This window comes from Ips typographus, linkage group LG6 (genome assembly GCF_016097725.1).
Source record: "Ips typographus isolate SLU linkage group LG6, UJ_Ityp_2.0, whole genome shotgun sequence".
Taxonomy (NCBI): Eukaryota; Metazoa; Arthropoda; class Insecta; order Coleoptera; family Curculionidae; genus Ips; species Ips typographus.
In genome coordinates this window covers 11,606,923-11,812,113 of record NC_138427.1, presented here as the reverse complement: position 1 = coordinate 11,812,113, position 205,191 = coordinate 11,606,923, and the positions used below count along the sequence as shown (strand labels likewise).

The 205,191-nt window shown below is 35.4% G+C and overlaps 34 protein-coding genes and 6 long non-coding RNA genes across 68 annotated transcripts; 18 read left to right on the top strand and 22 right to left on the bottom strand.

The window, feature by feature from the left end:
• Positions 1–4,969: 4,969 nt before the first annotated feature.
• Positions 4,970–32,271, top strand: LOC145730805 (paired box protein Pax-6-like). 2 transcript variants are annotated; one of them, XM_081982231.1, is made up of 9 exons: positions 4,970–5,629; positions 7,735–7,860; positions 13,496–13,661; positions 13,774–13,954; positions 20,312–20,543; positions 30,732–30,899; positions 30,952–31,225; positions 31,293–31,537; positions 31,593–32,271. In XM_081982231.1, the coding sequence occupies exons 2-9, from the start codon at positions 7,848–7,850 to the stop codon at positions 31,676–31,678; spliced, it is 1,365 nt and encodes a 454-aa protein (XP_081838357.1). In that variant the 5' UTR covers positions 4,970–5,629; positions 7,735–7,847; the 3' UTR covers positions 31,679–32,271. The 2 variants fall into 2 exon arrangements, with proteins under 2 accessions (XP_081838357.1, XP_081838358.1); XM_081982232.1 differs by lacking the exon at positions 13,496–13,661.
• Positions 23,167–24,150, bottom strand: LOC145730824 (uncharacterized). Of its 2 annotated transcripts, none has more exons than XM_081982254.1 (4): positions 24,076–24,150; positions 23,759–23,883; positions 23,562–23,706; positions 23,167–23,512 (listed from the first exon to the last, which is right to left on the bottom strand). In XM_081982254.1, exons 1-4 carry the CDS (start codon positions 24,079–24,081, stop codon positions 23,213–23,215), a joined length of 576 nt encoding a protein of 191 aa, XP_081838380.1. In that variant the 5' UTR covers positions 24,082–24,150; the 3' UTR covers positions 23,167–23,212. The 2 variants fall into 2 exon arrangements, with proteins under 2 accessions (XP_081838380.1, XP_081838379.1); XM_081982253.1 differs by lacking the exon at positions 24,076–24,150 and adding an exon at positions 23,938–24,072.
• On the bottom strand, positions 32,171–34,275 carry LOC145730795 (rhamnogalacturonate lyase-like). The gene is made up of 6 exons (XM_081982220.1): positions 34,009–34,275; positions 33,756–33,955; positions 33,512–33,694; positions 33,145–33,455; positions 32,673–33,092; positions 32,171–32,618 (listed from the first exon to the last, which is right to left on the bottom strand). The coding sequence occupies exons 1-6, from the start codon at positions 34,241–34,243 to the stop codon at positions 32,297–32,299; spliced, it is 1,671 nt and encodes a 556-aa protein (XP_081838346.1). The 5' UTR covers positions 34,244–34,275; the 3' UTR covers positions 32,171–32,296.
• A 1,084-nt stretch (positions 34,276–35,359) lies between these two features.
• LOC145730798 (rhamnogalacturonate lyase-like) lies at positions 35,360–37,467 on the top strand. Its single transcript, XM_081982222.1, has 7 exons — positions 35,360–35,600; positions 35,715–35,923; positions 35,981–36,221; positions 36,279–36,534; positions 36,589–36,824; positions 36,880–37,063; positions 37,122–37,467. The coding sequence occupies exons 1-7, from the start codon at positions 35,384–35,386 to the stop codon at positions 37,438–37,440; spliced, it is 1,662 nt and encodes a 553-aa protein (XP_081838348.1). The 5' UTR covers positions 35,360–35,383; the 3' UTR covers positions 37,441–37,467.
• Positions 37,468–38,797: 1,330 nt separating this feature from the next.
• LOC145730797 (rhamnogalacturonate lyase-like) lies at positions 38,798–40,836 on the bottom strand. The gene is made up of 7 exons (XM_081982221.1): positions 40,592–40,836; positions 40,333–40,541; positions 40,032–40,272; positions 39,726–39,978; positions 39,439–39,674; positions 39,202–39,385; positions 38,798–39,141 (listed from the first exon to the last, which is right to left on the bottom strand). The coding sequence occupies exons 1-7, from the start codon at positions 40,806–40,808 to the stop codon at positions 38,820–38,822; spliced, it is 1,662 nt and encodes a 553-aa protein (XP_081838347.1). The 5' UTR covers positions 40,809–40,836; the 3' UTR covers positions 38,798–38,819.
• A 141-nt stretch (positions 40,837–40,977) lies between these two features.
• Positions 40,978–43,865, top strand: LOC145730794 (uncharacterized). Its single transcript, XM_081982219.1, has 7 exons — positions 40,978–41,279; positions 41,324–41,396; positions 41,457–42,018; positions 42,076–42,189; positions 42,238–42,545; positions 42,603–42,871; positions 42,923–43,865. The coding sequence occupies exons 1-7, from the start codon at positions 41,248–41,250 to the stop codon at positions 43,245–43,247; spliced, it is 1,683 nt and encodes a 560-aa protein (XP_081838345.1). The 5' UTR covers positions 40,978–41,247; the 3' UTR covers positions 43,248–43,865.
• Positions 43,279–44,394, bottom strand: lsn (vacuolar-sorting protein SNF8). The gene is made up of 5 exons (XM_081982249.1): positions 44,091–44,394; positions 43,916–44,033; positions 43,685–43,863; positions 43,478–43,633; positions 43,279–43,423 (listed from the first exon to the last, which is right to left on the bottom strand). Exons 1-5 carry the CDS (start codon positions 44,292–44,294, stop codon positions 43,325–43,327), a joined length of 756 nt encoding a protein of 251 aa, XP_081838375.1. The 5' UTR covers positions 44,295–44,394; the 3' UTR covers positions 43,279–43,324.
• Positions 44,395–44,466: 72 nt separating this feature from the next.
• LOC145730815 (uncharacterized) lies at positions 44,467–45,756 on the top strand. Of its 2 annotated transcripts, XM_081982244.1 has the most exons (3): positions 44,471–44,818; positions 44,874–45,535; positions 45,598–45,756. In XM_081982244.1, exons 1-3 carry the CDS (start codon positions 44,537–44,539, stop codon positions 45,599–45,601), a joined length of 948 nt encoding a protein of 315 aa, XP_081838370.1. In that variant the 5' UTR covers positions 44,471–44,536; the 3' UTR covers positions 45,602–45,756. The 2 variants fall into 2 exon arrangements, with proteins under 2 accessions (XP_081838369.1, XP_081838370.1); XM_081982243.1 differs by having other exon boundaries at positions 44,467–44,818; positions 44,874–45,756.
• On the bottom strand, positions 45,682–46,656 carry LOC145730822 (uncharacterized). Its single transcript, XM_081982251.1, has 2 exons — positions 46,411–46,656; positions 45,682–46,317 (listed from the first exon to the last, which is right to left on the bottom strand). The coding sequence occupies exons 1-2, from the start codon at positions 46,517–46,519 to the stop codon at positions 45,719–45,721; spliced, it is 708 nt and encodes a 235-aa protein (XP_081838377.1). The 5' UTR covers positions 46,520–46,656; the 3' UTR covers positions 45,682–45,718.
• Positions 46,657–47,014: 358 nt separating this feature from the next.
• On the top strand, positions 47,015–48,891 carry Dbp45A (putative ATP-dependent RNA helicase Dbp45A). Of its 2 annotated transcripts, none has more exons than XM_081982230.1 (7): positions 47,015–47,219; positions 47,276–47,359; positions 47,423–47,752; positions 47,803–48,100; positions 48,159–48,313; positions 48,367–48,567; positions 48,615–48,695. In XM_081982230.1, the coding sequence occupies exons 1-7, from the start codon at positions 47,141–47,143 to the stop codon at positions 48,623–48,625; spliced, it is 1,158 nt and encodes a 385-aa protein (XP_081838356.1). In that variant the 5' UTR covers positions 47,015–47,140; the 3' UTR covers positions 48,626–48,695. The 2 variants fall into 2 exon arrangements, with proteins under 2 accessions (XP_081838356.1, XP_081838355.1); XM_081982229.1 differs by having other exon boundaries at positions 47,016–47,219; positions 48,622–48,891.
• A 144-nt stretch (positions 48,892–49,035) lies between these two features.
• Positions 49,036–52,545, top strand: LOC145730811 (uncharacterized). 2 transcript variants are annotated; one of them, XM_081982239.1, is made up of 8 exons: positions 49,041–50,998; positions 51,054–51,293; positions 51,345–51,536; positions 51,591–51,714; positions 51,766–51,865; positions 51,912–52,004; positions 52,101–52,259; positions 52,399–52,545. In XM_081982239.1, the coding sequence occupies exons 1-8, from the start codon at positions 50,809–50,811 to the stop codon at positions 52,450–52,452; spliced, it is 1,152 nt and encodes a 383-aa protein (XP_081838365.1). In that variant the 5' UTR covers positions 49,041–50,808; the 3' UTR covers positions 52,453–52,545. The 2 variants fall into 2 exon arrangements, with proteins under 2 accessions (XP_081838364.1, XP_081838365.1); XM_081982238.1 differs by having other exon boundaries at positions 49,036–50,998; positions 51,591–51,865.
• A 105-nt stretch (positions 52,546–52,650) lies between these two features.
• LOC145730784 (nose resistant to fluoxetine protein 6-like) lies at positions 52,651–56,075 on the bottom strand. Its single transcript, XM_081982196.1, has 12 exons — positions 55,795–56,075; positions 54,964–55,127; positions 54,727–54,908; positions 54,593–54,669; positions 54,328–54,542; positions 54,105–54,277; positions 53,886–54,054; positions 53,647–53,834; positions 53,486–53,594; positions 53,244–53,427; positions 53,051–53,193; positions 52,651–52,999 (listed from the first exon to the last, which is right to left on the bottom strand). The coding sequence occupies exons 1-12, from the start codon at positions 56,036–56,038 to the stop codon at positions 52,769–52,771; spliced, it is 2,079 nt and encodes a 692-aa protein (XP_081838322.1). The 5' UTR covers positions 56,039–56,075; the 3' UTR covers positions 52,651–52,768.
• Positions 56,076–56,313: 238 nt separating this feature from the next.
• Positions 56,314–58,712, bottom strand: LOC145730799 (juvenile hormone esterase-like). The gene is made up of 11 exons (XM_081982223.1): positions 58,555–58,712; positions 58,360–58,503; positions 58,081–58,218; positions 57,894–58,024; positions 57,639–57,838; positions 57,387–57,583; positions 57,192–57,336; positions 56,965–57,137; positions 56,784–56,913; positions 56,578–56,725; positions 56,314–56,525 (listed from the first exon to the last, which is right to left on the bottom strand). Exons 1-11 carry the CDS (start codon positions 58,606–58,608, stop codon positions 56,342–56,344), a joined length of 1,644 nt encoding a protein of 547 aa, XP_081838349.1. The 5' UTR covers positions 58,609–58,712; the 3' UTR covers positions 56,314–56,341.
• A 4,056-nt stretch (positions 58,713–62,768) lies between these two features.
• LOC145730514 (uncharacterized) lies at positions 62,769–115,181 on the top strand. 2 transcript variants are annotated; one of them, XM_081981747.1, is made up of 6 exons: positions 62,769–62,999; positions 100,603–100,679; positions 110,129–110,251; positions 111,896–112,083; positions 113,211–113,875; positions 113,924–115,181. In XM_081981747.1, exons 3-6 carry the CDS (start codon positions 110,129–110,131, stop codon positions 114,103–114,105), a joined length of 1,158 nt encoding a protein of 385 aa, XP_081837873.1. In that variant the 5' UTR covers positions 62,769–62,999; positions 100,603–100,679; the 3' UTR covers positions 114,106–115,181. The 2 variants fall into 2 exon arrangements, with proteins under 2 accessions (XP_081837873.1, XP_081837872.1); XM_081981746.1 differs by having other exon boundaries at positions 62,770–62,999; positions 113,211–115,181.
• Positions 78,025–78,656, top strand: LOC145730342 (uncharacterized). The gene is made up of 2 exons (XM_081981514.1): positions 78,025–78,263; positions 78,433–78,656. The coding sequence occupies exons 1-2, from the start codon at positions 78,131–78,133 to the stop codon at positions 78,603–78,605; spliced, it is 306 nt and encodes a 101-aa protein (XP_081837640.1). The 5' UTR covers positions 78,025–78,130; the 3' UTR covers positions 78,606–78,656.
• Positions 115,182–124,622: 9,441 nt separating the features above from the next.
• On the bottom strand, positions 124,623–125,746 carry LOC145730703 (ras-related protein Rab-33B-like). The gene is made up of 4 exons (XM_081982046.1): positions 125,473–125,746; positions 125,258–125,416; positions 125,003–125,198; positions 124,623–124,944 (listed from the first exon to the last, which is right to left on the bottom strand). Exons 1-4 carry the CDS (start codon positions 125,598–125,600, stop codon positions 124,756–124,758), a joined length of 672 nt encoding a protein of 223 aa, XP_081838172.1. The 5' UTR covers positions 125,601–125,746; the 3' UTR covers positions 124,623–124,755.
• A 437-nt stretch (positions 125,747–126,183) lies between these two features.
• RpL9 (ribosomal protein L9) lies at positions 126,184–127,281 on the top strand. 2 transcript variants are annotated; one of them, XM_081981757.1, is made up of 3 exons: positions 126,184–126,320; positions 126,620–126,992; positions 127,048–127,281. In XM_081981757.1, exons 2-3 carry the CDS (start codon positions 126,625–126,627, stop codon positions 127,250–127,252), a joined length of 573 nt encoding a protein of 190 aa, XP_081837883.1. In that variant the 5' UTR covers positions 126,184–126,320; positions 126,620–126,624; the 3' UTR covers positions 127,253–127,281. The 2 variants fall into 2 exon arrangements, with proteins under 2 accessions (XP_081837883.1, XP_081837881.1); XM_081981755.1 differs by having other exon boundaries at positions 126,250–126,378.
• A 49-nt stretch (positions 127,282–127,330) lies between these two features.
• Positions 127,331–129,880, bottom strand: LOC145730508 (uncharacterized). The gene is given in 11 exon segments (XM_081981732.1): positions 127,331–127,622; positions 127,679–127,929; positions 127,986–128,102; positions 128,247–128,419; positions 128,421–128,542; positions 128,599–128,763; positions 128,814–128,897; positions 128,957–129,114; positions 129,164–129,312; positions 129,366–129,478; positions 129,537–129,880. Coding segments are annotated over 11 exon segments (1,671 nt in total). The 5' UTR covers positions 129,667–129,880; the 3' UTR covers positions 127,331–127,413.
• Positions 129,881–129,965: 85 nt separating this feature from the next.
• Cog3 (conserved oligomeric Golgi complex subunit 3) lies at positions 129,966–132,696 on the top strand. 2 transcript variants are annotated; one of them, XM_081981730.1, is made up of 3 exons: positions 129,966–130,469; positions 131,505–132,281; positions 132,336–132,696. In XM_081981730.1, the coding sequence occupies exons 1-3, from the start codon at positions 130,121–130,123 to the stop codon at positions 132,611–132,613; spliced, it is 1,404 nt and encodes a 467-aa protein (XP_081837856.1). In that variant the 5' UTR covers positions 129,966–130,120; the 3' UTR covers positions 132,614–132,696. The 2 variants fall into 2 exon arrangements, with proteins under 2 accessions (XP_081837856.1, XP_081837855.1); XM_081981729.1 differs by having other exon boundaries at positions 130,004–132,281.
• On the bottom strand, positions 132,691–138,765 carry Hsp110 (heat shock protein 70Cb). Of its 3 annotated transcripts, XM_081981723.1 has the most exons (12): positions 138,446–138,765; positions 137,146–137,344; positions 136,903–137,086; positions 136,556–136,847; positions 136,295–136,497; positions 136,028–136,236; positions 135,780–135,966; positions 135,366–135,685; positions 134,584–134,904; positions 133,555–133,697; positions 133,170–133,498; positions 132,691–133,113 (listed from the first exon to the last, which is right to left on the bottom strand). In XM_081981723.1, exons 1-11 carry the CDS (start codon positions 138,559–138,561, stop codon positions 133,183–133,185), a joined length of 2,490 nt encoding a protein of 829 aa, XP_081837849.1. In that variant the 5' UTR covers positions 138,562–138,765; the 3' UTR covers positions 132,691–133,113; positions 133,170–133,182. The 3 variants fall into 3 exon arrangements, with proteins under 3 accessions (XP_081837849.1, XP_081837848.1, XP_081837850.1); XM_081981722.1 differs by having other exon boundaries at positions 132,691–133,498; positions 138,446–138,764; XM_081981724.1 differs by having other exon boundaries at positions 132,691–133,498; positions 135,417–135,685; positions 138,446–138,759.
• Positions 138,766–139,168: 403 nt separating this feature from the next.
• fbl (pantothenate kinase 3 fbl) lies at positions 139,169–144,173 on the top strand. Of its 3 annotated transcripts, XM_081981742.1 has the most exons (9): positions 139,169–139,431; positions 139,583–139,766; positions 140,495–140,666; positions 141,664–141,839; positions 142,478–142,651; positions 142,707–142,951; positions 143,003–143,179; positions 143,315–143,450; positions 143,502–144,173. In XM_081981742.1, the coding sequence occupies exons 3-9, from the start codon at positions 140,528–140,530 to the stop codon at positions 143,664–143,666; spliced, it is 1,212 nt and encodes a 403-aa protein (XP_081837868.1). In that variant the 5' UTR covers positions 139,169–139,431; positions 139,583–139,766; positions 140,495–140,527; the 3' UTR covers positions 143,667–144,173. The 3 variants fall into 3 exon arrangements, with proteins under 3 accessions (XP_081837868.1, XP_081837870.1, XP_081837871.1); XM_081981744.1 differs by lacking the exons at positions 139,169–139,431; positions 139,583–139,766 and adding an exon at positions 139,916–139,938; XM_081981745.1 differs by lacking the exons at positions 139,169–139,431; positions 139,583–139,766; positions 140,495–140,666 and adding an exon at positions 140,794–141,369.
• On the bottom strand, positions 143,956–146,227 carry LOC145730511 (F-box/WD repeat-containing protein 4). Of its 2 annotated transcripts, none has more exons than XM_081981738.1 (8): positions 145,905–146,227; positions 145,527–145,844; positions 145,304–145,473; positions 145,101–145,248; positions 144,904–145,017; positions 144,584–144,743; positions 144,361–144,521; positions 143,956–144,289 (listed from the first exon to the last, which is right to left on the bottom strand). In XM_081981738.1, the coding sequence occupies exons 1-8, from the start codon at positions 146,096–146,098 to the stop codon at positions 144,280–144,282; spliced, it is 1,275 nt and encodes a 424-aa protein (XP_081837864.1). In that variant the 5' UTR covers positions 146,099–146,227; the 3' UTR covers positions 143,956–144,279. The 2 variants fall into 2 exon arrangements, with proteins under 2 accessions (XP_081837864.1, XP_081837863.1); XM_081981737.1 differs by having other exon boundaries at positions 143,956–144,208; positions 145,905–146,226.
• LOC145730510 (uncharacterized) lies at positions 146,028–148,191 on the top strand. Of its 2 annotated transcripts, XM_081981736.1 has the most exons (7): positions 146,028–146,160; positions 146,499–146,613; positions 146,712–146,999; positions 147,054–147,288; positions 147,337–147,633; positions 147,692–147,969; positions 148,030–148,191. In XM_081981736.1, the coding sequence occupies exons 3-7, from the start codon at positions 146,775–146,777 to the stop codon at positions 148,165–148,167; spliced, it is 1,173 nt and encodes a 390-aa protein (XP_081837862.1). In that variant the 5' UTR covers positions 146,028–146,160; positions 146,499–146,613; positions 146,712–146,774; the 3' UTR covers positions 148,168–148,191. The 2 variants fall into 2 exon arrangements, with proteins under 2 accessions (XP_081837862.1, XP_081837861.1); XM_081981735.1 differs by lacking the exon at positions 146,028–146,160 and having other exon boundaries at positions 146,442–146,613.
• Positions 147,986–149,183, bottom strand: LOC145730519 (uncharacterized). Its single transcript, XM_081981754.1, has 3 exons — positions 148,957–149,183; positions 148,646–148,891; positions 147,986–148,592 (listed from the first exon to the last, which is right to left on the bottom strand). The coding sequence occupies exons 1-3, from the start codon at positions 149,056–149,058 to the stop codon at positions 148,257–148,259; spliced, it is 684 nt and encodes a 227-aa protein (XP_081837880.1). The 5' UTR covers positions 149,059–149,183; the 3' UTR covers positions 147,986–148,256.
• Sec6 (Exocyst complex component Sec6) lies at positions 148,904–152,433 on the top strand. Of its 4 annotated transcripts, none has more exons than XM_081981726.1 (3): positions 148,904–148,922; positions 149,729–151,957; positions 152,022–152,433. In XM_081981726.1, the coding sequence occupies exons 1-3, from the start codon at positions 148,920–148,922 to the stop codon at positions 152,133–152,135; spliced, it is 2,346 nt and encodes a 781-aa protein (XP_081837852.1). In that variant the 5' UTR covers positions 148,904–148,919; the 3' UTR covers positions 152,136–152,433. The 4 variants fall into 4 exon arrangements, with proteins under 4 accessions (XP_081837852.1, XP_081837853.1, XP_081837854.1 ...); XM_081981727.1 differs by lacking the exon at positions 148,904–148,922 and adding an exon at positions 149,219–149,362; XM_081981728.1 differs by lacking the exon at positions 148,904–148,922 and adding an exon at positions 149,245–149,347.
• Positions 152,434–153,653: 1,220 nt separating this feature from the next.
• Prp18 (pre-mRNA processing factor 18) lies at positions 153,654–160,350 on the top strand. 3 transcript variants are annotated; one of them, XM_081981749.1, is made up of 6 exons: positions 153,662–153,938; positions 154,026–154,140; positions 154,183–154,571; positions 158,638–158,850; positions 158,905–159,170; positions 159,467–160,350. In XM_081981749.1, exons 1-5 carry the CDS (start codon positions 153,876–153,878, stop codon positions 159,166–159,168), a joined length of 1,044 nt encoding a protein of 347 aa, XP_081837875.1. In that variant the 5' UTR covers positions 153,662–153,875; the 3' UTR covers positions 159,169–159,170; positions 159,467–160,350. The 3 variants fall into 3 exon arrangements, with proteins under 3 accessions (XP_081837874.1, XP_081837875.1, XP_081837876.1); XM_081981750.1 differs by having other exon boundaries at positions 153,686–153,938; positions 154,195–154,571; XM_081981748.1 differs by having other exon boundaries at positions 153,654–153,938; positions 154,026–154,571.
• On the bottom strand, positions 154,558–155,110 carry LOC145730523 (uncharacterized). The gene is made up of 3 exons (XR_014178632.1): positions 154,876–155,110; positions 154,726–154,824; positions 154,558–154,666 (listed from the first exon to the last, which is right to left on the bottom strand). It is a non-coding gene; the product is annotated as an uncharacterized LOC145730523 (long non-coding RNA).
• On the bottom strand, positions 155,291–156,307 carry LOC145730522 (uncharacterized). Its single transcript, XR_014178631.1, has 4 exons — positions 156,146–156,307; positions 156,012–156,089; positions 155,465–155,954; positions 155,291–155,405 (listed from the first exon to the last, which is right to left on the bottom strand). It is a non-coding gene; the product is annotated as an uncharacterized LOC145730522 (long non-coding RNA).
• On the bottom strand, positions 156,546–157,131 carry LOC145730526 (uncharacterized). Its single transcript, XR_014178633.1, has 3 exons — positions 156,941–157,131; positions 156,807–156,884; positions 156,546–156,752 (listed from the first exon to the last, which is right to left on the bottom strand). It is a non-coding gene; the product is annotated as an uncharacterized LOC145730526 (long non-coding RNA).
• Positions 157,195–157,829, bottom strand: LOC145730527 (uncharacterized). Its single transcript, XR_014178634.1, has 3 exons — positions 157,552–157,829; positions 157,413–157,499; positions 157,195–157,358 (listed from the first exon to the last, which is right to left on the bottom strand). It is a non-coding gene; the product is annotated as an uncharacterized LOC145730527 (long non-coding RNA).
• On the bottom strand, positions 157,889–163,876 carry LOC145730516 (uncharacterized). Of its 2 annotated transcripts, XM_081981751.1 has the most exons (8): positions 163,718–163,876; positions 160,370–160,494; positions 160,035–160,291; positions 159,742–159,960; positions 159,477–159,688; positions 158,241–158,275; positions 158,102–158,188; positions 157,889–158,047 (listed from the first exon to the last, which is right to left on the bottom strand). In XM_081981751.1, the coding sequence occupies exons 1-8, from the start codon at positions 163,753–163,755 to the stop codon at positions 158,013–158,015; spliced, it is 1,008 nt and encodes a 335-aa protein (XP_081837877.1). In that variant the 5' UTR covers positions 163,756–163,876; the 3' UTR covers positions 157,889–158,012. The 2 variants fall into 2 exon arrangements, with proteins under 2 accessions (XP_081837877.1, XP_081837878.1); XM_081981752.1 differs by lacking the exons at positions 157,889–158,047; positions 158,102–158,188; positions 158,241–158,275 and adding an exon at positions 159,262–159,417.
• Nrk (Neurospecific receptor kinase) lies at positions 160,625–163,247 on the bottom strand. Its single transcript, XM_081981731.1, has one exon. The coding sequence runs from the start codon at positions 163,041–163,043 to the stop codon at positions 161,133–161,135; it is 1,911 nt and encodes a 636-aa protein (XP_081837857.1). The 5' UTR covers positions 163,044–163,247; the 3' UTR covers positions 160,625–161,132.
• Positions 163,877–163,907: 31 nt separating the features above from the next.
• Positions 163,908–165,243, bottom strand: LOC145730518 (uncharacterized). The gene is made up of 5 exons (XM_081981753.1): positions 164,993–165,243; positions 164,676–164,929; positions 164,404–164,625; positions 164,143–164,354; positions 163,908–164,086 (listed from the first exon to the last, which is right to left on the bottom strand). The coding sequence occupies exons 1-5, from the start codon at positions 165,093–165,095 to the stop codon at positions 164,017–164,019; spliced, it is 861 nt and encodes a 286-aa protein (XP_081837879.1). The 5' UTR covers positions 165,096–165,243; the 3' UTR covers positions 163,908–164,016.
• An 81-nt stretch (positions 165,244–165,324) lies between these two features.
• Positions 165,325–167,105, top strand: S2P (membrane-bound transcription factor site-2 protease). Its single transcript, XM_081981733.1, has 2 exons — positions 165,325–165,557; positions 165,611–167,105. Exons 1-2 carry the CDS (start codon positions 165,483–165,485, stop codon positions 166,994–166,996), a joined length of 1,461 nt encoding a protein of 486 aa, XP_081837859.1. The 5' UTR covers positions 165,325–165,482; the 3' UTR covers positions 166,997–167,105.
• On the bottom strand, positions 167,042–167,723 carry LOC145730524 (LYR motif-containing protein 2). Of its 2 annotated transcripts, none has more exons than XM_081981759.1 (3): positions 167,562–167,723; positions 167,406–167,503; positions 167,042–167,331 (listed from the first exon to the last, which is right to left on the bottom strand). In XM_081981759.1, the coding sequence occupies exons 2-3, from the start codon at positions 167,451–167,453 to the stop codon at positions 167,113–167,115; spliced, it is 267 nt and encodes an 88-aa protein (XP_081837885.1). In that variant the 5' UTR covers positions 167,454–167,503; positions 167,562–167,723; the 3' UTR covers positions 167,042–167,112. The 2 variants fall into 2 exon arrangements, with proteins under 2 accessions (XP_081837885.1, XP_081837886.1); XM_081981760.1 differs by having other exon boundaries at positions 167,558–167,708.
• A 178-nt stretch (positions 167,724–167,901) lies between these two features.
• Sobp (Sine oculis-binding protein) lies at positions 167,902–171,452 on the bottom strand. Of its 3 annotated transcripts, XM_081981741.1 has the most exons (5): positions 171,065–171,448; positions 170,818–171,013; positions 169,271–169,409; positions 168,829–169,004; positions 167,902–168,775 (listed from the first exon to the last, which is right to left on the bottom strand). In XM_081981741.1, exons 3-5 carry the CDS (start codon positions 169,389–169,391, stop codon positions 167,921–167,923), a joined length of 1,152 nt encoding a protein of 383 aa, XP_081837867.1. In that variant the 5' UTR covers positions 169,392–169,409; positions 170,818–171,013; positions 171,065–171,448; the 3' UTR covers positions 167,902–167,920. The 3 variants fall into 3 exon arrangements, with proteins under 3 accessions (XP_081837867.1, XP_081837866.1, XP_081837865.1); XM_081981740.1 differs by lacking the exon at positions 170,818–171,013 and having other exon boundaries at positions 168,829–169,001; positions 171,065–171,452; XM_081981739.1 differs by lacking the exon at positions 170,818–171,013 and having other exon boundaries at positions 171,065–171,444.
• Positions 168,899–183,110, top strand: LOC145730528 (uncharacterized). Of its 5 annotated transcripts, none has more exons than XR_014178636.1 (6): positions 174,081–174,220; positions 175,920–176,042; positions 176,191–178,102; positions 180,090–180,233; positions 182,603–182,768; positions 182,829–183,110. It is a non-coding gene; the product is annotated as an uncharacterized LOC145730528 (long non-coding RNA). The 5 variants fall into 5 exon arrangements; XR_014178635.1 differs by having other exon boundaries at positions 175,920–177,415; positions 177,468–178,102; positions 182,829–183,107; XR_014178637.1 differs by having other exon boundaries at positions 175,920–177,169; positions 177,256–178,102; positions 182,829–183,106.
• On the bottom strand, positions 173,571–202,791 carry jeb (low-density lipoprotein receptor domain-containing jelly belly protein). 2 transcript variants are annotated; one of them, XR_014178630.1, is made up of 4 exons: positions 202,112–202,791; positions 180,071–180,231; positions 175,867–177,665; positions 173,571–175,732 (listed from the first exon to the last, which is right to left on the bottom strand). XR_014178630.1 is itself a non-coding variant. In XM_081981758.1 (3 exons), exons 1-3 carry the CDS (start codon positions 202,344–202,346, stop codon positions 177,606–177,608), a joined length of 456 nt encoding a protein of 151 aa, XP_081837884.1. In that variant the 5' UTR covers positions 202,347–202,791; the 3' UTR covers positions 173,571–177,605. The 2 variants fall into 2 exon arrangements, 1 of the variants encoding a protein (XP_081837884.1); XM_081981758.1 differs by having other exon boundaries at positions 173,571–177,665.
• LOC145730525 (cytochrome b-c1 complex subunit 8-like) lies at positions 190,383–191,254 on the top strand. Its single transcript, XM_081981761.1, has 2 exons — positions 190,383–190,922; positions 191,145–191,254. The coding sequence occupies exons 1-2, from the start codon at positions 190,775–190,777 to the stop codon at positions 191,237–191,239; spliced, it is 243 nt and encodes an 80-aa protein (XP_081837887.1). The 5' UTR covers positions 190,383–190,774; the 3' UTR covers positions 191,240–191,254.
• Positions 202,257–203,733, top strand: LOC145730529 (uncharacterized). The gene is made up of 2 exons (XR_014178640.1): positions 202,257–202,392; positions 203,519–203,733. It is a non-coding gene; the product is annotated as an uncharacterized LOC145730529 (long non-coding RNA).
• Positions 203,734–205,191: the final 1,458 nt, after the last annotated feature.

Below are 205,191 nucleotides of genomic sequence, written 5' to 3'. Positions count from 1 at the left end.
TGGTTGGTACGGCAACGCAGCGGAAGGCATAACTTCAATTCACTTTACTCGTGATTGGTTCAATGACAATTTTGGCTTATTCTAAACCGCTCCCAGGATTACTTAAGACCCATGTTTCACTCAACTTTGTAACTTTTGAACATGTCATGCGGAATTTAATTTTACAAACATACAACGTGACATACCACCGCCCTCTGTACAAGAAAGCCAAGAAGGTGCATGCCAAAAATTCCAATATGGCCGAAATAGTGGTTGACAGTTTGCATTTGTTTGTATTGTGGAAATTGAGTTTTTCGATGATTAAATTAATTTTTAAGGTTTAAAGTCAAGACTTGGGATTACTTGCCAAAGTAATTTTTGTTTGCTATTATATATTGTTGTTTATATGTTTATTGTTCTAGTGAAAGTGTAGTTTGTGTTCATTTTATTGTGTTATCACTATTGTTATTGTTCCTTCATTGTTCTATAATTTGTGGTTGGTTTTTTAACTTAAATTTTATTGCCTCCACAATATGCCGTCCACTTGTTGTTTGCCAAATTGTAAAATCAATTTGATGAAAGGCCCAAAAGTGTCAGTCTTTTACTTTCCAAAAGACCCTGCTCGAACCCAACAGTGGTTGAGAGCTTTGAACTGGAATGATTTTACTCCAACACAATACTCAGTGGTAAGTACAATATGCTTTCTCATTCAGTAAACTTATTGCCTTTTAAATACATAGGTATGTGAGTTACATTTTGAGGCCGCCTGCATTTTGAGGGCAACAAAGGTTTACTCTGAAGAAACAGGACAGCTTTTAGAAGTTCCATTGGCACATTTACATTTTAAAAGAAAGGTCTTGGTAATAATATAAAACCCATTTACCAGTTTTGCTTACCTAGCTTCAAGGATTTCCAAATTTTCTTTGATTGAGCAGTTTTCACATTAGTTTGTTGTACTTTCCAGGACAAAGGGTTCTAACCAAACTTGCTTTGGCTGGAATTTATTGGGTATAAAAAGCCATATCTATACATATCTGGATCAGGAATGAAGCGTTCTTTGATTTTTCACTCACAACTTCTAATCAACTACACGAAAAAATAAAAAATAAACATATTTTCTACTGCATCTGTATAGGTTTGTGTACAAAACGAAAACCGCTAACGCCGCCATTAAAAGTGACATTCTAGGCTTTCTTGTACAGAGGGCGGTGGACATACGCAATGAAGTTTTTTTGTAAGTGACAGTTTGACAGCACAATGGATAGTTTGTGATTGGTCAAAAAAAGTAGCAAGCTGAAAGAAAGCATCAACAATTTTAGAATGTATCTAGCAGACGGTACATTCCCAGATAACGATTATCTATACCGCGTATGAAAATAAGCAACATATTGAACTAAACTCACAACTTCCATTGAAGTGTATTACAACGTTATTAGGGTGCGGACCTCGAGAGACATTATTAGCTGATAAGGACCAGATAGTGACCAAAGATAAGTACGTACAAGATAGACTGGGCCAGATAAGGGTCAGGGCATCGTTCCCCTTTAACAATACCCCCGAGTTGACATGTTCATTACGCACTGTGACGTGTATTAATACGAGAGGAGAAATGCTTATCATTTGATGAGTTTTTAAACTCCCGGTCGAAGATTTATTTATTCGTAGTGAGTTTTTCCAATCAGATTTTGTCCACCAGCTTTGTGGCTTAATGTAAGGTTGGTTCCCCCCTTGGGTATTGATTAACATATTAATAAATAATTATTGATGAAATGTCGTTGTTACCGTATAATTGTGTTGCCGGACTCTTTTAAAACATCTCCTTTTGTCTAGATACATTAAAAGTGCCCCATTTAAGCATTGATAATTGTGCACTGTACTAAAATAACCATGATGTATTTTTGTCTTTTTCTAACCGCATTGTTAACAGAATGTACCCGAAGCCAAAATAATAAAATCCACACTTTACCGCATTAGTTACAGTTTTCGGAAGTGGGGTGTATTATTGTCCGCAACAGAAAATTGGGGACAGTATAACAATACAAAGTGCTAATACATTGTCGTATAAGTCACCCTAAAATAAGACATTTATAACCGGGCAAATAAAACTCAAATGTTGATGTATATAAACCGTGCGGTAAATAGTACTTTTCTGAACGGTGAACTTGAAGTAATGAAAAGTGACGTCCAATTAGCTAATTCGTGAATGTTGGGCCTAGCCGAAAAGTTGCATAATCAACCCTTCTCTACAATCGCAACCGGAGATAAGGAAGCGGAATACATATTTTACGAAAATTATCACATTCCCTGGAAGAGCACAAATAATTTTAATGAAAATTCTGCCGCTGAATTTAGGGGAAAGAGTGACATCAGCTGTTACGTTCAGTCGAATGCCTCGCACCCCCGTTGAACGCATTACTGAAAAGGACGGGCGACGCTGTGTACACTTCCAGAACCGTAACCGAACGAAAAGCAAAAAGTTAATTACTTAATCGCAATCAACTTTTGGGACGATGTAAACGACGCGTTTTGTACAGTTCTTCATTTATAACACGGTTAATTTAAAAGAAAAGGAACAGTTTCGAACGGTGTTCATTTTATACTTTTCCCAAATAATCTCTGACATCTTTATAGTTTATAAAAACAAGGGACGAAAATTAAGTTGTTTGACAAAACATCACGTGATCACGGTTGTGTTTAATTAATGAAACGTCCCGTGATAATGTTGCATTTTTTAAAATTTTGACCAATTGGCTTACAAGACTTAGAACTTTTTACAATTCTATCCACAAAAACAGATAATTGGCGCCATTTGAAAATTTCAATAAAAAAAATCAATCTAAAAAAATAACAGGATTGCTTGAAATGACAGCTCTATGCGCTTGAAACGGTGACGTCCATGCCCAAGGTCACCGCCTACTATACTAGAAGGCCTAGAAGGTGCTTGTCAAAAATTCCAATATGGCGGAAATAGTGGTGACAGTTTGCGTTTGTTTGTATTGTAGAAATTGAGTTTTTTTAGGATCAGATGAATTTTTACGGTTTAAAATCAAAGTTATTTGCTGCCGTTCATAAGTTTTTCAAGCCGCATTGTAACAGCAATTCAGGAAAAAGCTCAACCGTGTCAGTTTTTTACTTTACAAAAAACCGGATCTAACTCAATAGTGGTTGAACACTTTGAAGTGGAATGATTTTACTCCAACACTATACTCAATGGTAAGTACCAGTGCTTTCTAGTACAGTAAACTTATTAGGTACATGTTACATGCACAGGTATGATGGAAGCAGTAAGGAGCAAGGTAAGAAATGAAAATGATTCATTTCTTGCTGCTTACTGCTTGCGGTTTATGTAGTTTGCGCTTATTTGTCAAACTATGAATTAGAGTGTTACAAGTGTATTATTTATTTTTACTGCAGCTTACTGATTACTTCTTACTTCTTGCGGAACTAGAATTATGAATCCAGCTTAACGGGTGTTCAATAATTGTTATGGTCAGGTCGCCTATGGATGGCAATTGTCACAAAAAGCGTATGTCTTAGATAACGTTACAAACAATTATATGACAGCTGTCAATCCGCCGCGCCGGTTTGATTTCAAACCATATACGAACTTATCAACGACCCAAATCACCGCCCTCTGTACAAGAAAGCCTAGAATGTCACTTTTAATGGCGGCGTTAGCGATTTTTTTTTGTACACAAACCTATGGAGATGCATTAGAAAATATGTTTTATTTTATTTTTTCGTGTAGTTGATTAGAAGTTGTGAGTGAAAAATCAAAGAACGCTTCATTCCTGATCCAGATATGTATAGATATGGCTTTTTATATCCAATAAAGTCCAGCCAAAGCAAGTTTGGTTAGAACCCTTTGTCTTGGAAAGTATAACAAACTAATGTAAAAACTGCTCAATCAAAGAAAATTTGGAAATCCTTGAATCTAGGTAAGCAAAACTGGTAAATGGGTTTTATATTATTACCAAGACCTTTCTTTTAAAATGTAAATGTGCCAATGAAACTTGAAATGTAATTTATAGTAAATTTTACTTTAACTTCTGTAATAAGTCTGATGCAGTGTATGTGTGTGTCTAGTCTTCAATTAAAGGTAAGTCCGAGTACATCAGAATTGCTAAGCCTATTCCAGCATCCATATGTTACGTTCAAGGCCTTCTTGCTTTCGATCAAAATTGACGTTAATGTCAATTTTGACAATTGGTTATCCCAACTAGAGATGTGGTTTAAAGATGTGAATTACTTATTCAAAAAATTGACGATGTGACTGTGGTTTTGTTTGGATTTAAATTAATTATTCAAGGGGTGACAAAAAAAGCTTCGTAACCTACAAAAATTTGTATTGGATGCCTCCTGATGAAAAAGAGAGGGTGTTGTAAATTTAATGATTTCGAAAAAAAATTAGGTTTGTGAATGTTTCAAAAACCAAAATTTGGAATATTACTAACACGGACGTTTTGACACTTTTTAAGGTTCTTCAGGGAAATGTTATACAATATTTTTCGGTGTTTATTAGCCCCTAAACCAATATTTACTGACTAAACAAATAAAACTGTTGTGCCTAACAATTCATGGTCAAGTGGTAAACGCGTTTGGGCGTTAATAAGATTAGGCTTAATCTCTATAAAGGGATGGAAAAATCTCTTCAGACACCCCCTTTTTCAAACATGTGAATATTCTCAGTGCGGATTTAGGGGGGCTTTTCAAAATTGCATTTATATACGTTTATGACCCAGATTTAAAATGAGACAAATTGGGATTAAGCCTCACGGTGATTTGCACACCGCCCCACATCACTTTCGCGTGATTCATCCCTTTCGGTCGAATTTACACCCATCCGGTTTTATCGATTTAAAGAGGGATTTTTTTTTTGAAACCGGTTTTGATTTTTGTATAAACTGCAATTCATGGATTTTATTTACATTTTTGTTTACTCATATAATGGATTTATTATAAAGGGGTTTTGTTTAAGTAAATACTTAAATGTATAACCTGCCGAAATCTATACAATTCTGGTTGGCTAAGCGTGTCATTGGACAATAAACCGGACAGCTGGCCGGGCGGTTGTTTGAAGAAATGGCGGGCCCGGAAGTGGCTGATCGGCACCCTCGGGCCTATTTCAATGAAATGGTCCCGGTGGCGCCCTCTTAGCGGCGGCTTTACATCACGCACGAATAAGCCCGTTCGCTCGTTTAATCGATGCAGTGGCCACGCCGCCAACGACACCCATTGGCTGGCTCGGCGTGTTCTCGATCCTGATTGGTCGACGACGAACACGCTTTGACAGTTGTGCACACCTAGAAAGGTGTACAGCATCCCCTTATGACAGATCCGAAGGGTATCAGTTGGGTTCGCGTAGTAAAAGCTCACAGTAGACTGGCGATTTCGACACGTCACTCGGAAACCTCAACCGCGTCGCGACTGAATACCTCATTGACTCTGAACACTTCTCTAATCAAGTAGTTGAAAATTGTTTAATTGCCTTTGACTAATTTAATTTTTGATTCTCGCTTCTTAATCGAATCATCATCAAATTTTCGACCCGATTATTTATTGTGACTTTGTTTGGTTGCGGTAGTGACAAAACTGTAATAAAGTGACTTATTTATTGTTCAATTCTTCTTGGAAGTGTTCACAAAATTCAGTAAGTTTTTTATTTTATATTTAAAAACCAAAAAAATGAATTTTTTAGTAAATTTTAATTTTCAATACATAGTAGTTTTAAAAGACCAAAAAGAAAGAAAGTAATCAGTGGTGCCTCTAAATTTGCTCTTCAAATTTTTTTTTTTACTAATCATCATTCTCATCCTAGAGTGCATTTGTAGATGGCTTTTATTCTTATTTCATTCTAACTTTGTGTGAATTGTTTTTGAAATATCTCAGAAGGGCATCAACCGTCGCACACACATCATTTAATAGCCTCAAAAACGAGAAAATGTATGCCTTTATCAGTGTAACATGAAATGAAGTAAACTGTTTACGAAAACAATCAAAACAGCAAAGTGTTTGTTACTGTGAAATACCTTTTAGTTTACAAAAAAAAAAGACATTAAGGAGTGTTTTTAAATTATTTTAGCTATTACAGTGGATTGAAATTAAAACAAATTTGTAGCCCACTATTCTAACCATAAACAAGTAATTTTTATGTAAACCTAACTTCTGGCCCTGATTCTAGAAGACAGCTTTTCAAAGTCTTTTTTGTTCATCAAATTTGTTCAAGGCATTTCGGATATACAGAGTGTTAAATATTAGGAAAAATCTAAAACTTATGCTAGAAAATGATGCTGTAATCAAAAATATGTAACTCTTAACAGAAGACTTGAAGCACTAACTGTCTGGTGAAAAATGTTCAAAATCATTTGTTTAAAAACATCAAATGTGTATCATACACCTCAGAATTACGAAAGAGTAATAAACATTTAATACACTTGCAGGCATAATTTGCGTTTTCTGTTGTTTAAACCGTTTTATTATTTTTACCAGTGGCGTATCTCTCAAAGTGCCAATAATAAAATTGTAAAGATGTCTATGTGTGTGTACAATAGTTTCTTATAGTTGTTATAGACAGTGTCTCTATAAGTTTGATTGGGATTTAAGAAATTATCTTTCAGAAAAATGCTTATTGTTTTAAAACCTTTTTTTATTAAATTAGTTTAATAATGTCTTTTTTGTCTAAATTGTCAATTTTTTATTTTGCCTCAGAAAGGTTCCAATGCACAGCAAATGTCATATTTATACCAAATGACCTTAAGAAATATACACAGTGTTCTAAAACTAAAATACGATCTTGCATTTGACATCTTCATGTGAGAACCTTTGATTTTTGTTGCATGTACGGATTCTATGTAAATTTCTGAGTATATTGTTTATGTAGCAACTCTATGTCGATGTTCAATTTTCATAGTCTTCGCATCGAAGCAGATGGAAATGGAGCAAAACACGTTGTATATTCTTATCTTAACATTTTGCGGCCTACTGCAAGTGTACATTTTTCAGATATAACATTCTTGACACCTGTCAAATTTTAAAAAGTCCCACGGTGATAGATTCCTAAAAATTTGAATAGGAACTTGCAAATCATTTTCCTCTATCAAATACTCAGAATTTTACGGCAACCAAAAATTGAGATTTTCATAAAATGTTAACCTGGAAAGTTGTGTCTAAACTTAAAAAACAATTAGATTAACATATTTTAGATTACTAATAATCTCTAGATAATGGTTTAATTGTTTGTTAAGACTTTCTGGTCTGATAATACCTTTTTAGGCAAAACAAGTTATTTTTTTTTTGCAATTGACTAACAGCTTCGTCTTGGTGTTTTATCAGTCTAACATTTAGCAAGCTAATTTATTGATTGCTGTTAATGTTCTTTCGTTTTGTTTTACCAAAAAAAAATCAACATTTTTCTATGGATTCCCGTTGTTTGAAACGATTTATGGGGCGCGTTTTGTTTCAGTCCCGCGTTCGCTTCTGTTCCCAGATAAATTGTTGCTAATTAGTGGATGAGAACAGCCCTAAAGACTTTCAGCCCTCGACCGGCTAGTAAATACACTACAGGGAATAAAATTAATTTCATTAACTTTGTCAATAGAACGAAACCTAAAAGGGGGGGATGATATACCGCGCACTGAGAGTGACACTGAGTCCGAAGCTCCCCCTTTCAAAGTTTAGTAATTTTGCAGTCAATCGAGTGTTTGACCTAATTGACTTGACTTAGTGACCGTGTATACAGGATGTGCAAAATTTCAGGTGCCTCTTAAAGACAACGGGGCCACTAACAAGAAGCCACCATCATTCTCCCTGCACAGCAACTTGGGGCGGCCGTGGCGCCATGGCCTTCAGCGATCACCTCCGTCGACGATATGGCACACAAAGGTAAAGGTAAAGGTAACCCATTAATTCATAAACAAAAGAATCATTGATCAATTGGCCTACGAACCACGGCAACGGCCAGAAAACCGAACTATTTACCACCTTTTCGAATCAAAGTGAAGTAGATCAACATCTGTCAACAGGCGAAACCGCACAAATAAACAGGGGTAGGACTGTTGAAAATATATATAGAGACGTCAAACACAACCCTCGTCCATTGTCGGTGCGGGATCTCCTTGAAAAGCGTAACGAATTGTGATTAGAGACGAAACTTTTACTTTTGTCGGAGCCGGTTGTAAGCCCAGTTTAGATGCTGTTTGGTTTTTGGTCGGGTGTTTTTATCCCTTGTAATACCCCGGTCTCGTAAAGGGAAGAATTGGATTGTGACAAAGTAAACACGACTGAATAGTAACCCCTTTCATAAGACGATGATAATTTTCGTGTAATTTACACACGCTGTATAAATAATATGTCATTTGCAACAAACCAAAATTGAATGAAAAACCAGGAGATCTTAATGATTTTCCTGAATTAACAACAAATAAAAAATGGACATATTCGTTTTCAAGTTACAGGGTGTCAAAAATGTTCATTGTAATAATTTCACCCTGTATATAATAGTTACTCATAAGTATTCTTTACGCTTAAAAAGAAAGTTCCAATGAGCCAGGCACGTTCCCCTATGATGTAGACATATTGGCCGCATTCGTTTTTACGCTCCATGGAGCGAGCAGAGTTTTTTTTGACGTCACAATGACGTAACTTGACAATTGATCAAATTATGGTTTTGCCAAATTACGTCATCGTGACGTCAAAAACGCTCTGCTCGCTCCATGGAGCTTGAAAAGTGTTTCTCGTAAAAATATTTTATTGGGACCGCTTTTACTATTTTTTGAACACGATTGAACAACACAACGCTTAAACGGCATTTTTTCCACTAGAAGACAACTTCCTAAACACAAATCACTATAAAATAAACATAAAACATTTCCTTCAATTTCAGTTGTCTTCCTTAACTGTTGACGTTTGGTTAAAAAGTGATATTAGACATACGACCATGTATTCCGTCTCACTCAACTCCCTATCATCATTATCAAAAATTTATTATCATTTTCACATTCAGATTATTATCAAAAACAGGTCAACTGTGTAATACAATTACTTTTTCTAACTAATAATAAACTAGTTGCCTCTGAAACACCTTTTGTGACCGTAACAAATGAAAAATCACATTTATAGCATTCAGTGTAGTATCGTATATTGTTCATTCAGATAAAAGCGGATCATAACATAATAGAGTGGGTGAATGATACCCATAAAATCCCTGAAGTTGACGGCGTCTTAAGACGCGGCATTAAAACGCCAAGGGGTGCGCATTGTTGGTTCCGAATCGACTTCTGTGCGGATGAATGGGGCCCCGAAGACGTTTCTCCACCCCCGCGTTTCTGCGATACTCCCTCATGCGTTCATTCGATATATAAAAATCGAGAAGTATTCACCTTTCACAACCAGATTCCATTTGTCACCTCGGAGATATATACACACACAGACCGATGAAGGATATGGACTTTTGTTCGGGTAACTTCACCTAAGCCTGCTTTTTACTGATTTATGACGCGATATTCCCCCAAATCCCTCTTATGTTCGGTATGTCTTGATATTTTATTGATGAAAAGTTTTTTTTTTCGGGCTCCTGACTGATGTTCCGTGATAAACGATTTGTTTGCGGTTATCAGACAAAGGAAAAATTGAGTTTCTTCTCCTATTCGATTCTTCCGTCTAAAACATATTATTTACAGTTTCAGGCTACAAAATGCAAGGCAAAGTCTCACTAAACCTTATAATAACAAGGACATAACCAGTTTACCTTTTACTGGGTTTGCTGTTACACTCAATTCGTTAAATAAACAGTAATCGATTATACAATCGATTTCATCTCTATCGATGTCTAAAGTCACTTAAACGTATTGTCATCTCTTTCCTATACATGTAACCACCTAGTTAAACAATATGATGCCTACTCCTATTTCAACTAATAATCATATGTACGGTTATTGGTCACAAATCAGAAAATGTCAGTTTAAATGAGCAATTTTCAAATTTACAGTTCTGCCATAAATGAAATTCCTGCCCCTTTACTTCATGGTCTACATTTAAAGTAGGTTGTTGTTGTGGGTTTGTTGAAATTACTGGTTCTCTGATATCATCTGTGGTATTGTTCTCCATTGGTATTAAATTACAATCATTTACATCCAGAATTTTCATTGCTGTGTCATTTTTATTTCTTAGAATCGTCAATGTAGCCTTCTGTTACAGTTGTAGACCTCCAACCACCGTGTCTTTTCAATGAGCAAATGTCTCCACCATTATCTACAAGAAGAGTTGCAGAGGGCCGGCGAAGGCAGTGACCAGTATATTCTTTGACATCAGCCAATTTCAAAAACAACGCTATTTCCTTGGGAATACTTGAGATATTGTGAATACCCATTACAACTCTGTGGCAAACTCCATTTTGATATTTAATGAAAAAACGATCTGTATCAATAACATCTGGACGAAGAGACAAGTATTTTTTACAAATATTTATGTAAAATTCTCCAACAATTGTAAATGTTCTGGGCCAGAATTAATTTTTCCATGTATTCAATACTCTTGAATTCTCAAGTTTACCAGTTCATTACATCGACATGCCCCTGATATGCCGTATATTAAAACAACCTAAAAATGTTGAATATTGTCACGACTAGCGTGACGTGTTGAATTTAATTCAACCTATTTGCCTGGGATCTCGTTTCAGCGTGAAAATAAAACACAGTTAACTCTACCATCAAGTTCTATTAAATACGTACTTAAACCTAACAACTCCTAACTTACTAACTAATAAAATAACAGGTTTCCTAACCCAACGAAAACGTTACTAACTCCCAATAAAATCATAATAAACCAGGCGTAAATTAATACACAACATAGATGTACAATAAACATACTTACATCTCTATAGAAGACAGAATCTTGGAGAGAGATGTAAATTTGATGTAATTTTTAACAAAACAACTGTCAACGTCAAATCGGCTCTGCATGCTCCAAGAAGTTTTAAAGTTTGACGGACACTTGCTCAAAAACTGGCTTATTAGACAAATGAACGTATTTTTTAATAACAAAATGTCAGAAATTTCTAAATTGGAAAAAATCAGAGACTCGAAAGAAATTTAATTGTTTCAAGAATTAAGAAGAAAACACAAAAATCAATTTTCATATAAAAGTCGAAAAGATCGAGACGGTTAGAAAATTTAATAACGGCCCGCAACGAAAACAAAAACTTTTAACATAAAAACGAGTCCGGGGCGGCAGTAAAATCTACAAATTGGATGGGACGGAAAAAGGGAGAATCGATATAAAGTTGCCGACGACGAGAGTCTTTTTTCATACCGTAAATATTCTTAAGTACCGGACGCGACACTAGGGACGATTTAAGGGCGAGAAGGGCCGGTTCCGGGGACTATCGTCCTGTCACAAAGGGCCCCCCCCCGAATGGACTTTATATAAAACGGCGAACCGAAAATCGACAATTTCGGTCCCTTTCAAAAGCGTCCACAATAGGCGTGGAAATTCTTTGGATATTTTAACTTATTAAGTTAAAAGTGTTCCGGAGGAACTTTGAAAAATTACTTTTATAGAGTCCGAAAGGTTACGGAAACGTTTCAATGAAAATACCTAGCACATTCCTATTTTATATAAAAGATGCGAGGAGAAAACGTGCCGGGAGTTTGAAGCGATTTAACGCGGTTTGGAAATAAGGGCGCCAAAAAAAAACTGGCAAATGTACAGAATTCGGCACAAGAAATCAAGAAGAATGGCGGAATCCGACGAAAACGTCAATCATCCGGTTCGACGATAAAATTTTACAAACTTTACACGGAAAACGAATGTGACTAGAATAACGCTGGATCCGGAATGATTCTCAAAGGATCTGCACGTAAAACGACACGAAAAGATGCTAAATGTTTCAATTCTTTAATAATTTTTCTTAAAATGTTATAACCCTTTGTTTGGTGTAAAAGGATTGTCTATAAACCTAATTTGTTACGTAAAAGTAGCGTAAATTTGTATTTTTTTGCAGGTAATTCAAGATGCCCTCATCTTGATGAGGTAACTCAACGAGGATCCTTATGTTAGGTGCCGAAGTCTTTGGGTCATTTTTACATTGGCAAAGTGTGGAAATTACTTTGATTTCTCAGAAACTATAAAAGTTGTGTTAAGTTTCTCATTGCGAAGGAAAGAAATATTTCCAATGACTTCTCAATGAATCCAGTTTTGAAATTGATCAGACATCAGAGTCATTTATGTTTTATGCTTTCTGAAAATTAAGATTTTTGACTTTGATCCACCCTATACATTATTGCTATCTCAGAAACTATAGTGGATAGAGCTTTAGTTGAATGGAAGAAAAATTTCGCATTTTATTGCTAAATAATTTAGTTAAAAAAAATTCTAAATATTTTCATTACATCCGGAGATATTCGACAAAAAGCAAAACAGGCAAATGGATATTTTATTTTTTTACCACTTTATTATTGATTATTTTGGAAAATCACACCTTCTGGAGACACTTTTTTATGCTATTCAAGAAAATAATGTTAGTATTTAGCTACGACGTTTCGTTTTTTAGATATCATCATCAATTTCAAATTTTCAAATACGGACATGGACTTTTTATTTCGGTTTTTTAGTAGCTACCGAAACTAATGACGTGCCACACTTGCGTTTTTATAAAAAAATATTTATGTGGAATTCATATGTTGTCATAATGAGTAGATAATTTAGTTTGATATGATTTAATAATTAGCTTTTGCTCCTTTTAACACCAAAAATGCTTAAGCTGTTTCATCAACTCAACATCGAATTCAAACATGTGAATATCTATTTCTAAAATAATCAATAATAAAGGAAAGAAAAAAACTTTTTCGGTTTTTGTCGGATATCTCCGAATGTAATGAACATTTTTGAATTTTTTTTAACCAATATATTGAGCATTAAAATGCGCTTTAACTAAAGCTCTATCAACTATAGTTTCTTCGATAGCAATGCTAATGCATCGAATTTGTAACAGCTTGGGGACGACAAATATTTTTTAACCAAAATGTGAAAATGAAACTTGATTTCGAAATGTGAACCGATACATTTGTATCCCCGTTATCGAGCGAGGTATAGTCTGTTGACGATATATCTTTTAGCTCGTTATTACACCGATAATAACACGTGCACAGTTACATGTACTAACTTGACAGTATTCGAAAATTGCGTTCAGGTATTCGTAAGAGTCGCATAGTGAAAATATTTAAAAAGTTGTGTAAATCATCACTGGAAAGATGTAAAAATAAAACCTAATGACGACATTATGATTTTGTGAATTGTACATTCAATTTAAATGTATGTGGACGCATAGCCCACAGTGGAAAGTTTGTGATTGGTTAAAATTGGCTTTTTCTTGACCAATCACAAACTAGTAACAGTACTGTGATTTATCGAAATACTAGACTCACCATTACGCTGTTTCACAAATGAGAGTAGACCCTTATCGAATACTTGAACTCTAAAGAATACCAAAAATATGTCCTAACAATGTGACTGTGGACAGGCCATAGCGGTGTGAACCAGCTAGGAGGTGTGTTCGTCAGCGGACGTCCCCTGCCCGATTCCACCAGGCAGAAAATCGTGGAATTGGCCCATTCAGGAGCGCGTCCGTGTGATATATCCAGGATTCTGCAGGTCTCCAACGGATGCGTGTCCAAGATCCTTGGCAGGTATATTTGGTTGATGTAGGATTTTGTGTTGTTGTGTGTTGAAGTCCCTGGAGTTATTGTTTTATTAGAAAGTATAGTGATCTTGGTCTCTGATTGGTTCTTTCTTTTTTAGGTACTACGAGACGGGTTCGATACGACCTCGTGCAATAGGCGGTTCCAAACCTAGAGTGGCCACCGCCGAGGTGGTCTCTAAAATATCCTCGTACAAACGTGAGTGTCCCTCCATATTCGCCTGGGAGATTCGGGATCGATTGCTTCAGGAAGGAGTATGCACCAATGATAACATCCCCAGTGTAAGTTGCTAACCCTCATTTTACTCAATATAAGTACGGCACGTGCCTCCGCAATATATAATCTGAATAGCAGCTTTAAACTGTACATTTTATTATTACATTTTTTAAATTTCCAAATTTTTCCGAACCAGTGGACTAACTGGATTCACGGAGGGGTGTTACGTTAGATATCGCTCAGCGTTTTAATGTGCAATAATCTGCTAGAGCCGCGTGTCCAACACGCGCCTCTTATATTGTCGGCTCTATATTGACGTCCTCTCAACCAAAAAACTTATTACGTTATTAGAGACGAAGATTAGAATCGCCCGTTTAATATTTAAAACGTTCCCGGTTTGGGGTAACTTTTCGGTGATCGATGATAAGGTGATAAACGAGACTAAAATTTAAGGATAGCGAGGTGTAATTTTTTCGTAATTTTTCTCAAATTAGGCAATGGAAGCATTTGGTGTGTTACTCACTTGATTGGTGCAAATCTTGAGCTCTTACAAAATTACTAAGCTTTTCTTGGCTTCAAGACACAAGGTAGAAAACAATGAAAAACTTGATGGCTTAATTAAGATTAACATATTTCACTAAAACAAGTCTTCATAAAAAAATGGAGCCCTAAACGGATGTTTTGACACAAGGAGACGCTTTATTCGATTAGTGTTTAATTGTGTAAGTAAGCCGTCACCTAACTACATCCGACCTACTCGACCCCGGCAGCAATTTCGGTCATACAAACCTATTATGAATTTAAGGACCCGGCAATTAACTGCAATATAATACCGACAACAAGTGGCTTGCGAGTGCATTCCCCGTATTTCAATGGCCTTTGTATAATTGTTTGACAGGGTGGAACTTTTACAATGACGTTCAAAAGCTCAACCACTCGGTGTGTACGATTCTCAGGATCCGTGTATTGGCTCGTTAAAACGGTTTTATCGATTTTCTTTCTAATTATTCTAATCCGAAAATTTTCTCCTATTTTTCGAGTACCGAAAATCGGTGTCGTATAATTAATTTCGGCTCGAGCATACGCTCGTCTCCCATCAGATCGTAAACGTTATCTAATGGGAATTTGATGTTGTATATCATAAGCTGATGAAACGTTTATTAAATTGGAAAGTTGCCGCTCGTAGCGTGTGTTAAAGACTTTCCGAATCGATACGCCTTACCACCTTTAAATTTGAGAGGAGTTACTGTAAACATTTTCCATAATATGAGTCAAAGTTTTTGAATATGATGTTCCAAAAGGGGTGAAAACTATATTCCATTTACACACGAGCTTTTTGGATCTCCATTTAACCTTATTAATATTTGGTCTATAAGTAAAACCAACAGTTTTATCATAGTAAGACATGGAAAAATTATGGTCAAGGGGTCAGATAGGGTTGACAAATTAAAAAAAAAAACAAAAAAATGTGGTCTAATAAACCACACACTGTATATTGGACGAGTCCAAATAGTTTTTTTTGTTATTATGGAAAAATACAAATTTCCAGCTTAACCTATTTTTGTAATGTAGTTTGTGACGTCATCCTAGTCTAATTTGAGGTTTTGTGTAGATATTTTTTTTTAAATTTAAGTCTTCTGTCTGTTATCTTTTGCAAATTAGATTTTGATATTTTTTATTCCAGTAGTTTAAGTACAGAACCATTTTCTAAATCTTGACTTTGCATCCAAACCCTTTGTAATTCAAAAATCATGGCGTCGGCAAAGTAAAGTGACTTCTGGCTGCAAAAAACGTATGACGATAATTAAATGTGATATGGGTTGATGGTCAAAATGATCATACCTTTAGGTTATAGGCAGAAGCTACAATAAGGTATATGACCAACCAATCAATAATAAACAGAAATTAAAAGATTCTTATAAGATTTAGAACATTTGAAGAGGCCTCTGGCATTTAAAAAAAAAAACTAGGAACGTTTTAGACACTTGTAGAGGACTCTGGCATTTTTTAGAAAGTTCTCAATTGCATTTAGAGATCTCTGGTACATTTAAAATGGTCCTGGAGTTCTCTGGCATTTAAAAACAATTCTAGGAAGGTTTAAAACCGTTATAGATGCCTCTGACACTTTTTAAAGGTTCTCAGTAGCATTTAGGAGGTACTTTCACCTCCGGATAAATTTTATTCTTTATTATTATTTCTATAGACAAATTAAAAAACTCGTGTTGTTACCACAATTCGGTCTACAACATCGTCGTGCCAATACTTTTAACTCGTGACCATAAAAATGCTCATACCACATTAGTAATGTAAATAACTATTACGCACTAGCAGACCTTTTTTGTAGCTTCTCTTTGTCTCCTGTGATAACGGGTTGTAAAAATATTTGTTATTACTTACACAGGCCTGAAAGACTTTACACCCTTGATCAAATAAAGATTAAGTTCCCTTATACTTTGGTAGTTCTACAGGAGGTTTCTTTCAATTTTATTAAGAAATTTGGCAATTTGAATTTTTTGTACAATAGTTTGAAAACTAAAATTAAAACTATAGCATTGCTTTCAGGGAAGTATTGAAATGAGGAAAATGATTTTTTTTCTCAAAAACGAAACTTTACACTGAAAATAAATGTGTATTTATTTTATTCACTTTTTTCCACCTCTTGTAATTTTTGCTCTATTTTGGCAGAGAAATCTCTTCTAAGCTTTTGTTGCCACAACTTTGAAACACTCTTGGTTAATATGAGTCGATTCGATGACATTGTTTTTTTAACGAAAAGATCCTGGCCGGGTTGCGGCGACACTCGTCATCATCTTTGGTCTTCTCATATCCTTTTAGATCGCATCTCGTTTCGAGCTGATCGGATCAGTCCGGATTGAATTACATCGAGTTTTCCGCGTCAACAGCGCCGTGTCACGTTACGCCCGACCAACCCACGTCCCGTCTTATTACTTATGCCTGACGGGTGTTGCAGTGTAAATTTTCTAGAATTTCCAATACTTGGGTTACTTCTCTTTTTACCTTCGGATTTTTCTTCGTTTTGTACACACACACACACGCGGCCTCATTATATTTTTAGGTTAAGTTGTCGTATAATTTATTGCGCATAATATTATGGTTGAACGGGTCTGAGATTTTAATTAAAATTTGTTTACAATTTTTTTCTGGTTTTAAACATCATCTGCGCGAAAAAAATCAAACGTCAGACCACCTTGCGTGGGAATACGAAAAGCATAATTACCAATTCAAATAATGCATATCAGAAATTAAAACGGAAAAACAAAGTCGAGAGAGGGAGATTGATCGCGCGAGCAATAAGGGTGTGTAGACGGTATTAGTTTTTTGTGTCGTTGGTATAAAAGATCGAAGGAAAAAGGTCATAATGGGTATCACGGGGTGACACTGAATGGTGGACTTCCCGCTGGTCTTTGTATGACCTGTACATTGACAACATCGACGACTAATAGAGGCTGGTAGACGCAGAGGCAATCAGGGGTTGAACCGCGCAAAGTCGATTGTTGAGATTTTAATTTCGGAAATACCGATGTAATCTTGATGAGAACGTTTAGGGTCTCACGAAGAAACTTTACAGGAAGGGTGGCTGCGGTTCCTTCATTTCTGCTGCATTAATTAATTCAACGTTTAACTTTAGAGCTAGTCTATTAGGACAATGTGCCATTTGAAATAATTGACTTGAAGATCAGATTGGTCTATCCCTCGAAAATAAAAGAAACTGAGGGGGGAAATAAAAACAAATCTGACGTAGAAAAGTCGAAAAAGGAAGGATTCTCTCCAACACGTGTGTGACACTTGGGGAACTGAATGAGGGAACGCTTACCCAAACGGCTCGTAAGTGTGCATCGCACGAAAATGGGGTGATGGGCAGCAAACCGTGAACACCGAATAGACGCTGGAGGGTGCATAGATTTGACGCTTGTTTGCTGGCTAAGAAAGCGGAGCCCTACCACCCTTCGACACCCTGACCTTATCTTTTCATTAACGAGTATTGATTTTTCAGTTCATCTGGATTCTCGGCAAAACTAATGTCGTTTTTGTTTGTGTCCTTTTTCTCTGTGTTAAATCACATGCTGATTTGCATTTGATGGTAAGTCCACATGTGTGGTATTTGCGTAAATCGTAGTTTTTTTTATTCACATGTAGTCTTAGCATTAAAGAAAGTAAAGATGACGTAATGCGACAGTCACAAAAACTCCGTCATCAGGTTTGCTTCTATTGGCGTTTCAAGAGCCTCATTCGTTTTCAAGCTCCATGGACCGAGCAGCGCGTTTTTGACGTCACGATGACGTAATTTAGCAAAAGCATTATTTAACCAACTGTCAAATTACGGCATTGTGACGTCAAAATCGCTCTGCTCGCTCCATGGAGCTTAAAAACGAATGCGGCCAAGATAAGACTATCTGGTGATCAGTTTTGAAAACAGTTTTGGGCATTCTAACTGCCATTTCTCCGTTTGTCTACGTTGATTTTGGTTAGGAATTTAGCACTGGTTTCATAAATATGAAGTGACAGTGTGTGACGTATACAGGTGTGGTAAATCCAAAACCGACCATAGGAAAACCGTGTAAAAAACCGTTTCTCTGTCAGTTACACGGTTTTCCTATGGTCGCTTTTGGATTTACCAAACCTGTATATAGAATTCCATGAAAAGAAGAGAGAACTATTGCAAATTAACGCTCTACAGACAAAGATGTAAATAATCTTTGTAAGTGACATGTGACCGTATATGCCAAACCGGATATGACGTCTTTTGACAGTTACAGGTTAGAAAAATCGTGATCAGACTTCCTCTTAAAATCACGTAACCAACTGTTAAATGACGTCCAGTTTTGACACACTGAAAAATGTCACTTAGAAAATGAATCTCCATATTTGCCTAGAGCATGGATTTGCAATAATTTTCTCTCATCATATCAGAGGATACCTATGTAGTGAAATTGTCATACCAATATAGCTTGTATTGCAGTTCTACAATAAAAATCTGAGACAGTCTGTTATATAGTCAAATTTTTACCCTTTGAGAATGACGTCAAGCAGGTGAAAAAACACGCATGTCCGGAATTAGATCACAAATTTTAACCTACAAATGCTTTGAAAAATGAGTGATCATGAGAGTTTCAGTTAACATCTCGAAACTTTTTCTTTTCGTACTCGAAAAAAAGCAGCACATTTAGAATTAGCATTTGGGCCTTCTCCAGTGTAGCACAGCATTTTTGATAAACAAATATCAAAGGTATAAAAATGATGCGCTACAATGAGCAAGCCCAAATGCTAGTTCTAAATGTGCTGCTTTTTTTGGAGTACGAAAAGAAACAGTTTCCAGATGTCATCCCAATTGATCATCAGTCACTTCTGAACACACTAATTTTTCAAAGCATTTGTAGGTTAAAACTTGTGATCTAATTCCAGACATGCGTGTTTTTTCACCTGCATGACGTCATTCTCAAAGGGTAAAAATTTGACTATACACAAATAATGCTATATAGGGTGTCCCATAAGTAATGATAATGAAATTGTCATGCCAATATAACTTGTATTGCAGTTGAAATTTCTACTTTTTATTTTTCTATCTAATTATTAGCTTTTACTGTAAATCTCATTTGCAGGCTTTCTTATTTTCCTATTTTTTCTTGACATTTAAACGTTTTGTTAAACATGATACCGATCACGCTTTTCCTTTTTTTTATTTATTTATCATTTTTTACCTTCTTTCTACTTTACTCATTTTATCATTTTTCTGTATTTGCTCCCTTCCACTGTATTAATTTTCTTCTCTGGCTTGGACACGGTTTTCCCACAATTGTTTACCTTTTGTTTTAATTTTTAATAAAAAACTAACTTACTGATGCAAAAAAAATGCAAAATTCCTAAATATTTCTGTTTAGCCTCGATCTGCTGATGATACTCGTGGAAATTGGGAAATCGGTAATCCCCGAGACCGTAAAGCTCTCAGAATGGAGCTTTCACGGAACTTTACTAATAAAACCGATATCCCTCCGAACAAAATACCGTCCCAGCATAATAATCTAGTATCAAGCTTTCGCTATCAGTTTTCTGCGGAAAATCGTTTCCATTTTCGTCGCTTCCGCAGCGCCGCACCGGTCTTTAATTGAATTAAAAGCTGTTATCAGTAGCGCTTTGGCCCAATGCCTGCGTGTTGTAAAGGGGGGAAAGTTTTCCGAGGGGTTGTGGAAATTTAAGGGGGGAAGAACGGCAGTATAGGGGAGCCTTCAACGCCGCTTTAAAGTTGATTTGTCTCGCTTCACTGGCTGCGAGATGCTCCAATCAATGCGGTTCGTCCCCCGTTTCCGGTATATCTGTATACATAAAATACATTTTCGGTTTTTGCCGCGAAATAACTTCATAATATGTGGGGGTGGTTTCATTTTTTTTTTTGGTTTTTTCAGGTGTCGTCCATTAACAGGGTATTGCGTAACTTGGCGGCGCAAAAAGAGCAAGGCTCTCAGAATCCGCCTCCAACGTCCGGACCGGATAGTGTTTATGACAAATTGAGGCTCCTCAACGGTAATCAAGCCAGTTGGAGGCCATCTCCTTGGTACTCTACAGGCAACGCTTTTCCTCTTCAGCCTCTCAGCCCTCCTCCCACTATTTTACCTGATGACACCAACACTAAAAAGGGTAAGTAGTATTCAATTCACTATGTAAATGTTTGTAATGATGCTGATGTGCATATGCAAGGTATCTAGAACGAAATTCCCATTATATGATAAAAATCTTAACAGCAGCAGGGTTCAAGGGGCACATATAAGTTTAAACAAAGCAGCTCCCACGTTTACGTTCCCCATTTCTGCCATTTTCCTTTGTGCCTTTCCGTTTGCGTTTTGTTTAGGTGCCCCGGAGGTCGTCTGAGTTGTACACTGAAACTTCCTAAGTTGAAGTGCTCGGTATATTCCTTGTGGTTATTATCGGGAGAGATTTCGTAATGGTTTTATTTTTTTTCTAAACCCGTGTGTTTGCAAACAACCCAAAATGATAAAAAGGAAACGTGGATACCCCTCGATAAAGATATATCAAAAGGTTTTGGCCCTTTCTTTACCCCAAAAATCACTTTCAACACGCAAACGATATTAGGCACCCTTTGCCTGCAAAAATTGGCTTTGCCAAATCAAGGGGAGGTTTATAACGAATCGATATATTTTATAAATTGCCAAATAACCGTTGGATGGGCTGGTTTTAAGGGCAACGGTAAAGCAAAACGTCTTACGGGAGATTTAATGCATTTTATGACAATTTTTAACCCAAATTTAAAAAAAAACTAGGCTAGATATTGCTGTGTTTTAAACAGTATATGAAAGAAAACTCTTGGTAGAATGTGAAAAAGTCAATATAATTTTAATAGCACGTCAATTAAAAATCTTACAAGCATTTTAACAAAATGCTAAAATTACCATAATTTTCAAGACATCTGTGGAAGTATTCATTGACCTAATTATAAGTATTCTAAAAATACTGGAGTGTAAAAACCCCTAAGCAATTCCGTTAATGTTTGAAAACAAAAAATACATCCACTCAAAGCGAAATTATAAAGATTACTAATTCTAAAATCAAACGAGCAAAGGGTGAGGGGCTGATCTCTTTGTGGTGTGCGTGTGCGGGGGGGCCCCCGGGGCGGAGCGCTGGCAACTGTATCAGTTCGAAACGGGGCCCCGCCGCCTCCTGCAAGTGACACATTTGTTAAAAATCTAAAACGGCGGCAACGCGCTGCCCCCAGGAGACATGCTAATTGAAATTTCCAACCCGCTCGACTGAGGCAGCAACGTTTTAACAATCCGGCCTCTGCAATTTTGTTTCGAACAAACGTTGCCTCTAATGAAATTATTACGCATTAATTAAAATTTATTCAATTTGTTCAGTTATGCTTTGTGCACCAATTATAGTGCACAAAATGATTTTTCAGAAATTCGAAACATCAGGCTCGCTCTCTGTGTGTATGTATAGCTTCGGCTTTTCAGTTTGGATTTGTAATTCGCTCCCTCAGACAAAAAGCGGATTAAATGTTTTGCCGCCCCCTCAACCCCTTCGTTTTTGCTCCAATTTTATATTGCACACAAATCTCGTTTTGTTTGCAAATTAATATTTATCTTTCAGCTAGGAAATAATTTTGTTTTGACTTTTTTTTATTAATTATTCATTCAACTTTAAAGTAAAATGATGTCGATGCTGTATTTAAAGAAAAATTAAAAATTAGCTGCAAACAATTCACTAAAACGAATACTTGAATGTTGATGCGACCATTTTCAATTAATTAAGTAAATAGGCTGATGATTACCAATAAAAAGTTTTTATAAACATACTCTTTTAAGGTCCAGTACTTTCAGTTTAGAATAATTTTATTCTAAGGATAACGTGAAATCAAACGCTGTTAATGGTCAATTCCGTCATTTCTATAGAAATTGTCCTAAGAATACATTTATTCTTAGGTGAAAGTACCGGCCCTTAATGTCCCTTCTTCGAAATAAGGAGTGTCAGAGAACCGACTGATTTAGTGATTTTTCATACAGCACCGGCGGAGATTTTGTTTTTTACAAGAATTTTTTGTGCCTGAAAAACGGGTGTTTTGAGAACGTTTTCTAAAATCTTGGATTTTTTTACATTAAAAATTACTTTTGTAAATATCTCAAAAATCGGACGTTTTTAAAGAAAATAGCATTTATGGTTGTTTTCCCGACAATTTCAACTCGATTTTAAGTACTACTTAAGCTTGAGGTTTGAATGTGACAGATTAGGTTGCAAAATAACACAGTCTAAAGTAAACTTATATCTCAGCTGTCCCTAAATTCAACTTAGCTAATGTTGGGGAAATGGAAATTAATGACGTGAAATAAGCACTTAAATCTTGGCACAAAAAAATTTGGAAAAATGTAATTTTTGGTCAAAATTTTAATTTTTTTTGCTCCAAAACGGTTCCAATGTACAGCAAAGGGCATATTTATACCAAAGAACCTTAAATTAGGTAAAATAAGCACAAAAAACCCCTTTGTAAAAACCGGCCAGTATTTTGAAGAATTACCAAAAATAGTTTTAAAGCACCCATTTTTCCAGTGACAAGTTAAGGACAAAAAACATTGTAAAACTAAAATCTCCGCCACTGCTTTATGCAAAATAAATTCTATTTACACTAAATAACGTTTAGATATTCACAATAAACGATATTATTTATTTACCTTTGACACTCTGTATTTCAAATATGACTTTTGAGTACTATAAAACTAAAAATGACCTTCTAAAATATAAGACTTGATAAAACTGAATAATTTATTATAAACAAGTTATTACATAAACAGAGTTTACTGGAAACTTTGCACAAAAGTAGAACTGTACGGGGTGTTCACTATCGAAGTGTAAGCCGACGAAGCTACAGGCACTACAGCCTGATACTGTACAATTTGAGGCAATTCCTGAATTCTGGCAAAAGCTGGGACAGCCTGAACAGGCAATAATCTGGGCTGTTGCAATTTAGCTGATGCTGCAGGAGCTGTAGCGTAAATTAAATTTTGCGTTTGAGGTATCACCACGTATACTCCAGCTGGATTTACTGAGTTGTCTTGGAGTTTTTGGCTGGTCGGGGATACTCTGAAGCTTTCAGCCTGTAGAAAATCAAGTTAATTGTTTTTATGTGATCGAAAAAAATTTTACCTGAGGTTCTGTAGTAGTAGCTTCCGCAGTTTCTGTAGTGGTGATTGGAGTTTCTGTGGTGGTTGGTTCAGCTGGTGGTCCGTAAACTTGAGGTGGTGGACCATACGAGGGAGCTGGTACTGGAGGAACTTGCTGCCTTTGGAACCTTCAAACACACATTAACAAGTTGCTCACACAACTCCAGTAAAACAACAAACCTCAAAGGTGGTGCTGGCCTAACGCCTCTAGGTTGGAACGACTGTTGTCTGGAAAAAACACCTCCACGCGCTGGAGGTTCCGCAGAACCCATCGCCACCACCACTAAGACAATAGCCACGGTATACTGAAATTTAAAATAGTTTGATCACACAAGAGCAGTAAATGGGTCGAAACCTACGTCGATAAAGTTATACAAATCCCATTTATCGGCATCGGATGGTGCGTGTCGTTTCGGCATCGAAATGTTTATGGCGCGTTGCACCACGTCGGGTTTCGTTAGTTTAAGTCCCTGTTAAGAAAGGTTTCATGTACGTACCTTCATTTTTTTTTTAGTTTGGTAGGCTTTGTGAGGATCTTGCCGATATCAAACCAGAACTGATAATCATCGTTCGTATCGTCCGGCTATTTATACTTGACAATTTTGACTTGGGGAGACGTGATTTGCCTTAAATCGCTTAATTAACTCGATGTATTCTTTATAAACATTTTCGTACTTGTCTCAGGTTAAAACTGATTAATTCTGTAAGGACATAAGATTTTTTTCTGGAATTAATCTTATCCAAACATTTTTTTGGACATAACCACTAACTTGCATACAGGATGATGACAGCAAAAAGTTGTATCAATTTTGCCATTTTAACCTGTATATTATTGTACTTTTCGATCAGTTATTTAATTCTACTAACTATTTTGGTTTCCTCTACCTTATTTTAACGGTTTTGCAGTTATTAATTGTTACATTTTCTTCCTTCAAACATAGCTTCAATAGAACGTTTGTAGAAAATGTAAATGTAAATTTTAACAGTAGTTTTAGAGAGTCTAATTCAAAACTTCTTCAGATTTTGGTTGAAAATTGTCTTTAAAAATAGTTGACAAAACACTGGGAGTTCTATTTGAAAGAATGAAGTTTTTCACCAGTGGGGTTTGTCACTAATTTTGGCAAACCCTGTATAATGTAAAATACATTTTCCTACTCAAACTGTATTGTCTGGAACCTCGTTAAACTAAATGCAGATTATTAGAATTAGGTGTAGGAAATAGAGCAATTATTTAGAGTTAATTCATCTAACCTGTATTGTTACATGCGTTTTAATCCACTCAAAGTATGTTTTCAGAAATTTTTATTTCTACAGCCAACACTGTTGCTAAGTCAATGGTGTTTTAGTGTTAAAATGTCAGTACACTGTTTTATACTAATAAACATTGCACAGGGAGCAGTGTAGTTTTGCCGCCATTTTAAATACATACCACGAATCTAAGATGGCGACAAATAAAGCTGACTTAAGCAATTTGAGTCACATTCTAATGATTTCAATTCAGAAAAAAAATCTACAGCATAATAATTATGTTAATATGAATTTTGTGGGCCGTTGAAAACTTAGTAAACATACAACTATTATAGCATTGAATTTACCAAAACAAACACTGTGTTACATTAATATTCCGTATCGATATTGACATTGGCCCAGAAAACATTTCTATACCCGAAAGACGCTGATGAATGTTGATAAGGAATTTTCTATGAAGCATTTAAATTTAGAACTTCCTTTTTGTTTCATTGCCGGGGGTCAAACACTTTGATGCATTACTAATGATTTGGAAAAATTTCCGAAATCACCCAAAATTAAATTACTTTTTCACTACAATTGAATACTGATTTGTGTCAATGAGGCAATTATTACGTAATGGCCTTAACAGTTTTTTCTGTTTAAATTATTTTTGTGGTTTCTCTGCACTGCAAAATGATGAAGGGGAGACTGATTCGTAAATCTCATCATTGAAAAGTCCGCGTTTAGTTGAGCTTCGTTAAACCGCCATTCGACGAATCATCGCCCGGTCAGGCTTGTTGAACACCCGTTTCCCGAATAAACCCCCGGGAACTCTTAAAATCTGTTGGCATGTCCCCGTTTATTGCCTCGGTAAATATCGAAGGGTGGCGTCCTTCGTTTGCTATTCAAATTCAATTATCTCTTTGAAATTAAGCTTGATAAGTTTTAATGTAATAGGCAATTTTCAAAAACAAATTACGTCTCATAAACCCACATTAAAAACGGTGTATTGCAACAAAATTTCCTTCTTCTCAAAACTCTCTCTTTTACGTATAATATTTTGAGGCCTCAAATCTCGGAAAGACGGTTTTAAAGGCTCCTTCCTCGTTTGTTTGTAGTCGTTATGCCGCTATGTCTATCTGCGTATCTGATACATGCATGTTACTGTGGAGCCCTTTTCTTTGTCCCGATATTGAAATGGAATCGTTTGGGCGTAAGTAATTTGCTTTACCGTATCCCCGTTTTGCCTCTACCGCCACGTTATGGCTCTATACTGTAAACACACCCCGTTGTTCTTACTATAAAAAATGTACCTTCTAACATAAAAATGTACTATTAGTAAGTTAAATATGTCTGTTAGTCTAACTAAGCTGTTCTTGCTTCAGCATGTGATGACACCTGGGTAAACAATAATTATACTATTTTTTGTACAACTATATGAAATTCTTAAAACCATGCTTCCCTCAGGGACGTAATGGGATTCAGTGTCAATGTTTTCCCCTTCTAGCATAAGACATGACACTGCAACTACAAAAATCTCATTCATCTATATCCCAGTAGCTTTGCCGCCATTATTGTAACAAACTTATGACAAGTACAGAGAATACAAATCTCCATTAGTTACGGCCCTGGCTTCGCTTCTTTTTGTTAAAAGACAGTCAGGTCAAGACATTGCAACCGTTTAGAAAGTGAATTAATAGTTTAAGACAAATTTTATAGTTCATGTTTTACAAATCAAAATAAATATAAATTCAAATAGTATATAAACTTAATAAAGTGTATATGAGTGACTTATATGAGTCAACCTAATCTCAATTGGGACATCAACGTCGTAAATAATGTCAAAAGTCCAAATAAAAGATGGAGATTATTACATCCAATAGCAACGTTCATAGTTAGCTACGTCATATACTTACTGCCCGCGAAATAATCAATAATTTATGATTTAATTTTTGAGCAAGCTTTATTTAAGGTTGAATTTTGAAAAATATTATATCTTTTCTGTTCGATTTGATAAGAAAATTTTAATTAGTGGAAAAGGTCCATTATATTGTTTTAGATGTTATTGTTATTGTTTTCAGAGTCATTTTACAAGAATGTTTTGTATTGGAAACTTTTTTCTCTTCTTTTCCAAGTAGTGAGTTTAGAGCGGGCATTAAAGCTTTAGAACTCTTTGTTATTATCTTAAACACCCAATTAAAGGGTCGTTACTTCTGCAGATTACACATTAAAGGTTAGAAGACACAACTTTCAACTTTCTAGTAAAGTTACGTTGCATTTCTTCCACTTATTACCTATTTTAGAACAATTTTCCAACAAATCAACTTACTTTCATTTATTTATCTTAATTTCATCTCAAGTTTTGAGATTCCAAAAAAAAATTATATGAAAGTAGTTTCAAGCTGGGAAATTTTCAAACCTACTCTGATTGGAAAAGTGTGCCCCATACCGTGTAATTTTTCACACAAACCAAACACTCATCGATATCGCAACAGGACTTTGGATACAATATGCACACGTCAGTGCACAATAATATATTTCAAAAATCCCCTATTAAATGGCCACCTTTTTCAATTATATTCACAATCTAGCCGCTTTCGCTTCGTTGCTCAAACAGAAAACGTTTTCTCTGCTAACTTAGAGGGACATGTGTTCCTGTGTACCGTGCCCGTTCCTTTTTTTTCCCCGACTTTGTATCTGCATTTTTGGGATAGGAATTAATGTTTCGTCGACAAAATACCGGAGATGTTTACATGTTTTGGGTCAATAGGTTCGGTTCCGTATTTTTTTTTGTTGCTCGAGAGGCTTAAATTGGTTTACAGCTGTCTTTTTTAAAGTAAAATTTGAGCTTTCCAAATACAATCCATTTACATAACTACTACACAAGTTAAAGCCTTTGTATGTTAATCCGAACCCTTCTCTCTCTCTCTCTTTATGTACATATATACGTTTAAAACCCCATTGTGTCGGTAACTCCCGAACCAAATTCGGCGAAACTTAGGTAAACGACGCCACGTTATTCAAGCACGTCGCTTCCGTTTTGACAACGAACCGAAATGAGTTCAACAAAGCGGTCTAAAGAGTTTTGTCAAAAGTAATTTGCTACAGTGCCGACCAAAAGATTGTCTGTCGGCTTTGCCCAGAAACGTTCACAGATCGGAAGCTGCAACAGCAAACGGCCCGAGGGCCCCAAACTCCACGACTTTGTAGCGGCCAATTATTGAATTTGCATTGATCACTTGCGGATTAGCTGGGGAAGCACAAAGGTATACCAATTAAGGGATTTACTTTGTCTAATTGATCGTGAAATTATGTTTTGGTCACATGGTAACTCTGTAATAACAAAATTTCACTACTTGACTGTTAATTTTCACTTTTTTTCCCCACTCATTAATATATTAAAGTTCATTGTAAAACGAAAACAAAAGACTGGGCCATGGCGGCCATTGACTTAAAGTACCTATACGTGCACCTTTTACGTGTAGTTTAACAGTCAAAAAGTCAACCCCACATACACACTGCAACATTAATATTGATATATCAATGTACGGTTCTAAAGTGACAGAAGGGGCGGCACCCGTTACGCTCTCACCCTTTTTGCCATCATCCGAATATGTATCGTGTAATTCAGACCCATAAAAGCCCTTAAGTATCGGTTATGAAATATGGCAACCCTCGTGTGTGTTACAATAATAGATTGTATTTCTCTACACCAAATTAGTATTGTTGTCGGCAAGTGACTGTGAATTGTTCAACTAATAAAGCAGCACTAAACGACGGTTTCAGGGAGGTGGGGGACACCTCGGGGGTAACAATATCGCAAAATGCGCCGGCGATTGACGTGAACGAGGGTTTTTCCCTTAATAAGTGGTACTAGGATTTATTCGATTACCCTTTCAATTATGTCAAGGTGGCATAACTGGTATAATTTATTAGGAACAGGGAATGTAGTCGTAGATGTTAGTTTTAGCGAGTTCTGATTGAATTTAGGGTTATTCTCTGGCTCTTTTAGTTTTTTTGTGTGCTATTTTGTTTGTAAACCATTTAAAAGAAAGTTTTCGATACAAATGATTTACATTCAAAAGACTAAAAAAACATGAAAATTATTACCTCAACTGGTAAATTTACTTGTTTCTTAAGTTTATGAGTGATTTTCACTAAGATCGTTTCTGCGTTGGTTTTTTCTAAAAGAACTAATTATTTGGAAATGCTCGTGGAAAATGGTGGCTCGTAATTGCTTGCCATGATTAACCCAAAGAACACATTAACCAAAACAACGAAAAAATACTAAAATTAAACAAATTGCTTCTAAACTTTATCTTTTACAATGCCAATTAAATATTGAATAAACTTTGATAAATCGAGAAATTAATGGTAACAGAAGTTGGTTGGTATGCCTGTTGACAAGTGACAGAAATGACACACTTCACGCAGCTTTACGTAAAAATTTTTTGGTGTAAACGACTTTCAAAAAGCTAATCTGGGGGAAATTTATTTTTGAAAAACGAGAAAATTGGTCTAAACTGTCTTAAAACTTTAATTATCCACTAAAAACCTTCTCTTACACTATTTACTTAATTACACTAATAGTCCTTTATCCAGTTCACTGCCTTCTTTTTCCTTTCATGATTTGTTCTGTCTAGTCCATTAGAGTCAGTATAGTTATTAGTTTGTTTTCGTTAGTGTTTCGTTACTTATATGTAATTATCAATTTTTTCCACTACTAACATGATAAACATTATTGACCGATTAGTAACTTGAGAAATTCGTTTTCTCTACCTTAATGGTCATTGTTGACCTAGGTCAAAAATAGAGTCTAATCTCTAGTTCTAGTCTGGCACAAACAACAAAAAAGGTAAAATTATTGATCTAGGTAAATAATAATGTCATTGTCTATTAAGACATAGGAAATATATTTGACTTGACAGAGACAGATAAATTAGGTTGTGTCTTCATGTTGTTGTTTGGTTGTTAACCTAAATTTTTAAATTTTCAATAAAGAGACCATCAAAAATATGGTTGATAGTGGAAAAAAACGCTATATTATCCACGGTTTAGACAACTTTTATCCACCTTATGTCTTAAACTTGACGCACGGTCAATAAAAGCTTCTGTGTGTGAAAAAATGATGATGACAATTCAATAAAACACACTCATTCACTTTAGTAAATATATTTTTTTTTAATTCAACGACTTTAAAAAACTTTTTAAATCGATAACAGGCACTAATCCCAGGCTACAACAAGCTAATACTTATCAAAAACTCCCCACTTCATTATCATCTTAAAAATGAAAATTTCAAGTTATTTAATTAAAACCGTAAATTAAATAATCCCAACTTTATACCGTGCCGTATATTTTACATGAAATAACGCAACAAACCCGGAGTTTCAACTTTGGGAGGGAACCCTGGGAAAATATCGAAACAACTTATTTGATCTAAAAGGGCTCTGAAGGGCCTCCGGAACGGGGAATTTCCGTGCAGCAACATCCCTTAAGTCCCGCCTCTGTCTGACTTCCTTCAGCCCTTATCATTAGTTTCTGGTTGGCTGCGTTCGCCGTAACGTAGATCGTTGTGCCTTATCTTGCTAAAGGGGGGGCCCAGGCACGAAAGGGGGTGGGGGGAGGTGGGCCGCCCACCCCCGAAATAAGTCTGTAGAAACGGCTGCTGTTCCAAAGCCCTTATTTTACTTGACGCGTAATATATTTTTCCAAAGTTGCGGGCTCGTTTTGGCTCTGCAGTTTTAATTAAAATATATACCAGCGCGACGATTCAATCACGCGGCCCTATTTTCAAGAAAACACTTTCTCTGTTGTTTGTTACTATCTAAACTTGTTTTCTCTTTCTTTTTTTTACTATTTTAGAAGTGTAAACCAAGTTACTTGTCGCTTGAATTAAATTAAATAATAAATCTTGTTTCAGTAATTGACCTCGACGGTCTTAATTCAGACGAAACAAACTCGGGAGACAATTCCAACGCCGGCTCCAGTATAGGTCCTGATGATGACCAAGCTAGATTACGGCTGAAACGTAAGCTGCAAAGAAACCGAACCTCCTTCACTAACGATCAAATTGACAGTCTGGAAAAAGGTATTTTAGATTTTCTCCAACTTGTACTGGGGTTTGAATTTGCTGCTTGTAGAATTCGAACGGACCCATTATCCAGACGTGTTCGCTAGGGAACGTTTGGCGGCCAAAATAGGGCTTCCAGAGGCTCGCATCCAGGTTTGGTTCTCCAATCGGAGGGCAAAATGGCGTCGCGAGGAAAAGTTACGAAACCAACGCAGAACCAATCAAACGCCTTCGGATGTACCTGGTCCTAACACGTCACCACCTCGAATACAAAGTTTTGGAAACAGTAGTCCTGCTATGTATTCATCTATAGCACCCACGATGTCTATTGCTGATACTTACGGGTAAGTTTATGGTAGTGCCCGTTAAAATGTAATTCACTAGCCCAAAAGGTTCGATTATAATTTTCAGAACTATGTCTTCAATGTCCAATTTTACCCACGGTAGTTTGGCGACCAGTATGGGCCCATCACCTGGAGCTTGTTTGCAACAAAGAGAGAGTCCAGGTATGGGTGGGGCCATGGGCGGTTACTGCATGGGTCGACCTTCAGGTTACGATTTGGGTATTGGTTATGGATCCAGACCATCGCCTTGTAGTCCAGGTCAGCCTTACCAGATGAACGGACATCAGTACAATACCAATGGAACTTCTACTGGTAAGTGATCACCAAAATAATAATTTCCAGTACTCTAAAACTGTGTCTTCGTCAGGACTTATATCTCCTGGAGTATCAGTCCCTATAGCTGTCCCAGGACAAACTGACATGACGTCACAATACTGGCCCCGCATACAGTGACCTTGGTGGAATTAAGAATTCAAGTGAGCTCTTCTACTTAGTTTTGATAAATTTACTTAGGATTACGTGTGAATATTATACGGTAAGAGATTATTATAATACATTTTCGCACTAAGTGCTTATGCATATTATATTTATTGATGATATAAAATAGTCATTATGATCACTTGTCACGTTGAAAGCTTTCGAGAGGATCTTGAATTTGAATGTACATTATTATTATTAATAGCAAGTCCATATTTGTAGATAGAAGTGTGCGTGTGTGTGATAAAAAAAAAAGTAAGATAACCTCTCAAAAAAATAACTCTGCAGACAAACGGGAATGTGCAAAATGCCAATGAGCTTTTAATGCGACGACGATTTTTTCCATTATTTTGAAACTTTCTCCAAACAAAAAAGTGATTAATTGATATACTAGAATTTAATGTTGTGTGTGGTTTTGTTTATACCAAAGGGCGTAATAAAATATGGATGTTGAAAAGAATAAAATGCTTTTTGGAATCGACCATGATGTTTAATTCAAAATTGTCGTAATTTGTGAAAGCATGACACACCGTTGTTTTTGTTAAAAGCCTATAATAATTTAGTTAGTTTTTATTTAGACAACTAAACAAAAAATTAGGCCCTTTGCAAACTAAGAGCATCGTACATAACTTGTCCCTTACTGATCTGAATGGTCAAAGTGTTAGTACCGGTGACAACTTGTGCGTTACTGGCCGTAAAAATGTTGGAGTAGAATTTACCGCTCTGCATGGCACTTCTGTAGACTGATTGATCATTTTCGAAGTAAATGTCACCGATCTTGTGGCCGTTAAGGGTCACGATCATGTGCGGACTTTGACTGGCCGCGGCCAATGCTATACGTAGGTTCCTACTGTTACCATCCTGGGTGTCTGTGTATACAATGGTCCAGATGCCGGCTTTGGATTGTGCGTAGTACCTGGAGTGAATTTCTCCGTCAACCGACTCTCTAACATATTTTGTAATTACTTACCAGTCTTCAGATGCACTGCTAGATCCAACAGTGAAAGTCAAAGTTTCAGGGACTAGATTTTCCCATTTATAGTTACGTAGTTCGGTGCTGTATTTGAATTCATCAGATTTGCGGTCAGTCTCCCCAATGCTCCAGATGATGTTTTCAGGTTCGGGTAGGCTCAAGGCGGATACGGTGGATTTTTTACCAGCTGTCACAGTTACGGTTGATTTTGCCAAATTTTCGCTTCCATGACCGGCTAATGGATAGGCGGCAACGTTGTAAGTTCCGGGACGAACGTGGGAGATGGAGTATGAACCACTGCTGTCAGTTTCAACGTTGTACAAGTAGCCCAACTGTTGATCTTGGAAGTCTTCGGTGGTGTCGTACAACACTACCATAGCCTTAGTTTGACCGGTAACAGTTCCAGAAACTGTTCCTCTATTTAAAACAATACTTGTACGGAGATTTACATAAAATGTGAACAACATACCTTGAGGTGGGGTATTCAGAGTCACCAACAAAACTGTAGGGCCATTTAGATTTTTCAGTGTTAGCTTGAGAGGCAACGTCGCTCAAAATGGCGCTGTCGCTTCCAGTGTTAAAGTACAAAAGCCATGGGCCGTAGATGTGGGTCCAGCCAGATGAAGCTGTAAGTCCTGAGGTTCCAAAATGACTACTCACAAAGTAGTTGGCAATCAAGGAGTCTTGATGGACCAACAAGTCTTGTTTCAAAGGACCACCGGCATGATATTCGCGACTTGGGGAGATGACGAAAGCTCCGTAACCATTACCGTACACTCCCTTTTTAAATACACACATAAACAATTTCACACCAATAATTACGGATTTTTCAATACCTGGTAAGGAGTTTCCCTGATGTAACCAGCATAGTCGTATTTAGTATAATAGGTTCCGTCGGACAATTCCCAAGTTTCGTCTTGCACTTTGGTTTGGGTGTTCAAATAAGAGTACAAGTACAAAGTACCTGATCGAACTGAGTTGGTACCTTGAGTCAAAACGGACGGATTGAAACGGTACACCTGCACCAAATCCAGAAGCAGGTAAACTACCGATTTCCTGAAGCTAAATTAAAAAACTTACGGTCCTAGTTTCACCCAAAGAAAGGGAACTACTTTGGTCATTAGTGTATTTAGCCCAAGAGTAAATACCGCTAACACCATCTACCATAGCATAATGCAACTCAATTTTAAAGTGAGACGATGATGAAGTTTGGGTCCAGTAGAAATGACCAATAGAACCAGAGTTTTCCACTACTGTGACGGTTGATGGACTGAAAACCACTACAACCAACTATCACATCAAATCGTCCATACTGAATATGCACTCCACTTACCTTGCCCATTTTCATTCCAATCCAGGTAAAAACTTTTTTCAGATGTAGAGGCAATGTTAACACCGTTCACTTTAACAGAAGAAATGACGGCAGCGGCAGTAAACTTCAGAGCAATGTCGCCATTAGAAATGGAAACGGCCAAACCATCGGTCGACAAGCTTACGGTGGCGTATGATGGTGCGACCAAAGCCGAAACTATGGCCAATGCCAGTACGGAACCTCTAAACGCGGACATTCTGCTATGCAGAGTTGGGTACTCGATGTACCGCCTTTCTAGTTTTATATAATAGTATTTTTCAGATAAGCCGCATAGTTTAAGTATTTGCTTTTTAGGAAAACAACTTAAAATCTATTTTAAAACAAAATCATGTAGCCGGTTACGTTTTTAGGTCCTCTAGGTATCTATAAGAGTTGTGTTTGTTTTGGTAAAACCGTACGTCATTTTAGACACTTCATAATTTTTGAGAGCACTTATAGTCACGGAAAAAAGCCTATTTATGGATGTGTCACAATAACAAAGATATAGCCACTTTGGGAGAGGAAAACTGATGTTGCACTAGAAAATTAATGTGAGGTTGACATAAAATACAGTATTTATCACAAAACCTAAATTGTTCCGTTTTTTTTAATTGAAAATGTCAAAATGTAACTAATTAATCGTTACTGTTGGTGCAACAAAGTTTTTAAACTTACTGCTTCATCAAATGAATGACAATTGGTTACATGGTCATTCTGATTGAAAAATGTCAACGATCTCACGTGACCAATTGTCAAAAAAATGCACAGTTCGATCCACCATCATTGATGGTGGTTATTGAACACCAAAACGTCGAATCTGAAATATGCTATTAATTACTTTGACTGTCAAAAATAACTATTTGGATCATAATTACACAAGAGTTCAAAGACATTATGCTCAGAATTAACACTTAACAATAATTTCGATAAGACCTTCCAAGCTGTCTAGACTTTTTTAACAATAGTGCGTATACGAAATTATCTCATACCCAGAATATTTTACATTATAATTGTTTTAAACATTAAAGATTACTAGAGTTATCGTATGATCGAATTTTGAGCATCAGTTGTCCTTATTTACTATTTAGGACGACATTGCTTAAACTTGTTTTGAAAGCAGTATTGGCCCCCATACCAAGATGGTAGTATAGTATGTACTAGATACCTTGATGTAAATAAAAGTAGGTTAGATCAATAACCGTCCGCTGGACCACAAAACGCTATCAACAAAATATTTTAAAGTAGCCGAGACTGTTGAGAGCATTCTAAACAATAACCACTCGAAGTTAAATTTTAGATTTCTTAGATTTCATATAAAAGCGGAAAACGCAAATAAAACGATTGATTTCACGTAAAAATGGAGGTCAAACTACTTTTCTTGGTGGCGCTCCTCCATTTAGTTTCCAATTCGTATGCTTCGGTTTCTTTAACTGTAAACGGCCTTGCAGCCACCCTAAAAAATGACTATGTAGAACTCAACTTCAACGCCCAGGCCACCATATCCACTGCCAAAGTTTTAGGTACCAATTTGGCTGCCAGTGGGGTTAAAACGTTTTATTTGGATTGGAACAGCGGTAAGAATTGTTTTTTTTTTTTGGTTACCTCAATTTTTTTAGCACAGTGGGTATAGTTTGTGAATGACCTTTGACCAATCACTGTGCTGTGGTTTACGTTGAGATGATTTTCAGGTAGTGAAGGTGTGTTCAATCCTTCCAGTATTCACATAGTGGAAGAAACCAGTTCCAGAGTGCATTTCTATTGGTTGCAAGAGAATATCGAAAATGTGTTCACCATTCAGTTGCATTACGTTATGGAAGATGGGCTTAGTGGAGTTTACTCTTACGCTAAGTACATTAACGATAAAAGTTATGACATATCTCTAGGAGAAACTAGAATGGTAAACAGTTTATAAAAGTTTGATAATTGGATTGTACTATATGTTTTTCATAACTAGGTGTACCGTTTCACGGCCGCCATCTTGTCCCAGGGAACCAATCAGGAACGTTTCGGTACCATACCAACCGGTGCAGAGTTGAATCAGTGCACTACTGTCCAAGACTCCACCTGGCTGTTCTCGAACGGTACTTACTTTAGCAAGTACGACTATGCAGCTTATATTAGAAACACCCACTATCAAGGAGTGTACGGAAATGGATTTGGAGCTTTCGTTATCTCACCTAGCAGGGAATATCATGGTATGGAAAGTCTAACTTAAATAAGTAGGATTGAGATAAAATATAGCTGGAATTTAGGGGGTGGTCCATTGAAGCAAGATTTGACAGTTCATCAAGAATGCCTGGTTGCCAACTATTTTGTTAGTGGTCATTTTGGTACTCCAGAATTGACAGCTTCTGCCGGTTGGACTCACGTTTACGGTCCATTTTTGATCTACTTCCCCACTGGTAATGATGGTACTGTAATGTCAGCTGTTGAAAGTCAAGTAGCTGCTGAACAGTCCAAATGGCCTTATGCCTTTGTCAATGATGCTGACGCATATCCATATTACAGGTTTGTGACATGACAAATTTGAACTATAACCCCATCTTTTTGGGTACTTTATAGAGGTAAAGTCAGTGGATACGTGAAAGGTCAAAAGAGTGCCACCGTTGTGTTGTGGGACTCGGTCAATGAAGCGTTTGACCAACAAATGTTGGGTTATTTGTACCACACCCAAACTGATTCGAGTGGATATTACTTACTTGAGAATGTTCGTCCTGGTTATTACAGGATTGCCGCTTACCCTACTGCTGGTTTGGGTAGCGACAGTGTTGCCGAATCTACTGTTACAGTCACTGCAGGTAAGTTTTTTTTTTGAAGCACTAAAATCCTTTAAACAAATATCTCAAATATTAGGAGCTACGGAACATGTGGAATTAACATTGAGCGAACCAGACAACATAATATGGTCCATAGGTCAGGCCAATCGTCTCTCCAACGAGTTCAAGTACTCAGACCAACCTCGCAACTATCAATGGGAATGGGCCACACCAACCGAAAACACCTTCATCATAGGAGAAAGCAACGAGAAGGAAGACTGGTAATTCTACCACTTTATAAAGCAAAAAAAAACTTTTATCCCTATATTTGTAAAACAGGTATTACGCTCAGTCTCAACCCGGTAATTGGTATATCAAGTACCAGGACACCGCAGATGGAAACCCAAGAACCTTAAGAGTGGCTTTGGCCGCTTCGAGTAAGACTCACATCCAAGTCTTGGTGAACGGACACCGTGTCGGTGATTTGTACTTTGACAATGACTCGGCTATCTACAGAAGTGCTATGCAGAGTGGACACTACCACTCTAATGTACTTACAGTCAGTGCCGCTCAAGTGGTTAGTGGGGAAAACACCATTCAATTTCTCATCAGTATAGGACAAGTCATGTATGACACCATCAGTCTGCAAAGGGGTTAATTTGATTAAATATTGAGTTTAATGTTGTGCTTTTTTCTTTTATTTTATACCAAATATTCAATAAAGAATTATATGGAGTAATTTCCATTGAAGACATGTTGTTTTAACAGATTATTTACATGAAGAGTTTTATTACTTTAATTATTTGCTATGTAAAAACTCAAGTTAGATTTAAACAATTATTTTGTCAATAATCAATTCGAACCAGATTAAAACATACTATTTTCAACTAAAATTACGGAACTACTCCTAGTGACGTGGACTATTAGTTGACAATTTTACAGCTATTAAACGTTAAGTAAATAAAATGTGATTAAGCATTCATTGTTTTGGCGCATTTTTTGTATTATTACTAATTTATTACACGGATTGAAGCACATTCTAAAATAGCCCTAAAATGGAATAATTTTATGAAAAATTTTAAACCAATATGCTTACTGCTGCCAGCATAGAATGATAGACAGAGAAAGAGATCAATAGAATTCAATAGGTTAGACAAAGCTGGCGCATAGAATGTGACGTAATTGGACAATAAGTTAATAAATTATCAATCAGTTGTTCTGTGATGTGAAGTGGTCACGTGACCAATAGGTATGACAACAAATATGAAGATGTGTAAGATTACCACAAAACTGTAAAATGTACTAACAAATGATACAAAGCCAAAGTCTCAAATTAGTTTAATAAGAAAGTTTCGCTTGCTAAGGCGTCTTCAGTTGAGTATATAATATGTTGAGACAAAGTACTTCAGTACCAATTTTTATGTGTGACAATATACTTTTCTTAAACTAATTTGAGACTTTGGCTTTGTCATTTGTTTGTTTTTACAACGAAGTCTCTTTAAGAAATTTGGACTACCGTTTACAATACATCAGTTATTCCCCTCTTCTTACCCTATCAAACCTACTCAAATTGTATTATATAAATCAAAACCTGTTTCCATTATTCAGCACGTTTTCAAGTGTCTATCCCACTTAAAGTACGCACAAAAAATGTACAAAAAAATGTAAATAATTACATAAATTAAAATAATTAACGCAACAATTGGTGCTCTTCAAATTGTGAAGTATATAATTATTACATCAGTACAATCCTATTAATAGCGTATAACAAAACAGGGGACAAAAATTAGTTTGATAATTGTGACTACGTGACCAGTTACAATTATTCTCAGGTAGGTGACGTTTTAATTGTCCAATGTTAATCGAAATTGTCGAGACAAAGGTCAATTTTGGTACGTTTGCTAAATGAGATCATTGAAGCATATTTTACAATCAAATAGATTTTTTTTAATGAAGTGTTTGTGAACTTGTCAAGAAGTTTATTTTGTCAAGGATATAATTGAAAAAAACAAAACTGACTTAAAAAATCTAATTTATTTAGTTCTTTTGCATGCTAATGGTATCGTACATAACTTGTCCCTTACTGATGATAAACTGAATAGTATTTTCCCCGTCAACGACTTGAGCGGCCTCCACTGTAAGGACGTTAGAATGGTAGTTACCACTTTGCATAGCGCTTCTGTACACGGCCGAATCGTTGTCGAAGTACAAATCGCCCACTCGGTGTCCGTTGACTAAAACTTGCAGATGAGTTTTTTGACTAGCAGCCGCTAAAGCTACCCTCAGAGTTCTGGTGGTGCCATCCGCAGTGTCTTCGTACTTGATGTACCAGTTTCCAGCTTGAGATTGGGCGTAATACCTGTGTTTTACAAATTCATTCCATGGATAAGTGGTTTTTTTTAATTAGATTTTTATATACCAGTCTTCCTTCTCGTTGCTTGTTCCTATGGTAAAAGTGTTTTCGGTTGGTGTTGCCCATTCCCATTGATAGTTACGAGGTTGGTCTGAATATTTAAACTCGCTGGACAACCTATTAGCCTGCCCTAGGGACCACATTATGTTGCCTGGTTCGTTTAGTGTTAATCCAACATGCTCCGTAGCGCCTAATAGAAACTTTGATTTAGTAATCAATTTTTGATTTGATTGCACTGATTACCTGCAGTGACTGTAACAGTAGATTCGTCAATGCTGTCGCTACCCAAACCAGCAGTAGGATAAGCGGCAATCCTGTAATAACCAGGACGAACATTCTCAAGGAAATAATATCCGGTAGAATCAGTCTGCGTGGAATACAAATAACCCAACTCTTGTTGGTCAAACTCTTCATTGACTGAGTCCCACAACACCACTGTGGCACTCTTCTGACCACTCACGTATCCACTAACTTGACCTCTAAAAGATTATTTTATAGTTCAAGTTTGAGATCGCAGTGACGTCACAAACCTTGATGTTGGATATTCAGCATCATTGACAAAGGAATAAGGCCATTTGGATTGTTCAGCGGCCACTTGACTTTCGACAGCAGACATTACAGTACCATCATCACCGGTGGGGAAGTAGATCAAAAATGGGCCGTAAATGTGAGTCCAACCGGATGAAGCGCCCAAGCCTGCAGTTCCAAAGTGGCTACTTAAGAAATAGTTGGCAACCAGGCATTCTTGATGGACTGTCAAATCTTGCTTCAATGGACCACCCCCTATAAAAACCAACCATATTTCATTCCAAACTTATTTATTTAAGCTATCTTACCGTGATATTCCCTGCTAGGAGAAATAACGAAAGCTCCAAATCCATTTCCGTACACTCCTTGATAGTGAGTGTTCCTAATATAAGCGGCAAAGTCGTATTTACTGTAGTAAGTACCGTTCGGATACTGCCAGGTAGAGTCTTGGACAGTAGTGCACTCATTCAAGTCGGCACCGGTTGGTACAGTACCAAAACGTTCCTGATTGGTTCCCTGAGTCAAAATGGCGGCTGTGAAACGGTACACCTATTTGTAGAAAGCATTCAGTACATTCCAATTCACAAAACTGTCAAAAAACCAGTTTACCATTCTAGTTTCTCCCAGCGTCACATCGTAACTCTTGTCATTGATGTACTTAGCGTAGGAGTAAACCCCACTAAGGCCGTCTTCCATAACATAATGCAACTCAATGGTGAAGACATTCTCGATATTTTCTTGCAACCAATAGAAATGCACCCTGGAGTCGGTTTGTTCCACTATGTGAATGCTGGAAGGACTGAACACACCCTCACCACCTGAAAATCACCTTTAACTCAATGATATACTCAAAAATTGAATCGCTTACCGCTGTTCCAGTCCAAATAAAACGTTTTCACTCCACTGGCAGCCAGATTGGTCCCCAGCACATTAACAGTGCTTATGGTCGCTTCAGCATTGAAATTTAGCTCGACAATGTCATTTTTTAAGGTGGCTGCAAGACCGTTTACACTCAAAGACACCGCAGCATTAGACTTGGCAACAAAACTCAAAAGAGCCAATAGGCATAGCTGTTTAACCGCCATTTTGAGGTTAAAATGGACACTTTGCGTTTGTTTTCGTTTGGTTTATATACTCAGCAAAATGTCCAAAAATAGGTTTGAGTATTTTGTTTGTCAAAAACCAGTTAATTGCTTCAGATAGTGTAATCATATTTTTTTTTGTATTTTAAAAATATCAACAATTATTAGCACTTGTTGCATTAAATAAACACTTATTTTAACTAAAAGTAATCATAAATTGAATAATACAAGTTATAGGAAAATATTTTTAACTTTGTTCAATACAAACAAATTACCATTTAGCTGGCTGTGGTGTAACCAATACAAACAAAACTCAATCCATACACTCAAACAATGTTGTATTGTTTCAAAATTCAAAAGTGATTTAAACTAACCTGAAACGCTCAAAAAACGTGACTTAAAACAATTAATAAGTCAAACAAAAACTGCAAATTATGCCAAAATGCACGAATTTGATGGGGATAACATTAATGAGTGAGTTTAGAGTGTTTTAAAACTTTTTTTTAATGTAGTTTCAGAGGTTTTCAGGTGATTATAGAAAATTACGAAGTGCTGGTCAAGGATTTAAAACAGGAACTAACACATTTAAAGGTAATAAATAAGTGATTTAAATAACAAAACTACATGTGTAAAACTTATTATTTTTGATAGGCAGAACAAAATGACTTAAAGCTTCAACTCAAGAGTGTTTTAAATGAAAATCAGGAACTTTCAAAACAATTATCCCTAAATTCAGCACAAAATGTTCAGCAAAACGATATTGAAAACGACAGTTTAATAGCAAATTTAAAGCAGCAAATAAGCATTTTACTTTCTGAAAAAGACTGCATATCCAAGTTATGGCAAGAGGGTGTGAAAACCATTGATCATTTAGAGGACGAACTCAAAGTTTACCGATCGGGTTATGACAGTTTTGTACCAAAAAAAGACTTTTTAAAAGCTAAAAATTTGTATGAAGACAAAATCGACGAGTTGCAGCTCAAGCTGCAAAACGCCCAGAAAAAACTTGATGAAGCATTGAAACAAAATCAACATACAATACAAAATAAACGCAGTGATATTGACCAGTCTCTAGAAAATCAGGCGAGCGCCTTAAAAATAGTTAGAAACTTGGAAAGTGAAGTTTTACATTTACAAAAAAGGCTGCAGGAGTACAGTGAAGAAAAACGACACTTGGAAAAGGTGCTCTTCCATAAAGACGATGTAATAAACGGTAAAATTATAGTAAAAATAAATTAATGAAATATATACAAAAACAGATTGTAGTTAGGCCTGAAAAAGGCTAACACTGACTGCTTAAATCGTGTGGTGGAAGCTGTAGGTATAGTAGAAGCAGCTTTAAATGAAAAAGATGCAGCTCTATTTAGGGAACAGGGACTTAAAGGTAAGGATATCCCTAAAAATATTTTAAATTTTAATAACTTTAATATAGAGGAAAACGAAAAACTAGTCCAGGAAATGACAGAAATCGTGAAAGAGTCCCAGGAAAAAATCACAAGTGAAACCAACAAAACTAAGGCAGAGTTGAACGAGAGGCAAAGAGCAATTTTGGAGGAATTGAGCCAAGCCCACAATGAAATCAAAATTAAAACCAGTGAACTTCAGGCCGCTAAAGACAAAAGCGCACTTTTGGAGAAGGAAATTGAAAGAATGCACAAAGGACACTGCAGCATTGACGAAAACGAAATTAACAAGTTGTTAGTGCTGGAAAAAAATTTGGAGTCAACGTTTCAAAAACTGGTTTGTACCATTAATTAGCAGTAACGTTTTAAATGCTTTTAAACTATTACTTTGTAGTTGTTGTCTGAAAAACAAAACATACAACTATCTTCTGAAAAAGAGTTATTAAGGAATGATTTGGAACAAATGGCCCAAATCTATGAAAGAAATCTGAAAGCAAAAGAAGTGGAAATGAGCACTTTAAAAGCTAAAATCCATAATCTGGAGGGCGAACTAAGCGACAGCTACTCCCAGATAAACAAAATAACCGAAAGAATGACCAAACTTAATGAACAAATCTCAAGAACTGAAAAGGAGTTTCAAGAAGAGAAGGAAAAACTACGAAGGTAAGTGTAACGCCTCTAAGAAAACTTGTTTTCTGCTATTTGTTGTTCTAGAGGTATTCAATCGACATATGAAGACCGATTAGAACAATTGACAAATAAAAACAATGAAAACATCAAAGAATTGCAAGCACAAATGGAGAAAAAGAACGAAATTGACCAAAAGTGGCGCGACCAGTCCAAAATCATTACAGACAATTTGGAAAAGCTTGTAATGAATTTAAAGCAGGAGACGCACGCCCTGAAAAAAGACAATAAAAATTTGAAAGACTGTGTGAAGAAAGCTGAAGACAAAGTGAAACAATACCGGACATTTTTGGAATTAATTTCCAAAGATGTAGCTAAAATCAGTCATTTAACTTTAGGCACTGTTAGCTGACACAGTGTTTCATTTTCAATAAAATGTTAAGTTCACTCTTATTACATCATATTATATTTACAACAAAAAAATTAGTACTACTTAACATCATTAACACAATCATTGAATAAGCTTGGGAAGTAGTAAAGTTTCTCATAAGTGTCTTGACAATCAATCCAAGCTAAACCCTGGTTCACCTAAAAGTAAAAATATACTACAAGTTTTTAAAATCTCTTTAAAAGAAAACTAACCAAATTATCTAAAGCATTTTGACTTCTTTCTGCTTCCCAATTTAGCTCTTTTTTAAGATAGGAAACAGACACATAAGCCCTATTTGAAGCTGAAGCTAGAGTTAAAATAGCTGAGTGGTCCATGCTTAGTTCACCAGGAACTGATTGCACCATGTACTAAAAAAAGTCTTTTACTAGTAAATCTAATAATAAATCAAAGAGCCTTACTTTGCCTTTCCCATAAGAAATAACATTGAACCCACTACCAAATATTTTAAGTTTCTGTGCAGCTCTGAGTAAGTCATCTTTGGAAATTTCCTGGTGTTCTTTTCTTTTACCTCTAGCTTTAATAAGCCTGTTTCTAAGCTCTTCCAAACTTATTAAACCACCGTTTTTATCATTAGTTGCTGTAATTTATCTTAGTAGAATTGAAAAAGAGTGGAACTGTGAATGTTTTACCTAAACAAACCTCAACAATCTGTACAGCCAATTCATAGTAAAAATCTCCAATACCCAAAACAGACCAAAATCCTTTGCCAGAGGACAAAGGGTCAACACCAATACTGGCACACATTTCCTATTAAAAAAGGATAATTTGTCATAACAAAATAAATAAAAATGAACCTAAAAGTACCTGAAACTGTCGCCTGAACTCTGGATTTTTCTTAATTTCATTTTTGTGCTTGCTGGCAAAGTCTTCCAGGTTGGTTTTGAAAAATTCCAACTGTTTGGACATTTGTTCCATTTGGTTTTCTTGCAGTTCATTACTTTTGTCCTTGTACTTTTCTTGTTCCAGTCGCTGTTTCTGGATAGCGCCTAGACCTGCACGACGCCTCATTTTGCCTCAAATAATTAGTTCTATTTGTATATTTATTAATTTGTTATTAAAAAATAAAAAACAGCTGATACTTTAATACCCTTCAACCTTCAATCTAGTGTGAGGTTAGGTTCATTTTCTATTTACACTTCTTTATCAATTTACAATATTTTTAAAGGGAAGAGTCCGTCATCATTATAACATAACCTCAAAATAAAAGTAAATAAACATTGCTTTGTAATTTCTTTTGTAATATTATTAAAATGATTGATCCTTACGTTTTGGAAATGTTTATGGATAATACCACTCCAGGAATAGAAGAAGTGGCTCACGTAGCTGCATTAGTAGTGGAAAACATTTGTGAAACGTCCTCATTCATTCAAAATCAGCGTGAAAAAAGTACCCTCATTAAGAATCCCAAAGTTCCTAAAATCCTAAGAAAAAGATCATTTAAACATTCCATGTTATTGATAGACAAGTTTATTAACAACTGTAGCAACAAAAAATACTATGAAAGATTTGGTATGACAAGAACTAGAGCACAGGTTGTATAGTGGGAGTTTATTTATGATTGGTGATTAGTTAATATGTTTTTTTTAGGAACTAATTAATTATGTGACCACTAGAATGAAGCAGCAATCAGCAGAGGTACCTAAATACAGACAAATTCCTATGGACAAGAAAATACATCTATTTCTTCACTTGCTCAGAACTAGAGATTCATTCAAGAAATTTGTTTCTAAATTTGGACTGTGCAGAACAACTTTGTTGGCTAATTTCCAACATATTTGTAGTGTATTCGCTAGCTTCAAAGATGACCTGATCAGATTCCCAGATTCTGAAAAACAAACACTGATAAAGCAACAAATTGACAAAAAGTATCAATTTCCAAACTGTATTGGATTTATAGACACTTGCACTATTTATGTTAATCAATGTCCACTTACAGTGGAAGCAATATGTGATCATAATTTAGTGTTTTACTATTTTAAGTGTAACCCAAAGCAATCATTCCTTGGGAGTCAGCTTGGAAGAAAGTTAAATGAAATTGTGAACCATGAGAATCATTTACTAGGTAGTAGTCAGTACCCCTTGCTGGTAAATTTACTGATACCATTTGATGAGAGTGCAAATCAAACAAGTTTCAATAAAGTCCACTTTAAGGCTTGGTCTAATGTGCAGCAGGCTTTTGAGGCACTTAAAAGTACATTAAGGAGACTGAGTGCTTTGCAGTTTACTTTAGGAAAACCATCTGATGTAGTGTATGCTGCTTGTTTTTTGCATAACTTTGTTAGACTATCATCACTCAAAGATGTTGTTTTAGATAATAGTTGTGATGACAGTTTGCAAATTAGTGTGGAAGTTAATGCTTTTGATAAAAGGCAGTTGATAAATGAAACTATACAGGTTACTTTTAATTAATAAAATTTGTATTTGTTTTTTCACTATCTTTGTAGTGTTTGAATATACTTTTCAAACAGTTCATTTCTTTTTTGTTGTATAACATTTGACTGTTTTATTCTATCAATTAATTCATCTAACTTAGAACTAATTTCTGCTTGGTTTCTACTCAAATTTCCTGCAAGTATTTCAAATGGTGGCTCCTCTTCTACTTCCTTTTTTAATGTTTTAACTTCATTCTGAGCAATAAAATATTTCTTGTTGTGTACACTAAAAGCTCCATATTTTTGTTGATAAGTTTTCAGAAAGTTGGCGTCTCCTTTGAATATTTCAACCATCAATGAATAGTGCGGCCACTGGGCTATTTGTTTTTTATTTCCTCTTTTTATGAGATTGATGTAGCGTTGTTTAAGGTTCCGGAACTTTCGATCGCAAGCTATGGCATCCACACCCAGTTCAGCTCCTACTTTTTTCCATACATCTTTTTTTCTTGAACGCGGATTTCGGAACTCTTCCAAATAAGACAGGTGTAATTTCAACAAAAGATCCACCTTTTCTTCAGACCACTCCAGTGTATCGTTCAAATAGATAATTTCAGGTTCTGAGGCTGTCGCTGAGCCCTCGTAAACGATTTCAGCACCATCTATAATTGATAAAAATAGCTGTTTTTAAGCGTTAATTTAAATTGGCGCATTTTCGTGGCTTTGATTAATATTGGGTTAAATAGTTTTCTTACCCTGACTCTGATTTGATAAGGTTTGTGCTTCCAGCTCCTGTTCAATATTAGCTTCCTCTACCGTTATTATTTCGTAACGGTATTTTTGTTCGGATTCTTCTATATCCATTTCTATTCACTTTTAAAGTTTGGGTTAGTTAGCAGCTTTTTATAAGCAAACACAGCGATCAAAGCAAGATTGAAGATGATGTGGTGTGGTTTGTCTTTGTCCCTCAGACCAAAATGATTTTAAAACATGTTGACAGTAGACAGAAACACATTCGACTTTTGAAGGCTTTTTGGGGTTGAGTTGACAGTTGAATGTAATTACTATTACTATAGTCATCCGTCATGTGATTTGACCCATGGATTTTTGGACAAAATCACGTGCCAAATGACAGTGGTATTTACCAACAATAAATTGGTCAACCCGAAGGATACCTCATATGTTTTAATGTAGTAAGTACGTCATCATTTAAATCATATATAGGTATAGTACAAGTCTTGTAAAGACAATGCTTGTACTATACCTTTACTATAAAATTTAAATTAAGTTATGTTATAAAGCAGCATGTATTGGTTTGTCCTCCAAGAATCGTTGACATTTCATTTTGTTGGACACTGACAGATGACATTAAGCCAGCTGTTGAAAAAATTGAGGTTATGAATATGTTTTCATGAAGCCCTATAAACAAGTTCATGTGTTTTGTAGGGCCCTTTATTTTCGGAAGTTTAGTATCAACATCTAACCATGTCCGCGGGCTCACCTATTATCGATTTCAGCCAGTTGGGCTTGAAAAAATGGATTATAAAACAGTGTGTAGGCATAGGTAAGTCTCTCTTTTCCTAGTGTTCCCTATTTTTTTTATTACCACAATTCCTACAGGCCTTAAAGTACCAACAGCAATTCAGGCAAACTGCATTCCTAAAATTTTGGAGGGTAAAACTTGTATTGGAGCTGCCAAAACTGGTAATATTCTATTATCCAATTTATTTACAATCATACAATCAATCAACTATGTGTGTGTTTCAGGTAGTGGCAAAACCCTAGCTTTTGCCTTGCCCATTGTGCAAAAACTGTGTGAAAATGCTTATGGAATATTTGCTTTAGTTTTGACTCCTACCAGAGAATTGGCATACCAAATAGCAGATCAATTTTCAATAATTGGCAAACCTATGAATTTGAGGACTTGTGTGATTGTTGGGGGCATGGATATGGTTGAACAGGGTAAACAATTGTCCAAAAATCCACATGTTGTGGTGGCAACTCCTGGACGGTTGCTTGATCATCTTGAAAGTTGTGACACATTTTCATTGTCTAGAATAAAGTTTTTAGTTCTTGATGAGGCTGATCGTTTGTTGGGTGGGTGGTATTGACTAGTTTGACTTCTTATTCTGATGTTTGTTTTTCAGGAGGATTATTTGATGAGCAAATTAAGGCAATATTTGCTAAATTACCTAAAAGTAGGCAAAACCTATTTTTTTCAGCTACAATCACAGACACACTGAACACATTAAAAAAGTTTGTGGATAAGGATGCTTTTTTGTATGAAGATAATAGTCCTGCAGAAGTTGCCACTGTTTCAAGCTTAAAGCAGCAGTTTTTGCTTTGTCCAGGTTATGTAAAGGATGCTTATATGGTTGAGTTGTTGAGAGTGTATAAAAGGGAGAATGAAACAGGAAATGTTATAATTTTTACAAATACTTGCAAGTAGGTGGATGCTTTATTGCAGAAAAGTGGGAAATTTAACTTGAAATGTTGGTTTTAGAAATTGTCACATTCTCTCCTTAATGCTGAATGAAGTAGGGTTTGAGAATGTAGCTTTACACTCTATGATTTCACAAAGCCAAAGATTAGCAGCATTGAATCGGTTTAAAAGTAATAGAGTTAGGATTCTGATTGCCACTGATGTAGCTAGCAGAGGTATTAAGTTCAGTATATTACAATGTACAGATTTAAATGTGTTATCATTTTAGGACTTGACATACCTACAGTACAGTTAGTTATAAATCATAATGTACCAAAAATTCCTAAAGAATACGTCCACCGTGTAGGAAGAACAGCAAGAGCTGGTAGAAATGGTTGGGCTGTCACTTTAGTAACACCTTACGACGTCAAACTGTTGCAGGAGATTGAAAGTTTGATAAACACTAAACTGAGCGAGTACAAAGTTGATGGTAACAACACTGCAAATTATTAAACTGACAATTTTGAGTAAGTGCAGTTTTCAGATAAGGAAGTGGCGCAAATCCTTCTTGAAGTGTCGGTGACGAAAAGTGAGGCCTACGTCAAGCTAAACGAAACAGACTTTTACGAAAAAAGGATGGTAAACTTAAAAAAGAAGTGGATTCAGGAAGGACTGGATCCTGAAGAAGAAGAACGCAAGTTTTTGAACAAACGCAAAACTGAACTAAAGAAGAAGCAGAAAGAGTTGAAACGACTTCAAAATCGCAGTAAAAAAGTTTTAAAAAAAGTGACTTGAATAAACTCTTATTTTGCTACTTTAGTTTTTTTTTCGATTCCTAGTTGCATCTTGCAGACTAATTTTCTCTATAGAGCATTGAAATAAAGATTCCTATTTAGTACCGATAATTGCAATTAAAAATCCCTTTCCGGGGAGGAATTTTAATTGGACGAGATCCGTGTTGGCGCGATATTAAAACCTCTTTTCTTTATAGGGGTCCCGTCAAAGGTCCGTGAAAATTACCCTCTGATGTTTAAGTAGTTTTAATTGATGCTTAAAACTCGAAACTAGTTGGGTGCGTGTGCAAAAAGTGGGAGTGGGTAATTTCGCCTTGGAGGCGGCCGTATTGTTATTCAAAGCCGCTTCAATGAGTGAAGTTCAAAACTTAAATTAGTCTGCAGGAAACCAGGTTTAAAGCCTTTGACGGAAGGATTAATTTCGACATGTAACGAATATGTAGGTGTAGGACTACTTGATGTGCCAAATGTTTTAAAATATTGTATAATGTGGTGAGTGGGTTCCGCGGGGGGCTCCTGCCCTTGAAAAACGTGTAGGCCTCCTATATGGACCCGTCACGTCCCGCTCAGTGTTCTTTATAAAAGCCACCAGGTTGCTGGGGCACAAGTCCCTTATGTCCCTGGACAGCTCATAAGAACATGTCCCGAAGTTTCTTCATCTTCTAAGCATCCCCTACATTCGGGATCCTCAGCAACACCCATCAAAGACTGATGTCGTCTAAGGCTAAGGTGATAATGACCAGTCAATAAGCCTGTCACCGTTCTTAAATTGCTTCTGTCGAGTCTCAGTAGTTGTTTAGTTTTCAGAGCTCTGGGGCCACCTATGAGTTCCTTGGTCTATCTCATGCCCGATGCGGCAGTGAAACAGTTGCCTGGCCAAGGCCCCCATGGAGCGTGTAGCCGTACTCTTTGAGATCCCAACAAACGGTTCAGGACCAATGGGCGTCACTTGTGCGCCCAATCTAGCCAACCGGTCGGCCTCCTCATTGCCAGGAATATCAGAATGTCCTGGCCACCAGATGAGGCGAATGTTATTTTCCAGCCCGCAGGACAAGATTTCAAATACTTCTGCCTGGAAGACAGTGGCATGTTGTCCCAGAGTTATGTGTCTTTTAAACCGACCCGAGTCAGCGAAGACACTCGCTCCAGCACGTTCGTTCGTTCTGGATCCGTCAGTAAAGCAGCAGGATTTCTCTTTCATAAATGGTGGTGCCCTATCACTCCCCCAGTCTTGGGGATCAGAGATGACGACCCTGAGGAAGCTCCAGGGTTTTGTACAATGTGGTAAATAATGGGCATTCAACACGTTTGGAAATATCCACTTTTTATGCAACTTACCGTCTTTCTCCAGAAATATATTGGTTTCTTAAAATCAAACTATTCCTAACTTAAAAATGATTTAAATGATTTTCTAGAGAACATTCATATTTTGTTGATTTTTACTATTATTGAAAATCTTGGAAATTGAGTTTAATTCCAGCAATTTTCTTTTGTATAGTCAATTTGGAATTATATGAAACGGTTTTTTTTCCAGTGCATGTTGCAAAATTATTGGCCTGTATAATTATCATCCAAATGGCTTAGAAATCCAGACATTATTTATGAAAAGGTCAGTGAAGGCGAGTTTTTCCCAAACTTACAAAACTGAATATTTATTACTAATCTGACAACAAAATTGGATACAATGTATTATAAATTACAACGGCAGTTTGAACCCACTCCCTAGAACTTTTCACTTTACCACACACTGTACAGGTGAAACATTTAAGAGTAAATTGATAAATCATGCACGCCACTGATCCAAAATCGCTACCTCGAGTAAATAAACTGCCCGTTTGTAACAACAACCCTGATTACAACCTGAAAATCTGGTAAACTACCACTTACTAACCGCGTATAAAAACGCGCACCAAAGTCTTGAAAGTTGCACAACAAAAATGGGTAGGACGCTGTTTAAAATTTGCAGAATTTTAGCGTTTTACGCAGGTTTGCAGAAGAAAGACTCCCACTGTTACACTTACTACATTTACAAGGTGATTACTACAATTATTCATGTGGTGTACATCTTCTGCGTACCTTCACTTTGTATAGCTTTATGCCAGAATTTGGGTAACGACATGGACGCAGGTAGTATACTATACTACCTTACCGCTTAGTTAAAACATATAGTCCAATTTTTTAGCTCTAGCACTTATGAAGAATATAACTTTCGTGGCTGTAGTGGTTTTCAAAACAGTCATAGTCCAATCAGACGCTATTGTCAAATTGGTGAAAGCGGCCTCCGTAGAAGAAGAGAAAATTAGAAATTTAACCGATCAAGCTATACGGAAAATGTACAAAAGTAACGTCGATTACTGTAATCGTGTAACTAAAGTTATAATATTTTACCTTTATGGAAGTGGTACTATTTACGTGCTGGACGGTAAGTGGTAGTATGTGCCTACTTGGCACTCTATTCCGTATTTTTTTGTAGGGTTATACAAGAGTTACACTTATTACAAAAATCACCCAAATGTTAAACCGGAGGACCCTAAGCCACACACTGTATTGTTTTGGTTTCCATTTGATCACAACCGTTACTACAAAATCGCTATAGCTTACGAAAGTTTCCACATTTTCCAAACTTTAAACTATAATGGAGTGGCGCAAAGTGTGGTAAGTTCAGGTAAAAGTCTTATTAATAATATTTTTCTGTGTGAGTTTTGTGGGATTGTATTAGTTATGGTGTTCCTGAAAATAGAGCTGAAAGTACTGCAACACCACATTAGGGCCATTCAGGGTGGCTCACGTGACTACCAAAAGGTCCTAATCAAGTGCGCGATAAAACATCAACAAATTATTCAGTCAGTTAAATGCGGTTTGATATTTCTGGTTAATCATGCATCATTTTGTAGGTGGGTGAATGATTTTAACAACAATTTCCGGTTTATTATACTTTTTGAATACTCGGTGATATCGTTGACTTTGGCCACAATCTTGATTGATATTTTACAGGTTTGTACTTTAGTTGTTTTAAAAGGTAAAGTTTTACCGTTTGTAGGGCACTAAAATTTGTTTTAATGCTACTTTCTTCGCACTCAACTTTACTCAATTGTTTGTGTTAGCTTGGAATGCAAACCAAATTTCTTACGAGGTAAGTGTTTTATGGACAATTATATTTATGTCTTATAATGTAAAACAAAAAGTGTTGAAATTCTTTAAAATACTCAAGAATGCGTGACTTTTTTAGAGCTCCATATGTTTATCGGACGCACTTTACGCATGTTCCTGGTATGAGTTTGATAAAACCACGCAAGATTTCGTTTTATTTATGACTTTGAGATGCAAAAAACCACTCAATATATCGAATGGTCCGTTTGGCTATATCAACATGGATGCTGCATTATCAGTACGTATACATAGATAAACCAATTGTCCTTCCATATTGGTTCTTACTCTCGTTAAAAGAGCGACTGTGACGTAATTTGACATAATAATCATTTGACAATCTGTCAGATTACGTCAGTAAATAAACGTGTATGTTTCAGAGGGTTAAACTTGCCTATACAGTGGTCTCAGTCTTGTCAACGTCGACAAAATAAATGAACAACCAAATGACGAACAAAGTGAATATTATTCTTAATAGTTCCTATTGCACACTTGCACAAATCAAATAAATAAAGACATGCAATGCGTTTTGTTTTATTTCTTATTTGAATGAAATTTAAATTTTCAGTCTTGGTGTGGAAAAACAGAACAAAACACAGTTCACTCTGTCCTAATAAATTAAATTCCAAATATCGATGCGTAAAATAACTAGAAAATTTATTGCTATTATGCTATTAATAAATAAAATACAGATCTAATAACTAACTAAATAAAGCCAGAAGCATTTTTAAAGCAAATTTTTAAAAAAGGTCAAAGTAAATCATCTTTAGGCGGTTTGTGAATGATGGATATCGTTCCATTGGGTTTTTCTACGTTTTTAGACTCAATGATGTCTTTAACCGTGTTTCGATCAGTATTTCTCTTTCCACTCCCACCACCAAGCAGAAACTTTTCAATGGTAATCAAAGGAGACTCGAAAGATAAAGACCAAATTGCTGCCACTATAACCGAGAGGAGGTAATGTCCGCACCAAAGGAAAAACTGCAAAACGTTTTAGTATACAATCATTGCTACAAAAAACCAGTAGTTTACCAAGTCAAAGTCAGAAAAATGCTGCCTGGTTCTACGAAGCGAAAACCAGAAAAATATGACAGGCATGTGCATTATGTATAGGCAGAAAGTGAGTTTGCTGACCACTTGGATCCAGCCAGCAGTCAAAATCCAGTTTACTACACCTGGAATACTTGAAATGAACAAGCAGTCAATCTAAATATACCAATCAAACCTCCATAACCGTTTATGCAAGAATAAGTGATGAAAGCCAAGGCTAAGCACCAGAAAGGCTTAATGATCACCTGACAAACTGATTTGACTGCATGGGAGTGATCGTTGATATTTACTTCATGGTAGAGAGTGGTTGCTGCCAGCAGAACTAAAACGCTGACACACCACATCAGCAGGTTCTTATTCTGTAAAAGTTTAAATTAACCCCCACCAGTTAAATAATAAACGCCAAAGAATACAAACGTTTCTAAAAAGGTAGGGTTTGTTTCTTTTAACGCGTAGATAACAGCCAAAAGCCACTCCCATAAAGTAGGTGACCAACTTTGAGTGAGTTTCATACTCCAGTCCCTCTCTACAAAATGTATTGATTTAATTCTGGACTTAAAATGTTTTACCAAACTTACTCGTCAAAGTCTGGAAACAGGATTTTAGTGCAAATTGGTATAATCACAAATATCAAGTTGAGTACAATCATTCCGATCATGACTTGGTTGAAACGTTTTCGGTATTGCCAAGCCATGGGAATCAAAATAAGTGGAGAGATCAAGAATAACTGCCAGTCGGCTGACAAGTACCATAAATGCACCCAACACTATAAACCACCTTAAATAAGCACCACAAAGTAGTTTCGATGCATACTGACCATATCAGAGGGATTGTAGTAATTCTGAATGTACAAGAATACAGACCACCAGTGTTCCTTGCAAGGAGTGTTAAAGGTATTATAAACACCGGGAAAAATCGGTCCATTTCCTATATGCTTCGATATGTACACAGAATACAGGAAGAACATTAGCACAACCGGTGTAATCCTATTTGTAATATCCAGTAATGTTAGTAGAAACTGGGTGATACAAATTACCTTAAGTAACGGTGTACAATCATTTGAGGTATGGCCAAAATCTGAACGGAAATTGGTTTCGATGCCAGAGATTTGAAGTATTGGTAGGCTAGCAGAAAGCCGGAAATAAAGAAAAACGTATCTACTGCCAAGTAGGCAGTGGCCAAGTATTGCATTCTACGTTGTGAAATCACCTAAAATTAATTTTCTTTAGCTACCAATTACTACTGTTCCCAAAACTCACATTTTCCACTAATTCTCGATCAGTGACCGGTAGTTCGGAAAAAGCAGCTGCGGCATGACCCGCCACAATCCACATCATGCTCACTACTTTAATCCCGTGAAAAATCAAAATTTGTTCTCCACCACTCTTGTTCGTCGTTGTCTGACACAGTTTTTTGCCATTACTCAGTAGGGAAAAGGCTATCAGCAGAGTCTGGACCTTTTTATTCTGGAACGCTGTCGAGAAGGCAACCAGTTATACACTCTTGCAACCCTTAAATACTTACCGATTAGATGTTGATGCAGGAGTATGTCTACTATTGTAGAAAACACCATTACAAAAGCAAAACAGCTGAATAAAGTCCTGAAAGAGTTGAAATTACATGAGAGTATATTTGCTTGAAGGATTAAGGCAACCTACGCTACAGCTATAGTAGAACCATCTGGAGTACCAAAACCGTCTCTAGTAGAACAAATCTGCTCGTTAAACAATTGTTCTACAACATTTGAAATGTTTTCAGGTAAATAGCTTGTAATCATCATTCGGGCTACATCCAAGGCGTTACACGATTCAGGTACGCAGTAACTCAACAAATAGATTTCCTGAAAGTTTAAATTTTAGGAATCAACCAAGTACAGGAAGGAGTGATCAGCTGACTTCGGTACTTAAAGGTAGGAGAAAACCGTAGGTGCATTGTTTCCCTATGATTGTAGTGTCATTCTGCCAATGTTCTACTTCGATACATTGGTCGAATGCTCCCCAGTCTCTTCTTGTGGCTTTTAACATTCCTGGGTAAGGTACTTTTGACCATGCATCAGCCACTAAAATTGTATACTAGAATAGTATAAATAATATCCATAAACTAACAAAAGTGAAATTTGTGGTTTTTCAAATTTTCATTTGTATGTATTTTGTGGACTTTGAACCACACGGCAGCCACAATACGTCACTTTAATAAATAATAATCAAGATTACTTCGCTACCGTATGGATTTATCTTAATAACCAATAATTTATATCTAAGTCAGTCGGTAGGATAAAACAAAAGCGTAATTTTTATGGAGAAGATTTACAATTGTTTATTTAGTGGCAGAATTTTGTGTGTACAATGCTTTCCAAATTAAAATATAGATAAGCGTGTCTACCAGAAAAAACTTTAATCTGATGGTTTTGGATTAAAAAGTTACAATTTGGTAACGATGTTAAGAAATATTAGCAAAGTCACGGTTACACAATGAAATTTTGTCTTTGTAATTTTTTAGCAGGATTAAACTGTGTTCAAAACATAAATTATTAACTAATAAAAATAATTTAAAATGGCCATTTGGCGTATGGGAAAATCAGATTTCAATTATTTACTTTAAAAAGCAACTTTCAGCTTGCAAGCAAATGATGCACATGTAGACTTAGGATTATGTTGTTGTTTCTGCGTAATTACTTATTTAGTTTGAAAAAAAACTGATTTTTACAGAAACATTACAAAACTTACTTGTCAAAAAAAGATCCGTATTGTTGCAGACAATTTCCATTTCTTGCACACACGCTTCACTGATATTTTTTCCTGAAAAATCATTCTCGCAGGCATAGTTTAAGTAATACGGCGACACACTTAGATCTGGATTTTGTTGAAAAAGGTTCTTCACTTTGGGAACATTGACGAAACTGTCCAGATCGACCAGTTTGTGGCCGATTACCGATGAGACCAAAAACGCTGAGAAAATTATCGTCAACATTTTTTCGGCTTGAAATCTACAATAGGACTAATAGATTTTTTGGAACTAAAATTTCTTCTCTTGATAACAAAGTGCGGTTTAAATAAGGTGATCAATCTATGTGAGTCATATACCTTTATCGTGTTATATACGACTTTTGTATGTATGACAGCTTTATTGCTTCATGTTTTTAAGGTATTACAAGGAATTATAAAAGAAACTTGACGTGTAAATTATTGAGGAAGTTAAGAAAACGATTTTGTTTTATAGTTAGGTACAAAGTTAAAAGATATTAAAACTTGATAATGTATTTTATTTGTATTTTTAATAAGTCACGTAAGGTCTACTGCCGTAACCTTCATAAGCTGCTTTCCATAACGGATAAGTGGCTTTGGGCGTGGTTTTAACCTCCAAATTGTAATCGATGTCCAAATACTGATAGTTATACGTGTTTACTGTAGGCCAAATCACATTTTGTAGAACTGAATCCTCGGAAGGAGTAGGGTTTCTGCAATAAAACCACATTAACTGCTTATAATCGAATGGTCAAAAAAACTTACAAGTTTTTGACGAAATTAGTCCATAAAGTCACAAGCCTTGCACTGGTATCCTGATCTGATTGAGGGTAGGTACTGATATCTTCACTGCTTTTACCTCTATGAACCCATGTGTAGTACAAATCTTCACCATGCATAACCTTTTCAGCACCTGAAAATCACTAGAGTCAAACTCTGGCAGCAAACAGGTCACTCACAAATTGTCTCACCATCTATGCTCTTATTCCAACCTCCCAACTCTCCATCGTACGAGAAAATATAGAAGTAGACATTGGCAAATTCTGACATCAGCTCTCCTTGCTTGATCACACCCCTGGTGAATCCACTGTCACTACCAATCTAAACCAATGGTTAATATTGATCTCAGTTAACTAAAAATGGAAAAGTTACCCTTATCACGGCCTGTTCAACGCTGGCAAACAATTCATCTTCTCCAATGTAAATTTGCTTGATTTCAGCGGCTAAAGCGTCTCTTCGACTATCGTCAGTGACCAAATTGGCCGGAATCACGGAATAAGGGTTAGAATCATAGCCTGCTCCTAACTGTCTTACATAAGCACTAGCTATAGCCAAAAAAATAATTTAATAAATTACAGAAATTTTTATTGTATACTTACACTGCAAAATAAAGACATCTTCTTCAGAGTTGCATCCAATAATCACTGGGACCTTGTTGTAGTTTCCTTCTGCGAAAGCTTCATACATTTTTTCGGTGATGAAAGCATCATCGTGTTCCACTTCAACTACTGGTAAAGTCAACGCCTGAAATAGTTAGTTAGTTACTGTTTGATGTTAGTTACTGAAATATTTACAGGTGTTGTCAGTTTGGAGGCTGCGTCAATTTCACTAGCACTGACGCTTTGCAAGTATTGCAATTGCTCTTCACTGTTTTCTCCCACAGAACCTCCAATTTGTTCGATCAAACTGGCAACGTACGGCTTTGGATTGGCAATGAACGCCCATTCGTTTAAGGGCGAACCACTTTCTTGAATAGCTCCACTGATCAATCCTTTAAAAACACACTAATTTTGATTTTAAAGTTTTTTTTTTGAAGAGGTTAAGACCTTGGTTTTTAGGGCTTAACAGTTGGTAGCCTACGGAAGCAGATCCGGCACTTTGACCTGCAATAACGATTCTGGATGGGTCTCCACCAAAGGCGGCAATATTGTCGTAGGTCCATTTCAAAGCCATTGCTTGATCTTTCAATCCGGCATTTCCTGGTACCACAGTGTCACCAGTTGACAAGAAACCAAACGGTCCAATCCTGAGTGTTGATAGTATTTTTTTTTTTTAATTTTCATTTAACTGAGCCACTGTACCTGTAGTTGTGGGTTACTACGATCACATCTTTAGCCAGGAAACGGTCAGGGCCGGTCGAGTAAAAGTTAGAGGAGCCGCCTCTGAAAGCGCCACCATAGATCCAGAACAAGACTGGCAGTTTTTCGGAACCCTAAAAGACACGGTTAAATTGGGTTAGTTATTTTGACCTTAATAACTGGAATTAACCTTGTTGGCAGGTACAAACACGTTTAGGTACAGACAGTCCTCGTTTTCGGTGGTTGAGTCAGTTTTAACTTGATAGCAAATGTTGGCATCTGCGGTGGTTTCTTTAACTCCCTCCCAATATGCTGGGGCAACTGGTGCCTAAAAGAAACCAATATTATAGAACCAACCACTACAGATGGCGGTTACATCATCAGATACTGTCTTACTGAGTGCTACTGATGACGTAATCACCATTTACTTTGTTTTGGACTTTAGAACCAACGTCATAACTAAAAATACCTGGAATCTTAAATTTCCAACTGGTGGCGCAGCATAAGGAATTCCTAACCAGAGATTGTAAGTGGATCCATCTACTACTGAGGCTTGGGTTCTACCTTGAACTTGCCCATATTGGGTTTGTACGATTAAATCATCGGCCACAACCTACAATTTTGATTGGTTAATAGACACTAACAATTCTGAAATAATCGTTACCACTGAAGCTGTACAAGCTACAAGAACAGCCACACACAGCTTTAAATTGGTCATACTGTAGCTGTTTGGTTAACTGAACACAATAACTATAATCTAGCAATTAATTAGCTATTTATTTGGTTGGTGAAGTGTTGGACAAGAGCCACTCTACAGTCATAATAGTATTCTAATCTAACGATATTTTAGTAATTTACGTAAGCACTTCAATAATATGACCCTGAGTTTTTCAGCACAATTTAGTTACTTTTAATTACTGTTATACCAGCTTATAATCCGTTAACGAGAAAATACGTCCAGAAGAAAATTAAAGCGGCCCTAGATATTTTGAGCATGAAATACGTGCGCTAATCAAGGGCAATAGGGCCATGTCGCGAATAAGGATGACAAAAGGGGCGCACCATCACCGCCGTTGCATATTGATGATCATTAGTAGCAAAGACAAGCTCTAACCCGGATTTCGGGCTTCGAAGCTTTATGATGTGTTACCTATCCCATCAAGTAAAGGAGATTATTGCTTATTCTATACCCGCCCTTGGCCCTTAATGAAGTTCCGATGGCGTTTACTTTGATGGGAAACTTTAACAAAAAAACATGCAAATTTATGCGTAACGTGTGGCACTTTACGGTGTCATGAGTTGCGTATAGATGTCGTCACTTATACTTGACCCTGATTGCTTGGACACTCGTTGGACTAATTCAAAATACAATACGTAATTTAAGTGTGTTTTTGTTGTGTTAATTTCAACCTTTAATCACCTAATAGTCATTTGTTGTCCATCCACCACTTGATAATGAGAAATAATACATTATAATGCAAGAGAAAAGCGTGACAGTTTTGACATTAGAGACTTGTCACGTGATCCTAGAACACTATTCTCGTAAACAGTTTCGTGACCTGAATCATCCATCTGACCATATTTGATCCATCAAGCTATAAATGTTTTGTTAGTTGCCTAAAAATTAACCAATAAACAAATTTAGAAGAATTTTGTGTTCTAAAATACAGTTATTGCAGTGAGATATTTCATATAACATGTTACACCCACATTCGTTTACTGGTCGTATTTAACGGCAAAGAGCTACGCTGTTCAATCATACGTATATGGAAAATTATGTGCATGAAGGAGTGCATAAAGTTGAACGTATGAATAATCATTCGAATGAATTTGCTTAAAACAAATAACCCAATGCGGTTCCAGTATAAATATGCATAGGCGAATAAACAAACGTCCCTTCATTTTTAAAAGGTAATTTTCAAAGATTTTGTTTTAAATACAATTTGGTAACCACACGTGTTTACAGTGAAAAAAATTCAATTTAAATATAAAACGTTTATGTATCCCTTTTCCCCTCACCGCCGAGCCTCGTGCTTAAGCAATCCACCGTTATTAAACAAAAAAAACTGTATACAGTCGTTTTCATATTTGAAATTCAAATGAAAAGATTCTAAGTTATTTGTTTCGCAGAGATTACCACCGCGGCAAATTGAAAAAGTTGCCGGCTGTTATTAAATTTGAAAATAAAAGAACCGGAACGGCATTAGAACCGCAATGTACAAGGGTGTGGGACTTACAACGGAATTGGTTTGCCAAGCGCACCTAATCTTGCTTTTCTAACTTGCAACCGTCTTAAATTTATAACGGGTTGTAATCTGGCAAATGGCGCCCTCTTTTACTTTGGATAGTATGCAAGGTATAACGTTTACCGCCCATTTGTAAAGCCGAGATTAGTTTTTTCCATGTTTGCGCACTACAGTTCGCTAATTCATAATTTAGTTGCATACGACTGTAATTTTTTATTTTTTTTTTTGATTTTTTTTAGTTCATAATTTGCATAACAACTGTTATATAAAGAGGACATAAACCTTCCTGGCTTATAGAAAAAATGCTACAAAAACTGTTTGAAACAAATTTCAATTCAGTTAATTTTCCAAACTGCCTCCTCTTTAATATTTTCCTGGAAAGATTCTCGGGTCTATTCGTTATTCCGCTCCCAACAAGGGATCTAATGAAGTCCCGATCCTCCTTTAAGGACAGCGCATTGTATGATAATACCGACTTATTTTGTATGTAGCTACACATCCGCTAGTTAATTTGTCTCTTCTTCCGGGGGGGTCCCCATTTTATATACTCACACGTCTCCGAAGACGCTTCGCCCTATTAAATTACCGGTTTCTATGAGATCGTAAACGAGTTTTCGGTAAGAATTCAATTTCAAGCATGTCACATAACGGCCGGCAACTATATTTAGTGTGACAGTTTTATGGAAAGTTCACTTACGCGTAAATCACAACATAGTAGGTAATTTGTGATTGGTTAGGTTAGGTTAAAAGTTATTTTAAGAATGGTCACGTGACTGTCTGATAATATTGCTTTTGCGTCATATGACAACTATTATTAACGTCAAACTGTGCCCAGAAGCTGTAAAATCACGGTTCGGAACAGTTTTCGAAACAAGACGTCTTTTTGAGCTGCATGACTGTTTTCTCTGCAGTTTTTCACTTTCGGGTTGTGATTTCGAATCCAAACGCGTTATGATTCAAAAGTCACGTGACCACCATGTGACTTTAAAATTATGGTGTCACGTGATTTTTAGATCATAACGCGTTTGGATCCTAAAACCAGTGTATTGCCATACCATTTCAATAACATCTAATGAAGCAGGATACATTAGTTTTGCACTAAACTTGTATTGATAATCCTAGAACAGTCTTCCTGTGTTCCAGATTCAGGTGAGAACTGTCATTAACGTCAAAACTGTCAAACTTTAACAAACACCAAATTACCTTAAATCAACTTTTCGCCAATTTCAGTGACATGGTTTTGCATTCGAATTACGAACACGTCCCAACTTGTTATACCATTCCAACATCGAATTACTTAAAACAATAAACTATTTCACAGTAACCCAGTCTTGGTAACAATAGCCTTTCCATTTCCATATGGAAATTCAAACTTTCTAACGAATTTCGTAAGTTTCTCGGTAACGACGTAATACAGTTACCACTAGACAATAATAAAATGTTTTATACGAAATGAATGGGTATTGTTTAACGGTAATTCCACTCTTTTACGTTTCGTATTATCCCGGTAAAGAAATCTGAAGTTTGGTTATTTGAAAAGCAGAAAGTTTCCAGCAGAATCCTATTTTATTACTTTTCTGGAACGGAGGGAGATTATCTGAAACATACTAGCGGATAGATGCCGTGTAATGTAAGGGATTAACATTGTGGAGAAAGAAACGAAAAAGTTGTTAAAATAAACCGTAAATAATGATTGTCCTAATTTGAATCTTTAACAGTTACTGGTGTAATATCATTGTCGAGACTGCTTTGCTAAATCCTAGAAATATTTTCCTAATAAAAGGGGGATTGAAAGTCTCATTTCGCCGGTTATGTCTCCTCCCTTATCTTCCAGATAGGATAGACGGTGGCCGGATAAAGTGGCTCCAGTTTCAATTTAGGATGCTAATTAAAACTTAAGCCTAAAAGTTGCGACCAGCTTAACGTCTACAGCCTGCCACATTGCTGTTGCTGTTTATATTCATCTATACAATCCTACCTTTGCTTTTACAAATGTACCATCGCGTCCAAAAACAATTTTGACAATCCAAAGTTTTAACTCTATTTCCGAGTGGTTTTCTGAGCATAATGTGTAGTTAGGACATATTATTCTAATCGACTAATAAATTGTCAAAAGTGTGTTCAACTGTTAGAGCTCAACGGGCCGCGAGGGACCCAACTCTAGCTCCCTCTGGATACCTTAAAAGTTGAGAAGGACGCTAAGAAGTTTCTCCTATTTTAAACTCAATAAAAGGTTAAAAGCTTTTATCTTTATTGGCATTTTTATGCATCATCCTATTAAGTTTATAGTGGTTAAATATGAACAAACTTGTCAACCAGAAAAAGTATTATTGAATGATTGAGCTGGCTAAATGCCCGGAAGACTGACTGAATGATTTAAAGGCCAAACATGTTTTAAAGAAGAATTTAGTTTAAGTTCCATAATTTGGGATAATACGACTCACACTCAGCTAATAAACATTGTTCATTTTGCCAGCTCAATTGTCAGCCATTTAAATACCTTTTGTAGCAAAATGACTTTGTGCTCCAGCTTTCGGGGTATTCCCGAATCCCGACCTACTCCCGGCAAACTGGAATAGCGTAAGCGCGCTGGCGCTTGTGCAATTTCCTGCTTACCTTTAGTGGAAACCCGCGTTTTCGACAGTGTTTGGCGGGAAATCGGACTTACCACACCGCTGAATTGGGTCGTAAGCGGTTCTCGTCGAATTTCGCTCGTCGTTCCGTTAATCACTCCCAGAAATTTTACAAAAAAAAAGACAACTTACTAGTAAGTTACTGTGATGACGTAGTGCGTCTTGTTTATGCTTATTAAATAAGGAACTTACTACTTAAAAGGAGTTTTTAATAGGATTCGTAAAACTTGGTAAGTTTAGATCTGTACGGTAAAAGTGACTAGTATTTACAGTAGTTTTAGTTTTAAAAGCCAGCAAAAAATATTAATTTTATATATGTTATCTGTAGGTGCAACAGCATTTAACCCATACATCAATAATGTAAGTTGAACAAAGAGTAATAATTTAATAATTATGCTTTAATAATACAAATTTCAATGTTTGAGTAGCCAGAAACAGTTTCTAATTGAATTAGTGCAAGTTGTGCTTGGTTGACAAGTTTTAGTAATAAAGTGACAGTCGTATCCAATTAAATTAGGAAAAAGGTTCAGTGAAACTTTAATTTTAAGTTTTAGGATTAAATTAATGATTAATATTATAATTGCTGGAAATAGTCTGACATTGGTACGATATGGCCGACAAGGTATTGTTCTTGCAAAAAAATAATTTAATTAACAAAAAAATTGCACTAATCACGTATCTTTCGTTACAATCTCTAAAAATTCTAATTCCACCCGGAATTTTAAATATAATATTTAGATTAAATCTAGGTCAGATAATAAAAAAAGTACAAAATCCAACACCTGTACCTCAAATAGAAATTCAACTGGGATTCACTTTACATTTAAAATTATTCCGGCGTCGAGGGAAATGGAAAAAAATTGAGTTTGGCGGTTAGTAATTTGAATTTAAATATTTCAGTGAAATAACTGACTTATCGTATTAGAGAATCATGTCAATTAGAAAACATTCACTATAATGACTATAATAATTGCACATTTCTGTTTGTTTGCAAGCAAAAACAAAAAAATGCTCGCATCTAAATTGAAAATACTTCACACAAAGCGTGTTGGTAAAAAGGGTTATGCAGTCGCCATTACAATATTAAAACAGAACTTTTATATAAAAACAGGTACAAATCCCTTTCATGCCTCACGTTTGACCTGTCGATATCAAGCCCGTTATATCTTGTTGCATGATCTCGTTATATCGATTTGTGAACATGGTAGTAAACAAATAACAAGGCCCGAAGTAAATTGCATGTTTCCTTTATAATACACCGTATACTTAGGTATAGATAGACGATGCTATGACGTTTTAAATTGTGATAAATCCAGTGCACAAGGAAAATTCAATTTGTTTTGAACTTTATGTATTAGAACGAAGGTATTGCTAGCTAGTACATAAGAAAAATATTCAAATTGATTGTCATGACATTTTTTAAAAAAGTTGAATTAACAAGTAAGATGGTGACATCTGAGATACATTAACAAAAAATCACTTTTATGTTTGTTTGTGATTAATCTCACAACAACAAACAGTGTTGCAATTTACGCAAATATTGCACAGGTAGATTTAGTATTTTTCAAATATTTACTTTTTGCAAATAATCATTGTTCACTTTTAAAATTTTGGCAAGTCAATACAAATTGATTTATGTTAGTAAATAAGTTTATTTTATTACAAATTGGGTCTAAATCTATGGCTTTAAAGTTACAAGAACAATTCCCGAATCTAACAATAGCAATATAGGAGGAAGCGTCTATATTTTTCCGGATGTAAGACACTTAGGAATCGTCTTGAGACCGAATTTAGTTTTCCTGTTTGGAACTGTTCGGAAAATTAGGGATATCGACGTGCGGAGATGAATCCCAAAGGGAAATTGACTGATTTCGCGAAAGCTATTTTACAGCATCGGCAATTTTCGACAGATTGTTCGAAATTTTATACAAAGTTTCTTAGACAAGGATTCTGTTTTATTATGGGGACGATTGTAAACTATAAATATTTAAACGGGAGAGAGGGTAAAAGGGGACCGAAAACAATAATAAGAAAACTGCCGGACGCGAACATAACCCCGAAAATCTGTCCTGCTGGGTTTTTGGATAATGCATCTATAGAGGGAATCCTTGGAAAATCCATCTCTCGAGGGGCCTTTCTCCATCGGACTAGATATAGCTAATTTTCGGGAAAACCGACCCCGATGCACATGGGTTTTCAATAAAATTTGAATCTCGATTTGGTTTTATGTTTATTTTTATTATGGTCACAGTTTCCATGTTAATAAATTGGTTCAGGGTGTCGTTAAACTTTTTTGAATGTTACTGTGAGTGGTAAAAAAATTCTTTTCCTTGACCAAAACGTAACGTTTCCAAATTTGATATTCATTCATCATGCATAATTTATTAACGTTCCATATTTACGAGTCCAAAACCTTTAGTGGGGGAAACTATTATCCTTTGTGAAATCGTTCCCGATCCGGGGCACACGTGTCACTTGACGAATAAAATGACAAATCGCAGCTCTGTAGATTATAAGAAACTTAATTAATAATGATACACCCTCAAATTGGGTTCGTACATAAATTGTATCGATCCCGAAATTAATTATTGTGCGGTGAGTAACAATATAAGCAAAATCAATGTCTATTTGCAGTATGTTGGACATTATTGTCACAGGTCTACATTTAATACAAATATGGACAAGTATATTCGCAAATAGGTCGGCAATTTGCTCTAAAACAGTTTATAAATTATTATGCAGCTTTGGGGGCTTTCAGTGGACGCGCAATGGCGCTTCATTTAGTTTTATCAGTTAATTATACGTGAGCTGCTTTCAGTCATTCCACTCCACAATAATTTATCCATTGACCCAAAATTATATAGTGATTGGCTTTTATTGTAGTCTTTTCAATAGAAACCCGACCGACGTTGATTGAAAGTGCAGATAAAACACTTTAACGAGATTACCAGATCAAATTTTCGCTATTTAAAGATATTCGGAAAGCATCCCGCGGTTCCAAACTAATTACGGAGATGCCTTTATATAATTAGGGATTTCCAGTCGTAAACCCGGGGATAAATTTTAATTCGGAACCGCCTAATAAATAATTCCAGATTCGTTAAATGGGCGTGTGCGGGATTCGGGAGTAATCACCTCGACTGGGTTCGATTCGTATTTTTTTTTGTGCTGGAATGAATGGAAAAAAAGGCACAATCCTCGATGACATTTCAGTGCCAATTTTCAACCGTAAAATTGTTTAAATGTATAATAGCACAAGTATACAAATTTGCCGCTGACATTCTGAATTAAACTTTGTTTTGAAAAGTTGGAACAGTTCACATGCAGAATAACTGTAATTATTATCCATGTAAATGTTAACGGGAGATTTTCTGTAATTAAAAATTGTCCGTTAGTTATCTTTCTTGGTCGACTATTTAGTGTAGTCGAGCGAATTTGACGTCACAATGACATAATTGAACAAAACAATATATTAACCATCTGTCAAATTGCGTCATCGTGACGTTAAACTATGGAGCGTCAAAACAAACAGGATCCTTGGATTTAATTATATTCGTTTCTTTTTTTCTTGAAACTTGTTTGTCCTGACAGTTCTTACTTTATTTTTTGTATTTTTGCAATTTTGTCAACAAAATTCAGTAAACATATCACTATCACTCTAGATTTCGTTTGTTTCAATGCTATTTGTAAAGATAGACAAAAACAGAAACATTTTCAGCTCTCCGATTAAATCTAACCTAATTAACCAGTAATCTTGAACGGAACTGAGCACCAAGAGAGATTGGAGCAGAGAATCCATTCAAACATTGGGAAAAAATACCATAATATGGTATACGGACTAAAAACTCCCGAGGGGACTGGAGCAGGAGTCCACGGGCCTCGCACTAAATACTCCCAAGAAGAGTAGCAAAAGAACCAAAAACACCCCACCACATCTTGCTGGAGTTTTATGTGGTACGCCACAGAAGATTAAACACCCTGGGGGCTGTGGAAGAAATACTTCGAACAGACCCACTCAAGATCCTAAAATTCCTAAAGGAACTAAATCTTGAGGGGCTGCTATGAACAAGGAAACGTTGAGATAGCAGAAGAAGATGGGGTACAATAGATCTAATCAGATCACATCTGTCACCATCCACACCTACCATGACCATTACCAACCAGTAATCTAAAAATTTCATCACTTTAAACAGTTTCATTATCACCAGTATCACCTCAAATTAAAATATTGAATATTTGACGAAATAATGAAGTTAAAACCAATCAAAATCCTTTTATTTGCCCCTAAAACGTTCATTAAGGAAAATACTAAAACAAAATTATTACTGAACCCTTATTAAAGACACGTGTTAACGAGATGCCTTTGTAAATGATTATTTTCCTTGTCAAAATATGGAAAATGTCGAATCGAACGAAACAAGCAAAATATTCCCGAAGGGAAAGTCGATTCAGCTTTAGATGTTTTACGAAATATTCGTTCGGGGACATTCAATTATTATTAGTTTGACTTTATGCAGATTGACATTGTCTCCAGTGCTTTAAAATCGCATTTAGGTGCAAAAATACCTTTCATCAAACTGGGCGATTTAATTTACAAAGTTTTCAGAGGGCGGAAACGTAATTCGATAAAGAATCGAACACAGAAAATTTTAATAATTTTCATTACTCTTAGTTTTTAGGTAAAGTTTTTAAAACTGATTTTTCGGCAGCGTGGCATATTTAAATTTTAAATTTTTCAGTTTAAATGTTTCTGAAATGAATGGAAAAGTTTAACCTAACCTAACCTAACCTAACTAAAGTTTGTATTTGTAGTTTTATACAAGTATGGAAATTTTATAGATTAGATTTCCATGATAAGAAGGGGGAACTAAAATAGAGATAAACTTTTAAAGAGACATGTGTCAAAGTGTCAAAACGCAAAACAGTTGATTAGAAGGTTTTAATCATGTCGTTGAAATGGTCACGTGATGAATGACACACATCCGTTTCGGTGCACATGTCAAGTCTATGTTGCAAATTCTTCAGTTGATACTAAAATAACTGACAGTAGTAAAATTGTCCTGGACAGAACAGAAGCCATTGAAACAGAAACAAACAAATAACTGACAGATCAAATGATATATGCCCATCCAGGTTTACCTGAGTAAATCCCTAAAATAATGTATATTGCCAACTGTGTTTGTTGTATTTTAATTAACTATTGCACAGAAAACACCAAATTTTTGACAGCACATAACTCGGCTATTTTGACAGTTACAAAGGTTTAGTTTGGATCACTGTGTAGCCTTTGACATCCTCTTTAATTCCCTAATGTGTAGTTACAGAGTTTTAGTTCAAAAATGTCAGCTTAATGCATACAGTGTTTGCTGAGATCAAGCATTAAACTTTTCTAATTGGCACGAGCAATGGCGTTTAATTGGTTATCGGTTCAAAAACTAAAAAGTACGCTATTTCAGATAAAACACCCTGTATATAATTACGTTCTTCGATTCGGCTTGTCACCTACTTTACAGTCACTATGTGCTGCACAAAAAAAACTACAGTACCCAAAATATACAGGGTAAACAGGAAAGAGAAAAACAAAATGGTGACGACAACTTTACGTATAATCTTTATGTTATGAGAAATCACTTTTTTGGTATCTCCACAAATCGCCAGTGTCTCGAATTGAGTGACAGTTACTGTCATTTTGACAGCTGGAATGGATTCCCCGTCCCCAAATTAGTCGAAAATGAGTACCATCAAGCCTAGTGAAATCGGACTGGTTTTGACGTTATTAGCTGTCAAAGTGACCGGAACAAAACGAGTAAAGTTTGTTCTCTTCGCGCCAGGATACAAAATTAAAAATAAGCGAGCGTCTTGGAAAACGGAGGCTTTAAACTGCATATTTTTTTGATATTCACATATTTATTATAGGTATACTATTTTTCAATAAAACTGTGAACTTTAATGGCCTGTTTTTCAACTGCATAAATTATGTTAAAAACATTATCATGTATATTAATAATGCTTATGTTATGTTATTACTTAGGTGATAAAATTAGTTTTAAGTTCTAATATTATTTAAATTTTTAGGAGTGAAGTTATAGTCAACTTTGATATTGACTTATTTCACTTAATTTAAGGTCCTTTGGTCAAAAGTGATCAAATCATTAAGTGATTTTTATTGGTAGATCAACGGATCACAAAAATTAGCCCTGAAACTATCTAGTCGTTATGTTAATGCCCCATTTTTATAGTCCCCATCAGAAGCTATTGTAAGCGAACAATGGCACTATTAAAAATACATTTTCGCCCAGAGCCCGGAACTAAATAACTTTTGTCGGAATGCTTTATTTCCCAAGTCAATTGATGAACGAGCACAATGAGTTTAGAAAAATCTCGTGGGGATCTACTAAAAGAATGAAATTGGATCGCCTCTGAAAAATTACACTTAAATAACGAAGGAATGAAATAATGGCCGTCAACTCTGCACGACCAAGAAACTTTATTTATATTAAAAATGCTCGTTTATTAATAATTCTGTGCTTTTATTTTAGTATTGGCACGTGAAATATGAACTTTATTGTACGAGTTTTAAAACAATAAATTTTCAGGTTGATTAGCAAAATTGGTTAAAAACCCCATTTGACCGAAGGGCACTAGTAAATTTGATAGTAATTTTATTTCCAAGTGAACAAAAAAATTTGAGTTTAGCGATTTAGCAGCAATTCTAAATTAGAAAATTAAATAAAAACGGAAACTAATCAAAGTAAGAAAACATCCACTTCCCAGTGAAGGCAAACATTTAGCGTTGCAGTCGTCCGTCCTCCCATATTTAAAACAAATTTGCATAACTCCAAAAAGGCTGACATGCAAACTAGGAGGATTATATTTCGTGTTTGTTGAAATAAATCTCTGGAATTCCGACGGGCGCATTGTGAAAAATACACGCAAACAAATCTGAAGAGAGAGAGAAAACTGGATGCAAACCATGCTGGAAACACTGGTAGAAAACGTATTGCGAATACGAATTTATATGATTTTTCTCTCGTTCTGGAGCAATAATAATAGTTTGGGGCTCACCGAACTATTGATTGCACACAAAATGGTGTATGGAAGGAAGATTAACGTGGCCTAACAACATTTTCGACCAGCCATAATTTCGTAGATTATATCATTACATCAAGCTCCACTGCGGACTATAAATCGATTAGGGTGTGTCATGGAATTTGCTGCATGTATTTATGAATAAAAACAGCACTAAAATGAAATTATATTGTGTTTTAGTCGTAAGAATGCATAAAAATAATGTTTGTATTACGGACGAATGTTTAAGAAGTTAATGCACTACTTGATGCAGTGCACTTACCTAGAAAAGAAAATCTGAATATATATAGCGCAGAGCGTACTTTTTCGATATGAATAATTCATGATCTTGCCGTATTTACGAAAGCCATAATATTTCCTGGCATGTCCTTTAAAAGCTCGGTGCTGATACCGCTAAATATTCCAGACACGAGTCCTATCAGAAGCAATCGGAGACGATGACATTCGGCCTCTGCGAAACCATATTTTTGTCTCTTGTAGAGCCCGAGCTTAACGTCTTAGAATTCACTTTGAGCCACGACCTAATGCACACTTTATTCCTGGCAAAATGCTGTGCAACATGTTTCCAGACTGGATATAGAAGTTGGGTATTTATACAACCAAGGGCGGAATACAAATAAGCAGAATCTCGACTTGGAAAATATTCCTTTTCCATACTTTAGAAAGTTGTGCAACTAATCACGTAAGTTATTTCCGGGGGCCAGCCATAACTTATTCGTAGGCTCACCATGCAGGACATTTCAACCAAAATCGCCCCAGAGACAAAAAAATCCATTTGATTTGCATGAAATGCAAAAAAACTTCTATTAATACCTTCAAACTGTTATCACGCAATTTGAAAATTAAAGCTTAGAGAGCAGGTCATAAGAGCTACAATGTCAGGTAAAACAGGAACAAGTTTTAGATTTTATGAGAAACTTCTTTCCGGTTGCCAAGTTGATTTATCTTTTGTCGTTTTTCGGAAAATCAGGAAAACGTCAAGTCTTATAACTGCTAAAATCTAAAATAGTTTTAAGTTGCGGACAAACGTTTCAAAGCATACTGAACCACCTTGATTTCAACTTTCTGAAGTTATTCGGTATCAATTTTTTTTTATTGAAAAAAATCACCATTTCAGTACATGTACAACCAACTTGAGACACACTGTATACTCGTTACTTGATGTAAAATTTAAATTAAGCTGGGAATGCGGTAATAAGCTGACACTAGATATTCTTGGTATGTAGGTAAATTTGTATTACATGCAATATATTATCCACGTATCTGATACTATACAGTATGTTCAGTTAAGTTTAGTATGTACATTACAAGGTGATATTTTACTAGTATTGATATTTCCGATTATATAAGTTAACTTAGATTATTCTAAATTTGAAACAAAGAAAGTTAGCCAGTGATCTAGTTCATCTACAGTGTGGTCCGAATTGGTGATGCATGTATATCCGTTATCGTAAGAGATACACGATCGGTTAAATGGGAAAAGTTTTAGGAAGTTCAATGCCAAATTCATACCCGGTTTTGAAATTAGATTATCATTTGCCGTTTTCCGGGAAATTGGGAAAACGTGAAACACTGCATTTTTAACTTTGCCTTATAGGTCCTTAACGAAGATAAAAATGTTTTTGAAAATGTTACCTTATTAGGGCACTTTTTGACGTAGAATACGATGATGTAATTAGAAATTTTTTATCGGCACTTGTTTCGAAGTTATGCATGACTACTTTGGAAAATCTTATGGGCGCCATCTTAGATTTTTACATTTTCGGAAGAAACAGGAAAAAAATTATAATTTTTGCAAATGATAATCTAATTTTAAAACCGGGTATGAATTTGGCATTGAATTCCCTAAAACTTTTCCCATTTAACCGATCCTGTATCTGTTACGATAACGTACATCAATCACAATACATGCATCACCAATTTGGACCACACTGTATATGTAAAACGATAGAGCAACCCACCGCATTTGGAGGTTTACATCGATGTCTTCACCGCCATATTCATAAAACTTTTCCTCATTTCCTCTTTAACGATTGGACATCACCTAATTATTATTTCTCTAAAATCGCCTGAACCTGGCTTAAAACCACCCAATTTAGCCTGTATTATTAAGGATACACCGATTGCCGAAATTGACACAAAGGGTATCATTAGATGTGATTTAATTATTTCCCGTTTAACTTTACACGACCCGAAGGGCCATCCCTACACTAATTCCACCGGACTTTCCTATGGGGATTGACCCGTTCCTCGATCGTATTATGGACTCGATCGGTCTGGCAAAAAGGGCTTGGAAACTTTTCGGCATGGTAAATGCATTAATCAGTGATTCTGAACGCTACACTTTTCCAAAACTGTGTGGACAAACATTAGAAACGTTATACCAATAAGTTTGAAACAATGGATAATAGCCCAATCAGTCATTGGGAATGTGTCTGTTCAATGTAATGGATAATCCGGTGGTAGTGTATTAAGATGTTAATTAGCAGTTTGACAACAGCTCTAGTAATTGAGTAGTCATAATCTCTTCGAGAAGCTTCTTCATCCTTCAGCAGCCATTATAATTGCTAGCATATTGACTAACAATTTGAATATGTAAAACAAGCTTTTTGCGAAAAGCTTTAAGCTAACTAGATTTTAATACCGCCTCAAACGTAATGCCCTCTACGAGACATTAAGCAAATAAGCTCGAAACTGCAACACTACTTGTTTATACTGTTCCAAGAGCGAATTAGCAAAATACATATCCTACTACTATATCCAGACCAGACTAATATTACCGACTGGAATTAACTTGGCACCAATCGAGACAAACTAATTAACCAACCTATTCGTTTTCATAACACTCGATGCACGCCACCTCCACATACTAGAAAATCGTAGGAGAATTTGCAATTTCCTTCGGGGAAAACACGTTTCGTTCCCGTTCCGAATGAAAATTAAGACCGAATAGAATTTAACTAAGTGTTGCCTATATCGAGCCTTATTATACTCGAAGGCAATTGCATGTTCGGCTTTGGCACAGAAATTTCCACTAGTTCTATTTATGTCGATGGCCTTTTTACCTGCTTTCCATCCATTAAGCTCATGTTGAGTGTGTGTGTACACCTTTTTGACTTCGACCTTTGGCCTTTTTTGCGTTGAGTGCGGTTTAAAAAAGTGTATTTTTGACTTTTAATGTTTTTGTCAATACATTGTTTATAACGTGTTTAAGCCTGATTTATTAGAGTTTGTTTTTGTTTAACGTATATTCATCTACAAATTTAAAAATTTCTAATTTTGTTTCAAAACGATTTCAATGTATAACAAAGGGCATACTTATCCTATAAGGAAAAAGGTGAACGTTTTAAAGTCCTGCAATTGTAAGGACAAAATCCTCATTAACCAGACAGATTTCGGCTCTTAAAGCCTCATCAATTTGGTTCCTTTCATTGATCCAGTATTATTCCAGCTCTATCCCATTTAAGCTTAGTACAAGTTGGCTCGGTGTGGACCGAACACCGCAGAGAACTTCAAACCGATAAATTACGACGTTCAGGTCAAGTAAGACGCGCCTAATTATGTAAAAACCTTTTCAATTACCTTAAGATACGAGAATAATGAAGATGAGGCTAATTAATTCCATTCTTCTCGATACGGTCCTGAAATTACTCATATAAATAATAAATAATTACATTTCAACCATCTTGCCAAACTACTAACAGCGTTACTGACAATCGTTTGACTTAATGGAAATTTGGTTCCACTTGTTCCATCATCCTTACCTCAAAAATTTGACATTATAATTATTTCATACCAATTAGGCACTCCAATGAAATGTCAAGTACAGCTGATTGAAACTTTTGGAAGGGCAAACACGGCCATTAAAACACACTTTCTTATGAATTTGGCAGGCATTTTATGAAATATCAACTCTTTAGAAAATTGCAAAATTTAAGCTAGAACTCTATGTATTCACCAGAAAATGTGTTTTAATGGCCGAGTTGCCCTTCCAAAAGTTTCAATCAGCTGTTTCTGACATTTCATTGGAGTGCCTAATACTGCTGAGATGTACGCTTTGACATTTTATAACAGCAAAACAGTATTAAATCCCTTGTTCCTAGTATTACTAGATAGTTAATAAAATATAATGTCATTTTGGTGGTTTTTACCAGCGACAAATTCGATAATTTCCCCAGTTCCAGGTAATACCGGGGATATTTTATTTTAATTAGTTAGAAATCTGGTCCGATTTTGAGTAATTTAATTAATTAGATCGAATGCTACAAATCTCCCTAATGAAATAATGGATATAGTAAGTGAGGCCCGGCCTCATCGATATTTTGCTAATTAAGTTGACGGCTCCGTTTTAGCTCCACCATGACAACTAGAGTCGCATTAATATGTCGATAGCAAAATGCTTAATTGCGGTTCTCGTACTTTATTAATGTTCCGTAATTGCTGGATGTTTCGATGTAATTAAAATTTTATAACAACTGAATAATTCAAGTTTATCAGTTATAGTCGTATTTGGGGCTAAATTTCTTGGCCAAACGAGCACAAATACTCCAATTAGCAAAGTTTCAGAAATAACACTGAATGCCTCTTTCAGTTTCCAATATAACGACTCGTGTCACTTCTGGGAAAGTTTTGCTTTACTGAACTTTACACTCATTAGTCCGGGGATTTTATGATAGACATTATAAGCGCAGCAGGCCAATTGAAAGGTTGATAGCAACAGTAAATGACTGAAATGAAGAGCTTAGAGTGTGCGTGCTGAATTTAATTGCCCCGATCCGTATTGAAGGGCTTTACATAAGCGTTTTCAGTAAAATCGATGATTGACGCTAGATTATGCTAAATGAAATTGGGCTCGGATAATGCCAAAGCACAGTCTTATCTTGGCTCGTACGCTTATACGTGGAGATTATTAGCGAACCTGAAAAGTCATTGTATGCAGGCTAATCAAGCGTGGAGACAGATTAGAAGATTCTCCAGAATGCATTTATGTCATAAATTAATGTTAATTTACTAGAAATAATACCTTTTTACTAATACTTGTTCTTTTTACTCATTGCTTTCTAGTATATTAGGCGGTGGCCAGTGACATCTGTCATCTGTCAGTCAGTCCGTCTAAAGCTGAGTTTACATAACAACTTCATGGAGCTTGCTTCTGACGTCACATAATAATAATTTTTAGCTACCCAAACACGTCAATAGACAGTAAAAATGCTTCAAGCCTATCTAAAATTACCAGGAAGGCTTCAAACAGAACTTTGTGCACGATTTTATAAAAATATATAAAATGTTCAGTTTTAATCTATTACCGGAAATAAATAATTCAACAGATAACAGCTAAGGTAATAAGCACCTGGCAACCATAAGCTATTTCAGGGATTTAGATGAGATATATTGCAAATTTGTTCTCACACCGTAATGGCGCATTTGTCTTGTATATTTTTGATTTTTAGCTGGCAAAAAAGAATTTAGTTTCATTCATTTTCACAATAAATATTAAGTATACCATATTTCTCATACAACATAATAAACTTCAAGTTAGTTAGTTTGCTACCACAGGAACAATAACTCACTAACAGCGCCGTTCTCGTCGGAATATACAACAACTTTTGCTATGTGTTTTCGTTAATTGTTTTGAGTTATGTTACTGTAAGGAATATGTAGCCTCTAATAGCAAGAAATAGGAACTTCGTTTTGTTTCACCCAGTTTCACTCTAAAGTTAATTAAAACACACGTCGAAAGTTTCTTAGATGAGTGAGTTTCAGTCGATCAGTTATTAACAATGTTAAATTGATTTCGGTTTGAGGTTTCGTCACTTTAAGCAGGAATGATTTGTTTTAATTAAAAGTTGTCTGGTTAATGTTGACACACCCTTCGACTCTCACTAAAATTCGTGGTAATAAACTAATTGAAGACTTGGGAAAGTTTACACCTAAAATCGATCACTCCTACGCTTTAGATTATTTTGATGTTAAATCATACTTTCGAAAGAAATCTTTAGTAATACGGCAAAACACAAATCCTCCATTTCGGAAGTCCCCCGCCGAGAGAATTTTAAAGTGAATAAGAGCTCGGAAGTTTCAATATTGTCAAAAGTCATTTCTTGTGATTGCTGGTGATAGGAGGCGTGCTCGGAATGTTTAGCTTCACCGAACTTTTTAAAAGTGGAACTGCCGAGGAAATATTACTACATACCCGGAAATACAAATGACATTTTGAATTATGCATATACACTGCCAGAAATGCGCTTGTGTATTTCTGTTGATGTTCTGAAAGATGGAAAATGGATTTCGCAAACTGAATATTTTTGTTCGTCCTCGTCGAGATCAAATAAATCTTTGACAACGTAATTATACCCGTTTCAAAACGTCGTAATTCCTGTAAAAGCTAGATAGAAGAAGATATAATATTTCATAAATGTAGCGAGTTACTTGACACACACAGCGCTAAAGCCCTTTAATTAGTAAAAGATAAACTGGACCGTAGGGTCATATAAAACTTTGTTTCAGTTAGCTTTGGGACTGATGCAGTTTACTGATCTGGCTCTTAAATTCACAACCAACTGCATTGATAATGCTTTGTACAGTAAAATTTAATATATTTGGTAGAGACAGAAAAAAAATCATTATACACACAAAATCAGTAGATGATAGCAAGACTAAACACAAATAACCTATTGTGCTGAGATTTAGGCATTCAGTTTTTTTGAGTACTAATTACGTATTTACTCTGAGCAAACTTTTATATTTGAATAAACGACTGTATTTATCTAAATTTAAATTCCGACCACTGTTGTGAAATTGACAACAATTAATATTAATCAAACAATAGCATTATTGTTTCACAATTTGTTGAAAATAACCTTCGACTTTAATTAATTTATAATAAAGAGCTTTATTTTCATATTTAAATTGAGTGATCATTGACCGATAAACAAACAATTCAAGTTTTGATAATTTTATTTTTAATTTATAGGAAAATATGTAATATATGTTTGGTACTGATTGTACCAAATTTTGTAGTGTTTCTCAGGTTATTAGATAGGAAATCGAATGCGGATTCCAAAAATGTGTTTAAAATAGTCATTTTGCCACTCCAGTTGGGTTTTACAGGCGGAAACTGGAACCTTTCAAACTGGATTTCTGTCAGTTCAAACATTGACACCGCTTTTCTAGCTGGTTGTACCAATTCTTGTAGTGTTATTTCAGTTTATTGGATAGAAAATTTAATAAACATTCTAAAAATGTGCTTAAAACAGGCATTTTCTCACTCAAAGTGAGTTTGACAAGCAATTTAGTCCCTGACTGTCAAACTGTGTAAATATTTTCTTGCAGTATTCGATGCAAAAGGTGTTTCTGAAATTTATGACAATTATTTTGACATGTGGTCACGTGACTGCCTAGCTAAATTATCTTACAAAAACCACGTCAAATTTGTCACTAATGTCACAACTGACAAAATTTGCCTTTTTGTGTTTCTAAGATTGTAACATTTTAGTAAGTTTACATGTGCAACACTGTTGGTAGTGTATAATGCTACTTTTTCTCTACCATCTGTGCTGAAATTACAAACGCATTTTCATGTAATATTTATAATAATGTTCACATAATGTTGTGTTTTACATAATTTTCTATTTATTTATGTAATTTGGCAACATTGGAAAGTGTCTCAACACAGTGGGTGGTTGTTCTCTTGACCAATCACACAGCTACCCACTGTGTTGTGATTTATACATGATTTATACAAGGTGTCAAAGTTTTACTGAAAAAACGAAAATAAAAAATAACTTTAACTTAATTTTAACTAACCAGGTTGTTTCTTATCAACACACATTAACAAAATTTTTTAATTTTTAGAGAAATTTCAATTCGAAAAATGTGTCACTTTTTGTGAGTTTGCAGCGATGTTACCAGGTTTGAAGCCTTGTGACGCTGTAATTTGTTCTCCAATCTAGATTTTCTATATATCGTTGAAAAGATGATAAAAAATGCTATAAAATGTCGATAGTATACACCCTGTATCTTCGTTATTGTTCATATTTCAAAAATGCGTCAAACGAAAAAAACCCTCTTTTTTGAAGCCCTATTCGCAGGTGAAAGGAAACTTTGGAATCACCCTGTATATTATAAGATTGAATTTTGGTTAACTCGGTTTTTATACATTCTTAAGCAGGTTAAGAAAAATGACATTCTTAGAAACGTCACTAATACAAAATGTTCGTACGTTGAACATCTGCACCCGATTTATCTGGTTAGAAACTCGAAGCGAGAAAATATGAAAGGTGATCGACATACTTCCAAATCAAAATTGAATTTACGCGATGGCGTGGGACACAAAACCGGATTACAACCGCACATAGGAAAATCCTGCGAACAATCTGCAAAACAATGTTCCAAACGTTTAACCGGTAAGTACAGTTTTACTAAAATTGCGGTTAATTAAAGAAAACACTGCATACCATGAATAAACAAACAGTCACGTTCACTGTGTTAAAGATTAATTCAAATGGATGTGTAGTTTGTATGTTCTGACATTAAAATGTAATTGACAATCTAATGGATATTTAAATATTCTAGGCAAACCAATTGGGACTTTTGGACCCAGGCAAATGTACGTTTTGAAACAATTTCAAGGTAGTTTTTTGGCTTATGGAATGACAGCTTTTTTAACCACCATCTACTTTTGCGATTGGAAAGCTGTGCTTCAGTATATGCCATTTTATGGAGGAAAATACGCCAAAAATGACTAGAAACCATATTTTTTTATAAATCCAAAAATATACATTCGGTAATTAATTCGAGAGCGGTGTATTATGTAAATGACTGAATATCGAACTCTGTCATAGATCTAAAATCAATTAAACATTGTGCCAAATGGATTACTGCAAAACAGCATGCAAAACAAATTAATTACACGAAACTTTAATGATATTTTGTTCGCGACTGCATTTATTAAAATATATTCAATTCGAACGTTATTGCATAATTCCGGCTCGTACGACTCGCATTTGTTTATTATGCTCAAAAACATGTGCGGGTGTTCCAATCGAGTTACGGGCGTAATATGGAAAGCTGCGACCCGAATTAGTTTATGCAGAAAATGCGATAAATTTATCAAAATATCTTTATACTTGGTTGACCATTTGGCGAAAAACAAAAGTGTAAATTTGTCCCAGAAGGGTTCCAATGCACAGCAAAAGACTTCAAATTATGTGTAATAAGCACAAAAAAACACTTTAATTTTTGACAAATTTCACTGTCATTTTTTGGCAATATGACTGACGAGAAAAACTTTGACCTTAATGCACTGTAACTGTGCTACTATGCAGGGTTCCCATTAATATCTCGTGTTTAATCCGACATGACATTTTAAAAATGAAAATATTCTGGCAAGCACTATACACTGACTTTTCACTGGATACAGCAAAATTTAAATACTCTTTTTATCCTAAAGGCATTCACGTTAAGCACCCAACTTTCCATTCAATTAACGACTTCATTAAAATTCGTCAATCGGCTTTTATTTTTGACTTTTCGGACGCAAAATAGTCAATTAGGTTTCTCTATTTTTGGCAATCGTTTTTGCTACACGTTGCAACGCTGCACGAAAACTACACAAAAACTGCACGCGAATTTTTATTATTCTCATCGTCACGCCATTCCTGTTTTCCCCCATTACTGGAATTACCGAATAATAGTTTTCATGTTTCGAATTCGATTTTCGTTTCGCTGCTACACCGTCAGAATCGTAAGATTAATTATTGGAACCGCGGTTCTAAGTGCTGGTAAAATGGAATTTCGGCCAAATTCGGTATTAATTTTAATAACCGATACATCAAAAAAAACCGTTCTAAATTGTAAAATAAATTTTAAAAAAATAGTGGAAAAGTAATAAAACGCATGTCAAATATTTTTGCCGCGATGTCAGAGCGTATTCGGTCTGACAATTCAATTTGTTATAAAAAGCAATAACTGTTTGAGGGGGGAAAATTGAAAAAAACTTTTTTATATATCGCATTGGGAACAATTTATTCTCGAGGATTTTGCCATTTTGTTCGTAATTCTAACAAAACACAGTTTAATTTATATTCAATACTAAACAGAAAAGTTTTTAATTACTCTTTAATAAACGAAATAAAGTGTTCAAATTTTGCTTGTTTATTTAAGTTCACAATATAGTTCAAGTTTGTGATTGGTTAAAAAAAAGTACCAAGCTAAAAGCTGCTTTTGTTGACCAATCATAAACTTGAAGAAAAAATATATTGACCTTAAAAGAGTCAACTCTTAAGGGACACTGAAAGTATGTTAAGGCTTACGACTAAGGGCAGTGTTTTAGTCACCGTCCAAAACTAGTGTCACATGAATCTTTTAGCGAGGTAATCTTAGGCCATTTCACTCGTCACATCCGATTTATTTATCCTGTTTCCAGGCCATATTCCGGATTCTGTCCCTTCTATCTGTCCCTTATCACTTCCTTTTCGATTACCGCTACACCCTATTTCGGATACTCCCGCTGGACGCTAGCCAAATTTCAAACCTATTTAACAATTCATTTTATTACCGTTGTTTGTTTTTACTTGGAGCCCTCAAACCCGAACAGGAGCACCCTTTACCCTGATGTTTTTACTGCGCATAAATACCGTGCGACCGTTCAAGAAAATTGAGATGAGGCCGAGAGTTTGTTCACGTCCACTGGGAAAGTGTTTCAAAAAGTCTGTCCAAATTGAGTATCGAGGCAATCGAAGAGGAAATGATAGGGAAGTTGATAAGACGGACCAAGAATATGGGCCGGAAACTGGGACAAATCTAGCGGAAGCAATGCCTTGGAGGAGCTCCAAGATTAGCTCTATGGTGCTCATTTATTTTGACGTTAATTATTGCAGAGGGACAACGTTGCCAATTAAAATCAGATAAAATCAAAACTTTTTCTGATTTCAAGATCGTATTAAACTGTCAGGATTCAAATTTGTAGCATAATTTTGGCAACCCTGATGCAGAGTGAAAAAAAATCCATGAACTCAATTTTAGTGGAACTAGGAAGGTTCAAAAGCATCAAGCTGAAAGTTTCATTTTTTGACTAATCACAAAAAACTGAAATTTAATTAATCAAGCATTGCATGATGTTTTCCAATTTGATTGATCTTGGCTTGAACTTTAAACTTTAAACTTTAGTTGTAAAAATACAAAATGCTCTGCCATTGGTATTCCTATACGTTGTCGACCAATTCAAACAAAAATTCTGGCAAAAATAATATCACCTTGTTTTCGTTTCATCTCAATCGATAAACAAACTTAGTAAATCGTGGATAACAACCGTGCCGGTGTGAATTCTGTTCAAAATCGACTAGAAATTCGCTCAATATATAATAATATATACGATGGTGTAGAAAAGCTTTTGATGCATTACAGACAGTTTTGGGCAAACAAAGGACGATATCTCTTTGAATTTACCTTCTACCCTTTACATCTCGAGACCGACTTTGTTTAAGTCCGCGGGAAATGGAAGTAGAATCTTGTTAAGTTAAATGTCATGAAAATGATACAAAGGTGTAATTTCAAACAATAAAACATTCTGCGTTTGTTTTGGCGAAAGTTTTATGGTCAGAAATAAAGCAGGAGCTAAACGTCTCAGCAGAAAAAACCGATCCAATGCCAGAAGCTTTTTTATGCCAGATTATATGTTATGAAAGGTCTAGGAAAAACAGATTTTGATACTTAAAAGACGCATTTTATTACCTTTCTTAGCAGTGAAATGAAAAGGGCAACCACAAAACGCAATATACCGGAGCTAACTGCTTAATAACTCTTAACGTGCCAGCTTTATGACTTCTCTCACACGCCATTTTCTTCCCTTGGGTTTTGTTATTAAAGTTATGCCGTAAAATACAATCCTACTTGAAAACTGCTGGTTTTCCAATATAATTCTCACACAAAATTTCTAAAATAAGTAGTATGATAATCGAATTAATCATGAGGTATAAAACAAAAGTGTTACGGTTGCCAACCTAACCTCATAAAAGTTACCAGGTCCTTATTGAAACCATTATCTCTTTTATTTCCGGTCATAAAAGTCGATTAGACGAATATACCGCCCACTACTCCAAGCTGGCAGTTATGTAGCAAATTTCAATTTGAAAGTTTCGTCTAAAAATCGAAACTGTGGAAAACGAAAAAGTAATTCGTCAAGAAACAAGTGAGCTAATAGTCGTGGATTTTCCACACAAACCCCGTGGAAAGCTACCGACGTTACGAAATCCGGTTCCGGTTTTCCGGGCCGGAAGTGAATAAGCTGCTCCGCGAACGCCTTAAACGTCTGATGAATGCCCGAACGGACGCTGGAAAATTAAGTTACCTGACATGTACGTGATCTCAGGTCATTAGAACGAGTTCGGTATAAGGTGTTTTCACCGCTTAAAAATTTTAACGACTCAGCCAAATTGGTGTTGAATCGAATTAACTTGTTCTCCGAAGGAGTTTAGAAATGGAATTTGGTACCCAGCGGAAATAGTGCTGCTTCTAAAGAAAAATAATTTAAAAAAAGCCACCGTTTACATTTGCAGCATTTGAGTACATCGTTGGTTCTGGCTTGTGATTGGTTAAGAAAAAGCAGCAAGCTGAAAGCTGCTTTTTTTTCCACCAATCACAAACTATACTCACTGTAGACTTAGTTACGTTTTAAATATCTGTCGGATACTCAGCAATATACCTATAAAATAACCCATTTGCTAAGTTGTACCAATTATTGAAAAATGAGCAAAGTTGTAGCATTTGTCTGAATTGTTAGACTTTAAAACGACAGTGTGATTGCTCAAAAAGCTGGTTTTTGACCAATCACAAACTACCCACAGACTTCACAGAGCTGCGCTTCCATAGTGACATTGACAGTTTTCCAAGTCTAATCTACGAAAAGAAATTGACAGCTGAAATTGAATGCTATGATTTACACATTAGAGTGTTTTTTTGTATATTAATTTCCTTAGAATTAAGATGAAACATCAAAATATTTTCATTCATTGTTTGTGTGCTTTTTCAGCTGATTATTACTTTTCGGAATTAGTTTTCATTCAATTTCAGTCAACAAAGTGGTTAAACACGTGCATTTGCTGAGTAACAAGAGTAATAGTCAAGTCCTTGGGAAACAATTAGGACCCTAAAGGCAGTTATGGAGGACACAATAGAGGGTTAATTGCTGTCGCAAGTTAAGGCGGTCTTAAATTCAGCTTGTTAGACCTTAACACCAAGTTAGTTTTTAAAGGTAAATCGAACTTTAATGACAACACGCCAATTTCCATACATTGAAACCCCATAATAGATTCAGTTTTAGTTGAGCGAAAGGTAATGTTAATCGGGGCTTTTCGTCCTGTTTTATGGGAATTTCAGAGTTCATTAATACAAAATGACGAAAGTTAATTTATTAAAAGCCCTTTAAGGTTCGATCTGGCATTTAAATTGATTAATTTCATCTTCGCAAAGTGTCTATAGAACGTGTATTAATTACAGTTAGCAAATCGACTTTTCGATTAAGTAACAGTTTAAATGGAAGCGTAAGAAGGTAAATTTTCATCATCACATGACCTTTAAAATATTACTATCTTTAAATAACAAATATTAATGCAGTTTATTGTTCAAACATTCTCGTTTCTTATCAGTAACATTAACGAAACTTGGAGAAACTGGAGTGAAAGTGAATCCTAACCACGTTGGAGTGTATTTTCTTTGGGAACCAATTTATATACCTTTGAAATCTCAACTTATAAAACAGATACTGGTGAAAGATTTCAGTTATTTTGTCAATAGAGGAACAAGTCATGATCCTGCTGAAATTCTGTCAATGAATTTGTTTAATATTGAAGATGGTGATTGGAAGAAAATGAGAACGGTTTTAACTCCCACCTTTACTTCCAGTAAAATAAGGATGATGTTGGAGACCATTATGGAGAAAGTTGTCATACTAGATAGAGTGGTGGATGATAAATGTGGTTTAGAATGCGATATTAAGAGTATTCTGGCTAGGTTTACTACAGTGTAGTACAACATTAGTGGGTAAGTTGTGATTGACAAACTACACAGTGATGGTGATTTACCCAAATGCTGCACATGTAGACTTGGCATAATCTTCACTAATTCAAATACTTTTGACACTATCACAAAATTGCAGCCTTTAGATTTGGAATGTTGCAATCAAAACTAGGATTGGCCACTCTAATTCGCAATTTTAAATTTACGTTAAGTGAGAAAATGTCCATGCCTGTTCGAATGCAGATTGGTAATGACGTAACAGCAGTCGAAGGACCTGTTTGGTTGAATGTTAGTCGTGTAAGGTAGCAAATAATTGATATAGAACAAACCACTGTAATTGGTAAAAACCGTGCAACTGTTATAGTTTTAACACAAAACGTAACAGCCATTTGCCCTGGTTAGAATCGTACACATTAAATTCTAATAACGTTACGACATTATAAAAGTGCCATTAATTTTCCCATAAAAACTAGAAGGCAAAACATATTTTTGGGTGCGTTTCCCCAGTTTCTTTTTATGCGAATACTAAAAGCTTTCGAGCATCTTCACGTCCCTTGAATCAACCCCCACGCCTTTTGCGACACAAAAAAATTGTAAGTTACTTTCCTCAAGTTAACCAGTCGGAATGTTATGACAGGTTTGAATACTCTGCCCTTATCACTTTGTTATGTGAGCCTCTGAGTTTTTCCTTTATACCAAATAGCTGGAAAGTTGTGAGTGATTCTGTATATCGGCTAGAAACTAGGACAAAGCACCGCAATCTGGTCGAATACGAAGTGTAACAGTTTCGAGAGCCGCTAATACGTTTTAATATCGCAGCAGCCATATTCAAATAAGCCGGCGTAATAATTTTGACGGTACAAAAGGCCATTCGGAAGGCAACAAAACTAAAAGTTTCGGCATTAAAACGCCCTGACCATAATATCAGCCGTATACATCTGGCGTTCGCTCGTTTAGTGTTTGAACCAGGGCGAATATTGTGTTCTATTTAACGACGTCTAGTACACGTTGCCTTATTAAACAGCGGAAATGCTACAAAGCACTTTAATAACCGCTAAGTGGATAGGTAAATTCCGTTCAACAATTCGGTGCAACGCCAGTTGAAAATTTAATAAACACTCGCCCATGCAGATTTTACACTGCTCGGAATCAAGTCCCATCCAGAAAAATGGCAAACGTTCGCTGAAATTTGTAGCGGCCTATTGAATTTTTAAGGTCTTTCCAATGCTTCATTTCAGCAAAAATCAATTTTTGCTTTAATAATATGATTTTTTCAGTTATTTGTCCAGTGTGTTTCAGTTAGTGTGTAAAATGTGCTTATACCAAAAATCAAACATGTAGAAATCCCTAAATAACTAATAGTGCAAGAGCCTATGACCTAGGAGGGGGGCATGTTGATATGGAATGGAAGATGGGAAAATGGTATTTTATTTAAAATTGCAAGAAACTCTTTCAGTAAGACCTATTTCCTGATTATATCAATTGAAACATAATCTCCTTTGGTTTTTCGTAAATTTGTCAACTATTTTATTATGAAAATCCTGTACATTTTCATTGATATTACTTTTTTTGAATTTCTAAGGGGGGGATGGGGCGGCTGCCCCTACCTGCTCTTTAGCGACGCCCTTGCTGGTCATCAAAAGCGATTTTAAAATGCTATACAAAATCCGAAAAAAATCTAAAAACACTAAAGACACTATTAGAAAGCTAGAAACTGTAAGAAACCAAAATAACCTCTTTGGTTCATGTTGGACATGAAAACAATAATAAAAATAATTGATGTTAAAATATAGTTATTTTTCCTAACAAGGGCGGAAAGTGATACTTTCCCGCACGAGACTCCGAATCAGTCGAGTGCGGAGAAGGCACTTTATGCAGGAACATCATTTTTTTTCTACGGGCGTTTTCAATAATTGGAAAAAACGACAATTGAAAATAAATGATAAATTAAAATTGAAAAAGTAACTTTTAATAATATTGTTCATTTATACATATTCATATGTATGTACTAAAATATAATCATAACACATGAAAATATTAAGTACAAAATAAAAAAAAATAACAACCTACAAACTTGATTACCATAAATGGGTTATTGATTTGATGCTTTACTTCTAATCTACTTCTTACTAATATTAATAATAAATGAACAATTATATTACACCCTAGTGCGGGAAAATAATTTCTTTACGCACTAGTGCGAGAAAGTTTATATTTCGAGAACAAAAATAGTGCAGAAATGTTATCATTCATTCATATTTCAAAAAATATATTAATTTTCAAAAACACAACAGCTTTAAGTTAAAAATTACATTACGCAAATAATGATAATAATAACAAAATTTGTTAGTAATAGCAAAGAAGACTGTAGGTACTGAATTAATGCTAAAACTACTAAATATGTATTTTTGATCTATAATGACGTTCACAACACTGACTGAAAATTACTGTAACGAGGCAGTTATTGACGGTTTTATGAAAATTTGTGCAAAAGTACATAAAACGAAAATTAGCAAAATAAAATGAAATTAGCAACAAAAAATTGCAACTGTAATGAATCTTTTGGAAGAAATATAGACTTTTTTCAATTTGTTGCAATGTTATATTTTGATTTAGAATTGTAGTTTGCAAACTTTACTTTGGTTTTAGAATAAAATAAGAAAATTCTCATCTCTATGGCATTCTCAAACCCGTAATTGGAAGGCATCAATCAGTATTAAAGTAATATCCTGAATTTCTAAACTACAACCGAATGCATTTGCTTTGGTTTCCCAACAAATTGACGTGCCAATCAAAAATGATCGTTTAATTATGAACATCTTACTGGCAGTCGGCCCTAAAAGCAAAACGTCTATCATATGCAGTTAAATTATGAAAGAGACGATCGATTAAATAACACGGCAGGAGATATCGTTGTTCTGGTTTGCTCTCAACTAAATCCAATTAAGGGCTAAGTTCAATTGAGTTGATAGAGGAACGTGCATCTTCATGTTAATGTCGATATGTCAGAAAATAAGGAAAAATCATCTAAACTGCTGCACTCCAATTGATTTTACTGCAAATCGGATGTTTGAAATTTAATTAGTTGTAAATAATTGCATTTCGAGAACAGTTTGCAAATATTTAGACTTTTCAAAGAGTCTAAGTTTCCGGTATATTAAGCGCTAAAGGTAATTGGAATACCGGCCGTCAGATACGAGAAAATATTTACGTTAAATGAGGCCGGCGTTTCCGGTTCCTCCACTCCAAATATCAGGAAAAAATTAATTCGAAGAGAAGAATCAATTTCCGTACATTTGAGATTATAACGTCGTGTCTATCGATGTCAGCATCTGTTTAAACCTGATTTTGGTGTGATTTATGGCTTCATAAATTTCCCCGATTCCGACTAACTTTTCAATTCATCAGCCTATTGCTTCTATGCATGTATATCTGATGGAATAGTGGCGCATAAATATCGTTTGAATCCTTTATCGTCGAATTGAATCGGTGCGAAGTTAAACGATCGATAAACCGTTACATTTTGAATTCATTTTACTGGAAAACGAAACTTTGAACAATTCCAGTTTCCAATTTCGATAGAACTTTCGTTTCAATTAGAGGCTATATTAGAATTTGTCGAGTTTCATTTAATGTGGACGATGTGGCGCCCCCCCAAATTAATTACCTTCATTTTCGCTTCATAACAATCGGAAAAAAAATTTTTTTTTGTTCCCTCATTGGTCAAAAAAACACCTTCCAGCTTGCTGCTTTTTTTTGACCAATCGGCGAACAGTGCTGTAATTTGCGAAAATAACATAATATTATAAAGATAACAAAATAATACGAAATATTTACTATACCAAATGATTTATTTCGTGTGTGAGTAACACCGATTTAATTAAAATGGTTCAATAATACTCTACTAAAATTTAATTAAAAAATAATTATTTTGCCATGTTGAAAGGGGCGCAAATTTGCAGTAATTGCAAATGCAAACTGTCGAAATTAAGCCTTGTAAATTGTGTCTTTTTGAGGATAATTAACGTTATAGTGACAAAAGAACGATAATTATTTGGCAAATTTTCGAAATACTACTCGATAAATATTCGGCATTGACTCGAGTTGTTTGGCTTGGAAAATTGGAAAAACTTAAACCATTCAAGTCAGTTTATAAAAGGAGAGCGAAAACTTTCTAATGCCACTACAAAACTGTCACGTAAAACGAGAAAAAAGCAACGGCAAACAGCCGAGAACCACCTGATCCAGAATATCTTTTCCGAATCCAGACCACGTACAAAAGACAGTAATTTAATTTTCGAGTGGACCAACTTTAAAAAAAACCCTCGAAACAGCTTGTGCACACTTTCCGTAACGAAACTGCAACTGGAAGTTTGTTCACGTTTTTTTCGGACCTACCCTAAATGGGACACCCTGTAAATTATTATGTCATTTGATTAAGCTTGTAAGGCTCACTTGATAGTTTACAAAAAGTGTACAGTTCCCGAGATATATGAAAATTTCAACAGGAAGTTATACAAATATGTAAGGCAAAGTTCCTGTGTCATTTTAATGACTAAAGAACGAAAAATCTTCAATTCCAGGACGGTCAGCGCTGCTTTTCTACCAACCGGGTCCTGTTCCAACCGTTTGAAATCAGATTGGACGGGACAGAAAGTTTTTTTTCTTTCGGTAAACTAATTTAATGTCGACAGGAGAAAAACAAGCTTTCCCGTATATTGGAGCAGATCAATGATGAAAAGAAACGTCGAGTCATCCCGAAATAACGCGATTAATAGGGTATCGGAAAATGTATTGGAACTCACCTACACCACTTAGTAGCGTGGGTGATTACGTTTGTATCGATTGTTACAGCCAACAAGAAAGTTTCAGGGAAAATTCCTCCCACCTAAAAATTTATATTATTAAGAGCAAGTATCGATTCTAGGTGAAATCTAAGGAGTAAATGTCTCGAGACAGATGTTTAAAATCCCTCAAGTACTTAAAACTTTAAAGGCAAAGGACGGTGGGTTTTTAGCTTCGTTGGCGGAATTCCAGTCTAGTATTTATCGCATAAAAAGCAAAAAAGTAAGATAAATGTACAACCAATTTCTGTGATCTTTAAACTTATTCAGTAAGTTAAAAACAAACATTTGCTAGGTAAGTTACGTTTTTCTGGCCTTTATGAGGGCATTTAAAGCTGCAGCTGAATTGCTACAAGACCGGATGTGACCCCGGAGAGAAACTGGAAAGGGAATGAATTTGCAATTCTTCAGCGTTCCGTGTCAATTATTCAGTTCGGGTCATTAAGCAGCGTTTGTTTAAAGTCGTTTAGCGAATTGTTGAAATCCCGATATAAATCGTTCTGCGGTTGATTTTACGATCAGGTTTGTTGGAATTCTGCGACATTTAAATGGCTACAAATCGACTCGATTTTCTCTCAATATAAATGTGTATCATTTAATGCAATTGCACCAACTGTAATAACTAGACGGAACTTTTAGCAAAAAGCTCTAAACTCAACCTAAATAGTTAATATCTAAAGTAGATCCTTAAGAGCACTTAAGATCGGAGAGCTTCTTTTAACAACACCTGTACCTGCACTGATTTAGACTTCTCTAATGAAACCTCAAAGCTATTTACTCGAACAGAATAAAAGTCTTGATAGCCAGTAAAGTAGTTGCCATTCGGAACCCTTTTACTGTCCCATAAATGTTGGAATTGACGTCCGGAAAATTAAGTTATCTGGTCTCGACTACTTTGTAGTTACAAATTAATAGAACCTCTAAATTACAATACTCTTTTTTATTCTATCCTAGTCATGGAATTTTTCCTGTATAATAACATAACAAAAAAAACTTTTTTTTATGTTAAAAGTTACCCTGAATGTTGAAACACGTTTCAAGTTGCAACAGAAAATTGCATCAAATTAGTTGTCAGACCTAAAATGATAGATAGTTTTATGAGTAATACCACGTGACGCTTTAGAAATGTTACATTATATTTGATTTATTTTTATAGCTAGAGTCCGGATTTCTAGAAATTTTGCTTTTTATAAATAATTAAAGCTACCAACCTTTGACATCTAATGTGAACGATTTATGCAAAAATCCGTCATTTGACAGATTTTGTTAATTCTTTTTTTGCTTTTTTCTTCTTTTTGTGCTTATTTACTCCTATTTTTGTATGGTTTAACTAGTTTTTTACAAAACAAGCTCAAGTTTTTAAAAATAAACTAAACTAATAAATGCTTTGACAAAAAATTGCTATATTGAGATATTGAAAGCTTCTGAACGACAAAAACATGTTGCAAAATGTATAAGTATCAACTAACAAATTTAAACTGACCAAACAATTTCAAAATGCTCCTGAAGCAGTCAAAAAAAAATTTAAAAACATTTCAAAACACTATAGAACCTCTAAAATGCCTTGCAATGCTTACAAGCAGCCTAGAAGCTTCTAAAAGCTTCCAAATGCATTTCAATTTATCTAGAAGCTCCCAAAAGCTTCCGTATGCTTCTAAAGCAGTTTAGCAACTTTCAAAAGTTTCTAAAACCGTCTACAAGGTTTCAAATGCTTTAAAGGCAGTCCAGAACCTTCAATGCTCTTTAAACTGTCCAAATGCTCCTAAAGTAGTCTAAAAAGGTTTTAAAACACTACAGAAACTCCAAAATGTTTTTCAAGCAGTCTAAAGCCTTCCAAAATAGTCTAGAAGCTCTCAAAAGCTTCCGTATGCTTCTAAAGCAGTTTAGCAGCTTCCAAAACCGTTTCTAAAACCGTCTACAAGGTTTCAAATGCCTTAAAGGCAGTCCAGAACCTTCGAGGCTCTTTAAACTGTCCAAACACATTCCAAATGCTTCTAAAGTAGACTAAAAAGGTTTTACAAATACTACAGAAACTCCAAAATATTTCTCAAGCAGTCTAAAGCCTTCCAAAATAGCCCAGACGCTTCCAAATGCTTTTCAATTTTTCCTAGAAGCTTTCAAAAGCTTCCGTATGCTTCTAAAGCAGTTTAGCAGCTTCCAAAACCGTCTACAAGGTTTCAAATGCCTTAAAGGCAGTCCAGAACCTTCAAGGCTCTTTAAACTGTCCAAACACCTTCCAAATGCCAAATCCAAGAATGGAAGATAAACATACATGCAATTTTTAAAAGCGATTGGAAAAAAGGAAAAATGTTTGGAATGATGGATATTAAAGGTAACAATTAAGTCTACATGTGCAGTATTTGCGTAAATCTCAGCAGAGTGAGTAGTTTGTGATGAAACAAAAAATTACAAACACTGCTGTTATTTAGGAAATACTGCACATGTGGACTTACAATCAGGGAAAGGCCAGTTCGGCTTACCTCAAAAATAGTTCTAACATACTTAAAAATAATTTATAAAAAGAGGAAGAAAATTAAAAAAAAATTAGAAGAACAAAGAAAACTCGTGCCATTAAAAAGAAATACAAAGAGAAAATATAAACAAATCTTTTTTCAGCTTTTTATAGTAACTTTGCAAATTTCCATTTCGGGTGTTACTGCACAATTTGAATTTCCAGTGGTCGTTGCAAAAAATGTCCCCAAAGAACTTAATGACAATAATAAACACAATGATAATGAAACAAACTGCGTTAAACCAAAATGGTAATAGACGACAGCCCCAAATCTACGAGAACTAACCAACCCTGCATTACATTTAATTATTTACATTTCTCTTTGTTTGCAAGTTTGTATGCATAATATCCGTTATATGGTTAATATTAGTGAAATGTGCACCCTTAGAGAGCTGGAACACACTTACATTTACCAGATTTTGTTGATAAAAAAGCTTCGTCACAAAGTAAAGGATTGGGGTTGGATTTTGCCATCCTTTCAGAATGATAGAGTGGATTTCGGGGGCTTTAAATATTAATTTTGAACAGTTCAGCCCTTTTCTCTTTGAGCTTCGCATTCAGTTCTAAAGAATTTTCCAGTGTGGTTCTTTTTTTTTTTGGGGGGTTCGTTCTTTTCAGGGCTTTGAGTTTAACTAATTTGCTGAGAAAGAAAAATACGTCACGAGAGGATAGAAGCTCGATAATGTTTATATTACCTTTGAGCATTTATCTTGTGCACCTTAAGGTAAAACCAGAACGGAAACGTGTGGACCCGTAATAGCAAAACGAGCGTCGCCGAACTTCCCACTTGAGGCTAAAAGCCCAGATATTTTATTACCATATGAAATTTTTATTTTACGTTCTTTTTAGGAAAAATGATGTCGGACGGCGCCATTTATGGCCTGCATTTCCCTGAATGAAATTTATTACATTTATCTTTCTTGTAATACGCGAAATTGGGCTTCTCGAAGTTTAAAAACTGAAAAAGTTTCTTTTTGATAATCCTTAAATCAGCAATGGAAATGCAAGTGACATAAACGTAACGAACTAGAAAAATAGGATGCAAACCCCATATCTGCATCCGGGGTCGATAAATTTATTTTCTGAATACAGCCTGCCCGGAGAATATGGCATTAAAAATTTTTTTATTACCTTGCCGCGCTTCCTGAATCTTTTCATAAATCAGAACCGACGACAGCCGAGTCCTTCCGATAAAACGCGCATATTTCATTCATAATTTATTTTAAAAATAAAGGCCAATTTCCTTGGAGGAGATAAAACTTTGTTTTCTTATTTTTGAGCCACCCTCCAACCCATCCCAACCGATATGCGCCTTGAATATATATAACAGCCTAAGTATAAAAATGAAATTTCATATTAAATCCGAAATCCATCCCTTAGGTTCCATATTTCACCCCCTTTTTCCCCGCGATCGAAGCTATAATGTTTTCTTGAATAAATATTGTCGTTGTAGGAATTTCAATCAGGGATAGTTATCAGTTGTACACATTTTTGTCCTCTTTTTGTGAAATAAATTTCTTTTTCTACTCCTGACTTGACAGGTCATAACTTTGGTTGTGTGTGAGCTACAGGGTGGATTTTTTGACCAAAATGTAGCCAAAACAATGCTTTATTTTACCACCCTGTACAAGTTGCCCGGAAAATTTTGTAGTGACAGCGCCAGACGGAAAGACGTAAAGTGACACTCTAACCCAAAACCAACAAAGCACTCTCTACTTTGACAGGTCATAACTTTGGTTGTGTGTGAGATACAGGGTGGATTTTTTTACCAAAATGTAGCCAAAACAATGTTTTATTTGACCACCCTGTACAACTTGCCCCGAAAAATTTTTAGTGACATTTGAGTGGTATAAGGGGTCTATTTTAAGTACTTTTTAAGATTCAATATCTCAGTAACGTATTATTATGAGCTAGAGAGGTGAGTGTTGACGCGTTTTGTAGATTTTTTTTATCCTTTTTCGAATGGCGGTTTAGCGAAATTGATAGGAGCTCAAATAAAAAAGTTACAACGTTTCAAAAATACAAAAAATGACATTTTTGGGCAATAGTGCAATTTTGGCAAATTTTTATTTTGTCCCAGAAGGGTTTCAACGCACCGAAAAGAACTTATTTATTCCAAAGAAGTCTAAATTAGGTGAAATAAACAGAAAAAATATTTTATAACATAACATAATTTTTTATAACCAAAAATAACATAACATAACATAAGCTAGAGCAACGTAAAAATAACATAAAACAGCGTAATAATCATCCATTTATGCTATTTTTGATTCAGGTAAGATGTTTTATAAAGTTTTAAGCTACTTTAAGTTTGGCTGTTATTAGGCTATTTTATGATATTTTTTTAGGTTAGTTTAGATTGTTTTATAGCTTTATAGTTTAGGTTAGATGGGCCTGTTTTTACGCTGTTTTATGCTATTTTGGAGCTGTTTTATAAAAAAATTTACATCACTATAAAATGATGATCTGTTGGTTCAGAGATCATCAGAGCTTCTTGTAAGTGTTTCGTAAAGTGATTGAGTAAATATTGACCAAAGATCAAATAATTAAGTTGTAAATCCTTAAAAGAACCAAAAAAATTACCCCAAAATGATTAAGTTTGCCGAGAGGGGTGAAAGTAATAAACCGTTCGATAATAAATTCGCTTTTAAGAGGGTAATAATTTTCTGGGGCCATTGCGGTTTTAGAGTTTCATATATATAGATATATAAAAGAAAAGTACAGAAAGATAATAAATTACATTTGAGCACAGACACAGCTTGAATTTTATTATGCCTTAGATCACGATAAAAATATTATAGAGAATGAAGGAGTTTGGAATACAAGTATCGCGTTCCAGAGGTTATGAAATATTTCCAACGGCAAGAGTTGAAAAGAGTAACGACGTTTAATGGATTTTGTTTTGGACAACTTTAAGACTTTTCCGTCTATTCATCATTCTCTTAAAGACCCAAAAGAAACTGCAATGATAAACCAGATTTCGAACGTTAAACTGTTTTAATGACACCCCGGTTTGCGCTAATTTGAGAGTGAAATAATCCGGACATGGGGAAAGAAAATCGTGAATAAACTATTTACATTTTCTTCCATGTTTTCAGTGCGCTCGGAAATTTCCAAAGAGGGAGAGATTCCAAAAAAATACATTTACATTCATGGAGATTTTGATAAAAGGAGACACAGGCGTGGAAAAGAGGAATGTATTTTTGCGGCAGCCGCGTTGAATTCGCCACTTGCGGCAACACGTTATACACGTGCTATTTTATTATACAATGAAACTTTTATGTGCATACGGGTTTTGTGGGAAGAAAAATGCATTTTTTGGTAATTGGATTTACTATTTTCCAACGGCGTTTAAGTGGAATTACTGCAGTTTTTCCAATTTTTAAAACCGTAAAATTTTGAGCACTAATCGACAATAAAATTTAACAACTAATGGTTACCCAAGGACGGGTATTAGGGGTGTCTTCTTTTTACTACTTTTTACGGAAAATTCAAAATGGCGACCTGGATCGCCATTTTGTCTGTCATTTCTTGAAACTACGTGAAATTTCCTTTAAAATGAGGTGCAAGTCAATATTTTGACAGAAAATTCAAAATGTCGGCCTGCGACGCCATTTTGTCTGTCATTTCTTGAAACTACGTGAAATTTCCTTTAAAATGAGGTGCAAGTCAATATTTTGACATAAAATTCAAAATGGCGGCTTGCGACGCCAGCATGTTTTTCTCCACAATTTCATATTGTGTTTCCTTTCTGAAACTTTCAACTTTGACTTACCATTATTTGTATTTGACAGTTACCACTATTGTGACAGATCGAAATATATCCACAAACACGTCACAAATGCCAAAAAACCACTCATGAAATGCTTAGTAATATCACTTACACTGAGTGTAATGCCTTTAAACATGTTTTGTAATTTTATAGCTTTAAGGAATGGTATTTGACAGTTTCCTACAAATTAGCTTGCATTATGACAGAGATGGAAAATTTTTTCAACACTGCCGTTAACATTAACAAAACAAAGACAAACCACACAAGATAACCTAACATTTCCTTCCTTTGATTGAAAATATAGGAAATGTCAGGTTATCCGATAACAGGAGAAATAAAATTTAGCCTAATTCTCTTAAAAAAATATAGAGCATTTCACATACAATTTGATAGTTGTAAAACGGCTCTACTGTTTGGTTTTATCCACTCTTTATAGGAATTAATAACATTGACACTGTTACAAAAAATCTATTACCGATCATTGTACTCCTACTTAAAACTCTTAATAATGATAATCAAACATTGCGTGGTTTCAAGTTACTTTACCTCGTTGTTAGGTAAATACGAGTTTTAATTGAACTTTCCAAAGTTAGGAGCGTAAAATTAGTTCAGAAACTTGTTTTCTTTGAGCATGTAAACTAAACTTTAACAAAAAAAAATTTGGTTAATTTTTCCTTGAAAGAATGTACTAAAATACGTGCTGAAACTGTTCAGTGTAAACGTGGCTTGGTTGACTTTTTGCTCATTTTAAGGTTAAGTAGTTAGTTAACTTAAATCAGCTTCGTATTAAACCAGCGCGATAAGAGAACCTTTCCCAGCTACCGTTTATAATAGCAGCTATTTGCTTCGAACTAAACTGACTTTCTTATCTCGCCAAATTATGCATGAGATGCTCGTAAACTGCTTTCGTTTCAAAACAGGTAAAATGCCACTCAGATCGGAATTTTTCTTGTAAATACCTAAAAAGTGGCCCTAAAACCATTTAAGCCTTCACAGTTTGGCAAAGCGTGTTATTCCGACTAATAACTTTAATCGTATTAACCACTTACTTAAACTAAGTTTGAGATTTAACCTCGCGATGCATCAACCTGAAATAAATGATTAAAGCAATTTAACTTATCTCGAAGAGTCATAAAATCTCCATCAGATGCGCTTATTTCGAAGTCAGTAAGTCGTTGATTTAATACCCAGCTCTACATTTACAAGCAAGAGCTTTACGGATTTTTAAGTTCCCTACTCTACACTTTGCACTTTGCTCCTTTACACGACTTTTAACGGATCGTTTTCGGTCTAGAGAAAATCTATTTAAATTTTGTTGATTTATTAATCGATTCCTATGTAATATCACTCATACAAATTTAGTTAAATCAATCCAGTGATTTTTTGAATAGAGCTTTGACATCTAATGTGAATACTTTTTGTGCTTAATTTAGTTTTTTGCGCTTATTTGCTGCTAGTTTTTGTATAGTTTTACCATTGCACCTAATAATTTTCAGAATTTCCAATCGAAAAAAAAATTAAAAATATTTTAAAACACTATAGAAGCTCCTGCGAAAAGCTTTCAAAACAGCCTAGAAGCTTCCAAAAGCTTTTAGAACAGTCTAAAAGCTCCTTCATTTCTACAACCATCAAATGCTCTTTAAACACTTCCCAAATACTTCTAAAGTTTGACAACCTTCAAAAGTTTCTAGAACCGTCTTCAAGATGTTTAATGCCTTAAAAGCAGTTCAGAACCTTCTTCAATGCTCCTAAAGTAGTTTAAAAAAAATTCAAAACACTACAGAAACTCCAAAATGCTTCTAAAACAGTCTAGAAGCTTTCAAAAGCTTTTAGAACAGTCTAAAAGATATCAAAAAATTCTAGAACCGTCTAATAATTTCCAAATGCCTTTAAAGCATTCCAGAACCTTCAATAACTTTCCAAAAACCTTCCAATTGCTCCTTAAGTAGTTCAAAACAATTTTGAAAGATTTCAAAATAGTTTAAAATCTCTGTAAGGGTTTTATACTTTTGTAAGCTGTTTTACAGATTTGTATGCTTTTTATTTCCCTTTTAATAAAACTTCTGGAGTAAACTAACCCATTCCAGCAATAACTTTTATACTCTTTGTGTGTTTGCGTGTATTTCCACCCGAAATAGGGTTTTAACTAACAAAGAGATAGTCCGTGTAGCGATCCGTCATAATTAAGAGACTTTGCCAAGTCAAAGATCGAGTATTAGTATTAATTGAGCGTCAAGGGATTAACCCTCAGTTTCTTGCCCTCCAAGTCTCTTAGATTAATGATTTTATTACTGTTGGTTTGCCAATTTTTGCTGCACTATTTTGGACAACTTTTCAGGTGATTGATAAACTGATTGTCGAAGAAAATGGTCCAATATTACCCACAACGGCATCGTAAATTTCTATACGATTGTGGCCATCAATTGAGCCTAACATATGTACAAGCGTGGTCCTACATGGAGTTAAGTCGGTGATGGGGGTCGCCAATAATTAACATGGATTCAGCTATAATTCGGTGGTTCGTAGTTGTATCAATCCTGAATATATTTATGGCGGATCTATTCTCTGCGAGAGATTTCCCAAGCTTGATTAATGCCATTATTGAACGCGTCTCTTTGTCATAGGAGTCCCAAGAGAGCAAAGCGCCCCGCTTTGAGAAGACCGGAAATTTAAAAAAAAAGTGGTTTTCCTTGTTTATCGCAAAATTCCTCACAGTGTGTACTTTCAAACCGGATACGCTTGTTTACCTGTTGGTTAAGCCAAAGGAAAGAAAAAAGGACCCTTTTGGTCCTAAATACACTAAACGATTTGCTTGGATATAAATTTTAGGAAACGACGAATTTGTATTATTTGTTGCTCAGCTGTCAGCTCTTGCTTTTATTGCTCAGTTAAAAAACCTGATTTTTGTTACTGTTTGACCAATATATGGCAACCAGCTGTCACTGTCAAAAAAATAAAATATATTTGTAAATTAGCCTTTGAAAACTGTCACTACCAAGTCTGTGGGTAGTTTGTGATTGGTCAAAAAAGCAGCTTTCAGCTTGCTGCTTTTTTTGACCAATCACAAACTATGAACACAACACCACTTGACTTTGTTCCTCTAACTTATCTACTTTTATACAATCAGAAAGTTTGTGAACATCATTCAAAACTAATCCACAGCAAAACGGAAGCTTTTCCTTCAAATTTTCATTTTTTGTAAAATACCAACTTATTATGGTATCCGGGAAAAGTTTAAACAGTTTTCCTCATATTCGAGCATGCATAATTAATATGAACTAGCTGGCCTAGAAATTACAATTTTAATTTACTACTGTTTTTAATTTGCCTCTACTCCAGAGCATTTTATCCCGGCCGGTATATATTATAATTGAGGCAAAACAGAAACTACCGGGGTATGAATAACGGAAGTAAATAGACGTGGAAAGCCGTCCTGTTTACATCTTATATTTTGCTCATTTTCCCCTCTTTTTTTTTGTTTTGGGCTCACATTAAAAAACACGTAAATACGATTTTTGCACGGAATAATAGGAATAAGGAATGATTCTGTTTAGAACGGCTGAAATGCGGGCCAAGGTTGTTTTTTTGAATTATACAGAGAAACCCCGAGGACTATTACGGAAAGCTTCGAGAAAGTTAGGAAAATGATACTCTGGCCGAAAATTCAACCATGGAATAAGGAAGTTTGTATGACAATTGTCTAAAATTAAACTGAACTGTTGTTGGAAATATTGTATATTGTTATTACAATTATATTGCAGTTTTTTCAAAGAAAAAAAAGTTCTGTCATTTTTAATGTGACATCCTCTTACTGAACCACAACAACTTTTGCCACCAAAAACTTTATTATTAAGTATATTTAGCCAATTTTGGGTTTTCCCTAATTATTAAGGCTGAACAAGTCCCTATACATAAGCAACGCACCCTAAACACTGTGCCTTATTAGCAGACCCTTTCCAAACCTTTTGTAAAAGCCTAATGAGAACACAACATCAAATATTAATACATCCGTTTAGGGGAGTTTGGTGTTTGCTTGGCGTTTTCGCGTTTTTTATAATTTAGCAAGTTAAATAAGAAAAACTAACAGTTAAAAACAACATTAATTTACCGTACCTAATTCGAATTAATGTATTTCAAAATATCAACTGTTTTAAACTTCGATTCCAACTGCGCTTCAAACTTTTCCAATAGCAAAAGTTTCCTTTGGATATGATCACAATAATAACGGGCGGAGCTTATAACTATAAAATCGCCGAGAAAGTCAAAAATGCTTTTCTCCTTTTATACCGGCAAAGTTGGAGAATGGTTCTCCTCTCCTTTTTGCACAACGATAGTTTGTCCCGCGAGTAGCATGCTCGCCCTTCTGTTTATTATAAGAACTGATGTTTAGCTAATTGGACGGTTCGTTTCAAAGGGGGGTTATTCGTGTTTGAAATTGGTTTCTGTACGGGCTTTGCCATCTTTTCTGGTTTTCTTGATTCCGTTTTACTGTCGACGTAAAGCGACTTTACAAACGGACGATTTAAATCCATCTGTTTGGGTTGAGTGTACTGAAAAAGTCGGTGAATAGAAAGTAGATATAATGCTTCAAGTAGAGAAGAATTTTGTTCACAGACACTCAAGTCACACATTTCGATGTAAATCTCAGCACAAAAAAGATACTTTAATTGACGATAAAACTTCTACAGAGTGTTTTTATAAAGCCTTGCACTATTCTACATCAAAAAGTATTTTTGGTAATTTTTCCAAAAACTTTATAAAATGATATTTTATGATCAAAAACAGAAGGTGAAGAAATTATCATAATTTCTGGATTTAACGGCTTACGGATCTGCATTTAGCAGGACTATCAGTAAATTGTGCATACATTTCAGGATCGCACTGAATATTTTCCTGTTTTAGTCAGAGAGTAAAAACCAACAAAACAGTTGCAAAAAAGTGACTTATCTTTAAAACTAATTCAGGTGATAATTTCTGAGTTTGAGCAGTTACGGCCCTGAAATTTGCAGTGTAAACACACAAATGAACTAACATTCCAGGACCGTATTGTATTTTTTTAACAACAAATTGAAGGGATTGTTAGGGCAGTAATAACAGACAAAAGAGTTGAGGAAAAATTATTAAATTACATAAAATCGTGTTTCAAGAGATAGTTTCTAAATTTAGAGGGTTACAGTCCTGCAATTTAAGAACAGTAAATTGTGCCTAAATTCTAGAGCCGTACTGTACATTTCTTTATAAAAAAAAAAAGTACACTCTAATTCTCAAGGGTAATTCAAAAAAAATAAATATATTGCGGCGTTCCGCATCGCGACCGAAAATGACATAAAGTAATTTAGTACAAATGAGTTTCTCTCGACTCTGTTTTTCTCTTATTTTCGAGATATTTGAGGTTTACGATTGCCCTTTTGCTGCCGTATCATTCCCCCAGGATGTTTTATACTCCTAGTTGTAGTCGGCGTTATATGAAATGATGTTTCGCTTAATTGGATATCGATTTCGCTAGGTTTACATATAAATTAGATATTTCTGTTTCGAACTCATACGTGACGTTTGGCTGGGTTACTTCAATGTTTGTAATAGTATTTGATTTTTTCCAGAACGCGCTAAAACGAGTTTACCCACTGTTCTCGCCTGCAGACCTTCGAAAAACACACAAACAGATGCCCAAAACGAAGTAAGTATGAAGGTTAGAAAGGGATGGTAACATTCTTTAAGGTTATAAATTATTAATGCTCTTCCCGGAAGTCTTTTCATTAATTTTTGTATTTGAAGAAAATTATTTGTATTTTTAATGAAAAATTGGTATTGATACATTTCATTGGGATATTACGTTGAATGAGGGTGCCAAATCAGGCGCCTTCTTATCCTAAGGGCTAAATTAATTTCTAAGGAGACCTTAATATTATTTCGCCCTTTTTGTGTCGTCTCGTTTCCGCAACGCAGAATTCAATTCCTTTTATTAAAACTGGTTCCAGAGCATTTTTAACCAAATACTCTGTAATTCGTTCAATTGCATGAATTTCAACTATTAATCATAACATAGTAATGATTCCACAGTAATCTAGAGTTCCATTAAGGTTTATAGGAACACGAGTCCCTTTCCTTTCGTCCAATATTTATATTACAATGGAAACCGTAAATTGAATTAGCTTTTCGCATACGATAGCTTGAAAGTTTTGACCGTAACGATAACGAACTTCAAACTTGCAAAGGAAACTTTAATCTAGCACATCGGCCACTAACTTTGCCCATTTCGGCTTGTTAGAGACATATTGAAATCTAATTCAGTATGCATGCGAATTTTAATTATTTCCGCAAAAAATTAACTTTTGTTACATAAAGTCGAAATTAGTTTGAAGCAGTAAATTACAGCAATGTTCGTAGTCTGTGATTGGTCAAAAAAGCAGCAAGCTGAAAGCTGCCTTTTTGACTAATCGCAAACTACGAGTTTAAGTTTTAAGCTGTAGTAACATAGGCCATCTTGTTTTATCACAATGAGTTAAAATGAGACATACATAACACCAGCTAATTGTCAGCTTGACAGATCAATTAATGTCACGCTATTTTGACATTTTGATCAGTTTCGTAAATAAACAATGCGTGTCGTCTTAAATAGAGTTCTGTGTTCAAAATTCCTTTCAAGTACAGTGAAAAGGAACAAATCCAGAAGGAAAAAGTGGCTGGAAAATCATTATTTCCGTGGACCATGTATTAACAGGCTTTTTTAATGGACGATGATGATAGTTTTATCCTTTTTTATTTGTATGAAATAAATAGAAATAGACGCACATTCTTTAGTTGAAATCCACCATTACCGACAGAACTAACTGTCACTGTCATCACTGTCAGTCAGGGTGTCCCAATATTAGTAAATGTGGCCAAGAGAAAATATGGAAAATAATTTTCAGCTTTCAAAATCCACCGCTAGGGGACGTTTCGATACCACTAAAAAATTAAAAATTTACAAAAACTCAAATTTAAATAGAAAGGTATAGTAAAAATCTCATAAAAATATCCCCTATTCCCTACGAAGAATTTTTCTATTTAACTTTTTTGTCTATCTCTTCAAATAAAGTGGTGGGAGTAGTCCAAAATTTGCTTTGAAAGAAATGAAATATCTCGAAAACGGCTAATCGTAGAAACTTTGTTTTTGCGGTATTTTAAAGAGCATTTTCTGTCCTGTAGAGGGTCGGTCATTATAAAGAGAATTCAATATGATGGCCGCATTTATTTTCACGCTCCAGAAGGAGCGAGCAGAGCGAGACGTAATTTGGGAAAACCATAATTTAATCAACTGTCATCATTGTGACGTCAAAACCACCTAACAATTAACAAAGTGACAGAAAACATTTTTGATAATTTACTTAGAGGTCACGTGACAATTATTGATTAACACCAAAGAGTGTGTAATTCTCTAAAATAATATCGTAAATTTGTTAAATCTGGTGAGAAAACACAATGAAAATGATGTTCAAGAATCAAGTAATTTGTAAAACTTTACCCTGCTTGATAAATTAGTAAGAAAACCGTAATAAAACGTCACTACTACGAATACCAAGCTCATCCCTCTGGCATGTTAACAAGGTTTCTACACGTTTGTCTATGCAGATCTCCGCTCTCTAATTACATTTCCATAATTCAGTTAATATGCAAATTGCAAAACCCTTTTACCTCGTAAATATGATACTTTGTGTCTAGTCTAAACGCTATAAAAACCTCTATAAAGTTGAAATGTGACCGCAAAAAGTGTGAAAACGGTCAATAGCCAATAATAAAAAAGCAGTTTCCTTTTCTCGTTCTTACAGGCACTAAATAATAAATTCGCTCTTAAAAATTTCCTTTTTCAGAACAATCATAATTCATTCGGACGCTTTCGATATTTCAAAAAGGCTTAATAATAACGAAAATGTCTGCAAATTGCGATTTCTTTTCCTTAAAAATTCGAATCGCACCCTAACGACGCAATTATACCGATTTTATGTTTTAACGGGTTGAAATTAATCATTTCCTTTTGAAAAACATATTTTAATTTGCATAATAATCAGTACCGATTTGAAACGAAAATAGAATGATTCTTCTTGATCTGTTTTAATGGACGTTGAAAGCTGAAAAGTGGAGACAATTTATTAATTTTTACCACTTTCAGACTGGAATTTAGTCTAAAAAGTTGCAATTTACTAATTTACAACAAAAAACTAATTACTTTCTCAAGTTTTCTTGAGTTAAAGCGCAACATTCATCAGCGTGACAATTGTAATTCAACTTCGGGAAGACGAGGACGAGTCGAAACGATTCGCAACAAAGTCATATCTCGTAGCAAGCGTAAAACTAATTAATAACGGTTTTTCAATTAAAAATCCTATCAAAAGATAACGGAGGTCAAGATAACCGCAATAAAGCGACCAAAATCGAATTTAGCTCTGTTTGTTACTTTTAACTGCCCGAAAGTGTCCTACCTACCTGGTTCCACTTGACAAATCGATCCAATTATTTCGGTATTTTTGTTATAATTGTTGTTTTTTTCCTGTAAGTTTAATGACTATTTTTACCTTACATACAGGGTGGACCATATTCCAATTCCTAATATGCCAATAATGTCCACTAATTCCTTGTACTGCCCAGTAATTCCTAATAACTCCCAATAACTAACCTAACCCACTAATTTTCTGAATTACCACGACTGAAGAATATAATATTACCTATATACTTAGTTTAAATGGGACACCTTATTGCATTTTTGGATTCTACGTCAAATTTATTAATGTCATACATTTTTCTGTATCCGTTTCTGAGATATTTACCGTTCTATGTGAAATTTAATATTTTCTTCGAAACAATAATTTTAATTTAATTAGTATCAGAGAACGTTTTTTTCTTAGTTTTTGAGTTTTATCGTGTTATAAGAGTGGGTGAAGAAAAACGATAAAATATATTATACAGGATGGTCAAAAAAAGAGCTCAAGACGTCAGTTCCAAAAAAGACGTTTTCCAAATTAAACACTCCTTATTCGTATAACTTTGTCATCTTGTTCAAATTATTTAAAAAATTGATTCTTTAAATTGATACATTGAACCACCCTGTAACTATGAAAATAAACGAGTTATTGAAGGTTAAAGTAGTAGCTGTCAAATTCAGTCAAAACTGTCAAACAACTCGTTTATTTGCAACACTTTGTATAGACTTTTATATGTCAATGGATAGAAAATGTAATGGGCTTTCCAAAAATTTGGTCGTTTGTGTTGATAGGGTGCTTCGTTTGGCCGCCAGAGGGCTCCAAAGCTAACTAAACATTTTTCTTGACTGTAACCACTCTAACTTTTTTGAGGGATTTTTTTTAAATCGGTCAGGTACGGCCCTGATATTTGGCACAAACCTAGCACAGTAAGTGTCAAATTTAGAGCCGTTGCAAAACTGTAGAAATAAAATCATTAAAGTCGATTTTCGCTTGCACTAAGTGACCAACATAACGCAAAACCCATTGGAAAAGTGGTGGTGTTTTAGGCAAATTTGACCCTTACGAAAATTGTCATTTAGAAAATCGGTTTTTCAAGAAATTTTTATGCATTACATCGTAGTAGACCTAGTAGCTCATGTAACCGTGTTTTCTTAATTTTCCAGGGTCAAATTAGCCCTAGCCAGTCAAAAAGTGTTTCTGGGGCACCCTGTCTGTAAACCGTAAATAACACGCGTATTTGTAACACTTAGTATATACTTAGACGTAGAAAAGTCGGTTGGTTAGTGGTACCGTTTAGCCACTAGAGGGCGTCAACTTTGACCATTTTTTTAAGTGTATAATATTCAAAAACCCACTTAATTGTACTGTATTTGCTAGAGTTTTATACGTAATTGGAGAGCCAATGGAACGACCTTAAAAAGTTCCCAACATGGATTGATAGGTTAGACGGTTTGGCCGCTAGAGGGTGTCAAAATTGACGAATTTTTTCATGACTTTGTTGGTGCATTCTTTCGTTCAATCGTCAATAATTAGCTTATTTGCCACACTTTGTATAAACTTTTATATACCAATGGATAGCCAATGAAATAAGCTTTCTATTGACGTATAAAAGTTGATGGGTTAAGGGTACGGTTTTGTCCCTAGAGAACGTGAAAATTTTTAAAAGTAAAATTACAAAATTCTTAATTTTTCTGCTAGAATTCATTGAAATTACCAAACTTTATTTATGTTTAAATTATTTTATGATTTTTTTTTATAATGTAATTTAGACGTTCCCAATTGTATTAATAGTTTTCAAAATACCAATGTACCTACTGCCCATTAATTCCTAAAGTTTGTACACCATAATGCCCCAGCGGTTTACTCCTCGGAGTAACAAAGCTTTAACACATTCAGTATGGTCTGTTCGTTGTTTCTAGCTTTGTTTGACGTTTTGCTATGAAATTTTCTTAAATAACATTTAAGTGCCTCTTGGCAAATCCTAGAAATGGTATAAAGCCACAGCAAAAATTAGAAAACATCTCGTAAACAAAATAATATTAAAACAAACGAATACCCGGGCAAATTAAGCCGTTTCATCTAGATATAAAGAAGCGGTATTTGAAAGCACAAAACCGGCTACAACAAAAAAAAAAAGAAACAACGACAGTAAATTAAAAAAAAAAAGAGATTTCCATTGTGCCTTCCGTAATAATTCTCCCATTTTTCTTATTTTGCCGGATCAGCCACTTTATGGACCGTAATATGAAATATACACGGCATTAACAATATATTTGTTGTAGGTTCCTTACGAACTAATAAATTTCCAAACAAGTTTGGATTAGACAAGATCAACATGCGGCATGAGTTAATCTAGCAGGTTTCCAGGTATTAACCGTATAAATTAGCGACTTTAAACTGGCTTAGCATGTTAAGCTTGACGTTTCTCTTGTTTTTGCAAATAGTCACATCTATCAATTGAGCTCAATTTTCCAATTAAAACCGGCGGAATGAAATGAACGGAATCAAAAAAATAACAAAAAACTTTCCGGCAAAGAGGACGTAATTGAATTAAGAGTTGTACGAACGAATCTGCTGTCAATTTTCCTTTTCCCCTACTTTTCTAGTGTTACAGTAATTTGGTCTCAGATAAACTTTTCACTGAGAATCTTTTCCAATACTTTGGAATTAGTTTCCAGTGCTCCTTTTGTTTGGGTTGTTCAGGCCAAAGTTGGCAGAGAACGCGAACATTACTATAGTCTGGTGACAAAATGATTTTGTATTAGTTTACGTTTCTAATTAAAATAAAAAAAGAAATATTTAATGTTTTTAACAACTGAGGAAAAAACAAAACAAAATACAGTTAATTGCTGAATGTTTCTCTGTCCGTTACACGGTTTTCCTATGGTCGGTTTTGGATTTACCACACCTGTATAATTCATACGAACAATTTCGTGATTTACCCAAATACTGCACATGTAAACACTATTCTCACATTAACTGTTTAAATAAAAAAACAACCTTCTTGCATTTAATCGGCTTTTGTTACGTTAGTTAACACATTTCACGCTTTATAGCCTAACTTACTAGTTAATTACGACCCTTTATCCCATTTCGTGCCCTATAATTTCCATGTCAATGTATGTAAAACGTTGCACGATATAAGCAACTAATACACGTTCTCACCTGAGCTTTAACATCGATATTTGCACATTCAGCGTGTTCCCTAAACACTTTATTAAACCTTTTGTAGCGCGGTTAACTTCTTGGCAAAAGAGCGAGTGTAATCACGTTTTACAAAAACGCAATTTTATTAATGCTTACCTGGAATGCTACAACAATCGAATTCATTTAAACGAGACACGAAACAAGACCGTAAATTACGTGTAAAAGTCCGAACAGGGGGTAAATAAATAACAATCAGGCTCGTGCTGTGTGTCCACGAAATTTGTGTGATTTGTTTATGGCCGCTAAACAGATCGCGTATACCCTCGTTTCCTGTTTTGCTCACAGCCTTTAATTAAATTTCCAATGGAATAGGTGTAACAATATCATTGCGGAAATTTACTTGCTGATTTTAAAGTTTATATAATACCACAATTGAAGCAAGAAATTTCGACTTTAATAATTCTAATCTGTCATTGCTTGAAGTTAATTAATCCTCTGGTCCTTTGATATATTTTTTTTGGACAAATAAAAAAATTATTCACTCCCTCGCCAAAAGCGAAAAAAAACTCATTCCCATCCACTCTTTTATATCACGAAATTTATTTCCCATTAAAGTCTATACAGAGTCCTTAAGTATTCACAAGTGAGTTTGTAACAAATGAGGGTACAATTAATCACGACTGAAGTGACTAATAAAAGCTCGCGATATAAAAAGATCGCTTAGAAATCCTTTAGGCTTGATATTTTCCATTTATTATTTCAATGTCAATTTTATGCAACGTACAGCCGAACAATGTACCTTTATTGAAAACTCCGGGAACCGGAGCATCAAAGGGAGAAGGTCTTGCTCTATTTTCTGTGTTAAGGTTGTGAATAGTTTGCCCTAGAATTTGTTAGGAGAGCCGATAAAACGAACCAGGTATGTCATAATATACTGCACTACCAAACGACCAATAATATTGGATCGCTAAACAGGATTATCAATAATTCTCTGGAACAAAAACTTTGTCCAACTTTTAACAATGAATTCTAATGAAACTTTGTTGTTGCCTGGAAGTATTGTAAAAATGACGGTCGAATAATAAATGGGAATTTCAGATTTAAAAAACTTCTTAACTTTGAAAACTTTTGTGCGATTGTGATTGATTGGTTTACGAAGTTTTTGATATCGGCGCATTAGTGAAATACTTATACACAGAGTGTTTGATGATAACTGTTTAGTATACTAAAGTTGAAATGAATTTGAAGTGTCAAACAAAACAAAAGTATTACCTTTGCTTATTCTTTTTAAGTTTGTGCTTCTGCTCACTTTTTTTCTTCTGTTTTGATAATACTACTATACTTTAGGACATTTGTAGTGTTCTCTGGCATTTTTGGAAGCTTTTCAAGAATATTTAAAGACCACTAACTTCTCCCAAATGATTGTAGGGGTCTTTTTCGAAAGAAGAATTTGCTTTGAAGAAAAAGGACATCGAAGAAGTTGATGTAGCACCAGCAGAAAGTGTCAAATTTCCGTAAGAATTAAAGCAAGATATTAAAGAATCTTCTAATCTTAAAGTTGGAGCATCTTTGCGATCGCCAAAAAAAGACTTGAAACATGATTCAGAGGAAGTGCCTAAAGAACATTTAGAAGAAATTACTGGAAAAACTGTCATCGCAGAAGTAATGCTACAAGAACTTTTAAAAGAACAAAGTCAGTGATTAGACTGTAGCTGAAGAAAAGAAGTATTCATCCAAAGAGAAGTCTACTAGCCCAGGGGATTAAGTACCACCAGTAGTTCCAAAAGAAGAAATTGCCACACTAACCGGATAAAACCCATCCTGAAGAAGCAGCTTTTGTACCGGATTTAGGTGAAGAGAAAGATGAGCAGAAGTTGAAAGAACCAACAGAAGAGTTTTCTCCTGCTCAAGAATCATCAAAAAAGGATTAGATGAAGTGTCTCAGGAAAAGCTACAGGAAGCCCTAAACGGAAGAATGTGTCACTAAAAAAGATATTGAAGCAGACGCACTCAAAGAAGCAGTAGAAGCTCTAAAAGAAGATGTAGCTACTGACAAATCCGTGACAAAAATGTCCCCAGTCCAACAAAAAATCAGAAGAAATGCTTAAAGAAGAAGCTGGATCAGATTCTGTCACTAAAGAAGAAATTGAAGCAGGTGCACTCAAACAAGCAGAACCACAAACTTTTGAGCTCAAACAGACATTTACTGCTCTGAAAGGGAAGATTGATTCAGTAGTTCTGAGACCATCTGAAGCTCAGACAATGGAAAACAACTTTCAAGTTGAAGCAATTTCTGACAAAAAGCTAGAACAGCAGGATGATAGCGTGGTTCAGATTTTGTTTGAGGTGATCAGAAAAGTTACAAGCTTTGCAAGTGGAAAACAAAGATGTTGCTGCAATTCCCCAACAAGCCAATATACTCCATAATTTTTGGAAGTTCATTTGCAAAATTACTTTGTTTTTTACGGCAAATTTTTTGTAAAATTTACAAAGTTTTTTGGCGTCAATTTTTTCAACTGTGACGTTATTTTTGGTGTAGCCGACCAACCATACTTCTAAGTATATTTGAAATTGTTTTTGTGTACTTTTTCGTCTAGCACTCCCAGAATAAACGCCCTGAAATGTACAAGCGCATTTTCCACTGACAATTTTCCTATCTAAGGATTGTGTTGGGTTATGATTTAGGGCTGCAAGAATGCAACGTTAAGGTAGATAATTTAGATTCTAAAGAGAAAAATGTCAGGATTAGGAGAGCGCAAAACACCCAGGAAGTTGCATGTGACGTTTTCGCACAACAATACGAATAATAAAGTGAATAATGTTAAATTTAGTGACGCTATTTTAAGATTTAAATAGTAATTTAAGCATCAACCCGCCTCAGAAATAAACCCCCCAAAGGGTGGAAAGTGCGGTTTTCGATTTTATGGATGGTCATAGATCAACAGTCCAGTTGCCGACCACTTTACCACATCCCCCCTTGTAATTCCCATAGCGAGTGATGCTTAGGTGATGGTTCTCCCTTGTTAGGTTTAGATTGATTACTGAGCCTGGCTTGTTCTCCTAAAATTGGCTCTTCTATCCGAAATAAATCGACCTACTGCTTGTCTAATTAAATTCCATTGTTTTATACTAAAAATTGGAGCATAAAACCAACCGAATTCATTGATAATCAAAAAAAATACCAGTCTGTTGAATTCGGTAAGAATTTAAAGGGATATGCATAAAAAAATAGCGGAAAATGAAAAACTCATCATTTACTCTGCGGGTAATAAAGCGAAAAAATGAAATTGCCGGTTTTGGTTACCAACATTTTTTTGCAATTTTCCAATGCATATGAACGTATATTTGATTCGAAAATCATTCGGTATTAAAGGGCGTACAGTAGCACGTTTCACCCTAAATTCAGGATCGTTAAGAAGAAAACCATCATTAATTAAGAGATGTTGTAACTTGTTAAGATCAGTTTGAAATTTAATTTTTTTGTGGAAATAACTGAAACAACGTATTCTATTTATTTCAGATGCACATGGGAAGCGTGTTGGCAACAAGTAGCGTTTTTGTCCTGATTTTTATTCAAGTCGCAACGCACACAACACTGCTGCCTTCCTGTCCGCTCGAGTGCCTCTGTCTTTCCCAAACCCAGGTAAATTTACTCTTCAGACTGGCAATTCGAAAATTTCACCCCGAAAAAACAATAAAAATATGTGACCGGCAAGTGAATGCATGATTTTATTCAGTCCAGTTCTAGGTGTTTCCAGTAAAAACTTGTTTCCGTTTGTTTAATCCGGACTATTATTTCCGGTATCGTCTATACGGTTTAAATTACCGCCAGTCCCTGAAATGTATCTATTCAAAGGATAGGGGTAATCGATCAACTGGATAGCTTTAAAATTCGTAAGCAACAATCAGTCTCCAAGCGACAGTGACTGACAAATGCGTTCGGTGCCATCTACTAGATAAATGATTTGTCGGTTAAGAACGTTTTAATTTTGCCGTTGCCGTTTTATTTATTCGGACGTTTTATTCAATCATCTTGGTGACTGATGGTCGAATACATTTTATCATCGAAGGCAGCCAGTGGCTCGATTCTAAAATTGTCTAGACTGATTAAGGTAAAGAGTGTTGGAACCATAACGCTAGCTCTACATAGAGCAAGTTTGTGATTGGTCAAAATAGGCATCAAGCTGAAATTTTACCTTTTGAGAATGATTTCATCTTTTTACATCTTTGTTTTCTCATATCAAACAAAGAAAATATTGATTATATTTGTGTTTTCTTAAATTATAAAAACATTTAGAGTGACAAGGGTTACGAATTTTCTAACATTTGTCAACTTACATACTAAGTCAAACACTCCTCTAAGATTAAAAGCGAAAGAATGTAGATAAAGCTGAAAACAATACTATAGAAGAAGAGGCTCAAAAGTTATGAGAACAAAAAAGAAAACGGAAATAAGTAAATCTACTCTACTGGGTGTTCTAATTGTAAAAGTTTGTTTTAAGTTGACAAAAGTTGTAAATTAACGAATTGAAACAACAGACAGTGTTTCTCCACAATAAATTTATTGGTCTCAAAACCTATAAGAATGTATTATAGAAGACTATGTGTTGCTTCAACTTTTTAATTTTCCTCTTTACTGAGAGAATATGGACTTAAAATGGTAAAATTGGATAACATTTTTGTGCTTTTTCTTGATCAATCACAAACTACGAACAATGCTGCGATTTACGCAAATAATGACGAAAAAAAAATTACGTTTGCTACTTTCAAAGTTGATTTCTCCACAATTTTAGTTCCACATACACACAATACTCGTACAACTCACTTAAAAAGTTGAGTAAATTGCACGAGAGAGCGTATGATGACGAATAGGTGCAAAACTCAACTTTGCTCCTAGGCAAGAAGTTTCTTCGTGTTAATCATCTAGCGCAATTAACAACGTCAAACGATCACAAAAAGGCTGGCTTATTTGCTAAAATGTTAATTAACATTTTCGCCGGCAACGCCAATAATAAATTAAGAGATTTTTGAAACGTTCTCTCACTCGTAATCTGGTCGTATTACAGTTAACTTCAGTTCGCTTTTATTAAGCAAAGTTGTTTGGGTAGACGACATTAACTTTTTACAAAAGCAACAATATCCAAAGATTTCCTTTATGTCCAGTAGCAGAAAGAACCTAATTAAGTTGCTTAAGATAAGAGATTCTTTAAAAGTTAATTTTAAAGTCCCGGGAACGTTTACCGGCTCAGTTCCAGTTTTTGTTTTAAAATGTTTGTTTTTTTTTCAGGTTTTGTGCAATTCAGGAGGTTTGCACGATATCCCGTTAAAACTGCTACCATCGACTGTCGAGCATTTGTCTTTGACCAGGAATCATTTTCCAGTTATTAAAAGTGATTCGTTTGCTGGTTTGCGTTTTTTGAAGAAACTATCTCTAGACGGGAATAATATATCACTTATTAAACCCTTTGCTTTTCGGTAAGTTTCACTTTTTTTCTTGAGTTTATAAGAAGTTGAAAATTGTTAAATTTGGTTAGAAAGTCAAAATTTTGTCAGGATCAACGTTTAGTGAAGGTTTTGAGACACCCTGTATTTAGAAATAAAACAAAAACTTTACCAGAATCGTATTTTGCTAAAATCAAAAATAAGAGAGTGGTTTAGGGAATTTCTGGATATCGATACAGCCGTTATACGGGATGTCCCATTTTCTTTTGTACGGTATTCTGCTAATTTTTAAAGATACGAGAAAGCAATTTCGAACATTTTTGGTGCAGTCTTTCGTTCAGTTCTAAATAACTCGCTTATTTAAAACACTTTGTAGAGAGTTTTATACGTCCAGGGGTAGCCAATGAAATAAGCTTTCCATTGACGTACAAAAGTTTTTCGGTTAGTAGGACAGTTGGCTGGTAGAGGGAGCCAGTTTTGAACATTTTTCGTGCAACAGACGAGCTACTTTTTCCTGAAATTAAATATAGTGTCAGCAGAACTTTCATAATTTTTTCGTTTTAAAGATACAAGGAAAAATTGAAAAATATCACTTTAGAGGCACTACTATAAGGTATCTTAAATATCTTATTCAAAAATCATAAGATTGGTGTGTGTGTTACTCAAACTTCAGAAACAATGTATTTCCAATTTTTTGCTAAAATTAAAAACAAGGGAGTCTAAATTCCCGCAAGACAGGAAAGAAGCAGGTGTCTAAATACAAAAAACTTGGTCAAAACAAAGATAAAGTACCGTTTACACAATCATGCAGTTTACTTTACGTTTTTCTGACATTTGAAATCTTTCTGTATTTACTTATTTTAATTTTTTTGGCTGTCATGCAGACTAAAAAATACTCTTTCGAATAGAATTCACGGTTGAAACTAAAGTAAAACCGCATTCCATTAGAGTTGTGCACTTTTAGCTAACCGTAACCCGCTAAACGAAAAGAAAATTACACGTCTGCGGATATATTGAGGGGAAGAAGCATGACTCGGCCGAAAAGCAAATTGTGCGGAAAGCTCCGGATAATGAAAACCGCTGCAATCTAAGTAATTTTTAAGCAAGTCGACAATCGTACAACGATCACGATCTAATCGTTTTTTTCTTGTTCGTTGCAGAGGACTGCCAAGACTGAAAGATCTGTCAATTCAACACACGCCCTTGGAAACGGTGTCGCCGTTCTCGTTCGCCGGTCTCCAGAACATTACGTCCATTTACTTGAGCTACAACAAAATCAAAAAAGTGGAGAGTTACGCTTTCGCCGGTACGGTAAATTTGAAACAGCTGATCCTCACCCACAATCCCTTAGTGAAATTAGAAAGTAACGCTTTCACCGGAATGACGGAGATAGATAAAATTGTACTTCCCTCGGGCATAAGGGTGCTTGAGCCCGATTGTTTTAATGGAGTGGACACTTTGGGACATTTACAACTCGCTTTTATGGATCTGAGAGGCTTAAAGGGCGGCATATTTCGAGGCCTTACCAACGTCAATTACTTATCCATCCAGGAATCAGACTTGGGCAATATCGAGGGTGACGCTTTCAACGATATGACTTTTGTGAAGAGTTTAACCATTCTGAACAACAAAATCGATTCGATCCAGTGGCTCAACTTTACGTACGAACAACGCGTAGGACATTTGAGACTTCAAGGCAATCACATTTTGGAAATTCCGCGTTCCGAAACGTTACTAGTGGAAGTGGATAAGTTGACTGTGATACAAAATCATTTTCCTTGCGACTGTCATATTCATTCCCTTCTCGACGGGCCTTTGGCCAATGGTAGTATGATCCAATTTATATCCAGAAACTACTGCATATCTCCTTTAGAAGTGAACGGTTTACCCATGAGTAGTATAGACATTGATTCAATAGGGCGGTGCCAAGAAGAGGTGACTAGAGGCAACTTGGAGGCTTCTAAAGACACTACAAGTAGTACGACACGTTTGAGCCATATTTGTAGTTACTTAAATTTAATGTTGTACATTTTAAAGTTTTTACGGATAACCTAGACTTTTCCAGTGTGTTGCTGTTTTAACGCAAACCAAACTGATGGACTTAAACAATTGTGATATCTAAATTTATTTTAGTAATGTGTTTTAAGCATTCAGTCCTCGTTAGTTTTCAAATATTTGTGGATAAAATGCACCAACAGCTGCCAATAATAATCTGCCAAGTTGGGTAAACTGTATAAATAAAACTAGTTCAAATTTAATGTCCTGTTTTGTAAAGAATTAGACTAATATGTCCCCTTCTTTCTAAGTAAACTGTTAGAATATAAAACAAAAAAAAAACGCTTTGTCCTAATTCGATGTTTTGCCCCCATTAAAAATCGAGTCAATACAATCGATTGCAAGTGGTATGTGTGTACATAGTATAAATAGTAATTTATTTGTTAATGGACTTGAAACAGGAAGATATATTTTTTTTATTTTATTGTTATTTAGGTAATTTAGGCAAATAAAAATAAATTCTAGAAATTTTCTGTGACCATTTTTTTAGAATGAAATTATTGAACTAATTTTTATAGGCCTACACGTGACGTCAGAAGGGTGACCAACACAGAGTCTCACTCACGTCAATTATTATTTTAATGTCATCACTGTCAGAAAATCACCTCTTTGACCATAGACCTATTAAGTGAATCCTATACTATGTCTTCTATGGTGTTTGAGTTTTGAGAAAAACTGAGTTTTCTAGAATTTATTATTTTTTTTAATTTCGAATACAGCGAATAAAGTCAACGTTATTATTGTATAAGTGTAGTAAATTTGCGGCTCAAAAATGTGAGACTATTGACAATTATCGTATACGGATTTTACTTAGCGTAATCATACTTTAGCGGGTATTAATCAAGTTTCGTTTTTTGGTTTTATTTCGTATAGGATGTACAAAAAAAAATGCCGCTTACGTCATTGAAAAGTGACGTTACGGTTTTATATTTTTGAACATCCTGCACATACTGTACGACAATATAAACGTGGTTCCTAAAGGATTTTAGTTGATTCTTCCTGTTTATTGAACCGAACCAGTGATGATGTGTGCAGTATTAGGTGTTGCAAATAATAATAAAATTTGTTTTGTTATACTTTGTTTTTGTATGCCTAAGAGACACCATTTTTCCGTTCGTACCAGAAAAAACTGACTACTAATTGCAAAAAGTACAGAAAAGGGTGGAAGCGATAATTCTAGCGCTCCAAACTAGGTAAATAGATGGCCGAGAATTCCCGGCAGAGTCAATTTAGGGGCGATAATTTCGCCGACACTGCATTTCCAGAAAACATATTAAAATAAATCTGCATTTTTATTGCCTTTTTCTGTTGGAATTAACGCTCGAGTTAGTCGGGAGATTTCTCTTTTACCCAGAAACTTTTTCAGCGGGGAAAATAAACGGTCCACGTCAGAAAAATCGCCTCCCACTTTAACAAATTTCGCTAAAAAACCTCCTAAATAATATATATTTTTTATGTAGTAAATACTTGAAATTGGTAAAGTTTTAATTGGTGTTTTAAAACTAATTGCCTGGAAATAACTACCCTAAAAATAATAGGTTAATAATGACGTTGCTCCCCCACCGCTCTTAATGACAAAACAATAACTTGAACCACAAGTTTTTCAGAGAATTTAAGTTAAATTACCGTTTTTTGATTGTTCTTTTACTACCCTAATTTATAAGGGAGTGGATTTTATTGTGATTCAAATGAGATTGGCAACCTTGACAGCGCAAACCACGATTTTGGCAACGTTCCATTTTTTGAAGTGAAGTTAGGTGTGGTCACGTGACATTTTTAATTTGTGATTTTTTTTAATATTTAATTAAATTAAAACAATTTTAAACTATTGGTAATTTACTAATTTTGTGTTTACCAAACAACTGAAAAATTTAAAAATTATTTGGTAATTAATTGGGTCTGTCAGGACTGTCACGCGACTAAAACCATTAGCATATTATATTTACATGGATAAGCCATGCTTATGTCGTCATATTTTAACTGGTTATTTCGTTAATTATCATGAAGAATAGAAACAAAACATTCTTACTAAGAAAATATAACCAGTTTACGTGATAAGTCTGGTTCCCTCCTTCATATGAAACTTCTTGTAAAATATTCAAAATCAGCTTTTGTCTCGGTAGCAGCCAGGGTCACCCGAATTACGGTTAATCAAAAATTTAATGTGTCATATTTTTTTTGTTTCGTACCGTCTCCGTTTGGGGGGGCGCGCCGTTCGCAATTTGAGGCGAGCGACATGATGAAATCCCCGAATAATGCACGAGGTTTTAGAGTTGACGGTTTATATGAGTGACACGTCACAATTGAAATGCTCGTTGGATAAATAACAAGCTGCTCCAAAGTTGTGTGTCTTTGTTAAATCCCTTTTGTTGACTAACACACACACGCACACATATCTGTTTTGGATTCCCTTGTCAAGTTCCGGAGCGACAACGCTAACTCTGTAAATAATTGCGCGACTAGTTTTCCTAGTTAATTAATCATAAAATTTGAAGACGAAAACGTAAATTGTTGTGCTGGATTGACGGGACCAGAAAGGGTTGGATTATACCAAATTGCTTTTCAAAATTTCTAAAGGATGAGCATCTTCACATGAATGATCCTGAAAAGTCACCCTTTTGATTAATTGACCAAATTTAAACTAGGTTTTATAGTTTAGTTTCTCATTTATAAGAATGGCAACGTTGCCTTTTTTAAGTGTGACATTGTTGACATGACAGTAGTCTGTTAACACACAATCTGTCACACTTAATCGTTACTAAGGCCGCATTTGTTTACACGCTCCAGAGCTTTTTTGACGTCACAATGACGTAATTTGACAGTTGCGTCAAAAACGCTCTATACGCTCCATGGAGCTTAAAAACGAATGCAGCCTAAATTAATTTAAAAAAATTAAACTAAATTGAAAGAGGAGCATTCAAAAACTTTCGAACGTGTGACGTGCATTTAAAGCGCCAAAATTCGTTCATTGCAGTTAACCTGAAAGTTTCCTGAAATTTGTCGTCGAGGGCAAACTGCACACACTGAAAAGTTGATGTTTGCAATAAGCTCTTTAATTACCTGAATTATTTGAATTTAAGATGAAGCGACGAATTTATGGGCCATTTTAAAATTAACCGAAACTTTTAATGCTAATTTTCCGGTTACGACCCGAACTTTTCCCCCTGAACTACTCGGGCTATAGCATAAAATTAAAGTTATTTTAAAGCGTGTTACGGGAAAGTTTAAATTATTTTTGATATGATGTCCTAATAACAAAAATAATCGTTAATCTGATTTGTGATTTAAGTGGTTCGGTCATTTAATAAAAAAAAGTTCAAACTGAAGAAAAATTATAAATTCTAAAATAACCTGGCGGCCATTCTTCTAGTATAATTTATTCCTATTTAACAGCCAGTCCTTTCGGAGTCCAGAATAATTAAAATACAAGTCCCGACTTTTAACTTTTCATTAAATGTTGTTTAGGAACTACCAACGTGATTTATTTTAGGGCGAACCAAAGTACTTAGTTCGAATTTCTTTTGCTTTCACCAACAAAACTTTTTTCTTCCGATTAAACCTTTTTGCTGGAAATATTCGCAATAAATACGGTGTGAAATACTTTACCCTCAAATTTATCCCGGGCACGTATTTTCTCGTCGGGTTTGATTGCTCGAAATTTCCCTTACTAATAACGGCATCGTTATCCGGAGGTTTCACTGTTTCGACTTAATTTAATCTATGCCCGCATCTTTGTTAACCCAATCAAAATCGAATTGTGTGATAATTATTAATTTAGGCAATTTAAACGGTGAATAGTTTAAAAACAAATTGTCCCAACAACTATTAAAGCCAAACATATTTTTAAAGAAGAATTACGTTCTTTTAGTGTCAGAGAGGAAGAGTGGAAGAACGGGTAAAAGTGATTTAGCTAGCTACTTGCAGAGGAATTTTGATAGAAGACCTTACCAGAGGCCGACACATTTTAAAAAAGAATTCAGTTACAGGGTGTCAAAATGAACCGTGAGTGTTCACAGTAGACATAATGTAAATTAATATATTTTAAAACTTTTTTAGTTCTGAATTTTATGTTAAATTTGAATATAGAGTGTTTGTTCAAAATGTTTATCCACTCTTTCGTTTTGTATGATAATAGCACAGTTTAGATATTTTAATAAACTAAAATTGCCATTTCGACAAGAGTGCAAACGAAAGTTAAAATAAAAAAGAAAAGCAGTGAAAATAGACAAAACGAAGAATTAAGAAAAAAACAATTGAATAGTAGGTGCCTAAACAAGGACCAACGAAATAGGGAAGGAGTTTAGTAAAAAAAACAACAACAATTGCTTAAAAGCGAAGAAAGATGATTTAAAAGATGTAGGACAGGAATAGGGAGAAGATGGAAAATTGTGCCAGAACCCTCTGGTTTTAGAGGATTCGTCAATTTTGACAGGATATGGCAAATTCTAGACGAAAAAGCTTCTAGACTGTTTTGGAGTTTCTGTAGTGTTTTAAAACCTTTTTTGACTACTTTAGAAGCATTTTTGGGCAGTTAAAAGAACCTTGAATGTTCTGGACTGCCTTTAAGACATTTAAAACCTTGTAGACGGTTTTAGAAACTTTTGGAAGCTGTTAAACTACTTTAGAAGCATACGGAAGCTTTTGAAAGTTTCTAGATAAATTGAAAAGCATTTGGAAGCTGCTTTGCAAGGCATTTTAGAGGTTTTATAGTGTTTTGGAATGTTTTTACATTTTTTTAGACTACTTCAGGAGTATTTGAAAATTTTTTGATTAGTTTAAATTTGTAAATTGATACTTATACATTTTGCAACATGTTTTTGTTCAGAAGCTTTCAATATCTCAATACAGCAATTTTTTGTCAAAGCTTAGTTAAGTTTATTAATAAAAACTTGAAAAGCTTGTTTTGTGAAAAACTAGTTAAACCATACAAAAATAGCTGTAAATAAGCACAAAAAACTAAAAAAAAAAACCTCAACAAAATCTGTCAAATGACGCGTTTTTGCATAAATCGTTCCCATATTAGATGTCAAACGTTGGTTGCTTTTATTATTTACAAAAAGAAAAATTTCTAGAAATCCAGACTCTAGACATCACACACTACATTTGCTTGATTTTTGATATACAATGGCATTTAGTGATTAATGTTACATAAATGTTAATAACAGAGGAAGACCATCTCAGTGGTAATTATTACTTTCCTTGAAAGGCGACAGAAACGTGCATTTGAAGGAGAACCCTTCAACAAGGAAACATCCAAAACACATGTTTCCTCAAGTGCTTATAAAGGCAACACGTCCAAATCTTCCACATTTAAACTAATTACCGTCACTGACTGTTTCATATTTTCCATTTTCTCCATCCGCATTTAGACAGGATTTAATCCTGGAAACTCCACCAGTCTAATTAATATTTATCCAGAGTGGCATCGCAACGACAACCGTTTGCAAAAGTTTTCGAGTCTCGTTTTTGTTTCAGACGTAAACAAAGTTATATAGTGTCCGATAAAACTGGATTGGTTTCGGATTCTGGAATTCCAGTCTAGATACTTAAATGCACGTTGCAGTAAACTAATTCCGAACTAACCATTTTAAATATCGCGATTCATATTTCTCTTACGCATTTAATTTTAACGTCAACCGTCCAATTATTTATCCAGATTTTCCCCGTTCCCCAGTGACAGGCAAATCCAGGACGGCTCTGTTCGTTCAACTTAACAAGGGACGTAAAATTTCAAAGTAGCCCGTCATTTATAATGCAAAGGATATATTCCGTTGTAATGTGCGCGCCTTTGTACGGATGACGTGAAGAATCGTTTTGTGCTACATATGTGAATAGTTAAAATTGTCCAGGAATAATTGCTTCCAGATTATCCAGCCGGCAATATTATCTTGTCACTGTGAAATGTTTCACAGCCAAATGAGCATGAATATTACAACGTTTAATATATTACGAACACGTGGACTTTTTTTGTTTTGTTCGGCAAAAGTTTACTTGAAAACAGAAACTGAACAATTTCAATACAAAAATCAGTGTGAGGCAAATGCTATTTTAAGCTACATTTACATTAAAATTAATTCCAATTTGAGTTCAAAATGACCAATTTATAGGTTATATCGATGTTTTGTTTACTACATTTTGATTTTCCAAGGATTTTTGTCTTTTAAACTTAAAATTTGTATTTGATTAACTAAACTTAAATGCTAATATATTTACATGTATCTAACCTAAAATTTTACAGACTTGTCATTTTTGAACTGTCAATTTTGAAGTAGACTTGGAAGTGATTGTAAATGTAGCTTTAATTCTGTTTAGGGTCTATCCCCGCTGTAAATACGACCCTGTTTATTTCTGCGCCTACTTTTCAGCTATTCCACCTGCCTACATACTTAATTAAGGGCTAATTGCACCTACATAATTAAGAGCACACTAGGGTAAGTTTTAATTAGACTGTGACATTTTACACCTGACCTGTCACATTCTAACTTAGTTCAAGTAAGGCCCTTAAATACGTCAGTGCAACCCGTCATAAGTATAATATTGAATTAACTCTAACTTGTCAGAGTTGTTGCGCAACATCTGGTGACGTCTGTACTCAACTCATGAGTTAGAAAATACAAATGACGTTTCCAAATCTAGGAACAGCCCCATTAATGCCGCATCATTCGGTAAACACCATCTGATATGGTTAAAATGGCAATTGTCAAAAATTTTAATCATTGATTCTTGCTATAAATAGTAAAAACCGTATTTCAAAAATACAGATTTTTCATTTTTTTAATAATAATTGTTAGATCACGTGGTTTTAAAGAATAATTTAGCTAAACCGTCACGTGACCATTGTCAAAATCATAAATCTCAAAAACACTCTTTATATCGAGTACTAAAAGAAAACTGGTTCTCAACCCTGATTGTTGCAACTTTAGAGCATGGTTTGACAGTTTTGACGTTTGTGACAGTTGTCACGTGATTGTAGAATACTATTTAGCTAGACGGTCACGTGACAATTGTCAAAATAACTGTCATAAATCTCAAAAATATGTTTTATTAACAAATACTGCAAGAAAACGTTCCTAAATCCTGATTTTTGCAACTTTAGAGCATAGTTTGACAGTTTTGACGTTAGTGACATCTGTACTCAACTCTATGAGTTAGAAAGTACAAATGGCGTTCCCAAGTCTAGAAACAGATTGATAAACAAATAACAAAACCTTACCATTTCTAACTTGTCATAATATAGAATCCAATGTAACAGAAAATCCTAAATTGTTCCCACAATCCAGTTTTTTTCCCTGTCACCTTTATTTATCCCCGAGTTGTTATAGGCTTATAAATTTCCTTAACAGACACATAAATAACTTTCACGACAGCGCTAAGCCACGTGACCCGGTTTTTTGCTCGATGGGGGGGGGGGGTAACAGATGCAGATGTGGGTCTACCGCCCCCCCAACATATATTTTCTTAAATGGGGGTATGGGAGACAAAAAACATTATTCCGGCCTGAATTACAGAAAATTGGACCATCATAAACGTTTCAAGGGGCGCGCGAAATGATAAAGGCCTCAACATGTAAGGAATTTTGCGGAGCATTTGCATAATGACGAGATAAATAAGTCAACGCGGTCCATGTCTGGAACGTTCTCCATTAGTTGGGGCAAACAGAATGTGGAATGTTTCGCAAAGTGCCAATTATTACAGCTTTGGATGTTATTTACTGTCAATTGACTGGAAACGCTGAGCATTTTGAATGACGTTCCGGATAGGTGGCGCTAGCAGCAATGACCTCTCTAGTGCGTATAACTAGATTCTATGCAATTAATGGTGGATTGTGATTTGACTGTGACAAATAAAATCCAAAATGTCACAGTCAAATCAACTGACCGTAAACACTTACTTATAAAGGAGTAATTGAAAGTTTTATCACAATCGTCTTGGAAATGGTCTAACCTGTACTCGGAAAGGCTTAATTAAACTTAAACAATTATTTTTACGAGGGTAGGACCTTTTGATAAAATAGACGAGTTTATGAGAAGTTTATGTATGTACTGTTTAATTTTAGTTGATAATAAATATAAAACTAAGTAATTAAATAAACTGAAATTTAAATGGAAGCAATAATTTCAATTTTATTCGACGTAAATGAAATTAGAAACAGTCGTCAAGACAATATAATCGGCATTGGAGAATGCACAACGACAAAATCCAGAACCGTTCCGCATCTAAACTAATTTTCCCGAATCCTGTCCGGTCCTCTCGCGGGTTTAATGACAATCCCGATATTCTTTTATTTGAAATTTGATAAAGACCCCGGCAACTTTTCCAATTTCTCCGTATAAATAATTTAGGATGTTTCCATTTGAATTTCAAATGAAGCGAACCGCGTCGCTCTCTCTGTATTGTTTGTGGGAAAATGGCTTAGTACAAACAAAACGTCGCCTTGTTATGAATGCAAATAGATATGGAAAATTTCCGTTTTTCCTTGGAACATTTTATACGTTTCATTTGACCGACGGAACAATAAAAACAAAGAGAATGATATTGACTAGAGTTAAATGGGGAACACACCCCATTATAGGGAAAACAACTGTCAAACTTGTCTTTGTTATTGTCAAACTTATCATGCATTCCAATAAGATGATTAAAACTACATTAAACTTTATTTGAATTGATATTGGATTGTTGTACAATCAATTAAAAAACTAATTATTTTGGAATTTTCATTTTTCCGGAAAATTATCGGAAACTTTCTGAAAAATGTTGTATACCTAACCTCAACACTTTTCAAAATAATATGAATTTTTAAAAAAATATAATTTGCAAATTTATGCAAGGGTATAGTAATGTTTCCCCTTTTGGGCTGTCAAAATCAAACTTTACAACAAACAACTCACTTTTAACAGTAAATAACTCAGTTATTCGACGTCTTAGGTAAAAACGCTATACTAGGTGGTCAAAAGAGAATTTCAAGGGCTACAAACTGGTATATTGAACCACCCGATAATTGTCAAAATAACCGAGTTATTTGACAATACAATGGAGTAGTTTACAGGGTGATTCATTTGAACATCCTTGTAACTTGTTTTAATTATATTAAAAAAAAAATACCAAATATGAATGTTATACATATTTGCGTCTACTTCCTAGATAATCCATCAGTACTATACAGGGTGTCCCAAATTTGAGCAACAAACCAAACTTATAATTTTTTATTCGATTTTTGGAATCTACACATGACAAACTACACCTACTTCACATACACATGAGATTCGATTTTTGAACAGAAGTTAAATAAGAAATTAAGACTCATTTTTTGCAACTTGCAGAGAAAATTGTTAGTCCGACAAAAAGCCTGTTGATTACATATCAGAAAGTAAAGAGGAAGTGAAGCGTTAAACTGGATTAAACTTGACTGACTGAATGAGGCCAACCGGTTTGCAATTTAAACGTAATTCTGCTTTTTATTCCAGAACACTAGAGATAACGCAATTTTGATTCCTATAGTTAACCAATTTAGCCCTATATACACAGATATCTAGATAAAGTGTCCCATATGGTTTGTACAGAAAGCTGCCTGTTAAAGCAGACCAAATATGTATAAAATGACAATGTAGATAGTATCGAGCTTTCAAATTATCAATAATGGAATTTCAGTTTGTCTATTTTATCAGATATAACCATCAGCTCATTTGGGAAGAGTAATGGAAAAAACATGTTTTAAAAAAAATCTATAAAAGACATCCTATACAATATTTTGGCAAAAAAAAGTACATGCATGTGGAGTTATTTCGATCGTAAATAATTTTGTTAACGGCCCTCGAAAAGGCTTCGCCGCTCTCGATGTAAAAAGCAGAAAATTGAAAACTCAACGCCGTTTAATTGATGGAAACACTCAAAAATTATACGTCCGTCATTTTATTGTGCAAAAAATTGGTTCGCGCAGTTAATAATGGAACATTTGGTAATGGAAATTACGGGATGACGTTAATAAAATGCAGTGGCTTTACACACAGTGATTCAATAATAGAAGTATATTTGTAACAAATTTTACACAGATGCAGTCGTTTGTTATTGGTCAAAAAAAGAAAGCTTCTTTTTTGACCAATCACAAACTACCCACCAAGAGTAAATAAAAGAGCCAGCTTGATTTATAATGGAAAAGTAGAAACAATAAATCAAAGTAAAGGACAAAGTTCGTGTAAATGTCAAGTACGTTTACACGGTTGTTATTTGCACGCATAATATGGAAACAAGTGCGTACAAAATGCTTGTTCAGCTTTAGAGCAGTAATTGCGCGAGTAATTAAACCAGTGCTTGTCCAAAGAGCCCTCTGTATTTAACTCTTTATGTTTTATACACTAATCTTCACTTAATACGTTTTGATAATGATTATTCAATGAATTTTTTTTTGACCAATCACAAACTAGGAACCCCTGTGATTTAGGCAAATACCGCACATGAACTTTTTCAAATAACAATACTCATCCACCACCTTAGCAAGGACAAAAAGAAACCCTACAGAGTAACGTATTAAAAATATATCTCACTTTCTTTATTAATTATAATACTAAAATTAGGCAACCTTCAAAATATAAAACTAATGTCACAAATACACTTTTACTGTACTAATATACTGATAAAACTTTAAAATTTTAATCAACAACACCAGCCCTTATTAGTTGCTGTGGTGCGATTAACTATAGAAGCTCTTAGATGTGTCGTATTGGGGTCTTCAGTAAGGGCAGTCATGTAGCGTTTTTGATTTTTCAATTTATGAGCCAGAGTAAGGAAAATTGAATCTACATTGTCACATTCTGAGTCCAGTTTGGCTGACGTTTCAAACAACTACATTAGGAAAAACCACATCAGTCCCCTTAGAATGTATTCACAAAGCTGTACTTACAGGCATATTAAATGTATCAGCAAACTTTTGTGCCTCATTAATAGGAATGGCAGAAGGTCCATCACTTTTATTTCCTACAAGAATTTTAGGAATGTCAGCCATACAGTTTATGTTGGATTCTTCTACCCATTTTTTTAAGGAATCAAACGAAGCCCGGTTTGTTACATCATAAACCAGAATCACAGCGTCTGTGTTTCTAAATTATGTACTTTTTTTAATGTAAACCTTCCATAGAAATTCTACAAGTAATCTAACCTGTAGTAATGCCGAACCATGGACATTCTATACTTCTCTTGACCTGCAGTGTCCCATAATTGTAATGTAATGGGATTTCCATCAATTTCAACTGTTCTACTGCGAAAGTCCACACCAATAGTAGCCTCAGATTGGTCTAGAAAACTGCCCTCACAGAATCTACAGTACAACAAACTCTTTCAAAAACTCCATGCATAATTATAGAGGAAACTAACCGGTAAGTAAGGGTGGTTTTTCCTACATTTGAATCTCCAATAACAATAACTTTAAAGGTTTTTTCAAGTTTACTGTTTAGGGGTGAAACCACATTAGTTGCATTGATACCTCTTTGCTCTACAGCCATACCTACAAATTTAGGTTAGACACTTTTACATAAACATAAAAAATAACTTCAATACTGAAAATTCAAAGATAAAAAATTTGTTAAAAATTAAAAAAACACTTTAATAAAAATGATTAAAAAATAAAACACAACAACTGTATATGAAAATATGTAGTATAGTATATGAAACGCGTTGTAAAGTTGTAAACCAAGATTGACAATGGCCGTCGAAGGACAAATACAGTATTAGATCCAATTTCATTAACATATTTAATATTTTAATAATAATTTAGTTTAAACAAGACTTGTCGTTGACAGATTAAAAGTCTTAAATACGTCAGTGCAAGAAGCCATTAAATTAATTGACTTGATTGACTAATAAATATTGGCAACCGAATATTTTAATTGTAAATTGGAAAAAATTTGCTAAAAGGTTTTTGCGTTTTTGTAATTTTGTATTTGTATTATTTGTACATTGTATTTTTTTATTTTTTATCATAGTAAATGTGTACGACTTTTTTAATACTTGGAAATTAGCTAGTCCAGTTATTTACGTTTTTTTTTTTCTTAATTCAACTTTAACCATTTTCTGTGTCGACTCCATGTTTGTTTCAACTTTACTGATCAGTGATCATAAATAAAAAAGAAGACGAGAAATTTAACCCATTAGACATTTTGGTTTCGGACTTTCGGACATTTGACATATGACGTCTCTTTTCGTCCTTTACTGCTAAGCTAAAGGTTTGTGTTTGTATTTTTTGAAAAGTAAAATCCCAATTCATCCTACTTATTACACCTGGTTTGTAGTTAATTTTACTTAAAAAACATTTATTTTACTATTATTTAAATGTTCAATCACATATCATTTCCATTACTTCAATATTTTACTTATATTTCGAAACTATAATAACACTTTCGTAGGTTATGTGGCTATAACAACAGACCCAATCATTTCTTAGTTTCTTACTAACATACAAATTACAAATTATTACAGTTGTAGTGATAGTAAAGTAGTGAGTAGTGATTTTTTTTATTTTTAGGAGCCATGAAACAAATAGTGACCAATCAAACGGTGAAAATCCCAGAGGGGATCACCGTCTCCACCAAAAGTAGAGTCATCACTGTTAAGGGGCCCAGAGGTGTCCTGAAACGATCTTTCAAGCACTTGGCCCTCGACATTCGTATGGCTAATCCGCGTTTGTTGAAAGTGGAAAAATGGTTTGGTACTAAGAAAGAGTTGGCGGCCGTCAGGACTGTATGTTCCCATGTGGAGAACATGTTGAAGGGGGTCACTAAGGGGTACCAATACAAAATGAGGGCAGTATATGCTCATTTCCCTATTAACTGTGTCACCACTGAGAATAACAGTGTTATTGAAATCAGGAATTTCTTGGGAGAGAAATACATCAGAAGGTAAAGGTTTATCTATAATAATTGTGGAGTAGTGAAGTGAGATTGAATGTCTTAGGGTAAAAATGGCACCAGGTGTAACAGTTAAAAACTCCACTGCCCAGAAAGATGAATTGGTGATTGAAGGAAATTCTCTGGAAGATGTTTCCAGGTCTGCAGCACTAATCCAACAGTCCACAACTGTTAAGGATAAGGATATTCGTAAATTCTTGGATGGACTATATGTTTCAGAAAAAACAACAGTTATCCGAGATGAAGAATAATTAATAAATTTGTAAGTTTATAAACATTATACATTGTGTGTGTTTTTTCAAGCCCTTTTTCCAACAATAAAAGTCCCATTTAAAATATACACATTTATATATTATAATTACAATTTTCTGAGACTTTACATTCTAACTTTGTACTATACTACAAAATGTTATCACTGGTCTTGTTCTGATTTAACTTGGGAATTTTCACCATTTGTCACTGCAGTGGAGTGTGTTCCAGATTCTTCCTTTTTAATTCTTTTGACAGGACTTTCTTCACAGTTTTTTTGTGCCTCCCTATCTTCATTTGGTTCTACTTTTATTTTTGGAATTGCCTCAACTTTTTCATCCAGTTTTGATATTGCAGTTGGGTTTTGGTAGCCTGAAATGACACAAAATTTACTAAAACTCCAATTAAGACTACTAATTTAAACTTACCTTCATCCAAATCAAACTCCACTTTAATATTATCATCTTCACACTTGATTCCATTCCGTATTTTGTTGATGGCCTTTTTCATATTAGGTGTGAGATTTTGTTCCTTTTTAAATTGAGGAAAATAGTCAGGATGTTTCACTCGGACGTGTTTGTACAGGATTTTGCTGATGGAAAAACTTTGCCTACATACTGGGCATTTGTAGGGCTTTTCTTCAGTATGAAGGGCGCGATAATGTTCTTTTGCGGTCGTACTACAAAAATAAAGTGTCAAATTCTGCTTTAATTCAGTGAACTTAGGTAGAAGTACCTGTGAGCAAAAACGCGACCGCAAATTTCGCATGCAAACGGTTTTTCGCCCGTGTGCGTTCTCATGTGTCTGTTAAGGTTTTCTTGCGTAAGAAATTTTTTTCCGCATTCTCCGCAACTGAAAATAATAATATTCACATTATTTGTTTGTGATTGGTAAAAAAAAAACAGCTTCCAGTTTGCTGGTTTTCTTTTTGGCCAATCACAAACTAGGAACAAGGTTTTGATTCAAAATCTGTTTTTTTTTTAATTGAAAACTTACTCAAAAGGTCTCTCTCCAGTGTGGGTCATCATGTGACGTTTCAAGTTTTGTGAAGACGGAAATGGCCGATTACAAATATCGCAACTGTAAGGTCGAAAACCGGAATGCGAATTCATGTGGCGACGTAAATGAGTGCCGCTCGAAAATTTCCGGTCGCACAATTCGCAAAAAAAACGATCTGGTCTCGATGTGGGTTTTCTGATGTTCTTGAAGGTTTGTGTACTTGGAAAACACTTTGCCGCACAAATGGCACATGAACGGACCTTCAGTGTCAGGCACGTGAGTGGCTAAATGAGCTGAAAACACAAATTGCCTAAAATATCTGATAAATTTCAGTATAGACAACTTTTACCACCCAATTGGCGATTTCCACCAAAAACTATATTGCACTTGGGGCAACTTACGGCCCTTTTAGTTAAAATTGGAGTATTTTCTGTATGGCTTTTTTCATGCTTTTTCAGTCTGGCTTTGGTCTTAAATGAAGCTTGACAGTAACTACAGACAAAAGGTCTTTCACCTAAAAATCTCTGTTAAAATCATAATACTAAAACATGAGAAAAAAAATACCAGAATGTGTTTTTATATGGTCTTCCAGATGGGCAAATTGTGTGAATTTTTTCCCACAATCTGAACACTCAAATCTTTTTTCACCTAAAACCAAACACTTCTGATTCCCTAACATCTCTACAGAGCAGAATGCAAAATATTACCAGTATGAATTCTCATGTGCTTGTTTAAATTGCCATTTACAGTAAACTTTTTATGACAAATACTACACTCAAAAGGCTTTTCACCAGTATGTTTTCTGGCATGGACTTTTAGTTGAGTGTTATCACGGAATGTTTTTTGACAATTACAGCACTGATATCTACAAAATTTTTATGAAATTTCCTGTTTGTTGGTCAGGTAGACACAACCTCTTATCTCCTAATCTTCTAGACCTAATGTGCAAATCAAGATCCTTAGTATCTAAGAAAATCCTTTGACAAATCTCACATTGTGTTTCATCATCAGAGGATGAGCTATTAGATTCCTCAGAATCATCAGAATTCCTTGAATTCTTATCCTGAATTTTAAATTCATTAAGAACCACTGTAAATTTTACTTAACAAAATGTACCCCATATATTTGATCACCACTACTGTCCTCCACATTAAGCAGACTACTAGCAAAGAAATCTTTCACTCTGGCTTCTTCTTCCACATTCAATTGGTGATGCATTCGACTAGAATCTTAAAATATGGATAATACTACTTGTGCTTCATACAGAACCTATGCAATTAGATTTACCTTCTTCTGTTGAGCTTTCCCCTTCTGTCATATCCTCAGTATTAACCGAATTGCTGAAAGACTCATCTTTAACAGAACTCGCACTCGAAGGGTAGGGCCTTCCCACCCTCAAATCCAAACTCTCTGCCATAAGAGTTTGTTTACCAATCCAGTAATTAAATGACCCCCATAAAAAATAATTGATCCATAACCTTAAAATTCAAAGGGTCTGCTAAAGCTGCAATGGGCTGAGAAAATCTGCCTATATACAAATAAATATTCGAAATACGACATATTTATCTAAGCACTGATTTTTTTGTGTTATTATTATGGATTATCTTCAATAATTAAAAAAAAATAAAAATTAATTGACACTGACGGCCATCGGCCATTGATTATTGATTTCTGGATTTGACACTTTTGACAGAAAACAGACAGTTATTCTTGAGAAGTTTTGATCATAACTTAACCTCAATTTTCACAAATTTGTGTTTTTATTTATTTAATATAATTTGTAATCATTTGAGTACGTTTGCAAAAACTAAATCTAGTAAATTAAACAGTTACGTTCTTAATGAACGGTTAAAATAATTAAGGCAGCAAACATGAGTCGTCCGACTGCAAAAAATGGGGCTGAAGACGATCGTGAAAAACAGATTCAAGAAAATGTCACCAAATGGCAATCTGCTGAAGACCCGCTAGCGCCGCTCGACGAGGAGCAGAAAGACTTAATCTATGAACTCAGTGATATAGTGCAGTCATTGTATTATGATTCTGGCAAAGGACAGGACCAGCCTCAACCTTCTGGTGTAGAGCAGTCTGACTCTATGCCAGTTATTAATAATAATAAAGATTTTGTTCAGTGGATGGTTAAAGTGGAGAAAGAAATTCAACACGAAAATTTAAAAGAATATCAAGAGTACTATGAGTGTCTGTCCAGACATTTGGTAAACTGTGAGTCTGTTTTTAAACATTCAAGTTCAACAGTGAATTCCATAAATAATTTAAAACAAACCTATCAAAATGTTATTGAAAAAACAAATTATTTGCATAATTTAAGTGAGCAACTAATGGTCCATCAAAGGTTGCTCAAAGAAAAAAAGAATGACATAAATAGTAAACTTAAGTATTTTGTGTCCTTTTCCAAATGTCAGGAATCAGTAGAACACTTGGGCTATAGTAAAGTAAACACAAAAGATTTTATTGCAGTTTTAGATACTATTAATGATGCTATAGGTTATTTAGATAAAAACCTTAATTTCAAAGAGGCTAAAGTGTACAGAATGAAATATGAAAGTTTGTTAAGCACTGCATTATCATTTGTTTATAATTTTGTTAATTCTGTTATTAGTGAAACCACCAAACAAATATTTCATGCAGAAAAAATTGACACTGAGCAAGAAAGTGTGGATTCAATATTTTCATTGTATTATGGAAAGTTTCAAAGTGCTTCTGGCAAAGTGAAGCTTATTTTAGACTACATTGAGTCAAAAGAGGATGTCAGTAGCTATTATCACAACACTTTATATGACTGTCAGAAAAGTTACTTTACTCAAAGACTTCCAATCTTGGAGGTGGCAGTGTCAAAATCTTTGGGGGAGATTAAAGAAAAACACAAAACTGATTTTAGTGTTCTATTTCGTTCTTGTTGCCTTTTCACCATTAAAGTATGCATGGATGAATCTAGGTGTTACAACTATTTTTTTAACAACATTTCACCCCAACTTCATGATTATCTGGGCACTTTAAGTCAACATTTGTATGACAAGTTAAGACCTTGTCTGATTTTAATAAATCACATAGAAATCCTGTCTGAATTGTGTGGTATATTAAAAAATGAGATGTTGAGTGATAAAGCTTTGAATGATGAGCATTTAACTAAATATGTTGAGGTGCTAAGGCAACTACTAGAAGATGTGGAAGAGAGACTAGTTTTTAGGACTAATGTCTTCTTCAAGCATGATTTAAATGACTACAAACCTTCACCAGGTGATTTGGCATATCCAGAAAAGTTAGTTCAGATGGAAAACGTCGTTTTGGACTTGAAAGAGAGACGTCCAGACTCTAGAGCTTCTTCAGTTGTGTCACTTGAATCACAAGAAGTTGCACAAATAAATGCTCCAATTGCCACACATTTAAGATCATACACTGGCAATTCACCAGCAGATTTGCATGGCATGTGGTATCCTACAGTCAAACGAACTTTGGTGTGTTTATCCAGGCTTTATTTTTGCTTAGATAAAGATACATTCCAAGGCTTAGCTCAGGAAGCTTTAATAGTGTGTGTTAGAACAGTGCAAAATGCTGCAGAGCAAATTTCAGCAAGGAAAACCCCTATAGACGGAAAATTGTTTCAAATTAAACATTTGTTGATCATCAGGGAGCAAATAGCTCCTTTTCAAGTGGATTTCACTTCCAAAGAACTCAGTTTGGATTTTAGTACAGTACAAAAGGCTGCAGTGGATTTGCTGCACAACAGAAGACAAATTTTCTCTTTTGGCAGTAATAATGCCCTTCTGGAATTTCTGCTTGAAGGCACTCCAAAAGTTAAAGAATACTTGGTTGACTCAAGAAAGGAGATTGATAAGCAGCTCAAGCTTTGCTGTGAATCATTTATTGCGTACGTCACTAAAGTCCTTATAGGGAATATTCTAGATTGGATTGAAAAGGCTGATAAAATTTTAAAAATAATTCGCGTGGAGAATACTGCTGTCAATGATTTGACCGTTAAAGGACAGACTTTCGGTAAACCTGAAGTTGTGGCAGGTATGCTAATTGTAGGAAGTGTTTTTATATGCCTAAAAAAAAATGTATTTGCAGGGTTAATTACGGAGGCTCAGAAAAATATGAAGGTAAAAATACCGGAAGTGCAGCGCTCAATGCAACTCTACCTGGCTAATAGGGAGACGGAATTCATCTTGTTCAGGCCCATTAAAAACAACATAATCAATGCATTCATGCAAATTGATCAGATTTTGCCCAAGGGAGGTTATTCGACGGACGACCAGTTGCAAATTGCTTGTCCCTCACCTGAACAAATTAATATTTTAATTTGTTCAGTGTCACTTACTTTAGATCAAGAGAATTTTAGTAGTTAAAATGATTGTTATTAAGTTTATTAATGTGTAATAAAGTGTTAAAAATGGTAAGAAAAAACAAAATAAAACGTCGAGTGGTGAAATTAGGTTGTTTTAATAAACAATAAAAAAAATTGTAACCAGAAACATCAAAGGTTTTTGAATTAGCAATTTCCTAGGAAAAAAGGTGTACCGCTTTTTTTATATAAAAGCGTTTGTTTCACAATAACTCATTCAAGCAAAACTTATAGGTATTAATCTAACTAGCAGTGTAGACTCCTACCTACTTACATTGTAACAGAACACATATTAAGTATATGGTACAATGCTAGCTGAATAAACATGCCAAAAAAATAAAAAAATGCATTCACATCTGGTACACTAAACAAAGAAAAATCGAATAAAAACAAACTTTATTTAATTTCGAGAGTGTGAATTTTATTATTCAACTAGAACACGTGAATACTTAACGGAGAAATGGGGCAACCGGTGTATTAGAGTCCATTCATACACAAAACCACCTAAACTTGAGTTATTTTAAATATAGTAATAAGTAATTTAAAACACCTATAATCACAATTATATCTCGCCTACGACCATTCCATTTTTTCTTGCTGTTGTTGATTTTGCTCCGGATTCGCAGCGTTCGGTTCGGCCTTTTGGTCTTGCTTCTTTGACTCTTCAGGCTCTTTCGGTACTGGTTTACTCAAAATCGGATTCACAACGTTATCGAAATTGTACTTTTCCTGTCTGATTTGGGCGATGGTGATTGGTGGTGGCAAATGTTTAGGAGCGCGCGCCAATTTAGTTCTTGCCTGGTCCAGCCAATTGGCGGCGTCTTTGAACGCTTGCTCCACTTTGGACATTTCTTCGTCGGTCAAGTGAGCCACTTTTGGATTCCGACTTCTACACAGAACATTGTAATGTTTACCAAAAAAAGTAAAATCAAAAATACGACTTACCTCTTAAGCTCTAAATATTTTTCGCATTGTTGTAGAGATCGGGCAAAATCTTCAACGATGGCAGGTCGCAGTTCACATTCGATTTTACGTTGCTGAATCGGTTCACCTTTTGATTTCAGATCGGCTAATTTGTCTATGTAAACCTAGAAAATATTGTCTGTGTTAGGAAAGAAGACGATTCAACGCCATTCAAACGCTCAATCAAGGACATTTAGATAATTCATGTCTTCCAATTTTGCAATTGGCTAGAAAGAGAAGGAGAAAGTTCAATAGTGTTTTCTTGATGCATAAAATGCTGTTTATTTTTCCTATTTTTAGAGAGGCAATTTTAGAGCATAGTTTGACAGTTTTGATGTTAGTAACAGTTGTGACGTGTATGTAGAACACTATTTAGGTAGACGGCCACGTGACAATCACGTGGTTTTAGAGAATATTTGGAGTAAGACTGTTTTAAGCGCATTTTTAGAATCCTTATTAAATTTCCTATACACTAAATTGAAAAAGTATATGAAAAGTTTCACAACCAATATAATGGCAATAACGTAATTAAAAACGGTAGATTATATTCAAAAACATATTATGACAGAACAGGGGTAAATATACCGTTTTAACGGTAGACCTGGCAACATTGGTCGAAGTCGGAGAAAATGTGACAAAGACATTATTTGTTTCTTGATTGTTCCATTTAATAACGGGGTAGATTTTGATGGGAGGAGCGAGCGGGGTGAAGTTGTTGGAAATGAGGTAGATCTACCCCCATTGGGGTAGCTCTGGCAACGCTGCCTCCAAAGTTTGCTGTTAGCGTCAGCTGGCAAACGGCAATAATCATATCGAATCTATCTCACAGGTACGTTCGCATTTCTTTATTTGCCGTATCAGAGGAAAATTGGATGACTTTGAATAGTCTTCTTTGATGAGAAAGATTATACAAGAATTAAAGTATGATAACAAATAAAAAAATATTGCATAAAGTTCACTCAAAAGTGACAATTGATTTTGTTTTACTTTGGAGCCCTGAGATTAACTTACCTGTTTGTTACAATCTTCACCATCCTCGTACAACCAATTCTCCATCTGATCCAGCTGGCTGACGAGTTGCTCTCGGTCAGCTTCGAGAATGTACGGCGCCAATTCATCTTCCGAAGACACTTTGCTACGTAATTCGTACACGTACTCTTCCAAAGCGTTCCTGAAATCAGCCCGTTCCTTTTCCTGTCGGTCGGACGCGATCATTTGAAACTCTTGCTCAGTATATTTGTCGAGTTCGACGTTCGAGAACCCGAAAGTAAGCGCTTCAATCGGCAGTTCGATGCTCTTGACGATTCTTTTCTTTTTCTCTTTTTCACCGTCCTAAAAATTTCAGCTTTACTACCCATAGTTTGGATTCAACTTCAGTATTAGTATAGTAACAATCTTAATTCCAATATGAAAATGTTATTTTGCAATTTTTTCATATCAGAATTATTTTTTAGTGACAATTAATACCCGCCAAAATGTTTTTATGATCGTTTTGTTTTTCTTAAATAACCGGCAGATATTCATTGTTAGGTTTAGGTGTAACTAAAAAAAAAGGAAACCAGACAGGGGGAAGAGTACGAAAATATCTACAAACAAAAACAAACAGAATTTTCGTTTTTGACACTGCCGGCTGACTGCAGCGTAACGTAACACGCTGTCTCGTTGTGAACGTAACAAAAGCCAACCAAAATGAATATAAAACAATGAACAAAACTTAAATTATATCTTTACGGTGGAAAAATCAAATTTAGCCTGTTGGCCCAACTAGCGGCCGGCAGCATTAAAATGCGTACCCCGCTTAACCAGGATGTAAATTTCTTAGTCCAGCGGTAGCCGGACCCTACCTCTGCCTTCTGTTGTTGTCCTTTGGCGGCGTCCACGTTTTCGTCAGGTTCGTTTTGCTGTTCGCCGTTCTGTTGCTGCGGCTGTTGATCGGCCGCGCTATCCACGTTCATTTTCTCGTTCTCCGGTGACTCTTCGGCCGATTCTTTCGCTTCGAGCAGGGACGCGCTGGTAATCGTCATGATGCCGTGCAGATTGATGCGGGCTTTTACTTTAATTTTTTGCGGTTTACCGTCCGCACTAGGTCTTACATCCTTTACTACCCATGTACCTAGGAAAAATATGATTCTGTAAGCATAGGTCTTTAACGCTATTAATCAAACTGAATTAGAATGAAATTAACTTTCCTAGTGGCAAAAACTCACCAATATTAAGGTCCGGATAGGGTACTTGGCCAGAATAAACGGCATGAAGAGAAAACGCTTCAGTGCGATAAAAAGTCAAAACCTTCGAGAACGGTACGGCGTGATTAACGGGGAATACCTCCAAACCTCCCCGCGACTCCCCTCCAGGACAATCTGCACCTTCCCACACCAAGTTCACTGGGTAATTCTGTAAAATTGTTTTTCCTTCAACAATTTTCCTAAGACAATTACTAGTATCAAAAACCAACCTGAACATCGGTTACGCTAAAGTCCCGCACTCTAACAGCGGGTGATAACATAGCGCACTGCAAAGCGCATCCTCTAGCCACCGCCTCGTCTTGATTCAACGTGGTGCTTGGCTGCTTTTGGAACACTTTTTCGATCAACTGTTTTATGGCCGGAATTCTGGAAGAACCGCCCACGATTTCCACGGCGTAAATTTCGTTAACATTCAATCCTAAAAATTACCCACATTTCTTATAATATCAAATTTTTAGCGACATTCTCACACTTACCAGACTGTTGCAAACATTTTCTCAGTGTATCTTCTACTCTTTGGAACAAACCAGCACAAAGTGCTTCCATATCAGCCCTCTTCAATTCAGACTTCACATCTTTGTCCTCCATGAAACACTCAATAGCCAAAGGTAAAGTTGTGGAGTTGGCAGACATTTGCTTCTTCAATTTTTCTACTTCTGCCAGCAGTCTGATATAAGCTCTACAATTTCAGGATTGCCATTAGGGATTCACAACAGAAAAATCTGCAGACGATTTACCTGGCATTCGATTTGGCATTAATGCGATATTTCTGTTGAAAATCGGCGGAAAAATGATCGGCCAGTGCTCGATCAAAGTCTCTACCTCCTAGATAAGGATCGGAAGCTGTGGCTAACATTTTTAGTTTGCCCTTATGGAAGGAGCAAGCAAAAACTTGAAGAGAAGCGTAACCGCAGTCTAAGAAAACTACGTTTCGGGGTTTTTCTTCCTCAGCTGGTAGATCTTGCTTGTATATTCCGTAAGACAGGGCAGTGGCGGCGGATTCGTTAAAAAGTCGCAATACATTTAACCCTAAACCAATCCAATGTAAAACCAAAAAGATCACATAAGAACAATCCAATCTTACCAGCTATGGCAGCTGAATCTAACAAAGCCTTTCGCTCATTATTAGTAAAGTAAGAGGGAACTGAGATTACACAATCATTGATAGGAGTTTGCAGGGCCACACTGGCTGTATCTTTTAGTTTCGTTAGTAACATTGCCAAACATTGTTCTGGAGAGAATGTATGCTCCTCATTCAAATAATTTACCTGCAAAGTTTTAATACCAAAAATAAACCCTTAATCACAATCTGGGGGTGGTTACAAACTTTTATTCCAATATTTCCACTTTTGTCTTCCAAAATGTTGAACGGTAACGACTGTATTTCCCGTTGTACATGTGGATCCTGGAACTTTCTACCTAGAAGCCGTTTCAAGCCGTACACAGTGTTTTTCATGTTAGTGACCTGTTGATTTTTGGCGGCCACGCCCAGGATACGATTTTTATCGGAAAATGCAACATAGGACCTGAAACGGTTTAAAAATGTTTTCTGTTTTAATCGAGGTTTTAACTGATGTCTGGTTTTTGTTATTGTGGCAGTAGCATGATTTTTACTACTCTTACATAATGGGTATACAACATAAAACATTAAATATACTCTGAGAGACTTTAATACATGCAAATAAGGCTTGGGATGTTAAGAGCAATGAAACACCAATTTTTTTCTGTATATTTGACTGCCATATTTGTCCAAATTTGATTGAAAAACACCAGCGAATAACCTTCTACTAAGAAACCCTTTGTACAGTAAATCAATCCTGCAGATAGCACACTCAATTTTTGTATTTATTACTGACTTACTGAAATTAAATCCTTTATTAGTCCATTGTTTCAAAGTAACAACAACTTCATACAATATAAAACATATTTTCAATAGCCACATTATTAAGAATTGAGTGTTATCTAACTAATTATATAATAATGACCTGTTCATTATTGAACAGCAGAAAGGCAGTGTTCATTGTAAAAAATGTTGCTCAAATATTTTGCGTTTGCATACACCTAATAATTATTCTTATTAATACAGAAATGCCTTTTTCTATTGTTACTCTTTGTCAGAAATTAGTTTCTACAAAATCTCAATTATTGTTTAATATAGGTACTAAACAGTCAAGTAAACGGCTTTTATAATACATCCCATTTTTGATAGTGGCTGGACTTAAAAAAAGGAAGGAAAGGATGGTTGCCTATAAAGAAAGGATTATAGTTCAGGTAGAATATGACAAATTTGTAATCTTTCCATGGCAATTATACAATTCCCAAGCCTGTTTGTTCTCTGTTCTGATGATTGAGGGATTTGTAGATTTGAAACTGGCCACAAGCAGTAGTGTTATTATCGAGGTTATTATAACATTCTATGTATCAGTAAACCACAAAACATGAATCAAAAGTAAAATTCAAACAAACATTAAATACAATCAAAAAATCCATATATAGACATTGTGTGTTGTCAAGGTGAATGGTCCCAAGTCCTTTGGATGAAGTCATACACCCACTACTTGTTTGCCGTTTGGGATTTTCGGGTAAACCAGACTCACGCAGCCCCTAAACAAAATAAAACAACTTACGGTGTGGCCCTCAAACTGTAATCATTGGCGATGGTCTCAATTCCGCCCGCTTTCGCAACTGCAATATAGCAGGACTCGTTCCCCAAATCTATCCCGATCACTGACATCGCGGCCATCGCTTACGATGCTCCAATTCTTTTTAAAGTGAAACTCTGGTTAATCGTTTATCACAGTACGGAAATGCCGTTGGAATGATATTCACAAACGCTTTTTGAACGTTTCCTCGCGGAATTTACAACGTGCCGGTCAAATCGCGATTTGTTGAAAATCTAGAACGGGAAAACCGACGACAGCTGACAATTAAAACTGTCACCGAACACTCTGGAATTTTTCGCGTTGTTTTGTTGGTGGTCGTTGCAACCGGCAATAAGGCAACACTGTTTGCAAGTTATTCCTGCTTCCACAAAACAGCAAAAAATTTGTCAGCCCTGTAATTAAAATAATTCTAAAAATCTATAATACAATCTGACATTTATCAATATCCGGTTCGCTTCTGTAACAAGAAATATCTAAAATAGGTTAAAACTTAAAACCAAAACTTTACCAATGTTGCCGTATTTAGTTTTTATTTAATTCCAAAACACTAAAGAAGTAAACGTGGTTCTTAGTTCGCTCACGTGGTCTCCTTATGAAAAAGCTATAAAACATACTCGTGATTTTAACTTAATATGTTGACAATTGTAAAAGACAGAACTGACTAAACTGACGTTTTGTCATTGTCAATTGATTTTTATAAAAATTTGTTGTGTAAAGTTTTATAAACCTCTCCTTTTGAACTGTCGTGAAAGGAAAAACAATTAATCACAAAGTTCACAAGATAAGAATGATATTAATAAACAGGTATAAGATAATCATAGCACTGGCCTTCTCCGAGAAATAAGTTAATGCGAATGGCAATTGAAACTTGAAACATCACGGCCCTTTACTTCATTCCAATTGGCCCGTCCGGGATGACATCGGCAAATCCTCCACCAAAGACAAAAAAAGTAAATGGTTTTTATTTATTTTAATTGTAATGTACTATGTGTAATATATTAGTTACTATAAACTGGCCTTGTTATCTTATCCACATAAAAAAATCACACTATTCAAGGCAGGAACCAGGGAATGCTTAATAGAAATTTATTTGCTTTTTAGGAAGGGAATGCACTTTAGACTCTGGGGGTCATTTTAGTTTAAAACATTTGCATCTAACAGCAAATAAATTGGTTACAACAAATGGAAATCTAGTTCCAATTTCAGTGGCAACTTCAATTACCTACACCTTACTTGTACTGAAATATCCTTTAGGTGTCTTCATTAACATAGGAAATAATGTCAGGTATGTATGAACCGGATTTTGGTCCCCATCAAGTCAAATGTAGAATATTTAAATTGTCTGAAAAGTGAAGTAAAAGTGCTTACACCACAAAACTGTGTCAAACTAATTTTAGATCATTAGACCACTTGGATCAGCAATATGTGAGTGATTTTTTTTCAGCTAGATTAGACTAGTAAGTAATTTGTGTAAAAATGTTTGTATCTTAAGAAAAGTGAGTAGATTTCAGTCATCAACAGATTTATGAAAAAATTCAATAATAAAGTATTGATTTCTCTAACCTCAATTCTATCATGTTACCTGGTAATCATTTTTATAAAGTATTTTCTGATAAATGTTCTACCCAAATTAGATTGGTACTCAGGGGTCTGTATGACAATGACTTTGATAATGACCTTGAATCACCAAAGTAGGTCATTTCCAAAAATGTGACATTGACTTTCTAAATATCTATTAATTACTATGAACAACAAGTGTCTTTTTCCTCCTGCAATTGGCTTTTGAGCTGCTAAAATCATTGGTTTATATAGGAAATGTGTTCCACAATTAAGAAATTGGATGAAATATTCAATTTTACTTCACCATGTAATCCATGTACCATTAGAATAGAAACATACAGTTTTGAATATCAATACTTAAAAAAACTGCTATCAGTGTATAATAATTGTAGTTTTCCCACTTATTTACAGGATTTTGTGTCCAGGGCAAATTTTCGCATATTTGACTTTCAGGCACTGAGCATTTAACGTTTTTACCAACTGGCAATGGCTCCACACAGTTGTAAAGGCTGTTTACATCGCATCCTAGCCGAAAAAATGTCGGAAGAGGCGTCAAGTAGTAGCAGTTCCGTGGAACCGATGGAGGTGCTTCAAAACGGCTGCCCAAATGGAATTGATAATCCATGTAAGTAAAACTCACTTCCAGCGGCGGTTTGTGCATTAATTTGCCACGTTCGCGACACCACATCTTACATATTCTATATACGCAAAGGTCAACAATAACAAAAAGAGTACTTGACCGGCCGCTTTACGTAATTTACATTAAAATTATTCTATTTGCTGGGTTTGTAACGTATTCAAGTAGTGGTTTTGTTGTCGGTAGCGTGTGAATTTAGTTTAGCGGTTTCCTTCTTTTTGTAACTGTCTTTAGCCAAAGTGAAGTGAAAATGTAGTAACAGCACATTAAATCAGTGAAACAAATTGCAACAATAGGAAAAAAAAACATTATACAACTTGGAAATAGGCAGACTTTTCTTCAACACTATAAAATGCGTTTAATGCAATTATTTGTAGCACTTAAATAAATTAATAAAATAACAATTGTTTCGCACACGTATATAAGTGTTAGACTTAATAAGTGGAACTGATTGGACTTTTTTTTAAATGAAATATCAGCTGGTCAAATTCTGTTACTAGACTACGTAAATTATCCAGATAACGAGAACTTATAATCTTTGAGTGTGGAAAGTAATAATAACATTACATACTTTATCTTGCAATTTTTCGTGATTGTTCATTTGAAAAGTGTGGGCTCTAGGGTGACTTTGTGATGTGTTTTTAATTCAAAATGGAAAAACGACCCTACATTGTTTATTGTGACTTGAACAGTGAGTTTCCTTTTTTAATAAATACAGTTTTAAGTAAATTAAAGATGTTATGGAAAAATGTTGATGTTGGAAGAAGGAGTCTTTCAAAGTTTGTGTAATTTCACGCCTTGTCTTGTGTTCAGTAATTTAGAGATAATTATTTACCAGTTGATTATGTAAGATCAGGTTTATTTAACGTATACAAGAAGTGAATCAGTTTGTTTCTCATGGTTTATTTTCAAATACTTTGATAAAATTTTAAATATGTTAATATTGATCACCTTGTTCTAACTGATTTGCGAAAATCAATTCCAGCTATGCCATGGTTTGGTATGGACATTGGAGGAACTCTATGCAAATTGGTCTATTTCGAGCCACGCGATATGACGCAGGGCAAATCAGAAGAAACGGAAATACTAAAAAGTATCCGAAAGTATCTAACCAAAAATTCCTCATACGGAAAAACTGGCCACAGGGACACCCATTTACAGGTAATAATCCTTTAAGGCTTCCGAAAACTTAACTTACGCTTTTCGAGAGAATTACCATTTTAATTGGGGAACTGAATACATATGAATGAAATTGCTCATAATGAGTGGCTTACGTTTAATAAACCTTGAATTTTTTAATATTTAAAAACCGTTATATAATGGATGTATTTTTCGACATACACCGTAATTGTTCCTGCAATGAAATAAAGTCATAAAACGATATCGGTGATTTTGTCATTCACTTGACAGCACGTGTATGCTTTCTTTTAAGTGTTTGATAGACGTGAATTGCTTTAAGCACACTCGTGCCAAACATACCGAGATTTTGGTATTGGAAACTGATTGAGATGGAAATGTGTATATTTTTTTGTACTTGGAGAGATGGTTTTATTGAATTTCAAATGGTTTACTTCACTGACTGAAGTAATAAATCAAATACAAAATGACTTATTATTAACAGTAGTAACTAACATTTACTTTTTATGTTCCATAACTTTGCGTTTTACAATATTTAATTATGTAGTGGACTTTTGTTCCAATATTTTTAAACCGCAGCGTTATTATAATTGACTGGAAATAGTAACAAAATGAAAACAACAATGCCTAGCAAAAAATACCAGAACAAATAATTTTTTTAGATGGATAATGTAGAGTTGCGAGGCGTTTCAGGAACCATTCACTTCATCAGATTTCCTACGTCACAAATGAAAAAGTTTCTGTCTTTGGCCAACCAAAAAGGTATGGCGAAACTTATTTCCACCGTGTGTGCCACCGGAGGTGGTGCGTACAAGTTTGAAGCAGATTTTAAAAAGGTTTGCCTCATTTTTCAAGTAACATTAAAATATCAAATTGGAAATATTTTTTCAGTCGGTAAACATGAAATTAGAGAAATGCGACGAGTTCGAGTCGCTCTTAAAAGGACTTTTGTATATCGACAAAAAAAATCCTACGGAATGTTACTATTGGACCGATCCCAGCGATGATGCTAAATGTGCCAAAGTGAATTATGATTTTTCTAAGCCGTATCCATTTTTGTTGGTTAATATTGGAAGTGGAGTTAGTATTTTGGCGGTGAAAAGTCCCACCGACTATAAGAGAGTATCAGGAACAAGGTTAGATCGAATTTCAGCTAACTATCGGAATAATTTATTGTAACGTTCTAGTTTGGGAGGAGGAACTTTTCTAGGCCTTTGTTGTCTCTTAACTGGTTGTAATACGTTTGAAGAAGCTATTAGTTTAGCAGCTGAAGGTGATCATACGAACGTCGATAAACTGGTAAAAGACATTTATGGGGGTGATTACGCTAAATTTGGACTTCCTGGCGATTTAGTTGCTAGCAGGTAATGTTTTCTAGATTGGACAGGGAATTTTGAATTTTTGACAACTGAGAGATAAGTTTATGTTATAAGACACAAATTAATTGTGTTATATGTTTCACTTTGAAGGTATTTACAACAATATTGTTTATCTGATAGCTTTGGCCAAATGAACTCTCGCGACAGACGAAGTAAAGTGAGCAGACAGGACTTAGCCAGGGCCACACTGGTAACGATAACCAACAACATTGGCTCGATTGCCCGAATGTGCGCCATACAACAAAAAGTTGAAAGGGTAAATCATCAAAGTTAATTCAGATAAATCAATAAACTCTTGGTTGTTTAGGTGGTGTTTGTGGGTAATTTCCTGCGCGTAAATCCTGTAGCAATGAAACTACTGGCCTGCGCCATGGAATATTGGTCAAATCGTTCGATGAGAGCGTTGTTCCTCGAGCACGAAGGTTATTTCGGTGCCGTTGGATGTTTACTGCACTATCACCCGGGAAGGTGAAATCCCATTTTGTTACTAATTTAAGAAGTTTTTTGCTAAAAAGTGGCTTATATACTTATTACATACATATAAAGCATATTTATTATTAATATTACTATTAGATATTGAAATATCATTCCATAGTGATATGTATCTCATTTTACTATGCTGGAAGGTCTTTTTTATCTGAAAGAAGGCCTTGATTTCCAGTGTAAATGTATTCAAACGCACCTTGGCAACATCGCACCGTTTTTTATTGGCAGAAGAAATTTCCTTGATTTATGTCAATGGTGCCTAATTTTAAAACACATTTTTGTTTGCACTTTTACTGGGCGATTTTTATTGTTATTTGTTTTTGTATAAATTACAAGTAGGTTTTTAAATAAATAAAAATAAGGTGAAGGTACACAAGTTGCGATGAGCAGCGCACACATCTAATACATATACTCTATACTATAAACTTATCAATATAATTTATTGACAAAAATATCTTTTGTATATTAAAGTTGTTTCTTATGGTTAACTTCATACTTCATTATTTTTATTAGTCACCCCAGCATAACCTAAAAATATAAATACAATAATTAGGGTACTACCTGGCGGACGTCTGAATAAAAAGTGGCTTTGGTAACTTTTATAAAATACTAAAAAAAAAAATAAAAAACAACTAAGAAGCATCAACATAAACAGTGAAACACAGTTTGAATATACATACTTTTTAACGTAGTCTTGTTTTTGCTCATTGTCATAATATCCACTAAAATCCATAACACTTAAATTCTGATCGACGGCGGCGAATAAATATTCCGCATCAAAAGACAGACTGTAAATGGGCGAGTTTAAACTGGAACCTTTGCAAGTCCGTATAAAATACAGCTACAAAAAAAACCAACTTGACCTACACCAAAAACAAACCGCGATATTAATATAACGCTTGCCTGAATGCATCGTTCAGTTCGAACATCCCAAAGGGCTGCCCTTCCATGCAAGTACGTTCCAACCATTATGCTATTACAGTAATCGTAATCCAAACAGTACAAACCGGCGTTAAATGCGTCGTGAAATTTCTGTTCGCAGTTGCCAGTACGTAAATCCCACCTAAAAGAATTTTAGCACTGTTGGTAGTTTGTAATTGGTCTATTTTTTTGAATAATCATATCCAATATGCTGAGATTTATACACAACTGCTTTCCTAACTGATTATTGACATTTTGCTGTTAAACTTACATTACAAATACACTTTTTGTATAACAATTACCTTCTTACAAGGCTGTCATTGCCACAGGACCAAAGACCGTGTGGTCCATCCCATTTCATGTCAAATGTAGCAGAAATAAAATGTCCCAGTTTTAGACTCATTGTTTGAGTAAACCTGATAAATACATATTTTTGATTTAGTTCCACAGCAAAAAAACTTTTGTCACATATTTAAAGATAATACCCAATGTGAATTACCTTTCTGTGTCATAAATCCAGATAGATTTGCCCAGTGACCTACGGGTGTCGCCTGCGGAAGTTCCGCATGCAAACAAGGGTTTATCATCACTAAATGAGACGCACCAAGCTCGATTACCTAACTCTTGAGTGTAAATTAAAGTTAGTTCTGCAAATATCAGGGTTTTAATTGGTTGTTTAGTTGAATTAAATCACTTTCCTACCTAAGGGGTCTCTTTGTACTGAAAATATTTTGAAACAATCATTTCTCATTCCACAAGCAACCAGAACATTATCAGGAGTTATGTCCACTGAACAAGTAAATGTGTGTTCAGTTTTGTCAATAAAACACTCATTTCGATTCACTATATTTTGTACATAAACACCACCATCACTATGATAGAAGCAGGTGATTGGATTTTTAACTTTACTATTACAAATACTCACCTTAAACCAGCAACTAACAGATGATTTTTAACTGCAAACTTGGTAACATCAGCAGATGAAAAACCTACCCCAACACAACTTTGCCTATACTGGGGTGTCAAAACAAAAGTAGGTTTGGATTCAATAATAAAATCCTTATCTCTTTTATAATTGTAAATTTTTGGCCCTCTACTAAACCAAAGCCTGTCTTTTTCCAATTTCAACCAGGGCATGAATTTTTTTCTGCTGTAGAAAAACGACTTCTCTTCGTATATACCATATTTCCAGTTGTTTTGCAAACGTAGCTTTTCTAATTTAGTTGGAATTATATTGAAACATCTAAAAAATTGATTTTTTTGACCAACTTATGGTGGGATAGAATCAAAATGTCACACTCACCTAGATTTGAATTTCTCATTTTTCTGATTAGTAACTACAGTAACAGTTTTAATTAATACGTTGTCCCAAGTGTTTATAATATCCCTAAAACGTCTGCAAGTTGATCTGAGCCGACTTAAGTCATGAATATCCAAAAAACTGAAAACGTAAATTAGCAATTCCGTGGACAGATCATCGAAATAGCATTCCGACATTAGAAAATTGTTTACTGGTCTCTTGTATAACAGCTTAAGCGGATTAAACTAATTTATTTAAGGTAAAATTGTGAAATTTTCTATAAATCCTCAAAAATATTTTAAAAATTTATAAAACTTAACCTCAAATATCACAATCGTAAAATATCGATCAAAACATTATTTGACAGATAGTCTGTCATTTTCTATTTTTTTGTCATCAGACAAACAGTGGGTGTCTGTTTCGTTCAGCTCAAGTGCAACAGACGGAGAGAGACATGCCGAAACCCAAAGTTATCTATTTATAGGTTCATTGCACATGCGGCCCAAACTTGTTTTGTTTACTTAAGTTTAAGTTTACTTCCCTTTTATTTTGAAATCATTTTTTGTTTCTAATTATGACTGGTACTCTATCAATTAGCAAGTTTCCCAAAATTTGCCGGTTTTGTTTGCTAGAATCAACAGAGTTAGAGCTGATTTCAGAGACTCCAAGTGTAGAAATATTTTGGAAAGTTGCAGGAGTTCAGGACGTTCAGGTAAAATTTAGTTTTTGTTTTTACTTTATTGGTAAATTATGTAGTTTTAAGCAAAACAAAGTTTCTAACTTAAGTTTATCACATTTAACTAATTTTAGAACATCTGTGATCTGCCTCAAAAAATATGCCCAAACTGTACTAGAGTATTTAAATCATTCACAATGTTTATTAAAGACTGCCTGGACAACTTCATTAAGCTAAAAAGTCTTTTTGAGAAAACTGCAGAAAAAAATTCGAGTTATAGTAAACATGAATTGGAGCAAGAAAATGTGCCACATTTCAAATGTGAGGTGTGCAAAAGCAAATTTGATTCAATGAACAATTTTGATAGTCATATTAAAGAGAAAAAATGTTTAGGAAATAGCTGTGATGTAGTACCAACCAGGGTATGTATATGGATATGATGGTTTCTTTACTATTTGCAGTCTAAAAATTTTTAGGATTTATCACCAAAACCTTCAGAAAATTGTAAAAAATCTGTAGGTTATTCATGTTCAAAATGTGGTAAAATGTTCAAAAAGAAACATTTACTAAACACTCACATGACATGTCACACTAAAGAGTTGTTCAAATGCCCTGAATGTAGTAAGGGCTTCAGATTCCAACAAAACTTAACAAGACACTTGTTAATCCATAAAGGAATTAAAAAATTCACTTGTGAATATTGTGGAAAAGGTATAAATACAGTCCAGAACCAAAACTAGGTTTTATGATTTTTTTTAGCATTTTCCAGAGCTCATGTGCTGAAAGAGCACAAAAACATTCATACTGGTAACAATCCCTACATTTGCACTTATTGTGGTAAAGGTTTTAAAAGATATGCAAATTATTTCATTCACGTACACCGTCATAAACTTGTTAATGGTGAAGTGGACCAAACTGAAGCAACCAAACTGTACTTGCAACTGAAATGTGATAAATGCAATCGAATATTTGCCAGCAGGGGTGCTCTGCAAAACCATTTAGTGCTACATAGTGACAGCAAAGGAAAAAACTTTTTATGCACTCATTGCGGCAAAGGTTTGTTGTTTAATTACCTGGAAGCTTTCAAAGTCTTACTAATTACACTATTGGGTAGATTTCAATACAAAAGGACAGTTGGATTCACATATGAGAACGCACACAGGTTATTCACCATATGAGTGCAAACAGTGCGGAAAAAAATTTAAACAAAAGAGCGCTTTTAACAATCACAGTGTGGTACACTCGGGTGAAAAACCGTATCAGTGCAGTTTATGCCAAAAATGTTTTACTCAGTCTGGACACCTGAAAACCCACATGAGACTGCACAGCGGCGAAAAACCGTTTAATTGTAATTTTTGCCAGAAAAGGTTCACTTCAAATGGAAATTTAAAGGTACTAAGAGAAGTAATTTAAGTAAAATATCTACTTTGTATTTTTATTAATTTTTGATAGGTTCATTTGCGAACTCACACTGGGGAAAAACCATACAAATGTTTGGTGTGTAGTAAAACTTACTACAATTTAACAAGTTTAAAGAAACATAATAAAAGTCACTGCAATGGAGAAAGCGCAAACTGTGAGACAAGTTAATATGTAATATAAAATTGAATTTTATACCTGCCTTTGTTTTTTTATATCACAGAAGACAAATTCATTGACTTTTTATTCAATCTAGAAGTTTAATTTGTAGAAGCTTCCACTGCAGATCTTAACAGCCTAATTAATGTTGGTGAAGACAAATCCAAAGGTGTTTGTCTATCTTTATTTTGAAGTGTTAAATCAGCCCCATTTTTAACCAGTAGAACTGCCTCATCTTGCCGATCCTCCTCGCACGTCAAGTGTAGTGCAGAATTTCCGTAAATATCGCGATGATTTATTTTCAAGTCATTCAAATGTTCCAAGAATAGTTTCACTACCTCCAAGTTACCTTTGGAGGCTGCCCTATGCAGTGGTGTGCTACCGCGTTTATCTGTGATATTAATGTTGGCTCCACTGTCTAATAACTTAATGCATATCTGTAAATAAGTGCACAGCTAATTAAAGAAACATTGGCTAACATAAACTTTACTGGTATCCATCCTTTTGATGCAGCATACTGTAAAGCTGAATGACCATTTGATGACTGTTGGTCAACCATTGCACCTCGATCAATAAGCATGTTAACTATTTGAGTGTGTCCAGCTGAGCTGGCCAAAATCAAGGGGGTTGTTTCAGTGTCATCCAGAGGATCAATAGGAGAACCAAGTTCAATCAAATGTGTAACTAGTTTGGTGCTGCCGCCAACTGCCGCCCAGTGGATAAGTAGTCTTTGATTCTGGGATCACATTAAAGCGTTTAAATATATGGTGAGTAAATTGGAAATGAGCGAAAAGAGCTTACCGAGTCTTTGGCCGTTAGTAGAGAGGGGTCTTCTTCTAGTTTTTTTGAAACCACTTCAAAGTCACCCTTATGGGTCGACTCAAAAATGTTTTTTTGGGCCATATCAGTTAATATTACACTATTAATTTTGTTTAAAAAGTCGGTATTATTTTAAATTTAAAACTGTTTAAAATTAAAATGATAGTCACTATTCACCAAATTTAAAAGTTGTCACTTGTTAATTCTTAACCTTAATTCTTCTTCCTTTAATTCTGTCAAAATAAAGGAAGAAGAAAAAGTCTAAACAAAACAGCTAAGCAAAGTGAGGTTAATAAAAATAAACCCAAACTAAAAAGAAATAGGAAAAGTGATGTGAGTGAAATAAATGAAGTTCTAATCAAACAGGCTACAGGTAAAAGTTGTTTAAGTAAGTAAATCGATACGCATTATTAATGCGGTAAGAGTGGATTTTACTGAAATAATTTATGGGGACTTAACCAGAACCACCAATAAAGCCCATAACAGTACAGTTGTTTCCTAAATAGTTCATGGGGTTGTCTCAATAGGCATTTAAAAGATTCTCTAGTTTAGGTTTAGAGATGATATGTAGCTGTAACAGGTTGCCACTCCTAAATTGCTTAAAACTTGAAATAAGTGTTGTTCAAGTAAAATACTGTTCTTATAGTCAAGGTGCTTTCATAATTACATCATCAAATAATCTAAATGTAAAATAGTAAACACTGTCTCAATAAAGACAGTATATTTTATCCCAAATTTTCCCTGTATGTTGCAGATTAAACACAAGATGAGTAGCAACAGAGGAATCAACATGAGAGAATGGGAGGCGAACGCAAAAGCATCGGCTACCACGAAAATTGTCACCATGTTCAACAGGCCTGGACAACTAGAAAAAATTGAGCAAATCAAACAAAGATTCGCCCGTAAAAAATGCTCAGTTGAGGCGCTGTTAAAATCCGCAATGCAACAGCAACTAGATGGTGTCCGGACGGGCATCAATCAACTGCATAACTGCCTGGAACAATCGAAGGAAATCAACGCGGAGGTGAAAAAAACGTTTAACTTGTTCTCCGAGGTTAGCCGTATGCACGAAGCGTTGGGGGACGTTCGTGACGAAAATATGAGGCATTCGCAATACGTCACGGCCCGAGACAATTTAAAACATATTTTTACCGTGCCTGACAGTGTGGAGAGAACTAAACAATGGATCAATGAAGGCAAATTGTTGCATACGCATCAGTGTCTCCGTGACCTGGAAAATGCTAGAGATGATTTACTGTTTGAGCTACATAAGCTGCCCAATCAGTCGCCACACGACAAATCATTACTGAAGGCGTATTTCTCTGAAGTGGAAAGCCTGTCCAAACTGTTGGAGAAACAACTGGTGTTTGTACTGTCCAGGACTTTGAACACTGTAAGAAAAAACCCCGCCGAGTTGGTTACCGTACTGCGAATCATAAAAAGAGAGGAGAAGGCAGATGAAATAGCTTTGAAGCAGGAAAAACAAACTGGATTTCTGGCTCCGGGCAGACCAAAGAAGTGGAAGGACATGGCGTTTGGAATCTTAGAGAGGTCGGTAGAGACGCGAATTGAAGGCACCCAAGTTGAAGAAAGAAAAGATAATAAACGATGGTTAATCAGATATTTGGAACTCATAAGACAACTAATTTTGGAAGATCTAAGAGTCGTTAAAACTCTGTGTCTACCATGTTTTCCTCCAGAATATAAAATCGTTGACCGCTATGTAGTAATGTATCATAAATCATTATCAGTTCACCTTCAAGAAATAATTCAAAATGGTTTGGAAGGCACAGAGTATGTTACTATGTTGTCTTTAGTTTTTCGTACTTACCATTCAGAAGAAATGTTGGCACATCCGGATTTAGTAGAGCACACAAAAAATGTGGGTCCACTACTACCTGCACCTATCTTAGAAAGACTAATTGCAAATTATCTAAAAGACATTGAGTCAAATTATATTGAGTGGATGCAGAATGCTTTAAAATCGGAAAAAGAAGAGTGGAGGTCATCTAAATCTCCAGATGCAGAGTCCTACACTAGGACAGCAGCTCCAATCATAATTTTCCAAATGATTAATCAGAATCTGGATGTTGCCAAAACAATAAGTGACGAAATCGCTTTGAAAGTGCTGATTTTAAGTGTGGAGCAAGTTATCAAATTTAGAGACTCCTTCAGAGACGCTATTATCGATTTCAAAAATCGATATTTTGAAGACCGAAAACAAGTCCCTTATTTTACCCAATACATGATAATTATTGTGAATCACTGTTTGCAATTTGTAGAATTGGGTAATCATTTAGAGAAACAGTATTCTAGTAACTTATTCGTGACGCACACGGCAGAAAACTTCAACAGACTTAGAGGCACTTTCTTACAATTACGAAATGAAACCGGAAATTACTTGTTGGAGGAGTTGTTCATAGACTTGGATCAGCATTTTGACAAGTTGTTTAACTCACAGTGGCTGACCAGTTTAGACTCTTTAGAAACCATTTACGCCACTCTGGATGATTATTTCCAAGATTATAACAGACTTGCGGAAGCCAACTATAACTTTATTGTGGATCAGGCCAAAACTACAGTTGCTCGACGTTATTTAACGGCAATGCTGTCGCGCAGAACGTCATTTAAAACTTTCGATGATTGCATCAAAGCTGCTGGAAAAATGGTAAAAGAAGTAGAACGGTTAAATAATTTGTTCAATAACTTGTCTAGGAGTGGCAATGTCCAAGATGAGGATGAGGAGTTTGAGGCTATTGTAATGTTATCAGAGGTGGTAAAAAGTGATGATGATATGATTTCCTTTGAGTTGCATAGGGTACTAGAAAAGTATCCGGATATTTCAGAAGATCACTTACTTAGATTATTGAGTTTAAGGGGTGATTTATCCAGGTCTGACATAAAAGATAAAGTTGCGCACGTTGATAGACCTAAAGTTTCTCACAGGAGTAGCATATTCAAGTCGCTGGTTTTCCCCAAGACGGTAATAAACTTAAACTTTTAAGCTTTAAAAAAATTATTTATTATTGTTAATCAATGTATTGTAGCAACTACACATTAACGCCGTTAATCAAATAAATAGCTTCGTTATCACAACCGCAAATCACTTTATTCCTATTGATATCCAGGCTGTTAATAGGCTTGCCCAATGTGGGCATTAATGTCAAAACGTCCATTTTACTTTTGATATTGTCGGAAGCCAACCATACGTTCGTTTCGCCAATGTCGTTTTTCTTTAAATTGCGATATTTGCTTTTAGTGAACCAATGCCAAAGTTCGCCGGAACTCGAGCAACTGAACAAATTTTCCGGATTGTCGGGATGGAATTGAATTTCGGAAATTGCTCCTTCATGCGCGTTCAACACGTTGACAGGAAACGTGTTGTGACGCAAATCCCATGTTGTCAAAGCTCCTAATTCGTCTCCTAAATAGATCATTACAGTAAAGTGTTGCTGTAAATTTAGGACATTTTATTTTAGTACCCTACAAACCCAATAATCCTGTTCCAGATTTTTAAATAGGAAGAAAAATATTTTAACTTTGCTAAAAAAGTCATTTAGTCATTTTAAAAAGTTTTACAGATTATTGAGTCCTTACAGCGCACTTTTTTGCAATTACCTGCTATTATAATATGCCTTTGTGTAGGATGAAATGTTAAACAAGTTGCTGTAACCTGATCACCACTAAGCATAAAAGTACCACTTGGTTTATTGCTTCCAGATTTCAAATCCCAAATTTTTAGTTGGCCTCTCAAGTTGCTTGTAAGCACTTCATTGTGCTTTAAAAATGTTACACATTGAATTGAACAACTGTCAGCATTTTCTTAAAAGAACAATAATTATTTTTAACCTAACTAACTGAGACTTAGTAAAAAACACCCACCAAGGTATTAGGTATGTTTCTCCATGTTTATTACAATAATAGTAAGAATAAGGGTTTAAAGAGGGATGAAAAAATTGGTGTATACTGATGGCCTTAACAAAAATGGCATTTTTGATAATATGATCTAGTCATCACTTACCTATTGACCTTACAACATTAGTAGATTGAGCAGTTAAGACATTAATTCTACCATCTTCACCCACTGTCACCAAATCATTACCATGACTTGTCAAAGCAGTACAAGGACTTGGTTCTCCATCCCTAAAATAATGGAGGTCTTTCCATGAAATATAATTTTGAAGGCTGTATTCCCCACTCTGGGACACAACCACACTCATCAAATGGGCAGACCCTGATGAAGAACTACAGGCAAAATGATCAGGATTCAAAAACTGAAAAAAAGAGTTTATTTCTGAAACCCACATACTATTATTGTACCTTTATTTCAGTAACATCACCACAGTAAGGATACTCAGAAATAGTGAATGGGTAGATGTCATCTTCTTCTTGGTTTTCAAACAGATCCCAAAGGGTAAGTTTGTTCTCCTCACAGTCTACACTGCCGGTAACAAAAAAGTGAGATTCCTCCATTCTCTCAGGTTTCCAACGAATTTTGTTGATTTTTTGGGACACAAAAGTCCCATGCAAGTTGTGGGCCAACAGTTCTGAACTTTTGTCTGACAACATAATGATTGTGCTGTAATTATTCCAATGCTCTGTGGCTAATAACAACAAAAACACAAATTTAAATGAACAGTAGTGAGAATTTTCAAATAACAATATAGCTCACAACAAAACAATCTAACCTCAAAAACTCATTGAAAAGTTTAACTGTCAGAAAATTAGTTTGCCACGTGCCACAACTAACGACTGCACAGTAAACCGTCACGTGATAACCTGAATATTGAAAATAAAAACCTAACCTTTAAACTTTTCAAGTTCAAGGGTTTGAATTTGTATTTAATTATTTATTGGTTTTAATTAAACATACTGGACAAGTAGTTTGGCAAAAACATAAAATGGAAATACTAAAGGCTGAAATGGAACGGAAGCGAAAAGAGTTAGAAGAGAAAAACTTAGTGGTAAGTGGTGAAGTAAATTGTAAAACTTTCACAACAGACAGTATTTTAGCCCTATTGGTGGCTTCAACTTATATTTTTTTCTTGTAGAACCCCAAAAGAAAGTATTTTAGACGTGGGGAATTGACGGAGAAAGCGTTAGAACAATACAAAAAGCAACATCCCCAAACTGAAACTGCTCACAGTTCTAAGGATGTCACTGAAGGTATTTATGCCCCAATTTCATTCACTAATTTTGGTAAACCAGGTTTTTTAAAAGGCAGCAAAACTGAAGCCGACGTTAAACACTATATTCTCCCGAGACAAGAGGTAATCAACAAATTGCGTGACAGAGGTGAACCCATCATGTTGTTTGGAGAATCAGAATTGGAGGCCTGTAAACGGCTCCGGAAGTGTGAATTACTAGAACCGGAAGTGAACCGAGGATTTAGGAATGACCTGCAAGAAGCCATGGATCAAGTAGACCAAGAGTACCTGAATGAATTGCTGAAAACTGATTCTAATGATAATCAGTCAAAAGCTAAAAGTGATCCTAAAGAGCCTAGTATTAGTTATGAAGAGATATGTGAAATGGCTAAGAAAATGGGGAGGGGAAACAGAGAGCATGATATGAAAACCACAGTTAGTTTTTTACAGGTAAAATGTTTATTATATTATTATACATTCTGATATTTCAAGTAATTAAGGAGTGTAGGCAGGAGGCATTTGTTTGGTCTCAGTATTGACAGAATCTGTAATTTTTTTAAATCTTAAGTTTTAAGATTTTGAATTATTGATATAAAACACTTACATCCAGGGGGAGCGCCTGGCATTGGCTGGAATTGGTTTTGAGATGATCCTTGCATAACTGTAGTTACAGTTAATACTGGTATCATTGAAATCAAGCGCCCTGTGAATAGTTTATTAAGCAAGTTTTTGTTTATTAAGTCATCAAACTTACCTTGAGAAATAATGGCATTTCTTAATTTTGCATATGACCGCTTGGAATAAATTACAAAAGACACTTGACCCAAAATGTAGGTACATATTAAAATAAGGCCTACAAGTAGAAAAACTTCCATTTTGCTTTGGTTTTTAGGAAGTAGTTTCAGTAATATGGACTAGACTGTCCTCAATTGGATGATAACTCATAACAATCTTATCAAATAAAAAATTGAAATGATATTCTAGGAACTGATAATTTTACAGGTGATAACGTCATGCTATGACTGTTTTGGATATTTGTTGACAAGCAGAGGATAAAAGTTGTTTTGCAATATCTTGTTGGTGATAAGTAAACTGGGTTTAAACTGCTTAAAAACACTTAATCCAAGATAATTCTTTTGTCTGGTGATAATTATAATTGATACATCTGATGTTTATTAATGTTGGAAAGTTTATTTTGTCCAACTTAACTTAATAATGTAATAAGTGGTTCAACTCAAGGTGTGTAAGCTGGTGGTTGAGGTTTTGAAGTTTCTGGTTCATCATCTGTATGCAAAACATTAAGTATTAATGTATACAATTTGAAACATATTTTCCTTACTTACATGCAGGTGGTAATGTTTGGGTTTGGGAAGGTATTCCTAGTGAAATTGGAACGCCAATAAAGCTTGGCATTAAAGAAATCAATCTTCCTTTGTTAACAATCTCCTTCTTAATTTTGTTCATGGAGTAGACTGCATAGATCAGAAAGATGATTTGGGTGACAAACCATGTACCAATTAAAGACAACCCTGCTATCATTTCGGAGCTTAATCGAGTATCCATTTCGTGATCCATTTTCACTTTACTCACTCTGTCTAAACTATGATGAACTAATTCAAGTTTTGTTAGGAACTACTCCCCTTTATAGATTATTTATGACACTATAGATAACAGAACAAATAGACTGAAATCCCCTATTTTCAAAATAAAACGTAAACAGGTATACTTAATGCAATTATTATATTTTATTCAACCAACTGACATCATATTGTATGACTTCTTGTGTTTATCTGTAGATCCTAGCTGGATTGATAATTCTAGGAATTCCACTTCCTACAAAATAAATACAGCTATAGTTGTGCAGTTTAAATAGTAGGATAAAGTACTTACTAAAATCTACATTGTTTGGATGTACGGAATAGAGTTTGCGACGATTCCAACGAATATTATCCTCCACAAAATAGCAGCCTATAAACAATAGCGTATTTCAAATGACAATGTGAATGTTCAATTGCAGTACTCACCTGCATTTAGTAGCCGATGGAATTTGTTAATTCTACCCCTGTATACTAAAAACTGAATAAGTACTATTAGATTACATATTGAGAAAACTACACAGTAAATGATTCCGGATTGGTGGTCATCACGATACATGATGGGTGCCTTAGTTAATTTACTTGCAAATTTGAATGAATATGTATGTATATCAAGCTATAAGACACTTCAGTGCTATCTTATTTGGGTGTTGATAAGATTATTAATAGTAATGGATGAAAGCATTAATTAAGTGTTTTGTATTATTTTTTCTTCAGGTGTGACAAAAGCACCATTAAATTTGAATGGTTTAGGGTCATTAGAAGCTTAACAAACTCATAGAGTAGTATGGGATTTGCGCTGGAAATATTTGAATCAGTAAAACAAATAATTTACAGTAATTTTATTCATAAAAAGTGATTAAAGGATAATCATATACAGTGGACAAGAGTGATGATTTTAGCTTTAGCAATTACACTCTGTTACAGAATTAATAATTTCGTTAGCTAGACAATAACGGAATTGTGGTTTAATCACACTGATGGTTGTTTCATCTGCGAATACAAGCTGGATTTATGATTATCGGAGTTCCACTTGCTGAAACATTAACATAGTGTAATATTACATTAACGCAGTATTGTCAAGTCTTACATAAATCAACGTTGTTTGGATGAACCATGTAAAGTTTTCTACGCGTCCAAAGAGTACTGTCTTCCACAAAAAAGTACCCTAAAATAAATTCTTCATATTACCTCACAATTTCAGTGTAATTAAACTTGACTTACCTTCATCTAGTTGCCTGTAGAATTTTTTCACTTTGAACACATAAACTAAAATCTGAATGAGTACAAGTAGATTCGAAATTGAAAACCCTATGGTTAGGATTACTCCAGCCTGCATGGTGAATATTTATTAAATAATTACTAGGTGCAAACTCAATACTGTCGATGGAATTGGTTCTATATTACTTTTGTTATCTTTTTATGGGGCTTGGAAAGAGATTACAGGAAGATTACGCGACGGACATAGAAAAAGATGGTTATAGTACATAATAATCTTTATTATCGGCTCAAAAGCGGAGTAAATCAACAAAATGTAATGTGTTCGAACGCCAGTTTGTTTAGAAAAATAGTGATTCATTGCTACTTGAACTTTTCAGTCATACACGTCAGGGCTGGATTATTATTCTGGGTATTTCTCCACCTTAAACAAACCGTACAATTATAGATTATTGCAATTTAAAAAAAAAATACTTACTTAAATCGACATTGCTGGGATGAATTGCCTTAAGACTCACATAACCGCCATTCGGACCGAAACTAAGTTTTTCCGTAAAGAAATATCCTAAAAATTGACTGTGAACCACCAGGAAATTCGAGGAATTTGACAATTTTACCTTCGTCTATTTTTCTTCTATAGCCTCTAACTACACTGCAAACATATATGACCTGGATTAGGAACAGGAACCAAAATGCCCCTGCCGCCCCTAAAGTGACCGCATTACCTGAATCCATTTTGATACTTTCACCTTTTTGCCATATGAAATAGTTTTATGGCTAAGGGTTTTGCTAATCTTATCTCCCTGTATTGTCGATAAAATTTATGAGTTTTATAGGAAAAAAAATGCTACCAAAATCTTTCTGAATGAATACAGGTAGATTCGAAATTGAAAACCCTAAGGTTAGGATAACTCCAGCCTGCAAAGAGAATATTTATCAAATAATTACTAGTGGTTATAGTACATTATAATCTTTATTATCGGCTCAAAAGCGGAGTAAATCAACAAATATAATGTAAAGCAAGTTTGTTTAGAAAAATAGTGATTCATTGGTTCTTGGTACTTTTCCGTCTTACACGTCAGGGCCGGATTATTATTCTGGGTATTCCTCCACCTTAAAAAAACCGTACAATTATAGATTATTCCAATAAAAAAAAAAAACACTTACTTAAATCAACATTGCTGGGATGAATTGCAGTTAGAGTCACATAAGCGCCGTTCTTACCAAAATAAATTTTTTCCGCATAGAAATATCCTAAAAATTCTCTGTAAACAATCAGGAAATTTGAGGTATTCCACAATTTTACCTTCGTCTATTTTTCTTCTATAGCCTCTAAATGACCTGCAAAAATATATGACCTGGATTAGGAACAGGAACCACAATATCCCTGCTATCCCTAAAGTCATCCCATTACTTATATTCATTTTGATACTATCACTTTTTTCCCAAATAGTTTTATGGCTTAGAGTTTTACTAATCTTATCTCGTATTGTCGACAAAGTTTATGAGTATTATAGGAAAAGGATTGCTACCGAAATCTTTCAGATTAATGTAAGTAATTTTAATTGATTTCCAGTTAACAGCGAGTCTACGAAAATGACGTTTATTAAACAACATTTTACTGATTGGCGTCGCCACGTTGTCCGCCTTTAGTGATTAATGTTTGCTTTTTATATTTGCATTTAATATCAAAATTTTTACAGCTTTTGTTATCCAAATGGGATGAACAGCTCCAAAACCGAACTCGAGAAGAGAAACTATCCACTAAGGGCAAACTGCAAGGAGCGACGTACGGACAAACTCAAGTCTACCTCAAACCACTTTTGAGAAAACTAAAATCGTTCACCTTACCGGAAGACATTTCGGATAGTCTTACAGAAATTGTTGTGCATCTTTTGAACCGGAATTACTTAAAGGTTTTACATCTAACTTTATTAGCATAATGTAGATCAATTAGCGGAATGTTATAGGCTAGTGACGCCTACCTGCAAATGGCGATAGGAAACGCGCCCTGGCCCATCGGGGTGACCATGGTGGGCATCCACGCCAGAACCGGACGCGAAAAAATCTTTTCGAAAAACGTGGCCCACGTGATGAACGATGAAACTCAAAGAAAGTACATTCAAGGTTTGAAGAGATTGATGACCAAATGTCAGGAGTATTATCCCACCGATCCTTCGAGGTGTGTTGAGTATCAACCTACGCGAAACGGTGGACCTTCTTCGATTGTTTAAAGGTTAGGAAATTCAAAATAATATTTTATATGACAATTATGATAATCTTGTGCAACCAAACAAGTACATTAATATTGAAAATCCCGAGACAAATTCTGTATTATAGTATATTCTGCTTGTTATTGTCTGTTGGTACATTAGTGATACTTTTATAGCATGTGAGATTTTTTTTTAATTTATTTTTTACTTTGTTGTCCCAATTCAGCGGCTCTTAAAGCCGCTGCCTCGACCGCATCCATAACATCCCCTCTATAAAAAATATAAATCCAACCTGCAAGTACACTATATTTTCTTTCAGTTTAATTTACCTCACTCCTCCTCGCTCTAACGCATGTATACCGGCTATAGTCTGTCCTCCGGCAGAGCATACGTCATCTTTTAAAGTACCCATATGCTTGTTGGTGTCCAAGACCATTTGGGCTGCGCCCATTACAGTTTGAGCTGCAAATCGAGTTGCCATGTCTCTGTGCAGACCCATGCGCACTCCTCCGTCTGATAGAGCCTCGATAAAGAGATACACCTAGAAAAATGTTTTTTTTAACCACTAGTAATTGCTGTGTCTTCTATACTAACAAAAGCAGGACCACTGGAGGACACAGCCCCTACAGCGTTGATCATATGTTCAGGCAAACATTCACACATCCCGGTCACTTCAAGGATGCTGTGCACTAGCTTCAAATCTGCCTCAGTGACGGTGGAGCCTGGACAATACACTGTGCATCCTTTTCCAACTAGCATGGGCGTGTTAGGCATCACCCTCACCACTCTACTACCACCAAATTTGGCCAACATCTACCAGAAACAATAAATATTGGTGTAAAAATGATAATAAACAGGAGTGTGACATATTATATATCTCAACCTACTTTCTCCAAGTCTGTAGTGGTAATCCCGGCTAATATAGACACAAATAGTTTATTGGTGATTTGGGGTGCCAAAGGGCTGGTTGCCATTGTATCTAGAGCTCCTTTTAATATGTGTGGCTTAACCGCCAAAAAGACAATTTCCGCTTCTTTTGCCACCACGGAATTGTCCGTGGATACGTTTGCTCCTAATGATTTCCATGCGTCCAGGTTTTTGGGATAAGGACTTGCTACGTATACTTGAGAGTATTCTATTAAACCTGAGATTATTATTAAGTTAGGGAGAAGTAGTTAAATAAAATGACATTTTGGAATTTTCAATATTTGCATTTACCTACCTTTGCTAAATATACTTTTACAAATGGCTTTGGCCATGGCCCCATCCCCTATAAATCCCACTTTAAGTGATAATTTGGTAGAGTAGAAGTTACAGTTGTAGATTTTCTTTTGTTTGAATATTGATCTAGAAAAGATTGTAATTTCAATAGTTTTAAAATTGAAGTGACCTTTTACAAAAATCCTGTTACTCCTCTGTATGTCATTATATAAAGGCCTAAGTAATAAAGTCTGAAGCAATAAAAACCATCATTAGATTGTATTAAATTATCAGTGTATATTCGAACATGTATATAAACATATAAAACGTGATGGATAGGTACACATCTTACTTACATTAATCAAGCTACTGAGATACATTAAATTATTTTTTGGTATATTTAATAGACTGCTTCTTATACATAAAGGAACATAAAAACGCTTATGGATTCACTAACTGGGAGGGTTATACAAAAATAGGGGGTTGTGCCACATGAACTTTTATACTACTTATATACTCTTGCATAAATAATAAAGATTTCAATTTTTCTCTCCTCAACTTGGCACACTGGTACTTAATCAAAAATCACGATTAATTCAGATCTGAGCTACAAATATTTATACCTGAGCTCAATTTTAATAGAAATAGCGCTAAAGTACATTCATTCCACAAAAATAAACAATTCAGACCAAAGCTTACAAAGGAATGTCACAAACTACTAAACCTAACAATAATCTTATAATCTACCAAATTGTCTTAATTACTAAATCTGGTGTAGGTCACTATTAGGAAATGTTGTCATGGATTTCCAGGAGTTTATCATATAACAGTCTAAAGCAGGGTCGATCCGACGGTCTTTGTGCCCAACACATTCTCATAACTTCATAAGCTTCTGGAGGAGTATTTTCTGGTGGTGGCATTATGTTACCCTCCTTAAGAAACTTAATTACTTCCTCGTGAGTCCGGCCATAGTAAGGCTGGAGGGCAAATGAGAAAATTTCCCATAAGCACACTCCAAAAGCCCACACGTCAGTCTCTGAGGTGTATTTATTGTAGAGGATGCTTTCCAAGGGCATCCATCTTACAGGGATCGCATCGCGATCGGTTCCTTTGTAGTAGTCTTGCAGATAAATTTTTTGTGACAATCCAAAGTCCGCGATTTTCACAACCATTTCGTCGTTTATTAGACAGTTTCTGGTTGCTAAATCTCGATGTACAAACTTGCGATCCGATAAATATACCATTCCAGAGGCAATCTGAATTGCTATACTAATTTGATCGCGATGAGTTAATTGAAAGTCTCTGTAAATATCTTTGTTAGTAAATTCTCCACTAATTGCACTTCTGACTACGTAATTAGTGGGAGAACATTGGCGCAAAAATTCATTTAAATCACCTTTGCCCATGTATTCAAAAAGAAGGCACATAGGGCGACCTACTGCACAAACACCCAACAATTTTACTATATTAGGGTGGTCAAATTCAGACAACAAGCAAGCTTCCTTCTCAAAGTCTTCTTGCATGTCATCAGTGGCATCATCTTTCAGCATTTTTACTGCAACCACAGTGAATTCTTCTCCTACTACCAGTCCTGGAGCTTTTGCTTGAAATACACTACCAAAAGCACCTTGACCCAGATCTTTAAGATAGATAATATCATTTCGTGGATACTCCAGTTTTTCCAATTTAGGATTAAGTGGAACTCCATGTCTATGATATTGCATGTTACTTGGTAACTTATCCAAGTCTATATTGACATCTGCACTGGCTGGAGCATTATATCCTAACAACCTTCTTTTATACAAGCGGTGACACAATAATATTAATAGCAAGCAAATAACTATTAAAAACAACCCTACACAAGCAATAATGATAATAAAAGTAGGGGATAAGTACTCCTCCATTTTGATTCCTGGAGGGTCAACCTCATCTTCAGTGTAGTTCAAACATCTTGGAATATTGCAATGCTGCCATCTAACTGCAGGATTGGTGGTAAAACACCAAGGTTTTTTTTCTTCCCCACCTGCATTCCTACAAAAGTTCTCTGCATCTTTCAGTTCCATAAACACATCAGGAGGGGAGTTGTGCTCTTGAGGAGTCTGTGAGTCCCATCTCTGACAAGGTATGCCCTCTTGAGTGATATTAACTTTTCCCTGGTAGTACCGGCCATTCCCTTTGATGCAATCATAAGTGATTTCAGACTCAACCAAGTCAGTTAACCCAGCATAAGAACAAACAGCTGGTGTTGAACTTGCCTCTCGATATTTCGGCAGTATATTACAATCAGGAAGCCTAAAGTGTCCTCTTGACTTCAAGTAAATTCCATTAGTTTTTTTATCTTCCATCACAGCCCATTCCTTGTAACAAAATAGGTGTTTGACTGCAATACAATCCTCATAACACAAAGGCAATGGACTGGACACGTTACATTCAGGAAAAGCGTATGTGCACAACATTTTTTCCGCCGCACTTCTACATGGTTCATTAAAAACTGATATCATTTCATCCCACAAGCCCATAGTAATTTGTTCATTCTCGTACCCGCCGGAATTGTTGTACCATACATACTTGGTGTGGGCCACGTAATTTTTGCAGATTTTCCCATGGTACAGATTGCAATATCCTTCCGAACTTGCTGTGTTTATGTTAAAGTGCCCTAATAGAATCAGCAGCGATGGAAGTAAGGCGAATTTCATGACCGGACCGGAAACGAATCGACTCAGGAAGATTGATGGAATTTTAGTAGCATTTTCAGTCACCCGGTTTGAAAGTTTTTTATAATAACTGGGAAAATTGTTAACTTAAAGAGAAAAACAATAAAATTATTGAACTTTTTTCCCACATTCATACGTATGATGTATGATTGATGTCATGTGACGCTAATGACTGTTGACCATCTGCATCTGACAGTGACGTGAAGCTGTCTGTCCATTTTTCTAGCGGCTGCAACAAGCGCTTAAGTCACGCTTAACCGCTTAAGTCCAGTTCAGTTTTATGACTTCAATATTGCAGTATTTACGCCAATTAATCATTCCACATTATGAGCTTATTGGTTTCATTTTCTAACAACGTAATTACAATAAATACACCCTGAATATCAATCATTGTTTTACATACGATAGAAACTAACATAGATAGGTCAACGTCTAATTGGGTGCCAGTTGTGTACTTTTAATTAAATCAAGTTAAAAATTCATGAATAATCTCTCTATAAATAAACAAACATAAGCGGTCCTGCATTTATAAATAGAAATGCATTTGAATGTTGTCCTATAAAGCAAAATATGAGTGTGCAAAAAGTCCCCAGACTCCCGATTTGTATCAGGGATATAATAAATATCAGTTCAAGGATTGCTTTGCCCTTACTTACCTAAATAAACGGTCAGTTGCAAAACGGGGCACTGCCATTGTAACCGTCTGATTATTGTTTAACTCTGATGTTTAAGAGGACTGACCTTTCAAAAACCGCGACGCTCTAAAATTAAAATCAATACTCTGGCTGCATCCAACTTACCTTTAAGTTCATTGTTGAGAGTGTAGTCAATAATTAAATTCGGTAAAACTTTACAATAGTTATACACAATTTTATTTAAACAAAATACAGTTTTCTAAAAATATTGCAAGCACAGTTAATACTGGTTGAACCCTAGTTATAGTTTCTAACAAAAATTAGTTCTTCTTTTGACCCAATTCATTGGCTCTTTTAGCAGCAGCTTCTACTGCATTAAACAAAGTGCCCCTAGAAACCATCACATTTAACCTACTAGCGCCTATAAATTGCTGAACCGTTTATACCTCACGCCCCCCGTTTCCAGAGCGTGAATTCCCGCAATTGTAGTCCCCCCAGGTGAACAAACTTCATCCCTTAAAACCGCGGTGTGTTTTCCTGTATCCAAAACCATTTTTGCAGCTCCCAAAGTGGTTTGCGCGGCCATTTCAATAGCCATCGCTCTAGGAATGCCCTGTTTTACCCCCGCATCCGCCAAAGCTTCTATGATTAGATACACCTAATGGGGCTGTCAAGCAAGCAAGTTTAAGCAGGCTGAGTTAACTTACAAAAGCTGGGCCACTGCCAACCAAAGCACAAATAGGATTGATCATTGACTCAGGCACTTGCTTGCACACGCCGGAAAGCTGCAGGATAGTTTTAACTAGTTGTATATCATGGGGTGTTGCTTTACTACCTGGGCAGAAAGCTGCACATCCTTCTCCCACCATAATGGGGGTGTTTGGCATGACCCTGATGATACGGGCGCATTCCTCCAACGGACTTAAAACCTATACAAGACTACTTAAAACCCTATTTACAGAAGCTCTGTAAAACTTGCATTTTCAAGCTGTTCCAGGGTGACACCAGCTAGAATTGATACAAATAGTTTTGACTTAACAGGGAGGTTGAGAGTTTCATGTACATTAGCGATTGCCGAAGGCAAAACGTGAGGTTTCATAGCCAGGAAAATCACATCAGCATGTTCAACCACTCTGCCATTTTGTGTGTACACATTTGCTCCTTTTTCAACCCACCAGGTGAGGTTTTCAATATTGGGACCGGAAACGTATATTTGCTTGAATACAACTAATCCTAGGAAGACCATAACATTTCTATCTGCTTTTATTAAAATGTTTAAAAAAAATTATGACAAACCTTTTTGTATCATTCCTTCACATATTGCTTTTGCCATATTGCCACCACCTATAAAACCAATTTTTTCTTTTATTGGTTCTAAAACACTCTTTGGTTCTCCCATATTTTTTATTTTAATAAAGTTGCAAGAAAATGTACAATACAAAGTCTATTATTTTTTATTGCTGAGCCTGAGCGCTGCGTTGATCTGATAATTTGAGGTTATGTGTTCCCATCACATCCAGGTCCACTACTCCACTCTCACTGTCCACTGTTGGCTTAATTTATAGCCAATCAAATAAAATGGTTTTTTTAAGTCATCTGCCAATTAAATGTCAGTCAGATTTATTAATTTCTTAACCTTACTTTAGTGGTAAAATGTTAGAAATTTCAAAATTCCTACAATACTTTTAAAATCTACTGTATTTTTAGTTCAAGAAAAATGTTTTTAATAAGTAAATCCAAATAACAAAATATAGATATGCTTGAAATTGATTTTACCTGCTTCTAAATGGATTCACTCCTATTTCTTATTATCATCATAGCTAGTTACTGTATGCTTTTGTTCTGTGACTTATTTTTTAAGGTAAAAGGCCGTTCAAGCTGCATATATCCAGGTATTAAAATGAATTGTTTCAGTCCTGCGCCCACTACCCTTACTTGCAACTCCTGGATGGTTTGGGACTGAAAATTGGCTTACTTAACATCAAATGGAAGACCAAAGCACTGAATAGACTCTTGATTAAATGGGGCAATGCCAAACTGCAGTTTTGGAGCATCTGGTTCGACATCGGTGCTTTTTCTAGTCTAATATTTTTCATTGTTGCTTTGTACCTGGTTTTCTCCAATACTTTCAAGGCACTGTCCAACTCAACTGCAGTAACTGAACCATTAATTACTCCAGTAGTACCTGGTCTGAATCTTCCAATTACTGAGTTAGGATATTATTGTGTGGCTTTGTTTATATGTAGTGTGGTTCATGAATTAGGTCATGCTCTGGCTTCTATTCTGGATGATGTGGGAATTCAAGAATTTGGTTGTAACTTGTACTTCATTTTACCTGTTGCCTATGTAAGTCTTCCTACTGATAAACTGTCTGTGGTTAGTTTATGGAAGCAGTTGCGGATTTTTACTGCTGGAATTTGGCATAACATTGTAGTGGTTTTTCTGGGGTATTTACTGTTTTGTTCAATTCCTACACTATTTTCTCCATTTTATGTTTACAACTCTGGTGTGGTAGTGTCTAAGGTTTTACATAATTCTCCATTAAAAGATCCATCAAGAGGTTTGTTCATTGATGATGTCATTATAGGAATCAATGATTGTCCTGTCATAAGTGAGTCAGATTGGTATGAGTGTCTTAATAACAAAGATGCCTTAAGGCCGGCAGTTTGTGTTAATTCAGATTTAGTACATGCTTTGGATGAAAGTGTGCCATTAAAACACTTGGGTGGCGGCTATGTTGAGTGTTGTGACTCAAAAAACACAAGAAATCTTTGTTTTGAGTATATTGAACTGGGAAATAATGAGTTGGAACTTCCAGGCCATGTTTGTTTACCTGGGAGGATTGTCATGGAGAAATCCAGCAACTTTTGCACTGTTAGTCCTCATTCCTGTCCTGGTGATTTGTACTGTTTTAAACCAATATTGCCCAATAATACATTTCTCTTTAAATTATATACCAAAACCAAAGATGTGATTTACTTAGGTCATCCCACTGATTTGATTCATACAATTGAAATTTCACCCTATGTTAGGAAAAGTACTCTTTATCCTATTAATTTACCCTACAGACTCACCAAATTGTCAAAATACCTCATTGTGATGTCACTAGGTCTAGCTTTTGTAAATGTACTTCCATTTACATTTATGGATGGACAATACATTTTAGAAGTAGTTGGTTTAATGCTTTTGCAGAATAAAATAAATCAGAGACAAATAATACAAGTTACCAATGCCTTAACATGGATTAGCACTTTTGCTTTTGTTGTTTATCTTCTTTGCACTTTAGTTGTACTAGTTTGAACTTATTGTGATAGTTTTAGGCTCAAAAATGAGATAAAAACCTCATTAGTGTAACTGTCTATTAATAATTTATTTTTATTAGTGTTTAATAAATAGTTTAACACAACAAGTCTAATTTATTTAGCTAAAGAAACACTACTTTCCAATTCACGTAAACACCGTTTTCCATATTGCACATACATTTTAATGACAGTTTCATCAGTGTGGTTTGAGTTTTGTCTGAATTCAGTTCTGATCCAATTTTTTAGTTCATCTTGATAGTTTTTGTCTGGGACTTCTCTCACTGTACGAAGCATGTGTCTGTATAAATTCTTCACTTCTTGCTTTAAGATGAACTAGAAAAGTATTCAGTTGAGGTAAATAAACTTTGAAAGCTGCTGTTGAGATGGGAGTGTATTATGATACTAACCTGTTGCAGTGAAAGAAGTGGTTTACCACTTTTTGCAATTATTGTCATTGTTGGTTAATATTTTTCTAAATATATAAATTTTTGTTTGATGTGAAATGCTGAAAGAAGATAATTGGAATTTATATGGTTTAAATAACATAGGTTAGTGGTACTGACCTAGTTTACGGTAAAGTGGTAATTAATTAACATGGTTTATGTTGCTTTGTGAGTTTAGTTATTTATGCATTTTGTTCACAAAAATATAAATGTTAAATTTAACAATCAACAAAAAGTAAACAAATATCCTATTCTAACCTTAATCTAAAATTCAAAATGGCGACTGTCAAAAAATTGAAATCTGTCAATTGCCATTTGCATTGCATTAAACAAACTAGGAATGTGTTCTGGATAATAATGTGGCTGAGCAGGATATTAATTTAAACTTCTATAAAAAAACAAAGTTTATTATTAGACAATAAATAAAAAAATGCAAATGAGAGTGATTAATTCTACCTATATACATGAGATTATACAGTCTACGGATTAAATAATGTCTTTTTAGGTTTGAGTAAAGGTTTTCCTTTAGGAGTGATCCGTTTTCGTTTTCTTAATAGTCTTTTACATTCCGTTACGGGAGTTTTTCCAACTTCTTCCGTTACATTATTATTGTTACTAATGTTTTCGTGGCCTTCTGTCTCGTCTTCTGATTCAATTTGGTAAGTCTGAGTCGAATTGTCCTTCAGCTCCACCAGATCCTTCCCGTCGTGACTTTTAAACATTTTCGGTATGGGAATTGGAATCGGTATGGGTACGGGTAAGGGCAGGATTACTGGGTAAGGAACAAAAGTGGTGGGAGGCGGTAGTATGTTCCCTAAAATTGTCTTGAGGTTTGTGGGGGTTAACCTGCCATTAGGTTGCTCCTGAATAGCTTCAGGTTCATCTTTCAAGTTAGTTTTGACTTGAATGGTGGATTCTTCAATGCTTGGTAACTCATCTTTTACTGGGGTGGGTCTTACCCTCAAGTCTTGGGGAATGTCGTTAGCACCTAAATTAGAAGTCACCGTGGATGAACAGCCTTTTTTCATTCTTTTCAGGTTTCTGCAGCGATTTTTTGTTAGAAGTTTACTACTGGGAGCCACTGATATCAACGGTGCTGGTGAAACTGTTCTGGTAATAGCTGGTGGCGATAATACTGTGGGAGGTGTGGGAGAGGTACAGTTTCTCAACCACAAATCGGGAGTAATGAGGGCTCCTGAAGGTGCTGGGTCGTTCAGGGTGCCATGGAGGTGGGGGTGCAACTCCAAATGGGCTTTGGTTTCCCGGCAGAAAATATGCATTTTGTATTGGTTGAGGCATTTGTCAGAACAAAACTGAAGTTGAGCGGTATTATCCTAAAAACAGCTAGTTCAAAATGGGTAACTTGCGGTAAGTTTACAGTGATTACCTGGATATCCACGTAAGATATAGTGTTACGTGAATGTCGACACCAGTCACAAGTTTTGTTTCTTTTAAAGCTCGCTCTTCTGGATTGGGAGAAACACAGTTCGGAACAGAATACAGCAGATGCAGAGATAACGCTAGTGTTTTCATCTACGGCCTTCCCGCACCAACCGCAACCTTCTAGAAGAACAGAAGTAAGTATAAAACATAATCAAATTAATTGATTTGAAACTTTTAATTAAACATGGATGAGAGAAAAGCATATTCAACATTTTATTAATTGGAAGAAACGAAATACCATATAGGTTTTGTTCATTTTAGTAATTAAGTAACATAATATATCGATCGTACTGTTTTACGGATGTGTAATTAATTTAATACAGAAACAATATATTGACGAGGGGCAAAAATACGTAGTAAAGTATTCTATGCATTTAGTTATTTACCGGAAAATTTGACTGCTTCCCCTTCGGAATCATTACATTCGGAAGGATTTCGACATTTTTTCCTGGGTTTATGTTCATCCCTGCTCGTCTCGTATCCGTACCATCCAAGTAGCTCGTTCATTGTAGATTCAGCAAAACTCTGAAATATGGACCGCAAATTGTAAACTTGTATGATGCGTACATCTGGCATACGATACACGCATATAAGTTATAGTTGAAACTGAGGAAATTAGATACTTCATTAATGTTAAAGGGCGCAACATAGAAAGGGTGCGGAGGGAACAGTGGCGCTGAAAACGGAGTCTTTATCCTTTATCGGGTGTCGGTTTACCGAAATGTTTTTAGTGTAGTAATTAAGCACTGCGTGCTACACGACGCCCGTTTAATCTACGTAAAGATAATATTTTGCAGATAGGAATCGGTTTCGATCTTTTAAATAAAGCTCTACGGTGACAAAGGGCCGGTTTCACCTGTCCCGGCCAGTTTTCAGTTTCAAAATTGCACCGTGTTCTCTGTATGTAACTCGAAACTCCATCATCACTCATTATCTAACTCAAATATACCGAGTGTCCTATTTTTTTACGTATTTCGGAGAACAAAATGTTATATTTTCTAAAACGGTTAAACATTGGTTATCAGTTAACACACACGTATACGGTTACTTAGTCATTATAGCCGATAAAAGTGTTTCGGTATTCGTTTCAAGCGAAAGACAATGGATCGTTTAATTTTGAATGGGTATCAACGCAATCGACGATGAAAATATAAAAAACAATTCGCATTTACCAAACTGGTATGACGTTTTAGTTTGCAATTGTATTCGTACAAGTTGGAAACGGAATTATTAATACAAAGTTTTGTTTTTTAACCAAATGTCACTTCTAGAATAAAAAAAGTGAAATTGTATTCATTGTTTTGAGGTGTGGAAAATTTGAACCGTTTAAATAGAGTCTAAAACACAAATGTCACGTGATTGTATTATTTTTCATTTTTTGAATTGAAAGAATGGAATAAGTACTTTTGAAGATTCAATATCTCGGTAACGTGAGAAGCTAAGCGAGTTGTGACTCGTTTTGTAGTTTTTTTAATCCTTTTTCGAATGGCAGTTTAGCAAAATTGATTGGAGTTCAAATAAAAAAGTTACAACTTTTCAAAAATACGAAAAATTACATTTTTGGTAAATTTTTATTTTGTTTCAGAAGGGTTCCAATGCCCAGCAAAGTGTATATTTATAATACCAAAAGACCTCAAATTAGGTGAAATAAGCACTTTAAACTTTCATACAGTTTAAAGTGAGATTCTTATTGTTAAAACTTTTGAAATTTAAGTGAGTAGAAAGAAAAATAAAAAGCAGCCTATAATTTTGGACGATACATATCTGACGCGGTCCGATTACACAATAAAAAAAAAACACTTGCATATTAACAGGAATAGTTAAACACTGAAAATAGCGAGATGAAGGGTATAAAATATCCTCGTATTTACGAGGTCTGCTGATAGATATCGCTTGCACGCCATCTGCTACTCGATCCCCCGGATCAGTTTACCTGATTATATTACACATCCAAGTTAGGATACCGAGCTCTCGCTTATGCTTTTTGCTATTCGGATGTCGGGTTACGTAGACGTCGCAATAAATAAACAAACCCTTTCGCAATCAATCTACCCCCTTTTTGATTTTCCCCCCCTCACCCCTCTCTAATTTCGGGGGGGGGGGTTGCAACTTGTCACTACGTCCACGCTCTAAAAGAGTGAAGAAAGACTTTCCGCCAAAAAAAGTAAACAAACACTCACCTTAATGTCCTCGTTGATGGGTTTTTTCTTGGGAGCGTGGTTGGTCGACCCTTTGCCGCCTTTACTTTTCTCCATGTAAATTGAAAAATTGGAAAAACTCGCGCAATTTTTCGTCAATAAAAAAATTGTCGGTATTCTATTATTACATTTTAAAAACTGCGCACAAGTTTCGTTAATTTTATGATCGAAGTTGTGATATTAAGGAGAGAGAGTCCCGGCACCTCTCCCGCCGAATGTCAGAGCGTTTGTGATTATTTTCGTAACGTTTGGCGGGCGCAAAAGCGGTCTTTACTCCGCGTCCACGTTCTATCTATGTATATCTATGTTTATCTGGGCGCAAAACTTTTTACCTGTTTGAACCACTGTCTTGAAGTGAAAGGGTTTAGTTTTAGTTGCCCCAAGTTTGCCCCTTCAAGAGAATTAAAAATTTAAAAACATAATTAGTGACAAAATCTGTATTTTAAAATAATTTTTGACTTAGATATGACACTTAACTGATGATTAAGCAAGAATTTCCAAAAACGACAAAAAACATTTTTCGACCTCCCGCTTGGAATACAGTAAAATTTGAGGGTGTTTTAACAGTACCAGCGCCCTCTGTGGGTTTCAGTTTAGTTTTAAGTCACGCCAGCACAATCTGACGGCAGCATAACGAAACGCATGAGTTTCAGTGGGCTGAGCATATTCGATTTATTGAAACGAAGCTTTATATGCAGCTTTTCACCGACAGTGGGAGCTTTCTGTCTTGCAGCTTGTCCAAGATAAGTTAAATACCAAAACGAGTATCAGTGGGAGCTCTTCAATACGAAAACATGGAGGAAAGCGAGTATATTAATGAACGTCATCAGTCATCATTAGTATATTGTTGTTCGAGACAGTCAGCACAAATACCTAATCCATTAGGTACTACAGCAAAAAAAATAAATGCAAAACAAATATTCTTAGAACCATTACAAATCAATGCATGAAGATGTTCTGATTTATAAGTGACCAATTGTTAAGTGACGTTTCTACTGACACATGTCATTTAAAAGGTTTAGTTTTAAGCTTTAGTAGTAAGATAGGCCATCTTGTTTTGTCGGAATGAGTTAAAATGAGATAGACACAGTAAACGGTCCAGTAAACATGTCAACGTCAAAATACATCTACGATCGTTTATACATAGGAAACCAGTGGCTGTTTTTGCTTTTTTTTTTGTTCTAACGAGTGTCTGGAATTTGACGTCCCTAAGACTAATTTAAATCACAATAATTTAACAAATAACTAAACAAACTTTGTACGTGACATGTGTCAGGTCATTGGTTCTCATAAGCGAATAATATCCGGTCGAAAAGTATGAAAATTTGGTAAAGTGACAGATGTCATAACTGAATATTAGTGAATATTACTGTTATTAGTTTTAATTTAATTTAGACACCTTAGAGTGCAAACTAATCTTTCCCTTGCAGATATGGCAATGTTTTCACAGACAGAGCTTTTTTGACGTCACAATGACGTAATTTGACAATTGGTCAAATTATGGTTTTGCCTAATTACGTCATCGTGACGGTAAAAACGCTCTGCTTGCTCCATGGAGCTTGAAAATGAATGCGGCCTTAGTAATGTAAGGTCCAATTTCTGACAAAAAATGACATTCTTAATAAATTGAATTGTTTTTCTCGACCATTCAAACGCATTTCTTGATTAAGGTTGTCGTACTCTCCTTGTTTGGGTTTAAGTTAAAAAATCTTCGGTACCACGGAATTTCACAAATATTTTTTACCAAAATATTCGTTTATGAGAACCAGGCTTTAGTCACATGATATTAATCAGTCTTTATGATAAAGTGGTCATGTGACCAACTGTTGCATAATGTCACCTCATTTTATCTACAAAGCTATCTTTGTCTAGCTCGTTGTTTTCTAGTGGTTCTCTCTTCGTACCACTGGTTAGTTATACCAGGTGTCCAAGAGCACCCTGGACATAGGAGATTAACATGGGAAAACGGTTTTGATTTTTTTGCGCCTGTACGGTTGATTTGATTGAAAAATCGTATTAATGAAAGTTGTAGTACCTATCACGGACTAGTTTTCTGTATTTTTTTCGGATCTCTAACTTGAGCCCTTTCGTCGTAAAACACGAACAAAAATGAGAAAATTTAAACTTTTGGCCTGCACTGTATAGGCGGTTGTCGGGCAACGGGTAAACAGGTCATTGTTGCGGGTACGGTTGCTCGGCAACCGCTTATACAGTGCAGGTAAAAAGTTTAAATTTTCGCATTTTTGTTCGTGTTTTACGACGAAAGGGCTCAAGTTAGAGATCCGAAAAAAATACAGAAAACTAGTCCGTGATAGGTACTACAACTTTCATTAATACGATTTTTCAATCAAATCAGCCGTACAGGCGCAAAAAAATCAAAACCGTTTTCCCATGTTAATCTCCTATGTCCAGGGTGCTCTTGGACACCTGGTATGTAACACTTCCTTTTGAGGCAGATGGGGTAAAAGCAGAATAAAACAACCAAAAATACAATTTTAGACCATCTTTACTGGCTGAGGCATTTATGTTACATTTATATTTAGTTATTCTTACACATTTATTATAGGTATCAGGATAGATAATTAGTCACTCAAAAGTCACGATAACGGGACACTCGCGCGTCCTAATCTTTTTCGTCCTGGTGATCATTTCGCTCTTTTAACAGTAAGTAGCACATTTCTGATTATCTAGAAATTTCGTATTGTACAATAATATCTTGTCAGTGTGGTTGTCCGCTTTTTTTTTGAAATTGCGCGCCGGTTTAATACACCGTCATACATAATTTGGGTCGGATGCGCCCCCGCTCACCGATTTGCTCTACTCCCCTTAAAAAGGATGTGGAAACCGGCAACGGTGTTTAGCTAGTTTCGTAAATCAACAACTTTTTCTTCTTATTTTTTACAAAAATATTTTTAGGCCGACGCTGCATTTAAAAGTGTTGAAACTAGTTTTTATCGTGGAACTGTCATTCGGTGAGTCGGGGGTGTTTGAAGGTCTTAGAAGGTACGAGTGTATGATTCTTGTCTTAAACTAGTATAATATCTACTGGGTGCTTTGTTAGGGATTGGTTCCATTCCCCCTTTTATTAGAGGGAATAGAACCACTCACTTTTAGAGTTGTGCGTAAACGGTGCATTTGGTGAGTATGACAGAGAAAAGAACGGCTATATAAAATTATTAGTTATGTGAGTGCGCTTCTTGTACATATACAATAAATTGTTATGTAGATGTTTTACTCAAAAAATAATATTATAGCATTTTCATTCAGTTTAAAGTGGAAAAATACTGTTCTTTGCTTAAGTTAATAATATCTTTATTTAATTACGTAATAATAAAGTTCAGGAAGCTGCTGGTGTAACAACGAAAAATTTTTGATGGTGTCTCATCCTTCTGTAATTCAAAAAATTTGCAAGTGATTGTGTCTCTATAGCCACAAAAATCAATATTCTAGAAGGATGACTCACCATAAAGTGATGAAACTTAACAAGTATAATATGTGTTCTTATTGCGATCGTTACCAATGATATTTAGTTTTTATTACTTTTGGGTTGATCTTTTTAACATATTGGGGGTGAAAAAACAAATAACAAAAGTAGACTCGCAATTTTTTAACAAAAATATCGAACTTTTGTTATACAACCTACAAGTCACAATACAGTTTTATAATAGATGGACAGATGAGTTATTAGTTTGAAGTCTTATAATTTAGTATTTCCATAATATAAACGATGGTTTAATGGACTGTATTTGTTTAGTGCCAAAAATAATCTATCTAAAAAACACTAGTGCAGGTGCTTATGTACGTGCAAATACAACACAGATTCTCGTAATTATAATTAGTTTAGAAGCTTTTTATTTTGTTTTTTTTTTGAGTGTCTTACAATAATAAAATAAGTCGATTTCAATAACTATCAGGATGCGTATTCTCGAAACGAGGGAAAGGAATTATCAAGAGAAAATTGTTCAGTCACATTCTCTCAACATTTCTTTTGAGAATTTCGTTCTCTGGTTTCAAGAATTACGCTCCAGAGTGACACTATAACAACCATCATACTCCAATAGTATAACAATTGTTAACAAACTGTCCTACTAATATCACAATAATTATAATTTATACAACAGTAATAAAGTTCAACTTAAAAAGGTGCAGACGGTGCTGTAGTGCAGTTAATTTGTCTAAAAACTACTTGAGGAACACATTTCACATTTTTTCAGATTTTTTTTTTAATAAGTTTTTAGTCGATTACATTCTCCTAATTTGCTATAGTTCGTCTATTAAGTTTGTGTTGTTGACAGACAAAAAAGAGCAGAAGAAAAAACCAGAAGGCCATTTTTCTGGGATTTAAACAAATTGTAACATTATTTTCTGCCATTTATTGAGGTAGTGATTTACTTGTTTGAAGGTTATAGGTTCCTCCCTTTTTGATCAAAATTTCACGTGCAGTCTTAATTTTTTTTTGTGTTAAACGTAATAGATCACGTGACCTACTCATTTACATAGGGTGCAATGTCAGGTGGTTGTTTTTACATTTCAGTTTGCTTGCTTTTGAATTAAGCCCTCGTTTCTGAGTGTTGTTAGTATTTGTACAATTATCACTAGCAACTGTCAAATTGCTAAATATACTGTTTTTTAAAGTTCTTGACCACTGTTCTTTTATGATAAGTTTACAGTATTTGGGTAAATGACAACACTGTTCATAGTTTGTGATTGGTCATGAAAAAGCAGCAAGCTGAAAGTTTGTTTTTTGACCAATCACGAACTATACCCAATGTGCTGAGACTTACGCAAATGCCAAATTTAGTATGGACATTTTCGAGTTATTTTCTAATTTTTTCAGGGAAAACTAGAAATCCGGCACCATACAGATTTCCGTCTACAACCCTGCGAAATAATTTGTCTTGTTTTGATGAGAGTAAATTTGTCGTACAGTGGCTGAACTGAAGTCAACAAGAATTTTAGAGTAAGTATGTGTGAATGCAATTTACTAGCATAGTTTTGTAGAATTATCACTATTTCTGATAAACGTGTTTGCATTTCTTAAATTGGTAAACAAGATATACGCTACTGAACCTCGCTACTACCAAGACAATACAGCACTTTATTTTCAGATTCAAGACCGCAACTTTGTTTTGCTCTTGCATCCCCCCGTCTGCCCCACCGAGGACCAAAACGAAAAACGAACGACTCAAGCACATAAGTAAATATTTAGGTGGGGCAAAGTAGAAGGGATTGAGGAGGGGGGCGAACGTATCAAAGGGAGGGTAACCTATATAACCTGCAGGGCTCACTTAAGGGTTAGTGACTCCGAAATTGATTTTTAAAACTGTCGGTTTGTGCCGACGAGTGTAACATCGGGCCACAAAACTTGACATCCTGGTTTTTTACAGCTGTCGTCTTTTCAGAACGTTTCTAAATTATTTATTTGATGCAGCCTCGTTGATGTTTACCTGAACTGTTTGCCGATGGTTTGAACATTGTTTTGTTTGGTAGTAGTTGCAGTTTTTTTTGTATTGAAAACTGCTTCCAGCCTCCTACCTATTCTATAAATTCCAATAGCTTCAACTAGGTACAGTTTCGTGCGTTATTATCATGAAAAGATTATTTACTACACCGAAAGCAATAATTATTACTAATAGTACGAACTGACTTTTTAGATCAGTTAACTATTTAAGAAACATCTAATATTAGAAATGTATTTATAATATATTTAAACACCGACTAACACGTATAGGTGCGTGAGCTCGAGTTGAAGCTATTGAACGAGTTCAAGTAGAAAAATATAATAATATAAAACGCAATGTCCGAACCAGGCAAAAGTACTGGAAACCTACTAACAACAGTCATTTTAACAATAATAAATATGTAACAAATGTCTAGGTAACAGATACAGAGTTAACAATGCCTTAAAATGGAAAAATAACTAGGTTTACAGCGTTGAAATTAATTCCACACTACAGAGCACGTCTGTAAAGGAACCCCTGAGTAACATATCCAGCAGGAAAAATGCTTAAATGACTCGTAATACTCTTATCTATATCGTTCATTTTCTGTATGGGGTTTATTGTTGTTTTCGCTGAAATATATGAAGTAAGTATACTAAATCTGGAAAATCAACTACGTGACTAGCCACAGCACTACGGAGAATAATTTATATATTTTCTTTTTTTTTTTAGTAAAAATATCGAAACGCGCTAGACCTCTCGAGAAAGAATTTTCCGAACTATCTACATCTCTGTCGCTCACCAGTGGGTGGAAACGAGATGGCAATATATACACGCATAGTTCAAGGCAGAAAATCCGGAATCGAAAGTCTAGCGCGTTACGGCGCTCATAGTAATTATACTTATATCATAAAAGGAATGGGCAATCCGGTTGTTCTCCGTAGCTGAAGCTAGCGAAGTCTTTTTGCTCTCTGAAAAGTATACTAGACGAAGTTTAGGCGACTTTTGGGGGGCGACGGCCGTTCCAGGAGCTAATCGAACCTGACTGGCGGGCCACCCAAAACGGCCCGCTACGTTACGATTTAGCGTCCACGTGCCCATCGCAACAATGCGTCGGCCAATACGTCTAGGTGGGCTTTTGTCTGCAAAAAAAAACACATTAAATTACTTAATAGTTCTAAAAAATATTTGGAAAATTCTCCATCTTAAATAGAGGCCATGAAAACACAAAATTTGACATTTGATCAAAAGCTATTTTTATATAATCCGCCGCCGGAGGGAGCCACTTAATTTTTTCTAAAAATCACATGACCCCATGATCGCTAAATTATACAGAGACCACGTGACCTTTGGATCATATCACGTTTAGATCGGAAAGAAAACGACTAATTACTAGTTGTCATTGTTGTTGTCGTTCAGTCAAAACGTATTAAAAGTAAAGTTAAAGTTGCATATTTGTGTTGTTCCTGAGTTTTGTGAGTTATATGAGGGAAACCGGGCTACTCAGAAAAACCTAGTTTTTTAGTACGACTAAACCTTAGAAAAACCTAGTTTTTAAACTCATGGAAATATTTATCAAGTACGTATTATTATATTACTTTTAGGTTGATAAATAACTTATTACCTATATGTAGAAAATAGCATGTGTGGTGTGGTGTATTATCGTAAAAGCTATGTCCAATCTGTCAAAACGTGGCTTCAAACAGTTCCATTGACATGTAAATCTAAATTTATAATTATTGACCACAAAAGTTAAAAGTTTGTTAGCTGAACTATGTACAGGGTGTGTTAATACAAATAATTGCTATTTTTATTATTGATCTTATCGAAAAAGGATAAATTAGCACAACTGAGTGTAAAATATCTCCCATTTCTCACCCCTCTGGAACTTTTTGAGCTCCCATTTACTCTTTAAACTGACTTCCTTACCAACAGTTATCCACATTCCTTACCAATTGATTCTTTTAATCAAGAACAATCACTAAACATACTCAATATTAATTGATTTTCTTTAAATTTGAATCCTAAATTATCGCGTCACTTTGGCACATTTCGTATACTACTACGAAATGACATAAAACGAGGAACGTCAAATTCACAGCTTACTTAGAAAAATTGCAGTGCGTCTTTTTGGGTATTATTTGAAAACAAAAGAGGCACGATTCAATGCGACCAATCAGCGCGTTAGCCGTTGACGTGTGTCAGTGGTTTGTGGAACCCTTAAACTGAAAAACACTACCACTACATAGAGTTGACACGAGTTTAATTAGATCAAATTTAAGAATCATTTAATCAATTTTTCAAATAAAAACTAAAAAAATGTGTCAATTTTAGTTTTTAGAGACTTAATTCATCAAACATAATTCTCAACTCGTTAAACTGAAGCTTAAACATCAATTGGCTTCAGGTACTGCCTTAAATAAACAAAAAGGTTTAAACGTTTTGTAAGTACTTAATACACATTTTAAAACATCGATCTAAAGTTCCATTCAATAATTCCCTTGACGCAATACAATAAGTGGAGTTAAGTGTTCGTTGATGTTCGTAAAATTGTTTGCGTATCCCAGTCAAAATTAAAGTTTATCAACTTCTTACAGTTTCAACTCTGTGCAACATCGATCTTTCAAGCTAATTTGCTAAGCCTGATGTTTATTTAAATTTATAATGAGGAAATGAAATAGCTTGTTAAGCCCCAAAGACATTTTCCTACACATTTTATGTAGTCATTATACCATGTCGGCAGGAAATACGTGGTCAATTAAACGTTTGCCCTGTTGTTGTTTTTTTTAATGTATCCAAAATGTCAAAGTTCACATGTGTAAACACAGACTTTCCTATGATAGTTATTAGGATAGAAGATACGAAAGGACCGATAAGTAAATAGAAAGTTGCGCACTTTGCAAAAACTCTACTTGGGCTATATCGATCCCCCCTTTCATATTTCTATCGTCAATAAAACCCTATATTCCTACAGGTCGTTTTATTATTTTTAGTCTATGGTCGTGTGACGTAGTAAACTCCAACAATTTCCGCTCTTTTTTTTTAAGCTCCAAGTTAGGTGATACTTCTCCACTTAAACAACCCTTCAACTAATTATATTCGAGTGTTTTAGTTTACGTAGCAAAAAAATAAATCGAGGGAATATTTTCCGAAACGAAATGAATGAAGACACCCACATCTACAGACTTGGCGTCTCCGCTTATTCGAATTTTCAGGGTCAGATCTTGGAAGGCGTGGGCGCCCCAAAACTAGCCCCAGTTTTACAATAGTGTTGGTCACATTGTCTACTGCTATTTATCATCCAGAGTTATGGAGATATTTTTCGACGAGCGGTTTAAATTCGCTTAAGCTTGTATTGATGATGGAGGCTTTTAAATTTGAATGCGTAATCGTGTTGAAACAGTCTCGTCATTGTTTTAGATGGAAAAGTGACTATCATACTCTTTCAAATTGTGGCAAGTTGCAGTTGAGTTAGGAAATTTGTAATGAATACTTAAACACTTAGTGCAGATTTACTTTTTGTACCTGAATACGTTTATGTACTTACCGTTTTGTAAAACATACAGGCTTGTCGATCCTCATCTTCACCAGAAGGGCAGTCTACAAAACCGTCACAAAGAACGTGATCGTCTATGCAATGATAACGACCTTGGCGATCCGGTGTTGGGCACGCGAACCTTTCCATGTCGTCTGCAGCTCGTGGACATTCTGTAAGTAGTAACAACAAAACGTCAAACGTAATACCGCTATAAGATCCGTGAGAAACATTATCCTGACCACTATAAAGTCAAAATAAACGTCGGGCAAAATTTACGATCTACCCGCTGAACTAAATCACCGAGATATTTGAACTAATTTAATATATACGACCCGTCCGAGGCATTAGGGAGGAACTGGTTTCGAAACTGATATTCGAACCGGACATAAATCATTCAAGAACAATGACCTTTAGTTTTATTGGTTTTAAAACGGCCAGGACCAAACCGTCGGATGTGAGTGTGTGTCTATGCATTTTTGAGTTTTATTATCGAACTAAAAAGTCGGGGACGTGGAAGCGACTTGCATGATTTATACCGCTGACAGATAAAAAATTTACAGCAAAACTCCTAGTGTTGTGTAGTCAAATCTTTAGTAAACTCGATGTTTGGCATCACTGATGGATTACTTCCCACATTTTACATAATTAATACAGTTATAATAATTGTCATAATAAGTGACTTTTGACTGTTGCGTCACAGTCAGGTTTTAGATCCCTTAATCATTTTAAAATCTACCTGTACAATGTCTTAGCCTAAACTGTGTAAATTCAGATAAAGATTTAAAAAAAATACTAGCGAAATGGGATTTCCAACGGTGATTTATCAAATACTATGGCTCCTGCAGAGTTTAAACTTAAACGTTCCAATAATTGTCTTAAATTACCAGAAACTTCTATCGCCATTTTGAAAGTGCCAGAGCCCTCTAAATGCTGCTAACAACCTTCTAAAAAGTGCCAGAAGAACCTTCATAGATTTGTTTTAAATTGCCAGAGGTTTCTAGGATCATTTTGAAAGTTCTTTAAACCTCTAAACTAAGACCTTTCTGCAAAGTTCCAGAGCTCTCTACAAATGTCTTTTCCAGAACTGTTTTAAATTGCCAGAGGCTTCTAGGACCATTTTGAAAGTCTCATTAACCTCTAAATGCTCCTGAGAACTTTCTGCAAAGTTCCATAAGTCTCTAAATGCTATTGACAGTCTTCTAGCAAGTTCTAGAAACCTCTACAAGTGTTTTAAACCTTCCCAGGCTTATTTTAAATTGTCAGAGGCCTCTAGGACCATTTTGAAAGTCTCATTAACCTCTAAATGCTCCTGAGAACTTTCTGCAAAGTTCCATAGGCCTCTAAATGCTATTGAGAATCTTCTAACAAGTTCTAGAAACCTCTACAAGTGTTTTAAACCTTCCCAGGCTTATTTTTGAACCATTTTGAATCTGCCATAGGCCTCTACAAGGGTCTTAAACCTTCCAAGAATTGTATTAAATTGTCAGATGTTTCTAGAGCCATTTTGGAAGTGCCAGAGCTCTCTAAATAATACTGCCAATAATCTAGAAATTGTTAGAGGCTTTTACAAGTGTCCTAAACTTTTCAAGAATTGTTTAAAATTGCCAAAGGCCCTTAAATACGACAGAAAAACAGTGAAAACCTTCTAAAAATTGCCAGAAGCTTCTGCAAGTGTTCTACACCGTCTAGGAATTGTTTCATTATTGCTCTACCAATATTATATTATAGTGAAAAGGAACAAATGTGACGCAACAGTCACGAGTTGCTGAACAGACTATATCAGTAAAACGTCATAATTTATAGGCATATGATGGTCCGTTAATCTCGCTGCCACCATCGCGCGTCCTCTTGTGCTAATATTTTGAATTAATCTTACCCACAAACATACAGTCTGTTTACATTTGTAGATTACTACACATTTTTTTTTTTTGGGACAAATTTGGTCTGTTTTGATGACATATACTAAAACGCACGTGCACAAATTGAAGTTGGTTGGATGAGAATTAACCGCATGTGTTAACAGACTGTCTCGTATGCACAGGCTTAACGAAGGGATTAATAGGGCTGTTAAACTGGTTATTTTGACCCTTCGCATTTTTGTTAATAACATTTTCTGCTTTTCATTTCTCTATAAAATTATGAAAATAAATACAAACATTAACGCAAATATTAGTTTGTTCAACAAGGGATTACGGTTTCTGCGTGTCAAGAACTGGTTTTTTTAGCTCCGGGGGGCGTTAAACACGATTTTAAAACGTAAAACGACCAACCGTTCTAAGTCCCTTATTACACGCCACGCCAACTAGGCAAATAATTTACGTAGCGACTTAAAGGGTCGAAGGAATTATCCTAAAATACACCTAAACCGGCCATAAATAGAAATCACGAAGCTGTCTGTTGCGCGCCCTCCATTTAGGTCCCGGAGTCTTGTGAAGGTTAAAAGAAACGCTACTTTATTAAATGCGATCTAATCAGGTTGGCTCGAAATCAACAGGCTTATGTCGATATTTCAGCTATATTTAGTGCCGGTTCTGTTTTTAGGATCTATCGATCGGGGGGCCGAAACTGGAAACGTCGACTTTTTCTAATCCCGAGTTTATTAATTCTAATATAATATTTGTGCAAGTGAAAAAGGTTAAACCTACTTGGAATTCATTGGACGTATCCACATTAACCTAACCTAAAACCCAGTAATCAGAAAGTCACGGTAATTATACTCCTACTTTAATTAAGTTAAATACAGCAATTAAACCATTCAATTTCGTAGTTGGCCATTTAGGACGTGGGTCGTCTAATCGGAATAACATCATTAAAATCTAGTGTTGTTTTTGGAATTATAGTGATTTCTGATGAGGCCACGTGCGATACATTTTTTAGTTTGTCGACAATTTCGTGACCACATTACACACATATTTACCAGCAAAAATCCTACATTTTTTTATTTGATATTTGAATACAATGCAAAACTTAAAACGTCCGTTAAGTCGTGTACGTCATACACGCGGCAAAACCGTCGATTTGAATTTATTAACACATTTTCAAAATCCTCTAAATTACTGAAACTAAATTGCGACAGTTTTACGTTATGTGGGATGAGACCATTGCAAAGACAAACATTATGTTCATTTGTAAAATGCCCTTCATACATTATTAAATTATGAACATTAATAATTTTGATGGATGGTTTACTTTGAAGTGCTGACACAAACTGAACCAATTTACATTGTAATTTTAATTATTATCGGTTTGAACTAGTGCCGGTAGAGTTATAAACTAATATTAGCAATAGTATTCAGTTATTGCATAAATGCATATCCACTTAATCTAGGTCAGTCCTTAATTTGTAATTTGTCTATTATGAAAAATAGCGATAAGACTAAAACAATCAATCAAATCAATCAAAAAGGTAGCTTTATTGTCGGAAACTTAAAGTCATTGACAAAGCCCTGAAAACACATACAAAAACAGCAAAAAAAGGACATACATAATTATTACACTACACATACAATATGAATCACACATAATTACACCTTACAATTATTAAAATAAAAACAAAGCAAAAAGGCAGTTACCCTGTATAAGAGAGGAGAAAGAGGATCAAAAACACAAACAGTGCTTCTTGGTCAATTTATGACAGAACAAGGCGCCTTAAGAACTGGAGTAGAATTCGTCCAGAGAATAGTACAAACCTCAAAGCAAGTCAAGCAAAAGCTTCTCAGCCTCACGCCTAAATCCATGCGCAGATGGCTGGCCTCTCACGTGGAAAGGAAAGTTATTGAAAAGTCTCTTGCCACCGTAAATAAGTGACGATTTAATCTTCTCCGTGTGAGGAATGGGAAGCCTCAAAACGAACGGACACCCGAAGTTAACGTCTCCAGAACCATGGCCCCCGATGAAGACCTCCTGACAGTAAACAGTAATGATATTGACAAAGATGAAGTAAGTAAGAGTTCATAAGTGACAAATCTTCTTGAGGGGATGTGACTTAATTTGACAGACGGTTACAGTAAGCGTAGTTTGTACACTACTCACTCTGTTGAGACTCAATGGCCACATTCGTTTTCAAGCTCCATGAAACCAGCAGAGCGTTTTTGATGTCACGATTTGACAGTTGGTCATAAATTACGTCATCTTGACGTCAAAAAAGCTGTGCTCGCTCCATGGAGCTTGAAAACGAATGCGGCCAACAAAATTCATTCTTGTGTCTTTTTTGACGTTTTAGTGAACTATTCGTAGGTTTTACTGAAACAGGTTGCAACTTGTTGCTATCCGATAATAAATATTCCTCTATAGGTTTTTCTAGTCAAACTGTCGGATACATTTAGCTCGATAATTTCTCTCGCATTCAGGTGGCTTCCTTTCCGATTTCTCCCATTGATAAGGCGGGCACGTGCTCGCCTTACTGAATAATGATCAAAATAACGAATCCCTACAATGAATAATCGTTCAAATCCGGTGTCAACAGGTTAATTAACCGATTAGGTCGATACATGAATGTATTTTAGTACAAAAAGACATTTTTTCTATGATCCAGTGTCGTTCGTAGCATTCCTTCCTTTCATAATTAGTGTCGGTTAATGTGTACGTCTGACGTCAAAGTTTCGTGACTGGTTCAGCTTTATTCAAAAGAGGTTTCGCTGATTAAAAGCAATATTTAATCAGGGAAAATTACCAGGACTAACCCATCCTGTGTGTCGGTGGTTTTGTTTGCTCAAACACCTGATGAATGCCTGCCAACCTTGTTATTTACCTATACCCAGTATTTTAACGAAGAACCACTGCACGCAGTGTTGAAGTATGTTAAAAAAATAATCTATATCAATATTTCAATCTGGTTTTTTTTCGGGGTCTTATCGGTCAGAGACGGTTTAGAAATATCAGGCGTGAAAATTATAACTATTTCGGGCAACCCCCCGACGATTAAACTAATCAAAACAACGATCGCGTCACGCTTTTGCCATTTATTTTTAGCAACACTTATACTTATTTAAATTTTTTGTAATCTTTCTTGATTAATTGCCCTGGACATCGAGAGCGAAAAACCGAAATTGGGGAATGGCGCTAATCCAGATTTAACGATGGCGAAAACTTTCAGCCGGATAGATTTTGGGCTCTACAATGTCTGTAAATTGATAATATCCTAACTCAATACTGAATGAGTAGTCAAGACAAATAGAGCTGATTAACTAAGAGCCAGCGAACCGAAATTGTCAATACTGTGAAATTACCGCTCTCACAATTCCTATTCACGGTTAGCTGGTAATCAATGATTTCCAACTGATTAACGGATTTGGTGATTACACACTCACTGACACAAGGATTCAATCATGGCCGATGAGTTAAACTTTTAATCCACGGACACGAATTAAAATTCTATACCCTTTTCACTTCATCGCATAATAAATAACGATCACGGAAGAAGAAGAGAGAATTCGTTTATTTTGGTCAAGGCTGGGAAAAACGAGTCACGTCGCTCCCCGAAATCAATTTACATAAATCAGACGAAAAACAACGATAAATTTACAGTCAGAGCCCTTCGGGATAAATCCTAAACTAAAACGGAATTGATTAGGCGGACTTAAATCCGCAGAAATTACTACTTTTCCTTGCTTTACGTAGCTGCGCCCATTACCATTCGGAATGGGTTCGCTGAAGTTTATTGATGAATAAGTAATGGCCGATGCAACATTCATATAACTCACCAGATCCTCACGTAATTTTGGTTTGATTGCCCCATTTTCGCCAACTTTCAAAACGGCAACAAGTTTACAAAAGTGATGTTACTATTATGCACAATAAAGTTTCAAAAAATTTGTTCAACTTTTTAGGGTTGCAATGGAAATTTTGAACAAGTTCTTTGAAACAGTTATTGTCAAATTTAAAGGAGGAAAACAAACTTGTAGAGCACAAAATGATATTGACTTGTTCCCCATGTCGGATAAAGTCAATAAAGAACTAGAAAAGTACGAATTTCACTCGGAACGCGCCTGCTTCGAAATTCCGAACTGGAAAAAGAACTCATTTCCTATTCACAATGTTTCTCCGTGGTACGTTCCGAGAATACATTTCTCACATTAACGCCTCACTACATTTTACCGGCTACACAATTTGGGAATTAAGGAAACCGGTTACCGGTTTCGACGCGGACACGTTCCCACTTTTATAGCTTTCTGGTTCCGATTTAGTTTGTTTGCACTCTCTATCATTGACAGAGCTCGCAAATCCACGTATTTACGTTCGCTGAATTCATTGACCGATATATTTCGTTTGTTTTCAGATTCAACGAGAATAGAACAAGGCGAACTTAAAATAATCCTTCAAGACGGCAAAGTAATTTGTTTTCAGACCTGCGGCTTCATTAGTCAGCGTCTGTGCCAGACAAAGGGCCTGCTATACAACGAATATTAACACGGCAGAGTTGGGTAAATGCCTACTCGCTTAAATATTATGCGAATCCTCTGACAGGTTGGCAACACCTGATTAAGAGAGATGTAGGTGACATTTCCATTTCCAGTATTCTATATTTCTATGGCAAATGAAATGAGTACAACTTTGCATAAACAAGTGTAAAGTTGATATTAAGTCTGTTCGTTGAGGCAATTTCAAACTGGTTTCTAAGTAATAATCGGAAAATGTGGTTTGGTTGGTTTTTATTGGTTAAATGCTCACGTGACATTGACATTTTCTGGCTAATGGTCAATAGCTTGACATGTTTCTCTGATTATTAGTTGGAGATTCTTTCTGCGAACAGACCTATTATGACAAACTACAAAGAGTGCTCTGATTGATTCAAATACTCAGTTGCCATTTCAGTCAACTTAATTTCTCCAGTCAAAATAAAAAAAACTGTTAGCAAAGAATAGCTATTTAACAAAAAGAGACAGTTGAAAAGAGAAAGCAAATTAGAGAGAGATCGACTCTTCGTACCAAAGTTAAAAAACTAGGCGCTTTCTTTCGACCCATTATTTCGGATCTACGAGTAAAAGCATTATGATCTAAAAGTCACATGGCACCATATTTACAAAATTACACGAAAGTCAGGTGACTTTTGGATCATGACGCATTTGGATCCGAAATCACAAACCGAAAGAATACGGCTACAATCGACTGATATCACCGCCTACTGTACTAGAAAGCCTAGAAGGTGCTTGTCAAAAATTCCAATATGGCGGGAATAGTGGTGACAGTTTGTATTGTGGAAACTGAGTTTTTTGAGAATTAGATGAATTTTTACAGTTTAAAATCAAAACTTGAGGTTATTTGCGTAAGTTATTTTTGTTTGCTGCCGTTCATAAGTTTTTCAAGCCACATTGTAACAGCAATTCAGGAAAAAGCCCAACCGTGTCAGTTTTTTACTTTAAAAAGAACCGGATCTAACTAAACACTGGTTGAACACTTTGAAGTTGGATGATTTTACTCCAACACTATACTCAATGGTAGGTACAAGTCCTTTCTAGTAGTAGACTTATTAGGTACTTGTTACATGCGCAGGTGACAGTGTCATATTATTTATAATGTTAGGTTAGGAATGGGTTGCTCGATTTTAGTTCAACTGGCGCTGCGATCTTAACTTGAAACGCCAATTCTTTGCTGTTAGTTTTGTTCTGTTTCTTTGAAGATTACCGTTTACTTGGTTACTATGACAGCTAGAAGATTGATTCAAACGTCTAAATTTTGACTTTCTTTTAACCACATACAAATACACAAGGTTATAAATAACTGAGATATTGACCGGGAAATAAAACAGTGCTAGTAAACAAGCTTTATTGAATAATTTGACAGTTTCTAATTTTGTCCCTGTAACAGCGGGGAGGTTTGTTCAAACGTCAAAATGTAACCCAAAACTTCTGCTTTCTTTTATCAGGACAGAGTTTTTACGAAGAAAACGCTAATAACTGATAAAACTGGCCTAGAATAGTGTTGTGCACGTTAAAGTTATAAACAAAACTATACTTCTACAGATTTTGACGGTATGGTGAGTGAACTTTTACTGTTCCAAAAGGAGTGGTTCTTTCCAAGTACTGTGGGTTTATCACTATTATTATTAACGTCACGTGAAATTTGTCAAATTGTCATTGCTTGCAGTGTCTTGTCACTTGTCACCTTAAATCAACGTGTTGACTGACGACAAATGACAGTATACAATAAGGGTGCTACTTGACTACTATGATGTAACAGATTAGGGATTTATCGTATCTCCACAAACAATGAAGGTGTTAATTACCGAAATAGAGCGAAATGCTCGACATAGAACTGACGCCGACTGCTCCAATAACGGGTTGCAACCTCTATTGTCGAAATTCGTAAACAACTTCCTCTACGTTTCCTCCTCCCGGATTATGCGGTTTCATTCAAAATTCGAAAGCGGAGGCAGAGTTTGGACTTGGTGGCGGGGGCGTGCGAAATGTTTCGAATATTCGATGCCGAAAGGCTCCGTTTGTTTTGCTCTGTTGTGAGGCAAACAGATGAGATAAACAAATCAACGTACGAATGCTCCCCCAGGTGCATTGACTATAGTTCGGCAAACACCAGAAATTACCATATTTTTTCCGTAAGGGAAAATGGAAAAAAAAGTCGTTCAACAGACCATGTTCTTTTAGCAAACGTATAATAATTCCCGAGGTAAGGTTTGAAACTTTGCGAAAGAGGAGAGCTAGACCCGTGTCAAGTTATTTGATGTTTGAGAAAGGGGGAGGGGTTAAAAGAGAGACTGGCAAACATTTTCTACTTTCTCCGTTTCGTGTTTTGGACCCTTCTTGTGACGTCATTCTTTCCCATCTGTGCTCTGTTGTATAAAAGTATAAGCTGGAAAAAAAACGGATATTATATCATTTCTGTAAATAAGTAGCCAGGATAGAGTGAAGTCTGCAGTAGTTTGGGAAATTAAAAGTTTAACCTGACTGGCAACAACTGCACGTATCCTGTTGAGGCTGAGCATATGATGAAACCTCCATTCACATTTGCAACGTTGCCAAATTTACTCTTAACCTTCCCTAATCCTTTTTCCAGTTATACAAAGGTTCACTAAGGGAAGTAAAACTGACTTTTTGCAATATTCCAACTGTCGAAAAATCCGGATCGGAGATGATTTTTGAGAGCGTAAAGTTTGGGTAACTGTGTGTCGCCAGTCGGTCGGGAGTTCCCGCCCCCACTTATCGATTGGGGCCCGGGATGCACCTGCAGGCATCGTCGTAGTCGGCTCCTGCCGCCGAAATTCGGGAGTTATTTTTAGAACAGCGGTCGCTAGCACTAGTTGAGGTAAGAGGGATGATTAATCGTTCCTTCGGGGATGTTGTCGCTGCTGCTCCCGCTCCCCTTCTTTAAGACGACACAGTTTCCTTTATTATTACGAAACGGACGAATTCTCGGAAATTGCTATAATAATGCGTCCTTCTCTTGTTCGCCGACACCGTTTATCACGTAATTGTTAACGATGTCGTTATACCTAGGCTTTGTTTATCCAGACTCTCTTTAATCATCATAACCTAGGAAGACGTCACTGGACACCTTTAAGGTACGAGTCCACTGGATACATTTGTTTCGCAACAATGTTGTACAAGATGCTGGAAGCTCATGTTTCTCAACACAGGAAACATGAGTTTCCAGCATCTCGTACAACATTGTTACGAAACAAATGTATCCAGTAGACTCGTACCTTAATAAAGCATGGTTTATAAACAGTTGTGTGGCAACACCACAATGTATGACAGCTGACACCTGTTTATTTGTCAATGTCATATATTATCATTGAAGCTAGCAAAATCAAGAGTGCATATAAGCAGCAGTCGAACATTTATTTAAAACTTAGTTACTTAGCTTTGACGTACTCACCTCCCTCGAAACTTATTGATTACCCTTAAGAAACTTAATACAAAAAAACATTTTTAATTTCCTTGATGTGTTTTTATGACGACGTTTCAGTGAGTCCTTTTTTTAGAACTTGAACGTGAAACTATTGTGTCCGGTTTCATCATATACGGAAGTAGAAAAAAATCGTAATTACATCTACAGTAGACGGCAATAAATCGGCCGATGCACGTCATTGACGTTTAACGCGCCACGTTGCCAGATGTTTAGTTATTTCATTAAAACCTGAACTTTACATACATTTTGTTTTTATTTACTTCTTACATAGAAGTTTTTTAACAGAGAATTTTGAATAACACTATTAGTCAATATTGAGGTTTTTTTTTGTCTCTTTGTAAGCAGTTTTTAGTCAAGTTATCAACAACATAAACAAAAATAGCAAACGGTCAACTAGCAATCTGGCAACAACGCATACAACTCGTTAAACGTCGAGATCGAGAAGGTCACGTTTGTATCAGAATTGCTTTCAGTTAATAAGCGTGTGTGAGAAAGAGAGCGCTACAGGTCGCAATTAATCGCTAAGCAATATGAATGCATTTTCAAAACGTCAAACTCACTGATGACGCTGTACTAATCCAATATACTGGAGAATTTACCTTTCTCCAACTTAATGGCCTGCTTGAGCTTCCAGAATATTATTTACACTCTCCACTAGAAATTGGTCTGGACTAACAACAGCTTTACGACCGCTTATAAACTCTTAAAAATAACCCTTCCAAAAGATTGCTAATGTTCCGGTGTAAATCCAGTCTCGTGTGTCAATATAGCCTGTCAACCACCGCCATTGTATATTATTGTCACTGTCAGTGAGTCAGTTTGCAGTTGTGAGCAATTTTGCATTATAAAATGGGACACGACGGTCCTCGATTCCATTTGACTGGGATAATTTTCTACGCAGTGTCTCCGTTTTGCCTAAAAACGAAGATGGTGAGCGTGCACGGAATAACCAACATGATCAGGCGTATTAAGGAGGAAGCGTTTTATGTCTGCACGCGTAAGTGGCCTTTTATACGTTATGCATAAGAGACGTTTTTATGTGGTCGTAGAAGAGTTTTCTCTATACATTGGCTTTATGGGTTGCTTTTGCCATAAAAGTCTGCGACTGAATGTTCCGTCATAAAAAATGAATTATTGATGCTTTGAATTCCAGCGTCACGTGACATTTTGTGTTTAGTCTGACATCTGTCAATTCACATTAATTCTTCTTTTCATACAGCACTGGCGTTGGCGTATGCGACGTACAAGGCAGTCGAAAGAAGACACGAACAATTGAAACGAAAAAATCCAGAAGATTATATCAATGACCAATAAAGCGTTTTAACTCGATTGTTTTGTGTATTTTTTAAGGACGTGTTCTATGAAGTTTAAATTGCTTAAGTTTTTTTTGTTTTACCTCGCCTGTCAGCAACACCACCGCTCGACGAGAAAGCAAATCAGAAAGTTATTAAAAAGTCAGTCCTACATAGTTCGCTGTTAAAGTGGAAAAAAAAAGTACGGAGCAATCCAACGCAAGCTTGAAGCTCATTTTTCCGCGGGGTCTTTTCGGTAAATCGCGCCATCAACCGAGTAAAAGCGTAATTTAAACGTTGATCACAGTTTATCACTGACGAATTACGGCCCTTTTAAAACTTTCGCGACAATATAAAAGCTGTAAAACTCCAAATTATGCACTGACGTCACGCGGCTCGCTTTTTTTCTCTTCTTGTCGCCGTCGATTTGCATAAACTTTGGGCGGAGTGCTTTCGCGAATTTTCGCATAAAAGTTTTTTGATTGCAAAGTTAGTATTGCCTCCACGTTGCAAATAACCCCTTCAGTTTTGTTGATTAAACGATAAAAAGTTGTTTTAGTTCTTTTCTTTTTAATATCTTCTACTAGGGAAAAGTTTAGAGTAAAGAAGGATTCTTAAATTTTAGTGAAAGGACATATGGGTAGTTTGAGCTGAAAGCTGTTTTTTTTGACCAATCACAACCTATAACCACTGTGTTGTCCAAATCATTGACTATAATAAAAGTGACTAGAGAGGACATGTGTCCTAGTTAATGACTGGAGTGGAATCATGGAAAAATTAAAACCAATTTTAATTTTCATTTTCTGAGTTTGATACAAAAAAACGGTAAGCTGATGATGAATATTAAATTAATTAACTTCTTTCTTTGGTCCCGGATTACCTTACAACTGACACCTAAACCAAATCAGGTTAATAAGGTTTTTAAATTTTTTCCAAAAAAAAATTAATATTCTGGCTCGGTTGAAATTAATTAAAATAACCGGGGTTTAACTGAAGGTGGCTGTAAGAGGGCAAAGACTTCCGATGATTAAAAAACTTTTTGTGCATGTTAATTTTCTGGCTTAGACTGGAATGAAAGGATTTTACCTTGTTCGTTGAGATTTAATATAAAACCGCCCTTTATACGGTTCAACTTTGTTAAGTGTAACCTAGTTTATAGCTTCAATGCCAACTGCGGCCGCAGATGCAACTTGGGGCCAAGGTGAGGTTATAATGTTACTAATATTCAGTTTCTGTGTTTATCACATGAAATCTAACTTTATTCTTTTCAGAATGTGTTTTTGGTTTTTCGCGTTTTCTTAACCTACTTCATCTTTGGAATGGAAGAGAAATGAACGACTCGCTCCAGATTTTGTTCTCTATTTCTTTTTGAGGCATTCACCTAACCCGTAAATAACGGTCGGGTGCGATTTACGTTTGATTTATTAAGGATTTCATTCACTGTAAAGCGGAGCCGCAAGTATTTTCCTTTCTTGCGGATATGCTTTTATAAAACTGGATCGTTGTTTTCGTTACACAATTGTACGGTCTCCTTCAATAAACCTTCAGCCAACTTAAGAGGTTTTCTTCATTATCCTAGACGAATTTTTATCTCCTTAATTTAATCCGACTTGGTGCTGGCGGTTTCGAATTAGATTTTATTTCGGCCTCAGAAAGCTTCATTGTAATTGGCAATTAAACTTGAGAAAGTGTAGTAAATTTGATGAATTTTGCAGCCAGAATAAGCTTAAGCAAATAATTTAAGTTCCTAAAAGGAAACTGAAACTTAAAAGCTTCGGAGCAAATTTAGAGCGACAGTGGGAATAGAGAGAACCTAGCCACGGTTTGACGTTATAAAGTTGGTGGGTTACCTTAAGTGGATTTCGTTTTGCTTTTTCGTTTTACGTTAATAAATCATGACAGCACTAAAATCGAGGAGTTTAAAGACACTTTCACTTAGATTGTCAAGGTTTAAAGTTTTCTAAAGAAAAAATTGTCAGGAAAAATTGCTAAACATAATTTAAGCAAATATGGCACACACTTTGTTACAAAGCTTAGGATAGAACATTTCTTTATTCACTCCATTAAAAGGCAATAGACAGTTTTGAAAAATGTTTGTCTTGTATGCATGGTTGCATAACTATTGTCAAAACGTTCAAATTTGTCAAAGTTTAAATTGTGTACGTTCACCCGACGTCAGCGGCTTAGAAGCTAAATAAGCAGTCATAACAAACTAAATAGGACCGCTTACTTAACCTCTAAGCCGCTGACATCAGGTGAACGTACCCATTGTGTTTCAAAATCATTAACCCCCATTTGCATCGTCGTACTTTAAGCCTAGCTTAAGTTGAGTGTAGTCCAGACTGTGACTTTTTCCAACTCTAATGTCACAGTCTGAACCAAACTTAATTTAAGCTAGGCTTTAGGTTAAAGACCAAATTATAAAAAAATCTCTGAGAAAATTAAATTTGAAACTGTCAAAGTTCGAATGTTTAAGAAATAGTCAGAACAGTTACGTTGGTTTTATTAGACTCACATAACTGTTCTGATTTACTTGTTCTTTATTTTTTGAACTTGAAAATTGTCGGAAACGTCAAATTAAAGCTGTCAAAGTTTAAATTGAAAAAATTGTGTCTTAAAATTATTAAAGCAGTCACGTGACAAAGTGACCCTAAAAAAATAAAGAAAAAACAATTGATGTTAAAAACTAGTTAAAATAGTAGTCACTGAGTCACACTGTTAACAAATTATATTTAAAAAACTCCTCATTTGATAATTGACAAACAATAATATCAATATCATATCAATAATTCAAACAATAATATACACCAGATTTTTTTTTCACGATACCACCTCTAGTTCTAAAACATTGTGAATTCAATGACTGACAGCTGTGTCGTAAATCAAAAGTCATTGAACTAATACAATATGTACATAGATGATCTGCTTGTTGATTGCCAAAGAAGAAAATAACACTTAAGTGTCATTAACGGGTCGGACCTATTGAATTATTAACGAAACTGGCACAATACTAAGGGCAAAGTACTGACAGCGGTGCCCTTATAATTCAAATCGATTTGGGATAATTAGGACATTGAAATAATTTCGGAAGAGAACGGGCGAGATCGTTAGGGTTTTGGGAAGGTTCTGCCTTCTTCCGCATAATAATAAGCGTCCTGGAAATACCAAAGGTTGAAGAAGTTAATTTTTCGGCCCCAGTAATGGACTTGTAAAAGAGCAAATTAGCATCGCTACGACATTATTAGCGTATTTTCTCGTTCCCCTTAAATGTCTAATGAAAATCGTTTAAAATGATTCTGTGAAGATAGCGCGGACCGTTGCCTCGCTTTATTAGGGTACGGTATTAATTTGAAACTTTTTAACCTTGTTTCGATAAAAAATTAACCATAAATGCCTCGAGAATATGGGAGTTTTTTTACAGTTAGGAAGCAATTTTCCAAAAACTTTTTTATTGAATTACCAGTGAATTTTCAGATGTTTCCACTTATTCTAAGTGTATAAATCGATCAATCATCTCCCGGTAATAATTGTATTTAAACTAGTTGATAAAGAACTCGAATGATGTAAACAGTTTCGACAGTGGCTCTTACAGCGCACTTAAGATAAAGAGGCGCCATTAAATTACGGTGGATTACAAGAAACTTTCGAAAATTAAACCGCATTAGCTAAGATGCCGGAAAATACCAAAATATCCCTATTAAGCCGTTGCCGAGCTTCTACGTTTTGAGCATTTCGCCTGATTAACAGCATTTCTGTTTTGCCACCCCGGCCATAATCCCTGAAATACGTTAGGATAAATATTGTTTGCCCTACTTGCATCCGGACCTAAGGGTGGGCGAAATTCGCATGAAAGCCATGCCAATATCGCTTTTAATATAAATTTAACGGTGCCGTTGAACTGTTGCTAAGATCACTGTTCGATAAAAGCTGTTGCTTTATTTTTTTTTGGAATGACTGTTCCATTTTTGTCACAGACGAATTCATTGATTTGCAAGAATCCCAAAAAAATATAACTAATACCTCCACTTATTTTTGTCCACTCAATAACAACTTTCTTACTCAATGGTTGGTTTTCCAGACTGGACATTAGAGCTGGGCAGGTAATTTCCTAATCAAATCACATATTTTTTTTCATTAAACAAAATTACCAACTGCCAGATTTTCCCAAAACTGTTTATGCCCTATAATCCAGAAAACGACGGGAAAAACTCCATTAACCGCAATCGTTTTGGGGATTTCCATATAATCACCGTCGCGTACCGGTTTTTGCATGTTTTTAATTCCATTTTCCAGCGGTTTGTCAATTTAACATTTTTGAAGAGGGGCCAAAAAAAAAGTATTTATTTTCAATTATTTCCAAACAAATAGGAATAACAACGGAAAAAAAAAACAATAACAACCGTTCGGAATGGTACCTATACTTTTAGTGGGCAAAAAACAATCAAAAACGACCAGCAACGTATTTGTTTTCGATTTGACTACTCTAAATACTCAGAGCAAACAGAATTTTGTATTAATTAAACAGGTTTTAATTGCGGCCGGTTAATTTTCCGTACAAATAAACACGGGTTGGAATGACTTCCAGGTAAAAATCCCGGTTTAAACGAGGAACGGAATAATTTATACCATTCCAGGGGCTGTATTAAATCTCTGGAAAGGACCTTGCTTAAGTCATACATTAACTCGACAGAATAGTTGTTATTAAATAAACCACATTGTGTCGTTTCGGGTAAACTTTCCGGTCTTACCGAAACTTTAATGATGTTTAGATCCTCGAGAGACTGAACCGTTAAGACTGTTAACTAACTTTTCGCATAGTTTTCGGTTTGTAATTGGATGCGTGCTCCAGCCTGCTGGATTTGTATGATCGAGAGCACAAACTGATTAACGTCATTTAGTTAGGCAACCAAACATACAGTATGGTTTTTAAAAATGTAATTTTCCTGTAAATTGAGGCTTTTAGCGTGTGTTGTACTACTTTAAAAGTGTTTATACAACTGTTCCCGGAAATACTACAAAACTGCATTTCCTCGTTCCAGATACGCGATTCCCGGAAAGGGACTTTCATTAGGATATGACCTGCTATGTGCATGTTGGACCTTGTTTTCCATTCGCACATACGTTACGACCATTATGCCGCTTTGATTAGCTGAGTGCTCGATTGACTGTTTTTTTTCCAATTAACCAGACAAGGATAGAACTAGTCTGACGTTATATTGAATCTCGCAGAGACGGATGTAATCGAGTTGGACTGTTCCTGATTCAGTTCTTGTTTCTCGCTTCTCAATAATAAAATGAATTTTACGCGTGGGTATTTTTAAACTTTTCATCTTTAGTTTGAATTATCATAGTAGTAGTGGAAAAGTATGGAAATTTGTGATTGGTCAAAAAAAGCAGCAGACTACCTACTATTATAGTGGAAAAATTCTGTTACATAACCTAGAATATAATTTGGTAAGAATTGGAACAACAACAACACTTATCGTTGTCCACCCTAAAACCACTTACTTACTTAATGGTTTCTTTCCCATTGACACTAATGACAGTTTTAATCTGAGTGCTGACATTAAAGTAGGGATGTGCACTAGACATGGGCAAACTAAGGCTCTCAACAATAAAGCAGCAGGTCTAAACAAGGCAGCTTTCAGTTTGCTGCTTTGGTTTGACCAATCACAAACTACCAACAACTTTAACCCTTATTTACAGCTTCTTACACTAATTTATTAAAAAGGCTCCTTTTATTAAAATACCGCCTAAGGCTCTAATGAAACCAAACACGAGAAAGCCATAAGCTCGAAAAGTTTGAACAAAGCACGCGGACGAATTTTCGCAAGTATGTAAACATTTTCGAGTTTTGAGACGACAAACTCGTGAACACACATATTTTATCATAAATGTTTACCCGGGAAACCAGTGCATATAAAGTAAAAAGACAACCTTAATAAAAACTGATGGTGGAACTTTAAAAGTTAACGTCGTCGACGTGTTTGCCCTTTTGGAATCGTAGACGTAGTTACTACTGCCATGGTTCAACACAGAAAATTCAACTTGAAGGTTTATGTAAATAGTTTTTTTCCCGGAAAAATAAATTCACAAAGAAATCGTGCCAAAAGGTTGACTCTTAAGGCCTCCAGTGTCGTAAACCACTTAAAGCTTTCAAGAGCTCGCCGGAAAGAAAATAATAATCCAATAAGCTGGAGTCGGAGGGGTTTTTCTAATTATGGTCGTCGAGATAACGATAATAAAAATGTTTATTAGTCCCAAAAGGTTTTGCTTCCATTAACTGAAATTTTATTATTGATTTAAGTCAAGTTTAGCGTTAAATTATTCCTGTGAAGGGATGGCAAACTTTTTTTTATATTGATTTCCTTTATTTCACAAAAATTAATTAACCATAATTACTCACTTTCAGTTAGTCTACAGTTTTGTCATTACACGGAAATTTACTTGAAAATTTTAAATAAATTCCAAATTACAGCTTTCGGCGAGTGTAACCCATTAGGTCAGATTACTTTTATTAATCGTTTTTTTCGCGATTCAATGCGAAAGCGTAACCTATCAATTTACCTAACCGCCATCACTGAATAATTTAGTGAGATGAAACTCAAACCCTCGATATAGCTTCTATTTTTAAACGAAACAGGTTTTTTCACCATCGTTTACGATCTGAAATCGGATAAGTTACGATTGTGGCTTAAAATAGTTCGGGGTTTTGCCCACCGCGTCGCTGTGACTGTCAGTTACACGGTGCAGTACGTTAGTTTGTGATTGGTCAATCAAAAGCAGCAATCTGACAGGCACTCCAATGAAATGTCAAAAAGAGCTGATTGAAACTTTTGAAAGGCAAACACGGACATTAAAACACACTTTCATATGAATTTGGCAGGCATTTTATGGAATATCAACTGAAAGTCTTCAGAAAATCGCTAAATTTAAGCTAAAACTGTACCAGTATTTATAAGAAAGTGTTTTAATGGCCGTGTTTGCCCTTTCAAAAGTTTCAATCAGCTGTTTTTGACATTTCATTGGAGTGCCTAATTCTCATTTTACACCTTATGAATAGCTTTGTTAGGTTAAATTAATTCATCTTAAACTTCAAAGGGTTCCAGGTCCGGCCCTGCATTAAAAGCCCAATTCGCCGACGAGATTTCCCAGCCATCATCTGATAAGAAGATGAAAGGCCTCGCCGTTGGGGGGCGGTTAATATCAGCGCCCTTAAATTAATTAGCAAAGGGCCAAAGTTTTTGCTCTTTCCCCACACACTCACCTGTATATAGGGATTGAAGGAGAGAAACAGGTAAGTAAATTAATAAATTAATTGTAATTAATCAACAAAATACCAACCACTTCTTCTACCTGTTACGTGTTAGCTCTGTATAGGTAAAAATGGAATACATTTAACGGCGTCCTTGTGATCGATAGTAAAAGCGTCAAGGATGGGCCCCTCAGGAGAATTCCACCATGGTTCCGGGAAACGTTAGACCTGGCTGTTTGGAAATTTCATTACGGAACACACACGACATGTTTAAATAAACACTGTACAACTTAATAAAGCCGATTCCCTTGGGCATTGGACGTGCGCAAATTAATGGCTGACCTTAAAGTAAATTGGCAGGGGATGTTGAATGTTTGCGGGTTTCTTCGAAACGAAAGAAACAGCGAACGTTCCCACGAGACATTGGCCAACACATTAGTTATATTGCGTGTCATGAACCTATCATCTGTTAATCCGGATAATAGTATTTCTAGACCGTTATATCAATTTTAAAAGGGCTAACGCCCGAAATCCTAAATGAAGCTATTTTCCATTCCTCAATTATCCCGGTGATCCTTTTTCAGTCCCTCATCATACCGATGGTATTTCCCTTTTACGTAGTTAGCCGCGTGTCCTTTCAGGACTTTATTCCCTTACAGAACCAAAACGGATATTCATAATGCCCACGGGTCGTGTGGGTAATCCTACACGCTGCTACGCGAAGGACAACAGGCCCTACATGGAAATATCGAATTTGGGCCCTTTGGATGTTTTGCCGTTTGTCAGGTACAAAATGACCAACAACCGCAAATCGGAAATCAGTTTATGATAATTTTTGTATTTGCCCTCAATCAAGTGAAACAAATATGCATAATTTGAGGGATTATGATACACACATTGTTATTAACTGTTTTTGAAGTTTAGTCTTATGATTGCAGTCATTTGTTATTTTAAAACTAAGCTTTGGAACACATTTTCCATCTCAAGATTAACAGCCAATATTTCTGCAAGATTTTTACGGTTTTTATCTTGCAGTCGAGTCTGCATTTTGAAATTTAACGCCAAACTCCTACTTAGACCCGCCATTGAATTTTATGAGCGTATGAAAAGGGCCAAAAACTCGTGAAACTTTCAACCCACGCTCCTCATATTCTGTACAACGGGGCGCTTAATTAAGTCGTATTCGAAAAGTTTTAGCTTCCGAAAAATCAACATAAACGGATAAGTTTTCCTTGGAGAGGACGCGAAAACCTTGTCAAACAACAAGGGGGCCGAAAAGGGCTGGAAAACTGTGAACGACAAACGGATTAAGGATTGAAAATTACCGGCTTTTCGTGAGAATACACACAATTTTTACCGGCAAATTCTATTATTGTCGCGGGGGGCGTGCGCTTACAAATCGATAACCAATGAATAAAATACGAGTCGAAATGTTTAATCTCCTAAAAATAACAACGGTTTTAACGGCAACGCTTTACATGGTCATTTTTGTATCGAACCGGTCGTCTCTAATTGTAAAAACAGACCGGAAAAATAATGCGTTCCATTCATGTATATGGTTCGTTAAAAATATAATACGTCGAGGATAAAGCGTTTCTTGTTAAGGCAGGTTTTATTTTTTTTTAAATGATGTGAAGGTTGGGGACCCTTAATTTAGATATTGTTGGTTTTTAAGAGTTAACGTCGAGATGTTTTATGACAGTCTAAGTTTTAATGCTATTTTGACTGATCCACTATGATAGTTATTTAACCAACGAGTGTATTAATGAAAGCGATTAATAATCGAAATGGATTATAAAATTGCGATTATTAATCGCCAATTAATATAAGAGTTGCTCAAACTATATTCCTTCCTTGTCTATTAGTTGTGAACTGATCGAGACGGAATTTTGACGTCATTAACGTATGTTCTTTAACCAATCGTTCAAATTCGGGGAAATTCGACGTTGGCGCTGTCCGCCCGCAACGCCATCTAAAAATTCATAATTTTTGATGTTTGACGTTGGTTGACAGTTTCTTTTCAAACTTTTCCCATTCAAATTTCCAAATTCAGAATCACTACCAACACTAGCCTGCACAATTCAAGTAAAGTATTAAACCACACTGATTTAATTTTTCCGCTCTTGTTTATGTTTTGCTTTTTTCCAGCTTAACCTCACTCTTGTAAGTCTTGTCAAATCGGTAAGCAACTGAAGCACTGTCAATCAATATGTTTCTGTCCTTTGCTAACCTTTAAAACACTGACTGACTGATGCCATGTTGCCGAATGCTCTAGTAAATAAGTTACTGATAGACAAAACAACTATCTTGCACTGACACTGACCAATACTGGGGGCGATTGCTTCATCTATTGATAGCAAAAAACAAAAATAGTTTTTTAAATCTGCTCTATACCCGAACTTTACAATATGGTTGGCTTGACAAAAACAAAACTTTTTAAATTACCGGGAATCTGGAACGCTCAAGCTGGCAACCGCGAAACATCAATGAAAACCTTTGGAACGCTTTATGGAGCAAGCAGAGCTTTTTTGACGTCACAATAACGTAATTTGACAATTGGTCAAATTATAGTTTTGTCAAATTACATCATCGTGACGTCAAAAAACGCTCTGCTTGCTTTATGGAGCTTGAAAACGAACACGGCCTAAGACATGAGTTAATTTCGATCTGACGTCATCATTTATGGCATCACTGCCCTCCCTGGTTGGGATAGAGAGTAATTGTCAGTTGTATACACAACCTGTACTGTGTACTCTGAAATTGAGAAAATTAATCACGTGTGGTACTGATCTTCCACTCTCCACCTATTTCTTTCATTTGTCGTTTTTTTTTTTTAATAGTGACCCTTCTGCTTTAAGTTTATAAGACCAAATGTGCAGTGTTTACATAAATAATGGGATTTAGGTAAATGCTGCAGATGTAAAGTAGCATTCTTTCTGTTTGCAAACGTCATCAAGCAGATCTTTCTAGTTTTCAATATAATACAGTTTTTGATACTACTGAGTGACCTGAACATCGCATTTCTGAAATTAGCCTTGTTTGATTGCACATTTCTAAATATTTATTTATAACAATTACTTATTATTGTTTGTGCTCTCTAATTTTAAAGAATACAACTTTGTATAAACCATTTAAACCGAAATGGGTATCATAAACGCTCAAATTATGCAAACAACCTCTTGTTTTCACACACTTTTGACCATATACACCCTTTGCCACCCTACTTATAATTTGACTGATTTTGATTAGAGATTGACGTACCGCGATTTGTTATGATTTTGAAAGGTTGGTAGGCACTGTCGGAAGTGCATTTTTCTTAACGACTGCTTAAATTTCAGAATTTTTGTGGCTGTTTTGCGTGATAACGGTCAAACCTACGGTATTGAAAAAATTACGAGTTGATAGCCGAAAATGTGGTCTACAACTTTTATCTAAAGCGTTTTTCCATTAAGTGAACCGTTCAGGCGCAAAAAAATGATGGACACCTGTAATAAGTAAATATCAGAAATGCATCTGTTGAAATAACGAAGAAGCTGGTGTCGTCCAAGTATTGACGTCATCATGTTCCCTCTTCCTACGTTATGTTTGTCACGTTTCGTGTTTTAGTATTTGTCAACAAAGTTTTCGTTACGGACTTACCAATTTGCGGTACGTCGTACTGTCGCTGTCCTCTTGGGGAGCGCAACATGAGCTGAGAATTGGCGAGGGTGAGTTGGGGAACGTGTTGTTGTAGATCCGAGATGGGAAAATCGTCGACCATCGTGTTGGGTTTCTGGTCCATGCGTTTCCTCCAGTTTCGAAGTGGTTGCGGCGTGGCTACCACGCACACCACGCACAGTGCGGCGGCGGCAGCGGCGGCAAACACGGTCTTCATGCCGCATAAACACGTACGAACACGCACTCTAAGCCCGAAAATTCAGGTAATCATTGCGACGACCCATGAGCGCGCCTCACTTGTTGCTCTCGGCTCTCTCTTGTATGACGCCTTTTCAGTCCCCGACACAGGCACAGTCTGATCAGAGACTAAAGGGGTGGTGGGTGTGTGTGCGTTTAGACTGTGAACAGAGTCCGTTTGCGACGGGGCGGCTGTGACGACTAGCGACGAGGACGGAACGTTCCAATCTGTACACCCTGCCGCCCACGCGGTCGCCTCAGCACGCCGTCGCGCCGCCCCACCACCGCCACCCATTCACACGGGCCGATTCATCATGCAAATTTATGTCGCGCACCCGAATTTATGAAAAATCTTTTCGAATCTCCGGCTCTTTCTCGAACGGTTCATCTTGAAGCGTTTTATTGTACTCGATGGCCGCTATAATGTAGATGTTCTGTACCATTCTATTTCAACACAGTTTTTTTATTCACCAAACCAAAACCAAATAAAATACAAATAGGACATACAAATAGCACCCACAATGCACCATTACGGCCACTAAGCAGAATGATGGGGGTTGCTTCAATTAAACTAAATTTTGTAGTTTAGCATCAATATTTGATTTGTCAATACAGATAATATGAAGGAACTTTCCAACAATAAGAAATGCACACACTAAAAATTGCACGTGTTCCTATAACATTCGATTTATTATTTGATATTGCCTTTCGCTCCATCTTTCTCTAATAAACAATCAGATCATAATCAAGACAATGAAGCAAAACTTAAAAGAAGACACTAAATACAGTCATTTTTATAATTTTGGCATTTATGACACACATTTAATTTCGAATGAAAAAATGTGTTACTACTAATATTCCTCTAAATTTAATATTAACTTAACCTAAAACAAGTTTATGTAAATAGGGTCAAAAATCGGTTACAATTAATTTCACTGATCCCATTAAAATGTTGTGAGCGAATTTAGACTTTACATACACCAAAATTTGAAAACATAAAATTACGTATTGTTTTAAGTAAAACCCACGTTACCTAACCTTATTTTAACAAGGATTCAACAGAATGTTTTTCTATAAAATTATTATTTATCAATTAGTCAGCGTGCGGGAAAATATCACTTTCTGCACTTGTTGAATATTTAAAGTTTGTAGAAAAAAAGAAAATATAAGAGAACAAGGGCTGTACGCGAGCTAGAATAATTCAACGGGAAATAACTAGCAACTTAAAAAGTAAAGTTAATGATAGATACCAAAAAACGAAACGTCGGAGGAACAAACTAGATGTACCATTTTATTGAGCTGAAACAGTTGCAATCACTTTGAATTATTTGTTCAAATAAGCTCAAAACAAAATAAATCCGATTTTTATAATGTTGATAACCTAAACCATGAAGTTCAAAAAGTGTCCTGAATATGTCCATCAGAGTTTTGAATGTTTTATGACGTTTTACCGTAACCCTCCAGGCTTGTTGTTTTTAAAGAACATTAAACATCATATACGGTAATGTTATATTTCCTGTAGCCTCAGGACGGGAAAAGCTAAGAGGGGTTGTTTAATACACTTACTCATATGGTGGCTTTATACAATTTGCGTTAAGGGGGTGGACGGGTGGTTAGTTAAACAGGATGCGTGGGTAAATCAGCATAGTTCCTTTTAGCGTTTAAAAGAAAATTGGCAAAAAAGCATCCACCAGCGAAAAAAAAAAACCGCCCACGACTACGTCATCGTGTTTATGCTTCTGGATACGCTGATTTATTATTCTGGAAATAAAGTTTAGGGAAAAACAGATATATACGTCGATACTTAAGCGACTCTCCTACACTTTTCTGGAAGATGCCAAATAAGGTCATCGGATAAGGGCCGTCGTTTCACTGATGCATTCTTATCGACTCGCGTGGGTTTGCGTAATGGCTCCAAACTTGGTAAACGTCCACTGTTTGTCTCTCCGGATTATTACAAATTGCAATTGATTTTTTTTACGCTCGTCTTTTTGTAATGCATTCTCGGAATTGAACACACAGCTTCCACCATACATTTTTAATGCCCAAGATAGTCTAGTCCATGCCTGGAATTTACCAGTTACTTTCAGAAAGAAAAGAAGAAGCACTGACACTAATTTGTCTTAACGATTACTAATAAAACAAATAAACAAAACGTGTTTAAACTAATTTTTGCCAACAAGAACATGAAAAAAGATACAAAAACCCGTAAACATGATGGAGAACGCAAACGTCACTTTATTTTAAGTGTCCCTTAAAAATTTTGTTTAATTGACTTAAACAACTAAAAAATTTTACTAAATCTAGCGGGATACACTCTAAACTTTATTGTTTAAAAAATGAAGGTCCTAACTCTAAAACTGAATTTTTGGTGAATTTTCAGTTCTATAGGAAGTTAAAACAGCGATGAGGGCCCCGAATTTTATAACTTTGTTGTGGTGCATTGACTTGCTTAAATTTTGTAACTCCTAAATTTAGGCAGTTATGAAAGTTTTACGTAGTATATTATACGCTCTAAACTATATTGTATAAAACAAATAAAGGTCCTAACTCTAAAACTGAATTTTTGGTGAATTTTCAAAATTTCAGTTCTCCAGGAAGTTCAAAGAGCGATGAGAGCTGCGAGTTTTAAAACTTTGTTTTGGTGCATTGACTTATTTTAGAGTACAGTATTTTAGACATTCTAGACTATATTGTGTAAAAAAAATCGAAATTCTAACTTAAGGATTGAATTTTTCATCAATTTTGTAAGTTTAAATACACCAAACCTAACTTAAACTGAACCAGCAGAAGGCTGGGGGGGATTGTAAAGCTAAGATTACACA

Coding starts and splice junctions, on each gene's coding strand:
- LOC145730799 (XM_081982223.1), bottom strand. CDS start 58,608: ATGACCAATTTAAAGCTGTGTGTGGCTGTTCTTGTAGCTTGTACAGCT. Junction 58,025..58,080: donor TGTTTGTACCTGCCAACAAG/GTTAATTCCAGT, acceptor CGTGTCTTTTAG/GGTTCCGAAAAACTGCCAGT. Junction 56,726..56,783: donor TTGGAATAAGAGCATAGATG/GTGAGACAATTT, acceptor AGTGATTTTCAG/GTGCTGAAAAGGTTATGCAT.
- Cog3 (XM_081981729.1), top strand. CDS start 130,121: ATGAGTCGTCCGACTGCAAAAAATGGGGCTGAAGACGATCGTGAAAAA. Junction 132,282..132,335: donor TAAACCTGAAGTTGTGGCAG/GTATGCTAATTG, acceptor ATGTATTTGCAG/GGTTAATTACGGAGGCTCAG.
- LOC145730342 (XM_081981514.1), top strand. CDS start 78,131: ATGAAAGGTGATCGACATACTTCCAAATCAAAATTGAATTTACGCGAT. Junction 78,264..78,432: donor ATGTTCCAAACGTTTAACCG/GTAAGTACAGTT, acceptor TAAATATTCTAG/GCAAACCAATTGGGACTTTT.
- RpL9 (XM_081981757.1), top strand. CDS start 126,625: ATGAAACAAATAGTGACCAATCAAACGGTGAAAATCCCAGAGGGGATC. Junction 126,993..127,047: donor GGAGAGAAATACATCAGAAG/GTAAAGGTTTAT, acceptor TGAATGTCTTAG/GGTAAAAATGGCACCAGGTG.
- LOC145730805 (XM_081982231.1), top strand. Junction 13,955..20,311: donor CCAATGATAACATCCCCAGT/GTAAGTTGCTAA, acceptor TGGTTTTTTCAG/GTGTCGTCCATTAACAGGGT. Junction 30,900..30,951: donor AATTGACAGTCTGGAAAAAG/GTATTTTAGATT, acceptor TGCTGCTTGTAG/AATTCGAACGGACCCATTAT.
- fbl (XM_081981742.1), top strand. CDS start 140,528: ATGGCTCCACACAGTTGTAAAGGCTGTTTACATCGCATCCTAGCCGAA. Junction 142,652..142,706: donor TTGAAGCAGATTTTAAAAAG/GTTTGCCTCATT, acceptor ATATTTTTTCAG/TCGGTAAACATGAAATTAGA. Junction 143,451..143,501: donor TACAACAAAAAGTTGAAAGG/GTAAATCATCAA, acceptor TTGGTTGTTTAG/GTGGTGTTTGTGGGTAATTT.
- LOC145730524 (XM_081981759.1), bottom strand. CDS start 167,453: ATGACAATAATTGCAAAAAGTGGTAAACCACTTCTTTCACTGCAACAG. Junction 167,332..167,405: donor CACTTCTTTCACTGCAACAG/GTTAGTATCATA, acceptor ATACTTTTCTAG/TTCATCTTAAAGCAAGAAGT.
- Dbp45A (XM_081982229.1), top strand. CDS start 47,141: ATGTCCGCGGGCTCACCTATTATCGATTTCAGCCAGTTGGGCTTGAAA. Junction 47,220..47,275: donor AAAACAGTGTGTAGGCATAG/GTAAGTCTCTCT, acceptor CAATTCCTACAG/GCCTTAAAGTACCAACAGCA. Junction 48,314..48,366: donor CACTGATGTAGCTAGCAGAG/GTATTAAGTTCA, acceptor TTATCATTTTAG/GACTTGACATACCTACAGTA.
- S2P (XM_081981733.1), top strand. CDS start 165,483: ATGGATTCACTCCTATTTCTTATTATCATCATAGCTAGTTACTGTATG. Junction 165,558..165,610: donor TCTGTGACTTATTTTTTAAG/GTAAAAGGCCGT, acceptor GAATTGTTTCAG/TCCTGCGCCCACTACCCTTA.
- Sec6 (XM_081981725.1), top strand. CDS start 149,535: ATGATATGTAGCTGTAACAGGTTGCCACTCCTAAATTGCTTAAAACTT. Junction 149,661..149,728: donor CATCATCAAATAATCTAAAT/GTAAAATAGTAA, acceptor TGTATGTTGCAG/ATTAAACACAAGATGAGTAG. Junction 151,958..152,021: donor CGCTGGTTTTCCCCAAGACG/GTAATAAACTTA, acceptor AATGTATTGTAG/CAACTACACATTAACGCCGT.
- jeb (XM_081981758.1), bottom strand. CDS start 202,346: ATGAAGACCGTGTTTGCCGCCGCTGCCGCCGCCGCACTGTGCGTGGTG. Junction 180,232..202,111: donor GTACGACGTACCGCAAATTG/GTAAGTCCGTAA, acceptor TACTACTTACAG/AATGTCCACGAGCTGCAGAC. Junction 177,666..180,070: donor CCTGTATGTTTTACAAAACG/GTAAGTACATAA, acceptor TTTTTTTTGCAG/ACAAAAGCCCACCTAGACGT.
- Prp18 (XM_081981748.1), top strand. CDS start 153,876: ATGGAAATACTAAAGGCTGAAATGGAACGGAAGCGAAAAGAGTTAGAA. Junction 153,939..154,025: donor TAGAAGAGAAAAACTTAGTG/GTAAGTGGTGAA, acceptor TTTTTCTTGTAG/AACCCCAAAAGAAAGTATTT. Junction 154,572..158,637: donor CCACAGTTAGTTTTTTACAG/GTAAAATGTTTA, acceptor AAATTTTTACAG/CTTTTGTTATCCAAATGGGA.
- LOC145730815 (XM_081982243.1), top strand. CDS start 44,537: ATGATTGATCCTTACGTTTTGGAAATGTTTATGGATAATACCACTCCA. Junction 44,819..44,873: donor TGACAAGAACTAGAGCACAG/GTTGTATAGTGG, acceptor TGTTTTTTTTAG/GAACTAATTAATTATGTGAC.
- LOC145730824 (XM_081982253.1), bottom strand. CDS start 23,997: ATGCCGAAACGACACGCACCATCCGATGCCGATAAATGGGATTTGTAT. Junction 23,707..23,758: donor AGGCCAGCACCACCTTTGAG/GTTTGTTGTTTT, acceptor GTGTGTTTGAAG/GTTCCAAAGGCAGCAAGTTC. Junction 23,513..23,561: donor CTACTACTACAGAACCTCAG/GTAAAATTTTTT, acceptor GATTTTCTACAG/GCTGAAAGCTTCAGAGTATC.
- LOC145730519 (XM_081981754.1), bottom strand. CDS start 149,058: ATGGCCCAAAAAAACATTTTTGAGTCGACCCATAAGGGTGACTTTGAA. Junction 148,892..148,956: donor TACTAACGGCCAAAGACTCG/GTAAGCTCTTTT, acceptor ATGTGATCCCAG/AATCAAAGACTACTTATCCA. Junction 148,593..148,645: donor CATCAAAAGGATGGATACCA/GTAAAGTTTATG, acceptor ACTTATTTACAG/ATATGCATTAAGTTATTAGA.
- LOC145730511 (XM_081981737.1), bottom strand. CDS start 146,098: ATGTCGGAATGCTATTTCGATGATCTGTCCACGGAATTGCTAATTTAC. Junction 144,744..144,903: donor AATGACAGCCTTGTAAGAAG/GTAATTGTTATA, acceptor AAATTCTTTTAG/GTGGGATTTACGTACTGGCA. Junction 144,522..144,583: donor GAACTGAACGATGCATTCAG/GCAAGCGTTATA, acceptor TTTTTTTTGTAG/CTGTATTTTATACGGACTTG.
- Sobp (XM_081981739.1), bottom strand. CDS start 171,139: ATGGAGAAAAGTAAAGGCGGCAAAGGGTCGACCAACCACGCTCCCAAG. Junction 169,005..169,270: donor GGAAGCAGTCAAATTTTCCG/GTAAATAACTAA, acceptor CTGTTCTTCTAG/AAGGTTGCGGTTGGTGCGGG. Junction 168,776..168,828: donor TATCTTACGTGGATATCCAG/GTAATCACTGTA, acceptor AGCTGTTTTTAG/GATAATACCGCTCAACTTCA.
- LOC145730797 (XM_081982221.1), bottom strand. CDS start 40,808: ATGGCGGTTAAACAGCTATGCCTATTGGCTCTTTTGAGTTTTGTTGCC. Junction 39,675..39,725: donor GCTGAATATCCAACATCAAG/GTTTGTGACGTC, acceptor ATAATCTTTTAG/AGGTCAAGTTAGTGGATACG. Junction 39,386..39,438: donor TACTGTTACAGTCACTGCAG/GTAATCAGTGCA, acceptor AGTTTCTATTAG/GCGCTACGGAGCATGTTGGA.
- LOC145730784 (XM_081982196.1), bottom strand. CDS start 56,038: ATGTTGACGATAATTTTCTCAGCGTTTTTGGTCTCATCGGTAATCGGC. Junction 54,543..54,592: donor CCTGCATCAACATCTAATCG/GTAAGTATTTAA, acceptor CCTTCTCGACAG/CGTTCCAGAATAAAAAGGTC. Junction 54,055..54,104: donor ATTGTACACCGTTACTTAAG/GTAATTTGTATC, acceptor TATTACAAATAG/GATTACACCGGTTGTGCTAA.
- LOC145730794 (XM_081982219.1), top strand. CDS start 41,248: ATGCACGAATTTGATGGGGATAACATTAATGA. Junction 42,546..42,602: donor AGTCAACGTTTCAAAAACTG/GTTTGTACCATT, acceptor ATTACTTTGTAG/TTGTTGTCTGAAAAACAAAA. Junction 42,872..42,922: donor GAGAAGGAAAAACTACGAAG/GTAAGTGTAACG, acceptor TTGTTGTTCTAG/AGGTATTCAATCGACATATG.
- Hsp110 (XM_081981723.1), bottom strand. CDS start 138,561: ATGGCCGCGATGTCAGTGATCGGGATAGATTTGGGGAACGAGTCCTGC. Junction 136,237..136,294: donor AAAATGTTTGCAACAGTCTG/GTAAGTGTGAGA, acceptor GGTAATTTTTAG/GATTGAATGTTAACGAAATT. Junction 134,905..135,365: donor TTACATCCTGGTTAAGCGGG/GTACGCATTTTA, acceptor TGAAATTTTTAG/GACGGTGAAAAAGAGAAAAA.
- LOC145730798 (XM_081982222.1), top strand. CDS start 35,384: ATGGAGGTCAAACTACTTTTCTTGGTGGCGCTCCTCCATTTAGTTTCC. Junction 35,924..35,980: donor CTCTAGGAGAAACTAGAATG/GTAAACAGTTTA, acceptor TTTCATAACTAG/GTGTACCGTTTCACGGCCGC. Junction 37,064..37,121: donor AGCAACGAGAAGGAAGACTG/GTAATTCTACCA, acceptor TTTGTAAAACAG/GTATTACGCTCAGTCTCAAC.
- LOC145730811 (XM_081982238.1), top strand. CDS start 50,809: ATGGGTAGGACGCTGTTTAAAATTTGCAGAATTTTAGCGTTTTACGCA. Junction 51,294..51,344: donor TACTATTTACGTGCTGGACG/GTAAGTGGTAGT, acceptor ATTTTTTTGTAG/GGTTATACAAGAGTTACACT. Junction 52,260..52,398: donor ACATGGATGCTGCATTATCA/GTACGTATACAT, acceptor TGTATGTTTCAG/AGGGTTAAACTTGCCTATAC.
- lsn (XM_081982249.1), bottom strand. CDS start 44,294: ATGAGGCGTCGTGCAGGTCTAGGCGCTATCCAGAAACAGCGACTGGAA. Junction 43,864..43,915: donor GATTGTTGAGGTTTGTTTAG/GTAAAACATTCA, acceptor GATAAATTACAG/CAACTAATGATAAAAACGGT. Junction 43,424..43,477: donor AAAATGCTTTAGATAATTTG/GTTAGTTTTCTT, acceptor TTTTACTTTTAG/GTGAACCAGGGTTTAGCTTG.
- LOC145730795 (XM_081982220.1), bottom strand. CDS start 34,243: ATGTCCGCGTTTAGAGGTTCCGTACTGGCATTGGCCATAGTTTCGGCT. Junction 33,956..34,008: donor TTGGAATGAAAATGGGCAAG/GTAAGTGGAGTG, acceptor AGTTGGTTGTAG/TGGTTTTCAGTCCATCAACC. Junction 32,619..32,672: donor AGCAGTGCATCTGAAGACTG/GTAAGTAATTAC, acceptor AATTCACTCCAG/GTACTACGCACAATCCAAAG.
- LOC145730525 (XM_081981761.1), top strand. CDS start 190,775: ATGGGACACGACGGTCCTCGATTCCATTTGACTGGGATAATTTTCTAC. Junction 190,923..191,144: donor AGCGTTTTATGTCTGCACGC/GTAAGTGGCCTT, acceptor CTTTTCATACAG/CACTGGCGTTGGCGTATGCG.
- LOC145730518 (XM_081981753.1), bottom strand. CDS start 165,095: ATGGGAGAACCAAAGAGTGTTTTAGAACCAATAAAAGAAAAAATTGGT. Junction 164,355..164,403: donor TTGGCAGTGGCCCAGCTTTT/GTAAGTTAACTC, acceptor CAGCCCCATTAG/GTGTATCTAATCATAGAAGC. Junction 164,087..164,142: donor CTGGAAACGGGGGGCGTGAG/GTATAAACGGTT, acceptor GATGGTTTCTAG/GGGCACTTTGTTTAATGCAG.
- LOC145730822 (XM_081982251.1), bottom strand. CDS start 46,519: ATGGATATAGAAGAATCCGAACAAAAATACCGTTACGAAATAATAACG. Junction 46,318..46,410: donor CTTATCAAATCAGAGTCAGG/GTAAGAAAACTA, acceptor TATCAATTATAG/ATGGTGCTGAAATCGTTTAC.
- LOC145730510 (XM_081981735.1), top strand. CDS start 146,476: ATGACTGGTACTCTATCAATTAGCAAGTTTCCCAAAATTTGCCGGTTT. Junction 147,634..147,691: donor ATGCACTCATTGCGGCAAAG/GTTTGTTGTTTA, acceptor ACTATTGGGTAG/ATTTCAATACAAAAGGACAG. Junction 147,970..148,029: donor CTTCAAATGGAAATTTAAAG/GTACTAAGAGAA, acceptor AATTTTTGATAG/GTTCATTTGCGAACTCACAC.
- LOC145730514 (XM_081981746.1), top strand. CDS start 110,129: ATGCACATGGGAAGCGTGTTGGCAACAAGTAGCGTTTTTGTCCTGATT. Junction 110,252..111,895: donor TCTGTCTTTCCCAAACCCAG/GTAAATTTACTC, acceptor TTTTTTTTTCAG/GTTTTGTGCAATTCAGGAGG. Junction 112,084..113,210: donor ATTAAACCCTTTGCTTTTCG/GTAAGTTTCACT, acceptor TGTTCGTTGCAG/AGGACTGCCAAGACTGAAAG.
- LOC145730516 (XM_081981751.1), bottom strand. CDS start 163,755: ATGGCAGTGCCCCGTTTTGCAACTGACCGTTTATTTAG. Junction 158,276..159,476: donor TTAGAGCGAGGAGGAGTGAG/GTAAATTAAACT, acceptor ATATTTTTGCAG/GTCATTTAGAGGCTATAGAA. Junction 158,189..158,240: donor TAGAAGAAAAATAGACGAAG/GTAAAATTGTGG, acceptor GAGAATTTTTAG/GATATTTCTATGCGGAAAAA.
- Nrk (XM_081981731.1), bottom strand. CDS start 163,043: ATGAAATTCGCCTTACTTCCATCGCTGCTGATTCTATTAGGGCACTTT.
- LOC145730703 (XM_081982046.1), bottom strand. CDS start 125,600: ATGGCTGTAGAGCAAAGAGGTATCAATGCAACTAATGTGGTTTCACCC. Junction 125,417..125,472: donor AAAACCACCCTTACTTACCG/GTTAGTTTCCTC, acceptor GTTGTACTGTAG/ATTCTGTGAGGGCAGTTTTC. Junction 125,199..125,257: donor ATGGTTCGGCATTACTACAG/GTTAGATTACTT, acceptor TACATAATTTAG/AAACACAGACGCTGTGATTC.